The sequence below is a fragment of the Lonchura striata genome, chromosome 5 (genome assembly GCF_046129695.1).
Source record: "Lonchura striata isolate bLonStr1 chromosome 5, bLonStr1.mat, whole genome shotgun sequence".
In the NCBI taxonomy this organism is placed as follows: domain Eukaryota; kingdom Metazoa; phylum Chordata; class Aves; order Passeriformes; family Estrildidae; genus Lonchura; species Lonchura striata.
In genome coordinates, this window is record NC_134607.1 from 70,916,871 (window position 1) to 71,202,073 (window position 285,203).

Here is a 285,203-nt window from a genome sequence, read left to right on the forward strand (position 1 = left end):
TAAAAAGTGAATTATTGTGTGTTGTTTGAGGTTCATAGAAGTCCATTTGTTAATGTTAAACCCACATGGGTCCTTATCTTACTGGTTAGAGTATAATGACTTTACACCTTTTCTTTTACACTACTGGTTCAAAGGATATGTAGAAAAATGCTTTGCATAAGCTTTTTTTTTTTTTTCTTTGATCTGGATTTGTGTGGATGTTTGCTTCCCTGTGTCTCTTGCTTTTTGCTGGTATGACACAGACACATAATAAATCCTAATTCTGCAACCAGGCAGGGTCCCACCCCGTTTGTGGGACAGGGAGTGATCGGGCAGAAGAGGTGTCCCGTGTGAGGGCACCACAGTGTCCTGAGCTCTGCTGGGGCAGCAGGAACAGCCCCAGCTCCTCAGGAGTCAGGGCTGGCAAGCAGGAACACGAGTGGTGTCACCAGTGCTGGCCATGGCCCCAGAGGGTTTTGTGGGAAGAGAGGCTGAGCACAGAGAGGGTTCTCCTGGCTGCAGGACCTCACCACCTTCTGCTCTTGTGGGAGTCCAGGACACCCCTCTGGCTGCCCTGGCTGTCTCCTGGCAGGAGGCTCGGAGACCTTGGCATGAAGTCAAAAACACCTGTGGCTTCCATTTTAGCCTGTGAAAAAGCTGCCAACTCTGTATGAGGAATTACAAGCCACAAGGGTTTGAGTAGTGTGATATTTTAATTGACACAGGGTGAATAAGTAGAATTTTGGGGGTTTTAGAATGTGGTTCAGGGGGTCAAGATGGAGGAATTTGGGTGTGTCCTGGCCTTTTTCTCCTTCTCCTTGTCCTTCATGTCTTGGTGTGATGGTGACACTTTTCTACTGGTTTAAGGTAGAGACACACTGTCTAACATAGATGATAGGTATTGGCACATTATTGTAAACACAATACACATAACTTTTGATATAAAATGTAAACTCTGCCTCAGGCAACAGGCAGCTTGCCATGGCCTCCTTGCTAGACAGAGCTGGGCAGGTCAGAGACAGAATGTTATAGATAAGGAAAAATAAACAACCTTGAGAAGCTGAGAAGCTTATCCTACACATTTCAGACTCCTTCTGTGGCTGCACGAGCTGGGAAAAAAGGACTTTTACACTCTTGGGGTCATCCCAGCACCACAGACCCCAAGACTCCCTCCTCCCACATCCCCTCTTGTGTCTCCAGCCAACTCCCAGAGTGTCAGCTCAGCACAAACCATCACAAATTATGGACTGACCAGGTCACAGAATCCACATCTGCAGCTGCTTGTGCCCAGCTCTAAATCCTTGTCTGCCTTTGCCTGCAGCACCCAGCTCCTGATGGAACAGGACTGACCATGACTTCTGGGTTCTGCAAGTCACATCTGACACCCTGGACAAAAATCCTGGCACTTCTCCACTCCCTCTGTCCCTGCTGCTGGTGAAGGAGGCTGGCCTTGCTCTGTGCCAGCAGTGCTTGCAGCTGGAAAAGGTCACAGAATCATAAAATTATGAAAAGGAAGGAAACTTCTCCATAGGTTTTCCATACTAAAAAAAACCCAGGAAACTTTCAAGATTTTAGTATTTCAGCACCCACACCAGCAAGTGGCGAGAAGGAAAAAAAATCAAACACCTACAGCAGGACAGAGATGCAGGCACACAAAACCAGAGGTGGCAAAAGCAGAGATGGTGGTGAAATAGCAGAAATATCCAGAATTACTGCTCTGCTTTGAAGGCAAAGGTTGTCCACACCATGAACAGCTCTGAAGCCCACACCAAGGACAGTTCTGAAGCCCACACCACCACCAGGGCCATTTTTAAAGTCCTTACCCTGCTGCTGCCACCAGCCTCGCCCAAGCCACACAAGCTGGAGATGCCACCCCTGATGCCACAGAAGATGTTTAAAGAACACAACACCTCAAACACAGTTGGGACAAAGCAGGAAAGGCTGATTCTCATTGCTCAAGGCTGTCAGGATGAGGAACCAATAAACATTTGGCAGTAACAGAGACCTTCCTTCCCGACACAGCTCTTCCCCTGATTTTACAGCATCATCTGGCCTGCAAAACGTCTGCTTTCCCTCTATGCTGTGTTTTGCTGCCAATTCTGAGTCTGGCAAGGCTGGCTCTGCCAACTTCTTGGCTCTCTGTTACAAAAGAGAACATTAGAGAGAAGGATTTGTGAGTGAGCTGATTTGTAAACACTACAGCAAGTCACCGTGTAAACACGGTGCTTATGTCCCCCTTGTTTCTCCCGAGCAGTTTACCTGGCACCTGATGTTGAACTCCAGGATCCTCCCCTCCCACCAACATTACAGTTGCTTGGCATGTAAAAAAAAAAAAATCCCACCTTCTCTGGGTAGCATTAAAAAAAAAAAAAAATCCATAATTAAACAGCGCTCACAAAGCATCTTGATAATTAGGAAAGTCACTGGTAATATTTTGCATGAATAATAAACGAGATCCACAGGTGCACCCGCAGTTGTTCAGTAGGATGAGGTTCAAACACAGCCAATTAGAGAGGGAGAACAGGTAAATAAACAGCGGAAGGCTCCAGACTTGCTGCTCATTTGACATCATTACTTTCACTATTGTGTAAAAAGTCCCTTGTAAGACTGCTTGGGACAAGGAGTGTGGCAGTTTTTACCTGAAGAACAAGAATTAAAGGAACCTAGGTGTGGCAGGCACATTCTTCTCTCTCTCAGGATTTTTTCATAGAGGAGCACAGAGAGAAAGAAGAGAAAACAATTTCTATTTCTGCTCCTTGTTTTCCCATGTGGAATGTGTTTGGAGAATTGTTTCCCTGGGGTGATTGCTTGGTTGGATTCTGGTGAGGGTTGTTTTAGCCTCATGGCCAATCCAACCCACCTGGGGCTGGACTAGAGAGGGTCACGGGTTGTGAGTGAGTTAGAGATGGTAGTTAGAACAAGTAGGTTTGTAGTTTGAGTATCTCCTTTAAATAGTATATTAATGTATTCTAGTATAGTTATAATAAAGAAATCATTCAGCCTTCTGAACTGGAGTCAGACATCACCATTTCTTCCCACCAGTTTCACTTAGATTTACAATAACTGGGTTCTTGCACAAACCTGGTTTGGAGATTTTGGGGTATTTCTGCCCTTTCACAGGACCCCAAAATGGTTTAAGTGGGAAGAGACCTTGAGACCACCTCATTCCAACCCCCTCCCATGGGCAGGAACACCTTCCACCATCCCATGTTGCTCCAGGTCCCATGCAGCCTGGCCTGGGACACTCCCAGGGATGGGGAACCCACACCCTCTCCAGGCAACAAGAGCTTGTGCTGCTCCATTCACAAGCATTTCCAAGGAGGGACGTTGTGGTGGATAAATCACAACACTCCCATCACGTGGCATCCTTTTAGGTGGCTGTGACTGAAAACAGCTCAATCCAAGCCCCGTTCCTGACACCAGGGCTGGTTGTGCATGAAAGTCTGTGCTTGAAAGCTTCAGCAACAACATCTGCTGGGAAAGCATGATTGACACAGCAGAGGGAACACCATCCAGCCCCGAGGAGTGGGAAGGGAGACAGACTGCAGCATCAATCTTGTGCATAAAATAGATTTATTGTTGGTACAGAGCGAGGCATTTTTGTCAGGACTTGATACGAGCAAGGAGCACAACAGAACCATCCCATGGAAATAAAGGCCATGGAGCACCCTAAGCCTTAGGTCACAAACATCATTCCAGCAGAAGGCCTGCAGAGAGAGACTTCATCAAGCCATGTCATTTGGGAAATAAATTAAAGCACAATTTACAATTCTACACTGAGAGGAGAACTCTGACATCGGGACCAGGGGCTGCTCCCAAGGAACGGCCGCGTACCGGCGCTGCAAGGGATACACCCCCTGCCTCTGAGAGAGAGACATTTCTGAGGAGATTCTCCACTGAAACAGCAGCATTTGAAGGATACTTCCCCTCTCTGAGGTCAGGGAAAGGCTCTTTTCTTTGCCTTCCTTCAATCACCGTAAGTGGGCTTGGATGCGGAGCAGCGGCCTCGGACGGGCGACTCGGGCGGAACAAGATCCAGGTCTCGCTTTCCCAGCGCTCAGGCTGATTGAGCCGTGAGGATGCTGCCCTTCAAATGGCCCCTCCACTCCTTCTCTTTATTGGGCTGCCCTGCAAATGGGCTGCTGGGTCACTCTTGGGGAGAAAAAAAAAAATAAAGGTCTTCTGCTGAAATTAGTTGATGGTCCTGTGCTTGATACGGACAATGCCTTTATCCTCCTCTCCCAAGCATTCTCTGCTGCAAAAACGATCAGAGGGGAGGGAGGAGAGAGGGAGAAACACATATTTCAGTAACTTCAAGTTATTCTGAAGTTTGGCTTCAATTCCTTCCTAGGAGCTGCAATTTTTTAAAAATAAAAATGCACCACAAGAAACGTTGTTGATAAACAAACACATCATGCCAGAGACAAGTCACAGCAGCAGAATGAAGCAGTTTGAGGACTCAACAAGGCAGTGGTTTGGAGGCCTGAAGAATCCCAGAATCCCAGAATAATGAGGTTGGAAAAGACCTCTAAGATCATCAAGCCCTAACACCACAACTTGGCACCAAGTGCCAAGTCCAGTCTTTTTTTAAACACAACCAGACATCGTGATTCTACCACCTCCCTAGGAAGACAATTCCAGTATTTTATTATTCTTTTAGTGAAAATTTTTTTCCTAATATCCAACCTAAACCTTCCCTCATAGTCTCACTAATGATCCATTTTCACCTTCCCTCATGCTATCACGGCTTTAGTGCTGTGGCTATTAAAGGAAATTAAAACACCTGACCTTATAATAAGAAAAATCCCATTCCCAGCAAACTCTTGAGGAAAAACATCCTGAAAACATCCAACACTGAGTATCCCTTGCCTGGTCCATTCCTGGGGTCTGAGTCAGAATCAAAACCCCAACACTCTGAACATGTTGCACTCATCTTGGGCTTCATTACAGAACCACAGACCATGAAATGGTTTGGGTTGGAAAGGACCTTAAAAATAATTTAATTATTTTCACTAGACCAGGTTTTCTGTCCCTGGAAATGTTCCAGGCCAGGTTGGACAGGGCTTGGAGTAACCTGGGATAATGGAAGGTGTCCCTGCCCATGGCAGGGGTGGAATGAGATGATCTTTAAGGCCCCTTCCAACCCAAACCATTCTTCTTGCCTACAAAACCCATCAAACAAGTAAGGACTAATTATGAGTCTCCTTGCAAGAAATGGCAAGAAGGGATTTGATAATTCTGAGGCTTTATGTCAGGAACAAACCCAAATTTAAACCTTAAAATCTTACAGGTGACATCCAAACAGCTGATTCAGGTGTTTGAGCAACACTACAGAGCTTGGAAGTCTGAACTGCATTGTCACAGTCATGGAAATTAGGGAAAATTGACAATAAAGGGAATTAAAACCATGTCAGGTTTGGCTTCAACCAAAATCTCATATTATCCCTAAAAATAACTTGGTAAACTGTGTTTTTCCAGTTCCTGCAAGGGTTAAGAGCTGCACTTAGAGACTGGATTTTAGGAAAAATGTCTTTCCCAAAAGGACTGTCCAGCCTGGCACAGCTGGGCACGGGGCAGGGGTGGAGTCCCCCTTCCTGGAGGAATTTAAAGCCCTTCAAAATGTGGATGTGGCACTTGGGGACATGGTCAGTGGTGGCCTTGGCAGTGCTGGGAATGCTTGGACTCCATGATCCTGGAGGTATTTTCCAACCATAACAATTCTGGCTTGAAAACTCTCCAAGGCATCCACACAAACAGGTGGTGCCTGTGCTTGTGCCCACAAAATCCTCCAGAATCCACAGAGGAGAAGAGGCTGATGGAATAAAAAGAGTCAGTTTTGTGCTCCTTGGGTGCATTTGCAAACAAAAATCTGGGGAAATTTCATCCACTACCAAAACCTCCAATCCATGGCACCCCATGGAGACTTCTGGAAAGCTCAGGAAGGCTCCTCTACCTGAAAACTCCTTTTTGCACAGGAATTACAGACTCAGTCCACGCCATCTCTGGGCTGAATATTAATTTATGTCCATTTAACACTGCACAGGTTAACAGAGGAAATCCCCAAGGGATATGAGAAGAAATGGGCTACTTTTGTTCACTGTCCTAAGGAAATCAATTGCAAATATTTGTTCATCATATCCGTATTTCTGCCCACAAAATTTCACCTTCAGACAAACAGGTGTTCCAAGCCTTGCTTTGATTTTATCTATATTTTGGTGTTTTTTAGTGTTTTTTCTTGCATTTTAAAATTAATGCATTTAAAAAACATATATTTATTTTTTTTTTTAACATAACCCCATGGAGGGAAGCTGGTTCTTAATAAACTTCTTCAATGAGGGCAGTGTTAAATGATGAAGTCTTTTTGTTCCATTTCAATTCAGTGTTTCCAGATACACAAATCCCATGTATTTTTCTCTTAGACTAGAAATTGGTATCAAGTAAAAATACTGGAGGATGAGGCTAAAATCCTGGTTTTATTCTATTTAGAATGCATAATTAAGGACCCACTTGGTCCAACAAATGAAAATAGTGGTTTCAAGACTGAAGGATAACATTTTGCAGCCAAGCTGTCAGGCACCAGCAGCTGCTGGTATTGTTATTTTAAATTTCTTAAAACTCACCTGCCTGCAGAGGCCTGAATCCTTCTGGAATTCAATGGTTTAACAGGAAATTATTGCACAGATTTGTTAAACCATACACTAGTTGTGTTTTTATGTAAGAATCAGAACTTCTTGTAACCCAGGAGGGGAAAAAATTGAGAAAAACACCCCTAAAATGTACATTTTAACAGCTATTGTCCATATCCATGGCTAAAAAACTAGGAAAAAGGATTAAAAAGCCACGGATGTCTGGCTGGAGTTACTTCAGCATAAATAAATGCTAGACACAATCCAAATATCTTCTCCTTAATGGCTCCATTAGGTTAAGTTTTCCTCTCCATTACTGGCATTATCATTATAATAACATGCAAACATTAATAAAAGAGTTTAATTTATCTCCCCAGCTTCTCATGACTTTGGGAAGAGATTTCAAGGGAAGATACAACAACGTGTCAAACCCCTCTGAATTAACAACTCTCTGGGCTTTTCTAAAGAGGGGAGAAAAGGACAGATAGAGACATGAGATTACAGACAGCATGAGAAATAAGGAGCACACAGAAGAGAGGGGGAGATAATTATAAGCAAGATAGGAAAGAAAGAGGAGTCAATAAATTCAATTTATGAAAAGCACAGAGTGTGCTCAGCCCGAGCACAAGTGCCCAGACTCACCGCCAGGAAATCGGATTAGTTCACTTATTTGCTTTTCAATATCTTGCTCTATTCCCTCTAGCAAATTTTCTTCTTCCTTTGTTTCTTGTAGCCAGTGTCAGTTAACTTTTTCATTTCTGAATCTGCCATTTATCCCCCTCCTCTGGCTCCCAACCAAGCGCACAGGGAAGGTAATTTTGAAGTGATTTTATAGCAGCATTTAGGAATTATTTTGAAGTAAATGTCTGGACTTGTGGGCAAACAGTGAGTAAAAATAATTACAATTACAGCTGCAGCACCTGGAGGATGGGCTGGAGTTCATTATGAAAAACAATTGCTCCTGCTTGCAAATATTTCCATCATAAAAGGCTTCTCCTTCTCTGTTATCATGAGAGAAACCTCTCTGAATTCTCATCTTGAAGCATGTGTGAAACAGAATAAGGAACATTTAGGAAACACTTTTAACTACTTGACAGGCTTGGATGAAGATCTTCAACAGAAAAAAAGGTGTTTAAAAGGGTTCAAAAACCTAATGCTCATATTTATGCAATTTGCTTTTCCTGCACCTTCTGAACATGAATTAATTCATCCCCATCAGAGTCTTCTGAAGAAATTCCTATCAGATACAAACTCGAGTTAGAGCTTAAACATGTCTAAGTAATTAATCCTTCTTTTTTTTTTATGGTTACTTCAAAAAAATAATAAAAAAAATTATACATACAGTAAATTAGTGCTGCAGATGCTGCAGGTCCATGGGGAAATCCACTAGAGAATAAACCAAAACAGGGCTACAAGTGACAGAAGAAGAGGAAACAGCCTCAAGTTGCACCAGGGGGGTTTAGGTTGGATATTGTGGAGGATTTCTTCACTCAAAGGCTTGTCCAGCCAGGGCAGGGCTGGAGTCCCCATTCCTGGGGGGATTCCAAAGCCCTGGGGATGTGGCACTTGGGGACAGGGTCAGTGGTGGCCTTGGCAGTGCTGGGGAACAACTGGACTGGATGGGCTTAATAACCTTAATGATGCTGTGATTCTTAACTTATTCACTGGATAAAAACTAGGAAAAAAATCATTTTTCTAAAAAAGGAGATTGGAGGAGAAATGGAATCACAGAAGGGTTTGGGTTGGAAGGGACCTTAAAGCCCATCCAGTGCCACCCCAGCCACAGCAGGGACACCTCCCACCATGTCAGGGTGCTCCAAGCTGGCCTTGGACACTTCTAAGGATGGCACAACGTAAAGAACCATAAAAAATATAATAATAAACAATATCTAAAAACAATAAGGGAAGTGAATTGGAAGGGACAGGGAGCTCTCAGTGACTGAGGAACAACGAGCAGTGTTAATTCCAGCAGATCTTTGGGAATACCAGCTCAAGGCTGCAGCATTTTAAAGCAAAAGGTCACGGGGAAGGATCAGAGGCAAAGTCTCAGGGATTTTCTGCCCAGGCAGAGTTAAGCTCAGGGAAGGTGATTACCATGATCAAACAGCAGCCGTGCTCGCCAGGTCTCCACTATCACATAAAGATGGGTGTCCTCACGTGCTCAAATATTAACTCACAGATTTGGGCAGAAATAAAGATCAACGGACTGATCTAAGCACTTCTTACACATCCTGCATGTGAGCTGTGAGCAACACATCTCCTGGTTTGTTTAAGAGCACAATTGAGGTCAATATATGCATTTCTGCACTTGAAAAGAGTGAAATTGAGAAATTGTAGCTTCTTTTAATTTAATGATTTACGTATCACTGTCATTTTCCTTCATGCTGCACCATTAAAGCATAAAAATTTTAACTGGCAGTGACATCCATACCCTACAAAACTGGAAGAGAGGAGGGCAAGAGCAGGTAAGGGGCACTTTTAGAGCCCTGCATAACACATGACAGAAGAAATCAAGAATTCCAAGTGGTCACCAATGTAATTTGAGACATCCATAAGTTTCTCATATTTATGGCAAAGACTACCAGGTATTTGAATCCCCTTGTTTTACTGCTAAAACTGTAGATAACAGGAAACATCTGCCAACAGCAAGAGCTGCTACACTAAACAACAGCTTCCCAGGGGAAGAGATGGAAACCTGAGCATTTAAATCAACTCCGAGTGGTCTCCACAGAGAACACGCGCATCGGGAAATGCTCAGGCATGGAGGAAAGACTAATTGAAAATTCCTCTGCTCATCATTCCATCATTTTTCAGTGAGAATAGGTCCAGCTCACCTGTTTGGCATGATTGACACAGTGCAGGTACTGGCTGGCCAGGGCAGAGCAGCTCAGGGTCTCCTGGGCATGTTCCCGGTAGCACTGGAGGATTTTATCCTGCAGCTCCCCACAGATGGGGTGGGACTCGTATCTCCTGTGGGAACAGAGAACAGCTTCAGGGTTTCCTTCTAAAAACATCTCAGGAAAGACAAAAAACTTGAATTATTTTATTATTATTGTTATTATTATTATTGATTTGGTTTGGGTTGGAAGGGACAAAGCACATCCAGTTCCACCCCTTGCCCTGGGCAGGGACACCTTCCACTATCCCAGGGTGCTCCAAGCCCTGTCCAACCTGGCCTGGGACACTTCCAGGTGAAAGAATTCCTCCCTGTGAGGGTGGTGAGGTCCTGGCACTGATTGCTCAGGGCTGCACTGATGCCTCAGGTTTTAGTTTTTATATTTTTCACATTCTGAGCTGCTTTGGTGTATGGGTCTGGGCTTCACATGATGGGATGGTGAGCTCTGTGCACAGAGCAGGGACACAAAACAATTCCTGCTCCAGCTGGGCACCAAGGACAAATGATCCAAACCTCAGCCCAGGAGCACAAACACCGTGGGCTGGAGAGAGAAAAACAAGCAGGGTGGGACTGATGGGCTGGAGCTGGAATTGGGAATGAACTCCAAGGTGCCAATGGAGCAGAACTGATCCCAGGGAGAGCCCCCGGGAGCGCTCATGAATTTTGGGGCCATTTTGGTTCATTTTGGGACCATTTTGGTTCATTTGGGTTCATTTTGGGACCGTTTTGGTTCATTTGGGTGCAGCCCTGGCTGGGCTCTGGTGCTGCCCAAGGTGGATCCATGGAGGAGATCCTTTAATAAATCCCTGATTTATTCTTTAGCTCAGCCCAGCCTCTGCTCCAGCTCAGCCTTCTCAAGGCATCATCCTCATCCCTGGAAGTGTCCAAGGGTTGGACAGAGCTTGGAGCACCCTGGGACAGTGGAAGGAGTCCCTGCCCATGGAAATGGGTTTGTAACTGGGTGATCCTCAAGGTCCCTCCCAACCCAATCCACTCTGTGATTTTGATTCTCATTTTGCTGATTGGCCAAGGCAGATTTCCTCCATCAGGGAAATGAAACACGAAGCACAGACGCTGCTCCTGTGGGGAATTGATTGCTTGACAACCACTGAAGACGTCGTGCTAAAATAAAGAGACTTTATTTTAAGTCACCTTGATTTTACAGTATGTACCTAATATAAAACATCTCTTCCTCCTTTCACTCATTACCCTGAACCTGTGAAATCTAAACCAGAATTTAAATGCAGTCCCAGGTGCTTTCACACTTTTATGATCTCCAAGTTCAAACTTCTGCAGATTCTTATGGGGGAGGATTTTCCCTTAATCCCCGCTCTGCTGAGATCAGCACGTGCTTCAAAGGCATGTCAGGCATCAAAATGTCCAACCACAAACTGCTGCACATGGAGGGAGGGTGGTAAGGTCTGGACTGGGACAGGGAACACAGAAACAGCAGGGATGTTCTCTGTAGACATCTCCCAGCAGTGATGATTTAGGTCCAGCTAAACCAGAGCTCGATTAAAATGCCCAAACCCCTGGTGTGGATCGATAAATCAATACAAGAGAGCCTGAATTAACTAAAAATACCCACAGTAAACCTTGCTGTGCCTTTATTCACAAGTGATTTTAAAGTGAACTCTACTATACAGGTGAAGAGAGAAAGGAATGGGCTGCTCTAGCATCACTGCATAAATTCTGTCAATGTATATAAAGCCATTTCAATGGGGGAACTCCCTAACACTGATACAGAGCTTTTGAATTTTGTGGTTTTTTTCCCAGAGTCATGCCACCTGTGACCAAAATCCAGGTATTATTCCTTATTTGAATGTTCCAAAGGATGCTGTACATTGCCAACCCTATGGGAGCCCTGTGAGACACATCATCTCCTGCCCCTCAGTGACTTATTTTCACAGTCTGACTTTTCTCCCCTCATTCAGGGGGGATTTTTGAAAACCTGCTCTCAGCTCTGTCCTTGTGAGAACAAGGCCACTTCCTTCAAGCCAACCAAGTCCATTTCTTGGATTAATCTGAAGGTGAGCACTGTCTCTGTATTGATCAGCTGTGCTTGTTCCACTCCTCTAATGCTCTGTTGGCACTTTTGGAAAAGCACTAAATGAAATTACTGCCTGGCATTAGAGGGTCATAAACCACAGGCTGCAGGATCTCCTGTTGGGAAGGGAGGTTCCAATGTGCATTATGGGAACCCCTCCAAAGGGTTTCCCATTGATTTCTGGACTCACAGGAGTCCAGATGGATGGTCAGAAACAACAGCAAGGAAACTCCTCCAAAGGAGAATGAAATATCTCCCTAACAGAGAATCTCCTGAAGCAACTATGATTACATCATTTAATACGTAAATGGGATATTGGGAAGGAATTCCTGGCTGGGATGGAATTCCCAGAGCAGCTGTGGCAGCCCCTGGATCCCTGGAAGTGTCCAAGGACAGGTTGGATGGGGCTGGAGCACCCTGGGACAGTGGGAGGTGTCCCTGCCATGGCAGGGGTGGCACTGGATGGGCTTTAAGGTCCCTTCCAACCCAAATCATTCTGTGGGTCCATGAATAAAGGTCATTTTAGAGACATTTTTAAGGGTCTGTGGTGTTTGACTGAGGGAAAAGATCATAAGAAAACATAAATACTGCAAACCCAGCAATTACATGGAATCTACTGGGAAAATGTGGAGGTTTTAAATGCCTCAGTAGATAAAGCAACCTGGTCTAGTCCCAGGCAGGGCCAGGAGATCCTTCGAGCAGGAGGTCCCTTCCCTGAACTGTCCCATGTCCTGAGAGTGATCTGTATTTTGGGACATGTGGCAGGAAAAGTGTCACCAGAGTGTCATGGAGTGGTTTGGGTTGGAAGGGAGCTAGGAAACATGGATGAAAAATTAAACCTTATAATTTTATAATAAAGATTTGTAGGGAATGGGTATGTTTATTTATAGTGTTGTGGATGCATGTTGGGATTTATTGCTTGTTAATGGACATGCGTAGTTTTGATGAGAATTTTTGATATTTTTTATTACCTTTATTAATTTCACTCTATCTCACCTGAAAGCCCATCCAGTGCCACCCCTGCCTTGGACAGGGAAACCTTCCAAACCCCAATCCACCCCCCACAACCAGGAATTTCTTCCCAATATCCCATCTAAATCCCCCCTCTTTCAGTTTCAATCTCTTGCCCCTTGTCCTATCACGATCTGCTCCTGTAAAATAAAAAAGATTGTGTCCTACACTATAATTAATTAATTAATTGCTCAGGGATTTCACAACCAAACTGAAGGAAAACCACAAACCATGGGAGTGCAGCAGGAATGCCAGGGAATGCTGACAGATCCTCCAGCTCCAGTGCAACTCCAGAACCCCTGAACAGAACCAACACACCCAAAATCCCCAACGCTTTTCTCAGCACAAGTCAATATGAGCAGCAGCCACATGGCACGCGAGGAACAGCGTGGTTTTATTAAGTTTGCAATTCCTTGATCTGCTTTCCCTTCTCCTGAAGCTGCTCCTGAAGCACCTCCCATGCCAGAATAATCTTTCAGTGCTGGAATAAACCTCCGAGGGAGCCATGCACCCACCTTTTCCAGAGAGCTGATGCATCACAACCTCATAAAGGTAATAGGATGAAAACACAAAAGGAAACAAGGGAGAGAGGCAGTCTTAAAAAGAAATATTCTATGCTAAAGCATGAAAAGAAAATTTAATGAAGGGAACTTTGTACTCATCTGGGCTCTCTCAAAGAGCATAGCTTATTGTGCTCCTGGGGGCTTGGGGAGAGGAGCCCCTTCATGGCATTCAAACAAAATGTCTACTAAAGAGGAAATTTGAAATCACCACGGTGAGCTTTGCGAGTTTCGTGCTAAAACTGACACTCTCACTGAAGGAATCTGAATGGCTGATGAGTTTCCAGCTGTGCAGGTATCTGGCATAATCCCCCCCCAGATCAGGACTTCAGGCAATTGTCATAAAATATGGGGGAAAAAACAGCAACAAAAAAGGAGAGCGTGAGATAAAAATAGTGCCATGTGATGGGCAGGAGTACCCAGGGCTTAATTTAAATCCTCATTAAAGTGCTGACACCTATCAAAGGCAGCTGATTATATTTGTGTAACCCTTGCCTACTCCTGTACTGAATTAAACAGCCCAGACTGATGCTCTGTGTCCGAGCAGCACAGCACAGCCCAACCTGCAGCTCTTCAAGATCAAATCTTGCTGTGCCTCCTCCACAGAGCAGCTCAGCACATCCAAACCACAAACTGGGGGTGGTTCCCTGCATGGGGCCGTGCTGGGGAAGTCCAGGGAAGTCTTCACTTGGAAACAAAACCCTACAAATGAACGTGATCCCAATGAGCTCCAGAGCAGCAGCACAGGAGGGTGTTGGAGAGGATGTTCTGACCTGTTTTCTTTAGTCCTACTGATGGAGGAGAGGAGCCACGCTGTGACCAGACCTGGCAGAATGCAAAATAAACAACAAAAAAAGGAAGGTGTTTCTTTTCTCAGCGTTCTCAGAATAAACACGAAGATAAGGAAGAACAAATGGACGCAAACAAATGGTGAAACAAAGGAAACTGAGGCAATCCACACCCTCGAGGTGGGCAACTCATGAAGTGTGTAACAGCTGAATTGTTTTCAGGTGCTTTATGAAGAGCCAAGAGGGGTTTCAGAAGGATTTGTGGGAATTTAATCAATTAACATTGTCTGTGTTCAGCAGAAATTCCTTCTGAAAAAGAGCAAAACGTGTTTCATGGAATCATGGCATGGTTTGGGCTGGAAGGAACCTTAAAGCTCACCCAGTGCCACCCCTGCCATGGCAGGGACACCTCCCATTGTCCCAGGCTGCTCCAAGCCCTGTCCAGCCTGGCTTTGGACAGGGATCCAGGGATCCAGGGGCAGCCACAGCTGCTCTGGGCAGTTTGGAAAGGGGATGAGTGAGGGGTAAAGGTGGAGTCACAAATGCTTCAGGGAACTGGAAATAGCAGGGAAGCAGAAATGAGACAGGCAGGGCTGGGAAAGTGAAGATGTGTGATTTTCCTGGAGAACGCTGATGAGGAAGCCAGCAGCAGGATGAAAAGGGGATGATGTGAATTTGGGGTAGGAAAATCTGCTTTCACCAGACACAGTCAGGGCAAGATTCTATTTCTTTTGGCCAAGAGGAAAATAAAAAAAGTAAAATAAAGGTTGGTAGCCTGAGCAGAGATGGATTTAGCTGAGCAGATGGACAGGACAGCCCACAGTGGAGGGATTGAGGAAGAGGAACGTGAGCCCAGCTCAGGAAAACCTGAGGGAAGGGCAGCTCCAAGCTGAAGTGTGGAGGACACCTCTGAAACAGCAGCAAGGCACTTGTGCTCTCCATCAGCACCCAAAAAGGTGCTGGTGAGAGGATTCTTCTTTTTTTACCATTACCTCACCCAAACAGCCTCCCCCAGCAGCATCGCTGCCGAGTGAATCCACAGGACGGGTTTGTAGTACAGAAAATAATTGTAAAGCAGAACCCAGGGGAAAAAAAAGACAAAAGGGCATATGGTAACGAAGGTCCTCATTGCTGCACCATTATTTTTAGTTTTTACATTAATTTACTCTTTATATCAAACTATTTTTAAAGGTTGTTTTCGCACATGCAGTAGGCGATGACGCGAAGGCGCGTTACGGAACGCGTGAGGCACAAACCAAATGGTTCCGTTCTTCTCCGCGTGGTTTGGGAGGAATACCACAGATCTGATTGCTGAATATCTACAAATGCTGGTCCCTAATCAAGCTGTGCCCACACAGAGCCCTCACAATCACTGCGTGGGAAGTGCTGCCAGCAAAAGATCAAGTACTGCCGAGTTGATTCTTGCTTTTATTTACACTCGGATGCGGAGTGTGACTTCTCCAAAAGGTGTAAAAGAAAGAATTTTCCTAATGAATCTCTGCTGAAATGCTGGAAGAGAACCACGGTGGTTTCTGCTCTGCAATTGAGGATGTAAAAGCTACAGAGTAATGCTAAATAAATAATTTAAAGATTGGAATACAGCTTACTCCACCTTTTGTGCTACTCATAATCAAGTCCAGTGTTAATCTTCCCTGTGTTATTTTTATATCCTTTCTCCAAAAACCCCAGCACCCCCAAAACCCCAGGCAAATGTTTCTCATCGTCTCATTGATTTCACCTCTTACCCAGCCTTGTCAAAAGCAAATAAAGATCTATTTCAAGCATTCTGACCTTTGGAATTGGGAAGGGAAGGGAACTGGAAGGGCTTTAAGGTCCCTACCAACCCAAACCATTCCAGGATTGAGCAATTCCACATTTGCACATGGAAAGTTATGCACATCCTTAAAGCCTTTCTTGGGCTAGGACTGAAGAGGAAGACAACAGGATGAAGATCAGGAAAAAATATCTTGGTTGTGAATCCTAATTTTTTGGATGAACAATCTCCAGGCCCTTGGACACCACATGAGGACCAGATCTCTTCAGTCCAGAGAAGGACAACAGCAAGAGCTGGATCTCAATTATCAATGATTTACAGGATGAAATCATCAATGGATTACAGGATAGAGGCAGCCAGACAGGTTTCCTAGCATTGGGTTTACAATGAAAAAAAATAATTTAAAAAATCCAAACCTTTCCCAAAGAACAGCTAATGAAAAGCTGGGAGTCACTGTCAGAGCACACTGGGGTTATCAAAAGCACATTCAGGTACAAAAATAATTCTACAGGAAGGTGTGAGGTGCCCAGCAAAAGATAAAAAGCAAGATCTGCCCCTGGAGAGCCCCACACCACCACTTGTTTGAAGGCAAAATGGTATCACTGAACACTTCCCTTATTTTTACAGTATTCCCCAAAAACCCACTCCCAGCTCAGGAGACTCTAATCTGACCTGCCGTGGTTGCCTAAATTCCAAATATCTCGAGGAGCAAGCTATCAAATAAAGACAGGATTCCCATCCACTCTGGCAGACAAAATGAGTTTGAAAATTTCATTTAAAGTAATATGAACCGATTTGCATGATCCCAAACCACTATTTGTTTATAAAACTCCCCTCCCCTCAAAAAACCAAAAAAAAAATCCAAAGCACACCACCATTAATGCACAAATGTACCTCTCCCACAGCTGGTTCCTGCAGCTGCAAAGGGAGCAGCATGTTGGAATTACCCAAATTTAGGATGCACTTTACTTTTTAGCTTAAGGGACAGTTTTTAGTGAATAGCAGGATACTAAAATAAACAATCACATGGATGGCAATGATACAAATTCCTTCTAACAGGGGCATGGATGGTGCTACAAAGTAGGAAAGAGAATTTAGCAACTGCAGGCTTTAATTAGAAAGAACTCAAGGAGGAGCAGTTTTAACTCCGTGGAATATTTTGTAGTACCTAAATGTTATATATAGAAATATCCAGAGAAATACTTCTTGGCCTTGCACAGATCAAACCCAGCTCCTAATTGTGAGAAATTCAGAGCCAAAGAATGATCCCAGATGTAGCCAAGCCTGTCCCACCACTGCTGAGGACAAATCCCAAACCCTTCCCAGCTCCAGAGTCCCATCAGCTCAGTGTGGATGGAGCCAACCCCTCCAATTCCATGATCAGCAAACCAATGTTTGCATCCAAACCTCATCATGTAAACCCAGATCACAGGCTAATTTTAGAGCTTGCATGTGGTATCACTTGAGCTCAGCCTTACTCACCCAAAAAAGAATTATTTAATGAAGACTGGCAAGATTCCACTTGGCTGTTCAGGAGAACACAAGTCAAGGATCATCACTGCAAACAACACCATGTGCTAGAATTCCTTACTATTTACTCCTAAAAAGGAATTTGGAGGGTGTTTCTGAAGGTTAGGGAAGCAGAGGAATCAAAGCTCTCCTCAGCTCCAGCTCCAGCTCGTGGAAAGGCAGATCCAGGCTCTGGGAGACTGATGTTTTTCTGATATTTCTCAGAGAAGTGGCTGGTGCTAGTTGCAGAACTACTTGGATATATTAACTACTATTACATGATAGATTAAAACTCAGTATTTCTAATTTTTAAAGGAAAAAACAATTCTGCCACAGTTTGAAACCTGCTTCTATATGAAGGTGGCAAAAAAGACAGTTTCATCCACTTAAATGATCCATGTCTATCCCCATCCGTACATTAAATTTCCCACAAGAACTTTACATCACTGTGTGTGTAAAGAACACAGACACACACAAAAAAAAAATACAGACAGATCCAAATGAGCAGCATAAACCAAATCCAGGACAGCAAAGCACATTGTGGATTTATTACAGCCACTTATTTCCTGAGAGCTACAACTCACTGCAGGCTTTGTAAAGACTCAAGATCACACCATCATCCCCAAACCCTGGTGATAAAATCTTCACTGAGCCTCACACTAAAAAAAAAACCAACCAGTTTTGCCTTTCTAAAGGTGCTAAATAATATGTTCTAACAAGCAGGCACTTCTCTCTAGCAGAGGTCAACTACAGCACTCAACACACAGCACCACAAGACACTAACTCCTGGCACATTATTATCCAAATATTACTCTCCAGAGCAATATATATTTAACTATTCTCCTCAGCTATAAAAGGCCCCAAACCCCTGTTAACTGACCACAGAAATAAAAGATATTATGGGCAGAAGCAGCATCCAGAAAAAGCAATCACCAGTTAAACACTTCAAGCCTCGGCGCTCGCGTGGGTGACGATTACTCGAGGGAACTGAAGGTTGTAATCTTAGGAGAAAACAGAATAAATGACAATTTTTCATTTGGGCATGAAGTTATTTAAGAAAACAGGCTTGGATTCACTCTGCTAAGTCACAAAGGCCACGTGTGATTCTACAAATCTTGGATTGGGATGAGGCCGGGTCACTCTTTTCATGAAATAGAATCAGCTGGGCTGCAGCAACAATGCAATGCCATCAACTCCAACAAAGAGCAAAAATCCCACTGAGAAGGGCTGAGAACCTTACTCTAATTCATCTTAGCCTTAAGATATCTGGATGATTTTTTTTCTCCTTTTTTAAATACTTTTGTTGTGGTGTTTTTCTACACAATGATGTTATTGATGTATTGTAGGTGTTGTGGAGTTTTACTTTTTTTTTGTGTGTGTGGTTTGGATTAGTTTATGGTAGATGGTAGGGTTATACTTTTATTTTTGGGGTAGTTAGTTTTAGGTGTACTATACAGTCTTTTAGGGGAAAGTAAACTGTATTTTGTTGTTAAAAGGATGGAGAAAAATGTGTTGGTAATGTAAATAGGGGAATATTATTTTGTTGTTCTGTGTTCTAGTTTGTACTGGAGTTTTAACATGTTTGATATAGTAGTGTTTAATGGTGGAGTTATTTTACTTAAGATATGATACTTTATAGTTAATCTTTATTTTTTAATAATAAATTTTTAATAATAAATTTATTTTTAGTAATAAAAATAAACCAGTACTGTTTGGTACAGTACTGTTTGGTATAGTAGTGTTTAATGGTGCAGTAATTTTATTTAAGGTATGATACGTCATAGTTAATCTTTATTTTTAATAATAATAATAAAAATTATTTTAATAATAAAAACAAAATAATAAAATTGATTTGTAATAATAAATAATAAATTAAAAATAAATGTTCAGTGTGTTACAGAAACATGAAAACAGAATGCCCTCAACATTCTTCGTGGCACCCGAGGAAGGAAAATGTTCCTCTCACCAGGACCAGGTTAGGAACTGGAGCTGGAGGGGTGAGCTGTAAATGACAACACTCACTTTTTTTTTTTCATTATTCTCATTATTTAAATTATTTTTCAAGTAATTTTTCACTGCCTGTTGGTGAGTGTTTCTCTCAGGCTGCTGTAAGACACGACAACAAAGATGCTCCAGGGCTGGAGACCCTGGGAGAGCTGGGAATGTTCCCCTGGAGAAGGGAAGGATCCAGGGAGAGCTTCCAGCACATCCCAGGGCCTGGAGGAGCTCCAGGAGAGCTGAAATTTGGAAAAAGCCTGGAGGGACGGGACCCAGGGAATGGCTCCCACTGCCAGAGGGCAGCCAGGGATGGGATCTTGGGAATGAGGAATTCCTGGCTGGGCTGGGATTGCCAGAGAATTCACAGAATCACAGAATTCCCGGAATCCTGGGGTTGGGAGAGAGCTCCAGGAGCATCGAGCCCATCCCAGCCCCAGCAGCTCAGCTCACCCGGTGCCACATCCAGGCTTTTCAAACACATCCAGGCCTGGTGACTCCACCACCTCCCCGGGCAGCCATCCCAGAGCTTCAGCACCTTTCTGGAAAAGCTTTTTCCTGCTCTCCCACCTGGATTTCCCTGGGCACAGCTTGAGGCTGTGTGCTCTGGTTGTGTCAGGGCTGCCTGGAGCCAGAGCCCCAGCCCAGCTGGGCACAGGCACCTTCCAGGAGCTGTGGGAGCGATGGGGCCAGCCCTGAGTCTCCTTTTCTCCAGGCTGAGCACCCCCAGCTCCCTCAGCCCCTCTCAGGGTTTGTGCTCCCAGCCCCTCTCCTTCAGAGCAGCTGGGGCTGCCCCTGGATCCCTAAATGTCCAATCCCCTTGGAATATCCAAGGCCAGGCTGGACACTGGGCTTGGAGCAGCCTGGGACAGTGGGAGGTGTCCCTGCCATGGCACTGGATGCTCTGGAATGTCTCTTCCAACCCAAACCATCCCCTGGGTCTCTGAGGGCACCAGCAGAGCAGTCTGAGGCAGAAGACAGAATCCTGATGGAAACCTCAATGCCAGTTCACAAAAACCTTTCTAAAGTCTCTCTTCACCCCCTCCACATACTGGCAGCATTAATTAAGACACTGGCTTATTTAACAGAACTTCACTCTGCTCTAAAAAAGCCATTCTTATGTTTCATAACCTCAGCACAAACGATTTTCAGGCTCCTGTTTCTTTTTGCAAGGCCTTCAGGTAGTTTGGTAAAGGGATTCTTTTAAGTTAAAGCAGCTCAAGTTTGACAAACTTTAGATTAACCACTCACATTTTTCCCAGTTAGGTCGTGCCCCTTGATTTCAATTGGTTTTCACTCAAGTTTTCTGCTAATTATTGCTGAGTGAAGAATTCATCTTGCTGCTGCTGAGGCTCATCTTGTTACAAAGGATGGTGCCAGGTGGAGAGAGGGAAAATAGTTCTGGAACCTGGTGATCTTTGCCATCATGCTGGGATTTTTGGGTTTGTTTTCAAGGGGCTTAAATGCAACAGTCTCACAAAACGGTCATAATTTAGGGGAAAATGAATCAATGATGGGAATTGTAAGAGAAACAGCATTTTTTACCACAGACTTTTCCTCCTCCTGGCATCATTTGTGCAAGCAGGTATAATTTCAGTGACCTCTTTCATTCCACACAAACAAAAAAGGCCTCTTTTGGTGCTGCTGCCTCTAGAAACCAGCAGGATTTTCTCACCTTCATCCCACTCCGTGGGAAAGGTGAGTCCACTTAAAAGCTGAGGAGGGAATACGTGCAAATCCCCCCCCAAAAGGTACAGGGAGTTCACAGAGACAATAATGAACATAATTACAGTTAGTTATTGTTTGCTCTACTCACAACCCTACTTTATAATGCTCCTGCCAGCAAAGCTGCTTTATGGGATGCCTTTTTCATGCAGCAACCTTTTCATAAATCAAAGCCTCACAGCAATACCAGGCAGTTTCTCCTGCAGCCTGTTTGAAAATAAAAGTTAACACCGAGCCCTGGCTGTTATCAATCTTCATAAATGTGTCCATGATACAGCAAATCTGCTCCATATTACCCCAGCTCTGCTCCTAATGCATGCACAGGAGCAAACCCAGGGGCTTAATGGAGCTCCTAAATGGCTTGGAAGTGGGAGCCACGCTAAGTGGCAAGGGAAGTTTGAAAGGAAAAACTGCTTTTCTCATTTCTTTCCATGCAGGATGAAATTATTCCCCTTCTAGCTTGAGAAATGTGTATTGTGCTATAAGGGGAATTTGCACGCACAACATAGAGACCCCCAGGAAAACGTGGGTCGTGTTCAAGGAACTGCAGTTAGAAGGGGAAATTATCAGGATTTCAGGCATTCCTTTTAGCACAGATCTGTGGGATTGAGGGGTTTTATATTCAGGCACTGAACTGAAAATTTGACAGAATTAATAAACTTATTGCAGTGGCACCCACACCCCCTGACGGAGGAGAAGGGGGACCTGATCTGTATTAATTTGTATTTTCCAGGGTCTAAAGTGGCTCCAGGAGAGCTGAAATTTGGGAAAAGCCTGGAGGGAGAGGACACAGGGAATGGCTCCCACTGCCAGAGGGCAGCCAGGGATGGGATCTTGGGAATGAGGAATTCCTGGCTGGGCTGGGATTGCCAGAGCAGCTGGGGCTGCCCCTGGATCCCTGCAAGGTCCAGGGCCAGGCTGGACACTGGGGCTGGAGCCCCTGGGACAGTGGGAGGTGTCCCTGCCATGGCAGGGGTGGCACTGGGTGGGATTTAAGGTCCTTTCCCACCCAAACAATTCTGTGATCCTATGATTTAACCACTTTAAAGAAACATAAATATCATTTTACAAATCTTATTTTCAGAGTCTGACAGCCCTTTGCAAGCACCCCATGTTTGAGATTATTTCCCCAAATATTTACTGCCTACTTTGCCTTTAAACTGTGATTTCCCTCAGGTGCAGTCCAAGCAGAATGGCTGTGGTGTATTTTTTCCCCCTGATTTTTCAACACTACTGGAAAGGAGATTAAATTAAAAAGAGGGGAACCACATGCCAAATGGTAACAGAGATAACTTGTAATTCATTCTTCACCCTGTACCCAGGAACAGGTGAATTCTCCTCAAAAAAAATCCCACCAGCAGCTCTGGGAAACATTCTCCCCTCCCCAAAGGGAGGTCTGTGCTGGAGGCTCCCAAGTGAGATTTGTAGGATTTGATCTTACAGATGGCTTGGCCTCATTAAAAACATCCTTAGAAAAGGTATTTGTAAATCTCAGCCACAAAAGATTAGGAAATACAGAACAAATTAATAATAAAAAGGAGCTGCTGTGGGGTTTAACCTCCCAGCTTTAATGCTGTAATTGGGAAATCTGCAACTCTTGTTCAGAGGAAATCCCAACAAAGGATAAGGCATTAAAACAAGAGGCTTTATTCCTTGTTGGGAATAAACCTGGGGAGGGAGGAGGCAGCCAGATGTTCCCTGGAATGCCAAACACACCAGGAGGAGCTGCTCGTTCCTCAGGAGCAGCTCCCAGCCCACAGCCAGAGCTGGGAGTTCCCAGTGAGGGCATCCAGGAATTCTCCCAGCACTGGGCTGACTCCCAGCACAAATATTTATAAACAAATAAACGATGTTGAAATTCCCAAAGGGGAATCAGAACCAATCCCAATGGGTGCCACCGAGGTGGGAGGGCAGAGTCTCACTTGCTTCTTTCACAGGAAAGTCTTTCAAATGACTTTGTGTTTCTCTGCAAGCAGAAAATGCTCAAAAATGGAGATGCAGAAAATACAGAAAATGGAGAAAAGCAGCAGTGGCTGAACACATTTTTCTTTCCAACCCATCCACCCTGAACAGGAAAAGGACTTTCTGAATAGGGAAAGGACCTGCAGATCATAAAATAACAGTGCTTCAGCTTGGAAAACACCTTAAAGATCATCAAGTTTATCCAGTTCCAACTCCCCTCCCACAGGCAAATTTTCCTAGAGAGTTATCCCACAATATCCTACCCTGTTATCCCACTCCAATCTACTCAGTTATCCCTCTCTATCCTACACAGTTATCCCCCCACAACAATATCCTACAATAATTACCCTGTTCTACCTGTCCCCCCTCCCAGAAAATCTTTTATTTTATGTATTAATTCATGCATTAAAAAAAAAAAAAAAATCCTACTCCTAACTCGGTGCTTTACAAACATTAATTTTAAGATTGTTTTCTCCATTGCAGAGAGTAAAGGATCTCACTGTGGGAAAAGCTGGGGATAGCCTGAGGGGAGATTTAATGAATGTATCCATGCTTTCTAGAAGGGGGAAATAAAAAAAAGATTATGCCAAAGATGGGAAAGAACTGACTTGCCCTCTTTATTAATGTGCTATCTGAATTTTGAATAATGGATTTTAAAAGTTAATGCAACTCTCAAAAAAACACCGTCAGAGCTTCAATCTGCTTCCTGACCAAACAAGCAGGTTTAAATTTCACATCAGAGCTCAGAGATTTCAATGAAAACAGATTCTCTGTGAAAGACAAACACAGATATTCCACCAGGCTCCCAGTTTGTTCGAAAGGGATCTGCATCCAGCTCCAAATGCACAATTCGTGTTTTATCCAGCCCTGAGGAGAACCCTGCTCCTAATGGACTGCACTGATCAAAGAAACAAAGTTAAATACCTGAGTGGCTGCAGGGAAACCCAAAGTTGTCACGGCTGAAGTGACAGTCACAGGTAAACACACTGCCAAGTGGCTTCAGGGAATTCTGAGTTCCAAAGGATCACTGGAGAACAGCCAGAGGATTCTTTTATTCGTTTATAGGTGCAGAGCAACTGAGACAGAGGAGCTGCTGCCCACCAAAGTCCCCTCTTTAAAGTGGACCTGGGTGGTTTTTAAGGTCCCTGGGTCAAAGCACAATCTCTTGTACAAAGCAGCAGAAAGTCCAAGAGATTTCTTGAGTGAGCTCTGCTCCTGCAGCCCCCTCAGGTGAATCCAAGCCCTGACTGAAAGAACTGAGCAAAGAAAAGGGTTTATTCAAAAGAAAACAGGGTTTGGGATGCGCAGGATAAACAAGAGGTTGGGAAGATTTGTTAAAGTCTCTTTAGCAGTGTTCCTTCCCACCTGAAGCAGCTCTGTGCACTCAGAACCTGGTTTCAAGCTAAGAGGGGTGACAGCATCACTTCCATGCCAGAAAACTGCACCTCCACTTGGCTGGGGGAGTGAAATGTGTTTGAGACCACACACCTCTGCTTGAAGCACTCCAAAAACCTCTCCTGGTGGCAGCACAGCTGTGTGTGAAGAGGTGCAAGAGCAGAAAGAGAAATGAGACCTCTGGGTGCCTCTGTTGCCAAGAAAAGCTGAGTGGCTGAGCTGAGCTATGGTATTTAATTTTTTAATTCCCAGCATCAGTCACACACAGCCCCCACCTCTCGTGTTGGAATGCAAGAGAGATGAATGCAGGGGTTGAATTAAAGCCTTTAGAGAAATTAGGAGATATTAAGCCACACAGATATGAAGCAGAAGTGTAGGTTTAAGTTTTAAGTAAGGGGAACTGTATAGTTTTCAGTAAGTAGAAATATATTTTAAGTGCCTTAAGAAACTGTGCTAGATAGTCAAGGCCCTAAGGCCTAGTTTAAAAGTTCTTAAAGTAACTTAGCCCTAAAAATAACCAAAACATAGCAGAACCTTGCCACTAGAATAGATAGAATTATTCACATGAACAGATAAAATTACATGTGTAAATAGATAGAACTATTCACATCAGTAGATAAACTTATACAAGTAAATTTTAAATAAGAAAACAGTATATTTGTGTAAATAGATAATATATATATATATAGTTTTTTAGGTAAGAACTAACACTATTTTTGTACTACTTTCACAGATTAGAATCGAGTTTAGACTGGCTCAGAAAGAATGTTTTAGAATCATGTTTTTAGCTGATTGGATGTTTTATGAATTAAAAAAAGAAGCTCCATAGTAGGATGCTACGATAATCACCATGAACAACAACAATAACCACCACAGCATCAACTCATCAACAACCACAAGGAGAAGGAGAAGGAGAAGGAGAAGGAGAAGGAGAAGGAGAAGGAGAAGGAGAAGGAGAAGGAGAAGGAGAAGGAGAAGGAGAAGGAGAAGGAGAAGGAGAAGGAAGAGAAAGCAGCTGCTCCAGCCTGGAACTCGATGCCAGAAATCTTTAGCACGGACTGTTGGTAAGGATGGAAGCCTGACAAGAAAGTTTCACAGATTGGTGTGCTTGGCAGAACGGTCTCTGAATGTAGAATTTGAGAATGAAACAGAGATGGAAGTGAGTTTTGATATAGAAGAATAATAGATGTGTAAATTAAGGTTTGCTGAGCCAGTCTTGCTGGACAAGAAGGCAAAAGTTATGTCCAGTTGGAAAGAGGTTTTATGACTTAGAGCACAAGATAAGCTGACCACAAACAAAAAGATGTTTTTACCAAGCAGAAAGATATCACAGGCAAACAAGACATGTCCATGTGGCAATTAGAAAAAAGTTTAATTATCTGGCTGGTTATTTTCACTTGCTTCAGAATACCAAAGTTAGCAGTTGTGTCATCTCGGTTTTGCTGACTCTTCTGGGTTCCATCTGTGAATTTGGAAATATCTGATGGTTCTTGGGTGCAGGTTTGTTATCACCAAACAGATACTTGCCACTTCCACTGTGGCTTGTTCATTCTTTGAAGGGTGCACGCTAAGATCACAAAGAAGAATTTTCCACTGCAAGAAAACTGAAAAAGAACTTTCAGCTTAACCTGTAACTCGTGGGATTGGGCAGCACTGAGCACACAGTGGTGCTGACAGCAGTTGGGACAGGCTGTAGGTAACAGTAAAGGGAGGGATTGGTTGATAAAGAAAAACACATCACGCAGTGTAAGCACAACTAAGGGGTCTTCAGGCTTGCCTGCAGCTGGAGCTGACGCTGGAGGTGTGGCCCTGTCACCCTGGGCTGCTGTGACATCCTGGATACAATAAACTGCGTGTTGAAGAGCCACCTGAAGTCCCACAGCTCTCCTCTCAGGCTCTGACTCTGGACTTTAACACCCTGAACTCTCTGCTTTTGAGATGTATTCATGCAATAAACAACTTTATAGCAACTCACAACTGCTCGTGTCTCTTTGAAGACTCCAGACCCAGCAACACCTCCACACCCTCTAAGGGATGTCAGGAGGAACTTGGGACCATCATCTCCAGACAGAACGTGACAAAAAAAATCAAGGATACCACCAGCAACGGCATCATCAGGGCAAACAACCCTGCAGTGATTCTCTCCTGACAAAGCACACCTGTATTTGCTGTATTTGTAAGGGAAAACATTAATTCAGGAGGTTTCTGTGCAGAGCTCACTGCCCTTGGCTAAACAACAACAAAAAGAAAAAGCTGAACAAAAGGCACAAAGCCTGCAGGATTTTTTTGTAGCTTCTTATTTTCTGTTATTGACCAAACAGCATGTGGTATTTCATAAAGAACTGGTAATTTGTTGTTTTAACTTCAGGTTTTAAAAGCAGCTACTTTTAATTCAGGGCCAGGCTGGAGCAATTTGGTCTAGGGAAGGTGTCTCTGCCCATGGCAGGGGGTGGAATGGGATGAGCTTTAAGGTCCCTTCAACCCAAACCATTCTGGGAATCAATGATGTTATTTAAGGTACAAACTGGAAGTCTGGGTCTGCACAAGGAGAAATAAAGCACAAATTTTTCACCTGGCTCTCTGCAACACAGATTTCTATGTTACAGAGGTATGAGAGCATGATGGTGACAGAAGATATTTGCATTAAGAAACTATCAATATTTCTAATTTACAGGCAGAGCAAGAACCCTTCAAAAGTCACCATATGTGCCCCAACATCAGAAGGGTAACGAGGACAGGGAAATAAAGCCACACTTCCCTGGCCTCAGTCCAAAATCATCAATAAAAAGCTGATTTTCTCTCTACCCCGCTTCTTTTCCCCTCAGTGTCCAGAGAATTGGCACCACTGCTTTGTGAGACAATTATATCTGAATATCCAAGTGTTGCTGTTATTAATTTACTGTGGTTTCATTATGCTCCTCCTCAGCTTCACAGCTCATGTAACATCAGTCAGAACACACAGGAAATACCGTGAGTATTTCAAATATTCACAGCTGAGCATCAAACAGAACTTCATGGGGGACGTGTCCATGGCAGGGGGTGGAACTGGATGATCCTTAAAGTCCTTCCCAGCCTAAACCACCCCGTGATTTTCTGATGGCAACAATGCCTTAAATTTTATTTTCAGTAAACATTATTACCTGGGCTTTGTGATAGAGAAATCCTAATTAAAGGGAGATATGAAATTGATGATTTGTCATTTATTCCCATTCATTCTATGGGAATTGATGGAGAGGGTCATGTCCAAAAGATTCATAAGAAAGGAATAAAGCCCCCCAAAATCTGTGATTCAGAATAAACACCCAACGCTTCCAGCTGCATCCTCTAGATTACAAGTGTCACTGTCCAAGCAAACTTTGGGGGATTAATTCCATTATTGGGGAAAACCTCAACCCAAACTGATCAGTCAATCCCCCAGAAAGACTTGGGGTTTCCATCAGTCTGGAAATTAAGTTTTTCCCAAAAAAAACCCAGCAGCAGGAAGCAATTCCACACTTTCCTGAGAGCAGGAGAGGAATGGCAGAATCGTTAGGAAAAAGCACAGATGCACAGCTATGAATTCTAAATACACCACCAGAAATCAAAACCCACCCAAGATAAAAACATTTATTTTAGGCTGCCTTTGCCCTCTCTGCTTCTTAAATGAATAATGAAGATGTCACTTGGCTCGAGACACCACAGGGGAATAAAATGTCACCGCTGCAGCTGCCGAATTTCCCGCTCCCAGCCCTCCAAATTAAGGGAAGAAAACCCAAAAAACCAAGGGAGAATTTGATTAGGAAAAGTTCAACTCCTTGCCCAAAGCCCAGCTCTTCCTGTAACGTTGCATTCTTCTTTTCTTGTGTAAACTCCTCATTATAACAGAGCCATCTTCATAATGGAATAATTGGGGTTATAATGTAACTGTGGGAAGATAATTCCAGCTTTAGGAGGGGCAGCATGGCCCTGTAATGTTGTTTTAATGTGATTTGGGGACTGCAGGAACTGCCTGAACCTGCTCATTTAGGATTTGATCAATGGGAATTAGGCTGGTAAAGAGATGATGCATTTGATAATTCCCAATTTGATCAATGTGCATCAGGGCCTTCGTGGAGATAAAACATTCTTCATGGATATTTGGAATATCAGTTTAATGCAGGCAGCAATAGGAACTGCAGACACAAGACTTGCCAGGTCTCTGATCCAAACCCATGTGGGATACTTGTATTTTTTCCCCTTTTAATGGAGTTTAATTATCCCTAAAGACTGATGAAGCTACAGTTGATGTAATTTCAGGGATTAAATGGAGGAAGGAAAATCCAGGAAATATTTAATATATAACAGCACCGTCCACTTCTTGCTCTGGGAAGTGATGCAGCTTAAAAAGTGGAAGAAATTCAAATTGTAGCACTTAAACTGGGTACCTAATTCTAGACATGCCTAAAATAAAGTCAGACTATTTGCTAGTAACACCACAATTAGATCCATTAATCTTGCACTTGGAGCCTGCAATCACAGGCAGCACATGGCTTTATGCATTAACAAAATTTAGCAGCTCAACCTTATTTAATTCTTCTTTTACAGCCAATTAAACAACTCTTTAAACACCACTGGAGCCTCTGTCCTCTCAATCCTCACGTGCAATTAAACTGCACATGAGAAGTGCCAAAAGAGCATCTCCAGGTCTCACTAAATCATTCCTCATTTATCCATCAAGTTCCATAAAAGAGGCAGTGATAAAGTAACACCTCCTGCATTGAAACCTTCAATAAAAAGACACGGTGTTTAAAAGGATTTTATGTAAGGAAAAACCTTTAAATTGTAAAGTAATATTGCTATTTCAGGCCCTTCATCAAATCTGCCACAATTTATGTGCATATTTCAGGCACCTTTTCCTCTCCTGAGTTTTTTCCTTTTGTTTTCTTGGAAGGCAATGGACCAATACTGCATCCACTGATGTAAAAATTCCCAATAATTTTTAGGAAATTTGGTTTCAAGTGCAAAAGCAGCACGATGATTGCAGTACTGCTATTACAGAGCAGTCAAATGGATGGCTTCAATTTATACCTTTAGTTTCCAGAAAATTAAGAGAAGTCCAATCCCATCAAGTGCTAGGAATGTGATTCCAGGTCCAAATCCTCCTCAGTAAATATTCCTTGATTTCTGCACCCTACAAAATGGTTTTCTTCAATTTCTTTGATGCTCATGACTGACCCTGCTCTATCAATCAGCTCCATTTGTGCACAATCAGGAACCCAAAGTATTTGATTTATTTAGGAAATCCTTTATGTATCAGGAGGAAAAACCCAATCCCAAACTCACCTCTGCCCACTAAACCCACCCAGAGCCCTTCAGCAGAACTTCAAATCCCAACAAAAGCTTTTTTTGGAATAATGCATGTGAAATGAGGCAATAATTTGATTTAAAAAGCTGAAAATATCCCCCTGTAACAGAGGAAGGAGACACCCAGGTGGGAATTCCATCCCAACCTTCCTGCATTTCCAGACATGATGGAAAACCCTCCAAATTACATTTAAATCAGACCTTGATCAATGGTCATCCTGTCCCTCTTGTTTAAGGGACAGATTAATTTAGTGCTCAATATACTCTGACCATTAAACACTACAAAATTTTTATATATACACCCAAGAATATTCAACAATTCCTGCTGTTAAGAGATAAAGTGAGTTTTTTCTTATGCTTTAAAATTTTATTTGTACCATTATCAGCAGCTCAGAAAGGATTTTTCTCTTCCTGCTCGTCAAAAACCAAAACAAAACACAAACCAGAAGGAAATCCCTCCACAAATCTACAAAAATCGTGGCAGAATAATTCATTTTCTGCAGCATTTCTTGGTTAGAGGAGAGAATTGAGGTTGTAAAAAGTTCTGTGTCCTCACTAAAATGATAAATGGACCCTCGAGCCTGAGGGATGAAGCAGCCCAAAGGGAAGGTCCAAGGCTAAGGGTCACTGTCACTTTGATCCATCAATTACCAGATCTGCACTTCACTTTCTTCAGGACTAATAAAAATTATTTAATCTGACCTTCGCTGCTGAGGGCAGAGTGAAATTCCTCATTTAAATCCTTCCCATGGTGCGATTGTGATGCAAAGTTGGAATCTCATTTTTGGTGCTCCATCAGATCTATTTTTGGAATATTTCAGTGCTTCTTATCAGCTACCAATTGATAAATGTATGCAAAGTGTGCATTCCATTTCTCTGCAGCTTATGGTTCCTATACATTGGCCTCCAAATTCTCCCAAATTCCCTCCTTTCAACAACCAGAGGGGCTGATAGGATCTGTGAGGGAGGAGAGGGGAATGATTGTGCATTTTAATGTGGTAAGAACTCATCCAGCTGCCAGGAAAAAACAGGAGGGACTCACTTGAACCGAGCTGAGACTTCATCAGCAGCTTTTTGGTATTGCTCAGTGGTGACTTTGTAGAACTGGGCACTCTGGGAAAAAAAAAAAAAAAAACAGAATAAATACAGATTTCAGTTAGTATCATTTACATGCATGCTAATATCTAGTCAATAAAGCTGATTTTGGATTTAAGTTGTTTCAAAAAACTGTCAAAACCTGACCATAAAATGATCAGAGTTTCAGAAATTGATTTTTTTGGGGTGTTTTTTTAAAAATAAGTGTGTCTTGATTATGCAAAAGCAATGGCTCTTGGGGAAGAAACTCTAAAGGGACATGAGGCAAAAACCCCATATTTAGCACAAGGTGCTCCTGGAGTCTTTGCATCTTCTTAATTAGAAATTAAAATCCAAATCCTGATTCTGGACTTCTCTGCAGTGGCCTGTTTGTGTTCCTCACACCCATCTCCCCCCTGCCTCACAGGTGCCACTCGAGCCAAGCTTCAAAGTCCCACAACAAATTAACGAAGCCTTGACTTTCCCTTTTGCTCTTTGCCTTGAAAACGCCTCTCTTAGGATTCACTGGAATATTCCAAACTCCAAGGTTGCTCCAATCAGTTGCTAATTTCAATTTTTAAAGCCAAGCAGCTTCAGAATAGATTTTCATCTCCCCTAAATCCAGGGATGGCTTTGACTCGGTTCTACAAAATCATTTATTTCCAAAGTACAGGTGAGAGATGCTCACCAAGTTTCCTAGGTGTGAAAATGCTGTAGTAGGGAAGGCTCAGCTTTGATATTGGGAAAATTCCTTCATGGAAAGGGTGGAACAGCTTCAGGGGTGGAGTCCCCATCCCTGGAGGGATTTCCAAGCCTTGTGGAGGCGGCATTTGGGGACAAGGCTCAGTGGTGGCTTTGGCAGTGCTGGGAATGGTTGGACTCGATGATCTTAAAGGTCTTTTCCAGCCTAAAGAATCCTGTGATCCTCCAGGCTGAGATAAATCACTGGAATGTTGTTTTGCTCCACGTCTCAATAACACAGAGGTGGCATTTTTCAGGAGGTTTTTATAGCCTGGGCACAGCTGGACCTCAGCTCTAATAACCAAGGCACCTGGCTGCCCAGCTGGAGGGAGAAAGCGAAGTTTGAGCAGCTCCAAACTTCTCTGAAGCCATTTTCCTGGGAGTGCTGCTGGAAACAGGGCGTGGGGAGGCAAAAAGCTTGTGCTGGCACTTGCAAGAATTCTGGTGTAGCTTTGAGTCATCAGCATCCCAGGGAGTGATGTTAACATGGCAACAAAATCCTGACTATGCCACGCTGTGTGATTACATCAAAACCAACTGAATCCTTATTTTAACAACCTGGACTTTATCCTGTGCTTTGGAGTTACTGATGCCTCAATATGGATTTGGCATCTACCAAATATTTAACTTTTGTCAGGCTGAGGGAGCTGGGGTTGTTCACCCTGGAGAAGAAAATGTTCTGGGAGAGTTCAGAACTCCTAAAGGGGCTCCAGGAGAGCTGCAGAGGGACAAAGCCTGGAGGGACAGGACACAGGGAATGGCTCCCACTGCCAGAGGGCAGCCAGGGATGGGATCTTGGGAATAAGGAATTCCTGGCTGGGCTGGGATTGCCAGAGCAGCTGGGGCTGCCCCTGGATCCCTGGAATGTCCAAGGCCAGGCTGGACACTGGGGTTGGAGCAGCCTGGGACAGTGGGAGGTGTCCCTGCCATGGCAGGGGTGGCATTGGGTGGGATTTAAGGTCCCTTCCAACCCAAACCACTCCATGATTCCATACCACACATGGATGCCACGATCCAGTCCATGGGAAGCATCATTCCAATTTTAATTTTGGGTAAAATAAAGCAGTTTAGCTTAAGACATTGATGTATGGAAAAGCAACATGATGAAAACATCTTTGCTGGGGGGAAAAGAATTGGAAAAGGCTTTAAGTGGAGAGATCACTCTTCCATAAAAGTCACAGATGACACAGGTCTGTGGTCACTGGGTGAGTAAACATGTCCTGAGAAATATTTATCATTTCATGTGCACCTGCAAAAACACTTCCTGAAATTCCAAAAGAGGCAGCACCAACTACAAAAAATTACAAAGAAAAACATTTTCCCTTCCCACTTAAAAGATTTCACCTTCCAAGCTTCTTCCCTGCGAACAATAATCTTGAAATGCACCGAAATCAGTGAATAAAATGCCAGCTCCAGACAGGGGTAAAATTGTATTGCAGGGCTAATATTTCCTCCCAAATGATAACAAATTGGGTAAGAGGCACTGCAGGCAAAGGTCAGGCCTGGATCAGCAGGAGCAGAGAGCTCTGCTGCCCTCCCCACTGCCAGCCCCACTCCTCATCACTCACTTGCACCAAAACCCAGATTTCCACACGCGCTCATTTATTTTTTCATAAATCATCGTCGGCCGGCGAGCAAATGAAAGTGGAATTCTCCTCACACCAGTGAACCCCTGGCATTCAGCAATCCCAGCCAGGCCCAGGGGGATGGGATGGGATCTGTGGGATGGGATGGGATGGGATGGGACGGGATGGGATGGGATGGGATGGAATAGGATTTGTGGGATGGGAAGGGATGTGTGGGATGGGATGGGATCGATGGGATGGGAATGGAAGGGATGGGAGGGGATGGGATGGGGGAAATGATGCCTCAGGGTTTAACTTTTGTATTTTTCAGATTCTGAGCTGCTTTGGTGTGTGGGTCTGGGCTTCACATGATGGGATGGTGAGCTCTGTGCACAGAGCAGGGACACAAAACAATTCCTGCTCCAGCTGGGCACCAAGGACAAATGATCCAAACCTCAGCCCAGGAGCACAAACAGCGTGGGCTGGAGAGAGAAAAACAAGCAGGGTGGGACTGATGGGCTGGAGCTGGAATTGGGAATGAACTCCAAGGTGCCAATGGAGCAGAACTGATCCCAGGGAGAGCCCCCGGGAGCGCTCGTGCATTTTGGGGCCAGTTTGGGTCATTTGGGTTCATTTTGGGGCCATTTTTGTTAATTTTGGTGCAGCCCTGGCTGGGCTCTGGTGCTGCCCAAGGTGGATCCATGGAGGAGATCCTTTTCATAAATCCCTGCTTTATTCTTTAATTCTGTCTAGTCTCTGTTCTAGCTCAAACTCCTCAAGGCATCAGGATGAGCCCACGACGGGCAGCGGGGCAGGGCTGAGATGATGAATGGTTCTCCATCACCCCCTGTCCCCTCCCAGGCCAGCACAGACTGGAATCTTATTTAGGCTGCCATTTATCTTTCTTTGGGCCAGTCAATAAAGATGAACACAACAGTTGTAAGGATCGATTGCAATTTTTTCTCATTTTCAAGCATGAAGGAGCATTTCTGACATAAAAACAATATTCGGGGTGTACTTGTTCTGCTTTTTAATTGCAGTTCAAGTGATCAACTGAGCTGCTCTGTATACCCAGAAGTTTTAATCCTACAAGCTATCAAGAAGTAATTTGTTATTTTAGCTGAAGTGTGCTCTTTGTTGGTTCAGGTCTGCTACTGAAACTCACTCAGATTCTCTATGAGATAAATTCTCCGTAACCCAGAGATGAAGTTTTGTTTTCCATGTCCTCCCTAATCCTCCATATAAAAGTCCAGTGGTCATTTCCGTAAATACAGATTAAAAATGGTGCTGTAGCATCATTTCCTCATCTCCAGATAAAGGCAGACATTTTTTATCCTCATCCCTGGTAGTGCCCAAGGCCAGGCTGGGCAGGGCGTGGAGCAGCCTGGGACAGTGGGAGGTGTCCCTGCCATGGCAGGGGTGGCACTGGATGAGTTTAAAGACCCCTTCAAACCCAAATCCAGTGGTTTATACCCAAAGATAATGAAGATATTGCATTAAAATTGAGTAACAAGTGGTGCCTTTTCCAGAGCCACCCTCAAAGTGACTGAGAAAAACAGAGGCTGAACGAGGCGTTAAAGAGAACTTCAATTTTACTTCTAAACCCATACAATTTGCCCTGATACATACACGGAGCCACAGAAAATATAAATAATGCCATAAGTCACGAAGAGACAAGTGAGATCTGGCCACAGGTAAAAGTGTTTTCACCACGTTTGCCACTGAAATAATTTTCCCTGAGCAAAAGTAGGAGCAGAAGCTTTTTTAAGCTGGAGGAATAAGAGGAGAATGATTTCTCTCGAGAGCTCTGATTTCAAAGGTCTGAGTCAGAAAATAAATTCCTGGAGCCCCTCAGAAGGTCACTGTTTTGTCTGCATGGAGGAACTCAAAGCACGAGTACACGTTTCACTCTGGGCTGAAAATCTTCAGATTTGCAAGCAGGGAAAGTTCTGAGAGATCCTGTGTCATCCAAGCTGATAAAAGATTATCAAAAGAAGCAGGAGAACTTGAGATCCCTCATTTAATTTCACCAGAGATGCTTCACCTATATGCACTACTTTATTAAAAATGTGGTGAAACTGTTTTTACTGCAGACAGACCACGAGTGATTTTGGCATTGAATTCTTCCTTTTAAGCCCTTAAAGCCCTGAAGAGATTCATTAGGAGAGTAACATTCATGCAATCTATTTAATTTTTTTTAAATTAAATGTAATAGTTACGTAGTTAACAGTTGATTCGACAAAGAAAAGAAGACTTTTGACTTGCAAACAAAGGAGACAAACCTGCCCTTTGCTTCAAGTTAGTGCTGGGAAAGACAAAAATGAGCCCAGCTTGACTCCAGCTCAGCTCAGCACCTGCTCCACCCACCAAAGGAACCAAGGGCTTGGGCTGTTTGGCACCTTTGAGAATCAGGGGAGAATTTTTAATTTAAAGACTTCTCTTTCCTTCTCATCCTCCCCCACGAAAAGACTCAAAGCATCGGCAGGCAAAGATTATCCTGTTCCCTGAATGGCAAATTGGGAAGTTTTCTGTGCCTCTTTTTAATCCATTTCTGCTGCAGTTAAGCTTCTTTTTCTCCCTTAATTGTACTTGTGGCCATTTCATCTCGGGATCTTTAACAAAGCCATTTGTGGATAATAGGGAGCATTTTGTTTTAATCATCCTGTTGACACAGAGCCTGAGATCTGAAGAGATCAGCCTTAAAAGAGATTTCCAAAGCAACCAGGAAATTGTTTCACTTATTTTACTCCAAACTCAAGACTGACCAGGTTGCTCCAAGCCCCATCCTTGGATTTGGACATCCCAGGGATCCAGGGGCAGCCCCAGCTGCTCTGGCAATCCCAGCCCAGCCAGGAATTCCTCATTCCCAAGATCCCATCCCTGGCTGCCCTCTGGCAGTGGGAGCCATTCCCTGGGTCCTGTCCCTCCAGGCTTTTCCCAAATTTCAGCTCTCCTGGAGCCCCTTCAGGGCCTGGAATGTGCTGGAAGCTCTCCCTGGATCCTTCTCCTCTCCAGGGGAACATTCCCAGCTCTCCCAGCCTGGCTCCAGAGGGGCTCCAGCCCTGGAGCAGCTCCAGGGCCTCCTCTGGACTACAGAGAAAAAGGCAAGATTAGAAGAAATAAACTTGAAAACCTCCAGTCATGCTTCATCTTTGAAACTGCCACTAAGTGAGTGAGGAGAGAAGGAATTAGGGGAAAAAAAAAACAACAAAAAAATAATAAAATAATCAACTGTTCTGTGCCTCCACCCCTGTTCCAAATTACATTAAATTACAGCTTTATAAATATGACCATTCTGATGGCATTTTCATTTGAATTTAAAGCCTCTATTTGTCCCTGAATTGATTTTAATAAGCTATGGAAAACCAAGCATTTAACATCAGACAGCTTCCCAAGTAACACTGCATCTTCATTCTGCCTCCAAATGATCTATGGATGAGGGAATTTCTTCTGAAATGTCAGCAGATCAGGCCTGTGCTTGAATTTTTAGATAAGTTATTCTTCATACAAGTTCTGACTGCTCTCATTTGATCCAGCTGCTCTAGTCAGTCAACTGATGCAGTTTTTATTCTGAAGATGAAACTAAGGATGTCCAAATCCACATTTAGAGATCCTACATAACATTTAAGACTTCTACTCTTGCTTATCAATCCTATGATGAGCTCCTTTTTAATGAGGGGACTGACTGTCCTCACTGGGGGAAAGTTCTCTGGATCTGCCACAGGGCTGAAAATCAGGTTTTTATGAAATCTAACCAAAATGGAGCATCATTCCACAAAAAAAAAAAAAAAAAGAAAAAAAAAAAAAAAAAAAGGGTTGCTGCCCAAAGCAAAACATTTTCCAATACTGAACTACAACATCAAAGGTGCCTTCGGAGAAGGACCCAACAAACCCCTCCCACCACAATTCAGAACAGCTCAGGGACTAAAGATGACTGGACAGGGCAGGGCATGAGCTTTTACAGCAGAGGAGAACCTTTAGTGTGCAACAGGAGGGAGAAGTGGCTGCAAGGCAGGGAGAGGGAATTCAAACTGAAAGAGAAGCCACAGAGAAAAAGAACAAAAAGCAGCAAAGGAAGCAAGCTGGGATCCTGGACTGAGCCTACACAGGAGACTCAGATGAGGAAATTGAGATTAAGGCAATTGTCAGGATTTTGGAGCTTGACTAGAGCTCCCTATTTCAAATTCAAGTGCAATTCCCTCTCTTCTGCCTTTAGAAAACTTCCTGTTTGTTGTGTCCTGCCACAGATCCACCCAAACAAAAACCTGGAAGGTGTCCCTGCCTGTGGCAGGTTGGAATGAGATGAAGTTTAAGGTCCCAAACCAGTCTGTGACTCCATGAAAACAAAGGAGCAGCCTGCAGTATGGAAATTCACTCCCCATCAGTGTTTGCTGGATTCCATGATGGATGTTTGTCAAAAATTTCAGCGATATTCAAAGATGTCCAAGATATTCAGAGTGCAGCCAGCAGGGTAAAATACTTAACTCAGTTTTAGCAGCAGAAAATGGGGGGAAAGAGAGTGATTTTTGACCTTTTCTTTTGAATTTCCAACTCTGTTTTTCAGGCACCACTAACTAATGCCTTTAACTGCAACTATTAATGGCTCTGAAGTTTCTCCCCAGCCATGCCTCACTTCACTTTTCTGCCCTGCTAGAACATCGATCTCTAATTTGTTAACACTCAGAGCTGCCAAAGAAAATGAAAACCTTGGTGAAAAGGACAAATCTATTCCAAGTTCTTACAGCTATTCAGCCAAGCAGCTAATCTGCATGTAATTGTAGGAGTGGTGTTAATACAAATGTGCTCAGGCTTAGAGATGCACCTGAAAATGCACAACTGTATTTATGGCCCCTCCTGATGATGAGAAGCTTCATTTAAACCTTTCCCATCTACAATTGCCCTTCTCAGCTCAGCCCTGTTGCTGTTCTGTGGTTTAAATGATGTTTTCCCAGTGGGGTTATTTCTCCACGACCTAAAGCAGGTTTTGCCCCCCAAAAATGAGTGTGGTACATCTTTGAGGCACAGAGGGATGGGAATTGCTGCTGCCAGGGGTGACGCCCATGAAATCTAAGTTAGGAATTCCCTTCTGTTGGTGGCATTGGGTGCACATGGAATGAGGATTCCAAATTCCTGGTGCTGCTTGCTTTTATGGAATTAATTCTTAAATAGTGGCCCAAAGCAAAAACCACACCACAGGGAATCATCAGCTCAAAGCAAACCAGGATCCTAAAATCCTGGAATGGTTTGGGACCTTCAGGACTATCCAGTCCCAACCCCCTGCCATGGGCAGGGACACCCAGGGAGCCATCCAGGAATGGCTGTGACTTCCAGGGAAATGCCAGTGTTTTATTCCAAGGTACAGAGCTGTCCATTCTGCACCTACCATTTCCAACCACAGCTTTGCTACAGCAGCACAAAGTCAGCTCAGTCAAAATCTTCCATTCCATTCCTGCACAGCTCAGCTCATCCCGCGTGGATGGCTCCCACGAACTCCTGAGGTGGTGGAGACTCCAGGGAAGACAATTTCAGGTCAAGCCATGAAGCTCTTTTGGCAAAACTTCAGCAGAGACAGCTCTGAGTCCAGGGCAGCTTTCCCATGGTCTACAGCAGCCACGATTTTAAGAGGAAGTCTCAAAATCAGAAAAAATCTGAGGAAATCCCTCTAACCACCACTTGTCTCCAACTCGTTTTGGTCAATTTTTGGAGGCAGAGATCCTGTGAAATTGGTCAAAAAAGTACTTTCCTCCAAGGATAGTTAAGGAACAGGGATCACAAAAGGTTGTGGTATCTCCAGCCTTGGAGGTCCCCAAAAATTTCCCTGTCAAAGCCCTCATCAATCTGCTCTGAGCAGGTGCTTGGACCTCCCAGGGCCCCTTGCAGTCAGAACAACTCCATAAATATGGAAATCCGGATCTGCTATCAGGGTGAAAATCTCTTTTGGCTTGTAGATGTGCAATCTGCTCTGCAGCTGGAGGTGAAATTCATCTTGTGGCAGAAGCCCAGCAGAAAGAATCACAGATTAGCTCTGTCTTCTTTCAAATCAATGGAAAATGGCTGGGTTTAGCTCTGTTTATTAGATCTCCCCCATCACTGCTGCCTGAGATTGGCTGCCTCAGGCCATAATGAGTGCAAGATTACCATTTTTTGAAAAGCACAAATAACACTCACATGCCAGCCCGAGACAGACCACAAATAAAGTTCCTGAAAAAAAAAAAAATTCTAAAATATTCTGTCTCTCTCAATCCAACAAGCCTGGAAACAATGTCATGGCACAGGCTTGTCGCTGTTTCTCTCGCTGCTTTAAAAAGTTTTGTCTGTGGTTTTTTGTTTTGAGCTGGTATTTGTGAGAACTTTCCTCAGGAACCAGTTTGATCAATCCAGTCAAATTCTCATTTTGTGGAATTATGAGCTGCAGTGTCCAAGTAGGATGAGTTTGCTATTCAAAACCACTTTAGCATTTGCATTTGGTCAGAGCAATGAACTCCTCTGAATGTTGCTGCCACAAATAATCTGAATTTTGGTCTCACTGTCAGGTGATATTTTGACGGTTGGGACCAGCAGGAGAGCAAAGAGGGGGTGAATGTGGAGAGCAGGTTTTTCACTGTGCAAAGTCCATGATCTGAGTGAAAACAGCTACAAGAAAAGGCAGAAAAATCTGATACCAACTGACTGGCAGCTGATGCTGCTACAACAAAAGCCAAACTGTAAAAATCTACGGATCAATAACAGGTTTTGGTGATGGTGGAGCAACTAAAGGACTTCAAGGATGCTTTGAACACCAGGTGAGAGCAGTGAGGAGGAATCAGCACTGGTACAACAAAAATGCTGAGGATATAGAAGACCTCTGATGAAAAACAATGTAGGTATTTGTTTAGAGGAGTGCTAAGCACCTGAATCCAAGAAAGCTGCATTTTACACTCAGATTAGATGGAGAACTCTGCTCATATTTAATTTAGTGAAGCAAAAATCAAAGGAATGGGAGAATTTTTCAGTGCTTTTCCAAGAGTGGATCCCAGCAGACCCACTGAGCTTGGGAACTGCCTCCTCAAGGAAAAGCAGCCACAACTAAGGCAGGTGGGCTCTCCCTAAAAACCTGCTCAGAATAAATCCAGGACCTAGGAAAATGCAAGCACGACACAGTGGAATTATCAGCACCAAACACATTCATCTGGAAGTTAAAAAAGTCATAGCATTGCTCTCAGTAAGGCAAAATCCAACAAACTCCCATGGCTGGATGACATATGAGGCCAAATAACTCAAACACAGATTCCTCCAAACCTTCCTAATTTGTATCTGTGTTTTGTGACCTCTGAGGATGATTCCCACTCTTTCCTGGGCTCCTTTTTCCTGCATTCCTCATGGGCTCTGTTTATTCCCACTGGCCATTTCCATCTCCCTCCCACAGTGCATCATTGAAGTTATTCTGCATTTCAGCCATCCCACAGGTATTTGGGGGATGTTCTGTCCTACAGATGGATATTTTTCCAGTGTAACCTTTATTTTTCCTTCCCATTCCAAGTGTTCCACTCTGCTGCACACCTGCATTTCCCCAGATATTTCACCCTGCTTGGCCTGAACAGATTTTCAGGTGTTTTTGTGAATTCACTTTGTGAATTCACTGTCTCCCTGCCATGGCCATTTCCTGTAGCAAAATCTGTGAATTCAACATTTCCCTGTAGGAAATTCCTGTGTAGGGTTATAAGAAGTTTTCCAAACCCTGTATCCATTCTTGCAATTTGTCTTTTAGGATGGGGTTCACCCTTGGAAGTGTCCAAGGCCAGGTTGGATGGGGCTTGGAGCAGCCTGGTATTTGGGGGATGCTCTGTCCTACAGATGGATTTTTTCCATTGTAACCTTAATTTTTCCTTCCCATTCCAAGTGTTCCACTGTGCTGCACACCTGCATTTCTCCAGACATTTCACTTTTACCCTGCTTGGCCTGAACAGATTTTCAGTTGTCTTTGTGAATTCACTTTGTTTCGCACACACTGTCCCCCTACCGTGGCCATTTCTTGCAGTAAAATCTGTGAATTCAACATTTCCATGTGTAGGGTTATAAAAGGGCTGCCAATCCCTGTACCCATCCTGGAATTTGTCTTTTAGGATGGGGTTCATCCCTGGAAGTGTCCAAGGCCAGGCTGGATGGGGCTTGGAGCACTCTGGGACAGTGGAAGGTGGCCCTGCCATGGAACTGGATGGGCTTTAAGGTTCCTCCCAACAAAAACCACTCTGAGATTTACAGACAACATAATTCAGACCCACAAATGCTCTATTACAGACTTCTGTTATGTCCAAACAACACCTCACAACTGATGGAAAAATTCCACATTGTAGTTCTTTCAAAAAGCCACAAACAAAACCATTTCATTTAAAATTCTTCACTCCTCACAGCAACAGGTCCAGCTGGGTAAATTCCATCTCTGTATTGATTCCCCAGCTGTCTGATATGGAAATACTTGTAAATTTGGATTTTTGTATTTTACCTTATAAAACATGAGAGCATTGAGGATGAACTTGATATAATCAACATTTTTCCTCCTTTTTCTCCCTCCAAGTACAAAAGTGACTCTCAAAAGCTCCCGCATCTTTGATCAGGGCAGCTCCAGGAGAAACATCCCTTTTGCTACTATAAAATCTGGAATTACCTCGCAGGGACAACGCTCTCAGGCACAGGGTGGGATTTTTGGGGCTGTCCTGTGCAGGGCCAGGAATTCCTGCCAGCAGGAATTGTATCTATGGCACCTGCACCCTGAAATTTCCCATTAATGATGTCTTCAAATTCTTAAATCCTGGCCAAGAAGAGGAGTAAAACACTACCAGTAAACCCAGTCACATAAAAAGAGGTTCACATGTCTGAAAACTTTTAATTACATCAATTACTGCAGTAAAAAAACATCAAAAGTCCCCTCAAACACTTGCACTAAATCCTTGTTCTGTCAACCACTGGTAAAACTCCCACTTCAAAAATATCCCACATGCTGCATGGTACAAACACACACAGCACTTTACACTTGATTTTCCAATATAAAAGCACAGGTCTTGTAAGGATTTTTCAGTTTTTCATGAAGTTCTTTCAATTTTACAAGTACCTGAAATAATCTCTTGTCAGTTCATGGCAACAATTCAAAGAAAAAAATCCACTGATGTTTTCTGAATTTAAAAGGGTCATTTACTGCTTTTTAAAAGGCCTTTAAAAAACCCCAATTTCTGCACATTTGCTATCAAAAGGAAGCCCAACCTCTACTATTATCCAATAACTCATCTCACCTATACACAGCATTATTTTGTTTTGCTCAGCTGAGATTCCACTGAAAAGCTCCTGCCTGCTCAGCCAGAAGAGAGTCTCAAACCATCAGCGTTCTGCGCATTATTTTAAACATATAATTAAAGAAAGTTTCCAAAAAATTCAGTGACAGGAGCAGCAGAAACTCTTCAGAAGTAAGGAGGCTCATGAAAGCTGTTTGAGAGGTGCCATGAATACAGTCTGGGCTGGATTTGTTCCACTGGGTGTGTTTGGCTGGCAAGGAATTATTTGGAAGTGTGAAGTCAAAAAATACTGCACCTATTCAGAGGAATTAGAGGGACATGGGAGAAAATATATCAACAGGTTTTGATTTAAAGACAGCAAATGCAACAGTTGCATCTACAGGGAACTGCACAGAGTAAGGACAGGCTGAGCTCCTGAGCTCTGGCACACAAGGAATTGCATTCCCTGATTTCACACTGGGGATCTCCTTCCATGCCAAAACTTTGATTTTCTTCTGAAAGAATCACAGGATGGGTTGAGTTGGAAGGGACCTTGAAGCTCATCTCGTTCCACCCATCCATGGGCAGGGACAGCTCCCACTGTCCCCATGTCCAGCCTGGCCTGGGACATTCCAGGGATCCAGGGGCAGCCCCAGCTGCTCTGGCAATCCCAGCCCAGCCAGGAATTCCTCATTCCCAAGATCCCATCCCTGGCTGCCCTCTGGCAGTGGGAGCCATTCCCTGGGTCCTGTCCCTCCAGGCTTTTCCCAAATTTCAGCTCTCCTGGAGCCCCTTCAGGGCCTGGAATGTGCTGGAAGCTCTCCCTGGATCCTTCTCCTCTCCAGGGGAACATTCCCAGCTCTCCCAGCCTGGCTCCAGCCCTGCAGCAGCTCCATGGATTCCTCTTCCAGGTCCTTCTGCTGCTGTCCCCAGGGCTGGGGCAGCTCTGCAGGTGGGGTCTCACCTGAGAGGGGCACAGAGACAGAATTCCCTCCCCTCTTCCTCTTTACAGAGCAATCCAGAACTTCCACAAAGTTTTTTTTGCATGTCGTGTCCTCTTCCAGCTTTACCTGCTGAATGCAAAGCTCTAGAAACTGGAAACCAGCAGGAGATGGGAATGAGAAAAGGAGGGAAAATCTTCCTATTATTGTTGTAATCCCAAAAAGCCACACTCACATCCCGTGTGTGCAAATACCACAGAGTGGGGTTTGCTGAAAAACTGATGCAGGAGTTATTTCAGTCTAACCCAGAACAGTCCCTAATATTCAGTTTTGTAACCTGCACCAATCCACGTGAAACAGGAGCTGCCTGATATAACAAACAACAATTCCTCATCCTAAAAGCTGGAATCTGATCCAAAAAGGGAAGCAGGATGCACACATGTCAGACAAGGAGTGCCAGAAATGAGTAAATAATCATTCAAAATCACACCCTCACAAGTTGCTGAATAAAATGGTTACAGGAAAAGATTGCACATTTTAACTAGTGCCTCTGGATAACCAATTGTGTGCTGCCTCTCTGTACAGAATTTACCAGAGAAGTCACTCAATATCTGGATGGTTCCACTGCTCTTCTCTTGCCTGCTGAAAGTGAGGCAGTGAAAAAATGGGGAATTTCCCAAGGGATGAAATAGAAGCAGTTCCAGTGAAGCCCTGGGCTGGAATTGCCAGAGCAGCTGGGGCTGCCCCTGGATCCCTGGAATGTCCAAGGCCAGGCTGGACATGGGGCTGGAGCCCCTGGGATGGTGGAAGAGTCCCTGGGGGTGGAACTGGATGAGCTTTAAGGTCTTTTCCAACCCAAACCATTCTGATTCCACGATTCTCTGAACTCCTGAAATCCATAGGAAGCTTGGCATGAACAGATATCAGAGCTGGCATGGAACAAAAATTATCTGCAGTGCTTTTAAAAACACATATGGTACCAAACAACAGAAAATATTCTGCGTTATTGTCACAGTCTGTGGGAAACAGAGAGTATCTTTGAGATTTAAGTTGATAAATAGACAATTTTTTGTTGCAGAAAAAAATCTCTGAACTGGATTAAGGTGGTACCAGATATGAAAAAAGGAAGACATTGAAAACAATCATAATTCTCTTCTGAGAATCAGACAAATTTTTGAACTCTTCTGCTATGGTTAATTTGGATTTGCTTCCTAATTACCACAGCTCTGCTTTGCTGTTTCCCTGTGCAGAAATTCCCTGAGTGATTCTGGCCTGCAAAGGGTTAAATTCCCTGACATGGGGGGGGGAAAAAAAAAAATCAAGATTTCTAAAGTGGCAGGAGAGCATCTCCTGATTTCAAACACATGATTATGCTCCCCTGCTTCAAAAGGAAAGGCCTTTAGAGGCACAGCAATATGCATGTGAATAGATGTGCATTGAAAAGTCCCAGCTCTCAGGTATGAAAATGCTTTTTGCTTCCAAAGGAGTGAGATCTGGGAACTTTCATTTCTCCCTGACACACTGAAGGGGCTGAACATGCCATCAGCACCAGCATTTCTGGATTTCAAAGGGTCATTTCTGTCCCCAGCTCTGAGGGTTCAGCCACTTCTGCTGTGTCAAATTCCCAATTAAAGCCAAGACCAACGACGAGCCCAGCTGAGCAGAGCTGGGCCTGTTCCACATCAAGCTGGTGGCAGACACAGAACCCACAAAGAGGGTGGAAAAAAGTTAAATCAGAATAAAAAAAAAAAAGAGAAGAAACTTCCACCTTGCAAGGATTAGTGTAAAAATGGCACATTATTTTTCCAGCAGGATCTCACAAATACAGACATTGATGCCATCTCATCCCTCCTGAAGGATTGGGGTGGGGTCAGAGATTTTGAAGGAAATCTGCAGTGCCCAAGACCAATTGGTTTTGCTCTTTAAAGCAAAAACTTGGCTGCAAAATTGTCACTAGGCTTGTCACCAAGTTCATCACTGATCTTCTCTCTTCTCTCCTATTTCTGCCATTTTCTCCCTCTGATCATCTTTAATGAGAATTCCCTTCTCCCAGTTTTAAATTCATTGTTTCAGTTTTGAGCGAGTTTCACAGAACACAGAAAAATACAGAATTTTGCTTTTTGTAGTGAATTCTCCAGGCAGAAGAAAAACCTTTACTTAAACTTTCATTCCTGTGGCCAAGCCTGGCCAAAGCTGGGATCTGTGTCACAAATAATGTTAGAAAGAGCTGGTACAGTGTTGGATTAAGCCCTTTTCTGACCCAGAATTGGGGCAGCTGAGAGGTGTTTTATAAACTTTTATTCCATTTTCAGTCTTATGTAAATGGTGAGACAATAGATGTTATAATTCACACCATCACAATCAGAAGCCAATTATTTCATAATTATAATACATATAAGTGTTTCTTGGTCTGTCAGCTTTAGCCACACCATGCTGTCAATGCCTTAAAGCCAAATAATCTAAAATTGCCCCTCGTGGGTCCTGCTGCAGTGCATCTTTCCCAGTTCTATTTCCCCAAAGGACCCAGTCTGATTTAAGGCCACCCTTTGAAACTTGTCTCAGGTTCCATTTCTGTCTGTCCCATTGCAGGGCATTTCTCAGTCAGCATTTCTCATCTCCAGGTTTGCACACAGATGCACTGTGTGAGCTTTTGTCAGGCTGTGAGAATTCCCTACAAATCCATTTCCCACAGTGCAGCTCTCTTCTCTCTGCACTGGGGTCACATCCCAGGATTTTGGTTCAGCTCTCACTTTGGCCAGACTCTCCCTGATTTTAAGGATGTTGCCACTGGACACAACTGCTCCTGGGCAGGGCTTGACCTCCTGCACATAAAAGCACAACAAAACGAGGTGAAAAAATTATAAACTCAGAGCAGGACGTGGTGTAGAGCCCAGATTTCCTCAAGCATGGTAAAAGCTGTGTCCTTTACACAAAGCTTTCCCCAAACCCAGCATCCTCTGTTTAAATTCCAGAAACAAAAATTACATCTTTTTTTTCCGGTAACACAACGGTGAACCAGCAAAATTGATATGGAAAAAGCTGGGTCTAAGTCACAGCTTATTGTTCATAAACCTAAATCAAATACCCAAAAATCCATCGCTGCCAGATGTCAGTGGTCCACTTCCAGCTCCTATGGCTGCACAGATCTCTCTCTCCCACTGAAGGCCAAGTTATTAATAAATTGTTTTTCAACGTAGATTGGATTGATCATTTATTTTCAAAATCCCTTTTCCCATCATTTACTCATTACCCGCCTCCTCTTGATGTAAGAGGACATTCATTGCCTTCTGCATTTATTGTGCTGGCAAACAGAAACACTGAGCAGCATTTCCTGGGGATTCTCTAATTTATCTATCAGTTATGGGACTGGACTATTTTTAGGGGCAGGAAAAATTAAAATATCACTCAGAGTGACAGCAGTGAAAATGAAAGCAGTGAGTCTTCCTATAAGAAAGGAAGAGTGTTCCTACGATTCCATGATTTCAGCCATTGGCTTTGCAGGATTATTTACCATTAACAAAAAGGCATAATTTCTCATAAACATTATTGCTTTCTAATGAGAATAATTACTAACTAATGCTTAAGCAAAAAGGGACCATTTTCCTCTAATCAGAAAATCATTAAGGTTGGAAAACCCCTCTGAGTTAATTGAGTCCAACCATTCCCAGCACTGCCAAGGACATCACTGACCACGTCCCCAAGTGCCACATGCACAGGGCTTTGAAATCCCTCCAGGGATGGGTGGGCAGCCCTTTCCAGGAAGGAATTTTCCCTAAAATCCATCCCCCTGAGCCTCTTTTCCTCCAGGCTCAGCCCCTTCCCAGCTCCCTCAGTTTTTCCTGCCTCTCCATTCCCTTCCCAGCTCCATCCCTGGACACGCTCCAGCCCCTCTGATCTGATGTCCCTCAGCAGGGCCAGCACAGGAGAATGGTCACTTCAATTTAGAGCTGTAATCATTTCTAATTATGTTACCTCAATTAAAAAATCCTCCCTGAGGGTTGCTTTAATCCAGCATTAACTTAGCACAGTATTTGTTCCCAAACTTCAGCTTGTGATGGGAAGATGGTGGGAGGAGGGAACAGACCCGGGTGAAGCGAAAGCTGCTTATTCATTAACTTCCCATATGTTAAAACATTTTGCCATATCCTATGCAAAGAGATAAACACAGCTTTTAACATTCAAAAAATTCCTTCAGTTTGGTCCTTTTTGCCTGTTTAAAACATTTCCCTCTCGTGACAGCTTTTTTTGGGCTCCGTAAGAAGGAGAAAGGAAAAAGCTCAGATGAAGCTACACTCAAAAAAAACCCTCCACAGTCACCAGGAGGGCTGAGAAAATGCTGGAATTTTGACTCAAAAAGTGACTGGTGCTGGATAAACTTGGCTTCACTGGGATGTCACTGTCCCAGGCTGCTCCAGCCCCAGTGTCCAACATTTCCTTGGACATCCCAGGGATCCAGGGGCAGCCCCAGCTGCTCTGGCAATCCCAGCCCAGCCAGGAATTCCTCATTCCCAAGATCCCATCCATGGCTGCCCTCTGGCAGTGGGAGCCATTCCCTGGGTCCTGTCCCTCCAGGCTTTTCCCAAATTTCAGCTCTCCTGGAGCCCCTTCAGGCCCTGGAATGTGCTGGAAGCTCTCCCTGAAGCCCTTCTCTTTTCCAGGCTGGGCATTCCCAGATAATTTGGAGCACCCTGGGATAGTGGAAGGTGTCCTTGCACATGGCAGGGGTGGAGCTGGATGAGTTTTTAGGTGCCTTCCAACCCAAAATAATCTGTGAATCTATAAACACAAGGGCTCTGAATTATCAGTTTCCTCCCAGATACCATCAGCCCTTGGACTTGTGCTAATTCTTCCAAAACAAAAGCATGGAATTAAATCATATTTTTCTTTGAACTGAAACTACAAACTAATCAGAAATATTTCTAAAGTTTTTTTGGGTTTTTTGGGGGGGTTTTTTTGTTGGTTTGGTGGTTTTTTGTTTGTTTGTTTGTTTGTTTTTGTTTTGGGTTTTTTTGGGTTTTTTTTTTCCCCACATACTGGAGAAATAAAAAATTGCAGCAACCTGTATGAAACTGTGGTTCCACATTACAAGTTATCAGGTGTCTGAATGCACAGCAGGAAAAAATCCTGGAATATTGGTTATCACGGGGCTTTTTTTTGTTCTCTATGAAGACACACATACATAATGCAAAATAATCTATATACAAACATTTAGAGAAACATCAATAGCTGCTATTCAGCGTGGCACAACTCCTCATTTTGTTATTAAGCAGCATTTCAGCCTTGCTATTGATTGGATATGTGATAGTGAGAGATGAGACCGAAGCAGGTCTTTTTCATAGCAAACATGAAACTCTGCATTTTTGGTGCACTTGGGAGGAAAATGCATAGCTGAGGTGTGTGTTTAATAATAAACATTGTAGCTACTTAGTCAGAAAGGGTAAATAGAAGATTATGAGGAGGAAAAAACTGAAATCAAGGCTGAGACCCAATTGTTCAGAATAATGATTGTGGCTGGGCAAGATATGGAGACAGAGCATTAAATACAACACTCCAGCCTGGGCTGTCAATCGGGTGGAGGTTTCAGATATTGTAATTGGTAGCAAGTTTCCTAATCTCAACCTGCCAGGCAAGAAGCAATTCAACAAAAGCTCTGTCCCCCAAACAGAACGAAATCTGAAAAGAGGAATTTTCTCATGTTGGCAAGATCACAGGGTGGGTTGACAGCTTTATTATGCTAAACTGACAAAAACATTACGCTCTGGTCAGTGCTGAAAAGGATGGTTTTTCAGGAGCAATGTGGAAATACAAAGCACTGGGAAAGTCTGATGAACTCCTACTTTTATCTCCCTGGTGCAGCACATGAGCTGAGACATAGAAAAGTCTCTTGGCCCAAGTACAAAATGAGAAATTAATATATCTTGATTTTCTCCTCAGGTCTCCTACCGCAGCGATTTGGGAGAGCTGCAAGAAGTCGCTGTGGCAGCTGAATATCCATTTAAAAAAGAAAAGGCCCCACTAACTTCACAGAAATAACACAATTCATTAACAATGAGGTGATATGGCAGTCGGTGGAATTCATCACATGGAAGCTGTAATGTATTTTATTGCTTCTATTGGAAAAGTGCTTGGAAATCGAGTTAAAGTATTGACTCTGTGTGTGTGGGTGCATATATACATTTATTTATTTGATACAGAAAGAGAAATAGAGCCAGGCAAATAGAAACAGGACACAAACACCGAGAGGATCTCAAAAATAGGAGCAGAGTGGGAATGATGGAACTATTTTCTTTCAAACCACGGATATTTAGGGAATATTGGAGTAATTCCATGCCTTCATGCGAACAAGAACACCAGGTTTGTTGAGCTGTCCCTGCCTCTTCCCTAAGTGCTCATCAGCCAAAATAATTTCCTACTTGGCTGGATCCAGCCCCAAGTCTCCAAACATGCACCTACATCCCTGCTAGCTGGCTTTGGAACGTGTGAAGGAATGCACACAAATGTGGGGAGAGGAAACATGTTTGCTCTGGCAGATACAGACTTCGAAACACTCTGAGAGGTGAGAGCAGAATCATCCTCTGCTTATGGAATTCTTGCTGCTACAGCCACGTGAGATCACCAAGAGTAAACAGACTGATAACTGAACACAAATAGAAACAAAAAAAAAAAACCCTTTAAATTGCTAAATTACCTTGTAGGGAATGAAAATGTTTGTGGTTATTATCCTGCTTTGTACCAGTCCCCGCTCTGTTATCTACATCTTGCAAACTCCACTTTACAAAAAGCCCAGCAAACAGCCTCTGATTACTGAGTTGTTGAGATCTGAAAAGGTAAACAAGGCTCTGAAGCATCTGAACAAATGTGGGGCTGGCACTGCTGGCACCTGAGCACTTGTGCTGATGAGAAACTCCCACAAAAGCCAACTCCTGCCTGGGAAGCTGCAGATCAGCTCCTCAGCTCAGCACTGGGGCTATCACTGCAGAGCATGTTGGGCCATCCTAAGCCTTGAATAGAAAAAGGAAGAGATCATTAAGTTATAATTTCCCCACACAATTGGTATAAGCATTTCCTACCAACAGGATTAGGATGAATACAAGATCCCAGAATAAAGCTGCTCAGCAGTGAGGATGGCAGTTTAGTGTCTAGTAAATTTGATTTCTCTGAAAATCCTGACACATCATAATAGCAAAATCCTATTTACTGTAGCAAGCAGGATGGATAATACCATTTAACACCTGGGATAGAATGTGCCATCAGCTCAGAGCTTTGTGCTCTGTGTGCTCATCTTACCTTAAGGTTAATGCTCCTTGACAGCCTCCATGGAAAGCAGAATCCCCAAATTAAGTGCCGAGCTTGGGATTTGCAAATCCTTCCTCGACATTTAAGGCAGGGGAAAAACGGATGCAGAGAAGTGGATCAGCATTTCCTGAAGTCAGCCTGCATCCCCAGGCTGGGATCTGAGCCCTCTGTGGAGCAGGAATGTCCCCACACAAAGGCCACCACAGCCCACCACCAGGCTGTGTGGCACGGGCCAGGAACTCTCAGAGCAGTGAGTTCTAAGCTGTTAAAGGTGTGGTCAATCCAATCTAACACTGAAACCTCCAAATCCCCACAGAATGGCAGAATTGTGGAATTTTCTAGGTTGGAAATATGAAATCTGATGATCTCTGAGATCATCAAGGCCACCAGCAAGCCACATCCCCAAATGTCACATCTTCAAGTTGTTTAAATCCCTCCAGGGATGGAGCACTCCATCTCTGCCAGGTCTGGACAGGCCTTTTAGGAAAGGAATTTTCCCAATTTCCAAACTTCCCCTGGCCCAGTCTGAGGCTGCTCCCTCTCCTCCTGTCCCTGTTCCCTGGAGCTCCTGGCAGGGACCTGTGCAGAGCCACAAGGTCCCCCCTGAGCCTCCTTTGCCCCATCCCAGCTCTCTGAGATTCATGCTCCAGGATAATCCTATTACCTCACCCCACAACCACGTTCACACCAAACTGCCCAACACTCAAAAGTATTTCTAAGAAACTCAAGAGCACAGAAACTTGGCCCCAGTGGAAAATATTATGATTAATATGGGGATCCATATCTTGCTCATTCACACTGATGAACTAAGTAGTTGTGTGATACAGCAGGGTATTAAAATTAATTTCCTTCTGCTGCCATGACTTGGGGCAGGATCCTCCTAATGATGCATATTAGCATTAGGAAGCAGTGCAACATGAAAATAGCTGGGCTTGCTGGAGGAAATTGCAACTGGGGAGTCCCATCAGTCTCAGAGACAGAGCAGGAGCAGACACAGCTCACTGAGTGTCTGCGTGATGCCAAAACCACAGCCAGAAGCAGGAGAGGGCCACGTGCCCTTTGTAAGAAATGTTGTAAAGCAAAAAGCCAAGAGGTGAAGGAAAACTGGGATGTCTGCTCTGCATGGAAGCTGTGTGCAAGTGTTGGTGAGGGTGGAAGCTGCACAGCAAAGGGACACAGGAGATAGAGAGCTGGTTATGAATAAAGGCTATGGACACTGGAGCTTGGGACTGGCACTGAAACTAGGCAAAAATACTGCACATCTCCACTGGAATTAGAGGGACAAGAGAGTGAAGATATCAATAAGTTTTCCCATAAACACCAGAACTGGGAACAGCTTCAGCTACAGGGAGGTGCATGAGTAAGGACAGAGATCCTGAGCATGTGGTACACAGGATAGAAATGGTCTTCCCTGAAAAAGGGCTCTGATTTCACTCTGGGGCTCTTATCTATTCCAAACCAAATTTATTTTCTCCTTAGAAAGTCACAGAATGGTTTGGGTCAGAAAAGACCACCAGGATCATCCAGTTCCACCCCATCCATGGCAGGGACACCTCCCACTGTCCCAGGCTGCTCCAGCCCCAGTGTCCAGCCTTTCCTTGGACATCCCAGGGATCCAGGGGCAGCCCCAGCTGCTCTGGCAATCCCAGCCCAGCCAGGAATTCCTCATTCCCAAGATCCCATCCCTGGCTGCCCTCTGGCAGTGGGAGCCATTCCCTGGGTCCTGTCCCTCCATCCTTGTCCCCAGTCCCTCTGCAGCTCTCCTGGAGCCCCTTCAGGCCCTGGAATGTGCTGGAAGCTCTCCCTGGATCCTTCCCTTCTCCAGGGGAACATTCCCAGCTCTCCCAGCCTGGCTCCAGCCCTGCAGCAGCTCCATGGATCCCTCTGGAATCTCTCCACAGCTCCAGGTGCTGCTGCTGCTGTCCCCAGGGCTGGGGCAGCTCTGCAGGTGGGGTCTCACCTGAGCGGGGCACAGGGACAGAATTCCCTCCCCTGCTGCCCACGGGGGCATCTGGCTCCCAATGCCCATGGCCAGGGCATGTCCAGCTTCTCCTTCTCCAAAATCCCCAGGTCCTTCCCCCAGGGCTGCTCTCCATCCTCTTGTCCCCTCAGCCTGGATTTGTGCTTGGATTGCCCTGACCCTTGTGCAGGACCTTGCACTTGTAAGTAAATAATTAACAGAGGGTCGGGCACAGAAACTAAATTTTTTTCAGCACTGTTTTATCTCTGAGTTTTGTTGTAGTCAAGAACCACTTTCATCCCCGGGGTGGACAGTGAAAAACAGTGACAAATTCCCTTCCAAGCGCCACCTAAATCACAGCTGCACACCCCAGCCAGATGCAGGGCAGGGCAAGGCTGTTCTCTAACTGCTTTGTTAAACTCTCTGCTGTTGCCCTGCTGCTGTGGAGCATGTAATAACTAATAGCTTATGTGCTATCTTTGACCTAGAAACACTGGCAGCTGTTCAGGGAATTGCTGGGTTTTGGGGAAGTAGCAAAAGGTTTTTAGCACATAAACCAAATTTATGAACAGTTATTCCCCCTGAGAATAGAATTGTTGATGTTTTACTGTCGCAGCTGTCACTTGTGCACAGTTATTTTGTCCTGTATTAATACCCTGTAAAGGTTGAGCATCTTCCCTCAGTCACTGAAATATTTTATAATTGACAGGCTTCATCTGGCACTGAATATGGATAATTTTCTTCATAAGGAGCACACTGTGCTGACACTAATCTGTTCTGTTGTCATCTCCCTTTATTATCAACGTCTGCATTGTTTTTTCAGCAGCACTGAAGAACACAAATACGAAGCTTCTAATTGAAAAGGCTAAATAATCAAAAAGCCAATTAATCATCGAGATGAGCTCTGACACTCCATGATGCAACAGGCAGAAATACCACACAGGCATAACTGAAGTGTTTTTAAAGTGTGCTTATTTGATGTGGGAATGATCTGAGATTGTAATTAGCATTCTTTGTCACAGGTGACAGATTCAGATTGAACATTTCTTCATTCTGACATGAATTCTCCGAGCTCCACTTGCTCCCACTCCACCTCCTGTTCCGAAATTCCCTCTGCTGAGCAGCCTGGCTCTGTCTCTGTGCACCTTCCACTGAAATCAGGACAAGTTCAGGAATAACAAACAGCCTCTTTCCTTGCTCTGTCACTTCCAGACCCTTTTTGTTTTGGTTTGTTTTTATTTTTAAAGCTCTATTTCCATCCCAATTTTCAAAATTCCCAGCACAGAAGCCCCCAGGTGTCCCCAGTTAGGGAAAGTGGGATTGCAGGAGCTGTGACCCCTCTGCTTGTCCAGGTTTTCCCTCTGAAATCTCCACCTCGTGGAAGAAATTCCAAGTCAGGTTTGGAACACAGAGCTCGCTCCTCTCAGAGCTGGAACAGAACTTTTTTTTGTGTAGGAGAGAGATGAAAATTTACCTTGATGACAAAGTGGATGACAGCTTGGAAAAGCTGAGGATTTTTCCTCACAAATAAGGAGTCAGAATGAAAAAAGAATGCTTGGTACCACAGAAACTCCACTCTGAACGCAGAGCAAACTTCACCCATGGTAGAAAACAAGGAATTCAGGGATTTCCAAGCCAAGCAGAGAAACCAAGAGATGGCAGAATTTCCTATTTCACATCCCCTGGGGGTGGCACTCCAGCAGAACTCAAACAAAGTTATTTAAAGTTCATTATCTGCCTTGCACAGCACAAAAATGTATTTACACGCATTGGAGCCTTCACTAACAGAAGCAAGTGAAGCCACTGTGCCAGTGACCTACATGAATGTGAAAAATGACCAAGAAAAACATCTAAAAAGATGTGAAAGGTAAAAAAAGGTGAAAGAAAAAGCCGTCCCAGATCTATGGTTTATCAGACATCTTTTGCCATGAATTATTCCATGCTAAAAGCTACAACCACCCCAGAAAAATCTAGTCTGGATAAAATCCCACTAAAGCTTTTTCCTTTAACACCAAGCCAGTTACTGGAGAAAAAGGAAAGTGTTCTGTGGAGTTTTTTGGTGGAGGATCTTCAATTTTAAATGAAAGGGATGAAATAATTGTTTAAATCATGCATGGATTTAGAATCATTAAACTGATTTCCCCATATCCTTTCAAACTCTTTTTCATTGCCAAGAACATGGGACTTCATTAATGTCATCTTCACAAAGGGAGGACAAAACACCGACACCGTGTCGGATGTACCCTCGATTTAAAATATTCATTCAGACCAATTACACACACTGGTAATTTATGCAACATGTTCTTCCTCCTAATCCAGAAAAACAAGGGTTTTTCTTCTGGCCTGCTAAGCTGCATCAATGAATATGTATCTTGTTCATATTTTTCACAACTAACACCAAGAAAAAATCCGAATTAATTACCAAGATATAAGCTCAGGAAGAAGGCAGAGGGGTAAAGGAGGCAAATGTATTCAGGCTGGAGGTTACAAGCAACCTGGGAGCCAGGAAATGATGACAGCAGTAATTATTTGAAATTAACATCCTATAAAATAATACCCTGTAAAGAATAGGAATGTTAACAGCAATATGTTAAGCCACTGTAAGCAAGTCCCACAGCTTCCCAAGCTGCTCTCTGCAGTTTAATTTCAAGTCTGTGATGAGATAAAGACACAGAAGTGCCTTTTAAACATGGTATAAACTTGGAATTAAAATTAAACTCTCTCCATGTACTGATGGAGGAATCATTAATTCCACCCACTGAAAGCAGAAATTCACTATGTCCTTTCACACTTCACTTTTCTTTTTTGTTGTTATTTTAATTTAGATTATTTTACTTGGTGACACTTCTTCACTTCTACAGGCTCTTCATCAGCGTTGGTATAAAATAACTTCATTATTTCATTTTTCTGTCTGACAGATGAAATCCCACGGTGACTGTGAGAACTTTGTTAGTAAAGAAAACAAATATTCTCCCATCAAACCTTCCACCTTGTCAATATTAAGCCAGAAACAGCAGCAGCAATACAAAAATAACCCTTCTGGTCAGAATTTTTATCTTTTATCTCCTTAAAAAAGTCATCTTGTAAATATAACTAGGAGCAGAAATGAACAGAAAGGGGGAAAATGGGGAAAAAATGTTCATTAAAGGGAAAAAAAAAGGTTTTACCCTCTCTTCCAGCCGAGCCAGCTGCTCTTTGTAGTAGGCATCGTGTTTCTTCAGCTCCCTGTCCTTCTCTTCCAGCTGCCTGGCCTAAAAAAAAAGGAACAGAATAATAAAAATACTGAATCAAGGATGTTTTCCATAGTTCTGGGCTTCTCCCTCCCCTCCTCAACAGCTCTGCCCGAGTTTGCCCAAATGGATTCACCAGAATGCACCAGGCTGGGATTCATTTTTGGTTTTCATTTGAATTAACTTGGCAAATCACTTCTAAACTTCAAAACTTGGCAAATCACTTCTAAAAACTTCTAAACTTAGGGAAACCTAATTCTAAACAGGTGGATATCTGGAAGAACAAAATCCTTTTATATATTTGCTGAAGAGTGCATTCAAAACTCTCTTGTTCTGTTTAATTAGCAATCACTCCTCTGGAAATTCCCAGGTTGGTTGAAGTATTCACTAAGCTGAAAAACTTGACCACAGGTTCACGCCCATGTCCAATAATCTAAAATAATATAGAATAATTTAAAATATCTAGATTTTCAATCCTAGTATGACCTGAGTGTTCTTTTAACAGATACTGCTCCCAGCAAATCAATGGTTTTGGCTTTTCATCTGCAGTATTTCCCATTTTCAAGGATTAAGAAGACTCAATAAAAATTAGAAAAGCATTTTAAAAACACTTAAAAACATTTAAAAAGCACACATGCACAGAGGAACTTATTAAAAATATATAAAGCTGTAAGTCCTGCAGTGTAAATAGCAGACAAGTGATTGTTAACAAGCTATGAAGGATTTAACACCTAAATGATCAATGGAAATATTTTCCAAGTTCAGCATTTTTTAATAAAATATCTTTAGTGGCTAATAATTATCTAATAAAGGCTATTACAACAATTATACCACATATTGTACAGATACAAGATTTGATTCCCTTTGTCAAGATCAATTTTTTTCATTTTTTTTTAATGAACACCCAGGGAATACATTAAGAAGTTTGGATTTTCTGTTGTTTCCTCATTCAACTGCTTACCTTTGTTTCTATGTCCTGAAGCATGTAAAAAATATTAAAATTCAAATTAAATTTATTATATAATGCTGAACAGAAAGAATTTAAAAAAAAAAACAAAACCAAAAAACAACCCACATACATGTCAGGTGTATCAGGAAAAATACAGAAAACTATTTCGAAATTGTTGGGGTGTCTTGTGCAACTTCTTCAAAAATACCCCCAAAAGCCATATTTTGGATGAATAAAAAGAAATATATATCCATGGAGCACATGCCCTGTCCACCTCATATTCCAGATCTTATATTCCAGATCTCATATTCCAGATCTGATATTCCAGATCTCATATACCAGATCTAACATTCCAGATCTCATATTCCATAACTAACATTCCGAATCTCATATTCCAGATCTAACATTCCCTATCTCATATTCCAAACTTAATATTCCTTTTCTCATATCCCCTATATCTCATATTCCAGATCTATCATTCTGTATATCATATTCCAGATCTCATATTCTATATTGCATCTTCCAGATCTAATATTCCATTAATCATATTCCAGAACTGATATTCCAGATCTCATATTCCAGATCTAACATTCCCTATCTCATATTCCAGATCTCATATTCCAGATCTAACATTCCAGATTTCATATTCCATAACTAACATTCCACATCTCATATTCCAGATCTAACATTCCACATCTCATATTCCAGATCTGACATTCCACATCTCATATTCCAGATTGCATATTCCACATTTAACATTCCATATCTTATATTCCATATCAAATATTTCATATCTCACATTCCAGATCAAATATTCCAGATCCCATATTCCATATCTCATATTTCAGATACTGTATTCCATATTGCATATTCCAGATCTACCATTCCAGATCTCAAATTCCCTATCTCATATTCCAGATCTAACATTCCCTATATCATATTCCAGATCTAATATTCCAGATCTAACATTCTGTATCTTACATTCCACATTAAATATTTCGTATGTCACATTCCAGATCAAATATTACAGATCTCATATTCCAGATGTAACATTCTGTATCTCATATTCCAGATCTAATATTCCATATCGCATATTCCATATCTCATATTCCAGATCTCATACTCCACATCTCATATTCCACATTGCACATTCCAGATCTAACATTCCAGCTCTCATATTCCAGATCTAACATGCCATATCTCACATTCCAGATCTAATACTCCATATCTTCAAAGCATCTTCATGGGTACCCAATGCAAATATTCCATGTGTACCCACCCCATGATCCCCAAAACAACAAAGATCTCCAGAACGTTCTTGTTGTGCAAAGCAGGCCAACAGCAAAGAAAACCTATAATTAATATTCCATAAAGCTCAGGAGAACTTGGTTAAGGTCTAGTTCTTACAATCCAAGCGCGTTCCCCACGATTCCATCCATGAGCTGGAACTAAAACTGACTTTGGAAAGGCAATGGGATGGAATAAAACCCAGGGAAGAACCCCCTGCCTGAATTCAGTCGCCCCATTTCTGACGATTCACGAGGGCACAGCTTTGCAGGGTGTAAAGCACAGCAAGGACAGAAGAGACTAAACCCATCCTTATCCTCCAGGATTTAAGCTGAGCTTAAATTCCAGATCATATTCAGACCTAATATTCATTATCTTGTATTCCCTATCTCATATTCCAGAGGTGATTTAAGCTGAGCTTAAATCCTTTTCCTCTGTCTTGCTGCGATCAGGGAATGCAATAACATTTATTCCAAGAATATCCCTCTGAGTGGAAGGTGATTGGGAATTTGATTGACTTTGGAAGTTGGTTTGTTTTTGGGTTGATTTTTAGGTTTGGTTCCCTGTCACCCCTCAAAATAACTAATCATCAAACCAGCTGGATTCTACTGCTCTACAGTCACGCTGCTCACTGCACTGATCTGTCACTGATAAAGGAGAAATATTGTATATAAAATACTAAATAATATGTTTATCCAAAGGCTTGCTTCCCTGGGCTGTGAATGTAACTGGACGATTTGGTTGGCAAGAAAGAAACTCGGCAAAAAAGAGTTTCTTCCACCCCTGACACTTGTACAGTAACACAGACACAGTAAAGTTAAAATGAATAAATAATAAATAAAATTATTCATTTATACAGGAGACTATAAATATGCCAATAGAGGAGAACTGAGTGCCAAAATAAAAAACCTGTAAAGTAATATTATATTTATGGGGCTGCAGCAACAAGATCCCTGTGAATGTCAATGAGCTGCAAGAAAATAATTAAGAATAGCCATGTTTTCAATTAGCTGAATGCTGCACTTCAGGTGTAACGGAGGTACTGGAATGGGCTGGTTGTTTCTTCATGAAAAGCTCTGACAAACAAAACCTTTGCTTGGGTGTTTTCTAAAGAACAGCTTCCAAAAACCACCTTTGCTTCCCATATCACCCAAATTTAATACCCAAAACAGATCACTAATATTAAATACAGGTTCTTCACAATCACATGGAAATTGGACCAACCAGTTAAAGGCCAACCCGGGTTTTGTTTTCAAAGGTAGCACCTGGATTTGGCACAGCACTGATAGGAGTTGCCATCACTGGAAAAATGGATTTTTCTCTATGAAAAATTCCATGAATCACATTGTACCTGACTGCAGGGACACCTTCAGAGCCATCCCGTGAAAAAACCAAGCCCCGCTCACACTGCATACAACAAAAACACATTTATTTTGTCCTCTGTGAGGCAGAACAAAGCAACAGTTGAAAAGTTATGTTTAATAATTAAATTTTAAAATTATAAAAAGGGATTTACTGCTGGATGGAACAAGATTCCAAGTGTGTGTGGTCATAAATTGCTATCATTTAAAAAGTGGATAAAAAAATCATTATCAGGTGGTTTAATGTACGTTTGTAGGCAGATTTCAGACTCAGCTCCTGAAGCCTTTGGCAGCCCAAGGTTTGGAGCTGTCCCTCAGCACAAACTCCAAGAATTCCTTTTAAATTATCACTACACACAAAATCAGCCCTAAGCACAAAGAAAATCATGTGCACACATCACTTGAAAAGAGGGATGCTCATTTCCACTTGTGAAAGTGGAGAATTGTTAGGAATTGGAAATGGCAGCACCAATAATGCATCATAAAACGGAGTCTTTGACAAGTGTAATTAAAACAAGCCTTTGTAATTACCACTAAATGTGCTACAGTACATTTTCTAAAAATAATGAAGTCCTAAAAGAGTGAGTCGAGCAGATAAAAAAGATCACATTGAGAGGAGGAGGCTAATGGAGAAAATTAAAAAATGGAATTTATGAACAAGTAAGGATCTAGTGTAGAACAGAAGATGTGACAAGAAGCTTCATTAACTGAAACTCATTATAGACCAAAGGAGAAAAACACAAATGTACAAATGCCAAGAAAAGAGTTACAGATTCCAATCCTAATGTGAGTCATGGGAATATGCACAGGAAAACCCACAGGAACATCACTCTCCACCAAGGCAGAAATTCATTGAGGTTCTTGCCCCTGATGCCTTGAGAAGGCTGAGCTGGAGCAGAGGCTGGGCAGAGCTAAATAGTAAATTAGGGATTTATTAAAGGATCTCCTCCATGGAGCCACCTTGGGCAGCACCAGAGCCCAGCCAGGGCTGCACCCAAATGAACCAAAATGGCCCCAAAATGAACCCAAATGAATCAAAATGGTCCCAAAATGATCCCAAGATGAACCAAAATGGCCCCAAAATGAACCCAAGATGAACCAAAATGGCCCCAAAATGAACCCAAATGAACCAAAATGGTCCCAAAATGAACCCAAGATGAACCAAAATGTTCCCAAAATGAACCCAAGATGACCCAAACTGGCCCCAAAATGAACCCAAAATGACCCAAAATGGTCCCAAAATGAACCCAAATGACCCAAAATGGCCCCAAAATGCACGAGCGCTCCCGGGGCTCTCCCTGGGATCAGTTCTGCTCCATTGGCACCTTGGAGTTCATTCCCAATTCCAGCTCCAGCCCATCAGTCCCACCCTGCTTGTTTTTCTCTCTCCAGCCCACGGTGTTTGTGCTCCTGGGCTGAGGTTTGGATCATTTGTCCTTGGTGCCCAGCTGGAGCAGGAATTGTTTTGTGTCCCTGCTCTGTGCACAGAGCTCACCATCCCATCATGTGAAGCTCAGACTAAAGCAACATAGAATGTGAAAAATATAAAAGTTAAAACCTGAGGCATCACCCCACCAAGAGATTCTATTATGCCAGACTAAAAAGCTAAAAACAAGGAAAATCTCAGAATCCCTCAGGCTGGAGAAGCCCTCCAAGATCATCCAATCCTAGCTGTGCCCAATCCTCACCTTGTCCCCAGCCCAGAGCTCTGAGTGCCACCTCCAGGCATTCCTTGGATACCTCCAGGGATGGGCACTCCAAACCTCCCTGGGAGCTCCTCCAGGATGTGGGACACTGGAGGAGGAGGAGGTGGAAGATTTAGGGAGAGGAGACAGACCCAGAGAGGTCCCAGAGGTTTCTGCTCAACCTGGGCCAAGGAGGAGGTCACAGCTGGCACCCCAGGGCCGTATCCAGCTGGGGTTTGAGAACTTCCCAGCCTGGAGACAGAAAAGCTCTGCTGAGCCTTCTCCACCTGCAAGGTCCCTCAGAGCCTGTGCAGGGCCAGGGCTCATGGAGGAGAAGCAGCAGGAGGGAAGTTCTGATTGACCACTCACTCACTTGAGAGGACCCTAGGTTCTTCCAGCTTGATTTATTTTATGATTCTACCCCAAAGAAAAATCACACATTTCTACCAAGTGACCAGAAATGAGCAATTACAGAATCCCAGCCTGGTTTGGAGTGGAAGAGACATTCAAGATGATCTCATTCCAACTCCTTCCACCAGCCCTGTCCAACCCATCCTTGAGCAGTATCAGCACTAAAGAAAAGCTGCCACTTCTCACCAAACTCCAAATGAACCATCTGGTCTGCTCAGCTTCAAAACAACAGACTCTGAAGACTTTATTTCCTTGCAAATAAAAATTAAAATACACTCATGACTATTCTAGTGATTAGCAACAGGCAGAAAAGCCTCGTGTTTCCATCCAACCGTGGTTCAAAGGAAAAAGAGAGGCTGAAAAAAAATCTGAATTACATCTCTGCGTGTCACTGGGAATGAAAGAGAGGCATGACTTATTCCTGAAACTCTATCCATGCTTTTCAGTCAGCCAACACAGTCCAAGGAGATCAAACATCTTAAAGACTATCTGTACTGCTGCCAGGTATTTGTAGCAATTCAAATATTGTCTCTAACCGTGGCTGACAGCTTCTGATGTTTCAGTCATATGTCAAATACGGAGTTTTTCACTAAAGTGAAAGAAGCAGACTGCTCCCCATGAGCCAAAGTGGATAAAACAGAGCAAGAGGACCGTTATCCTGTAAAATCCAGGGGAAAAAAACCTGTCAGTAAACTGATTTAGGACTGTGTTATACATCTATCTTTGTTCTTACACTGCCTCTGTAGCGAATCATAAATATTTGTGCCATTTTTTACTGTGTTCAGAATTGGTATTAATGACGATTTTGCAGAAATACTTTTCAATTCCTAAATTAAACAACAGAAGGGTAAAGTATTGCTAAGCACAGTCAGCCAATACTGGATGCAGTTTTAAACAAAACATGATAAAAAACAAAGCAAAACATAAGGAAGCACCGCCCTTCCAAAAATTCACCACTATAAAGTCCAAAACCAAGCCAGAGAAGAAATTTGCACCTCAGTTAACTCATACCCAAATATTCAGAGAAAATGTGGAAATTTAAGCTTTCCACCTAGGACTCTTCGTTCTTCCGTCCAAACCCCAGCACCATTTATCAACAGTGCTGTATTACCATCATTTTAAAAGCTCCAATTCTCATGCTTTGTAAACTAAAGATTCAATGGACTGCACATAAAGAGTGAAATAATTCTTAGGGATGCTGCTTTAATAAAAGCAATAAAAATTCAGCACCTCATTGAAGCCCCTTCAGAGCCAATCTCATTTTGGAATTCCATTGCAAACCTCCTGTATTTTGTGTTTATTAGAGGCCTCTCAGCATCAGGGGCTGCTCTCCAGAGTTATTTTCCATCTGTGAATATCCCATTTTTTCCATCAAGTGATCCAAACTCTGCATGAATTGGTATCATTCCCTCCCAGCCTCATTGGAAGTGGCTGCCCAATCTGTGATCCTGAGAGCCAATTCCCATCGGAGGCAAAAAGTGACAATGCCCAAGGAGGGAAATTCACTTTGGAATAGCAAATAAAAGGACATTTATTGCTGCTCTGCTATTCAAGGGATTGATTTCTTCTCAAGACAAACAACTGAGTCACTCGTAATTACATCAGGTGTTTCTCAATTTGGAAGATACAACATAAGCAGAACCTTCATCTTTGGATGCTCAGAAAGGCAAAAAAAAATACAGATATCTGTTGTCTTAAAGTTATTTTAGCCGTGTTTTTTTGAATTTTGATCTTGTTAAATTAAATTCTTCTATTTAGCAATAACAAAAATCCAAACTCATTGATTCTGTCTCAAATTATGCAGCCATTTTATCTCCCAGAGATTTTCCTCTTCAGTTGGAGAATAAAAGAACTGTAACCAGCAGATCATTTCAGACTGAAGCTGTAACTCAGAAACAAATTAATCTTTAAACAGAATATTTGACTTAACAGTGAGATTCAGGGCTTAGTCTCAGCATTGCCAAGGGAAGATAATTTTGCTGGACTTTTGGAATGTCCAACTTTCCCCAGAGACCTTTTGGCATTGAGACACATAAAAAATTAATGTGGTAAAGAAAATATTTACACTAGTGGTGTGTACATATATCAAAATAAACATTTATCCCAATTAATAAGTCAGTTTTTAGCTCTCTTTTATTTTTTCCAGCACTCTGAAAACTCAATTCAATTAACAGGACAGTTTGCAGTTCTTCACTTTATATCCATAAAATATTTAACTAAGTGTGAAAATCCTAAGTTAATACCATGTAGTTACCATAACTCTTTAAATTACTACCTACAAACAAAGATCCAGCAAAGCCTTGGGAAAGTGGGAGAACACAGCAGGATTTAATGCTCTTTGTATTTTAATTACTAAATTACAAGGCTGGTCTTTCAGCGTTTTCTTTAAAGATTGAACAACTTATTCCGAAATTAAAGCACCAGAGAATTATTACCTTGAGCAGAGCAGCTCTGAAAGGGGCTAGGATTGATTTATGCATCGATTATTGGTGAGCATCTTCCTTTTATATAATCCTATAACACGTGTCATTGAATTTCTGTGTCCAACTTCCACTCACTGCACTTTTATTTCTCTTCTCATTTGACTGCAGAGTCTCCAGGGCAGAGCCTGGAACTCACTACACATCTGTGCAGTGTTTAACATAATTATACTTCAAGCTCTGCTGGTGTTTGTGTTATTCTAACAGAAATAAATAATATTCTGAGCACTGAAAATATTCAAAATGGATGGAAAAAGATGATTTAATGCAAGACAGGAAGGGAAACAAAGACTTGAGTTTTGTGAATGATAGTAGAAAAATAAATTACAATTTTTTTTTTTTTTAAAAAAGCCCTTGATCTGTTCAGATGGTAAATGTTTGAGTGTGCCAGGAATTTGGGACTGGGCAACTACACAAACCCTCAAAGTTATGAAGACAATTAAGTAATTGGAGGCAGGAAATACATGGAAGAGAGGGACTGATGCTGACATTTCTGTTCCATGCTCTGACATCCCTGCCATGAACATTTGCTGACACAACATTTAAAGGGTTTAACACTGCAGGGATTGTTCCAAAACCATGGTTCTACATGGTTCTACTAAAATGTTTATAGAGTTTAGTGTAAATTTTGTCACACTTGGAAAGAATAAACCAGCTGTCCAACAGGATAATATTCAAAAATGATTCAATAGCATCTTATGCACAGAAAAATGTAAAGCACGTAATGTTGAACTTCAATGAAATCCTCAAGGGTTTAATGGAAATTACTGGGTTGAAATGGCCAAAAAGATCAAACCAGAGAAGATCATGGAAGGTAAAATCCCAGAAGGATTTGGGTTGGAAGGGACCTTGAAGTGCCACCCCTGCCATGGCAGGGACACCTCCCACTGTCCCAGGGTGCTTCAAGCCCTGCCCAGCCTGGCCTTGGGCACTGCCAGGGATGGATCCAATGAGGATGAGTGGAAAATAACGTGGAGCCAAAATTCAGCACCAGCCAAGAGAAGCTTTTTTATCCTGACTACAAAGCCCCAGGGAGAAATTTGATTTTCCTGCAGCAAAAGCCAAGGAAAACTTGTCCCGTGTGTTAAAACAGCAAAATAAAAACAGGAGGAGATTTAGGAAGAAAAGGGGAAGGAGAAGACAACACCACACTGAGAGCACAGTATTTGATATAAATAAAATTCACATCCTCCCAGAGGTCTGGTCACTCTCTGTATATTTATATTCTGATCACTGCAGAGGAAAGTTTTGGAGAAGAAAAAGCTGTAGATACATAAAGACCAAACCCCTGAGAAGAGCTCTGTGTACAGGAGAGAGGAACACAAAATAATTAAATGCTCAGAGAAGGTGAGCCAGGCTCTCCTATTTACTCTCTCTCATAATACAAGACCGAGGAAATATTCAGTGAACAGTGAAATTGAAAAGCAACAAATTTGAAACCAATTAAATGCATAATTAACCTGCAGAACTCATTGCCACAAGTTATCAGCGAAGCCGATCGCTCAGCAAAACCTGGAAAGTTGAGATGTTTGTATTACCTCTGAAAACATCCACACTTTTACCTTTAAGCTACCTCAGACTCTGGATTCCTTGAAGCATTAACCCTCCTTTAACAATATAATATTATTATAAAACAATTAACGACATTGAAACCTGTCATGAGTCAATTACTTGAGATCAAAAGCAGAAGGAAACTCCAAGGAACTATTTTATTTTTAATGGTGTCTGACAAAAACTCTGATTTGAGTCCTAAATTTTAGCCCCTTTCAGCTCCTGTTTTAACAGCCAGGTAAACAATATAAGTTTAAAATTGACCTTGCCAGCTTTTTATACCACGCTCAAAACGAAAATTTCTATGGGGATGACAGATCCACACCCAGAGCTTTGTGCAGAGCTGCCCCTCCTCATTTGGGGCAACAGCTAAAGGGGGTGATGAACTGCTGTTAAATGGAATTCCAGGTATAAAACAGCAGAATCTCATCAGCAGGGAAAATAAGAGTTAATGAGGAATTTAATACTGCTGAGCCACAAACCCTGACTGGATCCAAGGGCTTGAGCACATCTCTGCTCAGTGAATTTCCCAAAATCAGCCTCGTCGTCCTGAACACGGAGAAATCAGGCAGCAAAAAGAGCAATTTCCAGCCTCAAGAAGACCAGAAGTGCTGAGGAGCACATGGAAGACAGGGACGGGGATTCCATGGCCCAGGTTCACCACAGGAAACACCACTGGTGGCTCCTCAGGCTTCTCCCTTCCCACTTCCACTCTGGAGAGGAGAAGGATCCAGGGAAACCTCAGAGCCTGGGGGCTCCAGGAGAGCTGCAGAGGGACTGGGGACAAGGATGGAGAGACAGGACTCAGGGAATGGCTCCCACTGCCAGAGGGCAGCCAGGGATGGGAAATTGGGAATGAGGAATTCCTGGCTGGGCTGGGATTGCCAGAGCAGCTGGGGCTGCCCCTGGATCCCTGCAATGTCCCAGGCCAGGCTGGACATGGGGCTGGAGCCCCTGGGACAGTGGCAGGTGTCCCTGCTCAAGTAATCCATGGTGCCCTGCCTGCATCTCCCAAAAATGAGCCCAAAATTGAGGAAGCACCATCTTGTGCTGTGCCCATGGTTCAACTCCTTGTGTAGCCTCAGGAAAGATTAATCCTTTCCTTTCCTTTCCTTTCCTTTCCTTTCCTTTCCTTTCCTTTCCTTTCCTTTCCTTTCCTTTCCTTTCCTTTCCTTTCCTTTCCTTTCCTTTCCTTTCCTTTCCTTTCCTTTCCTTTCCTTTCCTTTCCTTTCCTTTCCTTTCCTTCCCTTCCCTTCCCTTCCCTTCCCTTCCCTTCCCTTCCCTTCCCTTCCCTTCCCTTCCCTTCCCTTCCCTTCCTTTCCCTTCCCCATTCCCATTTCCAGGCTCTCAGTGATGCCTCCCAGGAGTCCGAGTGCTGTCTGTGCAGAATTTGGAGATTCCACAATCCCTGCATTTTCTAAAGGAATACCATTATTTTAACACAAACATTTTTTTTTTTCTGCTGTGGGTGAGAGCATCTGGAAGGGAAAGCAAACACTAAAAAGTGCTTTCTAAAAAAAGAGGTTTCATCCCAGTCAATGGGATGCTTCAGGAAAACAGAAGCTGCCAAGTACATCTATAATAATGGGGGGAAAAAAACCCACCACCTTCTTTTAGGGGTTGTTAAAACATGTCAATTTTTTTACAGTCATTTTTCTTTTCTGCCCAGTGCTGTGAGTGCTCAAAAGCAAAGCTCTCTGCTGGATTTGTGAAGTGTAATTTTTTTCCTGCATGCCTCCAATCTATTTGTCATGCAATACAGCTTGTCCTAGCCCACAGTGAGAATTAATGCTTAATGTTCTAAACGTGGAGAGACACACCAACTATTTGCACAAGTAATGGCACTGGTATTTGCATGAAATTGAGAATGGCAAAGAATTGCTCAAATTAGATTAATTTGGAAATGATAGAAGAGTTACAACTTTGCTCTGTCCTTTAAGAGGAAGAGGGAAAGTCTGCAGAACAAAACATGACTGATCATAAATAGGGAAAAGGATTCATAAAATGTTTATTCAGCCTTTAGAACAGAGTACACGACACCCTGCTGAGATTCAGGTAATTCAACAAAATGTGGCTCTGCGATGAAATGGGAAAAACACCTGGGTAGGGATTGCAGGAATTCCTCTCTGGGAGGGGCGGGGATGGAATTCCCGGAGCACTGGGATCCCTGGGAGTGCCCAAGGCCAGGCTGGATGGGGCTTGGAGCAGCCTGGGATGGTTGAAGGTGTCCCTGCCATGGCAGGGGTGGCACTGGAAGGTCAACAAGGCTGGAGAAGGGCTGGGAGCACAAACCCTGAGAGGGGCTGAGGGAGCTGGGGGTGCTCAGCCTGGAGAAAAGGAGACTCAGGGCTGGCCCCATCGCTCCCACAGCTCCTGGAAGGTGCCTGTGCCCAGCTGGGCTGGGGCTCTGGCTCCAGGCAGCCCTGACACAACCAGAGCACACAGCCTCAAGCTGTGCCCAGGGAAATTCAGGTGGGAGAGCAGGAAAAAGCTTTTCCAGAAAGGTGATGAAGCTCTGGGATGGCTGCCCGGGGAGGTGGTGGAGTCACCAGGCCTGGATGTGTTTGAAAAGCCTGGATGTGGCACTGGGTGAGCTGAGCTGCTGGGCTGGGATGGGCTCGATGCTCCTGGAGCTCTCTCCCAACTCAGGGAATCTGGGAATTCTGTGGATTCAAGTTCCCTTCTACCCCACACTAAAGAAATTCTCCTTTTAAAAAAATTTAGGGCAAGGGGAGTAACAAATAGAACAGAGGTTAAGAGATTTCAAAAAGAAATTTCATAAGGAGGGGGAAAAATACGTCTTTGCAGCGCAGGAAACAAGAAATTATATTCCATGTTTTATATATAGCTATAATTATATTTAATTGCCTTGCTACTATCAGCAAGTTATCCCATCTATCAGCGTGGTAACTCAAGATACTCAAGTTCACCTGACACTCTGCCTTTATTTAACACAGATACCTATGGATGGAGAGGCTAAAAAAGTGGTTCTCCAAGAGAAATGCCACTTTTAATGTGATAATTTTCTCATTATTTTAATTAATGATTTCTCATTTCTTATTCTGTAGCAATCTCTGACCATCCAAAATGATATAAAAATTATTTATACGCAGGAAAATACTCACAGGGATCTTCTGGTGCATATGGAATTATGGAATCACAGTAAGGTTTGGGTGGGAAAGGATCTGGAAAATCATCTCATTCCACCCCATCCATGGGCAGTGACACCTTCCACCATCCCAGGGGGTCCAGCCCCATGTCCAGTCTGGCCTGGGACATTCTAGGATCCAGGGGCAGCCCCAGCTGCTCTGGCAATCCCAGCCCAGCCAGGAATTCCTCATTCCCAAGATCCCATCCCTGGCTGCCCTCTGGCAGTGGGAGCCATTCCCTGGGTCCTGTCCCTCCATCCTTGTCCCCAGTCCCTCTGCAGCTCTCCTGGAGCCCCTGGAATGTGCTGGAAGCTCTCCCTGGATCCTTCCCTTCTCCAGGGGAACATTCCCAGCTCTCCCAGCCTGACACTGGATCCATCTCTTCTCCAAGAAATTCAAGGACCCAGGGGCTTCACTTGGAATCTCAGGAAGCCATGAAGGATCTCCCTTCCCTTTTCCTTTCTTTTCTATCCCCATTTTCCATAAAAATCCCTCAGGATGGATCCTGAGTGTCCCAAATCCCAGAATCCTGGACCAGTTTGGGTGGGAAGGGACCTCAAAGCTCATTCCAGGGACACCTGCCATGATCTCAGGGTGCTCCAGTCCTTCCTGGGACATTGCAGGGATCCAGGGGCAGCCCCAGCTGCTCTGGCAATCCCAGCCCAGCCAGGAATTCCTCATTCCCAAGATCCCATCCATCCCTGCCCTCTGGCAGTGGGAGCCATTCCCTGGGTCCTGTCCCTCCAGGCTTTTCCCAAATTTCAGCTCTCCTGGAGCCCCTTCAGGGCCTGGAATGTGCTGGAAGTTCTCCCTGGATCCTTCTCCTCTCCAGGAGAACATTCCCAGCTCTCTCCATGGCAGAGGGGCTCCAGCCCTGATTTTAAATACAAACAAAATCTGTATTTGACCTTTCCAAACCCAGCCAGTTCCTGGCAGTGACAATTTTTCCCTCCTCTCTTTATTCCATTTGCCACATTCCCATCTCAGGGCTGCATTTTCCATGCCCAAGTGAAATTGTGTTTGGGCACTGAGATTCCGACCAGGAAACTCTGTGGAAGCAGAATTGTTCTTACCAGTGACTTACAGCTCCCAGAAATTCCAGAGGCAAGCTGGAATTGGGAATTTCTGTTAGGTGGAATATCACCCCAGGTGCAGAAATTCAGCTGCTGTAAACACAAATTCAAGAGATTCTTATTTGCTCCTGAAAGCTTAATCTGTAACACAGAGTGAGCAATAATCTTATTTAATGATGGGGAAAAACCTCACATCTCCTGAAACTTAACTGGAGTTATTAAGAAAAAAATCAGATACAGCAATTTTACCTGAAATTTAAGCTGTGAGGGTTCAAAATCTTAAGAGAAAAATGAATTTTCATTTCTCTAAATCTGCACCAAAAAGTCCAAAATGCACAAGGTCTTCACATAAACAGAGCTGCTGCATCAATGAACACCTAAAAACAACCCCAAAAAACCCCAAAACTGAGATAAAATCAATGAGCAATCCTCAGAGTGGAATCTGCCCATTCAAACCAGACATTTTATTTTTATTATGTTTGATTTTTTTCCCTTTCAGGGGGTTTAGGGTCTCACCTTTCAGTGCTTTTACTTCTGCCAAAGTCTACATTACTCTAAAAACCAGGGAAATATTCCAGACAACATATTTTTATTCCTAAATCCATATTTTAGCAGCAAACACCTTTATTTCCAAGCAACCATGGAAGTATTTAATGTTCAGGATACCCAAATTAAATGAGACCCAATAATGGAACTGTGGTCAAGTGACATAAAAAATGCAGGCAGGGATTTGGAATTCTTAATTCCACCAAAATTCAGCTGGAAAAAGAACACAGGTGGATTTTTCTGTGTGCTTTAGGCACACAGGTGGATTTTTTTCCTCACTCTGAGGAGAAAATTTTCACCATCTGTGTGTGTGATTAGATCTAAATATATTTATATTGTTTACAATTGTATTTATTATTTTATTTATTTCTATTTATTTACATTTATATATTTTTAAATTATTTATAAATAGAGTTATTTTTATTTATGTCTATACTTAATTTACTACCTAACTATAAATCTTCCCCTGGATTCTGTGGGACTAAAACCAGACACTGATACTTCTACAGAGATTTGGGGTTTTTTTGTTTATTTTTAATATAATAGGGAGTTTCAAAACCCTTAAATATTTGACTTCCTCTTTGCTCAACTCCTCAAAAAACTCCAAAGCTTGAACACAAACATTCCCAAAATGCTCAAAAGCTACAAGAATATTTTAAACTTATTTTTTTGCACAACAGAAAAGAAAATCTGAAGACAAAGATTCACCCTTTGGGGGTATAAAATTTTATAAAATAATTTATAAGGGTGCAAGCACAGGAACACTCATTGAGCTTATCCTCCTATTCCCTGAGTATAATTCAGTTTTTCTGTCTATTATTTAGGGATTATTTAGGAATAATTGTGCCAAGGATTTTATTGCCCTTTCTGCTTGTAGATGTATTTAAATATTAAAAAACAATAAAAAATTTCTTCGAAGTTGAGTGGCAGAGATGGTAAAACCTCAACCAGAGCTCATCTCCTGCTCCTGCGATGCTCTCGGAGCAGGACTGACAAATCCAGAAGATACAGAAATGCAAGAATTCTGGGGAAATGGAAAGAAAATGGGCAGGAAATGAAGGATGTGTCAAGCAAACGCGTCAGGCTGACAGAACTCTCCTCCTGAAGGCGACAGCAGCTTTGCTGGGGAGGTGGCCGAGGAGCTTGGAGCCAGAAAGGTTCTCCTGAACATCTATTCCTCCCTACGGGAGTCAGAGCAGGAATTGGGGTCAACATTCAGGTGAGAATCGCTGATTTCCAAGGTAAAAAAAAAAAAACACTTTTTTACCTAGGCAGGAAACCAGGAATCCTGGAAGGAAGAGCTCTGGGATGGGAGGAAGGACGGAGGAGGATTCTCCTTCCAGGTCTCCCCTGGCTCAATTCCACCTTTGGACACCAACAAGGAAATGGGAAAGGAGCAGGAAATCCTTTTCTAATTCCAATTTTATATATTCTATCATGATAATATAATATAATATAATATAATATAATATAATATAATATAATATAATATAATATATACAATTATAAAATAATTATATATATTATATATTATATATATAAAATATATATTATATATAATATATTCACATTATATTCTATTAATTCTATTCTATTCTATTCTATTCTATTCTATTCTATTCCATTCCATTCCATTCCATTCCATTCCATAATATTACATTATATTACATTCTATTACAATGTTATATTATAATAATATATTATTTATATGTATATTATTAAAATTCATATAATTCCAACATTATAATTGATAAAGATGACTGGACAAGGGGAGCTGAGCCACAAAACGACCTCTCCACCTCCAGCTCCCCAGCAGCAGCTGATTCCCTCAAGGAAGGAGTGCCAGAGGTAAGAAAATCTGTTTTTTTTGATCCACACAAGCTTTAAAAAGAAGATTTGTGATGTGCCATCAAGGAGAAGAGCCAAAAGGGACCAAATCCAGGCAAGAGAAGTTTCAGCTGAGGGTGGACAAAGTGAAAGTTGACAAAATCCCACATTATGGCTTGAGAATCTGATTTACCAAAAACCACTGGGAATTGCAACTGGAAGAAGAGAATTTTCTTCTTCTCTGGTGGATTTTTTTATCCTTTTTTTTTAAGCTGTTGATGGATTTTTTTAAATTAAGATGCACCCACAGGATGAGGAATGGGAGATAAAATCATGCTGCTCTTTTCCTTGGGATGTCTGCAGTAAAATGATTCCTAGTATTTTCAGAGGTACCAAAAAAAAAAAAAACAAAAACAACAAAAAAAACAGGTGTGGAAGGTGTGGAATTCTCAGAAATTCATAATTACTCTTGCAAGAAATTCAAAGATTGCCTTGGTATTAAAAAAAAAAAAAAACACCTCTGGATAAAAAGGAATAAAAACATCTAAAAGAATAAGTTAAATGGAGTAGGTTAATAATTTGTATTATCTTATCACTGAGGTTTAGACAGTCATGAACCCATAATGGCAAAGGAAATTTAGATTTAAAGGAGAAATTATATCTATAACCTTACCCACTTGCCTGAATATTAAATTTTTTTAAAAATTAATGATCTGCTTATGAAAAATATCAGCTCAGAACCATCTCAGCACAGTGATCCCCATTTGTTGTGAAACCATTCCCACTAATGGAAGCACTCTGGAATTCCATCAATAAAAGTCATTATCATAAAACCTGGCTCCACTCTGCCCTAATCCTTTCTCCCCAAAACATTGATTTATACTGGAAAAATTATTTATTTTTACACCAGTGCCCACATTTGGGACAGGTCCCAAACATCACTTCAGGCTTCAGAGCCAAATTCAAGGGATCCTCTTTTCCAAAATTGTTGGTGCTGGCCCCAAAATTCCTTAAAAGCTTCACAAGGAACAAAAATTAGGTCAAATAATCAAGTTATAAACACTCTTTATTTAATAGACTTGAGTGATTCTTGTTAGCACAACTTCCTCCTGCCTTAAATAAACTACAGAGTTTTTTTGGAGTTTTTTTAGAACTTAGGGAGTCTACTTTTATGTAGAAATATTTAAAAAATCAAAATTAAAAAAAAAAAAACAAGCACTCAGCATGCAACAAAATCCAGCCATGCAAGCTCCACATGCCCACAGAGAGATCTAAAGCAGGAACAAATTAATTTAATCTTATTATTTGAAGGTTCAGGACTGGAAAGAGCTGCTGAACATTTGTGGGGAGTCTGTGTCACTCTGATCTGCATTGTCACAGAAAATGCCACGTGATGTTTTCAAATTCAAACCATTCCTAAGAAATGAAAGCAGGGCAGAGAATTCCAAGGATTAAATGGGTTCAGGAGAGTCAGAGGATGAAAATAAATAAAAATACAAATTTTTTACAGTGCTCTCCCACCATGTCAGATCCTTATTTCTCCTGAATTTTGTCCTAAAATTATTTTTAAGCACTACGTGCATGAAAACCATGGTGGAAGGAGGAATGCACAATAAAGTATCAGCTGTACCTGATGTCATTCTGCCCCTGACTCCAATGAAACTGTCACTAAGAATTAAATCAATCCAGGAAGAGGAACAGGAACTTTTCTGTTCTAAAATTAAAAATCAGAGGGCAGCAGTTTCATTTTCCCACCTGTTAGTACAGCAGGGTTAATTAAATCCATTCCTCTGTATTTCAATCTCTATTTCCAGAAAGAAAAACTGGCAGTGATAATTTTATAGAATATTTGATCAGCACTGATGCTGGGGATGCAAAGCAATCAATGCTCACTCTTATAAACAACCCAGGTAAAATATTAAATACATTAAAATTAAAATCTTGTGCTAATTCTACCTCAGGGTAGCTTTGAGCTAGTGTCTTGAAAATGCTTTTTTATTAATTTTCTGTGCTCCAGGCAGTTTTTTAGTGATGATCACGTGAAGATTTCCACCAAAAGCCAACCAAAAAAAAAAAAAAAGAATTCAAAATAATAGATTTGGGGAGATGTTTTTGTTTTGGTTGGGTTTGGTTGGGGGTGTATTTGGGTTTTATTGGTAGGATTGTTTTTCCTCAGAACTAAGCTTTTTTCACTGTTTTAACCTTCTCAGAAATATCCCCATCCCTGGAAGTGTCCAAGGCCAGGCTGGACGGGGCTTGGAGAGGGATAGAGAAGGGGTGGAACAAGATGATCCCAAAAATTCTTCAACCCAACCCAACCCAACCCAACCCATGGTGGGATTCTCACTGCTAAAACCAAATTTTGTGGAAAAACAACCCCCTTCAGCTGAGCCAGGTTTAGCAGGAGGTTTAGGCTGGATGATCTCCAGATGTCCCATCCAAGTCCAGCTTTTTTGGAATTCAATAAAGATATTTTTGGTGTTTTTTTCTGAAAAACTGTCACCGATTTCAAGCTGGCAGTGGCCCTGCTCCGAGTTCATCCTTTTGGGGCACACTGGAAGTTGTCAGGGCTGCCCTGTACAGGCTCCTTCTTAAATATTCAACCAGCACAGCTTTGGGGAGGGAAAAAATTCCTTCCCCAAAGGGCTGCCCAGGGCAGTGCTGGAGTCCCCATCCTGGTGGGATTTAAAGCCACGTGGAGGTGGCACTTGGGGACATGGTCAGTGGTGGCCTTGGCAGTGTTGGATGGTTTCAATTTGATCTTGGGAAGGTTTTTCCCACCTAAATAATTCTATGATTATATGAGCGAGTTCTAAAGTCTCAAGTGGTGCAAACTGCAGATGATAATTTCATTCTTAATATCTGCAGATATACTTTTTAAAAATACTTTTTAAGTGATTGTGGCTTTGCAGAATTCTGGACTGGCTTTGGTACCATCCCAGAGCTGAGTGCAAACAACCCAAACTGCTGATTTGGGACCAAATACTGTGGTCATATACAGTTTATTGACTAAATTTGTTTAACTTGAACTGATGTTTTCACTTCTGCTTACAAGTTTGAGCTCATTTGATATTTTCTCCTGCAGAATTCCAGAAATGGGCAACGCTGAATTCCAGACAAAGTTTCAAACTCCCAAAAATATCTTAAACCAGATTTGGTGGAGTTAATGCAGCACAAATTCTTGAGGTTCTCCTGAAGTTATCAATTTTTAGCAGCCCTGAGTGCAGGTTCTTTCTGGCTGTGCTTGATTTGTTGGTTATTTCTGGTTGCTCAGTTGTGCTCAACACCCTGGACCTCAAATTCATGGCTTATTTCCCAAAAAACAAAAGAATGCGCAATTTGGGGTTATCTGCTTCAGCAAATTTGCTTCTCTGGAAAAGGATCCCTCTCCAAAAATGAGCAGGGGCTGAAGCTCTGAAAGCAGCAGCTGCTCCTCTGTCCCCACCAAAAGGCTGAGTCCTGCAAATAAAAACTCAACCTCAGCAGAGCAACCAGAAATAACCAACAAACCAGCAACCAACAAGCCAGGAAGGACCTGCTAAAAATTGATAACTTCAGGAGCACCTCAAGAATTTGTGCTGTTTTAACCCCACCAAATTTGGTTTAAGATATTTCTGGGAATTTGTGTCTTTGTTTGGAACTCAGCACTGCCCAGTTCTGGAATTCTGCAGCAGAAAATATCAAATGAGCTCAAACTTGCAAGCAGAGGTGAAAACATCAGTTCAAATTAAATAAATTTAGTCAACAAACTCTATCTGCCCACAGTATTTGGTCAAAACCATCAGTTTGAGACCTTCCTAATGCATCTTCTCCCTTTAGCTCCACTATCAAAAATCACCTTTAGAGACCAAAAGCATAAAACAACCAAAGAAAAAACAAAATATTTTGCTACATCAGGCCTGGTGTAGTGGAAGGTGTCCCTGCCCATTGCAGGTGTGGCACTGGATGATCTTTAAGGTCCTTCAAACCCATTCCATTATTCTATGAAATTATGGTTTTAAAGAAATTAAGTTTTGATGAAAAATTCCCTCCTCTCACCCACACCTATCCTTTGTGCCCATGGAAATATTGCAGACCTGGTGGTGACAAGTCCAGCACATCCAGAACATGGTAATTTCTCTCTTTTCCCTCCAATTGTGTTTAATTATTATCTTTTATGTGGACAACTGTTCCAGGGATGACACCCAAACGATCAGGGAAGGTCATGTAAAAGGAAATTAAAGACAGGAACAATGATTATGGACGGAAGGCTCAGTTTGATGAAGCTTGTGCTCTGAAATTATTCCTTATCTCAGCCTCCATCAGCACTCACCAGTTCAAGTTACAGCCTGGTTTTCTTCAAGAAATTTTTATTATTAACTGCAGCTCTTAATATTAACTTTGCTGAGGTAAAAACAAGCTGATCGTGTTTTGAAATTGAAGTGCCACTACAGGTCGTGCTGGAAAAATAAAATAATGGAAGAAATTCTGTGTACAAAAGATCTTTCCCAACCACTGAGTTAAAGAGCCTGAAAAAAAAAAAAAAAAGAAATTTCAGGTAATTCTGTGCATTTTTAAGGACTGACAAGAAGTATTAAGATAAAGAAATCTCCCAGACACATAAAATGCCTTCCTGCAGGTGCAGAGTTCTTCGTGGGCATGTTAAAAAATAACCCAAAAATAAAATACTAGTGCTGGGGAAAAAGGGATTACACGGAATGATTAGTGCAGGGCTGGAATTGCTAAACTGTCATCCACAGGTTTTGGTTGTCCATAAAATCAGACAAATTTTTTTTAAAAAATTACATCTTTAAAAACTAACATTTTTTTTTCAAGTACAACATATTATTGATCTAAGTCATGTTCATTCTCTTTTTATTACACTCAATTTGAATTTCCAAAGGAAAAAAAATATTTTAAACAACAAAGAATTGCTAAAATATCTCTATTTGTAAATATTTAACTCAATATTGGTTGTATTCTGCTTATTTTCACACCCTCCAGCTTGAAAGTAATTTCCCCCATAAGCAGAAAAATAAATAAAAGACAACTAATAAGGGGGTAAAAAAATCTCTATTTGCTTTCTGAACTATTTTTCTCTCAAAGCTTGTCTGTTTGTAGCCTCTGAAAGCCTTCTCTGACTGAGGATATTCATGAAGAATTCTGGACATGAAAGCTGGAATGTTGCTGCACTGCAGGGATTTGCCACATGGGGGATCCCAAAGTGAATGGACTTGAAAGGAAGTCAGGGGGAAAAGCCATGAGATGATGCCATGGAAAAGAGGGGAAAAAAGGACAAATCCAGATGAATATAAACATGGAAATGTGTTGTTCACTAAGCAGCTTTACAGAAATATCCTCTTTTTTCCCCTTCTCTGAAGCCAGAGCTATACAGGTAAATTGCTCCTAGCAGTATAAAATGATAAAAATTCCATAATTTTATTTATTTTCAGTATTTGAATATTTTCTATTTTGCAGAGATGTCAACTTAAAAATGAAATTATCCATCTGTAAATGCATCCCCACACAGAAACAGATGCTTGGGGATTAGCACACGTGTCAAATCTCTATTTCACGTTTAATATTTTCACTATTACTTCAAGAATTCAAATTTATTCACACCTAGGAGTAAGTCTGAGGTCTAAAGGAAACCACATTTCATTCCTTGAGTAAATTAAATTTTGTTTCACTTCACTGCTATGGATGTGGGGGCGGGAAGGAGGAAGAGGCTTTTGCTGGGACTCAGGTTGGTACCAGTAATTTGGGCATGAATTTGTACTTTTTGTATTCCCTTTAACATCCCTTAGACTTCAGCAGAGCTCAGCATGCAGGTGGCAGCTGCTCTCCAACATGAAAAGGCCATGTTTAAAAACACTTACAGCCCAAGGGAAGTGATAGAAGACATGGATTAAAATCCCATTTTTTCATCACTATATGTCAATGCCTGTTTATTTCACTTTGTTACCAATTTGGAAGGAGATCTTTCTGAGGCCAGTACTTGATAAAAACTGCACTACTGCAAGTGGTGTTGTAAAAAGGATTTCAGATCAAAGCCTCGGAATAATTCAATTACACAATCATTGAATGATTATGGTTGGAAAAACCATCGAAGATCGAGTCCAACCATTCCCAGCCCTGCCAAGGCCACCACTGCCATGTCCCCAAGTGCCACAGGGCTTTGAAATCCCTCCAGGGATGGGGACTCCACCTGTCACTGTAGGACACGTGAAAGCACAATTGCAGCCATTTGCTATTTGCAAGGTAAAGAAGAAGCAGATTTATTCTCTGACTCCAACTTTTACACTTCTCCAAAGGTGACAGTGGATTGGAGAGTGAAGGTGCCACCTCTCCAAAGACACTGCACAAACCACCAGAACATCAAGTCTCTCCACCCCCATGAAGGAATGCAAAACAATATGTTGTTTATAGAAATTGTGTGGGAAAGTTTGCTAACAGCATGTAAACTCAGAAGGCTTTAGAAAATCTTAAGAATCAGGGCGACATCCACCTCTGCCAGGAGAGCTGTGCCAGGGCTGGACAAGTCTTTTGGGGAAGAATTTTTCCTAAAATCCCCCGAGGCTGCCCTGGCCCAGCCTGAGGCCGTTCCCTCTGCTCCTGTCCCTGTTCCCTGGAGCACAGCCCGACCCCCCGGCTGTCCCCTCCTGGCAGGGACTTGTGCAGAGCCACAAGGTCCCCCTGAGCCTCCTTGGCTCCAGCTCAGCCCCTTCCCAGCTCCCTCAGCTTCTCCTGCCTCTCCATTCCCTTCCCAGCTCCATCCCTGGACACTCTCCAGCCCCTCCAGGTCCTTCCTGAACTGAGGAGCCCAGAGCTGACCCCAGATTCCAGGGGGTCCCTCAGCAGTGCCAGCCCAGGGGACAGTCCCTTCCCTAATCCCTCTGGCCACTCCATTCCTGCTCAAATCCAGGTGCCATCGGCCTCGTGCCCACCTGGGCACACCTGGGGGTGTCCAACAATTGTCACCAGCACCCCCAGGGACCTTTCCAGCCCCTCTGCCCCAGCCCACGGTGCTCCGTGGGGTTGGTGGGACCCAAGTGCAGGAGGAGGAGAAGGAGGAGGAGGAGAAGGAGGAGGAGCAGCCCCAGGCCTCTCTTCATTCCCTCAGACACCGCTCCAGTCACATCCACTAACTCCAAGACAGGAATTTGGTGGCTCCACCAATCAGTATCACAAAGCTGGTCCCAAATAAACTCTGGCTGCTGTGCCAGAGCAGACCTAACCCAAAAATACAACATGAGCAACGTGTTCCAGCTCCCCTGAGCTCCTCATGGTAAAAAGCAACAGGCTCACAATTCCACTTTAGACAGAGCTGAGTCCTTGCCTAGGGGCCATTAAAGATCCACACAAAGCTGAAGACCATGACAGACTTTAATTCCACTGCTCTGAAGGCAATCCAAGCCTTCCCTAAGCTCATATTGCTGATTAATTTTAGACTGAGCTTGTACAGGTCTTCCTCTCTCTGTTCTAAGACTCAGTCGTCGTGGTACACTGGATTTCAACAATACAGGGGCTGTATTTTTCTCATTTAACAGTAAAATTTCACATAGATCTTCACACTATAAAATTGCTACTGTGTTCTATCCCAGGAAAAAAACATTTCGGTGAATAGTGTGAGATAATGTACTTAATTATATATTTAACTTGCAAAAGCCCTTTGAGAGCCCTAGAGATAGAATTCATTCTTATGGAAGCTCTCTTTATTAATAAAAGTACTTATACCAATTACTTTGAACTTCTATAGACAGCGCCTTATTTCAAACTATTTTAATCAATCCTCACAAAATCTCTTGGCAACGGCCTGCAGAAGTACACAGAGGCAAGGGAGTCGTGGTGCTTCAGTGGAGCTACCAATTCTTTATGTTTATTATTCATCTTTACTATGCTTTTTAATTAATCACACAAAATAAAATGTGGTTTTCCAGCCTCCGAGTTTTCCTTTATTAAAAAAGTGATTACATCCAGTAATCTGGAGTTAATATTAGAAAGGCTTAGAGAATTTTCCAGTCTATATTACTCACAAAGTAACTAATCATTGCAGGAGATTTAAATTAATTTGGGTCAAATGAGATTCACCATCATCTTGCAGGTGCAGCTGCTCCCTGTGCAAAGGTTACTGATCCCACTGCCACGGCTCCGTGTCAATCCAGTGGCAGGGAATGGGATTAGCTCAAAGCATTCATCCCAACTTTTCCAGCAGAGGGATGGAAGCGTTTGCATGAATGGCTGCAGGATGAGGGACACTCAGCTCCTGCAAGGGGAGCAGGAGGAGCTGCTGGAGGCCTTCCCTTCCTCCACGGATATTCCTGGATGGAGAAGGTGCTGGCCAGAGCCTGGAGTCTGTCCAGGCAGGAACTGGTGAGGATGAGCTGTGGCAGGCACATTCTTCTCTCTCTCAGGATTTTTCATAGAGGAGCACAGAGGATAGAAAGAGAAAACAATTTCTGTTTCTGCTCCTTGTTTTTCCCACGTGGAATATGTTTGGAGAATTGTTTCCCTGGGGTGATTGCTGGGTTGGATTCTGGTGAGGATTGTTTGAGCTGATGGCAATCCAACCCACCTGGGGCTGGACTCTCAGAGAGGGTCATAGGTTGTGAGTGAGTTAGAGATGGTAGTTAGAACAAGTAGGTTTGTAGTTTGAGTATCTCCTTTACATACTATTATAGCATACTATTAATGTATTATAGTTATAATAAAGAAATCATTCAGCCTTCTGAACTGGAGTCAGACATCAGCATTTCTTCCCACCGGGTTCACCTGCATTTACAATAATGACTCCTTGTTTCAGCTCCTACCCTGTGATGCTCTGCCTGCCAATAATCCTGAAATTATGGGCAATGGGAGATGATTTCCTCTGGAGACAGCCTGAGAAAGATGGAGGTTTCCAGCCTGGAGAAGGGAAGGATCCAGGGAGAGCTTCCAGCACATTCCAGGCCCTGAAGGGGCTCCAGGAGAGCTGCAGAGGGACTGGGGACAAGGATGGAGGGACAGGACCCAGGGAATGGCTCCCACTGCCAGAGGGCAGCCAGGGATGGGATCTTGGGAATGAGGAATTCCTGGCTGGGCTGGGATTGCCAGAGCAGCTGGGGCTGCCCCTGGATCCCTGAAATGTCCAAGGAAAGGTTGGACACTGGAGCTGGAGCAGCCTGGGGCAGTGGGAGGTGTCCCTGCCATGGCAGGGGTGGCACTGGATGGGATTTAAAGGTCCCTTCCCACCCAAACCATTCCAGGATTCTCTATCTGAACACTCTTATTCTCTGTAAACAGGGGGATGGAATGGGACAAGCTTTAAAAATTCCTCCCAACCCAAACCACTCTGTGATTCCATGATTTATATTTTATGGAATTATTAATACATTTTACGCAAGAAATGACAAGTGTCTTAAAAGCAGGAAGTAATCTCTTCAACAGAAGTTACTTATCCTAAAAACCAAAAAGAGCTTGATTTTACAAGCACCCATTTTATCTCCTACTGAGATCAAGTGATTATGGCCCAGCCCCAGGGGTTACTCCATTTTATTCCATTTTTGGAGCCAAACCCAGCTTGAGGACAATGAGCAGTGCCAGATTCTCCCCAGCTGACAGCTCATGTTAAACTAAGCCCAGGCTGGTGCCCATTAGCAGGAAATTGGGATTGCTCTGGCAGAGCTGGTGGTGCCCGTTTGGGAGCTCTGTGATTTAGTGAAATCATCAACAACCACTCAGCCAGTAATTAAACCATAAAGGGCAGAAAGCTTCAGCCTTTTGAAAGCAATAACCATCAGAATTCCCAGCACCAGAGGACAATTCCCATCTCAGATCATCAGCTCTGTCTGTGCTATCATTCACTGCCAGCTCACCCCCAAAACTCTGCTCCTGGCTGCTCACCCCATCCCTCACCACATCTGCAGCTATTCCTCATCACGAGATGGGAATAAAGTTTTAGCAGCTCTGTTTATTCATTCCCAGACTGGCAGTCACCAGGATACAAAAAAAAACCCAAAAAAAACCAGAAAAAAACCCACCACCATGTGAAGTCAAATAAAACTTGAAAGACTGGCCAATTGTTTTCTTCCCATTTTTTACACCAAAGGCTGCATTAGCTAAATTTCACGATTCCCCTAAGTGCCTTTAAAATTACAAGCAATTTAGCCTGTGATTCACTTTCATGCAGACTCTGACTGCATGCAATTTTTTTCCCCCCCGTCTCAATTATATCTTAATATTATGGGGGCTGAAATGCATTAAATAAATCATATTTCATAGTAAAGCAATAATACTTACATGCATTTTAGAAGAAATCGTCCTGCGTTATAAATGTATTTATAATGTCATTACCTTATTTTCCACATTGACTGAAATATTAGACAGCAGCCACTGCTCCGAGCTACGGATGGAAGCTTTTAGCAAACCTTATGTTTATTCTGCTCTGGTAATTAGCTGGTTTAGTTAATATAATACAACGTTTACAAACAGCAATTTATCCAATATACAAACTCGCTCCTGTAATTAGTGAAACATTGTTATTGATTAAGATTTAATATGGCTGTTGCTGTTTCTGCAATGTTCTACACAAAGGGAACCATCACTAATTTGTCCGAGGACAGTTCCCCAGTCAAAGTCATCTCCTGGCAGAGGACCATGAATTTCATTATCTAGAAAATATTTTGTGCAATACTCTACCCAGGTTTAAGCGGTTTTAAAGGAGCAGGTAACAACAAAGAGAAATTCAAGATATGGTTACATACCCACTCTCTCACATAGACCAAAACTACTTCATTATTCTTTTAATACAAAACAAATTTAAGGTGACATTTCTATTATAAATTTACACAGAAATACTTTGAAGAACACACACAAAATCCAAAAAATCTCTGCCATCATTGAAAATTCAAGACTACAATGGTATTAAACAGAAATATCAAGTGTTTTATCAGAACTATCAGTGAAATAATGAGCACTGGGACAGGATGTCCAGGGCAGGGGTGGAGTCCCCATCCCTGGAGGGATTTAAAGCCATGTGGAGGTGGCACTTGGGGACAGGGTCAGTGGTGGCCTTGGCAGGGCTGAGGAGTGGCTGGACCAGAGGACCTTAAGGACTTTTCCAACCCAACTGATTTGATTTTGTGTGGGAATGTAAACATGAAAACTGACTTGTCAAGAAGAAGATTCCTTTGGGGAATATTTGCAGTCTTCACAGGAAAATAAAAAGTGGATGTTACCTCATTTCTAAGGATGAACTCCCACTACCAACACTGGTACCTGAACTTTCATTTCTATTAATGGCACTCTGGATTCATCCTTAAATCCAGCACTTTTACCCCAAGTCAAATATCAATTCAGGACACTTCTGAAACACTCAATGGATTAAGCAGTTCCATTCTAGGAATATCAAATTTTATACTTTCATTAGCAAAAGGAAATCAGGCAGCTCTAAGTAAGCTCCATTTTAGCCCTTTAGGTGTTCACATCAGGTACCTCACCTCAGGAAAACACACTCAGAAGTACCAAAACACTTTATGAATAAACAGATCTAGTTCTCCATTCAGACATTTATCTACAACTTTGAAAATTTCAGTCAGCTTTTAAATCCCACATTTTAAAAAATGCTGCTGTCCAAAAGATTTCAGTTTTGTTGTCTGGGCTTTTTTTTTTTTTTTTTTTTAATCTCCAGGCATGTTTTATTATTACAATGCTATTTTGTTTGGAGAGTTTTCCACTTAAGAAAAAATTAGGACATTTTCACTTCCAAAGCGAAGGGCATATTTAGGAACAGAAAACAGTCTAAAAACCTTCCTGTGTGTTTGATAAAATGTATAAATTATCTGAAAGTTCAGTATAAAGTAAAAAAATTATCAATATTCTGGTGTGGAAACAGAGACATCCTCACAATATTACATTAGGTGCTTAGACACTTCTGGAAATTATAGAAATAACCAATAAAATTAGAATATTAATTAAAATGAGCAAAACTATATCTAGACACTACATATACACCCTGCTTGAGTGGGTGAGTCCCTGCCTAAAACAGGGGGGCTGGAATTAAATCATCTTTAGCATCCCTTCCAACCCAAATACATTCTATAAAATAGATTTTGCATCCATGCCTAGATACTTGTGGAACTCAGAGCAAGACTCAAGGACTCACTTTGGACTGTACTCTTAATTATTTAACCCACTTCCATCCATATAATGACCAGGGGAGTACTGCAGGAGCGAGGTTTCTGTTACAGAGAAATTCATGAAAATTATGATATCCATTAAAATGCTCCAAAAATGTCGAGTTTATCATCTTTGCTACAGAACAGAGCAGGCTGAGCATAAATTATTTATGATGTGTAACAGTTTAATGGAGTATAAAATAGCTTTTTTTCTTCTCATGAGTAGTACAAGCCCTGATTTTTTTTTTTTTGTTGTCAGCTCCGCACTTGACGATGCGCTCGACCCATTTACAGCTGTGACATGCAACAATTTGTAAAATTGTTCTATAGAAACTCTAACTTAAAGGAACAACTTACACAAGCTATTTATTACTCTCTTAAAGTGCTATCACAGCATGCTGCCAAGAACACAGCAGGAAATCCCAGGAAAGCACAGGCAGCTCCTCCAGAAATTTAGGGAAGCCCTTGCATGAGAACCTGCAGCACAACAAACTCCTCTAAATCCACTTCCATTTTCCTGTGGCCACATCCATAATTAATCCTGCCCCAATCATGGACATGTCCCAATCCCAAGGGATGCAGGAATGAGTACAAATTTGGGTTTTTAAGGACAAAGAGTTAAAACATTAAATTAACAGAACTATAGTGTATACAATAGATCTCAAAGGAAAAAGGGAGCCCAGTGTAAAACCCCTGACTCTCCCCACTTCTTCACAAATTATTAAAAGGAATAAAAATGTTCTGATAAGGAATCCTGGAATGGTTTGGGTTGGAAAGGACTTTTGGGATCAATTCCAACCCCCTGCCATGGGCAAGGACACCTTTCATGTCCCAGGCTGCTCCAAGCCCTGTCCAGCCTGGCCTTGGACACTTCCAGGGATCCAGGGCAGCCACAGCTGCTCTGGGAATTCTATTCCAGGAACTCCCACCCTCATCAGACAAAATTTCCTCCTTCTATCCAACCTAAATCCATCCTCTTTAGTTTCAAACCACTGCTCCTTGTCCTTTCACATGGATGTTTCTGATTTATAATCAGCAACTTTTGTGTGCCGCCATGGATGTGGGGACCATGATAATTTTTACACCTTTTGTGTGAAAAGCACCTTAATTATCTAAGTTTTACACCTTAATTAATTATATAATTTTAATCACCTTAATTATATAAGAGGAAGACAACCAGAAGCCCTCAAGCCAGAGAGGCATTTACAGAGATACGGCCACTTCAGGAAAATCCACTTGATCACAAAGCTGCCATCTGAACCAGCTCAGCCTGCACTCTGAAAACACCTGCTTTTCTTTAATATTAAAGAGATCTGAGGGTGAACAATTCTGGCACAGCTGATGACACCTGTAACCACCTGAAATGCAGGCAAGGAAAATGTTCCTCTCTTGGCCAATGACTGTGCAGGGATACTTTGGATTAAAGCTTTACAGCTAAGCCACTACACCGAAAAAAAATCTGAATACTAAACTTTTAAAGCAGCATAAATTGGAGAGTCCCCTAATTAGTTTTGTTCCTTTGCATAATTAATCATCACACCCCTAAAACCAAATGTGAACAGTAAAACTGATTTTAAAACCCCCTCTTTTCCTTCCAGTGATCAGACTTGCAGTGAAAATGGAAAAGAAATAGTTGTCTCCTTACTGTTCCACCAGTACAAAAACCTTGTGTCACCCTCTCCATAAAATAAAATTACTTTCCATTCATTTTCCACTCCACAGACCCTCGAGCTACAGTTCCAGAAGCACGAGAGAGAGTTAAAGATGCTCCACGCTTCATCTCCACCTTTTCTGAGGGCCTAAGCCAAATTCATTTCATCCATGTCAAAAAGAGAGAAAAACCCTTCACTAATAATAAGCAGAATTTCACTTTCTTCTGCTGAGAAATTTCAGCATTCATGGAGTTTCCAAGGAATCTGGTTAGAGCCATCAGAGAGGTGCCCACCATGACAGTTTCAGGGCATTTCCTCCTTTTATCTCCAATAAAGTCAAATTTAACTTAACCATGTCCGTAAGACCCTGGGGAAAAATAAAATAAAATAGCAAAAGGGAGCCCAGAGATCTCCAGAGCTTTTTAGAACACAAAATGTCCTCTCAGGAATGCAGGGATTAAAGGGAATTCTGCTGGCAATTATTCCTTCCACCAACTCTGGAATATTGCAGCATCAGGCAGTAGAGACCAAGAGGACAAAATTAAAATAAAGAATGAAGAAACTCCCAGGCATCAGAGAAAAGAGGCAGAAGTTTGTCCTGAAGGTAGGGACAAAAGGATTTTGTGGTTCTTCCATAAGGAGAGGGAAAAAAGGGAGAGAATTGGAGAAAAAGGAAGCAAAAATGAAGAACTGGGGTGACCAAGGGCAGGAGGAACCTCCAGGAGCTGGCAGAGGTAGAAAGAAACAGATTTGAGGAAGAAGTGGAGTATTGGGGAAAATTTAGATAGAAATATGACCAAAATAAACCTATTTAAGAGCAGAATTTAGTAAAGAAACAGCCACATTGAAAAAGAAGAATTAAAACTCAGATATGAGCCTACACCAAACCAGCACTACCGAGTCACAATTCTGACAGTAAAAACTATTTTTGTTTTCAGGACAACTTGGAAAGTTTAAAGAATGTCCTGGGTTTGTCCAGCAGGTCACATGGAATAAGAGTTTTATCACTCTCCTCAAGATCTAAAATACAATATGAACTTCTCTGGACTTCGGAAAGATGAAGAGAAGGAAAATTTGTTTTTCAAAACAGAAAAAAATTATTGTCAAGCAAGCGACACCAAAACAAAAAAACACATTAAAATCATTCTTTAAGGAGTTATTTTATGTGATATTTCTTCTCTGGTGAACTTCAGTTCTGAACTTTGCATTTCTGTAATCTTTAAATCTCATTTATTTATCACCTTTACCCACTCTCAGGCACCAGACTCAGCACTCTGAACAGATAATTACACACAGCTTTTTCCATGATATCCCACATCAAATTCACCCTCACAAGGAAAAAAAATTCCCTAATCTCCAATCCAAACCTACTCTCTGTCAGTCTGGTGTCACCTGCAGATGTGCTGAGAGTCAATATCCCTTTATTTTCCTCAAGGTCAAGTCTGTTCATAGAAAAATTAAAAATTAACTTTCCAGACCTATCAAAGGTTGCTATTTTTGTGCTGTGCATTCCCTCACTGGCAGGTAGTTGGTTCAAAGAATGGTTCGCTCAAGTTCAGTATCTCCTTCCTACATTTTTACTTTGAAAAGGAATAACTACAAGCGTTTGGGGGATTTTCTCGTGCTTCAAACAGGCAGATAAAAGCGAGCAGGAAAATTAAAATATGACATGAATTACTACGATGTAAAACAAAGATCCAGCTGACCTCTTTATCTGAGCACTTCTTTAGATGTCCTTTTATGAAAGCAGAAATAACCCCCACTAATTATCCTTCTTTCCAGAGCATTACAAGAAAACCTGATAGTTATTCCACAGAAGCATTTCCTCACTCCAAAATATTATGTACACGAAGCCATTGCTGTGAGTCTGCTGGCATGACTTGAATATTTGGGATATTTGAATATTTCAGTTGTTTTACACGCTGGAAATGACTCACTGCTGCACACAATAATTCTCTTCCCTCTCACAAGATTTCCAAGCAGCTTTCTGGCTCCAAAGGCAGGAACCACCAAAAAGGGTGCAGAAGTCCCTCAATGGGTTCTTCACAGGCTTAAAGACACAAACAAATTTTGAAAGTCAACCTGTAACCTCCAAAATGACTTGAATCATTTTAATTCATACTCCAACACTTGAATCAGCCTGCAGCCCAAACTCCTTTCTCAAAGTCATGGCTTTTTGCCTTGCTGGATTTGGAATGCCCTGATTTTGGAATGCAAGCATTCAAGGTGTGTTAATGACTCGGAATTGTGACAGCTGCTCCAGAAGCAGCCCTTGGCTCCAGCACAGCCCCATTAAGCATCCATCAGAAACTACTCAGAATTTACTCATTTATTACTCCTGCATGGCCCAAGGGGGGAAAAATGGGGAACAGCAAGATTTTCTTCCTCTGAAGCAATATCATAAGCCACTTACTTATCCTAATGTCATGATTCCCACTGTTTATCTGCATGATAATTAGGAAGATGAGAAGTAATGAGGTTTATTTATTTATTTATAAGCGTGATTTGAATTCAAATATCTCTAAGAAAAAGACACTGCAGTACCTTATTATGTTATCAGAGGGGTGGATTTTCCAAAGTCAATTAAATTACTGAAAGTAAAGAGACAAGAAATATTATCATCTTCTTTTGGTTCAGCCACCCCAAATTTATGTTGACAAACTTCTCCCGTATCACTCCTGTGTGAAACTTTTTACAGCACTGACTGCTGAAACCAATTTCTGCTTTCAAAATTAAAGTTCTGTTAGCTACTTGTCAAAATCAGGACTTGTGTGAAGTGGAAGCTATGCCTCAGGGTTTAGTTTTTATATTTTCAGATTCTGAGCTGCTTTGGTGTGTGGGTCTGGGCTTCTCATGATGGGATGGTGAGCTCTGTGCACAGAGCAGGGACACAAAACAATTCCTGCTCCAGCTGGGCACCAAGGACAAATGATCCAAACCTCAGCCCAGGAGCACAAACACCGTGGGCTGGAGAGAGAAAAACAAGCAGGGTGGGACTGATGGGCTGGAGCTGGAATGGGAATGAACTCCAAGGTGCCAATGGAGCAGAACTGATCCCAGGGAGAGCCCCGGGAGCGCTCGTGCATTTTGGGGCCAGTTTGGGTCATTTGGGTTCATTTTGGGACCATTTTGGGTCATTTGGGTTCATTTTGGGTCATCTTGGGTTCATTTTGGGACCATTTTGGTTCACTTGGGTTCATTTTGGGGCCATTTTGGTTCATCTTGGGTTCATTTTGGGACCATTTTGGTTCATTTGGGTGCAGCCCTGGCTGGGCTCTGGTGCTGCCCAAGGTGGATCCATGGAGGAGATCCTTTAATAAATCTCTGCTTTATTCTTTACCTCTGCCCAGCCTCTGCTCCAGCTCAGCCTTCTCAAGGCATCAGAAGGTGCCTCTTTGTCTTAAAATCTTTATATTATTTTCAGTGTTCAAAGTTTATTTTTGTTTTCCATTTGTAGCACTGTGTCAGATTCCCCAAACACCCAGCTGTACACACAAACACCATCAGCATCACAATTCCTGGCAGGAGGTGGAATTTCCAGCTCCAAAGCCCCCTGCTTTACAAGGCTGAGTGCAATCAAAGATCCTCAGCCTTATGAGGATTGGGCTGTCAGGAGATTAATTCTTATTACTGAACTAAAAGGGTGTTTTAATATCCCCAGTTTATTAAACCTTACATTAAACACTTCCTTTCTTTAAAAAACAAGCAGGCAGAGTATTTTTTTTCTTCCAGGCACATCATGGTACAGCTACCACAGAACAGATTACATAACACTTGATAGGACTGAAAATTTTCCTAAAATCTGTTTAAAATCCCCCAAAACCTACAGATTTCACCATGACATTCCACTTTTTTCCCTCATCTTCTCCCTGAAATATCCTTTTTAATTTGTGTACACCTGCTTTAGCTATATTGGCACCTATTGCTACAACACTTGAGCACCTCAATATATTCCAGACAGCCACTGATATGAAAAGATATTAAAAAACCCTTTAAAAACTTGAAATTACATCTGAAAAGGACTTCCCTCAGGCTCTTCTCCAAGCTGAGCAAATCAAGTAGTTGGAATCCTGGCTGCTGAGAATTTTAGATTTCTGTGCTGCCAGGCACTGACCCCAGGAGAACACTGCACTGACCCGAGGCTGTGGAAATTTCCAAAATTCAATAATAAAACTGAGATTACAGGTGTGGAGTTTGGATAGAAGTGTGTGATATCACAGGGTGGGAAACTCAGAGTTTAAGGGTTTAGAATACAGTAATAGATATAAAACAAAATGGAGGTTTTGGGGCAGAGACTGGTCCTTCTTCACCTCCTTCTCCATGGGTTTGGGTGGTTTTGTGTAATTGGGTAAAAAATCCACATTGAGGGGCACAGGTGGTTGGTTACTGGGTTAAAAGTGAAAATAACTGAGGTGTCATTTCTTAATTGGACAGTTTATCCTTTAAAGACCTTGTAGAGAGTGGGGCTCCATTTTTGGTTTGTTGAAGTGCTGTAGAACTCAGGGTTTGAGAGACTGTAACATAGATAAGAACTAATAAAAATCTGAGTCTAAACAAGAAATATCATCTCACACATTCAATCCCAGCCCTGGCAAAAAGAAAATAAAAACTCAACACCAAGTGACCTCAGCCACTCCTGAAAGCAGCCCTAAAACAAACTGTCTGATGACTTCCATCCCTCTGTCCCTCAAAACACCTAAATCTGGTAATTCAACCCAAAACGAGGACAACCAGAACACTCTAAAGTGAATACAACCCTACCCAAAAAAACAGTGTAATCTGAGAGCAAGGAAATACTGAATAAAATCAGAGGGAGAGAGGCCCTGGTGATGGTTTTGTTGAGTGGAGGAGCCTCGCCCGCGCCGCGAGCGCCAAACGAACTCGTTTTAATCCCTCGCCTCATTCTGTAGCGTGTCGTGTACAAGGACGAGCCCTGACAAGGCTTTGATGTGGTTTTTGTTGTGTCACACAACTGGCAGGGTGTACATGCTCCAAAGGCCCACGAGAAATCAAAAGGAGCCTGCCTTGGAATATTCATAGACAAAGAACGGGATTTGAAACGTTCTTCTCGTGCTACCTCCAGGGCAGAAGGGAAGACTTGGCCCTGAAAGAGGGAAGGTGTGTGGAAAAAGGGATTATTAGCCTCACTTTTTGCCCATGCATGACAAGGAATGATGATATTCATTTGGGGAGATAGCAGGGCAATTTTGTTGCCGTTCAATAAAAAGGGAGTAGCACGAACAAATTGGTTAATGAATGAGGGAGGAGAGAGCAGAGTATTATGCAGTGAATCTATAAAAATGAACTCAATTTGAATTCAACCCAAAGAACAAATTGATGGAGCAGCAGGCTTTGTAAAGCACTAGATCTTCATCTGAATGCCGAAATAACACAGTGATTAATTTTGCTTCAGTCAAATATCTTGGGGTTTGCTATATAAGAATTAAAAAATAACATGCTTTAAATGCTGCTTGACTATCAAAACACATTCACCATTCAAAAAGAAAGCTTAAAGAGAATAAATGCTCCTTTTCTGTACTTTGCTTGCCTTCAAAATTCTCATTTTACCGTGGTTTTCCTGTCTGTCAAACTTTGACACAGAGGTAAAAAAAAGCCATTAACTGCTACACAGAAAAATTATAAAAAAATACATCTATAACATGTTGCCAAGTGAAATGCTGACGGAAGGAGAAAATTATTTCTATTGTTCCACTGAAACAAATATTTTGAATGTCAGCGTGGGCATTGGAAAGGGACAGAAGAGAGACCCAGGAAAAAGCAAATTGTGGTTCCCAAGCCCTTCATGGCAGTATCAGAGAGGAAAAAAAAACATTTATTTACCAGTTTATGTGACAAGTCATACTGGGATTCCAACTCCAGCACTACCCACAGGCTATTTAAAATTCTTTTTACCATCTTCCTCTATCGAGGTGGAGGGAAAACCGTTCACTTAGTAATTTTATTAATTAATTTATTAATTAATTTTCATCAAATGGGCCTTCACTTCTTCAAAGCTAGATAAGAAAATAATTCATGATTTTCAAATAAGTGTCAGGCAGCTCCTTTTCTTACTGGGGAGAAAATTATCCAACTTTTTTTGCTTAGCAAGAGCTTCTTGCTCACACAGTAGTTTCACATCACCAGTTTAAGATCCTCTAAAAGACCTACCCCAAAAACCTGAATTTCTATCCCAAACCTTTTAGTGCTGCAGTAGCAATGCCAAAAAAGAGGGAGAGGAAGAAGGAATGTGTGCCAGGAGAGACATAAACCAAAGGAGCAATATTCTGTTTATTCCAAGTAGTAGGAGTGCAGTCAGTGCAGTAGAATTGTGTATATTCTGTATATAAATGTCTTCCTCGTTGCAGCCCACTTCCTTCTCCAAAAACTAACCAAATTTCTTTCCCCCAAAACAAAACACACAAAAAAAGACAGCTCCCATCCTCAATATTCCAAAATATTTTCTTCCTCCTGTCTTCTAGGACAGGAACAATCAAATCCAGGTTTGCCCACAGGATAAACAGTTTTTCCTGCAACAAAAGCCATAAAAACATCCCCAAAAAACCCATGTGTGTAGGACTAAATAAGGTTTTATGAGTGAAACTCCCCAAACCTCCACTTTCAAGGAGGTTTCATGAAAAATTTCTACTTTCTAAATTATAAAACTGAGGTACATGATACAAAACAACGGTCAGTAAATTTAGTTTTGTACCATGTGCTTCCCAAACCTTAAATCTTATGTTCAAATACGAGCCTTTAGTATTTTTACTGCCATAAATTGTGAATTACAGTCTCTGCTCATGCTTTCTTCTCCAAAAGCCCTCCCTGCACCAAGCAATCCTGTTTTGCCTCAGGCTGTGTAGTTTACCTCAAATTATTTCAGAATCATCTAAAAAGATTCATTTTTCTATTAAAATGATGAATGAGCTAAATGAGGTATGTAATAAATACTGCAGCTTTGTAAACAGACTTTTCTCCTGAGAACTAATGCCTTAACTCATTTAATTCTTCCCCCTGGTATTTCCTAGTGAAGTCATCCTTAAAATATGGTTTGTCCAGGCCTGGTTGGAAAGAGCAGGAAGGGTCAGGATTTAATCTGTTTATGGAAAATAGGAAACGTCCTCATGACAAAATTAATGAATTGAGGACAGGAGAAAGAAATGCACCCCAAAGGGGAGGTCACTGCCCAGAACTGACTGGGACCAGTCACCCCGGGGTGATGGGGAAAACACCAAAGCAGTTCAGGCACAGAGGAGCAAAAGGCCCCATTTTAACAACCTCTATTCAATTATGACAACAGGTCAGATTTCCTCCTCACATAACTCAGCACACTTCAGCTTTGATATGGCCAGGGATGTATTTTGTCTATTGATTTCAGGGCTCAGACAAGTAAAAGAACTTCACATCTCAAATAGGATTTTGCCAGGAAAAAAAAAAAACGCCAATAATCCGATTATCACAGTGACCTAAAGTGCAAAAAAAAAAGGTGTTTTTTAATATAAAGATACTTCTACCAAATTGATTTTATTTTTGAGCAAGGAATTTTTTGATAGAACTTCTTGTGCAGAAAGTAATTTACAAAACAATGAGATTCCTCAGCACCACCAGATTTCACTCTCAAACAGGTGCTTCAATGAAAGCCTGGAACAGCACATGGACAAATAGATGTAATTGCATTAGTATGGATACGGACTTCTAATGATAGCAATAATCAAATTTTAATGTTCTGGTTACAGCACATGAACAGAACAATATTTCTGTGCCTCTTCAAAGGGAAATGAGACTTTAATGTCATTGGCAGCTCAATAAAACCATTTTCTAACATAAAGGCTCCTAATGACAACTCGTTTCAGTCCACACAGAGGAGCAAATGTGTTCACAGTACACTCCAGGTCATTATTAGGAGATGGAAATACAACAGGTCCCTTGCACTTTGGATAACTATTGATTTTCTACTTCATATTCTCCTCGTCTCACCCTGACTTCCATAATGACTCAAGTGATGAAACATCAATAAACTATTTATGGCAAAGCCACCACATTGAAAGCCACTCTACAAGACTGTGCCAAACTCAACCAGGCCCAATTTTTAGATTTGCAGCAAAAATCTCCAATAATAAACATGGCAGAGAACAGGTCTAAGTGATGAAATATAATTGAAGTATTCTTGGAGCCATCATAAGGAGCTTCAGCTTCACCCTTTGCTGCAGAGAACCACACCACCATCAAAATTCTTTATGGCTGGACTGAAATAAAAGAATTTATTTATTCTAAAGCCCTTTTTCAAAAGGAATGGGCAGAAAAAAACCATCATATCCACACTAAAGAGTGTGTGGAAAAAAATAAGTATTTTTAACCAGCAGCAGTTCTTGACTTCAAGCACACAATGCACTTTGGTTGAAATCACACTGAGATGCTTGCAAATGTCACAATTCCAAAGTGAGTAAAGCTAAAGGTACAAATCCACCTCGTTTGGGGGCAAGGCCAGTTCAAGCAGTTCTCATTTTGCCCCCCTGACAATTGCCCTCCACACAGACTCTGTAATTTCCTCAATGGAGCTGGTTCTGGAGTTGTCATAAAGCAGATTGGCTGCAGGATGGCTTTGTAAAGTATTTGCCTCAGCTCATATCTGCACTGACACGACAGAAAAGGAGAAAGGAAGAAAATAAATAAATTCTTCACCATCAAAGCACTCCTTGCACCCAACCATGATGTACTGGGAGCCCTGAAAACAGCCAGGAAACAGCCCTGAAGACAGGGGAAGAGCAGAGGGGAAAAATAATAATAATAAAAAAGGATAATCTTGGAATTACAGAATGGTTTGGGTTGGATGGGATCTGAAAAATCACCTTCCACTGTCCCTGCCTGCTCCAAATCCCATCCTTGGACAATTCAGGGATGGAGCAGCCACAGCTTCTCTGGGAGAACTCTGCCAGGGCCTCCCCACGTCATTCTTCAAGGTTCAGCTCATTCCAGGATCAAATATCCCCCAGCCAGAGGAGATCCAGGATCTCCCCAGCACCTGGAGAGCATCATCACTTTTCCAAGACACAACCCCAAATCTGTGGGATGAGGAAAGTCAGGCTGTGTCCAAAATACCCCCAGCCAGTGGCATTTAAAGGATTGCTCCAGGAATCACAGCAGCTGCCTTCACTTCTGCTGAGTTAAGCACCAAGAGTTGCTTCAATCCTCACGCTGACCCCCCACAAGGGATTCCCAGGGTTTGGAAATGCCACTCGGAACAATAATTCCTACATCTCCTGCCACAAATGTCACAATTGCTGCTTTGCAAACCTTTGGATCACCCCAAAATATGTTTTTGCAGGAGCTGACATCCCACCAGCCACCTGGCAGCCCCCCTGAAATGAGGGCACGTCCTGGGACATGTCACAGCACAAAAGTACTTCAGGTATTAACACATCATTTCAACCTTTTTTTTAAAAACACACATATTCTTCTTTTTAACGCATCATTTCATCCTTTTTTTTTTTCTCATTTGTATAAAAAGCTAATTCTAACATTTGGGATAACACTATAAATTTCTTCTTCCTGAGATTATAAGCAGCAGCTGGTATTAAAATTCTTCAAGAATGGGAAATGTGACTTCATTTTACATCTATTGATTAAAACCTGAATTAACACCCTTCACAAAGGAAAACTCAACTTCTTTCTTCCTCACCATAATTTCTTTCCTTTGCACTATTTGAACAATTTAGCAGCAGCAAAGGAATTTATTTTGCTACTGACACTGCAGGAACACTTTTGTTTTTCTCCAAGAAGAGTCTGACAAATCAAATCCGGGCTCCATAAAATACAAACCTGCTGTAGCAGTTTACTAGAACACAGAATTCTTCACAGTACCTGACAAAGGATACACAGAAATACATTTCCCTATGGCACAGATTTTGAATTCAGCTTTGATAGAGGAAATAAATGCACGGGTTAGGGTAAGCAGTGAAACCAAAGAAATAAAATCTGGCCAATTAAAGGAAAATAAAGGAGCTGACTTATAGGAAGGTGTGAATTACTCAATATTTTAATTTTTAAGGAAACAGACAAAACCTTCTTGCTATTTTGTAATCTTAGAGTGCACCCTTTAAAGAATGAACAAGCCACAGTGGAAATGGTAAATTTGGAGGGGTGATAACAAGCCTGCACCCAAGAACCACCAGATATTTCCAAATTCACAGATGGAACCAGAAAGATTTATCAAAACTGAGATGACACAACTGCTAACTTTGATATTCTGAAGCAAGTGAAAATTAACCAGCAAAATAAGTAAATAAAGCAGTTTCCTATACATAATAAGGAATTTCTCGAGCATTTGGCTGAGGAGAAATCCAGCTTGTGCTTCCCAAAATCACCACAACAGGGAGAAAAAGATGCAAACCCCCAGTAATTATGCAAATAATAGTCTCCATTATAAATCTTCAGCTCCTCATTAGCTCCAGGCCACAAAACCCTTATCTCTCCCAGACAACATTAAGAACCCAAGGATTTAAAGCATATAACTAAGGCTGCACCTTAGTCATAATTCCTTTCTATTCTCCTTTGTTCCCATGTTTTACAATGAAAAAATATTAAACATTTGTTTACAACACTGAAATTATTTTTCAACAATAACATTACCACAAAGGTGAAAAAGCACCCAGAAATGGCTGGAAAAGATACCAACGCTGAAGTGGAATTAGTTTGGTTTTAAATTGGGATTTGGAAAATTAACATGAACATCAGATTTTAAATCTCACAGCAGAAACAAAGCTATTGCTTATTGAAGTGATTGATTACAAAGATATCAACCCATAAACCTTAAAAACTTTGCATTTTACTCCAGATTTAGAGAGCCCAACAAATATTTATGTCGCTGCTGACATAAGTAATTCCCATTTATTTTCACAGCAATGCTCACATTAAGTGTTTAAATTTTTTGCCTTGAAAATGATTTCTTTAGTATTCGCACTCAAGTATATTTATATTTTTAAAGCATATTCCCACCTCAGAGAGTAATGATTATTGTTAGAAAGAAGAGTCAATAGAGACTCACTACAGCAAGCAAACACTCTATAGAGGAAGTTATAAATCTGTCAGACATTTGAAATGGACTGAACTGTATAATGTCAGTTTTCTGAGGAAAACAGCCAACCATATGTTCCAATTTCCTTGTCAGGAAGGTTTAATACATCAGCTCTAACGAGAGATTATTCTTTCAAAGAGAATTTTTCACTGAGATGGTTCCAAAGTTAGAAACAAGCAGCAAAAACCCTTAAAAGAAGGATATTTAAACAAAATAAAATGGCATGCTGCTACCTAGCCATGAAAACAAATAAATAAATAAAAAGAATCTGTAATTTGTGTAAATATTTGAAAGTAAGAGCCTGAGAGGAGAGCTGTGGGACTTCAGGTGGCTCTTCAACACGCAGTTTATTGTATCCAGGATGTCACAGCAGCCCAGGGTGACAGGGCCACACCTCCAGCGTCAGCTCCAGCTGCAGGCAAGCCTGAAGACCCCTTAGTTGTGCTTACACTGCGTGATGTGTTTTTCTTTATCAACCAATCCCTCCCTTTACTGTTACCTACAGCCTGTCCCAACTGCTGTCAGCACCACTGTGTGCTCAGTGCTGTCCAATCCCACGAGTTACAGGTTAAGCTGAAAGTTCTTTTTCAGTTTTCTTGCAGTGGAAAATTCTTCTTTGTGATCTTAGCGTGCACCCTTCAAAGAATGAACAAGCCACAGTGGAAGTGGCAAATTTGCAGGGGTGATAACAAACCTGCACCCAAGAACCACCAGATATTTCCAAATTGCACAGATGGAACCAGGAAGAGTCAGCAAAACCGAGATGACACAACTGCTAACTTTGGTATTCTGAAACAAGTGAAAATAACCAGCCAGATAATTAAACTTTTTTCTAATTGCCACATTGGCATGTCTTGTTTGCCTGTGGTATCTTTCTGCTTGGTAAAAACATCTTTTTTGTTTGTGGTCAGCTTATCCTGTGCTCTAACTGGACATAACTTTTGCCTTCTTGTCCAGCAAGACTGGCTCAGCAAACCTTAATTTACACATCTATTATTCTTCTATATCAAAACTCACTTCCATCTCTGTTTCATTCTCAAATTCTACATTCAGAGACCGTTCTGCTGAGCACACCAGTCTGTGAAACTCCCTTGCCTAACTTCCAGCCTTGCCAACGTTTGGGGACTCACAAAGCGCTGAGCTTTCTGCCGCTCCTCCTCGGTGGCCGCTCTCTCCCGAAGGATGGCTCGGGTCAGGTGCTCGTTCGAGGAGATCCTCTCCCGTTCCAGGAGCTTGCCAAACTCATCCCGAACGTACATTTGTTCTTGCTTCAACCTACAGGAGGTGAAGGGAGATTTAGGCTGAGAGAAAAGTCAAAATCTACTTTCTAAGTGTAGTTTCAAAGTAGATGAGTCGCTTTAAGAGCTGTCACAAAAATGCGTCTTACTCTTGGCTTCTTAAGACACTTAAATATAAATAATCACTAAAAGAATCCAGACGTTTATTTCAAATTGAAGTATCAAAATCTGAATACACAAGAGTTACGAGTTTTGACATCACTGTTCATTAAATCACAGAAATTACAACTGATTCAATTAGATATATTTTTAAGTAAGATGCAGAGAACTCTGTTGGTTAGCTGGGTTTTTGCCTGATTTTATGGAACCATTCTTCCAGGAAAATCCTTTTCCTAGCAGCCAAGCAGGCACTCAATTTCCACCTAAAAGCTTTCCTGCACTGGGAAAGTGCTTTCCTCTCTCTAAACACACCATAAACCCAAGGACTTCATCCATTTCCCAAGCTCCACGAAGATCGAAGAACCATCATCAACCTCTCCCAGCAATCTGAGAGGAGCAGAGAAAATAGTTATTGAACTTGTTGGAACAGAGTTAATAAAAGCAACTTCAGGCCCAGAAAATTCTCAATATTTCTATGTCACAAGCCATAAATAGATTTGGAACCTTCACTGCAGTATTTGAGACAAGCACACCATGTCTCATTTTCATGGAAACACTCAGTGAATAAAACTTGTGTGTTGTGACACCGAGCGTGGAACTCAGAGCAGTAATGGAGCTATGAAGCTCCATTCTCAGTGCATTTATCTGTTGTCAAGGGAGCTCTGGAGAACAAATCCTAATGAGTCGGGTCACTTTGTAAAAGGTACCAGCATTAGAGCACATTAGATTCTTCCCCAGGGAATACATTTAAGTGAGGTAGGGAGGAAAAAAGACAATTACAAGATGTATTACTTCAGTGTTCAGCTCCAAACCCTCTGAAATGCAGCAACCAACTGGGAATCTTTATAAAAGTTTATTAAGCTGCATCTTCAATTACTCCAGCTTAAAAAAAAAAAAAAAAAAAAGCAGATTATGCAGCCATGGACCAAATTCCATTAAGTGATTTCCCAAGGTCCCCCAAATTACTCCAGCAGGATTGATATAACAAATCCTTCTTACAATCATAACAATCCTTCACACAGCACAGTCAAAACATGCTGGTTGTCTTTTGAATTGGAGAAATCATGTTTTCTCTAAAAAGGAAAAAAGTGTCAAAATAGTAGTCTCAGCACCTTTTTCTGGTGAGCAACAAAGAGCATTTAATGCTTCCCGAGACTGAAGGAAGATCCTTCCTCTTGGATTTGACCTCCTGCAAGTGGTTTTCCCTTAAAAATGTCTCTTCTTTATGCTGCTGTACATAGCAGATTCATTAAAAGATATGAAATATACTTTGCAGATAAAATAGCTGAAAAATGCAGCCAAAAGTTTCCACATTATAAATGCTGAGAAATTAAAAGAATTTTTAAAACCCTCATGAATAAAAAGCACCCCAAAAAACCTGAAACAAAGCAACCCCACAACACTCAGGTATTTACATTTAATTCTTTTTTACATCAATTAGATCTTCTTCCTAATCTCTCATTTAAATCTAGATCAAGACATTCAGGTCACCTCAGTCAAAGAAAATGCATTTTACTGTTTGGTTTTTTCCTCCCTTTCCCTTTCATTCCAGGGTGTCCTGATATAAAAGAAAATTACACTATTTCATTATAAAATTTTATACAATTTAGGCCAAAAAAGAAACTTTTAATATCCAAGATGACTCCTGGCAGCACCTTCAAGCAAAAATTTCAACTCTTTTTTTATCAATTCTCACCCACATTTGTGTGACCAGGTTTGCACAACACAACGAATTAAATTCCTCAAGCATCCACCAAACTTTGATTTAGGGCAGTTTTTACTCCCAAAACAAAATTCCTAAACAGCCATCTCAACTGATTGGAATTCAGCAGAGTTTTTAACAAAATAAGCGGGATTTTGAAGTAATTTTCATTTATTTGAGTTCCATAATTGGGTGGCTTTTAGGAGCTTAATGAAACAAACATTCCCAGATCCTGCTGATCGCAAACATTCGCCTGCATCAACCTCCAGTAGGGTTTTTTCCCTTGGCATTACAAATTCATTTTCCTGGCATTCAGCATGTACCAAATAAAGGCAAACATCAGCTGGAGCTACAGTAATAAATTATGTTATTATCTAGGTAAAAGTAAAAAAAAGGAAATTATATCTATATATACACACACACATATATATGTGTGTGTATATATATACACACACATATATATGTGTGTGTATATATATATATACACACATAAATATATATATATTTTTATATATTTATAAACTTATCCAGGAATTCCACAGGAATTTTTCAAAGGATATTTTTAATTACAGCAGAGATAAAGGCTCAAGGTAATGGTTCTTGTGTTTGAGCACTGAACTCCAGACAACAGAGAGCATTACACTGATCATTTATACAGAAAGGATGTTAAAAAAAGCTGCTGAAGCAGCAGAAAAGGCTGCTGGCGATACATTTTCCCCACACAATTGATATCTTTTTGAATCAAATCCTTCGAAATAATTATGAAACACTGCTGTAAGAAGTGTGGAGTGGCTGATTTAATGAAGTGTGGCATGCAAGGCAATCACTTCTCATGGTGCTATTGGAAAACACACATCAAGCATTAAGAAGCAGCTCCAGTTAAAGTCTGCGTTAACACTTCACAATATTTCATTTCTCAACTGCTTTACAGCACACAGCAAACTCAAAAAAAAGCAACAATTCCTGCCTCTCCCCAGCACTGTCATTGAGAACTTCAATGCTCTTAACTTAATGCTATGAAGAAAATTTATATATCTGTATCTTTTTGTAAGAGGATGAGTAAATCCTGACAAACCAATCACCAAAATCAATTTAGGGATCTCAGAAGATTTATTCCTGTTGGAGGGGCATAACAAGAATTTGAGTATTTTTGTTATCACATTGTCATATTTAGGCTCCACTTTTAAGACAAATTTTTGACTGTTTTAGTCCTGAAGTCACTTTAATCAAAAAATGCTTGCAGTACATTCCACCTCTAAATCAGATTTGGCTCTGAACACAAAATTTGGCTTTGAACACAAAAGCCACCACGTCACCTCGAGGAGCAATTACATAATAACAAGCAAAAAGAATTCTGGAAGACACTCCCAGATATAAAAAAATATATAAATACAAAAAATTTTAATATATTTAAAATATAAATAAATAAAAAGCCAGGTTTTGTTAAATTTGATTTTCTGAGATGTGGGCAGGAGGTACAGAAATCAAATCCATGTGATCAAACCACCCATTCCAACCTCCTCTTCAGACCAAAGGAAAAATACTTCACCAAAATAACATTTCTCCTTCTGCACTCCATCTTTTTATTCCTCTCTTTTCTTTCTGGAAGTGCAGGGAATGTGGGATTTTAGTGGCATTTCTTATTGTACAGCTTTTGAACTGTGAATGTCCTATGTGCAAGATTAAGCACAAGAGCATTTACCTGTGAATTTATCAAATATATCAGTGCCTTACCTAAAACAGACTGAAACACTTAACCCACATCTCTTAAAATCAAGCAGTAACAACATAGCAAAACAAGAGGAAAAATAATTTCTCAATTAAGTCATGACTTAAAATTAATAACTGACAACCATCATATCAAATCCAACAAGGTAAGAGAAGCCAAATATAGAAGTGGCTCCACTTGCCAATTAGAAATTGGAATTTGAAACACAGCAATAGAAATTTAAGACTCAAACAAACTCAAAAATACTCAAATCTGTGAGGGCCAAGGAGTTTTCTGTATGAAGAAATACAAAAATACACACTGAAAAAAACAGATTAATACAATTTTGCTGCACTCCAAGTAGTTTCCATCCTTTTCACATCTAGTTTTTAATTAAGTTCAAGAAAAGCAAATTGTTAATTTTGCCATGTGGATTTATGAGCCAGGACTCTTCACATGCCCAGCATGACCCCTGTTAGCCACAATAACAAGATGAGTAATTTAATTCTAAATCCACAAGAACTCCCTCTTTTGTTTACTTCAAAATATCCATTTCTGTTGTTCTTGAAAAACACCTGCAGATGTTAATTAAGGAAAAAGCACCTTTTAATTCAGAGACAACAGCAACACACTGAGAAAAGCTGAAAAATATTAGTTTTGTGCTTTGATGGCCACTTCACGGTTTACTCTCCATTAATCAAGAATCCACAGAAATCCAAAACTGGCAAACAATACTCTTAGAGAAATACAGTGATTTGTCATTTCCAGCCCTTATTTTCAGATATTGGAAATTTATTACACTATCAAAGCCTAAGCATTTCCTTTTTGCTATTTTTTCGGGGCAGTGATTACTTGCCAGTTGTTTTATCTTTATTACAGTCTCCAAGCTACACAATCTGATGGATCTGTGACGTTCCACCATAAACTCACTCAAGCCTAAAGCATGAACCGTGTCATTTTTCATCACTTCCAACCAAGCAAAAATCAAAATATTCTCTGTTCCAAAGTCCGCTGTAAGGAAAATCATCCTGTCCTCTATCAATTAAGGAAAAATTTAATGAGGTATCATTCAATATGGAAGCCAAAAACTCACTCCAGCTGGAGCTGAGGAGGATTCATGAGGTTTTCTGCTGTCTTGGACCTCAACAAGTTCCTTAATTCCTCCTGACGGACTGGCAGAAGATCCCAAAATGTTTTGAGCAATGAGTTTAGGCCACGCTGCAATATTCATGAGGGAATGATGTTTGGGAGTGCTGAGTTTGAATATTGTGATGTGGTTCCACGGCACATCCCACCTTCCATCATGAAATATTCAAACTCAGCACTCACAAACATTCGGTGGAGCTGATGAGGAATTTCAAAGGATGTGAGAGACATCAGGAAAACATCTCCCAGCTGAGCTCAGCTCTGAGCGTTGTGAAATGGAGATTTCTCCAACTCCATCTCACCTATCTGCAAAGTCGGGGAAATTACCTCAAGTTCACCTGATTTTACAAACACAGAACTAAGGATAGAGACAGGGAAACAAATTATCTGGAAGGTCAAGTCTCAGAAAACACAAAAAAGTTCTTCAAAACTTTTTATCACTGTTCACTCATTAAAAACATTATTCTCCACTCACATAAGGCTTTGCACAGCGCAAGTGACAGGAGCTGCTCCTAATATTAGTAGCAACCACATTCTTAACAACTGTTCAAAATTTTCACTTTTAAACCATTCAGATCATGTAAACAATTATCAGAAAATATAATTTTTCTGCACCTGAAAGCCATGGTGTCAAAAGGACATTCTGCCTTCACTTTTTAGGTGCTCCAATTGCTCAGCCTGGAGAAAAGGAGGTTCAGGGGGGACCTTCTGGCTCTCCACAACTCCCTGATAGGACAGCTGGGGGAGGACTTGGGATCTAACCCCAGGGAACAGGGACAGGAGGAGAGGGAAGGGCTTCAAGCTGTGCCAGGGGAGGTTTAGCTTGGATATTGGGAAAATTTCTTCATGGAAAGGGTTGTTCAGCCCTGGCACATCTGCCTGTGGAGTGTTGGAGTCCCCATCCCTGGAGGGATTTAAACAACTTGAAGATGTGGCACTTGGGGATGTGATTTAGTGGTGGCTTGGCAGAGCTGGATTAATGCTTGGTCTCCATCTTAAAGGAATTTCCAACCTAAAAGATTCCACGATTTCAAGATTCCAAATCCAAACCCAAACTGCTGAAGCTTTAAAATCACGGGAATATGTGAACTCAAAAAGGATCACGCAGCTCATCAAACCCAGATTTATCATCGCTCCATGAGACCTTAGTGCAAAACCAGTCAAATGTGACAACAGGGACTAAACTGGCCCCACTTCACCCACCAGACCCAGCAGCATAAAAACTCTCTGACAAATCCATCACAAGTGACCAAGAGCTCCTGTGACTCTGGCACAGGCAGAAGAGAGAAGGGATCCCACTTCTGAGCAGTTATGCTTGAACTTCACATTATTCAATTTAATAAGAACTCCATCGCTTTATTCCATATGAACTTCTTCCTCAGGGTGACTGCTCCTCCTTAACATTTGCCATACATGAATATAAATTAGCCCTTGATTCATTATACACAGTACTGTGAACAGTGAAGTGATTCCAGCACTGATCCCTGAGCTGGCACTGACCTTTTCCCATCCCAAAAACTCCTCCCTCATTTTTGGTCCATCCCACACTGTCACACAACTCCCACATGGGTTTAGGACGTGTTCCACAGCAGCAAAAAGGAGGGCAAGGGATCAGGGAATCCTGATCTTTCTTTAGGCTGAACTCCTACCTGAAGTTCTGTGTCCAGCTCTGGGACCCTCAACAGCAGCAGGACCTGAGCTGCTGGAGGAAATCTGGAGGATTCCATGGAGCTGCTGCAGGGCTGGAGCCCCTCTGCTCTGGAGCCAGCCTGGGAGAGCTGGGAATGTTCCCCTGGAGAAGGGAAGGATCCAGGGAGAGCTTCCAGCACATTCCAGGGCCTGAAGGGGCTCCAGGAGAGCTGCAGAGGGACTGGGGACAAGGATGGAGAAACAGGACCCAGGGAATGGCTCCCACTGCCAGAGGGCAGCCAGGGATGGGAATTGGGAATGAGGAATTCCTGGCTGGGCTGGGATTGCCAGAGCAGCTGAGGCTGCCCCTGGATCCCTGGAATGTCCCAGGCCAGGCTGGACATGGGGCTGGAGCAGCCTGGGACAGTGGGAGGTGTCCCTGCCCCTGTGGAATGAGAAGATCTTGAAGGTCCCTCCCAACCAAAACCATCCCATGATCTGTACTTCCATGATGTCTGCTCTCAAACCCAAGTAAACACTGAAAATACAATTTAAAGAGTTTCCACCTCATGCCACATTACTATCACTGCCTCAGTTGCCCCTGTTTCAAACACCAGACTTGTCACACCACCCAAACACTCAGTCCAAGCCACACCATCCAGCAGAGCAGCCTCCTTATCCCTCTCCCTTTCCCAGCTGCTTTCCAACCCCAGCCTATCATCTGCCAAAGGAAAAATCCCTGCAAATGGCTGTGCACGTGATTTATGTGCCAGTCCTTGATCAGAAGATCCAAGACTCGGTGCAAATCTCAGTTATCTACTCTAACTTACTCCAATTAATTCAATTTATCAACAGCACTTCCATGGACAGCTTGTGAACACTCAGAGCACCAAGGACAGAGACTCTTGTCAGTGGTTGAGTTTTCTTGGAGATTCCCGAGTTGTGGGAGTGTTTTTGGGGCAGTGTTTGGTGTTGCAAGGAGGAGGGGTGAGTAGAAAGGGGGGCAGGTTGTTTGAGGGGATTTTTAATTACACTTCATAAAGCTACTGCTTTTAAAATATGTGCATTTAGATCAGTATTATATTGAGAAAAAATAGATGAGCAAATTCCCACTTTTATGCCAGAGGGATACAGAGAACCTGAGTTAGAATTGTAAAACTGCTTTACATAATTTGTGTACGTTTAGCTAGCCACATAACTCCACTTGAAATTACTTTCCAACATAATATCCTTCCCCTTGGGATCTGCGAAAGCAGTCCTGGAATTATGACAACATTAATTATCCCTTAAAATGAAGTGACAGTTAGGAAAAATTTTTATTAGTATCATTATTATTATTACTATTTTTAAGTGTTTCTCAGCTGCTCATTTGCTGCTTTTCAAAATGAAAGAGCTCAGCAGTTTGAAAGCAAAGGTTTGTTTAAAATTGCCAGGGGGGGAAATAGTTTTCCTCTTTCCTACCTGAATCTGAAACTATGAAGCAGGATTATTTTTGTGGATGCTCTCTCACTAGCTGCAAGTCATTTTCCCATCTCTCCTGAAAATAAACTGATCAAGATGAACCTCGGTATCCAAGCTGTCAGCTGAGATGGCAGGTTTTAAAATCCATGTGAAAAATAAGCCCTTGAAAATTGGGGTTTATAAAGGCAGGAGTGAATTATAGCTCTGCTTTCTCCAATTTCCACCTCCCATCTTCAAGATTCATCTCTCCATATCCTGAGAGCCAGACATAATGGTATTAATGGAGAATCAGAGCAGGAAATCTTGGAGAGTAACTCTGCCATTGCCAAACACCTTTTTTCTTCTGAAAATAATACCTTTTTTCATTGAAAACAATAAAATTTCAACAGGCGTCTAAGGCAGTTTGATACTTCCCAACTTCATAAACATTTTTATGCTTCCTTGACATTTTGCAGGTAAAAAACACACACTAAACTTTCCTGGTTTGAAGAGATGGCTGCCCAAAAAGGCACCTGTTGGAACCCTGACTGCTGAAAATTTTTAGATTTTCTATACTGAGCCACAAGAGAACACTGCACATAACCTAAAGCCCTAAAAACCTTGCAAATTTGAATGATAAAATTATGAGTGTATAGTTTAATAAAAGTGTATAATGTCACCTAATAAAAAAATAAAAGTTTAAAGTTTTAGAATATAATAATATATATAAAACAAGACAGAAGTTTTAATACAAAACTAGTCCGTCTTCTTTCTAGTCCTTCCTACCTTCTTCTTCACCTTTTCTTCATGATTTTAAATAATATTGTAGAATTAAATAAAAAATTCACATTATGAGACTCAAGTAGTTAATTATTAAGTTAAAAGTAAAAATAATTTAAGTATCATTCTTAATTAGCCAGTTTCTCCTTAAAAAAACCTTATAAAAAAAGAAATACACCTCCATTTTTAACTTTTATTACATACTACATAACTCACAACTTATAGAGTGCAATATAAATAAGAACTAATAAACATCTGAATCCAAACAAGAAACACTGGGAAGTGGCTGCTGAGAGAGGGGGAAAAAATGTTGGAGAGATAAAATGGCTGGAAGGAAAAATAGGAGGAACTCAAGGTGAGACGTGAGGCCAAAATCCACTGCTGGCTCCACAGCCCTGAGGCTGATGGAACCCTTTGGCACTCCATGGTTTTTCTTTTAAATTTTAAGTTTCAAAGTTATTATTATAGTTAGGTTCCTAACGATATTATTATTATTATTATTATTGTCGTTGTTGTTGTTGTTATTATTAATGTTATTGTTGTTGTTTAAACAATATAAGAAGAATATATCATATAATATATAATTATATAATATAGTAATATTATGTGATAACATACTTAATTAATAATAATTATTATTGTTATCCTCACACGATCCATTAAATGTTAGGTTCTGGGTTCTTTTTCCTTTTGTTGAGGTTGGGATTGAAGGTATTTGAGACCATAGGTTGTGTTTAGATTTAGGTATTCATTATTTCTTATTTTTGTTATAGTTTTATAGGTAGTGAGTTGTGCAGTTCTTCATTAGTAAGGTCCAAAATGGTTAACAATCTTTTGTTATAAGGTCTTTTAAGGTTCAATTATTTAATTAATAAACTATACCTAAATTATTTTCACTTTTAATTTAGCAACTATTCACTTGAAGTTCGCAATGCGAATTTTTCTAATTACAAAATACTACCCAAACCCATGAAAAAGGTGAAGAAGAAGGACCAGCCTCTGCTTTAAAACTTCTGCCTTAGCTCTATATATATTACTATATTCTAAAACCTTAAACTCTGAAGTTTTTTATTTTGGGAGATTACACACTCCTCATTAACTCCACACCTGTAATCCCAGTTCTGTCATCCCATTTTGGAAGCTTCTCCACGGCCTCAGGTCAGTGCAGTGTTCTCCTGGGGGTCAGTGCCTGGCAGCACAGAAAACCTAAAATTCTCAGCAGCCAGAACTCCAACAGAAGGAAAAAGAGTTTATTTTAAATTTTCAAGCAATCAGTTGCCCCTATAAAATCCCCTTGCCTTCCTTGATGTGATTATCAGTTAGAATCTCTGGTTTTACCAAACCAGTGCAGCTTCCCTTGCCAGGAGACATTAAACTCTTATTTCTGAGCTATCCCAAGTCAAAAGAATTATCATCACTTTTACTGCTTCAGAGTATTCCCAACTTTTCCTCTGACTGTCAGCAGCAGAGAAGATGGAGTTTTCCAAACTCGTTTCCCACTTAATTCAAACAATACCAACAGGACCCTGTGGCAGAAGACAAAATAACAACTATTTCCTAAAATGGAGTATTTTGCTCCCCCTGAGGACAATCCTACATGAAAAAGCAGGTTCCCTAATTCAACCTAGCTGATTACTTAGAAAAAATTAATCATTTAGGAGGAAAATAATGCTTTGAAGAAGTTTTCACCACAATTAATTCACTCCTCATATGAACTAAAGATACATTAAGATGCTCCTCATACCTTTACCTCACTGAAATATAAAATGAATGTTGTAAAGAAATCCATAATTTTATTTTCCCCCTTGTTCTCTACACGTGTGCCAGGAAACTGGAATAAACATGTCATTACAAGAGAAATCAATAGGAAGTTTTAGAGTATCCACTAGCACAGAAAGGTCAAGCCCCAGTATTGATTTTAATATAACAATTTTGGTTTGCAGCTTCCCAAAGGCTTCTTGTCCAATACTCTTCTTCATTCTTCTCTCACTTTATATCTCACTGGTGAATTTGTTCTGCACCAACTCTTTACTCCAGGTTTACTAAGAGCTCATCATTTATGCAATGTACTGCTGAGACATGACAAAAAAAAAAAAAAAAATGTTTGGGGGGAAAAGCTCAGAGCATCAATGAAATCCCAGAGTGAGGAGCAGTTACCTCCAGACTCTCCTTGAAGCACAACAACAAAATAACAAATAAAAAATCTAATGGTTACAACTTTAATAAACCAACAGAGAGTAACTCTGTGCACCAGGGCGGAGTCAAAGCTGATTTACAGTTTGGAAAGATTCCTCCAAACAGATGAGGATGGCACAAATTGAGGTTGCAATCAGCTGTCCAGCTGGTGACTGATAAAACGTCACATCCTTGGGAGCCCAGTGAGCCATGGAGAACAGAATCCAACAATTCATTCCCAGGGAATGTCTCAGTTGAAAAATGTGGTTGAGGGTGTGTATATTTTATTTCCATCTGTTATAGATGGGGCAGTTCTCTGCTGTCCATGGGGCAGTTTTTTCTTTATCTCTCCCACAGCCCACCCTCCCTCCAGGAGATCTCTGCTGTCCATGGCCACTGAGTGTCCCTGCATGGCTGAGAAAATTCCATCATCCATGGGGAGATGCTCTGCCCAGGGGAGGAGCCAAGCATTCCTACCTGGATCCAATCTGACCTGGGAACAGCACAGCAGCCTTTGCCCCCTGCATTCCCAGAGGAGCAGCTTCCTTCCCCCTGCATTCCCAGAGGAGCAGCTTCCTTCCCCCTGCATTCCCAGAGGAGCAGCTTCCTTCCCCCTGCATTCCCAGAGGAGCAGCTTCCTTCCCCCTGCATTCCCAGAGGAGCAGCTTCCTTCCCCCTGCATTCCCAGAGGAGCAGCTTCCTTCCCCCTGCATTCCCAGAGGAGCAGCTTCCTTCCCCCTGCATTCCCAGAGGAGCCCAGGCCCATCTCCCCCAGCCCTGGAGCTCCAGAGGAAAACTCCCCCCTTGTGCAGGATCCTGCTCCAGCAGAAGCACAGCTGGCACTGCAGGAGGGCTGAGCCCCCCTGGGATGGGGCTGAGCCACCTCCCTGACCCACAGGGGCTCAGGGCATTCCTGGCTCTGGCAGGGGGTTGTTTTCTTTTTTGTACTATTGCATTTGTATTTTTAATTTTCCTAGTAAAGATCTGTTATTCCTATTCCCATATCTTTACCTGAGAGCCCCTTAATTTCAAAATTATAATTATTCAGAGGGAGGGGGTTTGCATGTTCCATTTTAAGGGAAACTCCTGCGTACCTTAGCAGACACCTGTCTGTTCAAACCAGGACAAAATGCTCGATGAGCTCACGTATGCATTACTCAAGGAAAGGATTTTTCATGCGCTTTTCAAGAGAAAAGTTACACAAGTTCCACCACCAGGTCACAGGTGATGAGATGACAGAGACACAAAAAAACTCAGTTATCAAAAGCCACCAGACAATCCTGGAATGGTTTGGGTGGAAAGGAGCTTAAAGCCCCTCCAGTGCCACCCCTGCCATGGCAGGGACACCTCCCACCATCCCAGGCTGCTCCAGCCCCAGTGTCCAGCCTTTCCTGGGACATTCCAGGGATCCAGGGGCAGCCCCAGCTGCTCTGGCAATCCCAGCCCAGCCAGGAATTCCTCATTCCCAAGATCCCATCCCTGGCTGCCCTCTGGCAGTGGGAGCCATTCCCTGGGTCCTGTCCCTCCATCCTTGTCCCCAGTCCCTCTGCAGCTCTCCTGGAGCCCCTTCAGGCCCTGGAATGTGCTGGAAGCTCTCCCTGGATCCTTCCCTTCTCCAGGGGAATATTCCCAATTCTCCCAGTCCTGGAATGTTCTGGAAGCTCTCCATGGATCCTTCTCCTCTCCTCCTCTCTCATAGCTTAAACACTTCTAGAACAGAGCTGGCAGCAGAATTACCATAAGGCCACCAAAACAAACCAAAGTCTATTTTTAAATGTTTTCCTGCCTTACAATTCCTCCTTCCAGCAGGAGTTTTCCTCTAAGAACCAAGCCCTGGAATCGGAGCACGTCACAGGACGCTCACAAGCGAACTGCACAGGGACAGATTTCTGGCACACCAACACAATTCCAGAGATGAATATATTGAAGAGTTGAACAAAATACACTTCCTGCACTATTGAAGGCACTGCCATGCGTAGCAGCTCACAAAAACACCTCACTCTACATATAATTAATATTTGCCCCTTGCCAAATCATATTTAAAAAGTGGAAGCCGGGAAATACTCGCCAAGCAAGAAACTGAACCCCGCCCAAATATAATTAGCCTGAGCTAAATGATTAGCAAAATAAAAAGCCTGAAATTTCTCTGATCTTTAGGGGGGAGGAAAAGGCAAGTCATCATTCAGGAACGTTCAATTTCCATGGGAAATCACATCCATCACTTGCCTCTGAAGCAGTGGTTTGTATATTTTAGTGGAGGAATCCAGCACTCTGATGAGCTTGGCAGTATCTAAAATTTTATCATTATGCTGATGATAGAAGTTGTTCTTTTTGCTGTCTCAAAATACTTTTTACTTTGCCTGCACTTTTCATTTAGAGCAAACTTGAAAAACACATTTACTGAGCACCATCAGTATCGTGGAGGCCAACAAATGCACAGCTTTGCATCCAAGGACAAAGTAAATGGATGGAGTGGATAAATTCCACTCTGTTCTCTGATGGGAAAAGGAAATTATTTCTCTAATGACTCTTCTCAAAGACATAACATTAAAAATTTTCTCATTTTCTTGGGAAATTAGAAAAAATGCTAAACATTTGCTGAGTTTATCTAGAATAATCAGAGAAAAGGCAAAATTCAAATTATCACCCACTGGTCCATTAAGTCGTGTGGTTTCTCTTATTTATTATTCAGAATTCTCTTAATTATCATTTACTACCTGTCACCACTGTCAAGCTCAGGTTTTTGTGTCCATTCTCTTATTTTTGTGTTCCCTTGAGTATCACCCTAAGACTGCAGCTCTGCCACATTAACAGCTCACAGTTACTACTGCAAACTCTACAAATTCTGTTGTAAATTAATGATCATCAATTTTCTAAATGAACTTTCCGAAATTAAAATGCTTTTCAGATTAAACATTTCAAAATGTTCAAAAACCAAAGTGAGGAAAAACAGTTGGGCTGAGTAAAAGCAAGAGTAAAGTGGAATCAGTGCAAAATTTTGGAAATATATTCTAAGGTGGGTCTAAATCACTATTTTATTAATTATTCCAAGTCCTGTTAAATAGAAGCTGTAATGTATATATTGTTAGATGGTATTAAAATACAATTTAAGTCTGTTAATTTAAAGCTCTAATTTAATTTAAACTCAATTTAAGCTCTAATCCCCAAAATAAGCACAGATTTTAACTTTATATAGCAGCCCATCTGTACTGTGTATGGATGTGTGAATAAATAATTTATCTAGAAGTTCAAATTAAGATTTCTTCCCTTCACAGTCTGGAATGAGTAAAAGACATTTTGCAATCAAACCCAAATGTGCTCATACACTGCTCATGAACAGCACCAAAATCAGTTATTAGGCAGCTGCAATCACACAACAAACAGTCCAAAGTTTCAGATATTTTTATGGTGATATTTTTATGTTCATTGAAATATTGGGAAAAAAAAACCTGGTGAGAATACAAACATATAAAATATATCATCTGTGGTAAAACAATTCATAAAATGAATTTGGAGGTAAAAAAATTTAATTTTTATGTCACATCCCAACAGGATTTATCTTAAAATTAGTGGGTAATGAAATGAAGTTGTTAATAAATCACAAGTGCAAGGTCAGAGTTTTGTTCTGTTTTCCAAAACAGCATCAATGTGTTTGTATTTATCTTACAAATTACTACAGCTTATACTCTACATTTCTATTAGCTGGAACATTCTGCACATGGAAGACAAAAGCATTTATCTGAATAATGTGAGTTTCTGGAATGCTTTTAAAACACAAAGACCTTAAGTTTTACGTATGAAAAAAGATCTGCATATCTTACAGTTGTTTCATCCAAGACAAAAAAAGCCTCTATGCTCTGTTAAAAACAGATTTTTATAATTGCATATACTGTGTAAAAATGATAATAAAACAATCCTTGCTACGGCAAAAAAAAAAATGAATTAAATAAATCAGAATTGGAAAAGAAGTAAAGCTGTTAACAAGTTTTGATATTTTTCCTTTCTTTATCATCATCATTAATTTACTTTGCTATTTTACCCAGTCTGCTCCCTCCCTTTCACAGACCAATGCACAACCCCTGCAAGGTGAATTCTGGAAGGTACTGAAAGTGTCACATGAGAAAATGCTGAAGTTGCAAACCAAATATTTCCAGATTTTAATCCCATTTAGCTGAAGTCTTGAGCACTCAAGAAGCTCAACAATAACCCAAGTTTTCCTGTCAAAGCCCAGTGGAGGAGAGGGGGGATTTCACTCTAACTTATTGATTTCCTTTATTGCTGATGCAAAAGAAAAAGAAGAGAAAAGCCTGATTTTTTTTTTTCCCTGTGACATTAATACAGTCCTATCTAATTATATACTCCATCAACCTAACTCAATTAAATAACAGAATGCTGGGTAGGAAACAAGTGAGATCTATGCAGACAGTTGAAGTAGTACTAATTACAGCCTAATTTTTTTTAATCCATCATAATGAGCCTTCCTCCCCATTCTCAGTGGAGGACAGTGTGGAATATTTATACTCAGTGTGTTCTGTTATCTATTTACAACAATCACTGAAAGGAGAAATAAACACAGAAGTTCAGCAGATACCAAAATTTCAAAATTTAAAGAGGAATTTTTAATTGCTAATAATGGCTCTGATCAAGCTTTTAGAGTCACTGCAATCTCTGAGGAAAAAAATGCCTAAAAACTGAATATTTCTATATGCAGAAAGGAATGAAAAGGGTTTTATTGGTGTGAACTGGTTTGATACAATATTTTAGATAGTCAAAGTACCTCAAATCATCCTGGGAATTCCAGAATTCCCAGAAAGCTCCAAAATTCCCATTTCTGCTGCTGTTCCAAGGTACTTTTGCTCCGCCCCTGGGGTCACAGAGACCCCAGCCCTGCTCTGTGTCAGCAGCACAAAGTGATTATTTGGGCTCCAGAGAAATCAGTAAAGCACGAGCTTAAAAGGCAGCAAAAAAAAGCCAAGCTCAAGAGGTCAAAAGGGATTTAGAGCAACAGTTTGGATCAGCTCTTACAAGGAAATTCCAGCTCATTTGTTGTTGAACATGGCTTTAATATCCAAACCTGCTGCAGCCCCCAGAGCTCTCACAGCCAGTTTGTGCACAAAATTCAGTTCTTTCCGGTAAGCAGATAAATAAAATAGAAGCATTAAGTCCAAGTTTGTTTGAAATACTGTTGTTATTAATGAACCAACCTCCTTTTCTGAGCTTCAGAGTCTCTCCTGGCTCGTTCCAGTGCCAGTTCCTCAGCTATTCTTTTCTTCAGCTCTTCATCATTAACTGCAATTAAAAGAAAATTCAGTGAAATGTTAACAGAACACAACTTATCCCCAATTACAGACACAACTGCATAATACAGTGCCCTCAATTGTTTATTTGCTTTTTTCCTCACAGCAGTTGGAGTTGCTTTCTTGTGGTTTAACCATCTTTGAAATTTTAGCACACCAGTGAGCCTTTAAAAATTTTTCTTATTAAACAGCTTTTCAATTAGTGCAATCTTTGGAAAATTAAACAACATGGACTATACATCAAATTAAATATTTTTCTTTAGAAGTATGTCTTTGAAAAGTAAAACCATGGGGATGAGACAGAGACATAAACAGTCAAATCATAAAGTGCTGCTTTTTATTCATATAGGAACCAGAAGAAATATATTTGTGTAACAAATCAAGTATTTTCAGATGCATTTTACACAACAAAGCTCTCACAACGCCCTAAATATTCGTATTTCTAGATCCTAGTCAAAGATTTTGCCCCAAATTCTCCTGATTTTGTTGAATCCAGCAGATATGGAAAGAATATTTCCTTCACTTAGATTCTGCCAGATGAATCAATGAAACTCTGGTTAAGAACAAAAAAAGCAGGGAAACAACTTCTTCAAGACTATGAACAGAAGGAGAAAAGCTGGAGAGCCACCAATCCTACAAGGCTGAAAGACATCTCCAAGACCCCCCCAAATCCATCTTAATCCTAATCCTGCCTGGAATAAAGCCCTACCTACACCGAGTTGAACCTGTGCCATGCTCTGGATTTCCAGGGAATTCTCACTCCTGGCTCAGATCCCTTTCCTTGGAATCCCAGAGCTCCAGGATGTGATCCCATCCCCAAAACAGCCAGGAAAACAGAGCTGCTGAATCCTAAAAAGGGCCACAAAACCCTTGCACAGGGAGGTCAAACCCAGGGAAATTCATCTTCAGGCACTGGAGGGTCTCTGTGACCTCATCTCCAGGAGCTGGATTTATCTGCAAAGATTATCCAAAATCATTATTCCATATTTCTGTTATAGTTCAGCCTGCCTGCAATTCTGCTCATGCTAAAGCAGTCTCACAAAAGGGTTTTATGAATGAATTAAGCAGCTTCATCAATTTTATGTGAGTTTTGGCCAACTAATCCAGTTAGAAATATCTTTGGAATCGATATGCATCGTGCCAGGCCCAGGAAACACTGAGATCACAGAAACAGAGGGAAAAGTGGGGGGAACCTGTGAATTACCAGTGAATTACCAGCCTAAAAATATTTTAAAATTAAAATTCAGAGGGAAATATGAACCTTTCCACAGATCTCTAGCAAAAAGCTGGGTGAAAAAGGAAACCCCCATTTTATTGGGATTATCTTGACTGACATAACAGCATTAATTACTTTGTTCACCAGCATCTACAGAATGAAATTTATGGTTCTGATGCAAAAGAATGAGTACAAGAACTCCAAGAGACCAGAGGATGGTTTATGTCATAATGAGGAAAGATTCGGGCAGCAGCCAATAAAGACATTTGACCTTAACAATCAATTAGGGTGCCCATTGATCAGGCAAATACTAATAGGGAATAAAAGTGGAGCTACAGATCATTCAATAGAATTATTGTAAGATGTAATTGGGTAGCTCCCAAATGGGAGCTTTATGATGTTTCAGTTAAAAAAAATTGCAGTTCTACAAGGAGGAGGGATTTGTTCTAAGGGAAAAAGCATTTAAAAAGAGAAAATATAATTTATTTGAGAGAGGATCAGGAAAAGAGTGTTTAACATTAAAAGTTAAATAAAATTTTTGATGCCTGTCTCTGCTCATACTGCAGGGCATTAAAAACACACAGCTGACCACTGAAATACTAGAGAATGTTAAACCAGGGGTGTGGCAAGACTGCTAAAATATTAATAGATTAATATTATTCTACTAAAAATTAAATTAATATTGCATAGCCATTCCCAACACTATCTCCTCTAAGAGCAGAAGTTCCTCAGGATGCTGAAATCAGTGTCAGCTTCATCCCAGAGCAAAGTGGGAAGATTTTCAGGTACATTTAGGCAGGTCACACCTGCATCCCAGGGCTTCCTCTGCTCCTCCAAGAGCACAAACCAAAGTGTGAGGTGAGTGTGAGAGTGTTTAATGCACAGCTCCCATCACAAAGCCCCAGGTTTGTGAAAGGAACACACTCCAAACCCCCAGGAACAGCTGCTCTGTCCCCTCAGCATGCCCAGGGATGGGTGTTTGATTGGCAGAGATCTCCTGGGATAACGGGGATGGAAAAGCACCAGGATAACGGGGATGGGCAACCCAAAGAGGCTGAACTGGTGCCTTGTGAAGGCTGACCTAGAGCAGAGGCTGGGCACAGTTACAGAATAAAGCAGGGATTTATTAAAAGACCTCCTCAATGGATGCACCTTGGGCAGCACAAGAGCCCAGCCAGGGCTGCACCCAAGATTAACAGAATTCACAAGGTTGGGAGAGAGCTCCAAGAGCATCGAGCCCAGCCCAGCCCCAACACCTCCACTAAACCACAGCACCCAGTGCCACATCCAGGCTTTTCAAACACATCCAGGCCTGGTGACTCCACCACCTCCCCGGGCAGCCATCCCAGAGCTTCAGCACCTTTCTGGAAAAGCTTTTTCCTGCTCTCCCACCTGAATTTCCCTGGGCACAGCTTGAGGCTGTGTGCTCTGGTTGTGTCAGGGCTGCCTGGAGCCAGAGCCCAGCCCAGCTGGGCACAGGCACCTTCCAGGAGCTGTGGGAGCGATGGGGCCAGCCCTGAGTCTCCTTTTCTCCAGGCTGAGCACCCCCAGCTCCCTCAGCCCCTCTCAGGGTTTGTGCTCCCAGCCCTTCTCCAGCCTCATTGACCTTCTCGGGACATTCTCAAGCATTCAAGATGAACCAAACTGGCCCCAAAATGCACGAGCGCTCCCGGGGGCTCTCCCTGGGATCAGTTCTGCTCCATTGGCACCTTGGAGTTCATTCCCAATTCCAGCTCCAGCCCATCAGTCCCACCCTGCTTGTTTTTCTCTCTCCAGCCCACAGTGTTTGTGCTCCTGGGCTGAGGTTTGGATCATTTGTCCTTGGTGCCCAGCTGGAGCAGGAATTGTTTTGTGTCCCTGCTCTGTGCACAGAGCTCACCACCCCATAATGAGAAGCTCAGACCCACACACTAAAGCAGGACAAAATATGAAAAATATAAAAGCTAAACCCTGAGGCATCATCACAATGCTCTGAGAGGCACCAAACTGCTCCCAGACACAGAATGGCTGTCCTGGGTTTGTGGGGGCAGGGTTTGAGACCAGGGGTCTTGGGGGTGGTTTCTGGAAGTTTCCTCCACATCCAGCAGAGCCAATTCCAGCTCCAGGATGGATCCACCAGGCTGGGCCCACCAGGAGTGGTGGTGATGCCTCTGGGATAATGGATTTAAGAAGAAAAGAAAAAGTTTTGTGCAGAGTGGACAGAGCAGAATGAAGCAAGAATATGAGAGGAACAGCCCTGTGGAAACCCAGGAGCTGCTCCAGAGCTGAAATTCCCAGGAGATTCCATGGGAATTCTATTATCTCTCCCCTGTGCAGCTGGGAGGGGAGAGGGAGAAGCTTTGGTGGGAGTCTGGAATCCACACAGGGTCAACAGTGATAAAATCCAGAAAGCTCCTGCCAGGATCTGAGCAGACCAAGCAGGGACTGTCCAGGCACAAAGGGGTTTTGCCATTTTGGTGGCCTCTGGGAAACAGCACTCTGACTTTTCTCATTTATCCACTGATTCTTCAGGAGAAGTCTGAAGGACAATATTTTCCTAAAATCAAATCTAAACCCACCCTCCTTCAGCTTAAGGCCATTGCCCCTTGTCCTGTGCCCTTATGGAAAAGCAGATTTCAAAACTTTTCCATTCAGCCTTCTCCAGAGCCCAGGATCCCAATCCATCCAACATCCTCTGACAAACCTGAGAAAGGCTTATCCCACCACCTTTTTAAAATGCCACAAATCCTGATTTCTACTAAAAATATATTTTAATTAAGAGTGTACAAAGCCATTTGCTTAACCCTTTGTATGAGTGTGCCAAGCTATTTGCTTAACCCTTTGTATTTATTTTTTATAAACAATTATTGAATATTTATTCAATATTTTATTTTTATTAATCTGAAGCCCACTTGTGCTTCAAAATCAGACAAATAAAGAACCAGAAAGCCAAGACATTTCCAGGATCCAGAAGGGTTTAGGTAGTTTCAGGGACAACGATAAGGACAGAGGGGCAAAAGGGACTGAAGGACTTCTGACTTCCCATCCAGTTCCTGATGTTTCAGATGCATAAAATGTGCTCTGCCTTGGAACTCCAAAGGCCACCCGTGAGCAGGATGGGAGCAAAGCCTCACGTGATGCCAATTCTTGAGGAACCATCAGCAATTTTATCCTCCACGTCCACAACAGTTTGGCACAGAAAGATTTTTACAACTCTTGGAAGTATTTGACTCCAACTCCTCAGCCTTTGTTAATCACAAGATCCAAATCCATACATTCTTCCTCTCTCTCTAAAGCAGCTGCTTCACGGAAAAGAAACAATCAGCAGGATGTCAGGATTACACCCCGAGCAGTAAACAACAAACCTCAGGGAAAGCAGACACCTGCAGCCTCAGAAATGTTAGCCTGAGAAATCAGGAATGCGATATGGACAAATTATTCAAATAACTTCCAGCCTGCAGAGCTGGGAATCTGCCCATTAGCCCCGCATTTGGAAAAAAATCCATTAATGCAAACAGCATTTAGTAGCAGGCAGCTTCACTAAATTCTCTGGAAAGGGCAGGTGCATTAAGTTATTAATGAAGAGACACTTAGGTTTGATACAATCAAATGCATTTTAGAAAATACTTAGCTAGGTAATGTTCAGATAATGAATTAAAACAAAAAACACCACATACAAAAGGCCCAAGTTCTGTTTTTCCTTCTAGTTAAGCTCAGCTATTTAAAAGAAAAATGTCCAGAGAACGGGATACTGGAAGGTTGTTCCAAGATCTCCACACAACCTTTTTTTTTCTCCAGGTTGAACAGCCCCAACTCTCTCAGCCTCTTTTTGTAGGGAAGGTGCTCCAGTCCTTTTAATAAATTTGTGGCCTCCTCTGGACTTGCACAAAATGAGAAGGAAGAAGGTGAAGGGAAAAGAGAGGATGTAAAGAATTAAAGAATATGAAATATTAGTCAAAAATGAGGCATCTCCAGCACCATGGTCAATCAGCCTCTCCACACCACACTTCAAGCCAGGATAAACTTTGCTAAAATCTCTTTCACTTCTACCAAAATTCATGAACTTGAAACAACAATCCCCAAACAGAGACCACAGCTCCAAGGTACCTCCCAGCCACAGGAAGACTCCTTTTTGTGCTGGAAAAAAACAAATTCCATTTAATTCCTGTAGCTTTTTGCTTTCATATCTGGCATTGACAACAATCAGGGCGGTCAAACCATGGAACCCATGCAAGGGGAAGCTCTCCCATCCTTTTGAGTAGGAATATTAGAAAATAGGAATATAACCAGATCCTTTGGGACAGGGCTGCCTTCAGCCCCATCATCTGCCTCAGCTGCTGGCACAGGGGGAAGCTTTGGGGGAATTAATGAAGATGTCACCAGGAAAACTCCTAATTGTGCATTAAGGCTCATAAATATTGGATGAGGAAGCCCACGTGCCTTCCCAGCTCACACACATCAGGGCTCCTCCACAATTAAAACAATTTCCCGCCCACATTTCAACTTCAGACACGTAAAACACAAATATTACAATATGCAAATAGCCTTGGTTTATTCTTTTTGCCTAATAAAAGCTCTGGTTTGGACCATATCTAAATTCCACAGGTCACCCAAAAATCTTCAGTAAGAACAGGAAGAAACTGTTTCTACAGCCTTGGAATTATCCAAAGCTTGGAGCAACCAGGGATAGTGGAAGAGATAATTTCAATGTCAATTAAAGCTGTAGGAAATGTATTTGGTGTGTTTAAATCAGCTGGGAAGACAACAACACCCTGAAATCTATTCTGCTTTCTTTAATTTTTAGTTCTCAAAGAGCCCTGGATTTGCTGGGAGCAACACAAGAGAGAAAATAGGAAATTATTTTTAAAATTTAGTAGGTTTCAAATACTGCTGTACCTGGTCTTTAACCTTACGAATAACCCAAATTAGCCTTGCACTCAATAAAAACAATAATGAACCATCTCTTCAGTGAAAACCCTAACAACGCTAAAAAAGTAATTTCTGTGCTTTAAAACCCAGCATTTAAACTGCTGTGGGTTTCCTTCAATATTATTATTTTTAAAGAGCATTCTCAAGAATAAACTCTACTTTCAGACTCATACAAATTCAACTACCAGCACACCCAGCAACTTTTCCACTGAAATTCCCAATTCCAGGCACTTCTTCCAATCAGCAATTCAGTACAAACAAAGCTGCCCTCCAAGGACAGAAATTTTTATTAACTGTTAAATATTGGTAATGTGCAGGAATATTTCACACGAGCTCATAGGCTAATGAAATACAAAAACAATGCAATTAAGTGTGCATAATTTAAAAATATTTAATATTTTACTTTCCAAAGGCGCTCTTGCATAGATTACATTCCCTATTTTCCAATGTAAATGTGGGTATCAATCAATTTATACTAATTTCAATTAGAAACAAGACAGTGCGTGGTCTACAAGTAACAAAGCAAAGTCAGTTCCTATTAAATTTGGAATAGTCTCCTTTCAATATCCCATTAATGTTGGGATAAAGCAAATCACACTGGATTTATGAGGGGGCTGGAAAAAACAGAATGAGGAGGTTTTCCCCTGTGATCCTTTGAATTAGGTTCTACCTAAAACAGAGCTAACAGCTGTGTTTTATAAAAATAATTCGTTTCTGAGAGTCACACTACCAAAAATATGTGGGTTTGACATATTTTTTTATATTTTGAAATCTCCTGTCTTGAAAGACTTTAATTTGATAACCAGGTGACGGACACAGGGATGCTGTACAAGAGAAAAAAAATGAAATATATTCAATACAATTCAAAATACGAGAGTCCATAAAATCAGGTATTTCCCACCAGTAAGAGTACTGAGTTTAAAAAGTCAGTTAATAAAAATTCCCCTAATTTTTAGTTTCTGCAGGAACTCCTGCTGTGTGGATAAATGATTGTGTGGAGTTTTAATATGACTTTTTCAATTTTTCTTGATGCCCTTGGAAGGTAGGGAATTATTTCAACCAAACCTTCTTCATAGCCCATCTTTCCCCCCAACTCTGTAATCAAATATAGAGATAATAACTTATTTCAGCAGCTGTTTAGCCATAAGTCATTCTGCCCTCCTGTTAATTTAAAATCATTAATAAAAATAATGAAACACCTTTAAAATACCATCCTTGCCTTAAACAGAATACAGCAGTGGAGAAAATTCCCATTTCAGCTGTTTTAGTAATCCCTGCTCCACATACAGTGGAAGGCTTTTCTTGTGGAACACAATGGATGAAAGCATCAGGATTCCATAACTGAACATTAAAAAAATAATAATCATATTGTAAGCAACGATAAGAAGGATTTGATGATTCTGCTTTCAAGAGGATTAAGCATGCGGTGTCCTTTCAGGACAATTTAAGTTGTCCAGTTCCTGATCTTTATGGTTCAGAAGTTTATTGTAAAGCTATTTTATCTGACAGGGCAGGGAAATTTACTGGTGTTCTTTTCATCTTCTTGGAAAAAAATCTGTTTTAAATTCTTTCACACATATTTCAACAAACTCCTTTTACCACTGCAGAGGGCAGGGAAATAATTATGGATTTTTACACGTAGCAGAGAAGTAAAAAGGGTTTTTCAACTGAAACATCTCTTAAAAGTCACCACTAATGGCAAAGATTTGCCCACCACTCCTGCTCAGTCCAACACTCCCAGATGGGCCTCCCTGCACTGCCAGGGCTACAAAAATAGCAAATTTTGATGTTCAGTTCATCTGCCACCACCATCTCTGAGGAGAGATCTCCAGCTGTGATTGTGCACTATCAGTGGCACTGAAAAGTCATTCTTCCCCCATTTCAGCTCCGGCCTGGAGCCACTTTGGGCAGGAATAAGGAGATCACAAAGCTGCTCATCACTCACTCGCAGAGGCCTTGAGGGAGGGTATTTTTATACCTTTCCATGGGCAGCAATACAGGCTCCAGGAATGGAATTTTACTGTCAAATATTCACATTGCAACTCTTTGTGGGACAGGTGGCTCAGCTTTTATAGATCAGCACGCCCCAAACCTGCACCCAGCACTCATTTTAACTCCTGTCCATTAAAGCCATTCATTAAGTTATTCCTTGATGTCACAGATCAAATGTGTGTGACATAAATTCTCTTTTTAAGGTGGGGACATTGGCACAGGGTGCTCAGAGAAGCTGTGGCTGTCCCTGGATCCCTGGAAGTGTCCAAGGCCAGGTTGGACGGGGCTTGGAGCAGCCTGGGATAGTGAAAGGTGTCCCTGCCCATGGCACAAAATGATCTTTAAGGTACTTCCAGTTCATAATTCTATGATCTTAAGGGTCTTTTCCAACCCAAATGAGTGAGGAAATTCAGCAAGAAGGAGGATGGAAAGAATAATGCAGAATTTTAAAAGCATTGGTAAGGTGGAAGGGGAAGCAAGTGAGACACGGAGGAGAAAATCTACAATTAAAGCAGGAAAAGACAAGAATGATGGAAAAAGCAAGTGGACAGTAATGATGGAAAAGGTGCTTTAAGAGAGGTTTTGTGACCATTCTGCAGCAGATCCACATCCAGTATGAATTTTCCCCATGTGTCCTGAGCACATCCCTCTGAGGAAGCTTTTATGAATGCCACAAAATTCTGCAACAGTGCCACTGACACCAATTCAAAAAACATGTGAATAAATTAATTATCCTTGAGAAATCTACCTCTGTGGCTAAAACTGGTTAGTAACTTTAAAAGCCGTTCTGGGAGAGAAAAACATGAGAGTCCATAATCCTGTGAAAATAGCAAGCAGTGGAAGTGTCCTTACAGGGAAAGGTTAATGAAAAAAAAAGAAGATAAGACTCATCAATAGCTCTGCTGATAGCATTAAACAGATTTCTCAGTGTTGGAGTCACATGGGAAGATAAATCAGGATATCAAACTTCCACATTGTATATTTAAAGCCATTTAACACCTGAGCACTAAATTTTAAAGGGATTTAAAAAAAATTCCCAGTAGAAGCTGAATATTGAGAAAAGTAAAAAAGGTGACTATCTCCATATCAAGCCCTAATTTCATTTATCGATGACAGGGGCACCAAAAGGCTGCAGAAATTTGAAAGCAATCACTTCATCTCCAAGTGGGGACAAAGAAAGCAGCAGTGAGAAGCGAGTGGATCTTTAGCAGCTGCTGTGGTGTGCTCCAATCTCATCTCCTGCTCATTCAGTCAGGTGGTAACAAGAGGCTGCTACAAAGGATCCAGCAGAGCAGAGCAAACCATAATTGTACAATTTGTTTATCCAGCTCTGATGGAAACTCCAGCACGTTCAGGCTTGGAATTACCGACTGAAGAAGGGATGAGGGAAATCATTTAAATGTTTGTACAACGTCCTGAACACTTTTAAAAAGGAGAATTTCCAAGTATTTCCTTATTCCTTGAAGACAAGATTTCCATATTTCAACACCCCGTACAGCAGCTTGTTTATTTTGGAGAATAATCTGGAACTCAGTGACCAAGTGGAAAAAACATTTATTTCACGTAATATTAACAGCAGGAGCCAAGAAGCCAGCTTAGAAATAGCCAATATTCACATTTTAAATATCTGCACCCTCAAATAACTCCTAGAAAGGATTTATTTCTCTCAAGGAAACTGGAGGTGATTTACAGACTTTGTGATGCTTTTTCTCCAACTCCAGCCAAAGCAGTTTTTTTTTAATTGAATTATCAGCACACAGCTACAGCATTGTCAACTTTGAAATGTGTGTTTTCAGCTCAATATTCCGGCCTGTATTGCTGCTTTTAATAATAACTGAAAGCAGGCTGTAAACAATATGTAATTATGATGTTAATGTTTATTTTCATTATTCAGAAATTGTATGAAAATAAAAGATAATGCTGAAATGCTTGAAATTCTCACAACATCATTAATCCAACACCTGCATTTTTAATAATTTGCAATGAGATCTGCTAATAAAAATCACTTGTACCAATGACTGGTCTCAGCTGATGCAATACTTACTACAAATGGTGGTTTTTTGTGTTACAAATTGTAAGCAGGAAGAAAACCAAGGTATTACAGGGGGGAAAAAAGGAGACTGAAGAGGTGAAATATGAAAATCTTCAGGAGAAAGAATAATTTGATTATCACAAAGATGCTCCCAGAGAATTCAGAAATTCCTAAGGTTCACTTTGAATAGAACATTCTCTTTACTTCTGCCAGCTGAGCAGAATAAAAGCAAAAATAAAAGCAGAATAAAAGCAAAAATAAAAGCAGAATAAAAGCAAAAATAAATGTGTTCAACACTGGCATAGAAACACAAAACCACCAAGTCTTGACCAACGTGATCTGATATCAGTGCTGCTCCTCCAAAATTTCCAGCTTCCTTTGGTTTCTCATTAACACCTAAATCACTCTTCTGAATAACCACTGCCTATTAAGTCTTCCTACCCATTTCTCCTGATATTCTTTTTTTCCTCCTTACATTTCCTAAATTGGTGCTATCTCCCCTTGTTGAGAAATGTCAATCAGTAGGATCAGGGATAATGGAGACCTTTATCAAGGATAAATTGCCTCCTCAAAGGAAGGGGGAAAAGGAAAGGGGAAAGGAAAAGGGGAAAAGGAAGAAAAAGAGGAAGAAAGAGAAGAAAGGAAAAGCAAAGGAAGAAGAAAGGAAAAGCAAAGGAAGAAGAAAGGAAAAGCAAAGGAAGAAGAAAGGAAAAGCAAAGGAAGAAGAAAGGAAAAGCAAAGGAAGAAGAAAGTGAAACATCTTGGACAAACCATTCAACTTATCCGGTGAAAACTTGCAGAGATAAAAGGAGAAGCAGAACCTTTGTGGCAAGAACCACCATCTCCCATCCTAAAAAAGCAGCTGAGATTAAATGCTTGTTTTTATTTGATTAACATGAGGTGAAATCAAACGTGGTTAATGAAGCTAAAAATGAGAATCTGATAAATAGGCTCTGTGAAGCATTGCCAGCGGCACACAATAAACCTTGCAAATAAAAAAAAAAAAAAAAAAAGGGAAATGCCCTTTCCTTACTCCTTAAATTTCAATTCCAACCACCAGGGAGGAATATCTGAAGCCAAATTTTCAGCTGGTGTTGGCTAAAACCTTAATATGACATCGTTGAAAGTCAAGGAGTTCAAAACACAAGCAAAGCAGGACAGGGGGAAAAAAATTGTGGCAATAAAAGTTTTTCCCATTCCCTCAAGGCTGAGGAAAAGGATCTCTAAGTGGTACCTCCTGTTTAACTAAAAAACAACTGCACAAGGCTTTCAAGCAGCAGCACCAACAAAACACTTAACCTGCCTCAGCTGACAAGTGATGAAGAGCTTTAGGAACACTTTGCTGCAGCCTGAAGATGAAAGAATAAAACAAAGCTTTTCTTTTCATCTTAATGCGATTAAATCGTCCACTTAAAGTGTTTTTTCCTACCACACTGAGGAGTCTCTCTCTGTAAATAAATTGGGATGGGAAGAAAAGTAGCAATTTACTATTAAAACCTAAAGGTTTTATTACGTGGAGGTCTCCTCATGCTGCTGAAGTGGTGTTATATATCTAAAAAGTGCTATTTTTCAATAATACAAAGGAAACAAATGCACTTAAACTCCTCTGCTTCTCCAGTCAGTGCAGAGATAAATTTGGATAAGAATATCTGTTGTACTATAAAACCAGAGAGGATTCTACACAGCAGAATGACAATTTCCTTGCCTGGTGCTATCAGGACTCGTGTTGGTGAAATCAAACAGCTCTAATTTACTCATTGGGTTTATCTCCTTAAAATGGTCAATGTTTTATTTTTGTTCTTGAAGATTAAAAAAAAAAAAAAAATCATTCAAACTGCTCCAAATGACTTCTATTCCAACAATCCCTTAAATTACAAAGCTCTTTATCTCAGCCAACTATCTGGGCTTTCTGACCTATAATCCCTGGAAGGTCTCTGAAGGACAAAGGAGGATTGGGACAGAACAGAGACAATTCTGCAAGAACACACGTGGGAGATTTCTAACAAAGACCATGACAAATGGGTCCCAAACAGGCATTTTCTGATTTTTAATGTATAAAGTAACCAAAACGAAGGAAAAATGAAAGAAAAAACAAAACCAAACATGTTGTTAGACAGGTTTTTAATTAATTTTAACATACATAAAACTCCCAAACTCAAAAACCCTAGCACACAAGTCTGGCTCGTAAACAGTAGATAAACTCTGGCTGCATTTTCAACAAACTCAGCCTAAGGCTGGGCTCAAAGTCCTAAAGCTTTGCCAGGATTTAACTACAAAACAATTTACTCAGAACTAGCAAAAGGCAACGGCACCACTTCCATCCATAAATGCATAAAGATTCAGTCCTTAAAACTCATTATTTCCTGATGTTTTGCAAAGGGCTCCATGAACTTAACTCTTCCTCCTGAACTGATCTTAATAAAAATTAATACAAAAATCATACAGCAACCACCAACAGCTGTTTTCCAAAATGATTTTCCTGCTAAGCACTGGAGGATGAGGCTTTAGCAAGCACAAATCTTGTGCTCCCACATTAAAAAGCAGAAGGTTTTGACTTTTAACTCACAAGCCATTGCTAAGCAAATACTTTGGATGTGCTTGTTAAACAGCAGCTGCGACAAAAATCCCTTTATTTGTGTGCTACACAAGATTTGGAGAGGCAACGTCTGCACTCAGCAAACCCTAATAGAGCACAGGCAGCCTAAAGCAGAATAGCATGAAATTTAATTTCCCCAAATCCACCAGAGACCCAAAAAGCACATGGAAGGCAGTACATAAAAATTACCTGTTCCTAAGAATAGATGGAAACAAAAAGTGATGTTTCTAAATGAAGGCTCCTTGAAAAATAAATTCTGCCTCTCTGCAAGAAGCCACACGCAGAAAATAATTTGTAAAAGGCAAAAACTATAGAAGAAAGTGACTGTCACTGCAATGAGTGTGCCTGAGACCTATTTACTTCCACATATGAGTACAGGACCTGGCACATCCAGGGCTCCTCCTTTTAATTTCATCTGGAATAACCAAAGTTTTCCATCAGTTGTAAAATAAGAAACCATTAAATCAATTAAATGTCCCCATGATATCTGACAATAGTCATGGGATAAATTGGCTTTCACCTTGGCCCTCGTGTAGGGAAAGAAAACAAAACCGCAGCTCAATCCCACAGATTGAAACACTGAATTCCTCCATTTGCAGAATGCTTGAAAACCTCAGAAACTGTTTCTTTGGTTCCCTTTCCAACACCAATTAATAACCAATAAAGCAACAGTGGGAGGAGAAGGAGGTTGGGAACCACTCAGTGCTATTCCAGCCCTCAATGCCTCCCTCAGAGAGATGAGCAGGATTATTTAATCCTAAAGAAAGAAACAAAAAGAGGAAGAACAGACAGAGAAACCCCTGCTACATTTGGCCTGCCCAAACTGCACAGTGACACAAACACAGAATCCCACAATGGGTTGGGATGGATTTTGGAGTTTTCAGCAGGTCCACTCCCCATCCCAGGGTGATCCAGCCTGGCCTTTGGCACTTCCAGGGAATCCAGAGGCAGGCACAGCTTCCATTTGCCACCTTCACTGGAAAATACTTCCTTCAACCCCAATTTCTATCATGTCAAGCTCTAGGTTCATGTTAACACAAGTGGCATTTCTTAGAACATATTTAAATATATTTCATTATATATTTAAGATGTTCTGGTGGGAAGTTTCTGGTGATTTAAATCACTGCACGCCATGTTAGGATAATGAGCAGATGAGTTTCATTGTAACATCAGTCATAGGTTAAAAACATCACATTTGCAGGAGATGTTCCAACACCTTTTGCCATTTATTCCTGCTTGCCTTTAGTGTAAAATACCTCATTCCAGGGGATGTCTCAGTGTGGCAAAAAATCCTGTCAGGATTTTTCATAGAGGTGCACAGAGAGAAATGAAAGAGAAAACAATTTCTATTTCTGCTCCTTGTTTTTCCCATGTGGAATGTGTTTGGAGAATTGTTTCCCTGGGGTGATTGCTGGGTTGGATTCTGGTGAGGATTGTTTGAGCCTGATGGCCAATGCAACCCACCTGGGGCTGGACTCTCAGAGAGGGGCACGAGTTGGGAGTTAGATATGGTAGTTAGAAAAAGTAGGTATGTAGTTTTAGTATCTCCTTTAAATAGTATATGAATGTATTATAGTATAGTTATAATAAAGAAATCATTCAGCCTCCTGAACTGGAGTCAGACATCAGCATTTCTTCCCACCAGGGTCACTACATTTCCAATATCTCAGCACCTAGGAAGCATCAAAACCAGGCAGCCCAGAGGTGCAGGGCTGCTGAAATGCCAACAGCAGGGCTTCAGGGGAGATCCAAAATGCTGCTTGGGAGTAGAGTACCACAGAGTAATTCAGCTTTTTCACTCATGCCCTGCAAGATGACAATTCACCAGGTTCTAGATGTTCATGGACTGGTTTGGGTGGAAAGGAGCTTAAAGCCCCTCCAGTGCCACCCCTGCCATGGCAGGGATGCCTCCCACTGTCCCAGGCTGCTCCAGCCCTAGTGTCCAACATTTCCTTGGACATTCCAGGGATCCAGGGGCACATTCCTTTTACACAATTATGGATATTTTCCATATTCTACTCCCCAGATTTGCCAGTTTTTCCCTGGAATTTCAGCACCATTTGACAAGGGCTCATCCAGCCACCTGAAAGCACTCACAGAGCACCCTGCACATCACCTAGACAGCAAAACTTTGAATTTCTGCAGCTTCCTCCAATTCCAGTGCATAACTCCATCTTCCCTACTCTCCTGCAATCCAATAACAGGAATGTCAAGCTCCTCTAAAAATTTGCTGTTCCACTGCCAGCACTACAACTTTGCCACATGTAGCCACCTGGTGAGTTAAAAAACGTTTCACCTTTGGACAATAAAACAATTCCATCAATACCTTTAACCAAAAGGATATCAAGGCACCTCACTGAAAAGGAATATTATTATTAATAATAATTATAAAAATAATATAAATATGTAATATAAAAATATATATTGGAATATATATTAAATATATATTTTTATATAATGTGATAATAATACTGAATATAATACTGTCTATTGATATTATATACTAATGTATAATGGTATAGTGATAATATTAATAACATATAAATACATATTATAAATTTTATTATTATGTATTATTATTGTGAATATTGTTATTAATACTAGTAATATTAATTTCTATCAAGCAAATAATGGCCTTTCAGGCTAGCAGTGATCCACAGCCATCTCAGTGATGCCTCAGGGTCCTACTCGATTTATTTCAGGTTTCCAGTACAAATTTAAAACTCTTTTTATGAAGAACTCCCAGAGCTGTAAATAGAGGAGGGCAAATGAACACAAATGCAGAACCCAAGCTCTCCTGGCTCCTGCTGCAGGAAGGAAAGTGGAAAATCCTCATCAGGAACTTCCTGAGCTTTCCAGGTGTCTCCCAGCAAAGGGAATCAACCCAGGCACTGCCAAACCTGTTTTGTTTTTTTTTCCCTGTTCTAAAAATAAGAGGAATTCTAGAGAGTGACATCACAAATGTCAGTTTATTTCATCTTTCAGTTCATGCAGAGAAAAAGTGCTGTTGGAACAAAAAGGTGGATGGAAGCAATTAATACATGAAAGGGCAAAGAACTGCCAGGGTTTATTTGCAGAGGATTCTTGCTTAACTGGCAGAAATTCAGCCCAACTCTGAACTTCCAGGTGCTCACAAAAACTGAAAACACAAAATAATTCTCACAAGCAATACTGTAGAGTCCTCCTTCTCATTTTTTCCTGAGACATTCCAGTTTTAACTTCAGTTTTTCATGTAGTATCCAGCTACCCATAATTACTAATATCATCAGGACATGCTGCAACACTTCAAAAATATTATATTTAATAAAAACCCTAACTTTTCTGGGTATTGGAATGTGCTTCCATGTACCTGGAATAGGATGTCCTTAAGGATCTCCCACCTTCCCCAAATGTATCCCTGAGAGCTTTCTCCTATGTGACCCCACAACCAAAAGGTGCAGTTTGTTTTCCTAAAGCTCAGTTATATCCTGGATTTGTCTCCAATTAGAACCCATCACTTGAAATCCTCATTCCTGAACATCCCAATAATATCTTCACATGTTTCTGACTGCCACAAGGTATCCAGAGCCACTGACACCCCACCCAAAACCAGACAGCAACACAAAAAAAAGACACCAAACCACAGAAATTAATCCATGAAAATAGGAAGGAATCACCCAGCTCCTGAGGAGGCACCAGCAGGGCTCATTTTACTACACCCCTAAACAACATTTTGTGACAGGGGGCCTTGGCTGATTTATAATAATAAATACAGTGGGAAAAAAAAAAAAAAAAAAAAAAAAAAGGAGAAAAACCCTCTGCGCCCTTACTAGAATCTGTTTCTGCAAAGGGAAAAAAAAATTACTGAGATACTGACAATCTTGATAATTTAAGCATTTATTTTTTTTTTCCCCTAATAAACTATTAGTTTTTCCAATATGCATGAAGCTAAAATGAATCAAACCATTCCCTCTGTCTGAAGCTTTAGGTATAATACACACCCAGGGAAAAAAAACTAAACCTCATTGCCTGACCAAATTACTTCCCATCAATATTGCTTTAGGAATTACAGACAGTCTTGAAAGATTTTACACTTGTTAAATATTTTAGTGCATTTAATATTACTCAGAAGACAGCAAGTGAGCCAAGCAAGCTGAGATGCTTTCAGACGTTGTCTTTAGATGTCAAGTTTCAGTGTAAGTGGATGTAATTTCATTTTCTGACCCCAAACTCAAGTCAATAAATTCATCATTATTGGCAAGCAACAAGACACACATTCTTCCATGTAACTGAATCCATTATTCCTCCACCAAAAGCTATCAGAGGCTTGCCTGGAAGAAAGAGCTGGGTTTAAGAGCTCTAATGTTTCTCCCTGTAGACATCTTTTCTTATTTTTTTACAGTGTTATTTGTCTGAAATACAGAAGCACTTCCCCAAAATCACAAGTTCTTCAAGGAAAAATATACTTAATGTTTTCCAAGCTTGAGAAGGTCGAGCAGTTCATGGAATCCTGGAATGGTTTGGGTTGGAAAGGGACCTTAAACAGATTTTAATTCCACCCCATCCATGGGCAGGGACACTGGACAATGTCCCCATGTCCAGCCTTTCCTTGGGCATTCCAGGATCCAGGGGCAGCCCCAGCTGCTCTGGCAATCCCAGCCCAGCCAGGAATTCCTCATTCCCAAGATCCCATCCCTGGCTGCCCTCTGGCAGTGGGAGCCATTCCCTGGGTCCTGTCCCTCCATCCTTGTCCCTAGTCCCTCTCCATCTTTCTTTAGGCCACACTGAGGTCACTCCCAGCTTCTCTTCTCCAGGCTGAAGAATCCCAAATGTCCCAGCCTTTCCTCACAGCAGAGCTGCTCCATCCCCCTGATAAACTCTGGGCTCACTCCAAGTCTTTCAACTAAAAGAAAAACCCAAAATAAACAAAAAAGAACTTAACTAACCAACAAAAAAAAATTTAAAAAAACACTATTTCCCACAAAGAGAAACAAAAATGAAAGCTCAATATATGCAACGGTGTAAATTAGCAGAGAATTCCTGGGGTCTTACATCCCTCCCACACCCCAAAAATCCCAGGAGCTTGCTCACAAAACCATTCCCATAATTCACATTTATGGATTAACAGCAAACAGCACAGAAAAACAGGTAGGACATGCAAGTGCTGTTCCATAAAAATCCTTTATCTGGAATAACTTCCTCACCATAATGAAGTCCAAGGACACAATGAAAAAGCTACTATTTAAAAAAAAAAAACAGGAAAGAAGATTCCCAGTCCAGGGGACTGGAATGAAGAGATCTTTTAAGTCCCTCCCAACCAAACCACTTTGGGATTCTGGGACAGACCCTCCAATTAACAGGAAACCAAATTTATGCTCAGGAAAAAAAGAAAAATGCTAAATTCTGTCTACTCAAGTCAATGCTGCAGGACTGGTGTTTAATCAGTGCTGAGTTCGTTGGGATTTCCTGGAAAGCAAAAGGGAATTCTGCTCTCAGGAATGTTGCTGGAGCACCGAGGAGAGCCTTACTTGAACTTCCAGATTTCAGGGAGACCCCAAATCACCTGTTCCAATCTCTGCTCCTCACTCCTGCAGCAGCTGTGTCCTGCTCCCTGTGCTGAAGGATTTTAAATGAGAGCAGAACACTCCTGCCACGAGGTTTGATGCATTCCAACATCCCTCAGTGATGAAATATAAGGAGTTAAGAAAACCATTGATCTCTACATCCCTGATTTTCACCATTCCAGGACAGGAAAAGAGCACATTCTCCTTCTAATCTTTGCTTAAGTGTGTTTCAGCAGAACATTCCCAAACTAAAAGTCAGTTTGATGAAAGGACCAAGAAGAACTTAAGACATACTTGGATATTTGCTTGTTCTAAGGTGTTTTGGGAGTTTTTTAAGTCTTTAATGAGGGATAACAGCGTGGGAATGGGGATGTGGATGGGAACTGGAACTGGGGATAGGGAACTGGGAATTAGGAATGGGAACTGTGAATTGGGATAGGATATGGGAATGGGAAACGAAACAAACTGGGAATGGGAAACGAAACAAACTGGGAATGGGATACTGGGAATGGGGATGGAAACTGGGAACTGAGAATGGGAAAAGCCAACTCTGTGTTTTACACATGAAAGTTAGCCAGAAAAAAGAAAAAAAAAAAAACCTAAAACAAAACCAAAGAGGAATTAACTCCTCTAAAAATCTACAACCTAAAGATGAGCCGAAAAGTTAATGTCAAAAAAAATCATCCCTGTGAAAGGGCAAGGAGTTCATCAGGATGCTCTGAAGGGCACATCTGATTTTTTTTCCCCCTAAAAAGCTGAAAAGCAGGAGCAAACCTGCACCTGATCCTCGGTGCTGTCTCCCAGTGGGCGAGGAAGGCTCCTTCATCCGATCGATGACGCTGTCAGACAACTGCAAAACACAAGAGGGGCACCCTGAGCTCCTTCTTCATCCCCACTGCCCCTCCAAAAGGAATAAAAGTTGATAAAAACACGGCCTGGAGCTTCTCTCCAAGACATGGCAGCTGCTAAAATTCAACCCCCAACACAAAATAATGCCCTGAATTGTTCAGAGCGCTCAGCTCACAAATAAACAGAATGAAATGATTTTGGCTCTCACTGAGGGTACAGGAAGAGTCAAGGAAATAACACCGTTGGGTGTGCTGCTGGTAATTAATCAGCAATTTTGCCTTTCTCACTGATTTAATCTGCCCTTCTGAGGTGCAGAGCACTCAACCCAGGAAGAACTTCATCCTGGAACGCCCTCCAAGGACCTGTGCAACACAGGTGGTCACAGGCGAACACAAAGTTCATTCTGATGTTGACACGAGCACAGAAGAACACTCAAAATATGCAGAGCAGCCTCCAGTTCCAGATCTATGGAAGCCCATGGGTAAAATTAACAAAAGGGAAAGAATTATTAGCATAAGGACTTGTGGCTTACAACTTCTTTCAGCAAATCAGGTTGGAAGAAACCTTGAAAGAGTTTTAATTCCAGTCCATGCCATGGCAGGGACACCTTCCACTGTCCCAGGTTGCTCCAAACCCCATCCAACCTGGCCTTGGACAATTCCAGGGATCCAGGGGCAGCCCCAGCTGCTCTGGGCAGGCTGTGCCACATTTCAGAGCACATGAACTCCACTCTCTATGGAACATATAAATTATATTATACTTATATCACTATCACCTATTTACTCAAGAAATGGAAAATATCCATTTGCTGAAACATAATGAACTCTCAGGGCTCCTCCTGCACCTCTCCCCTCACTAAAACCAGCAATAAATGATAAATTATCACTCCTGGTAGGAGCCACACATGGAAAGAATCCCTAAGCTGCAGGAATTCCCCAAGTGCCTTGTGTCACAAGTTGTATTTGGGATATTAGAGACAGGCAGGGGTGACATTCCTGCCACATCCCTGGGATGTCCAAGGCAAGGTTGGACAGGGCTTGGAGCACCCTGGGACAGTGGCAGTGTCCCTGCCATGGCAGGGGTGGCTCTGGATGCTCTTTAATGTCCTTCCAAGCCGAGGCAAACAGAGAGAGGGGGGAACAGAAGTTGGATCCTCGGCGGGCACAGCAGGGAAAAGGGAGGAGCTCCGCTGTGGAGGTCAGGGAAAGACAAACGCAGCGCCCGTAGTCACACACCGCCCCTAGAACGGCTCCTGATCCCGGGAGAGGGGAAATCACTGCGGGCCACGGCGGGGAGCGCCACACGAGGGGAAATCACTGCGGGGCCGGGGGGAGGGAGAGTGGGAAAGGGAACCGCGGGCAGGGCAGGCCGAGCCCCAGGCCGGCCCCGCGCTCACCCGCACGCCCTTGACCACGGTGATATTCTCATTCTCGTCCGCCTCGAACGTGACGCGCCGGGTGCTGCCGCCGCCGCCCATCGCGGCCCGCGGACACACGCGCGGTCCTCAAGGAGACTCGGCCAGCACGCTGCCAGCGCACCCCGGAGCAACGCCGCTCCCCATTGGCCCGCCGCGCGCCCCCGCAGGTAGAACGCCGCTTCCTATTGGCTCAGCCGGCGCGTCGCCATGGAAACGGCGCGGCCCTCCCCATGGCGGGGAGCGACACCCGGAAAGGTGAGGGAACTTTCTCGGGGTGAACTTGGCGAGAGGCGCGGGGACTACAAGTCCCGTGATGCTCCGCGAAGGGAGGAAGGGGGATGGGCTTGCCCATCCGCGCGGTGCGCGCTGGGTAGTGTAGTTCTGTCCGTCCCTGAATCCCTGTGGTACCTGAGCACCTGCCAGCATCTCCGGGATGCTGAAAATCCTCTGAGGGAGCTGGGAAGGGAATGGAGAGGCAGGAGAAGCTGAGGGAGCTGGGAAGGGGCTGAGCCTGGAGCCAAGGAGGCTCAGGGGGACCTTGTGGCTCTGCACAAGTCCCTGCCAGGAGGGGACAGCCGGGGGGTCGGGCTGTGCTCCAGGGAACAGGGACAGGAGCAGAGGGAACGGCCTCAGGGCTGTGAAAAACGCCAATCACTTGGGTTTTAAAATTTTCAACGTTTAATAATAATAATAAAACGGTTATAAAAATAGTAATACAATTAGAGTAATAAAGTTTAGAGTTAGGATAGTTACAAGACAATAAAAAGCAAAGAATTATGGACGTCCGGATGGTCTCAGACACTAAGTCACAAAAAGCATCCCTTGTGAACAAAGGAATAACTTTAAAAGCAACAGCCTGTTGCATATTCATATATTTTCATGGTCATGCACACATTCTATTTAAAACAAGAACTCTGTCTGTTGTATTTCAACTGTTTCCTTTAATCCCTATGGTGTCTTTGAGTCTGAGCAAGGCCTGAAGAAATTAGTTTATTCTGATAAGAAGCCATAAATTTCTCTCCTTTGGAAGATTTAGGACACTTAAGTTATGAAAAGGAATAACCTTAAAAGCAACAGCCTGTTGCATATTCATATACCTCATACATGATGCATAAATTCTTTGTAAATTAAGAACTTTTCTGGTTTTTGTTAACCTCTTTTCTTTAATCTTGTTGGTTTCAAAAAGACGGGGAGAAGGTGGAAGGATGTTTCTTTTCTGATAAGGAGGCTGGAACTTTTTATGGGCCTCTTTCACTGACATTTGTATGTGAAGAATTTCTTGATTATCACATCTTCTTGCTTGAGTTTGTAACAAATCCTATATCGCAGAGTTTCTATTTTAACATTATCTTGTAACCTAAAACTATATTTAACAGACTACTTAAAAGAATTAATAGAGCATAACTTTCTAACATTACACATATAATATTCATTGTAACATTTGCGAAAAGCCAACCATAAAATATGCATTTTCCACACTCCTGAAGCCCTAAATTGCTGGGTCAAACGCTAACAAATAACAACCACTATGATATTTGGGAAACTTTCTCTTTGCTTCTTTTCCCCTTCCCATTTTCACCAAAGTGATCCCAAAACCTTCCCCTCCTTTGTCCCGAGGTGGTTTTTGCACCACAATCCCAGCAGCTTTTTGCAGCCTGTGTGATTTCTCATTTTTCTGCCTGCACACAAACACCACCAGCAGCACCAGCAGAGCTGCCCCTGCCTTCCTGATCCATTTTCAGCCAATTTTTATTTGGATATAAAGTGTCTGCCAGGCAGCATTGCAGCAGTGTCTGCCTTCCTTGGGGTTTAACATATTGCTGGAGCCTTGGCTGATGGCCACTTTGCTACCAAATAAAAATTGCTGGGGAGTATTTCAAGGACACGGAGCTTGAGTTCTCCTGAGGGGTGTGATGTGATGTTTAGGGGCTGTTTTTATAGATGTTAAATCACTTTCTACAAGGGGGCACTGTTCAAAATTCACCATCCCTGGAACTGTGGGTTTTTTGGTTTGGTTTGTTTTGTTTTTTTTTTTTTGTTTTTTTTTTTTTTTTTGTTTTGGTTTTTTTTTCCCAGGGAATAAATGTGGATCTCTCTGTCTTCATTCTGAGCACCAACACACTGACAGCAATGAGTTTTCTTTATTTTTCTCCTCTGGGAATGTTTTTAAAGGGTCAAAATGTGTTTATTCAGTGAGTGATGGAACTTGTGGAAATGCTCAGCTCCAAATCAGAAGCAGCTCTCCCCAGTTATATTTGGCAGAGTCCAGACACAACCCTCACCTCACTGAACAGAGAGATTTATATTTAGGAATTAAGACTTTAACAACATCTCTTTACTACCAGGGGCTTTTTATGATTGCTTTCTATGGCTTGAAATTACAGAACATATGCAGAGATTTCAGCAGAGGGAGGAAAAAAAAGGGACAAATGGGCAGAATTAAATCTCAAAATGGCTTTGGGTCATTTTGCTGTGTCTGGGAAGTTCAGTGGCAGTGGGAATAGCAGGACCGAGGTACCCCAGAATTTATGGCTCCCCTCTAATAGGTGGAAATGAAAGAGTCTTTGCTGCAGGCCAGGGCTATCCATATGTCAGGAGCTTCTCTCTGTGGACTGCCAGACCTACTGGAGAGCTCTTTGGAGGGTATTGCTAGATGGAAAAAAAAAAAAAAAATACTGTTAGAAATTAATGTTGGAAAAAGCTACAACAAATTTGCAGTCCAAAAGTCATTTGTTAACTGCTGGCGAATAAACTCGTGTCCAGCTCACAACTCTCAGGAGCAATTTGCAAATAGAAAGGGAAGTTGTGCTGTGTAAAGGTGGAAGATTTTATATATTCACATAAATAATGGACTTATTTTAAGAGTAGTGTAATTGTGGCGCATGGGATTGTAGGAGGCTAGTGGAGAGTGCATTTCTACTGGGGAAAAAGACAACAAAAAAGCAGAATGGCAAATAAAAGTGTAGCAATAAATATGCATCTATTAATTGCTTCTGATGTTGATTGATCTGAACCCACTTCAGATGTGTGTAAGCAGAAAATCCACCTCAAGCTGGTAAACTCCAGGTATTGAATTGAGAATCTGGAAAACAAGCAGGAACTTCAATCAGAGAATCACAGAAAAGTTTGGAAAAGCCCTTTAAGATAAATCTGACCATTCCCCAGCACTGCCAAGGCCACCCATGTCCCCAGGTGCCACATCCACAGGGCTTTGGAATCCCTCCAGGGATGGGAACTCCATCCCTGTGCCAGGGCTGGACAAACCTTTCCCATGAAGAATTTTCCCTAAAATCCCCCCTGGCCCAGCCTGAGGTCGTTCCCTCTGCTCCTGTCCCTGTTCCCTGGAGCACAGCCCGACCCCCCGGCTGTCCCCTCCTGGCAGGGACTTGTGCAGAGCCACAAGGTCCCCCTGAGCCTCCTTGGCTCCAGGCTCAGCCCCTTCCCAGCTTTTCCTGCCTCTCCAAACCCTTCCCAGCTCCATTCCCTGCTCTGGACATGCCCCAACCCCTCAATGTCCTTCTTGTCATGAAGGTCCCAAAACTGAACACAGGAATCAAGGTGGGGCCTCATCCGTGCCCAAAAAAATGGTTAGTTTATAATCAATATAATTATTTTATTTTTAGGTTAAAAGCTTTCACTCTTTGTGCTGCCACATGCTTTTCCACGTTTTTCATTTTTATCTCCAGGTTATAAATGCCTGATTCTTTGTTAAAACACAGAGCTCTTGTCCAACCCTGTTTGTCCTTGTCTGAACATCTTCCATTGTGGCAGAAATGTTTCTTCCCCCACTCAATACTCCATTTTTCTAATGTACTCAACCAGTACTGAAGGACAGCCTCGCCAGGCATTCCCAAATAAATCCTAATGAGCCCAGGAACAAATAGCAATTAAAATTCAGGCTCTTGTGTCAGGAATTTTAAAATGCCATGGAAACCCTGGATAGGTGAGGTGCTAATGGCTCATTGCACTCCTGCTGTCAGGTTTTGTCCTGCTCAGTCACTGTCACACTGAGTGACTTTGCCACGTGTCCCTTGGTGGCTCCATGGAAATGTTCAGCGTGGAAAAGCTGGGATTGTTCCTCAGCTCCTCCTGCCATGTCTGCAAGGTCTCAGAGCGTGGAAACAGCTCTTTCCTGTGGCATGGAAAGTGGAGCCTTCTGCTGGAAATGGGATCCCATTGATGCCTAGGAACAGAGGCTAGAAGAGTTAAAGGAATAAAGAAGGAATTTATTAAAAGGCCTTCAAAAGGACACACCTTGGGCAGTGCAAGAGCCTGGCCAGGTCTAGGCACAAGATGGACTCTGAGTCACGAGGGTTCACACTTTTGTAAGTTTTGGTCCATTTCCATGTTGGGGTTCATTGTCCAATTCCAGCTCCAGGTGATGCAGTCCCATCCTCCCAGATTGCTCTCCTCAATTCGCTGCTGTTTGCACTTTTTGGGCTGAAGCTGCCCAAAACCCAAGGGGCTGGAAAAGGATTGTTTTGTCTGACTGAGCTGTGAGGGGAACTTGTGACACTTTGTATGAAGCTTAAAGGCACACATTAAGGCAGTACAGAATCTAAAAAATATGAAAGCTAAAACTTAAGGCATCACAATGAGTAAATCATGGATTGTATCTTCAGGACACACAGACAATCAGGAATTATTTGGGTCTTCAAGACCATCCAGTGCCACCCCTGCCATGGCAGGGACACCTCCCACTGTCCCAGGCTCCTCCAGCCCCAGTGTCCAGCCTGGCCTTGGACATTCCAGGGATCCAGGGGCAGCCCCAGCTGCTCTGGCAATCCCAGCCCAGCCAGGAATTCCTCATTCCCAAGATCCCATCCATGGCTGCCCTCTGGCAGTGGGAGCCATTCCCTGGGTCCTGTCCCTCCATCCTTGTCCCCAGTCCCTCTGCAGCTCTCCTGGAGCCCCTCCAGGCCCTGGGATGTGCTGGAAGCTCTCCCTGGATCCTTCCCTTCTCCAGGGGAACATTTCCAGCTCCCCCAGGCTGGCTCCAGAGTAGAGGGGCTCCAGCCCTGCAGCAGCTCCATGGATCCCTCTGGATTCACTCCAATTCCATGGATGCCCATGGCTCAGAGCTGATCTCCAGACCCTTCAGGACCTCACGGCCATTGCTGGGGCCCTGCAGCCCCTCCAGGGGATGAGGAGAGAGCCCAAGGTTTGGATTGAGATGCAGCTCCTGAAATGCTGTGGGTGGAGGCCCCAGAGGATGCTGATCAGGACACTCAGAGCTTCTTGTCCCAGAGGGGCTCCAGCCCTGGAGCAGCTCCATGGATTCCTCTGGAATCTCTCCACAGCTCCAGGTGCTGCTGCTGCTGTCCCCAGGGCTGGGGCAGCTCTGCAGGTGGGGTCTCACCTGAGAGGGGCAGAATCCCCCCTCCCTGCCCTGCTGCCCACGGGGGTTCTGGCCCTCGGTGCCCTCCAGGCCATGTCCAGCTCTCACTCACCAATGCCCCCAAGTCCTTCCCCCAGGGCTGCTCTCCATCCTTTTCTCCCCCCAGCCTGGATTTGAGCTTGGGTTACCCTGACCCTTGTGCAGGACCTTGGCACCACCCCTGCTGTGCCAAACCCTGGTTGGTGCTGTTGGTGCTGTTGGCACAAGTTTCAGATCCTGTCAGGTTTACGCTCTGATCAACGATGAATTTTTCTGAGCAAAAAAAAATAAAAATAAAAGCTGAGTTCACTGCTTGATGCGTGCAGGACCCTCGGATTTACCTGTGGATTTCAAAGTGTGATGTATTCACATTATGTCAAATTAATCTGTGATAATTTATGTTGATATCCTTTTATCTGACTGGTGTGGTTCCCATCAGCAGCAAGTGAGCTGTGGGATTTGTAGCCAGCCCGACTGTCATCTCCAAGTCCACATTTGATTCATGGTCTCATTTCCTGTTTTTTCCTCCCACTGCTCACAGACCTTTTTTTTCTTCTTTCCTTTTCCATGGTCCATTTATTAAATGTAGAGTTAGAAACACAATTAGAATTTACTCAAGTCTATAATGCCTGAATATTAAATCTTTGGAGCAATAAAAATTCTTTCCCAAACATTTCTTATCTGTGTTTTCTCTTCAGCTGATGAACTTGGGCGTAATTACTGAATGAGTGACCAAAAAGAAAGGACCTGATTTGATCCATTCCAAGCAATCACTGTTTGAATAATCCTGACATTCCCAAACACAGATGGAACTTCTCTAATCTTAAATTAAGCTACATTCCAGCACCCAAAACCTAAACTTTAGGGATGACTTCTCATCCATTCCTCAGTACAAATAAAATATAAATTGAGATGGTTTGGGTCATTAGAGCACATTGTGTATTGGGGGTTTTGTCTTGTTAACAGACAGAAATGACCAAGGGATTCAGAAATGAATTTTTAAGTGGCTGTTTCCAGCAGGATGATGGACTGGAGGCCCCAGAGAGCTCCATGGGTTCAGGTGATCCCTGAGGACAGGGATTGCCTGCCGGGGGTGGGCTCCTGTGCCTGGCTAAATCCAGGAGGGCAGGGCTGAGCTGGAGCTGGGCTCCAGCTGCTCGGGCACAAAAGCAGGAGGATTTTGTGTTGAACATCAATGTCAGCTCCAATGTTCCCTGACCTTCACCAGGCTCTGCCTCCTGTGGAGATTTTCATCAGAGAACTTGGCTGGGCTGGAGCATCATCCAGGACACATCCCAGAGCCTCCTGCAGGGAGCATCAAGGGCTTGGCACTTCCATGGAGAGAGCTGCTGGTGTTGAGTCACGAGGCCTGGGAGCAGCACTTTCACCATCAGGGTTTTGATCATTCTCTGTCCTTTCTGCTCTGAACAGAGAGAGAGATTTGAAGTTCTCTCTGTTAATATTCACTTCTTTCATCGCATCGTTAAACACCTCCCTCCCTTCCCCTTCTCTTTTTTTTTTTTTTTTTTTTTGTGGGGGTTGAATTGCAGAATTCCTCTCTGGAAAACATTATCTGACATCTCTGTTTATTTTTTGTGCTTCCTCAGCAGCCAGGAAGTGTTGTAGTTGAGAAGGTCACAATGCAAAGCGACGCTCTCCATTCTCAGAAGGCTCCAAACTGGTTTTATTCATGCATGGATGCTTTTTATGCATTCTTACAAAACTCTTAATTTACATTTACTGATGCTTTTTACACATTCTTACAAAACTCTTAATTTACATTTATTGATCACAAGAGACAAACAAAGTGCTCATTGGAACAGGCATTTGCAGCTTCTCTTATTTATCCTCCTTTCTTTCTTGGTTTCTGCACCAACAACCGTGGTAGGAAATTCTTTCAGGAGCAAACATGGATCCTCTTATCAAACATGGATCCCCTTATCAAACATGGATCCTCTTATCAAACATGGATCCTCTTATCTAACATGGATCCTCTTATCAAACATGGATCCCCTTATCAAACATGGATCCTCTTATCCAACATAGATCCTCTTATCAAACATGGATCCTCTTATCAAACATGGATACTCTTATCAAACACGGATCTCCTTATCAAACATGGATCCTCTTATCAAACATGGACCCTCTTATCAAACATGGATCCCCTTATCACACATGGATCCTCTTACCAAACCTCTCTCTGGCTCACGGAAGTCCCTGTAAAACCCCTCCCACCAGGAGGGGCAGGCCGGGGGTGCACAGGGAGCACAGGAAGGAGCAGCGTGGTCATGGTGAGCTCCATGGAAACGTGGAAGAGTCCCTGGGTGTCCATGGGGACATGGAGATTGCTGAGGAGCTCAGCCCCAGCCCAGGAAAAAGGCTCAAGAGGGAAAGAAGAAACAAGAAAATTTAGAAGAGAAATTACTTTTCCAATGTGCAAGGTGGGATCTGCTTGAGGGACCATGTGGGGAAAAGCTCTGAAGTCACAGAGGATGAGGAAGTCTTTACAGTCCCCCAGTAATACAAGATAAAACAAACAAACAAAAAAATCAGGATAAACACTTGCTTGGATACAAATACAACAGTTTTCACCCTTCTGTAATTAAATTTTCTGTGCCTTGTCTCTTTATTTATGGGTAGGATCCTTCTACTTCCACACTGTGGATCATTTTTAATCCACACTGCTCTTGTCCTGAATCCCTTCCTAGTCCTTCCAGCAGACATAAGAGGAGTTATCCCATGTTGGGACATCACCTTCACTGTCACTAAAATAGACTTTTTTTTTTCTTAGCATCTCATAAACTAAGTAAGAAACTTAAAAATGGTGTAGGATGCAGCTTAAAATGGAGTAAGATTCATGTAAAATTCTTCAGAGTTGTTGGTAGTTTACTGTTCAAAAGTAAAAGCAATTCTCAGCAGTCCTGGATATTCATTCATTGAAACAATTCCATTTCTACAGGGAAATTCAAGATTCAGTCTTTGGGTTGATTTTTGGGGGAAAGTGAAACCCTTGGTTAAATCCAGTGGGCTAAAGTTTATTAGAGGAAAATGGATCAACATCACTTTGCTCCACATTGCCTAATAAAATATTTTATTCTTCAAGAGACCTTAATTCCGTGTATCCAAACCCAAAATGGAGAGCAGACGGATTGTTTCTTTACACAATTTTCTTGGAGAGCTTTCCCCAGGGAGATCGTGGTTCTTTAATTGAAATGTGCCTGTATTTCCTTCAGCTCATTATAGGAGCTTTAAACAAGACCCAGTCTGTGGGAATCAGCAGGGAAAAGTCCTTTATTTGCCATCCAGGTTACTCCACTGGCACTGTTTGCTTTTCCAGTAGTAAATTTTCCAACGGGCTGACAGCTCCGTTGTTAAAGTGCCATAATAATTAAAGAGGAGATTAAACAATTCAGGAGAACAGTGACTAATTGAAAGAGGTGAATTTCCCTCTGAATGCAGCACGAGGGACACCAGTGATGACATCCTGCCCCAAAAATCTATTCCAGAGGTTGGTGCACTGTGGATAGGAGCCCAGGAAACAACTCAGGGGTGGAAATAAAGCTTGACAGTGAGTCAGGGAGTTCAGTGTTTGTGCCTGGACTGACAGATGACTGATGGGTTGTTTGATTACAGGGCTGAAACCCTTCCACAAGGAGAAAACACTGGAGCTTTTCAACCTCACAGAAGGAGGCGTAACAGAGGATGGGTGTTAAAGGAGGAAAAATTAATTTTATGAGACAGATCTGCAAGGATTTGGGACAAACCTGAAGGAAAATGAAATCCCTGGGTGCCTGGAGTAGGTTCTCCTTCAGGAGCGTTGGCAAGGGAAGGAAATGTTGTGGCAGGAGGGCAAAGTGAATTAACTGGTGTTAAAAATCCTGTCCCTGGAGCTGCCAAGGATTTCAAAACCATCAATTAATCTGCATGTCGTGGGCACATGGAAGATCAAGGTGAGGAACAGGCTCTTGCAGTGCTCTGAAAACTCAGGTGTCTGCTCAGATTGGCTTGGGGACAGCAGGGGGGAGTTTGGGGGACTGTCCCATCTTACTGCTGGTGTCAGACACCTCAGTCTGCTGAAGATGTGATTTGAGGAAGGAATTCTTTCCTGTGAAGGTGGTGACACTGGCACAGGCTGCCCAGAGCAGCTGTGGCTGCATCCCTGGAATGTCCAAGGGCAGGTTGGACAGGGCTGGAGCAGCCTGGGACAGTGGGAGGTGTCCCTGCCATGGCAAGGGTGGCACTGGAGGGGCTTTGAGGTCCTTCCAACCCAAATTATCCTGGGATTCTGTGATTCCCAGAAATGGGAGCTGGCTGAGCCTCACTGAGCCAGACTGGCACTCCAATTTTTGCCCAACACAATTCCTTCCAGCGAGGGCAGAGCTTTCAGTGTGAGCTGGATGAAATCTCTGCCCCATGGCTGAATTTTCCTCACCCCAGCAGGGAGGGAGCAGTGGCCCTTCCATGATGAGCTTGGAATGGGAAACCAGCATAAAAAAGCATTGTGGGAATCAAAGTGGAAAACAACTTTGGTTGTCTGTGGCAAGCACGATTCTCTCCCTCTCAGGATTTTTCATAGAGGAGCACAGATAGAAAGAAAGAGAAAACAATTTCTATTTCTGCTCCTTGTTTTTCCCATGTGGAATGTGGTTGGAGAATTGTTTCCCTGGGGTGATTGCTGGGTTGGATTCTGGTGAGGATTGTTTGAGCCTGATGGCCAATCCAACCCACCTGGGGCTGGACTAGAGAGGGTCACGAGTTGTGTTAGAATTAGAGTCAAAGAAAGGAGGATGTAGTTTTAGTATCCTCCTTTTATATAGCATATTAATATATTTTAGCATAGTTATAATAAAGAAATAATTCAGCCTTCTGAATTGAGTCAGACATCCTCATTTCTTCCCATTGGGTTCTCCTGCATTAACAACAGTTGTCCTTTCCTTTGGCACAGCCTTGACAAGGCTGTACCTTTGCTGGTACCTCAACAGATCTAACAGATTAAAACTAAACATATTCCTAAATTATTTTCTTATTTAGATTCTTATTAAGATAAGATAAACCCATCTAACATGAATATTCCTGTCCATGGCAGCTGTTTTGTCTACAAACTGGGGAAAGCTGGATCGTGCCACGTTTCTGCAGATGTTTGATCCCTTATTGGGGAAGGTTTTTATCTCTGTTGTTCCACTCACAGAGCCCAGAGCTCTCAGGTTGGTGTGGAGAGGTCGCCAGCTTCTCCAGAGGTTTGTTCTGTGAAATTTGCTCTTTTCCTTTCTGGAAGAAATCATGCATTCAACTGCTTGTGTGTGCAACAAAAGCAATCCAAGCAAAACCCAGAGTTGTGTGTTATTTGCCAGGATGATCAGGAATGGTGAAACAGCAAACTGATTAATTATGCATGACCCAGGCAGATTATTTACTCAGTCAGACACTAACACAGGATCTTTGTCTTGTTTTTGGTCTTGCTTGCTAATCTGTTTGATTTGGCAGTTTGTAAATAACTGGTTAATAAAATTTGGGAATATTAAACCTGAGTGGTGAGGAAAGGGCAGCCAATGCTCACATCAAAGGGCAGTGGAAGAGGCAGCTTGTTTTTAATCAGCTGCAATGGGGCAGAAGTAACAAAGCAGGGAGAGGAAACAAAGACAGGCACCCAAAATGCAGATTTGTGAGCCCACCTGGGGTGCTGTGGCCAGGTCTGGGGCTCAGGATCACCTCTGCTAATGCACCAGTTCTGTCTGACACAACTGACACCATCCTGGAAATGCTTTATGGTTTTAGCAGCTTTTCCCCTCCCATCACTGAATATTTACCAGCTGTAAATTACTATTGGCTTGTTTTGGTCTACAGTTCTGCAGGCCATGGACTGACCTGTGCAGATCAGAGGAAATTGTTTATTAGCACACTGAGGAAGGACATTTTGTGTTTCCATCTGCAATCCCTGTTATCCCACAAGCTCTTACATCAAGCTTGTGGCTGCCCTGGATCCCTGGAATGTCCAAGGCCAGGCTGGACAAGGCTGGAGCAGCCTGGGATGGTGGAAGGTCCCTGCCCATGGCAGGGGGCTGGAATTAAAAGTGCTTTAAGTTCCCTTCCAACTCAGTCTGTGTTTCTATGGTTATTGTTTTGAAAATCTTTAATTTACATTGAGAAATGCACCTATATTCTATATACTATATACTATATACTATATACTATATACTATATACTATACAATATGTAATATGTTATATATAATTAATATAGAATATAGAATATAGAATATAGAATATAGAATATAGAATATAAAATATATTTATATACAATATATAATATATAATATGTAATATATACTATATACTATATTCTATATACTACTATATTCTATATACTATATAATATATTATATAGTATATATTAATTATATATTATATATTGTTAATATATCATATATCATATATCATATATCATATATCATATATCATATATCATATATCATATATCATATATCATATAATGTGGTTGTGATATGTGATATGTAATATAGATAGTGTATAAATTTATAATTTATATTGAAGAACATTTTACTCACAAAGGCATTTGGAAAGTGAACCACTTTTATCCATATTTTACAGGCTCAGAGCACGGGATCACACAAGTCTGGCTCAGGATCACCCAACCCCTGGCAGAGCTGAGAGCTCCTCAGGGTTTACACTCTGGATCCACTATATAAAACTATATATAATACACATATAAATATAGATAATATCTATTTCATAGATCAGGATCCACTCTGTGGATCACCCTGAACATCTGGCGTGACGCCCGTCCCCATCCCATCCCTGCCCCACGTTTCTTTCCAGCTCCATGCCCTGCTCCAGCGGGTCCCTGACCCTACAAGGACCATGTGCTGATCCCTGGCAGTGTCTGTGCCAGAGGAATGTCCAACACCTGATCCCACAGCGGTTCCTCCTGCAGGACACATCCCTCCCACGCTGGGAGAACGGGGTGGGGCTGAGCAGCAGCCACGGGGGGTTTGTTCCCACACCCTGGGCAACGCCTGGCCCCACACTTTTTATTTTCTGCACACTCTTCAATCCCAGCTCTCCAGCAGTGATTAACGCTCTCAAGGACTTCTCCATGGCAACAATCAATCTGGCATTCCCTAATTTTCAAGTGCTTCACTTTGCCACATTAACAGGGTTTCCTGTTAAAGGACGTGAGTTGTGTCCTGTATGTTTTTAATGCGGGAATTCAGTCCTGAATGGGAAGCTTAAATTTAAATTTCTACATTTCCTTTTAGTCCAAGGATTTCTGAGGTAACAGCAGCAGAGTGCTTTTCCCTCCAGACAATGTGGTGGCCTGCGATAACTGGGGAGATTTTTGTCCTATATTTCTAATCTAGGGTTAGTAAATAAATGATTCCACGCTGCAGAGATGCAGAAGCTGACAAGAGCATCGGAATCCATTGGAAGAGGGAGGCAGGAGGTCCAGACAGACACAAATGGGAGCAGCAAGGGGCAATTTCCTTCTCAATCACGGAGCCTGTGCCCAGCAGTGTGTCCTCAGCAGAGTCCAGTATGTAAATTGAGTTTCTATTTTTGTGGCTTCGAGGTAACCAGCAACAGATGGTGTTTTGAAACACTCATAATTTTGGCTAATAGAGTCACTGCTGCCAACTGTCCTGTCCTCCAAGCAGTGATTAATATATTATTAGCAATAAATATTACCTAATGATGATACAAACAGTCCAAACCCTGAAGTCCTTAGTCCTGAGCAGCTCCCACACTCTCCAAGACTTTGTGCTCCTGCCTTGGGATGGCAAAGCTGTTTCGCCTGAGCCGCATTCCCAATCCTCATTTTTATTAACACGCATCCTGTGGGCATCCTCCAGATGCCACCTCTCCAGTGGGAATTCCACATGGCTGTCAGGAACAGAGTTTGCTCATGCAGGACTCTGCCACGGAAACTTTGATCAGAGCTTCCGCTGAATTCCCAGAGCACGCGAGTCAAAAAACTCTCGCTGGCTTTGCGCGCTCGGATCCAGATGGTCCCTCCCAACTCCAGGGGAAGGATGTGAAAGGAAAAGCGAAATTCCATCTTTCATGGTTGCTGCAATAACCTGGATGGGGCTGGAAGGAGAGGCAGGATTTCTGCCTGAGTGAGTGAGCAGTGCAAGGCCAGCCATTGCTGACAGTGTTGGCCTCTTGTGTTCCTGCCTGTTTGGAAAGAGGACAGAGCACACGGAAAACGCAGCAGGAGCTGGGAGAGGGTCCAGCTTGGGGCCAGGCTTCAAAAAAGGGAAGCAGGATAAGCCTGGAAGTCACTGTGCTGTAAAAGCAATGCCTGCACTTAAATGAAGGGGAAGAATAATGTGAGGGGGAAAAAAAGCACTTCAGGATAAGTCAGTGTTATCCTGAAGGATCAGGGGAGAGCCAAGCGAAACAGAGATACTGGAGCCTGGAATGGCAGGTGCAATACAGGCAAAATGCATTCTATTCTATTATATATTGTATATTGTATATTATATAGTATATAGTATATATTGTATACTATATATTATATATTATATACTATATATTATATATTATATATTATATATTATATATTATATATTATATATTATATATTATATATTATATATTATATATTATATATTATATATTATATATTTTTATTATATAGCATACATTATATATATTATATTATATTATATTATATTATATTATATTATATTATATTATACCCTGCTATATTCATATTATACTATAACGTACTATATTATACCATTTATGCTATATTGTATTACATAATATTATATTGTATTATATTAATCATTATATATATTACATCATTATATAATATATTTCCTATATAACATATAATAATATGTTCTATACAATATATATTGTAATATATATTTAATATAGCAGTACAATACAATATTATACTATCTTTATTATGTTATTCCAAGTGGAGAAACTCATCTAAGAAAAGGTGCAAAGGCCTGGCACATCCGTGCAGCTCAGGACAACCTTCCCAAAAGCAGCATCCCGGGAATCTCATCCCTCTCGCAGAGAAAGCAGCAGCATTTCAGTTCTCTCCTATTTAGCCCATCCTGCAATGAGGCACTGCCTGCTCAGAAATTCCTGGATTTCTCCCCGTGCCCAGGTGGGACATGCTGCTGTTCCCTGGATCTTGCTCCTGCTCCTCTCCACCAATTTCTCATCCACACCAATTTCTCGGGCACTTTTGCCAGAGAAAGCACTGATGATTTAAAAACTTGGCCCATAACTTCAGAGCAGCAGAGGCAATAAACATTAGTCACTGTAGCAAACTAATTTGTTTTCCATATGGCATTTTCCATGGAGTGTGGAAGATTCACAAGTGAAATAATAATTACAAATGAGGAATACTTTGAAAAAAAAAGTGTTTTTCTCCCAATGCATCACTTTAAAGGGTTTCTAATTAAGTCAATACTTGATTATGCTGGAGATGACATTGGCTGCCAAATTACAGTGTGTTGGGTTTTGTTCTCAGGGAAAGATTGTTCCCAAGGGCAGTAAAATTCCTGCATCTATTCAGCCTGCGGGGCTGCTGAGATGTGAGAGAGGTGAGAGAGGTGTTTAATTCCCTTGGGAACATCAGGAGGTGAACATTTCCTTAATAACACTCCTGCCTCTAATAGAAAATTCTGCTCAGCAAGATGAGGGTCTGATATTTCTGATTCAGCCAAGCTCTGAGCTAGCCTTGATCTGTGCCTGGCAAAATCCAAACCAGAGCTGGGAATTATTCTCCAAGGGAAAAGGGACAGAGCTCCCTGAGATCTCAGCCCTAAGATAACAGGAATGCAGAACACCTTGTTCTCCTTCCAAACTCTGGTACCACCACCCGGAGCTCTTCTTCCCTCTCAGGGGTGGGATGTCCATGGGGGGTTTCTTCTCCTCCCTCCTGGCTGTCCCCAGGGCTGTGTCCATCCTCCTGTCCCCACCCAGAGCTGGTTTTTACTGGGAAGTGTCCCCAGAGATGAGCTCAGGCACAGGGCGGTGGCTCAGGGGACATTTGTGGTCACAGGGACACCAGCTCGGCAAGTCCAGAGCTCTCCTGAGACCTGAGACTTTTTGGTGTTGGATCAGTCCACAGACTTCTGCAAGTGATGGCCAAAATCTCCTTTACCAAGCTGCAGTTTCGGCCCAGACTCTGAACCACTGGCAGGTTTGGATCTGGAGGTTCAATTTTAAAATATAAAATATAAATTTTGATGAAGATCCAAGATCTGTCTCAGGTCTCTGTTCATTTTCCAGTCTAGTCTTGTAAGGACATTTTTCCTGCAGGGAGTTTTGCAAAGATTTTCTGCTTGTAAATAGGAAGAAATATAAGTGATTTGTTGCTACTCCCTTGTAACCAAAGTATTTGACAAGTTTTACTCCAACATCCATTTTCTACCTCACAAAGCAGGTTCAGCTCTGATTTTCACTGCCAGTCCATCAGGGAACTTGCAGAAGTGCCACATCCACAGATGACCGAGCTTCTGCAAAGATTCAGACCCCGTGCCTGTTATATATATATATTTTTTTTTCCTCAGCAGCACAAATGCTGATTGTGCTTTTCTTTCTTTCATGCAACTTGGGCCCTGTCTATTCAGATCTTTATACAAATTTGGATTGCAGTTCTTATCTTTTAATGGTTGTCCAGCAGCCCTGGCAGGGCCCTGCTCTGGAGGCAGAAGAATGGGGCTGGATTAATTAAATGACCCTCACTGAAAGACAGCCAAGGCCTGAGGCCTCAAATCCACAGGGAAATGTCCACTTCTGTCACATTTGTTGTTCCAGGGCCTAAAATGCTTTAAGGGTGAGATTTTTCAAAAGACCCTGTGGAGAATGTAATTCTTCTTTCTCTCCCTCAATTCCTTTTGGGAAGTGCCCAAACCAGATATTTATATTTTTTTTGTCAGGGTTATCCTAAAATAGGCCACAGGCCATGTTCTGCTACGGTTGAATTTGGAGGAACATTTTCTCTTTTGAAAAAGTATCCAGTCAGCAGAAGAGATGGAAAAGCTAAATCACAGCTGGAAAAGCTAAATCCATGGAAAGGTTTGGGTTGAAGGGACCTTAAAATCCCATCCAGTGCCACCCCTGCCATGGGCAGGGACCTTCCACCATCCCAGGCTGCTCCAGCCCTGTCCAGCCTGGCCTTGGACATTCCAGGGATCCAGGGCAGCCACAAGCTTGATGTAAGAGCTTGTGGGATAACAGGGATTGCAGATGGAAACACAAAATGTCCTTCCTCAGTGTGCTAATAAACAATTTCCTCTGATCTGCACAGGTCAGTCCATGGCCTGCAGAACTGTAGACCAAAACAAGCCAATAGTAATTTACAGCTGGTAAATATTCAGTGATGGGAGGGGAAAAGCTGCTAAAACCATAAAGCATTTCCAGGATGGTGTCAGTTGTGTCATTAGCAGAGGTGATTCGGAGCTTTAATATCTGAGTTGAGACTATTCCAGGTTTGGGCACATGCAGAGCTATTGCCATGGAAATTTATGAACAAACTCCCGAGGCCACATTTGTTTTCTATTTATTGTTTTTCCCTTACTTTCATGACTCCAGGGTTGCCAGTGCTGGAGGAGAATTGATGTTGATTTTTATTGTCTGGTGCTGTATCATCACCATTTCCCACCTGGGTTTGGGTTTTTTTTCTTTCGTTTTGTTTTGGTTGGTGGAATTCTAAAATGTTGTGAAACTTGTAAAAATCAGAGCACAGACCTCTAATGTGACTATCTGAGATATTGTCTAGAAGTCATTTCCATCTGCCCTCTCCCCATCCTCCTTCACCAGGATTATTCTGAACATGACAGATTTGGTACAGAAAGTGCCTGAAGTGCAGGGAGGAGGACGAGAGACGATTGCCCTACATCAAAATATGCAACTGTGAGCAGAGGAAAAACCCTTGCCCTCAGGAGAGGCGTAATAAAATTAACTTACATGTCAAGATCCTCGCTTTTAAACACAAAAAGATTCACATCACATTTAAAAGATGTCAGAAGAGGATTCAATTGTGTCATTGTGCAGTTCAAGCCCTCAAAGAACTTTGCCAAAATTGTTAAGACTCTCTTCATCCTTGGGTGTTAATTAAGTGAGATAATGCAGGCAGCGCTGTGGCATTACTGAGGTTGCAGCGTTTGAAATGGTCCCTGTCAGCTGCTGAAAATTCTGCCAAAACATTCCTTTGGGGGTGACATTTTTCACAAGGTTTGTCTTCAGAGCAGGAGAAGCATTTTGGAGATGGGGAAAGATGCCTTGGCATGATTTTGGGGAAGAGCCCACCTAGCAAAGGCTGTTGTGCAAGAGCCAGCCGAGGTCTGTCTAACTCTGAGCATCAACAGCTCCTGTGGAACTGTGTCAGGCTGGATTTTGGGGAAAGGTTCTTCCCTCAGAGCGGGCAGGGAATGGCCACATTCCCAAAGAATTCCCATTCCCACACCACTTCCAGGGTCCCTTCAACCCAAACCTTTCCATGGATTTAGCTTTTCCAGCTGTGATTTAGCTTTTCCATCTCTTCTGCTGACTGGATACTTTCTCAAAAGAGAAAATGTTCCTCCAAATTCAACCGTAGCAAAACATGGCCTGTGGCCTATTTTAGGATAACCCTGACAAAAAAAATATAAATATCTGGTTTGGGCACTTCCCAAAAGGGTGGGATTGTTGGGGTGTCTGTGCAGGAACTGCACTGGATGAACCTCGTGGTCCCTTCCTGTTGGAATCTGAGGTATTGATGATTCTGAGATTGTAGAAAGTTTCTGGTTTTTAGCTCTGCTGCCAAAGCAGAAGCCATAATTGGTCTGTGCTGGTTCCAAGGTTGTTTATTCTGTTTATCTCTCACATGTTCTGCTGCCCTGCCCAGCTCTGTCCTGCAGGGCAGCGTGTGGGGCTCTGCCCTCAGTGGGATGTGACAAACATTAAATACCAGAAACTCCCTGGGCTGGATTTACAAGAACGTGCCAATATCTGTCACCTACGTTGGACAGTGTGTCCCCAGCCTGAACCAACAGAAAAATGCCAACACCACAGTGAAACATGGAGGGCGTGAAGAAGGAGAAAAAGGACAAGGCACACCCAATTTCCTCCATCTTGTCCCCTTTGGACCCCTCATCTAGAATCCTAAAATTTTACTTTTGCACCCGTGCCACACTTAATTATTCCTTCTATCAAACACTCAGAGCTGGTAATTGATCCTGTAAGATTGAAAACTCTTTTCCATGGACAGAGATCACAGACAGTGTCTCTGGGGGCTCTGTCCAGGGGGTTCCTTACCCCTGCCAGGGTCCCAGACCTTCCAGGGCAGTCCCACACCTTCCAACTCCGGATATTCCAGATATTCCATGATCCTCTGATTCCGTAATGACAGAACAGGGGCAGGGGATTATATCAGTGTGGAACTGCAGGGTGGGGGATTTGAGACAGAGATCACTCGAGCTGGAATCCAGCCAGGTCACTGGATTAACCCCTTGGCTGCTGGGAAATGCCGAGGGGTCTTTCATGGCCCGAAGTGGAGGAGCTCGTCTCTTCTGCTGGCAGGAGAGGGGCGAATTATTTCCTCCCTTTAACACCGGGCTTCTGTAGCGCCAGTGGCACAAAAGATCTTCCTTCCCAGGCAGATGTTGGCTGCCAGTGGGAAGCTGAGAAACGCCAGTTTTAATTAAAAGCTTTATTTTCAAATACAATCCGGAGATTATAGGCGGTGAGAGGGACTTGTCCGCTGGGAAGCTTCGATGTGCGGCCCTGAGCAAAACAGCAGTAATTGAAAGACAAGGCCTAATTCCCCTTCTCCCAGCTGGGTCTGAGCACCAGGCAGGGACATCAATCCAGCCCTTGAAGGAGGGCTGGCAGCATCTCGGATTTGTCATTGCCTCTGTTGTCAGAGCGAGGCTTTACGTCCTCCTGTCCCTTCTCTCTCAAGTCAGCTTAGGAAGAAAAAAAAAAACAAAGGAGAGGGGTAAAAAAGGAGAAGGCCCTGCAGATTTCCATTAGAAAATGGCATTTTCACGTTATTTTTGGTGCGCTTGCAGCCATTTCTGTCCATTTCTGGATGGTTCTGTGTTAGAATCCTAGTTTCCTGGAATTTTAGACTTTCTGTACTAACACTGACCCCCAGGAGAACACTGCATTTGCCCTGAGGCAGTGGAATATAATAATATATAATAGTGAATAATCTAAAATGGAATAATAGATCTAAGATTATGAGTCTGTAGTTTGAATAGAAGTGTGTAGTATCACATAGTAGAAAACTTAAGAGATTAAGGTTTTAGTATATATATAACAATATAGAAGTTTTAGAGCAGCAACTAATCCTTCTTCTTCACCTTCTTCTTCACCTTCTTCTTCATAAGTTTGTGGTATTGTGTAATTAAATAAAAAAGTCCACATTACAAACCACAAGTAGTTAGTTATTAAGTTAAAAGTAAAAATAGTTTAATTATCATTTCTAAATTAGACAGTTTATCCTTAAAAGACCTTGTAGAGAGAGACAGGGCTCCATTTTTAACTTATTAGAGTGAAGTGCTGTAAAACTCACAATTTGTAAAACTATAAACAAGAACGAATAAACATCTAAATCCAAACAAGAAATACCATCTCACACATTTAATGCCAACCCTAGAATAAAAATAAAATAAACCTCAACAGTTCTGGGTCATGGGAAGGCTTTTATGGATTCAGCAAATTCACCCATTTTCTATCTCAAATAAGCACATAGGAAAAATGGGACAACACCAGACATGAACCCTCTATGCTGCCTTTCCTCAGATGGATAATCCCCAAGGTTTTTATTGGCTACTTTTAAAGGCATTCACTTCTTTTTAACAAAAAATCAGCTCACATCAACAGTTCCACCTGTTCTCCAAATCAGCCTCAATGTACCCACCTTCTGTCTTTGGAGGGTTTTTGGTGTCTGCACATCAACTTCTGATTCCTTGATGGGTTCTGCTTCTCACTTACTGGAAGTGAAACTAAAGAAAATAGAATCAATTCTTTTCCTTGTGGATGTAATTCCTTCTTTCAGTTACCCACATGAGATCCTTTTGTCCTGGACAGCAGTGACCAAAGCATCGCTGGGAAACTTCTGCTAATGCCTGACCAGTCTCATATAAAAATTTGTCCTTATTTCCAGTCTGAACCTCTCCTGCTTCAGTGTCCACTCTCTCCAAGTCCTCCTGATGCCTTGTGAAGGCTGAGCTGGAGCAGAGGCTGGGCAAAGCTAATGAATAAATTAGGGATTAATTAAAGCATCTCCTCCATGGATCCACCTTGGGCAGCACCAGAGCCCAGCCAGGGCTGCACCCAAATGAACCAAAATGGTCCCAAAATGAACCCAAGATGAACCAAAATGGCCCCAAAATGAACCCAAGATGACCCAAAATGGCCCCAAAATGAGCCAAAGATGACCCAAAATGGTCCCAAAATGCACGAGTGCTCCCGGGGCTCTCCCTGGGATCAGTTCTGCTCCATTGGCACCTTGGAGTTCATTCCCATTCCAGCTCCAGCCCATCAGTCCCACCCTGCTTGTTTTTCTCTCTCCAGCCCACGGTGTTTGTGCTCCTGGGCTGAGGTTTGGATCATTTGTCCTTGGTGCCCAGCTGGAGCAGGAATTGTTTTGTGTCCCTGCTCTGTGCACAGAGCTCACCATCCCATCATGAGAAGCCCAGACCCACACACTAAAGCAGCTCAGAATGTGAACAATATAAAAGCAAAAACCTGAGGCATCCTCCCACAAAACATCACCATGAAGAGCCTGGTTAAACTGGCCAGGAATGATTTATGCTTGAAAAATCCAAGTTAACCCTTCCTGCTTGTTTATTCTCCATTACACGAAGAATCCCTCCATGGTTTTCCCAAGTTTCAAAATGAGTTCTTTACCTCCCCAGATCATTTTTTGTTGGCCTTTTATATATATTTTTTTTTGTCAGCCTAATCACAGAATTATGGAATAGTTTGGGTGGGAAGGGACTTTTCAAGATCATCCAGCTTCACCCCCTGCCATGGCAGGGACACCTCCCACCATCCCAGGATGTTCCAAGCCCCAGTGTCCAGCCTGGACATTGGCCTTGGACATTCCATGGATCAGCGGCAGCCACAGCTTCTGTGGACAACAACCCCTGAGGAAACTCAGGTCATCTTAGCTATCAAATTCCAATTAAATATGAAAGCAGATTTAATAATGACAAAAGGATAATGATGTAGTTTTTATTGGACCGATGAATAAAAATAAGTTTGCTTTTAAAGACACTGTATTTTGATTAAAATAGCAGGGAAATCCAGGGTTAAAAGCATGAACTCTGCAGGCTTTTTATGGAATCATGGGATACACAGAGGTAGAAGGGACCAACAAGGATCCAGCTCCTGGCCCTGCACAGGCACCCCAACAATCCCACCCAGTCCCTGGGAGCACTGTCCAGCATCCTTGGAATGGGTGACCATGACCATGGATTTCTGGGAATTTATATCCCAGCTTGTGCTTGCCCTCACCTGAGATAAAAGTGACCCATTTCCCAAAGTCCTTATTCTTAATTTGTATTGGCCTGGACATGGAAAAATCCCAAACAGGGGCAGATCTGCAGAGCTTTTCCTCCTCCTTCCCAGACTTTTTATTTTTCCCCTGCCTCTCCCAAGCCCCGCTGCTGTAGTACCGTATCGCGCTCTGTACATATATTTAAATGTAATAAGATAGATTACACGAATTGATTTTCCCCAGGGTCGGGTCGATAAGGCTGCATAAGCAGGGAATATACAATGGATCAGGAAGAGCTGGCTGGAGTAGATTAATTAATGAGATGCAGGATAGAAACATCCAAGGAGCCGTGGCTCCTCCGTCGGCTCACCTGAGCTATTAACGGGAATCTCTGGCGGCATCGAACGCTCGCTGCCAGCCCAACAATACCCAAATTTCTCCCGGAGTAATCACAGCAGTGACAGAGCTTTTGAAGATCCAAAGGTTACTCTGCCCTTACTCTTTCAAGGAGAAATCACAGTGGGAAGTCAATAAACTTTTGAGCAGCACAGCGCTGACTTACCTAATCTTTATTGCAATCTAACGGGGGAAAATAAAAAACCCGCTGTAAATTCCGAGTCGCTTCCTGTTTTCCCAGGGATGTCAGTGTTTGGAAACAACAGGGAAAAAAGGAGGGGGAAAAGAAAAAGAGATGCTGCTTTCTGGCAGAGTTGGGAAAAAATATATTGGGTGATCTGTGTTGAGTAATATATTTTTATTCATAGAATCATAGGATGGAAAAGATCATTGAGTCCAACTGTCAATGCAACGCTGCGGTCACCATTAAATCATGTCCTCAAGTGCCACATCCACATATTTTATGAGCACTTTCAGGGAGGGGATTCCACCACTGCCCTGGACAGCTGTGCCAGGGCTGGACAATCCCTTGGGAAGGAATTTTCCCAAAATCTCCCCTGGCCCAGCCTGAGGCCGTTCCCTCTCCTCCTGTCCCTGTTCCCTGGGAGCAGAGCCTGACTTTGCATGTGCTGCATCCTCCTTACCACATTTCTTTTCTTTTATACTTTCTTGACTTTTTTTTTTGTTTGGTTTGTTTGGGTTTTTGGTTTGTTTTTTTTTTTTTTTGTTTTTTTTTTTTTTTGTTTTTTTTTTAAATTTCCTGTGGAAGAAAAATATATTTTAAAGAGCAAAACTTTCTTCTGAAAGACATTGCTAAGCTCATCAGGAAAAATGGGTTAAAAGTTCATCCTGAGCCAACTCTGACACGTGGGGCAGTCGCTGCAACTTCAAGATCATTTCAGAGCAAGGACAGGGTTTAGCTCTGTGAATTAAGATAGGCTGGACACAAAAGAAACAAGGCTGTAACACTGGATTTTCACACCAGCTGTGATTTTCCAAGTTTATTCACCGAGCAGGGAGATTTTCCTAACAGGTTGCTTGACCTTTTCACTACCATTATTTATGGGCCAGTAATATGCAGCATCTTTTAAAGCCTGGAAGGAGCCCTGCTGGGTGAAAGGTTGATATTTTAAGGGAACTTTCTTCTGCTTCAAGTTTATTATTGCTGAAAGTAGTGCTGTCGACATCTGACATTTATGGAGCCTGTTTAACCTCTGCAAATCCCTGAACATTTGGCAAATGAATGACCAGGTGCTGAAGGGTTTCCTGCCTTCTGCAATATCACCAGAGACATCCTAATTTACACCAAATATCTGCATGGGGCCTGGCAAGGCAATGTCCTTAATCAGGACAACTAATTCCTCCCTAGGAGACAAATTTTGGGATGCTTTGCTGCTTCTTTATGATTTTTCATGATTTTTAGAGAAGGTGGGAGCCCTCAGCCTTTGTCTGTGTTTTCCAACTTTTTTTTTCTTCATCAATTTATCACCATTCCCTCTGCTTTGTTTCCTTGGGCAGCCACAGAAGGTCAACACAGCTCTGAAATTGCCAATATTTCCTTGGGTTTTGTGTGTGTGTGTGCCATGAGCACTGTGTGCAACACTGGATTCCTGGTCTTGGGGAGGATAAAGTGCAGCTGGAAAAGGTTATATGGGAAGGAAAAGGTTATATGGGAAGGTTGGGAATCAGTCGGGTGACTCCCACAGCAGGAATGGTCATAGAGGTACCACAGGGAAAATGGGGAAAAAATAAGGGGAAAGGGAGAATTATGTTAAGAAATCTATAAAAATATTAAGGTCTTGGAGAAAGTGAGTTGGAAACAGTTGTTCACTGACTTTTGAAGCCAAGAATGAAGGGAACATCAGTGAAATGAGGAGATGACAGCTTCAGAGCAGAGAAGGAAAGGCCTCCCACTTCCCACTGCAAGAGGTGGGTGTGGAATGCCCCAAGCACCTCAGAGGAGCAAGAGTGGATAAAGCCCCCAAAAGTTATTAAACACTAAGATGGCAATTAAGACATACAAAATTCATTATCTACAAATTTCTGGAGGCTGGGAGAGCACACCAAGCAAGTCTGTTTGGGTGTTTGAGCAAGACACTGAACAAGATACACCTTTGGGGTGAGCTGGGATTTTTTTTTTATGTTCCTGTCTATGGATTTGTAAAATTCAGGTCCCTAAATTACAGAAGAGGTCAGGCATGCCTGCCTATTTTTTTTTTTTCCAGTGGAATGACCCAATTTTTCCCTGTTTTCTGAGTCTGCTTTAAATGGAGACCTGGCAACTCTATTTCATCTGGAAGCAAATCCACAATTCACGGTGTAAATTGGAGTAACAGAACCACTGGGATGTTTTCTGAAGGGGAATTGTCGTCGTGCATTTGAGGCAAACTTCGGGTTCTTGATGTGATGCGTTCCTCTGTCTAGGAAATGCTTCATTTGTCTTTTCCTCCCAAAGGTGATTTCACTTGGTGTTTTCATTCTGGGGCTTGAAAGTGGTGGTAGCACAACACGGAATTTAGCAGCAGTGCTAAATCCATGCTGGGGATGTTCTGATTTGAATTAGTTATTCCCCCATTGTGACTGCAGATGGAAAAATGAAATAGATGCTAAGAGAACAGCTGAGTTTTATTTTATTTCTGTCACTGCCTTGCCTGACTAAGTGCTCTGACATATTGCACGTGTTGCCAGCATGGAACACGAGGGTAACACAGTCTGCTGGGTTGGATCACATCAGCCTGGGCTCCACTGGTGTTTAATATGACAGGTTATGACAGAAAGTGCTTCATCCCACCCTGGAGCGCTCAGCTGTGTACACAGACACATCTCCAGTTAGACCAGGCTCAGGAAGGTTGTGGGATCAACAAAGATTCCTTGTGAGGGATCAGCATCTCCACATTCAGCTAGCTGGGGAGTTAATCTTTGCTTTCTCCTGGCCAGGAGACCTTCCCTGTTTCACCTGTCTTAACCTTCTGCAGCACCCTTGGAGCAGCTCCAGCCTCTCTCCATTGCCTGCAGAGACAAATCAGCCAATGTAAACCAGAGAAACACAAAAACAAATTCAAGGGGAAGGAACCTTAAAGCTCATCCCATTCCAACCTCCTGCCACGGGCAGGGACACTTCCCACTGTCCCAGGCTGCTCCAAGCCCCGTCCAACCTGGCCTTGGGCACTTCCAGGGATCCAGGGGCAGCCACAGCTGCTCTGGGCACCCTGTTCTAATGCTTAGATAGTCTGAATAAAGAATTTATTCCTGATATCTAATCTAGGCCTGCCCTCTGTCAGTTTAAAGCCACTCCCTCTGTCCTGGCACTGTCTGCCTGTACAAAATGTCCCTCTGCCTCCTTTTTGGAAGCTCCTTCAGGCACTGGAAGGGGCTGTAAGGTCTCCCCAGAGCCTTCCCTTCTCCAGGTGAACACCCCCAGCTCTCCCAGGCTGTCTCCATAAGGGAATAGTGGATAACCACTCACATCAAAGGGCTTTGCACTATTTGGACATGCAGGATTATCAGATATGATACTAAACCAGCATTCCCATGGCTCAGTACCAATGCAAGAAGCAGGAATGTTGTGGGTCTTCCTCCTCCCTCTCCTCATCCCACCCAGTTCATTATCCCACTGTCATTATTGCTGGTGTCTGAACCACTGTGCTGCTGCAGAAATGCAAAGTTCAAGCCCGGCGCCCCTGTCAGAGTCCAAAGCATCCCTCTATAGCTACCCCAGATAACACAAAACCCTAACAAAGAACCCAAAAACCTTAGCAGCAAATCAAAAACACCTGTGGCTTTGATTTTAGCCCATGGGAGAGGCTGCCAACCTTATATAAAGAATTGCATGCCAAAAGAGTTTAAGTAGTATAATAGAAAAATTAACACAAAATCAAAAAGTGGAATTTTAAAATTTTTTAGAATGTAATTGAAAAGATAAAATAAAAAAAAATAAGCGTATCCTAATCTTCTTCTTGTTCTTTTTATCCTCCATACCTTAGGATAATAACAACACTATTCTATTAGTCTAAAATAGAAACACACTGTCCAACATACATTTTAAATATTAGTACAAAAACTATAAACATAATACACGTAATTTTGAGTATATAAAACACCCAAAACTAAAAAAAAAAACTACCATAACTCTAACTAAACCTCAACAAATTAAAAAAAAAAACCTATAATAAATAAGAAAAAATAAACAACCTGAAAAACTCAACCTCACACATTCCAAACCTTTTCTTCAACAGGCAAACTAAAGAAAAAAACAACTTTCACGCTGGTAAAGTCTTACCAAAAAACCCCAACACGCCCCTGCTGCTTCCCTGGGTATCTCAAGCACGTCCATGCAGGGCAGCCCTGCTGTGCTCTGCAGGACCCCACTGACACCCTGGATCCACTCCAGCTGCTCTGAGGACAGCTCCGATGGGGAAATTGGAATTTCAGGTTCAAATCTCTCCTTGAGATGGTTGTAACAAACAGAAGAACGCCGTGCATTTAAGAATTTCTCGCCTTTTTCCATTTTAGCAGCGTGCTGTCTTTTTATACCCCCTCATAAAGTTTATACCTATTCATGGCCACAATAAATCAACACAACGTTCATTGGTGCAAGGAGACCAGCACTGTTTTCCACCAAAATCTAACTGCAAGCCCCTCATTTATCTCGTCTTCTCCTGTCGGAACTCAAAATGTCCCTCAGACATTTTTGGAGGTTCCGGGCCCAGGTCAGAAGCATTTGAGACCCTGGCAGCAGCTGGAAACAGCTGGGATTTTGGGTTTGAGCCATGGAATGAGTTACCAACCTTGCAGGAAGAACAAGAAAACACAAAGTTTAGATTTTAGAGTAGAAGTAGTCACAGAGTAGAGGGAAGAATTTTTGAGTGCTGTACAAGGGGTTTTGGTTTTGTACACAGGGGTCAGAGGGTTTAAGATGGATTTGGGATTTGGGGTCCTCCCTCTTTCTCCTTCCTTACCTCCATGTTCTTGGTGATGTTGGCACTCACAGATTGGTTTAGAGTAGAAAATCTCCATTTAATATGGAAATAGGCATTGGGGAAAACTGTAACCATGTAACACGTAATGTACCATATAAAAGATAGAAAAGCACCATTTAATATAGGTAATGGGCATTGGGATAAACTGTAACCATGTCACACGTAATGTACCATATAAAAGATAGAAAATCACCATTTAATATAGGTAATGGGCATTGGGATAAACTGTAACCATGTCACACGTAATGTACCATATAAAAGATAGAAAATCACCATTTAATATAGGTAATAGGCATTGGGATAAACTGTAACCATGTCACACGTAATGTCCCATATCACAGACAGCAGCAGCCCTGGGTGGGAGAGAAGAAGCAGTCGGGGTCAGAGAGGATGTCAGGGTGTGTGTGTGCCTCTGCCTGAGCTGTGAGCAAACCACAGCAGCCCCAGAAGAAAATCTTTGAGATAACTTGCAATAAACTGCCTTGAGACCCAACAACAGAGACTGCTGAGCCTTTCTCTGGAAGATGGGTTGGAGGAGAGACTTTTCCACCACACGGAGCCACCCCTGACCTAGGTTGGTCTTTGAAATTCTTCTCCATTTCCACGCTGATGGCCGTGGTAGAGCTCCTTTCAGGGGCAAGGGTGACTTTTACCAAGTTCCCTTCTCCAGTTAACTCTTTCTGACTCACAGACAGCTGTGAGCCCCTCCACACAAATGCTCCCCAAAGCAGATTGCTGTTGTCACATCGTCATTGCTTCCACTGCCTGCTGCTGGAAGCAGCAAATTCCATGCTGGGAAGGACACAGAGAAGGATGGGAACACCTCCTGTGCTCAGGGATAAGTGACTGTGTGGGGACTGAGGGTGTGGAGGAGGAAGGGCTCTCTGCCTGTTGGCATTTGGAATTATTATTGCTGCTGGTTGTCACTCTCCCAGTCAGAAAACGAGGTGCAGAGTTTGGCACAAAAGGGATGGGCCTTGCCCAAAATAGATGCACCTTGCCATGAAATCAGTCTGCTACAGGATGAGTGTTCCCTGGATGAGGATATCAAGCAATTAAGAAAATTAAGCTTTTGTTAACCTGCTCTGTGAACTTTGCCCTCCTCAGGAGGCACGAAAAGCAAGTGAGACATCTCAGCATGTCTAGAGAGTCTGGGGAAAACGGGACGCAGATTGGGATGTTATCAGTTATTCATCACAGAATCTCAGAATGGTTTGGGTTGGAAGGGACCTTAAAGATCACCCAGTGCCACCCCCTGCCATGGGGCACCTTCCACTATCCCAAGTTGTTCCAAGCCCTATCCAACCCAGCTTTGGACACTTCCAGGGATCCAGCTTCCCTGGAATACCTGTGCCAGGCTCTCAGGAGTCGCTGAGCATCAGTTGTGTATCTCAAGGTACTTGGCTCCAGGAGAAGCAGTGCCTTGTCATCAGTGCCACGGGAGCAACATTTTAGGGATTGATGAAGCAGAGATAGACAGTGGCATATTGATTTAGGAAAGGTGGGAAGGTAATTTAGCTGTCAGGACAAATAAGGGAGGGGTGGATTTTCGCAGTATTCCGTAGGAAAGGGGAGAAAAGAGAAGTCAAACGTGATCTTGGGTTTCATCAGCCAGAAGGCAAGAAGAAGAATGGTGTTATTAAGTGTGTTTAGTTAACAGAGGTAATAGAGAGAGTTTAGAGGGAAGTGACTCCTTTGGGAGGCTGGAGCTGAATTCTGCAGCTCCTGGAGTGCCCCAGTGGAAATTCAGATAAAGCTGTAAACAACTGCAGATGAGTGGAAGGTGAAAATGAATGATGGGATAAACAAGATCCCGAATATCAAATGAGGTCAGGCAAAGCAGATTAATGTCACCTAATTTGTGCTCCCCAGATGAAAGAATATGCAAATTGAGACCTGGGGAAGGTGGGGGAAGATGCAAATCAGAAGAGATGGACTGGAGAACATACAGATCTTTATTTTTATAATGGCAATAACTCTCCTGATGAACAGGAGAGTTCCAAACCTGCCTTAGATTGAAACTACCACTTGCTGGGTACAAAACCCCAGAGAATTCCAAAATACAGGGGGGAATGTGAGGAAGGAGGGGATGGCTGCAGAGAAAGACTCAGGGAATATCCACAGAGATGACAGTGCCACCAAACCATGGAAGTCAAGAGAAAGCAAGAACTCAAAGGGAAAGATCACAATGGGGGATAAAAATAAGCAACGTTTGGCCACTTGTTTAGGTAGGAATCATTCCAAAGGGGTTTCCATGGAGACAGATGATGCTGGGTGGAGGCAGGTGAATGGAGAGGGGGGAAAAATGAATGTAGGAGAGATAGATGGATAAAAGGAGTGAAAAGAGATGGGACAATAACTGGAATCACAGAAGAATCTAGAAGAGTGTGTTTTGTGCAGGGGAGAGTGTTTTTGAAAGGGGAATTAAAGTATGAAAGGGAGAAGAAATTGTCCATATAGCAGACGAGAGGGAGCCAGGGAAGTTGGAGCTAATTTTAAGATTTGAAAGTGAGTTTAATGCAAAATTAATTTAAACCAACACCAGAGCTGCAAAGCTTCAAAATGAGCAGGTCCCACTTGTGCAAGTCCTATTTGAAAAATTAGGAACAGCCACATTTGCACACAGATGAGATTTTAGCCCCAACTGTTCCCAGCTTTATTCCCATTCCGTATCCGCTCTGCACTGAGCTGATCATGGCAACGTCTGCTTGCTGGCAGCTCTGGGTCTTGCCAAATCCCCGCGGACTTAAATTGCAGCCCAAATTTAATTTACAGAGCCTGGATTATCACACATAGTGCCCAGACAGAGAAATGAGCTCTCCTCTGCTGTCTGCATTAAAAACCAGCGCTGGTTTGACAGCTGTGGAGAAGCAGGGCCTTGGGAAGCCAGGCAGGGATTTAATTCCTGGTGCAGAGCAAAGGTCATGGAGGGATTCTTGGACAATTGTCCAAACTTCCCATGGACTGGGAAAACCCATCAGCTCTTCTCCTGCAACTCACAGGATTGCCTGAAATCACCCCACGTGGAAAACAATGACACCTCTACCCTTCCCAGCCAGGATTTTCCTCATTTGTTTCAGTAATGGCTCAGTCCAGGAGCCAGCATGGACATCACTCATTTCACCCTGTCCCTTCCCAAAATTCACACCCTGGTAGGAGCCTGCAGGCACAGAGGTGCCACTTGGTGGCTTCCAGTGGTGCCATTTGGTGGCTTCCAGTGGTGCCATTTGGTGGCTTCCAGTGGTGCCATTTGGTGGCTTCCAGTGGTGCCACTTGGTGGCTTCCAGTTGTGCCATTTGGTGATTTCCAGTGGTGCCATTGGGTGGTTTCCAGTTGTGCCATTTGGTGGTTTCCAGTGGTTCTATTGGGTGGTTTCCAGTGGTGCCATTTGGTGGTTTCCAGTGGTGCCATTTGGTGGCTTCCAGCTGGAAAGGGCTGGGTTGGGGCATGGCCAGGACAAAACTGAAAATGGAAGAACATTCCACTTTTAAATCCCTTTATCCTTTTTGGGATTAAGCCCAAGTGGCAGCAGCCATAGAAACATAGAGTAATAGGGTGGTTTGGGTCGGAAGGGACCTTAAAAATTACCTCATTCCAAGACCCATCCATGGGCAGGGACACCTTCCACTAGACCAGGTCCTCAGAGCCTCTACTTGTGTTCCATCTAGGGCTCCCCTGGCCAAAGCAAGGTCCTAAATCACTTGGATTTCTCTGAAATCACCACTGCATCTGACTAATAAATACATGACCAGAGCTGCTCCTCTGTGTGCCTTTCCACGCTCACTCAGAAGAACTATGGCAGATCATAAAAACCCAGCAACATCCCCCAAGCCCAGCGGGTTTAACGAAGAATTAAGGAGACTGTAACCACACAGTTGAAATAATACTGAGGAAATTGAATTATTCCACCCATATTAAATGCATAGATTGTGGAGGTTTCTCCAAGCCAAAATGACTCTGCTAGCCCACGGAGTGAAATCCAGGCTGTTTGCACACGGGTGCATTAAACAAAGCTGCCTGCTGCAGTACAGCAGCTCTGAAGAGAACAGAAAGGCAGCAGGATGAAAAAGTGCTCCCCACGTATGGTTATGTCAGCTCTAAATTGTCTCACAGATGTTTCTGGCTCCATTAGACGGAGCTCTGGGTAATTTATAGAAGTCATTTTTAACAATTTGATTGTTGGTATATATCTGCTGAATTGATTGGCTGGGGAGACAGATCTTTATTTTTGTAATGGCAATAACATCCTTTGCAGATTGCTGCTCAATTTATCCCTGATGTTAACCGTGCTAGCCAGCAACTCTCCATTTATATTATGCTGTTATTTCTTAATTATCAGCTTAATTGCAGGGAAGAGTCCAAGATGGATGAGATTGGCTGGGCTGGACAAGAAACCACACAAGTGAAGAGTTCAGCACTTTCCTTTTGCATCTGCTCCCAGCTCCAGCTGAGATCAGTGGGATTTAAACCCTCCAGTTTTGTGCTTTCAAAGTTTTTTTGAAGTCTGCTAATCCTGTGTGGATTAGAGTGATAGTTCCCACTGAAACCAACAGGAATTTGGTCACAGATGAGACCCAATCAGATAATATTCCCATTTTTGCATCTAATGATGCTGGAGATGCTTGTTCTGGCTTTGATAGGCACGAGGGGATGTCCATGGATGACCAGAGCAGTGGTTGGTAATTCGTGAGGATGTTTTTGAGGGCAGTCATTTGACTCCCAGCTGGCTCAGCTCTTCCCTCTCTGTGTTTTGGGAGAAATTTGTCCCCAGCCTTTGATAGTCCAGAAGTGGTTTGTACCTTGAAGCTTGGCAGTATTTTGTCTGCTCTGAGCTCTTTTGGAAAGGTGCATTTGTTTCAGCTGCCTGTTTGAATTTGACAAAACAGCATTCACACCTTTTCTTTCAGTCTTTCAAGTCTCCAAGCCTCAGTGCTATTTTGGGACAGTGAGATTTGCGGATTAATTAAGCAACCTTTGATAAAATAACTTTTTACATTAACTTTGAATTTGTCACCTCTCAGCTTTGTTTCACCGTTCCCAGGATAGAACAGAACTGGAGGTCTCTGCTCTTCATAAGTTTCTTGTTTTCCTGCATATTTCTGTCAATTAAATAATTAAAATTCTGAGATACAGTTCTCTTCTGCATTTGCAGTCACCTAAGAGGAGACATCACTCAGTGAAATAGATAAGGAACTCAAGTCTTCCCCAAATTCCAGGCTAAATTCCTATGTTTTGTGCTACTAAAAACTTGGTAGATGAACTCTTTTCAGGTGTTAATTTCAAAAACCAAATGCAGGAATTATAGTCAGTGTTTCCCTGACCTTGGAGAATGTTTTTGTTTGACCAAGAGTATGGGAGGGGGGATTCAGTCCATAGTCTGGTAAGGAAGGGACTCCGAAATACTCTGGTTTCCTTGGAATGAAAGGGTGGAGGAAAGGAGTGAAAGAGTCTGTTGGAAAACAATGGAAAGACCTTTTCTGCTTGGTAAATTTTGAGGCAGGAAGGAAAAGCAATGGAAACAGAGGTAAATCATTCTCCCCTTGCTCAGGGTGAGTTAAGAGTAGGTGTAGTGAGCACTTAAAAATACTGACGTTATTTACCTTTGGTGCTGCTTCTGGAGAGGTTTATCCCTCCCTTCTCATGTCACAGCCAAGTTTCTTCCACTCAGACAGTGACACCAGTGATTTATAGAATCATGGAATGGTTTGGGTTGGAAAGGACCTGAGAGATCATCTCACCCATGGCAGGGACACCTCCCACTGTCCCAGGCTGCTCCAGCCCCAGTGTCCAGCCTGGCCTGGGACATTGCAGGGATCCAGGGGCAGCCCCAGCTGCTCTGGCAATCCCAGCCCAGCCAGGAATTCCTCATTCCCAAGATCCCATCCCTGGCTGCCCTCTGGCAGTGGGAGCCATTCCCTGGGTCCTGTCCCTCCATCCTTGTCCCCAGTCCCTCTCCATTTCATGTCACAGGCTCTTCATTGACTTTTATCAAGGAGTGAACTGTTACTGAAATTCTGCTCAGAGGTTCTTATTAACCCCTGGATTGTTTGGGGATTGTTGAGAGCAGGATCAGAGCCCTGGACTGTTTTTTCTGGGTTTTTTTGTTTGTTTTTGTTTTGGTTTGGTTTGGTTTGGTTTGGTTTTTTATAAAATCTATTCTGTATGCATTAAAATAAATTGTGTCCACATTGCTTAAATGTCACCAAGCCCAGCAGGCTCAGGGTGACATCAATGGCTTGGATATGGAGAGGCAGCAGCTCCCCTGGAGTTTATCAGTGCAAATCAAACCAGTCTCCACTCAGCTGGTAATCCAGGGCTTCTAAGTGATGCTCAAATCCAATTTATTAAAAACACATTTGTTTTTCAAGCACCCAGGATTCCTGATTAATTTCCAGCACCGTGGGTTATTTAATGCTGTGGGTTTCATTGTCATCTTTGATTTTCCACAGAGCGCTTGATTGATAGGAGCTATTGTGAGCCCATTCTTTGAGCACATTGTTCTTGTCAAACAGCAACGTGCATCTTATTGATGGAAAGTCAGCCTGCCTTTTTTAGATGGCAAAATCAGCCTGTGAGCTCGGGGCCCATGTGCTGAGCATATGCACAACTGAAGGAGGGCTGCTGAATTCCGCCAGGAAAGTTGAATGCCGTCGGGAAGTTCCTGTGCCAGTGGAACAGTCGAATTCAGCTGGTGTGACATACCCAGCAAGCCATGGCTCAGATGTTAATCAGTGTTAGATGCTCTTTTTATTTTTGTGCTACTGCTGAGAGGTACAAAATCAAGTGTCTTGTACCGAGAGCGCAAATCAATTTGAAATTAAATTAGCCTTTTGTTTGGGAGCCACTTGGGATTTGTTTGGGCTTTGTTGACTGCCCCCAGCAATGGCTTTGCAAATTGCAGGTGGTAAAGGGGAGAAGTCTCTGCCTCGTGTTTTGGTTCATCCTTCTGCTGCCTGTGGGATTTCACCCTGTACAAAACCATCTCCTTTGCCCCTGGAGAGCCAAATCCTACCTGCTGCTCCGAGGTGTTGCTGGGGAAGGGAGTGCAAATTGCTTTTTAGTGGAGCAGGGAGGTCTTTGATGCCCTGTGAAGGCTGAGCTGGAGCAGAGATTGGACAGAGCTAAATAATAAATCAGGGATTTATGAAAAGGATCTCCTCCATGGATCCACCCCGGGCAGCACCAGAGCCCAGCCAGGGCTGCACCCAAATGAACCAAAATGGTCCCAAAATGAACCCAAGATGAACCAAAATGGTTCCAAAATGAACCCAAATGAACCAAAATGGCCCCAAAATGAGCCCAAGATGAACCAAAATGGCCCCAAAATGCACGAGCGCTCCCGGGGGCTCTCCCTGGGATCAGTTCTGCTCCATTGGCACCTTGGAGTTCATTCCCATTCCAGCTTCAGCCCATCAGTCCCACCCTGCTTGTTTTTCTCTCTCCAGCCCACGGTGTTTGTGCTCCTGGGCTGAGGTTTGGATCATTTGTCCCTGGTGCCCAGCTGGAGCAGGAATTGTTTTGTGTCCCTGCTCTGTGCACAGAGCTCACCATCCCATCATGTGAAGCCCAGACCCACACACTAAAGCAGCACAGGATCTGCAAAATATAAAAGCTAAAACGTGTGGCATCATCTTCAGGCATGGAAACCAGGAGTGAAAGGGTCTCTGTGCTCCTGGCAGGGCACCCTCACAACCCCTGGGCTGTGGCACTGCTGGAACTCCCAGAAATGCAAATCCAAAGGTCAGGCAACTTGGGAGTGGAGCTACAACCTGGAGGAGGAGGTTTCTTACTCCGGGGCTGCTTTAAGAGTAGAGAAGTCACCTCTGAATATCAATAGGCACCTTCACAGGTCTTCCAGCTATGATACATGAGCCACAAAAGTAAATATTTTCCTTTTCTCCTCTTGTTAAGGATAAAGATAATATCTTCTCACTCTAATCCCACATAATCAAATATAGGACAGATAACACATTAGAAGGTGGAAGACAGGAATTAAATTCTTTGCATTAGAGTCTGGGAATTAAATTGTTTGTATTAGAACCGGGGAAGGTGTAGAAACAACAATGTTGATTTTTTTTATATGCCTTTTTCTGCACTTTTAGCAGGATATTTCTGGAGGATTCTTTGTATGTCCAAGGACTTTGTAAGGCCAAAGACTTTGCATATGGGAGAAGAGTTCAAGGATGACTCCATCCCATAGTAGAGCAGAGCCAAATCCTCACCATGGACTCTGTGTCTGGTGAGCTGTTCTGAAATGAAATCGGATTCAAACTCCCACGGTGAGCTGTGGTGGGCCAGGCTGGCCAAAAGAGGATTTTGTGATCAAAATCTTGCAAAACTTTAATCTAAATCCTCATCCTTATGCCACAGCAAGGCCTCTTCATAAGGACTTTTTGATATTAGGGCTCATGTCCATGAGTGGTTTTATGTCAGCTTGATTTTTGGCAGTTTTTACTTTTTAAACTCCACGATGAAACTTTCTTGGCTGGTCAGGCTGTCCACAGAGCTGCTAAAAATCTCTTTTTGCACTGCTGTCAGCAAGAGAAGGCTTGTGTTGGTGGGGGTTTTCTTCCCTACTGTTTGGGGGTGTGATGGATTTCCTGCCTCTATTTGCCAAATGTGGGGTTTTTTTTAGGGGAATACCTGAGTCAGGATAAGAAAAATGGCTGGAAAAACTCCCTAGCTATGGAAGAAAGTGCCTTAAGGCTCCTCAGCTCCAACCCAGCACCCCTGACTCAGGGCTGAGCTCCTGTGTGCAGATTCTGAACCTTCCCTTATGAATCAGCCCCTCTCCACAGCTGCTCTAAGCTTTGACATAAAGTTGTATAAATCTCCCACTAAAACCCCTGATTTTCCCAGTGCTGGTAAAGGAAGAACATTAATTACCTGAAATTGTCTCTGCTCCACTGAGGCACAGCATTTGCCTCCAGCATAGCTGATTTTCCAGGATGAAAGCAACTCCACACACGCCTTCCTTTCCTCTTTCCTCTTGCCCACACTCCTTGAAAAATCCCCTTGTACCCCTCAGCATAAAAGCCCCAAACTTTTAGATTAATCAAGATATAAATTGCACTCCTGGGAGGGAGCAACTTCTCAGTGTCTCAAAAAAAAAAAAAAAAAAAAATCTACACTTTCTACTGTGCTGCAGTCCAGCACCTTGGCTCCAACAAGTGTGCAAGGAGCTGAGAGCCAACAGATTGTCTGCTTTGAAACTGAGACACAGCAATGCATCAAACATGCAAATCTGCTCTGCTGCTGCAGCTCCTTTCCAGGATATTTGCCCAAGGGAGCCGAGCAGCTGCTGCAGGAGCTTTGATAGTTTTAGCACGGAAAATCTATTATTCATACACACACACTCTGGAGGGAGGATTAATGGGGCTTCAAAGTTGTGCGAGGATGTTCCAATCTGTCCAAACCAAGAGTGGAATCTCCAGCTCCAGAAGGAGCAGGGTGGGAGTTGGGTCAGCTTTTGAGGCTCACATCACTTCCAGGTGCTGCATCCCGCTGGATGAATCACAGGATCACCAAGGGTGGAAAAGACCTCCAAGATGGAGCCCAGCCTTTGATCCCCACCTTGTCAGCCAAAACAGAGCACGTCCAGTTGTTCCTGGAATAATTCCTTCTTGGAATGAACTGTTTTTCTGGAAGCTGTGGGTGTGACTGCGCTTGGTTAACCCTGTGACGGGGTGAGAAGGAGCTGCCCTCTCCTGCCAACCTGTCGGAACTCAAAATGTCCCTCAGACATTTTTGGAGGTTCCGGGCCCAGGTCAGAAGCATTTGAGACCCTGGCAGCAGCTGGAAACAGCTGGGATTTTGGGTTTAACCATGGAATGATTTACCAACCTTGCAGGAAGAACAAGAAATCACAAAATTTAGATATTGGAGTAGAAGTAGTCACAGAGTAAAGGGAAGAATTTGTGAGTGCTGTACAGGGGGTTTTGGTTTTGTACATGGGGGTCAGAGGTTTAAGTTGGATTTGGGATTTGGGCCTGTCCTGTCCTCCCTCTTTCTCCTTCCTCACCTCCATGTTCTTGGTGATGTTGGCATTCACAGATTGTTTTAGAGTAGAAAATCACCATTTAATATAGGAAATAGGCATTGGGGAAAAACTGTGAACATGTAACATGTAATGTACCATATAAAAGATAGAAAAGCACCATTTAATATAGGAAATAGGCATTGGGAAAAACTGTAACCATGTCACACGTAATGTACCATATAAAAGATAGAAAATCACCATTTAATATAGGTAATAGGCATTGGGATAAACTGTAACCATGTCACACGTGATGTACCATATAAAAGATAGAAAATCACCATTTAATATAGGTAATAGGCATTGGGAAAAACTGTAACCATGTCACACGTAATGTACCATATAAAAGATAGAAAATCACCATTTAATATAGGTAATAGGCATTGGGATAAACTGTGAACATGTAACACGTAATGTCCCATATAAAAGATAGAAAATCACCATTTAATATAGGTAATAGGATTGGGATAAACTGTAACCATGTCACACGTAATGTCCCATATAAAAGACAGCAGCAGCCCTGGGTGGGAGAGAAGAAGCAGTCGGGGTCAGAGAGGATGTCAGGGTGTGTGTGTGCCTCTGCCTGAGCTGTGAGCAAACCACAGCAGCCCCAGAAGAAAATCTTTTGGATAACTTGCAATAAACTGCCTTGAGAGCCAACAACAGAGACTGCTGAGCCTTTCTTTTGTAGCTCGGGTTGGAGGAGAGACTTTTCCACCACACGGAGCCACCCCTGACCCAGGGTGGTCTTCAGACCAACCCTCCTGCCCATCTCCTCCTGCCATCATGGAATCATTGAGATTGGAAAAACCCTCTAAGATCATAGGGTCCAACCATTGTCCCAACACTTCCATGCTCATCCCTAATCCATGTCCCCAAGTGCCACATTCCCAAGGCTTTTAAACCCTTCCAGTGGTATCCCTCTGCTCCCAGCACAGACAGGACCTCGAGATGTTGGAGTGAGTCCAGAGGAGGCACCAGGATGAGCAGAGGGATGGAGCAGCTCTGCTGGGAGGAAAGGCTGGCACAGCTGGGATTGTTCAGCCTGGGGAAGAGAAGCTTTGGGGTGACCTCAGTGTGGCCTTCCAGGACCTGAAGGAGGCAAGAAGATGAAGGATTGTTTACAAGGGATGGAGAGACAGGACAGGGGGAACGGCTTCAAATAGAAAGAGAGTAGGAGTAGATTGGATATTAGGAAAAAATTCCTGTATATGAAGGTGGTGAGGGCTGGGCAGAGTACTCAGAGAAGATGTGGCTGCCCCTGGATCCCTGGAAATGTCCAAAGTCAGGCTGGACAGGGCTTGGAGCACCCTGGGATGGTGGAAGGTGTCCCTGACATGTCAGGAGGTTGGAACAAGATGAGCTTTAAGGTCCTTTCCAACCCAAACCACTCCATGATTCTGATTCTCTGGTGACTCCACCACAGCCAGTTCCATCCTTGATCACCCTCTGGTGAAGAAATTGTTTCCAATATCCATCCTAAACTTCTCTGATCACTAAACGTGCACATATTTTCTCACCCAAGGCACTTTCTGGTGTGCCTCAGACCCTCAGAAGGAGCACAAAGAAGAAACACATCTGCACCAGAGCACAGCTGTCTGTCTGTCTGTGTCTGTCCAGGCACAGATCAGGAGCAGAGCTGGTACCTACAGATAACACAGAGGTAGCCACAGCTGTCTGGAGATAACAGAATTTTCACACTCTGTGCCTGGGCTACTCGGGTATTGTAATATTTTACCTGTGTACACTTCTGCTTGGTATCATCACCAAAATTTTACAGACACCTGCAAAAAAAAGAAGGAAACAGAATGACTGAAGTGGGAAGAGACCTCTGGATGTCCCCACGTCCAACTGCAATATCTGAATTAGTGAAGGATCAGAGGAAACCTTTGGGTGAGCGCAAAATGAAATCCCAGGGTCCTGAGCCACGCTAATGGGAGTCACAATAGTATGTTCTAAAATCCTCAGATTTATCTGTGAAATAATCAGTATTCACAGCAAGCCCCAGGGCTGGCGAGGTTACTGGGGGGTGCAGCATTTGAGGAGACTGAGAAGAATAAATTAAAAGAAGCCCATGTGAGTTCCTCTTCCTCTAGCCTTGGGTCCCTCCTAAACAGCACAGACAATGCTGGCATCTTCCTGAAAAAGCTTTTTGACATTCTGATGCGTCCTTTTTAATTCATCAATAAATCCCTCTTTATTTGATCATCCAAATTTCCCTGAAATCCTGATTTCCCCAGAGCATCTTGCTAAAAATGCAAAACTAGAGGGAACAAAAAAAAAAAAAAAGAAAGAAAGAAAGAAAGAACAAGAAAGGAGAAAGCACTAGTCCTTTTAGTCCTTTTTAATGAGTTCATTTGCTAGTGTTCAACTCACAGATTTGCTACTGATGTTAAATTAGCTGGTTAAATTAGCTAATTATGGAAAATGTGTACAATACTCTTCATTTGGGACAGCTGGCAGGGAACAGCTACTCAGCTAAACTGGTGAAGAAGTTACTTTTTAGACCAAAGAAATTAGAAATAAAGGAAATATTCAAATCAATAAGTGGCCTCTGCTCAGTATCCTGAGTGTCCAAAATTCAGTATTTGAGCATCCTGGTCTGGTAGAAGGTGTCCCTGCCCATGGCAGGGGATTGGAATGAGATGAACTTTTAGATCTCTTCCCAAAAAATTCTGGGATTCTTTGAGTGAACCAGCCATGTGTTTTTGAGGGAGCTACATTAATACATTTTATAGTTTTACATTTTAACATGCCTGGCTGCGGGCTGTGTTTGTGTTTGCACTCACTTTACACATGGCAGTAAATGGGAGGATCCCTGTTAGTCTGGTGTCATTGGACACTCAGGAATTCTGGATTCTCTTCCTGGCTCTGCAACCACCCTTGGCTTGGAAAAGTCATAGAACCATAGAATTAGTCAAGCTGGAAAAGACCTTCAAGATCATCAAGTCCAACTTTCAAATGAATGCCCACTAAATCATATCACAAAGAGCCACTTTACTTTTTTTTTTTTTTTAACACTTCCAGGGATGGGGACTCCACCACTGCCCTGGGCAGCTGTGCCAGGGCTGGACAAACCTTTCAGGGATGAAATCTTTCCTAATATCCAACCTAAATCCCCCCTGGCCCAGCCCGAGGCTTCCCTCTCCTCCTGTCCCTGTTCCCTGTTCCACAAGGTCCCCCTGAGCCTCCTTGGCTCCAGGCTCAGCCTCTTCCCAGCTCCTTCAGCTTTTCCTGCCTCTCCATTCCCTTCCCAGCTCCATTCCCTGCCCCTCAGGGACTTTCTTGTCATGAGGGGCCCAAAACAGCTCCCAAGTTTTGAGGTGCCTCAGCTGGAAGGGAATTTCACCTTGGGCAAGTGCAGCCAAATAAATGCACGTTGATTCAATTCTTGGAGTCCACAAGCTGATCCAAATGATTCCTCCTATCCCTCCTGTGTCTTTTGCATTCAGGCACCACACAGAGATTCCTTTGACTGGCATTTGCTGACACTTTAGCACAAATTTACACTTTTTGCTGCCTGTGAAAGCCAGCACATCTCATTAAAAACCAATATTGATACACCATCGTTGCTTGGGACACAAATTCCATTTCTCCTTGTTGCCATACCCTGTTGAGCAAACATATGTCATGGCCTTCGAGGCTGAACGTGGCAGATGTCTAATTGACCCGAATAAACTTCCAGCATACACCACAGTGGGTCACTGGAAGGTCCTAGAATCCCCTACAAAATTTTAATCAAACTTAATGAAACCAACAGGTGAATGCAGAGCTGAGTTGTGCGATGCAGCAAATGCACCTAGACCCACGGGTGATTCATTCAACCCCAATTTTCTCTTCCTGGAGCTTCAGAGGACTTTGCTGGCTGCAAGGCAGGGAAGAGGTTGAAGCAGAGCCAGGTGGATCCCATCCCAGCAACATAATTTCTCCCTCCAAAAGGAGTGGTCCTTGTTAGGGAGGAGATATTGTGAACAGAAATGAAATTTCATCAAAGATCAGAGCCAGAAAGCCACAAAACCCTGTAGGACAGAAGTGCTTTGCTAGTAATGAGCTGCCTGCCCTTGGAGGAGAGCCAGAACCCAAATAATTCTTCAACTTGTGCTACCTGCTGGAGTGATGGAATGTGTGCTCCCAGCTCTGAATGTTTGAATGCAGAGGTAGCTGGAACTGATGTTAAAATAATTTGAAAAGAATCAGGGTCATGTCAAGCCTTAGTGCCAAATGTTGACTACGTGGGCCTGGGACATCACCCCAGATTTTTGTCACCTCCTCCTAATTAACCCATTCAGCCAAGACTGAGGCTTCTTATTGCAGCAGCACCTGTTTGTGCTACCATGCTGTGCAAGCCAATTTGCAAATATGCAAATTAAAGTGTATTTGCTGCTTGCCTTGAAGAGTTTAAAGTCCCCATCACTAACTCAAGGGATAAGTCTGGACAGAAGAGGTGTCCAGCAAGCAGGAATTCCATTTTCAAAGAATTAAGGAGATAATTCAGAGGAAAAACAAAGACATGGAGCAATTTAGGTTTGTGCTTCAGAGCCCATGAGGAACCAATACCAGGTAAGGAGAGGACTCAGGAGTTCTGCACTTGAGGTAGTGTGGGATGGATCCCAAAAATTACCAAGGAATCAGGGAATGACTGGACCAGCATCTCACAGAACTCAGGGTATCCTGCACAAACAGGGAGGTTTTATTTTCATCAGGTTTAAGTGAAAGTAAATTTCCCGTTTCATCCGAGTTTTTCTTTCTGTTGTGGAATCTTGTGATTGAAGCAGATGCAATGGCCTTTGAGCCTGCCAGGAAAATTTGCCTCCACTTCTGACCACAAAAAGCCTCAGAGCTGCTGCAGGAGCTGAATGTGCCTTTGGGAAATTTAATCAGATGCTTTTTGTCATGGCTTCCAAAGCAGAACGAAAAATTGGGCACCTGACAGAAATCTGCCAGGTTGGAGCAGAGAAGGCAGGAGCTGGGAGAAGGTAAAGCACAAAAATGTGTGTTTGCTGCTTCCTGCATTATTGCTGCATTAGAGGTGTCAATCTGTCATGGAAATTCGGGATGCAGAGATGGCAGATTCAGATTCAGCAAAGCCCATTACATTTACAAAAGCTCAGGAGAGATGTCCCAGCAAGACAGTGATGTAATAACTACACGAAAATGTATTTTCAAAAAGATGGGCCCTTGGCTAAACTGTGTGCACCAGGGGATCTCTCAGCAGAAAGCTTCACTTATTACTTTCTTAAAATCCTTATTACATTTCCAGCTCTATAAAAACTGAGTAATTACTGTCTTCAATTACCTCTTGGCGCCAACTTGATTAATGTCCTTTACACCGATCGCTTTGTGAACTGTTGGAGAGAAAAGATGATCTGGGTCAACTCTATAAATGACTTTTTCAATCCTTGTTAAGCTGAAAAGTAGGAACTTGTGTTCTCGGGGAAGGGTCATCACTTGGTTGCGCTGGAATGGATGGACAGGTGAGAGCCAGATTTCAAAACCAGGCTCCAAAATTTTGGTGATCCAATGGATCAGCCTTTGAAAGTTGGTTCTCTCTCTTTCCCTGCAAATTCCTCTGCTCTAAATCCCTGGCCCTGAGGCTGCAGAGATGGCACTAAGTGGGAGGATCAATGGCTGTCTGTTCTAGCTTTAATAATTAAAGCTATTGAGCCGTTATGTCCTGGATCAACAAACAGGGCTCACAGGTCACTCTGCCTGGCCTTGTAAATTGATTATTTTTCTACAGACAGCATTAGGGTCAGGGGGTTTGCCTGACCTGTTCTCCCAGGTCTGGCTATAAACAACTGCTGATTGGGACCATCTGGCCACACTTTGGCTCAAGCCATTCATTATCCTCAGCACAAAAAGACTTTTCTCCTGCAGCAGAAGCGAGCAGTGTGTCAGCACCCTCGAGCAGGGACCATGGAATGGGACAGCAAATAGGATTTGCTGCTGGTGCAGCTCTACTACAACCTCAGGATCTGATAGCTCATTAAAAGCCTGAATTCTCTCTGGTGGCCCAAGTCATTTTGGGACCTGAGTGCTGTGAATAGCTGGGCAAATGCTCCAGAAAACTTTAGCAGCTGCACATCTCCTGATTCAGCACCCAGTGCTGACAATGAGGAAAACACAGGAATTTCCTGAACTGCCAGGGAATGATCTAGAAGTGGGTAGAAGGAAGGTGGGAGAGGAACACAGCCACTTGTTGGAGATACTCTTTAATTGTCAGAGTCCAGGACATTCCTCTAGCTGCCCTAGAGGACTCAAAAGCATCTGACCTGGCAGTGGTCTCAGAAACCCTGACAGGAGGTCAAAAACATCTATAGCTTCAATTTTAGCCTGTGAAAGGCAGTCAACTCTAAATGAAGAATTACAAGTCACAAAAATTTTAGTAGTGTAATATTTGAACTAACAAAAAGTAGAAAAATAGAATTTTAAGTTTTGTTTTTTTTTTTAATGTAATTGAAAGATACAAGATAAAATAATCTAAGTGTGTCCTAACCTTTTTCTCCTTCTTCTTGTCCTCCATGTCTTGCTGTGATGGTGACACTATTAGTTTAAGGTAGGGACACACTGTCCAACGTAAATGTTAAAAATCTTAGTAATAAATTGTAAACATAGTTTACGTAACTTTTAATATAAAAAATAAACAACACCCGAGAGAGCACACAGAATGTTATGGCCTCCTTACTAGCCAGAGCTCAGCAGGTCAGAGAGAAAATATTATAGATAAGAAGAAATAAACAACCTTAAAAGCACAACTAGAAGCATTCCAAGACTCCTCATTTAACAGCGTTCGGGCTAGGGAAGCAAAGACTCTCCTAAAATCTCTCTCTTGAAGTCACCCTGACCTCAAGAGCCCCAAAAGAGAGGAGAAATCCACACTTAGTAACTCCAACCGCCCTAAGAAATCCCACTCTGCCCACGTGGCCTCCAGCCCCACAGAGCCCCATTCCCACTGCTATTTGGTCAGTCACTGGGAGGAAGGCTAAGCCAAGTCCTAAAAGAGGAGGGTTAGTGTCCAAGATTGAAGACCAAGATGTTTCCTATCACCATCCAAGCAGGAGCTGCCTCTGGGCAGTTTTCCTTGTCTCCTGTTAATGGCCCATCAATGTCTTCCACATGGCTCAGAGATAACTCCAGGAGCCAGTTCTGTTCAACAGGTGACCAAGGACACGCCTCAGACTCAGAATAACATCAGCCCGTTGTGAGATGCTCCGCCCAGGGGGAGGAGCCAGGCATTCCCACCTGGATAAATCCAGGGATTTCTAGACCCTTTCCACAGGTTTCCGAGGAGACACAGCAACCACATCTGCCATCCCAAGAGGACTGCAGCCACTCCAATTTGGACTGCTACCAGCACGCTAGCCAGAAGGGTGTCAGGTTGTATTCTGACTTTATCAGTGGTCTTCCTTTGTATCATTGCATGTATTTTGTCTTTTTCCCTTTTCCCAATAAATTGTATTTCTGACTTGGAGTCTCTCACTGGTTTTACTTTCAAACCAGAACAGTTAGGTTGCCTGGAATGGCTGCTGGCTCTTTCTCTCAACACAGCAGGGAACGATCCATGGAGCACTTCAGAATCCAGGCTGAGTCTTTCCCTCACATTACAATCTCCCTTCTTCCTTACAAAATCAGCCAAGCACTTGTCTTAACTTCCTGATCCCAGCTTTTTTGTGGATCCATCTCTTCTCTAAAGTTCCCACAGCACGGGCCACTTGAGGCAGCTCCAAGTCCCCACATGGGCCAGCGTGTCCTGGGAAGTGCTTTAAAAACCACACGTGGATACCTCCAGCTAAGGACCCACTACTTTTTGCTGCCAGCTGATTTTTGGGTTCATATGGGTCATGACCTTCAAAGAACCCTGTGGGACTCAGATTCAGTCAAAGAAAGAAACTGAGAGTTTCTAGCCAGGCAGAGGCCTGGGAAAGAGCTGGGAAAGAATGTAAATAATTCTTTATCTCTCTTGTTTTTCACATTGTTTATAGTTCAGTTCTATCACTGCGTCAAGCACTTTGCACCAATGGTGTGGTTGTTTTCACTTCAGGACCAATGGATTTGGTCCTCACAAAGCTCTGTATAAAAGAGCGGGGTATTTTGAATAAATTGGAGTTTTACTCTCAGCTGTCTTCTGGTCAGTCTTCTCATTCCTGTCCTGCCTCGACAGCGGCAGAACCCCAGCTCCAGTTTTAACCTCCAGAGCCAGGCTCCAGTTTTAACCTACAGAGCCAATTACCAGCAGCACTAATTAGAGGGATGCTGAGCTAAACACTCATTTTTGCCGTGTCTCAGGGCTTGCAGCTGGCTCTGAGCATCCCATTGTGGATGCTGCCCCTCTCTCTGCCTCCCCAAACAGCTTTTAAAGCTCTCCCAGGCACATCCACATAGTCTGCAGCCAATCTCTGATTGCAGCATAAATGTTTTCATTATGATCCAAGCCTCAGAGACACATTCCAAACCTCTGGCTCTTCCTCCTGCCCGGCTTCCATGTGGCAGGAGAAGGTCAGCCTGAAAACACTTTGTAATTGCTGAGGATTAATGTTGTTTTGCAACACCAAACCCAGATCCGAGTTGCCAAAGGTCTTCTTTGCACAGAGGATTTTCAAGCAGAGACAATGGGAAATTTGCTCCTTGCAGCACAGTAGAACAATTCCCTGCAGAACATTAGTCCATGCTTGGGTTTCATTCTGCTATAATCTCACCTGTCTGTACTTGGATGTTTAACTCCAGGCTGTCCCCTCTCATTCCTTTATCAGGCCAACAGTGCCACTTTCCTAATCAGGGCTTTCTGTACCCCTCATTCTCAGCCTGAATTTTCTCCCTTTTCCTTTGATACCTGCATAAGTTTGAACACTTCAATTTTACCTGGCTTAATGCCAGATCTCGAATTTCTTTTCTTTCTTTATTTATTTTTTTAATTTGTTTTGCTCATTTTCACCTCTTGGATGGGTTTTTCAATTTGAAGAACTTCAAGCTGGGACTGAAGGAATCTTATTGATTTCAGTGTGGGGTTGTGTGGTCCCCAACAGGGGAGGGGTTGAAAGAACTGCTCAAGGTTGGATGAGTGCTCTAATCCCTGTGCTACCACCACAGGAGGCCACTCCTTCCTGTGACATTGGGCTGTGTTCATCTCAGCGTGTTTTGGATGGGAAAAGGGTGACAACACCAGATTTTTAAAAGTGGGAGACAGGAGTTGCCTCATTCTGGCTGAGAGCAAGGACAGTGAGCAGCTCTGCTGGGGTAAAGAGGCTTCCGAGTTGCAGGATGAAAACTTTCTGTCTCAAGGGATGGTCACCAGTGAAAATGCTGGCATTTAGAGAGTCTCCAGGGATTTCAAAAAGAGAATTTTCCTGCATTTCCCAGATTCATTATCATGGACACCTTCCAGAGGAGAGAGCTGGACCCAGAGGTTCCAGGTGTGTGCCAGCCCAGCTGCTCCGTTTGCTGCGATCCTTGGTGACTCCAGGCTCCTCTCTCTATTCCCTGCTCTTTCCCAGCTCAGGGAGAACTGAGCACGTGGGGATGCTGTGGAAAGAAGGAATCCAAACAAGGGGAAAAAAAAAAAAATCTCAGGATTTTGTTTTCCTTCTGCAGCATGTTGATTTATATTTCCAGCTGTGGTGGGAATAAAATTCTCATAGATATTCCAGCTCCTCCTTATTCTATGGAAGCAGGAGAGCATTAACTTTGAAGAAATACTCTGAGGAATATCTCTACCCCCATGGCTTTTCCTGCAACTTCTGTAGCCACTGAACTAAACCCACTTCAGACAAACAGCTTCTTGCTGAAGAGGCCACGGCATTTCGCAAAGGTTCCAAAATTTACTGAACTCATAATGACCACAGCCGGGTGCCGAGACTGTGATTGAGAGAGCAAGAGGTTCATAACCCAAGGCTACAAACTTATTGCTTCTTCCCTTGGAAAAATGAAAGAGAGGCTGTGTTTATGTCCTCTGGTTCCCTTCTACCTCGGTGAGAAAAGCACACAGCAAAGGCTCTTCTCTGTCCTGCACTTTTCAACTCCTCCTGAATCCATGGCTGCCCTGTTCAATGCCATGAGCACGGCTGGGTGGGGCCACTCTGCTCCCTGGGGCAGTGATCCACCAGGGAATCTTGCTACCCATACAGAGAATTTCAGGAGAACACAAATCTAGCATGGATATTTGTTGTTATCACCTATCCACGTTCTGTAGCCCCGACACAAGAAAGATGCTGAGCTCAGTTTCAGGAAGGTGTCCCAAGCACAGGTACAGAAGAAGGTGGAGAGGTCTGGAGATCTTCTGCCACACTGGCACCAACTCACAGAATCATGGAATGGTTTGGGTGGGAAGGGACCTTAAATCCTATCTAGTGCCACCCCCTGCCATGGGCAGGGACACCTTCCACCATCCCAAGGTGCTCCAAGCCCTCTCCAGCCTGGCCTTGGACACTTCAGGGATATAGGGGCAGCCACAGCTGCTCTGGGAATTCCAGCCCAGGCAGGAATTCCCTCCCAATATCTCATCCATCCCAACCTTCTGGCAGAGTAAATCAATTCCCACTTGTTCTAACACTCCATACCTCTGTCCAAAGTCCCTCTCCAGTTTTCTTGCAGGCCCAGGAAATGGCTGAAGGCCTGAGGAAGGTAAAACAGGACACGTGGGACACAATTTCAGTCGGAAGAACAATTTCTGTTGGGACAGATTATGACAGGCCTGGGTGAGCAGCCCGTCAGCAGATCTTTCTCAGTGACAATTTCACTGCATCAAGTCCCTTCATCTAAATTATGAAAGAAGTAAGAAAAAGTCATCACATGTTCACTTTAAGAGCAATGAAACCAACGTGGGTTCCACGATTTCCATTTCAGCCTTCACTGAGGTGCATTTTATTATCCTGCCTAATTATGCTACATAAATCTCCACTATGCTACGGTTAAAATGTGGCCTCTGCCCTGATGAGTTTATAATTCAAATAGATGAGGTACATGAGTTAAGGAGAAAGATCTAACACAGGAACCAGCAGCACAATGATTTGTAAATTTAGGTTGTGTCACTACAATTTTAAAAATATCACTGGTGTTTAGTGGAAGATATTAGGAAAATGTGAAGATGAAGGAAGAGGGGACACAGTAGGAAGCAGGAGGTGATTTGGGGAAGGATGGGGAGTGATTGGTGGCAGTGAAGGGGTGATGAAAGACAGCAAAAGGAGCAGCTGAATGGCCTTCAGTGCCCCATCATCCCCAGCACCTGCTCTGACAGACACCTCTTAGTTTGTGGGAAATACCTGTTACTTGTGCTGCTCTAATTTTTCACCAGACCCCTGCAGCTGGGTACTCCTTGAAATGTTTTTCTTCCCAAACCCATAAAGATCAAGAGAAAAAAAAAAAAAAAAATAGAAATTACATTGTAGGACTTGCCTTTCCTGAAGGGGAATTGTTACACAGCAACAGCAGTCACACCAATGCTGTTTTCAACGCAGAGATGAGGAGACCTTTTAGCTCATTTTATCACATTACATTTCATTTTATAGATGTACAGCAGCTAACACTTCATTTTCTTGCTGAGCATTTACTATTGCCTGACCAGACTTTCAATGGCAATCACAAAACCTCTGCTGAATCATTTGGATACACCACCACCTCTAGGAACTTTTCAGGTGCGTTGACAGCTTAAATTCCTGCAATTCCAAGTAAATCTCACAAGAGACTCATCTTTCTTGTGTTCCAAAGGTCATGTGGACCTCAAAGGTCACCTCTGCTCCACTTTTAAAGTGCCGTCAGACCTTTTGGTGACTGAAAGATTATGGGTGAAACAGCCCAAAATCTCCCACCTTGACGTGTCTCTGACCCCGCAGTGGCGAAGGAGTCATGGGGTTCATCTGCAAGGCTCTGTCTTGCTGATTTTGTTGTTCTTGCTGACAGAAAAAATTGAAGACATCAGTCCTCAGCCTTATTCAGTGCTCACAGAACACTGCTGTGCAATAAAGGTGATTTAAGTCTGTTCCTGTAGATTTGGTGCTTCACTTGGCCCTTTATCACAAGGATTTCAAAGCCCGCAGCTCTCTGAGCATCCTCACTCTGCCCACAAACCCTTCACCCCACTAAATATTTGGGAATTACCATCACTGACCTCTTGCAGATTGGTTGCTGCTCAACAGGTTCCAGTTGGAACTCTGAGGCTGCCTGATGGGTTTGTCCAGAAATGTCAGATTTGTCCAGCCTGAAAGTCAGGGCAGTGACTTCAGGGTTGATCTTCCCCTCCAAACTGGAATAATTCCAACGTGATGCATTGAAAAGTTTTTGAGCAGGGGGAAAGTCAAACCCTTCTCCATCACCTAAGCTGTAGGGCTGAGTCTGGGCACATAAAATCATGGACTTTAAGACAATCAAGTCCAACTGTCAACCCAGCACCACCATTAAACCATGCCCTCAAGTGCACCATCCTCACATTATTTGAACACTTCCAGGGGTAGTCAGTCCACCACTGCCCTGGGCAGCCTGCTCTAATTCTTTCCTAATATCCAAAATAAACCTCCCCTGGCCCAACTGAGGCCATTCCCTCTTGTCCTGACCTCGTGCTGTCCCAGGCATGGGCGTGGGGAGGGATCACAGCAGTGGTCAGGGTGAATTTGATTGCCACCATCAAAGTCGACAGAGCCAAAACCCATCAGCCACATGTGACAGACACAGGATCATTGAAGCTCAGAGTGGGGTAGTACAGTACAAAAGGTCTGAAGGGCTTTTTTTTAAAGAAAATCCCTAAAATAAACCCTTTTTCTCCCTGATTTCTGTTTTTTTAGGGAAAATGAAGGACAAGGAGGTGCTGGTCAAACAGTGGGAGGCTCAGATTTCCAACACTAGTGTGGGAATCCCTTTCAAAGGCATCTCTTATTTTCTGTAAAATCACAGAATTATTTGGGCTGGGAAAGACTTCCAAGACCATCCAGTCCAACCTGTGACCAATCCCCACCTTGTCCCCAGCCCAGAGCACTGAGTGCCACCTCCCTAAGCACTCATTCCAATGCTTGCCAGCCCTTTCCATGAAAAAATTCCTCCTGCTGTCCAAGCTGGACATTCCCTGGTGCAGCTTGTGGCCGTTTCCTCTCATCCCATCATTTGTTCCTTGGGAGCAGAGCCTGACCAGGCAAGTGGTCTTTTGAATATCCATCAAATCCCTGTGTTGAGCTGCAGACGGAGCACAGATGATTCAAGTTTCTTCCCCTCTTGGCAGCAAATCCTGGAGATTGTCAGGTGAGTGGGGACTGTTGTTGTCTGCTTGATTTTAGCATCCGTGGGCCACAGTTGCCCCTGTGAAACGGGGGTTGTGGTGCCTGTCAGTGATGGATTTACTTTGTCAAAAGCACTCCAGAAGCACAACAACCATCGTATTATCCTGCTCTTATATCACCTCGGAGCAAATTAAATTTGAGGCCAGCAGGACTGTTCAGCTGCTGAATCTCGTGCCCCATTTTCTGCAAGACAAGCCTTGAAATTGGCTGGCTGATGTCTCATTTCAGGAGGATTGATACCACCGCTGCTTCCCTTGGAAATACAAGAGTGCGCTGCTGGTACCGGGAGTTTTACTCACTTCAGTTCAAGTTCTTGTTGTTCCTCTTGCCTGGAGCTTCTACTTACACAAACTTACACAAAATAAAAAATATCCAGAGCTGCATTCAGCAGGATGAAATATTTCTGTGAGCGCTGGAATTTCTGAAGCCTTATCTCCAGCATTTGTCATACTCAGCTGCCTGTGGTTTAATGAGTGGAGCTCTGATCTGAGGGTTTTTCCTGGGGTTGAGGAATCCATTAAATCTTCCTCCCAAATGGATTTGCTGGGATAGATGATCCAAGTGATCCAAGTCCCCCTCAGTGCCAGCAGGACTTCTGGAACTTTCTTTTCTATCCAGCCACCTTTTTTTTTTTCCCCAAGCTGTAGGAATTTAGGCTTGGGTATCACTCGAGGCAAGAGATGATGCCCAACAAATCCTCAAGTCAAAACATGAGGAACTTAATGGAACTAGATTAAAATAACAAGTTTGTGGGTAGGATCTAAAAACTTCTTTACAGAAGGGAGGGAAAAAAACCCACAAATAAACATGGGAGTGTTGTTTTTTATGTCTCTCATATACCCAAAGTTTTCCATGGTTCCAAAGGAAGATTAAGACTTAAGGATTTTAATTTCAAGAAGCCAACAAGCAGCCTGCACCCATTCACCTGAGGATTTGGAAAATGCCTTTGGAAAATTGTAGAAACAGCATTCCCTTAGTGAGGATAAGTAAAATAAAGGGGGGAAATAAACCAAATAACTGGATTTTTTTTTTTTTTTGAATGGTTAAGAGAAGGAGAACATCCTGTCTTACAGCATTTTTACCTGCTTGTGAGGAGCAATGCCTCACACCTGCTCTGCTTTCCTTCAGGGACTGCATTACCAGAGGTTCTGTGGATTTGACATTGGAAAAGCAGCAGTGTTTTTCCACTTACCTTAATCTCAGCTATTATTTTCCTGCAGCAGCAGAACACAGTGCAACGTGGGAAATGTCAGGAGGCAAAAAACAATAAGGAGACATTTGAATCATATCTCTGCCTTGATTCTCAGCATTGAGCCAGGCAACTTCTTCTCCTGCCCCAGGAGTTTCTTCTTATTCACAGAGACAAAAAGAATTGATGGCAGCTACATGCTGGAAAGAGAAACTGATCATGGCTGTGCAGAAAATCCAAAAAAACAACATAAATCAGCTTTAGCTCACACTTATTTAATGGTAAATAGGAATAATGAAGTCATCCAGATGCATGACTAATCCTAGAGCCAAATCCTGATGTTTCAGCACACTTTTACTCAATTCTTTACTCAGGCAGTTTGGCAAACTTCGTAAAGCTTCATAAGAAAACCAGAATTATTTGGAAGAAGAGGGTGGCTGGAACCTGATCCTTTACCCATGCACCAATTTCAGCTTAATGCAGCTGATGTGGGGGTGACCAGCTCTGTAAGAAGGGTAAAATAGATTTTATTAAGCTGACTGAGAGATGCCAACAGGATTAGGCTCACATTCTACAGGCAAACTGCTCCTCCAGCTTAGCTGGAAATTCTGGCCTTAACTCTGCTCCCATCTACACTGCTGGAAGTCAAAGGGGATTTCATTATAACCAATATTAAGGCATTACACACAGGGCCATTGGACCTGTAAGAAGCTGGTGTGGGCTGAACCCTTTGGTCTGACATTTTCACTGATGTTTGAAATGAAATAACAAAGCACTTGTGGTATTTTTTTTTTTTTTCAAATGTTAAAGCTGTGGTTAAAAGAGCCCATGTGTACATCAGCCCTAAATCTCTTAGGTTTAGGAATTCCCACGAATTCCCACGAAACACTTAGAAAATATCAGGGAACAGACTGTGGAAAGGGATTGCAGGTAGAACTACCTCAGGAAAGGAGGAAACCAATCCCTTAGTGTCACACAAGTCACATGGGAAATGGAACTCTGGCCAGTAGAGTTTGTGAAACACTTCCCAAGGGAATAAACTATATTTCCCAAAAAACTGCTCTGCCTGTGCCTCTTCAGAATTCTCTTTGGCAGAACTCTGCACTGTGTGGGAAACTGGCCCAGTTGATGAGGAATAGCCCAGTACAAGCTCACCCCTCCTCTCCTTTTTTGTTATTGAAGGGAGGATGGATGGGGAGGATGAGTGAAACCATCTGTGATTCCCAGTCCCTCCTGAATGGGGGACCCTGTACTGAGTCAATCTGATCTCTGTTGACAAGTTGTGACAAGGATTCATTCATTGTCATGAACATTTTTTTTGTCAGCTTGGATTTTCTTTGGTTTAGGTAATCCAGGAACCACCCATTTTACCAGATACACCTCAGAGCACTAAAACACTATGTGGAAGGAATGTGAAAAAGAAAAAAAAAAATCCTTTTGTCTGTTCTCCCTTCCATCAGTTTTCAGATTGAGACCCTCCTCTGTAAATTGTGTAAGGAAAAATGATGTTCTCATCAGCCTTCAGCCTCATTTTATCATCTATTATTAATCAAGAAAGACCTCAGCCTTCACGTGCTGCATCAGCCAGGCTTCTGTCGATTTTTCCCTTTTCATTTTAAAGAAAACACAAATTCCCACCTGTGGCTTTGCTTGGGTGAGGAGTGAAGGGAAAAAGGGCTGGCCAATGAAACCAGGCAGTGGGTCAGCAATTAGAGCCCAGCGCTGCAAGGCAGCCAGGTCACAGTTCTGGGGCAGATTTGCTGTTGTTTGTCCTGATGAAGTTCCTCCTCAATGAGGTGATTATTGCAGCTGTCAGGAGTGAAAAGGTGGGACCCATCGATTTTACCCCCACTCCAGGCAAACTCCAGGCCCTGCTGGTCCAGAGCAGTCGATGGGAATTGCCAATTAACAAAAACAATATTGGCAAGTCGGCAGTTTGAGGAAAAACTCCCTCCAGCCAGTGCACAAATCTCTTACCATTCAAATAACCGTCCCTGGGCAAAGGCATTGGCAAACCTGTTTAGAAAAACAAGGAAAATGAGATTTTTATTTTGTTATAGCTGCATGGGAAATTGTGGAGTGAGAGCTCGTCTGCGCAGGGGAAACGTAGCAGAACAGCTTCAAGGGAGCACACTGAAGTGCACACCCTACCTGGAGATAAAAATCACTTTACTTCAGAGTAATTCTGTTCTGGAAACACATTACTTATTCAGGAATTAAGTATCTTTTATTTCAGAATTAAAGTGCCCGTGCTCTTACTCTGCTCTTCTGCTAATGATAATAGATACAGATGTTGATTGATAAATAGAGGCTCTTCCACAACAGCTACGGTGGAATTCTTCCCCTTGTAAATAAGGAATTATCATGCTTCCCATTACCTTGTGTTTCAAATACAGCTCGACTAAATGGGTACTCTTGACTCACCTACAGATTTCAGCAATTTCCATGCAATTAAATCGTTAAGGTGCAGCTTTGGGCAGAAAAAACCACTTCTGGAAAAGCAGAGTGTTTGACATGATGGAGTGAACCTGGTATAGAAAACAGCTCCAAGGGATGGAAATTGTGGAAAACACTATTCGCTTGTTTTTTAAAATCTTAAAAGATTATTAGTAATAAAACAGTTATAAAAAATAGTAATAAAATCAGAGTAATAAAAATTTGAACAATGAGGATTAGGACACTACAAGACAATAAAAAGCGAAGAATTACGGATGCCCAGATGTTTTTGGGCACTGAGCTGCCAAAAACATTTTTTGTGAACAAAGGAATAACCCTTGAAAGCAACAGCCTGTTGCATATTCATATATCTCACACATGATACATAAATTCCTTGCAAATTAAGAATTTTTCTGGTTTTTGTCAAATAAAGACGGAGAGAAGGTGGAAGGATGTTTGTCTTTTCTGATAAGGAGGCTGGAACTCTTTATGGACACCTTTCACTGCCATCTCTGTGTGAAAAGTTTCTTGATTATCTTATCCCTTTCTTGAGCTAGTTAAAAATATCTTACATCGCAGAGGTTCTATTTTAACATTATGTTGTAACCTAAAACTATATTTAACATGCTACTTAAAAAGGATCAATACAGTATTACAAAATAATTCTCCGTAATACATATAGTATTCAATTTAATATATGCAAAGAGCCAACACAAAATATGCATTTTTCACATAAATGATGGCGATTTATGCCTTTCCTAAGGAGTTAGCATAATTACAAGATAATAAAAAGTAAAGAATTACAGATGTTTGGATGCTCTTGGACACTAAGTTACGAAAAGCATACTTTGTGAACAAAAGAATTACCCTTAAAACAATACACTTGTTGCATATTCATATATCCTTCATGGTTATGCATACATTCTATTTAAAATAAGAAACTGTTGTCTGTCATCTATTTTTAGTAATTCTTATGGTGTTTTTGAGTTTGAATAAGACCTGAAGAAATTACCTTCTTCTGATAAGAAAGCTAGAAATTCCTCTCTTCTGGAAGATTTAGGTGTTCTTTGAAGTGAGCATCTCATTTCCAAAAAAAAAAAAAAAACCCTCCCATATGCATAGTCTGTATTTTAACTACTAAAATCTTTAATTACAAAAGCACAACTAATCAATATAACATAATACACACAGTAACTATCTGCGTAGAGTCATATAATATGCATTTTTCACAAGCTTAAAGACATTAAATTAAGGTAAGCGTCAGCAACTCTTGTGGGTGTATTTGTGATCAAATTCGTTCCGGCTGTGACTCACAGCGAGTATTTAGCACTAGCAATTCATCGAACACGTTGATTTAAGTACTTAACGCAATTTACCCACTCTTAACTCTATAAACATTTAAATCTCTCACTGTTCCACCAACCCTGCTCCATGAGGACCCTGAGGGGATGCTTTGGTCCCTCATACCTCCACAGTTTTCTGCCGCTCCCAGAGTGAATGACAGCTTTTAGGCACAGGTGTCTTTGGAGGTGTATCTTGTCAGGTCGATAATTTTTTAACCTTTTACTTATTTTTAACTTGTTTTGCGTGGGAATCTGTCTCGCCGCGGCCACAAAAACTACACCTCCCAGAAGGCTGCGCGGCGGCGCACCCCGCCTTGATGCTGCGTGCCCCGCCCTCCTCGCCTTCTATTGGATGGCAGCCCACCCTCCTCGCCTATGATTGGCTGCGGCGCGCCAGCACGTGCGTCCGCGCCGTGTTTGGGGGGGACGCAAGATGGCGGCGGGCGATGCGGTTGGGAGGTACCGCAGCACCGTGGGCAGGAGCAAGGACCCCTCGGGGCTGCTCATCTCCGTTATCAGGTAGGGGCGGCCCCGCTCCGCATCTTCCGCGCCTCTGAGGGTGATCCAGGGCTGGCTGCGGGCCGTGCTGTGCTGGGGAGGCCTGCCCGGCTCCGGCTTCCGGGGTGTGGGGTGACCCGAGGTTTGGGTCCCTGCTGGCCCAGGAGCGCTGGGGGGGCTGCAGTGCTGGAGAAAACCTTGTGCTGATGGCTGTCCGGCTGTCCCGGCGCACTTCCTCCTGCTCCCAGTGTTTTGCTACATCCCGGGGTCTGAGGGAGCTGGACAGGCTGGATGGAGGGGCTGGCGCCAGCGGGGTGAGGTTCATCAAGGCCAGGTGCCGTGCGGTGTTGTGGACACGGGAACCCCCGGCACTGCTCCAGCCTGGGGAGTTTGTGCAGCAGAACAGGACCCGGGGGTGCTGCTGGAACACGAGCCCAGGTGGGCAAGAACATCAGTGGCACCTGGTCTGTGTCTAAAACAGTGTGGCCTCAGGATGGGGAAGTGATTTCCCCCCGTTCTGGGCACTGATGAGCCCATACGTTCAGTGCTGTGTCCAGTTCTGGGCTCCTTAACTCAGGGAGGACATTGAGGGGCTGGAGCAGGTCCAGGAATGGAGCTGGGAAGGGTTTGGAGAACCAGGAGAGGCTGAGGGAGCTGGGAAGGGGCTGAGCCTGGAGCCAAGGAGGCTCAGGGGGGACCTTGTGGCTCTGCACAAGTCCCTGCCAGGAGGGGACAGCCGGGGGGTCGGGGCTGTGCTCCAGGGAGGAGAGGAAACAGCCTCAGAGTGGATTTTAGGAGGAATTTCTACACAAGAAGAGTCTTAAAACACTGTAGGGACTCCATCACTGCAGGGGCAGTGGCAGAGTCCCCATCCCTGGAGGTCTTGAAGAAAAACCTGGACGTGGCACTCTGATGTGGCTGTCACAGGTTGGACTCAATGGTCTTGGAGCTCTTTTCAGTGAGTTTGGAATAAACCCTGCAGGTAGTACCAGCTTAATGCCCTCCATGAAGGCCAAGGCACTGTGGGCTCCATAAATGACCCCTTACCCTCAAACACAGCAGCAGCACCGAGTAAAATTCATCTGGCTGGAAATCTCTAAAATTCATCTTGCTGGAGGACCAGCAAGTCCAGCAGGAGGACTCCATCCTGTGTGGGAATGCCAGAGTGGGCAAAGTGCTGCTGCTTCCAAGCCTGTCTTGTTGGCATTGAAAAGAAAGAATTGTCATGTTTAGCCACTGATTTTTATCTGCATGTTCCTGAACTTGGTTCTGCTGGACGATGGTTCTGTGATAGACTTAGATGTGCAATCACTGTTCCCCTACAGTACTTTCTTTAAATCTTTTCTGTGCTGTTTAAAACCAGAGGATTGGCAGCTGATTGCCCACAACAAATGAACATTGTTGCGTATTTTAAGTAATTCTTGCATGTTTTGAATGTTCTTACACAGCAGCTGCAGTCACACCAGCAGGATGCTGGCAGTTATAATGAGCTCCCAAACTTTGGCTCCTACTCCAGTGTCTTGGAGAGAATCTGTAGTCATTCTGTTTTTGGAGAAGTTGTTGTGGCACTAGTTATTTATCTAGGTAGAGTTATGATTTAAATATCCTCTGTGTAGGATAAAATTCAATTTTTTTATCGTTGCTCTGAAATCTTTGAAGTCTTGCAAAACTTGAGGGAGATGTTGGTTCTATTAAAAAAAAAAAAGTTGTGCCACTGTCAGTGGAAGAATAATAAACATGCACTGGTTGTGCAGCATTTCCTGTTGTAATCATCGTTTTTCCATAGTTCCTGTAATTTCCAAGAGTATTTTAAGTCTTCCTTTTGTACCTCTGTTTTAAAAAATCTGGGCTTATCAAATGTATTTAAAACCAGCAAAGTGAGCTCACAGTGTTCTATTCTCCAAATAAAATGTTTGTCTCATAATCTTTGGCTTCAGGTACTGATACCTTGGCTGGTTTAGGCCTGGTTTTTAGATACAACAGTGAGTTACTGACTTTATGAAATTAAAGTTATTCAATAGAACAGCCTGACAACTAAACTTCCAGAATTTAATTAGAACTTGGTTTGGATGTAGAGATTCTCTGCAGAGCTTGACGTGCCAGGTTGAGCCAGACCATGAAAACCTGAGGGTAGAACTGATTGCAGGGGAAGGAAAAAGTGTTGTGGTAATAATATTGATGTTTCTTAGGCTTAGCCAAGTGCAAAAAGCAAATGGTGTGAAAAGGAATTTAAATCACTTTTCTCCATGCCTTGTTTTTGCGTAGGAGATCAGGTGAGGACAAACTTGCCAAGCAACAGGTGAATTTTTTAGTGGTTTGTATGATCATAAAATAACCACTGCAGAAATTTAAACCTGGGTGGCTTAAATGTAATTTTACTCAGCTTCAGAAAAATAATACAAATCTTAACAGCAAGCTGTTGGTTTGAAATGTAGCTGAGTTTCCTTTTGTTGATGGCTTTATTTCCAAAACATTTATACATAATAGAGGCTTCTGCCAATCCTTGTGGTTTTACACTTGCATGTCCCTGTTTATTTAGGCTGTTTATTTCTCCCTTGTTGCAGTGTGAAAGGTCCATAAAGGGAACAGTGGATGAAAAACAGCAAAACTTTGACTGCATTTTTCTGCTGTAAACAAACAAAACAGAGGAGCTTCTTCAAGTATTGATGTTTTACTTAGTTATAGCAAAGATGGGGATGTTTTCCAAGAAACATTGTTTAGGGCTGCAAAATCTCTTTGTATTGTCTGTGAAATGCTTTGAAGTGTGAAGCTGAAAGGCTTTTTGTAAATAGAAATTATTTTACTAATGAAGGGATAATTTCTGATATTTACTCAAGCTCAGCAGCTCTCACTCACAAGAACTGAATAATTTCCTTTCTGTGATCCCAGATTTAGGGATTCTTGTGGTTTTGTGACTGGACTTCCCAGGAGAAAGTGTCTCACTTCCAGGGAGAGTGTTTGGGGCGAGATCCATGACCAAGTTTAACTTGTGTAGCAGCACTAAAATCCAGTCAGAAATGGAATTTTATGGGGTCTGGTTTGGGAATTCTGAGTTACCCCTGCTCTCTGTGGCTCTGCTTTTCAGCAGCTCTGAGATGAAGGAAGACCCAACAGGAAAGAGAGTCCCACTTGGGATTCCTTTTGAGCCCTCTGAAGTGTCACTTTTTCCTGTCGTGTCAGGGAACACATTTGTTTTTTGCCAGTTGTTTCCTGTAGGAGGATCCATGCAGACATGGAATTCACCTTGGTTTTCTGGTTGTTGCCAAGAACAGAGACTAAAGGCAGCCTCAAGGATGGATTAATTTGGAAGAACATTCCATGAGTGCTGTCAGGAGTGAGGGACGTGCAGCTGTCCCAGGGCAGGACTGATCCATCCCAAAAGAGCCAGGAGCTCCCAGGGAATTCCCAAATTTTGGTAGGTATAGTTCCACCCCCAGCAGTGCTGAGTTCTTGGCCAGTTCCCCTCTTGTTTCTCCCAAAGGAGAAATAAAAGGATTGTCCCCAACAATAAATCTTGGAAGTAAAGAGTGTCTGGGAAGCTTAATGAGCGTTTGCAAAGTCTGCCCTTAAATCCCCATTTTGGCTGCAGCTCCAGGGAGCTTTCCTTCTTTTTCCCTGTGCCTTTACAGCTATTGGAAATATCTTCAATTTGTTCTTGTCCTGAAAGTGCTCAGAAGAAATGAGCATTATTTGCTACAAGAAAAGAGCTCCTGGGATTGTGACTTCCAGCGTGGATATTGGATATCAGGGCTTTACAGCTTCTATCCCTGTGCTGCTGCACTTGTGCTCATTCCTCAGCACACCCACCTCCAAAACCTGCTCATTGCTTTGTGGATAAGAAAGATCCCTCAAGTTCATTAAATAAAAGGTACTTTGTAAGGTCAAGATGCTGTCACAGAAATCTGCTGATCCCAGGGGCTTTGGCAATGGCTTTTTAAAAACCATGCAGATAACGGAGCAAATTTGGCTCTCCTGCTGAAGGACAATTTGAGGAATATTTTCTTTTATCACTCAGAGGACAAACACGTGTTTGTATATTGATTTTTCTTAACCTTTTGTTTTGTTGGTAGCTGGTTGAAGCAGCTTTTGTATTCTGAAACAAGCAACCTGGCATTTAGCAAATGTTTTTTTTTTTTTTAAGACAGATCTTGTCAGATTTTTAATTGGTGAATGTGTCTGCGTTTTATTTATTGTTGGGCGTTTTTCTTCCCAATTAAAGGTTGCTATTTTTTAAAACTGGCCTTTAATAGCTTCTTTAATTGGGGGAAAACAAACTTTAGCAGTGACTCCATGAGACCTCAGTGAAATTTTTGTGCTGAGTTTTCACAGAAGCAGACGCACCTAACAGATCTTTGCAGAAGCTGAGATTGCAGGCAAAAAACCTTGGCCATACTTTATTTTTCACAAGTGGGATTCTTTTTCTTTAATGCTTGTGGCTATTATTTTCATTATAAGTGAATTTGCTGGATGGATTTTTGCTGAGGACCTGGTATTTGTTCTTTTCTGTGTGTGAAACAGTAGAGCTGAGATCCCAGTTTGTGATGGAGAGTGAGGAACAGGGCTGTGGAGCTGTTGCATTTGAGAAATAGCAGCTACAAGGAATAAACTCGAGTTATTCTGATCTGTAATGGTCTCTTAAAACCACTTTTATTGCAAATGGTGTTTTCCAGCGTTATAAAGGTAGCAGTTCTTCTATGAGAAAAGTACTTCAGAAATACCCTGAAAATAAATTGTATATGGCACGGTGTGGTTGTAAACTATAAATTTCCTTGAAATGATCTCCAGGCACTTGTATAAAATGTTTAGGTATTTTGCAAGTGCTGGGCTGTAGATTGATACAGACCCTTGGTTTCATTTAAAAATAAGTAAATGTGAATACACAACCACATAGGTAAGGACAAGAGGTGTGAGTGTGCCAAGTTAAAAGCTCAAAGCACTTTATTTTTCAGCTCTTATTTTACCTTTAGCCAGTGCAGAGCCGGAGTTGAACCTACCCTGGCAAAACGAGAAACAGGAAATACTGGCTTTTGTTATGAGATTATTGTGCTTTTAACTCTTCCAGAGGTGTTGCCTTTAACACCTCTTGGTTGTGGTGCAGTTTTGAAACCTTCAGGTGAATGATGAAATTCCCCAAACCTCCTGCTGGTTCCTGCAGGTGGGATGCCAACGATGGGTTCATGGTGCAGCATGGGGAGTGGCTCCCAAAATATTCTTTATGCTTTAATGATCCAGGTGACAGGTCTGAGGCACTGTGCAGCCATGATCCTGTAGATCTGGAAATACTGATCCTTAGGGCTTTGACTTTCTCCTGGGAATGTGGAAATACGTGGAATGGCTGATTTAATTTTTGGATCTAAAATTAATTGCCAAAAGAAGAGTTGGTCCCTGTGGTTTCCTGCACTTGGAGACAGTCCTGGACAGGGTCTCACACAGTGGAGTGGCAGCTGAGTCCCTCTGCTTGTGCCTGGAGGTGTAAGTGGCATCTCCTGGGGCTGCCTGCTGCCTCCATCCCTGTTCCTACCTGGAAAATGTGCAGCTGCTCCTTGTTCCTGGGGTTTTCCTGTGTGTGGGAGTGACACTCTTCTCTGCTGCTGTTGGAACCATCTGAAGGAGGGGAATTCTGCTGAAGCCACTGCAATCCAATCTTTTTTTTTTTTTTTTTTTCAATAACCAGCTGATCACTCACTCCCCTGCCATCATTTGTATTGGGGTGAGGAAATTTGATTTAAGGTTGGTTAATTTAGCAGAATAAAGAATTGCCTGCTGGTATTTATTTAGATGGGTGGAGGCTGGTCAGTGTTTTTGCTGCATTTCTCTTGTACCCATCTACAAGTCCTCAATGATAAAAAGATCACCAGCTTCTGTTGAAAATGCTCTAACCAACTGTGTAAACAGCATGAAAGATTAATGGAATGTAAGTAGAGGAGGAAAATGATTTAAAATGCTCTGTTTGCTCTGAGTGCTTAACAGGATTGTGAACAGACTTGGTGCTGCTGTTCTTGTAGTGAGTTATTTCTTTGCACAAGGGAGTCCCTGCAGGCTCAGTACCTTTGTTCCCCTTGGTGAGGGTGGAGGGTGCTGGACTCAGGATTTAACTTCTTTTTTAAATTTATTATTTATAATCGTTCAGTCAGTTCTCAGAATACCTCATTTCCCATGCCCATTGACTTGGACACTACAAATGTTTTTTGACTGTCTGCTTTCCAGCACCTCATGGTCTCTGTGAAAAAATATCTTTCCTGAATGCTTTGATTAATTTCCCCAAATCCAGAATTTCACAGGAGCAATCCATTAACCTAAGAAAATAATAAGAAAACATTCAACGTGTTGCTGCCAAATTACATTGTTAAATACCTTTTGGAGTATTTTTTTTTTTTTTTCCTCTTGTCTGGCTTTATTTTAGAAGGACCCAACTTTTTCAGTGATTTCCATAAACCTCTGGAGAGGTTTCAAAACCTGAATTATCAAATTATACACTTTGAGGTTAAATAGTGCTGGAAGCTGTAGATCACCCCATTTGGGACTTGTCTTTAAGACAACAGTTTTCAATTATAAAATTCAAATAAGTCCATTTAGTTTAATGAACCTGTGGAAATTTGTAGCTCAGTGGAGACACAGTGGGTTGAAGTAGAGTTGTTCTTGTCCCAGGGAGCTTTATAAAACATTTTCGGTGTGATCTCTTGAAATGGAGCTGCTTGTGATGTCTCATGGGGTGTAAGGGCAGTCAGGAGGAAGAATTTGTGCTGCACTGCTCTGGATAGGCTCTTTTCCCCAGAGAGGATGTTTTTACACCCATAAAAATAAGATTGGAAGCAGGGGAAATACGAATAAACCCCTGAATTTCAGAATGGAACAGATTTTGTTTTTTCCTCACTTATGCATTTTATTCTGATTAACTCAAGGACTTAAATACTGGTAAGGTAAACATGTTCAAAATGTGTCTTTGATCTCAGGTGTTGCTTGACATTTTCACGGCAAGGCCCAGCCCTTGAAATGATCAGTGTCAAAGCCACTGTGTGATGCTGTTTTCAGCTTTAAGGGAGGGGAGGCAGTAACAAATGAGTGCATTTGTCATGGCTTATTGCTTGCAGAGCACTTAAATGCATCTTCCACACATCTGGGAAGCCAACACTTGATCCTACCAACAACTTGCACTTCAAACTCCCTCACTGCAGCCATACCTGGGATCACTTTTAGCTTGAGAGTGCCCGAGAAGCTCGTGGCAGCGTGTGCAGGGCAGTGAATGTGGGAGATGATCCCTTGCATCTTGGGTACCTTGTTCCCCCCATCACAGGCTGAGCTCTCCTCCTTTTTCGGGTGTTTTGTCCCCCCCCCTCACAGACTGACCTCCTTTTTGGGGTGTTTCGTTCCTCACAGGACCTCTCTTCCTTTTTCGGGTGGTTTTTTTCCCCCTCTCACATGATGACCTCTTCTCTCTTCACGTGTACCTTGTTGCCATCCTCACAGGCTGACCTCTCCTCCCTTCTCGTTTATTTTGTTGCCCCCCTCACAGGCTGACCTCTCCTCCTTTTTAGGGTGTTTTGTTCCTCACAGGCCGACCTCTCCTCCTTTCTCAGATACCTTGTTCCCCCCATCACAGGCTGATCTCTCCTCCTTTTTCAGGTGTTTTGTTGCCCCTCTTACGTGATGACCTCTCCTTCCTTCTTGGGTACCTTGTTCTCCCTTCACAGGCTGATCTCTCCTTTTTTGGGTGTTTTGTTCTCCCTCTCACATGACATCTCCTCCCTTCTCGGGTACCTCGTTCCCCCCATAACAGGCCGACCTCTCCTTATTTTTCGGGTGTTTTGTTCCTCACAGGTTGACCTTGCCTCCTTTTTTGGGTGTTTTATTCCCCCCCTCACAGGCTCCTCTCCTCCCTTCTCGTGTATCTTACTCCCCCCATCACAGGCTGACCTCTCCTCTCTTCTTTGTTATTTTGTTCCTCACAGGCTGACCTCTCATCTTTTTTTTGGGTGTTTTATTCCCCCCCTCACAGGCTCCTCTCCTCTTTAGGTTGTTTTGTTCTCCCCTCTCACACTGACGTCTCCTCTCTTTTGGGTACCTTGTTCTCCTCCTTGGAGGCTGACCTCTTCTCTTTTGGGTGTTTTGTTCTGCCTTTTTTTTTTTCCTCCCAATTTTCAATAGTGAAGTTTCCTTGACACATTGCAGCTGTTTCCTGCAGAGAGGAAACCGAGCTTTCTAGACATCCACGGTGCTCTGCTAAAATTATTTGTTGCTTCTAGCAAGTGCTTTCTTTGTTAAACTCCACAAATCCTTTGTTGTTCGCAATTGTCTTTTGGCTAAGGCTGTACTTTCCTGTACCTTGTTTTACTCTAGTTTGTATTTGAGTTCTTTTGTTGTGTTGTAACATGGAGAATAACAAGACAAAATAATCCCCTTAATTTTCTTTCTTCAGGGGTGATTGTGATAGTTCTAATGCTGTATTGTGTATTTTATTATCTGGACTGGTGAAAGTATGTATGATAATTATGTGATACATATCACACAAATCACCCTGTGCTGGGCACTGCTGAGGTCCCATCTCAAATCCTGAGGGCAATTTTGGGTCCTAGTGATAAAAAGGACATTGAGGGGCTGGAGCAGGACAAATTCCTCCTGTGAAGGGCTGTCCAGGGCAGTGGTGGAATCCCCATTCCTGAAGGGATTAAAAAAACCACTGTGTGGACGTGGCACTTGGGGATGTGGGTCAGTGGTGCCTTGGCAGTGCTGGAGGAACAGTTTGATATGGTGAATTTATGGGTCTCTTCCAGCCTTAATGTGATAAATTGTGAAACATACTCAGCAGAGTTTTTACAATACTTCTGAGTAGTACCTCCCCAGCATTTATCTGCAGATTTCTGAGGGAGCACTAAAAGAATTATCCTCTAACTCTCACCCAAACCATAAAACAATGAAAACTTCGCCCAGTTTCTTTGTGAGGAACGGATCTTGTGTATCCCAGAAATTCTGGATTTTGCCCAAGGCTGCTGCTGTTAAACAGCTTTTTGGTGGTTTTTGCTGGAGGAACAGGTCAGTACATCAGTGAGTCCTGCCTTGGCCACACATGAAATGCAGCTGGAGCTTTGAGCAGGACAAGCTTTCAGCCACGCTGCTTTGAGCAGTTGGTACCACAAACTGCGTGTTTGGAGCTTCAAAGGTGTTTTAAAGTGAGGAACTGGGAGCCTCAACGAGGTGTGTGATACAGCACAGAGCACTTGGAACAGGTGGTGGGAAGTTTACTGTGGATTCCTGTGAAAATTGGAGCTTTGTTTGATTTCCCCCCCAGTGATTCAGCACTCGGTTCAATTGCACTTCAGTAAAATGTTCTTTTTCCTGATCAGATGAGAAATACTTAAATTTTATCAGCTTGCTTTTTTTTTTTTTTTTTGTCATGTTTCCCACTGTCTTTAATGAGTATTTTCATTTGAATGAGCGATGCTGAGTGAAGAAGAGTGAATTGCACGCTCAAAGAAACCTGATCCGGAAAGAAAAGAGGATTATTCCTGGATTTCCAAGCTGCACCTGTGTGTCCTGTAATACTCTTTTCTGCCTTTAACCGCAAATATTTACATAAGTCTGCTCTGATATTGGGGAGCAGAAGAGAAAAGGCTTTTAGAGGGACACAAAGACACTGAACACCCACAGTTGTAGTCAAAACCAGCAGGGTCTTCCACCCTCCTTTCCTGTAAGAATTATCTGGTCCTAACTGAGCATTAATTTCCTAAAAGTTGCATTTGCATTATCTCTTCCTTCAGTTTTGCTTCATCAAAAGCATCTGCAGAAGCATAATGCCCACATACTGTTAACTGCAATGTTCTTCCTGTGAAACAAATTTTCTAGTCAGGAAATGGATAATTAAGCCTCAGTTTGCCATCCATGGCTTAGCAGTAATCACACTTAACAGGGCTGGCCCTAGGGCAGGTAAAATAGGCAGGCAGTTATCCACACAGCCTGGCTGGAGGCATCAGAAAAAGCAAATTTACAGAAATGAAACATTTATTATTCATTAATGTTAACAGTTTTCTCTTAAAAATTGACATAATCTAATTTTCTTGGTGTTTTATTGGGCAGGTAGGAAGCTGACAGCGGGCTGGCAAAAGGAATTGCTCATCTGCACTAGAAAACAGAGAAAAAAAATGTAATACAGGCTGTGTGAGGAAAAACGAGTCCTCAGTGTAAACAGAAATTCATACTGAATCTCAGATTTGAGTCCTTTTCAAGGTGTAGTTGTGAAGTAGGTGCCTGCAAATGGATCATCTTAAAGGTTGTAGCTGAATTTTTTTGCCACAGTGCAAAATATAAGGGGGTGGGGGGCAGCAAATGTAAGATTTGGTTGCAAAAATATTCCTGTGAAGGGAATGAAGTGACAGGGGATGAGCTGAAGTAGGGGGGGGTGTGGATGGCACCGCAAATTCAGGTTCACTGAGTTTGTGAGTGTTCCAAAGGTATTCAGCACCTTCCCAACCTAAATGGGGATGGATTGTGGGCATTTGGAGCTTGAAAATTCATGGGTTTGTCTCTACATGAGTTATTTTTGTTGTTTACCCTTGTAGATGAAAATAGAGGGGGAAACAGGACAAAGGGGAATGGCTTTATGGCGAAGGAGGTTGGATTTATGTGAGGTTTAAAGGAGAAATTCTTGGCTGGGAGGGTGAAGAGGGGATGGGCTGGAATTCCCAGAGGAGCTGTGGCTGCCCCTGGATCCTTGGCAGTGTCCAAGGCCAGGCTGGATGGGGCTTGGAGCAGCCTGGGACAGTGGGAGGTGTCCCTGCCATGGCAGGGTGGCACTGGATGGGCTTTAAGGTCCCTTCCCACCCAAAGCATTCCATGGAAATAGAGCTGCTTCTCCAGTGCTTCAGTCTGAGGTACATTCACAGGGTGCTGTGTGCTAAAACTGAATCTTCCCCATCAAACAGGAAAGAGACTTGGAAATAGAGGTGGAGGAGACTCCAGATGTGTTTAGAAACATGTTTTTTTCCACATCTGCTGTGGACATCTATGTGACCAAAATAATCCATCCTCTGGAAGCTTTGTGGTTTAGCAACATCGTCTGAGCTCTTTGGGCCCGTGACTGCATGTAGGACCTGCCATGGTACCAGGAAAAGCATTTCACAGAATTCCCAGAATCACAAGGTTGGAAGAGAGCTCCAAGAGCATCGAGTCCAAGAGCATCAAGTCCAGCCCAGCCCCAGCAGCTCAGCTCACCCAGTGCCACATCCAGGCTTTTCAAACACATCCAGGCCTGGTGACTCCACCACCTCCCCGGGCAGCCATCCCAGAGCTTCATCACCTTTCTGGAAAAGCTTTTTCCTGCTCTCCCACCTGAATTTCCCTGGGCACAGCTTGAGGCTGTGTGCTCTGGTTGTGTCAGGGCTGCCTGGAGCCAGAGCCCCAGCCCAGCTGGGCACAGGCACCTTCCAGGAGCTGTGGGAGCAATGGGGCCAGCCCTGAGTCTCCTTTTCTCCAGGCTGAGCACCCCCAGCTGTTACAGAATTTCTGAGAGAGAGAGGGCAGGATTTATGTCTGGAGTGAGCATTGAGCTGCCCCTCAGACAGGCCCTGATGAGCGGCCTTGGTGGGGCCTGGAAGCCTTTGACACAGTGAGAATTCAGTTGTGGTGCAGTTAGAAATTATGGTAAGGTAACTACAAAGTAATGAGCTATCCGAGTGTGAATTAGGGTAGAGCTGCAGTGGGAAAAGCCTGACCACCTTAAGGCAAAGGTAAACAATATTAGCTTGCCAATCAGAGTGCCTTTGTAAACTGTAAACTATATAGAAGTGTATAAAAACTGCCATCTTCTCTCAAATGAAGGGAGAACGTGGCATTAACCATATTGGTTGGACGTGTGTTCTGTCCTGTCCAGCTTTCCCATTATCTGAGGTTCCTGGTCGCACTCAGCTCCCTCAGCTCCCACACAGGGTTTGTGTTCCCAGCCCCTCTCCAGCCTCGTTGTCCCCTCTGGATGTTCTCAAGATCCTTCCCAGCCTGAGGGTCCAGAACTGGGCACAGCACCCGAGGTGTGCCCTCACCAGTGCCCAGTCCTGGGGCAGAATGAGCTCCCTGCTCCTGCTGGCCGCACCATTCCTGATCCAGGCCAGGAGCCATTGGCCTTCTTGGCCACCAGGTCACACTGCTGGCTCATGTTCAGCCAGCTGTTGGCCAGCACCCCCAGGGCTCTGTCTGGGCACTGTCCAGTCACACCATCCTCAGCCTAGAGCATTGCAGGGGGTTACTGTGGCCAAAATTCAGGACTCGGCACTTGGACTTAGTAAACTTTATTAAGTTTCCTGTGGTTGTTCTCAGTTTGTGCTGAGCTGCTTGGTCTGGGGACTGAGCACGCAAATCTGGTGTGCATTTCATCCAGATCAAAGCTCTTTTTGTAGGAGTTTGGTGCAGATAAGCTGCCCACATTTGTGGGAACAGGAGATAGACAGAATAAAGATTAACCTGTGTGTGATGTGTGTTGTCTGGTGGGATCCACGATGTTAAATCCTGGTTTGAGGCTGGGATGCTTTTTGAAGCTGGCAAATAGCATTTTTACAGAGGGAGGTGAGTGGTTTTGTAGTTCTGCAGCTGATCATCCCTCTAGCATTGCTGTGCTCCTGGAGTTATCTGTTGTGCCACATGATGAGTGGTACAATGGTGTTTGTTTTCTTTTGCTGCTGACTAGCTCAGTAAACATCATGTTCTCTCAGCTCCCAACAATAACAGAAGTGTGTTAGCTTGTGGAGAAATGATAACTTCTTTTCTGTCCTTTTACAGCATCTGCCTGTTGTTCTCTTGTGTTGTTTGAATGCTGGAGAGTTTCCTTGTTCTTCCCTTCCTCCCTAAATTAGTGTATCACAGTGTGGGAGTAATTTTGGACAGAAGATGAGACTGGGTGGTAGTTGTTCATTTGGCACATGAACATCTGGGCTAGATCTATGGAAAGCATTGATTTGTCAAAGCACAGAGATATCCAACACTGCCTGTAGTGTGAAATAACTTCCTATGGAGCGTGCTGGTGTTAGATGCTGCTGGGACCAGATAAATTACATTGGTTTGTAGAGAAAAACTTCTTTTATCCCTGCAGAATGTATGGCATTTTTGAAGCTCTGTCTATATTTCTGTGGTAAATACACACCACGATTTTATACCTTACAAAAATGAGATGTGGTGTGACTTCTTTCAAGAGGCACAGAACAGCTGGGATTGAAAGGGACCTTAAAACCCATCCAGTTCAATGGGCAGGGACACCTCCCACTACCCCAGGCTGCTCCAGCCTTTCCTGGGACATTCCAGGGATCCAGGGGCAGCCCCAGCTGCTCTGGCAATCCCAGCCCAGCCAGGAATTCCTCATTCCCAAATCCCATCCCTGGCTGCCCTCTGGCAGTGGGAGCCATTCCCTGGGTCCTGTCCCTCCATCCTTGTCCCCAGTCCCTCTCCAGCTCTCCTGGAGCCCCTTCAGGCCCTGGAATGTGCTGGAAGCTCTCCCTGGACCCTTCCCTTCTCCAGGGGAATATTCCCAGCTTCTCAAAACTGAGCATTTTACTGAGAGAACCATTTAATTTTGCTCCTCAGAGAAAAATTCTGAGACTCTGAGGTCTGTGTAGGGAAAAGAAGCTTTAATACCACAAGTGTGTTTTTCAACTGCTTCTGAATACTTAGCTAAGCATTTATAGTAAGAACATAAATCAAAAATGTTGCCTTTCTCGTCACTAAAAAGTGAATTATCCTTTAGCTTTTTATGGCTGCAGTCTGTGCAGCTGCTTTAAGAGGACAGGTGAGAGTAAATTCAAACTTTTTCTGGGTTGTAGCACTTTGTCCCTTCACCTAAAGTGCTGAAGCAGGAAGATTCTTGGAGAGCTTGGAGTTCATTCAGTTTTTTAGAGAGATCCAGTCTTGTGCAGGAGTGGTAGAGCTGGCAGTTATATATATAAATATATATATATACATGTAAATAGTTTTTCCTGTGTATTTCCCTTTGGAAATAGCTATTCCTGGCTTTCATGTGAGCTGTTGGAGGAAGCAGTTGAAGGCTTTGGGTGTTTGCACAATGACAAGGCTTCAGGACTCCTGAAAAAATCTTTCCATCTTCTCCCTCTGCTCCTTGGGTTGGATGCTGGAAATAGGAGATGAAAAATGCTTGTGACCTACGGATCAACTTCTACTAAAATGAATAGTCCCAAAGGACTTTTTTTATTAATCTAATTCCAATGAAAATTCAGTGACCTCAGGGAAATAACAAGGTTCATTTATTTTCTCCTGAGGAAAGTGCTGTACATCCCGTGATAAAAACATTTCAGGATTGTGTCTGATCATCTCCTCTATCCTATCTTCCATCTGTGGGAGTGACTGCAGTGAATGAAGCATTTTGCTTTTGTGTAATCTGTATTTTTAACTATGTAAAATCAGAAGTCTATGAGCTTTGGCTCAATGAATTGCTGTTTCACCATAGCATAAAAATGTCTCTCAGCAGACTCACAGCCAGTTGGAATTACTGTAATCCTGGTGAGCTCTTGCTAATGAGACAAGCATCTGCAGCCATCCAGCTGCCAAGTACAGATTCCAGGTATCTTACAGAGGAGGAGGATTCTCATTTGGAAAAAATCAAAGTGGAAAAAAAACAAGTGGAGTGCTCAGGAATTCCTCCTGGAAACCCCCACCGAGTTCATCATCTGCTACTCTGGATCTAAACTGATTTTCCTTCTCTTTGTCCTCTGGAATATTTTTCAGGGAGTTCTGCAATGCTGATGTATATTTATCATCGTTTCATAATCCTGTCCTGTTTTGTGATTCCCCCTTCAAAGTTCTTCCTGCAAAGTTCCTTTCCCAAACAATTTGGATCCTTTCTGTTTGACAAACAGTGTGTTGACTTTTCTTCTTCCTTCAACACATTTTAATAGGACTAAAATAAGCAGAGATGCCCTTGGCTCACTTTTCTGCAGTGCTAGCAGGAGCATGTATAGTTTCAAGAATATTAAGTATTCCTTGCTTTTCTCTTTTTTGTGTGCAGAGCAAGAAGAAGAAATGGCTCCTGTACCATGAGACTTAAATGGGAAATTCAGGCGTACAAAGTTTCAAATTCCAACTGATTAATCCAGACTCACTATCACTGGAAATAACCAGATCCTAAACCCAAAACTTTACATTTCTAAAACTTACTGTGTTTTCCAGTAAAATGAAGAGGGGAAAAAAAAAAATCTCTGTTGCTTTTTTCCATTTGAGTCTTGGGTTTTGATGTAAACTCTTAGCCTTTCTGTAAGGAAATAATCTACAGGTGTTTAAGGCAAATTCTTGTGAGAGGAGGGCTAAGAAGAAACCTGTTGGGGAAAATTTGTTGTGTGGAATTTTTTATGCTTTTTGGTATAGGATGTAGTGCCTGGGAACATTATTTAGTGGTGGCCTTGGCAGTGCTGGGTCAATGGTTGGACTCCATGATCTTAGAGGTCTTTTCCAGCCATAATAATTCTGTGATGGTTTGAGCCAGAATGGATTAAAGGACTGTAAATAAACACAAACTTTCTGGTCAGAATAGGAATGTGGTATTTTTAGTCGTGATTGTTCCTACTGTATTTTCCCAAAACGGGTAATGAAGTGTAGTGGTTTTGGTTTGTTAATTTGAGATTTCATTAATTTTTAGATTTCTTAATTAATGCACTAATTAGTATGTTGGGCTTGGTGTTGGTTAATTACTAATGTACTTATTTTTTGTTGTGAGATGGGATTAGGAGAAAGGTAAAGTAAGGAGAAAGGTAAAGTAGGTTTAAAATTTTAAAAAGCAGGATGTTCCCAGTACAGGTGTTTATTCTGCATCCAGCAGAGGCACCTGGATATCCTGGAATGTGGCAATTGACTGAGCCTAAAACTTTGGTTCATCTTGGTTTAGTTGCCCTTTCAAGGGTGAGAGGAGACCAGAACTGTTCGTGTTCATTTATGATCTCAGGAGGAATAATCTGGTGGGATCTCCAAGGTTTCTGATTTCCAACTGTCCTGGCTTTGTCCTTCTGCCACTTTTGGGGTGTCTGAGAGAGGAATTGCTGGGACCTCTCAGGCTTCACAAGTGGCTCTGCTTTGCTGGGCAGATGTTTTTAGCAAAATGTATTTTTCCTATAGAAAAGACAAGCTAAATTCAAATGCAAGGACAAAAATAGTGGGCAACACAATATAAGTCTGCTTTAAAAGTATGGCTTGGATGGGATTTGGATGGAGTTGGATGGGAATTTTCTGGAGCAGTGGGATCCTCGTGGCATCCTCTGACATGAGCGATGTGGTCTTAGCTTTGGACAGAGATCTTCAGCTTTTGTAACCGACTGCTGGCACTGCAGATGGATTCTGTGGCAAATCCAGAATTGTGAAATCGACTTTTGTTTTATTAAAACTACCAACTTTCCTAGTCTGTGCTCTGGGCCAATTTGGTTCTGCTGCTCCCTTGTCTGTCTCCATCCAGGATTCTGCTGCAATCTGTGCCACAGGTCAGAGAGGATGGATGTTTTCATTAACTGCAGGGACAGGCAGCTCCAAACTCAAACAAAATATCAATTCCTGAGGAGGATGTTCCTTGTGTCCAAGTGTACCCATGCTGAAGAACATTCTTCCAGCAGAAATAAGCAGTTCTTCACTAGGAAAATGGAATTGTTTGCAAGGGCTCTTAAGAGAGGATGACTTTCTGCCAGCCTTGCACGTGATTTTCATTTTAGAGCTGTAGAATGATTTGGGTTGGAAGGGACTTGAAGATGGTCATGGACAGGGAGCCTTTCACTAAAATTTATATTTTCCGGGCCCTAAGCAACCTACTGTTCCTACTTCTCAGAGCCTTTTTAAAGAGCTTTGGCTAAAATACAATTTAGTTGGTGTTTTGTTTTGATTTGATTTTTTTTTTTGGGTTTTTTTTGGGGTTTTTTTTTTTGTGAAAAGCTGATTTAAGACACAGTTAAAAGGTTTGAGAGTAGAATATTAATGTAATAACATGAGAAAGGTTTGCTCTTTCTGTAGCTACCATACAGCATGAAACATGAAATACAGTGAGTTTTATGCTTTGGAAGAAGCTGTTTTGAGGGAACATTTGTGGAGGGCTGCAGCTTCTTCAGGAGGGGCAGCTCTGATCTCTGCCCTCTGTGACAGGAGCAGGTCCTGAGGGATTTTATTTCAGTTACGTGCAGGTACTTTAAAGGTACCTTGCAAGGGGAGGCTGAGGCTGGATATCAGGAAATGTTCTTGCTGCTCTTTCTGGGATTTTTATCCTCTCAAAGGGAGGAGGAGAAGATGGCATTGATTCTTGAGTAGAAATTTGGAGTGACATCAAGAAGCTTTGAGCTATGTCCAGTTTCACAAAGTTTTCAGCAGTTTTGTTGCAATCGCAAACTTAATTGATTTCAATAAAAAGAATCTTACTACATGATGTTAGAGGTTAAAATAATTGAGAGGGGGAAATAGGGTCATGGGGCCTTTTATTTTTGTATTGCTATATATTTGAAAACTGACTGTTGGAAGACCTGGATAGATTTGTGATGGATTTGTGTCCCTGTGACCTCCCTTATCTTTGGCAGGTAGTTTACAGGAACTACAACACTGCACAAGTTGCACTGATTCCCAAGACTAAAGTTAGGATTTTTTTCCTTATAGCTCTTCATAAATTAGAAATCAAGAAGTATTTCAGATGTTACATTGTGCCTGTATTAATGACTCTGGCAACGTGATAACCAATACAGCCCTTTGCCTGAAAAGGGAAAAGAAAAGCTCTGAAGGTGTGGGAATCAGAAAAGTAGAAACTTCCACAGACATGGAAGGGTTTGATTTGCAGCCTTGGAAGAAGCTTGGATTGATGTGAAAATACAATACACAGATATTAAGCAGAAAAATCATAAACTTATATTTCTATAGTTGTAAGTAAGAATATACCTTAAATGAGTGAGAAACTATATCGATAAGATGATGAAGAGTTTACAATGTAGGGATGCGGTTGTATAGAATAAGTTAAACATCTAGAAGTTGTAATAGAAGTATATTTGTGCATGTGAGAGAGAAGCCATTGGATAAAAGTATCTGCAGTGCAGCAGAAGTGAGCAAAGGTGTGTGGTAGGCACATTCTTCTTTCTTTCAGGATTTTTCATAGAGGAGCACAGAGGATAGAAAGAGAAACAATTTCTGTTTCTGCTCCTTGTTTTTCCCATGTGGAATGTGGTTGGAGAATTGTTTCCCTGGGGTGATTGCTGGGTTGGATTCTGGTGAGGATTGTTTGAGCCTGATGGACAATCCAACCCACCTGGGGCTGGACTCTCAGAGAGAGTCACAGGTTGTGAGTTAGAGATGGTAGAAAAAGTAGGTTTGTAGTTTTAGTATCTCCTTTAAATAGTATATTAATGTATTCTAGTATAGTTATAATAAAGAAATCATTCAGCCTTCTGAACTGCAGTCAGACATCATAATTTCCTCCCACCGTGTTTGCCTGCATTTATAATAAAGGTGATAGGTTAGAAAAGCAAAATAAAACCTGTAGCAACTGTCCATTGGTTTAGAAAGTTCCATATTGCCTTGTAACAAAGAACTTGTAACTGCTCTTGAGCTATGTCCACCTGCTTGCTCCTTTAAAATCTCACAGCCTCTGAGACTGTTTTTTGTCTGAGCAATGAATTGTTCTCAGCTTGGAAATAGTCCCATCCCTTCATTACAAGTGGTGATGACAATAATATGAAGGGTTTGAAAACTGGCAGAGTAATAAACCAGAGTATTGACAGCAAATGATTTCAAACCTGTTTTTATAACAGAAGGAGCTGTGTCCCTCCCCTTTCATCCTTAGACTGCTCTCACAACTTTGGTCGTTATTGATTAAGGGTCCAAGCCGTGTCTCACTGTGGTTTGTTGGAGTTGGGTGCTGGGAGGAAGAATGCTTTGAAAGGTTTTAATTTTGGATTTTGTGTGTGTTTTTCTTTTTCCTTTCATAGTAGTAGTTTAATCAATTTTTTTTTTCCCTTTTGTTGTTAAGCTTGGCCCGCTTTGCTCTGTTCCTGATCACGTTTCACAGCATTCAGTTGAGAGGTTGCTGGTATTGTGGCAATGTCAAACCATGACAACAAGGGAGGTTCTTGCACAATTTTGGTGGGTTCGCCTCATTGTCTGCATGAGAGGACAAAGCCTTGAAGTTTCTCCTTGTTTTATTTTCTCGCAGTGCATTGATCTCTACTGAATAAACTCCAGATTAACTTTTACCGTCTTGGTGTCCTCAGGACTTTATCCAGCAGCGATGACGTGGAGGACCGGGAGAACGAGAAGGGGCGGCTGGAGGAGGCGTACGAGAAGTGCGACCGCGACCTGGACGAGCTGATCGTGCAGCACTACACGGAGCTGACCACGGCCATCCGCACCTACCAGAGCATCACCGAGCGCATCACCAACTCCCGCAACAAGATCAAGCAGGTGGGAGCCAGCCCCGAGCGTTCCTGCCCTTGTCGTGTGGGAAACACATTGCTAAAGGTTTGAAAAGGTGTCTGCTGAGCAAGGCAGGAGCCTCCCCTGATGTGGGAGCCCTGGGCATCCCTCTGGCTGCCCTGGAAGGTCTGGGATCCTGGCAGGGGGTCAGGAAACCTGCTGAAAATCGAATAAAAGTTTTTAAAACACCTCTCAGCTGCCCCATCTCTGGGTCAGAAAAGAGCTCAATCTGACATGTGTCAGCTCCACGGACTGTGCTCCACCTGCAAATCTTATTTTTTTCCTGGCTGCTGTTGTTTTATTGGTGGTTTTGCTACCCGTAACTGCCAGTGATGGAAGCTCCTGTTTTAAGCTTTTGATTCTCCTCCCTCTATTTTTCCAGCTTCTCAGCATCATTTCAAATGGAATTAAAATTGAGTTGAGAAAGTGCTGTTACCACCGAATTCCCACCTGGAGTATGTGTCCAACCCTGTTGGAACAGGTCTAGAGGAGTCCCCAGAGCTGCTTCAGGGCTGGAGCCCCTCTGGTCTAGAGCCAGCCTGGGAGAGCTGGGAATGTTCCCCTGGAGGAGGGAAGGATCCAGGGAGAGTTTCCAGCACATTCCAGGCCCTGAAGGGGCTCCAGGAGAGCTGAAGTTTGGGAAAAGCCTGGAGGGACAGGACCCAGGGAATGGCTCCCACTGCCAGAGGGCAGCCAGGGATGGGATCTTGGGAATGAGGAATACCTGGCTGGGCTGGGATTGCCAGAGCAGCTGGGGCTGCCCCTGGATCCCTGGAATGTCCCAGGCCAGGCTGGACACTGGGGCTGGAGCAGCCTGGGACAGTGGGAGGTGTCCCTGCCCATGGCAGGGATTGAAAGATGATTTTTAAGTTCTCTTCAACCCCACATCTTGGCATGACTCTAAATCTAAGCTAGGCCTGAATACCAGTGACTGTGTCACTACAGGACCACCCAGTCCTACCGTTGTCCCAAGCTGTGTCTTAATGGCAACATTTTCAGGATTTCCCTGAGAACTGAAGTTGTTAAAAGTCAAACTGAGAGGTGGATGTGAAGCACAAAGCTCTGCAGTGTCCCTGTTCATTTATTGTCTGGGCATGTTGCTCTCAGGTTTTTGAAGTCTCCAGGGCTGCTGAGCTCACACCTTTCCATCTCATCTTTTCATCTTTTGCTATCTTGGCCTTCAAGCACCTCCTGAATAGTCTGGGTGATTCATCATCTTGCTTTTTGCTCACAGAATATGAATTTTGATGCTATTTCCAAGCTCAGCTGTGTTGTGTGAACATGAGTTTTGTGCCCCTGAATCTTTCTGCATTTTGAGTGCTCACACTTTTCGGGTATGGTGCCAGTAAATAACTCTGGCACTCTTGGCTGGGACCTTGTTTGAGCTGCTCTGTCCCTGCAGCAGCAGATAAGTTCCTTGGGTTCCTATCTTGCACTTCCTGTGCAGTTTGCTGTACCTGAACTTTGCACAACAGGCACCTAATTTTTCTTACTTTATATTTTTTTTCTTGGCTCTGTGGAAGTCTCAGCTTAAAACCTTTCTCTGAAGTGCGTTAGGAGCAGCAAATTTTTACCCTTGTGGGGTTACATACTGACCCTTTTGGCTTTGAAAATTCATTTAACATTTTCAAAGAAAATGAGACCATTCTACTGCTTTCCAAGGGTAAGAGTTCATTCCAGGATTTATGGACAAAGCTCTGCACTCTGAAAGCAGAGATCAATTCCACTAAATTTGAAATCAACTGTAGGCAGTGGCCTGGTTTCACACAGTGTGCAAAGCTTTGCAGAGGTCAACACAAGCAGAGAGTGGTGTGACCTTTGGGTCCTACCTAGAAGAATGACTGTGAGGGTGAGGGACCTTCTGGTATTTAAGTTGGCTTATTAGTTTTGGTCAATATATATTGAAGTGGTTTTGACCTAATCTCACAGGATGACAAACCCGGATCTGGTTTGTCATCAATCTGTGTTACACTCTCAGGCTTGCTCTTCATGTTCCCCTCTGTGCAAGGAAATTGTACAAGTGACAGATATTCCAGATCCTTCTGTGGATCTGCCTTTTGTGGTCTCCTGGTAGGAAAGGTTTAGTTTTGGGTTTAGCTACAGAGGTGTTGCCTCTGTAAAACTGAATTATGAATCAGAAACTATTTGGGCTCCCGAGGGGATTTTTTTTTTAAAGATGTGCTGTTCATTCCTTGCCCTGCTCCCAGATGTGGATGGAGATCTTTCTTGCAAGGACAGGAGCAGGAATGTCTGGTGAGATTCCTTCTGGCCCCGTGATTGTTTTGCTGACCTAATTTGGCTCTCTGTAGCTGCAGTCCACTGATGAAGCTGTGCCAGGTCAGTGAAATATTTCCAATTAATGCATTGAACAGGGATTAGATGTGATCTCTGTGTGTGTTTGTTTGCCTCTGCTTTTTAGGACACTCATAGATGAGGGTTTTTTTTTTGTTGGCTGAGGATTTTTCCATGCTTCTCTTTTCAGAAGGACATTTTGGAGTTGCAGTATTGAAATCTCAAACTCTCCTGCCTCTGGAGAGAAGCTGTTTTATGGAGCTGTTGTTATTTACCAGTGTCCAGTATTGGTCCACTGATGTGTTTTTCACATAGATTTTTTTTTTTTAACTGCCTTCAGGTGAACAAGGCAGGAGAAAGTGCAGCTGAAGTGGGATTTGTGGAGTGCTTTGAAGGCTCATTATTTAAAAATAAATTGAAGGGCTCCTTCTGAGTGTCTCTCTTCATGTGTAATTCAGTGAGAGTTCAGCCTGAGAAAAGGTTGGGCCCCAAGTATTCATAACTTATCACAAAACAAGAGTGGTGTGAAGGCAATGTGTGAAGCTGTGCTGCTAATTGCTTCCACATTTTAGTATGGATTGTTGATTTGCATTAAGCAGGAAAAGCTAGGTTACACTGACCTTACCAGGGAGAATTTGAAAGCAGGGAATGCTGAGAGAATGGAGAAGGAAAACTCTTGGTGTTGCCTAAATGGAGAAAAATCAGCGATTTTGCCACTTGGATGATGGCATGAGGCTCAGAACCAAGCTGCATGGCAGCAGTAAAGAGTTTGTAATGGCTTGATAAATAATGAAAATGCTGATCTGGACTCATAAATGTTCTGATTAAATCTTCTCTTCCAAAAAAAAAAAAAAAACCTGGTATTGCTCAAGTTATTGAGAAAATGGTTTTACTCTTAGCTGGTCTTTTTTCAGAGCAAAACCACCAAACTTGAAGAAAGGAGGAGACTGCCAAAAGATTTAATAGGCAGATGGAAAATGTTTGCAGCAGGAAAATTAGTGGTGGCTTATTTGCTTCCACAGAAAATTAGATTCTTGCTGTTTGCCAAAATACTGAATTGGTTCTTGGGAAATGGCCTTGGTTGTGGTTAACAGGATCTGGTGTTTTATTGCATTGTGGTACTTCAGTGAAATTTTCACTAGTGGTATAAAACTTGCAATAAAGACAACTTCACTATCAGAAATTCATTTTTTAGGGTCTGTAAAGTTCTCCTCGGCCAAGGCAGCACGAAGGAAATCAGATTTAATTTTATCCTGGAGATATTTTTGGGATTCCTAATGGAGCAGCCATGGGGAAGGGCTGCTCTCAGTTGCAGGGCCAGATGTCATTAACCCTTGCTGTGCTGCTGCAGGTGAAGGAGAACCTGCTGTCCTGCAAGATGCTGCTGCACTGCAAACGGGACGAGCTGCGCAAGCTGTGGATCGAGGGCATCGAGCACAAGCACGTCCTGAACCTCCTGGATGAGATTGAGAACATCAAGCAGGTCCCTCAGAAACTGGAGCAGTGCATGGCCAGCAAGCGCTACCTCAACGCCACCGACATGCTGGTACTCTTTTTTTTGCCCTCCCCTCTTTTTGCCCCCCCTTTTATTCCCCTTTCCCTCCCATCTCCTTCTTTTGCACTCTCATGCTTTATTTCACAATTACATTTTCCAGACATCTGCCTGGATCATCATCTTTCTGAAAATCTTGCCAATCATTTCAAGCCCGTTTTTATAACAGAAGGAGGTGCCCTGTGTCCCTCCTCTTTCATCCCCAGAATGCTCTCACAACTTTGGTCGTTATCCACAGGGGAGGTTCTTGCACAGTTTAGGTGGGTTTGCCTCATTTGTCTGCATGAGAGGACAAAGCCTTAAGGTTTAGGTTGGGCATTAGGAGGAATGTCTTCACAAAAAGGGTGATCAGAGGTGGGAATGCACTGCTGTGAGGGGTTTGGAGTCTCTACTCCTGGAGCTGTCCATGGAATTCCTGGATGTGGCACTCAGTGGTGGAGATTTGCCATAGGCTGGACTTGATCATCTCAGACATCTTTTCCTACCTAATTGGTTTTGTGACTCTGTGATTCTTTTTCCAAGCCTCTTGATCCTTTCTTCTTACTTCCAGCTCCTGGTTAATCTCTTTTTCTCCCTTTCTTCAAATGTTTTTTTTCTCTTCAGTTCCATCTCTTTTATTAGCCTGCCTTTCCATTCCAGTCTTGTCCAGGAGTTTCCTGGACTTCTCTAATAACAATCTGGTATTTTTCTAAACTTATCAAGCACATTTCCTGACCAGGCTCCAGCCCTTCTTTTCCTGGAACTGTCTTTAAGAATTAAAAACAAGAGAGGCGATTTTTCTCTTCTCAGTCCTGACATGTGGAGTGCTCAGTCCAGTTCTGGGCTCTCCAGATGGAGTTACTGGGTCCAGGCCAGTGGGGGATTACAGGGATGGTTAAGGAGCATCTCACATGTGCAGAGAGGCTGAGAGAATCCTCAGGGAGATGTTCTTGATGGTTATTATTGTTTCATGGGAGGGTGCAAAGGAAACAGAGCCAGACTCTCCTTTATGGAGCCCAGGCATGGGAGAAGAGGAATGGGCACAGCCTGAAACACAAGGAATAGTTTGACCCTAAAGCAGCCCTTTTTTTACTGCAGGGATGGTTGAACACTTGAAGTTCAAGCTCTATGGACACACAGAGGTTTTGCAGTCTCCCTCAGTGGAAAATTTCCAAATCCAGACTGGACATGGCTCTAGGGTGCCCATGCTTGGGCAGGGAAGTGGATTTGATATTCTCCACGGGTCCTTTCCATCCTGAGCCACAAAAAGTAGAGGCAAAAGTGCTACCTCTGTTTCTTACTCCTCTTTGCCAGGCAGTGCCTTTAAGGCCATCTTTTCACTGCCTTTTGTTGGGCTTTTTTTCCACTTCACTGCCCTCTTAGCTGTGCCTCTTCACTTCTTTTAAACAAGTCATTACCCAACAGGAGAAAGAGCTGGAAATTGTCACCCTGAGCTTTCATTTCCTCCTTTTTGCTTTATCTTACTTCACCTTAAACATGATTTTGTAAAACTTACCTTGTTCTCTCTGCTGGATTTCCCACAGATGCCACCCCTATCCCATGGCCTGTAGAACCCACCTGGTTTTTGTTGTTGCTGTCACATCCTCGTGTCTGGTTTCACTCTGCCATCACCTTCCTTTTGTTTTTCTGTTCCTCCTCCTCTCCTGTGCCAGCCCTGCTGCAGTCAGAGGATCATGGAATGGTTTGGGTTGGGAAAGGAGCCTTAAATCTCACCCAGTGCCACCCCTGCCATGGCAGGGACTCCTTCCACTGCCCCAGGCTGCTTCAAGCCCTGTCCAGCCTGGCCTTGGACAACTCCAGAAATGGGAGAATCAAAGTGTGGTGTTTGCCTGATATTTTCAATTGTCAGATGTAAAAAAGGTGTTAGTTAAGGGTGTTCAGTGTAGGTACCAAAATGTGATACTCACAGATGCCACCAGTATGAGTTGAAATATTGGTGCTTTTTTCACCAGTGTGCCTGGGTTTTTTTTTGTTTGTTTGTTTTGTTTGTTTTTTTTTTTTTTTCTTGGGGGTTCTTTTTTGAATTTTTTTTTTTTTTTCAAAATGCCAGACAAGTAATCTATTTCCTATTTGAAATCTGTGTTAGGAAGTGTAAGAAGAAAAATAACCTTGCTTAAGATTTCTCATGCACTGTGCTTTAGAAATGGTTTTCAACCTGTGTATTTGATATTTATGGGTTTGCAATATTTTGTGTATGTTTATTTTAAATATAAGCACTTATGTGTATATAAATATGTGTGCTTGGGTAAAGTTGCCTGTGGCTATGAGGGAGAGACAGCATTAGATCTCTCTGATTTATAGACTTCTGCAGCATTTCTGTTGCTGCTCTGTTTGGTTGTTTTTTGTTTTCAGCATAGCAAATATTTTCTAATAAATCAAATAGTAATGGCATAAAAAGCAGCTGTTAGTTCATGGGCTTTTTTTGAATATATATCAAGCAATGCAGAGAAACCTCAAGTGGAAATTGAACATTCAATTTCAGCCACTCATTGACACTTGCAATTCTCATTTGAAGACAAATGTGCCTGTATAAAGAAACAGTAATTCACCTGCGTTTGGAGCTTTTCCCTGGCCAAAAATCACTGCAGGCTCATTGGCTTTTGCCATCTTGTGTTAACACAGCTCTGCGAGGCTGTGATGTTGTAATCACTCACTGGCTGGGGATAATTCCCTTCTCCTTTGATATGATAGGAACATTATGTAAAATCATTACTGATCTGTCAGGGAGGCACGGTGTCCATAGATCTGCCTGTCCTTTGGGTTCATTCCTCAAGGTAAACAGCTGCTCGTGGCTCAGGAGAAGCCCAAAGTGCTCTGACGAGGAGTTTGTAGCCCTCAGCCTGCACTTGCAGCCCTGATTAATGCTGTTCCTGTAGCCTTGTGATCCATACAGTCAGAATGAGACCTTTGCAGCCCTTTGCTGGCTGGATGCAATCCTTCCAAAGGCATCATTCCAGCCTGCTGCATCCCATCCCTGCAGCCTGCTCTTTGTATTCCACTCACATTAATTGAAGTAATTTTGCCACTGAAGCGTGTTTCAAACCTCTGCATTTAAATTGAAATTTTAATTCCCTTATTGTTTGGAAAAGACGGCTGAGGATGGCTTGTTACAGGTTTCATTATCACTCAAAACTCTCCAGCTGCTGGTTCTAATGTGCAGTGACTGAGTAATGCAGGCAAGGTTTGTTAATAAAAGACTGGCAGCTTTTCCCAGTTGGATAAACACAATGCAGAGGTACTTTGTGACAGCTTACATTTGTATGAAGTTAAATTTTTTTTTTTAAGTGACAGTTTTTTTTTTCTTTCTGATTCTGTATCCAGCCAGAGCAGCACACAAATATCAGGTGTTCCCCATTGCGTGTTCCTCCAGCATCTTGATAATTCCAGGAGCACAGGCAGTAGGATCAGGTTTGCTGTCCTGTAATTGCACATTACAGGGTGTCTAAAAGAATCAATTTCCAGCATCCTTTGAATTGTGAAGCTTTGGAGAATTTGGGAATGTCTGGAACAGATAAAACGCCTGTTTGAGCTGGAATGCATTTTAGTTATTTTCCATTTCTTTATGTGCCTTTTTTATAGAGTGAGTTTGTATATTTGCCTGAAATGGAGCTGGTTTTTCACACACTGAATTACTGACAGCAACAGTCACTTTTATGGGGCACTTGAGTGCACGTGCAGCCATTTGTGGGTGGTTTTTGTTTAATGTAAAACAAGAAAAGGGTTCAGGGGGGACCTCCTGGCTCTGCACAAGTCCCTGACAGGAGGTGACAGCCAGGGAGGATCAGGCTCTGCTCCCAGGGAACAGGGACAGGAGGAGGAAATGGCCTCAAGCTGGGCCAGGGGAGGCTCAGGGTGGATTTTGGGGAGAATTTCTTCATGGAAAGGGCAGTGCTGGTGGAATCCCCAACCCTGGAGGGATTTAAAGCCATGTGCATGTGGCATTTGGGGACGTGGACCAATGGTGGCCTTGGTGGTGCTGGGAATGGTTGGACTCGATGCTCTGAGAGCTGTTTTCCAACCTAAACAATTCCACAATTCTGCCATCTGCTACTGAGGGGAAATTGTGACCCAGGAGGAGCTTCCTAAGAACAGTCTTGGAGAGGGGAGCAGAGCAGGGGCCAGAGACACTGTCACTTCCCACTGTCACCTCAGGGACGCTGAAGTCACTTCCGTGGAAGCCTGAGGAAACCTTCTCAAGCTACATCAGGGAAGGTCTAGGTTGGATATTAGGAAAAAAAATTTCACTGAAAGAATAATAAAATACTGGAATTGTCTTCCTAGGGAGGTGGTGGAATCACCATCTCTGGATGTGTTTAAAAGAAGACTGGACTTGGCACTTGGTGCTATAGTGTAGTTGTGGTGTTGGGGCATAGGTTGGACTTGATGATCTTAGAGGTTTCTTCCAACCTCATTATTCTGGGATTCTGTGAATCCAAGTTCTTCCAAAGGAGAAGTTCTGGGAGTCCTCCACATCACCAGAAGCCAGAGCAGAGATCAGCAGCAGGACAGGAGATTGACCCTTTTAGGGAAGAGTTTCATGTCCAGTCTCCCCAGCACTGGGCTGTGCATTGATTATGCTCTGCACAGTAATTAAGAAACTTATTAGCTCAAGATTGTGGAGATCTGTGCTGTTACTTTAATTCTTTGGATTCCACTATTGACCCCATGAGGTCCTTGTAGGGAAAAGTTAATATTTGCTATTTGCTTCTATAATTTAAGAGCTGAAATGCTGAAAACAGTGAAGAAACATTGTTGAATGAAGTAATTTAAGGTCATGTCATATAATGAAATAAAAACTCTTTAGGCTACTTTGGTTTTGTGTCTGGATTTGCCCTTGTGGCAGGTAATAAACACTGAAACTGAAGAAATCTGTCCATGGGAGCAGAGGGAGGATCATTGCTATTTCCACCTGAATTTCTTTTTATTAGGAAGACAAGAAGGAAGAATGAAGGTGGGAAGAAGGAAGGATGGAGCCCTTTGATTATTCTTCACTTCCCCCATCCTTGTGTTACAGAGTGAGGAATTGGTGTTTTCCTCATGGGCTCATCCTTCTCCGACGTCTTTTTCCCAGGAAATAAAAAGCTGTCAGTACTTTGTTTCTCCAGAAGCAGGGAATGCCCCAGCACCTACTTTTCATTCTTTTGCAGTGTTAAAGACTTAAACTTCAGGTTTTTAATGTCAGGAAAATAATAATATGATGTGAGTAATAGCAGGAGGATTTTTTTTGGAGCTGGTTGCTTTTTCAAGGCACATTTGGCATTAAAAAAAAAAAGTAGTTTTGTTTTTTTAAAGTCAGGACTTTAGAACACAACTCAGTGACTGGATGACAACAGGGGCAGAAGTGGAAGGGCTGTTAATGAGTGGAAATGCTGTGCAGAAATCATGGAATTCTAGAATGGTTTGGGTTGGAAAGGACATTAAAGCCCTTCAAGTGCCACCTCTGCCTGGCAGGGACACCTCCCAATGTCCCAGGCTGCTCCAAGCCCCATCCAGCCTGGCTTTGGACATTCCAAAAAAAAAAATTCCTTTGAAATATTGAAATATTTTAAAGGAATATTGAAATATTTTCTCAGGGATCCGGGGGCAGTTCCAGCTGCTTGGGGAAACAAATGAAGGTGGCACAGGAAGAGGAGATAGAGGAGAAATGAAGCAGGGACATCTGGAGAGCAGCGAGGACAAGGAGCCCCACTTGCTGTGGGAAGAGGGAGTCAAACAAAGCCTTTAAAAAATTGAAATATTTTCTCAGGGGCTGAGGGTGTTTTTTTGCTCAGTGTGCAAAATATTTACTCATCACATAATGAGCATCTCATCCCAGAGCAGTTGGGGCTGCCCCTGGGTCCCTGGAATGTCCCAGGCCAGGCTGGACACTGGGGCTGGAGCAGCCTGGGACAGTGGGAGGTGTCCCTGCCGTGGCAGGGGTGGAACTGGAGGGGCTTTAAGGTGCCTTCAACCCAAATTCTGATTCTCTGTCCTCCTCAGCACCTCCCTGGAAAACACCCTGGGCATGGCTGGGAGCTTTAATTTTTATTATTTGACTGCAGCTGCCACCTGTGGCTGTCCTCAGGATGGCACAAGGAGAGTCTTTCAATTAAAAATACCTTGTGGTGAGCAGAGTTCTTAACACCTTAAGTAGCCTGGAATAATGAAATAAATAAAAACAGCAGTGCAGTTCTCAGTCTGCATTTTATTTACTGCCTGCCTTTCAGCTGGAACAAGGAAAATCAATGAAAACAGTTTAATTTTGTTTCTGCATTCCTTAGTGCAGCGCTGGGATTCACGTGCTGCTGTGGAAGAGTTTTATATTTTGGAATTAAGTGGAAATAATAGACATGGGTTTGTTTAGGATTCTGTAGAGATGTTTTTAGAGGTAAATTTAAATTTTGGCTCAGCTTGAAGTTCTCTTTTGAGAAGTGAGGTCTCTGGGGTTGTGTCTCATTTAATGTGAGGTTTCTATTAATTGTTAATGATTGGCTAATCTGATTTCTTTGGGTGAGGGACAGGTGAGGAAGAGGCACCTTGTTTTTTTGTTAATTTTATTAATTCCACGTGTACCTGGAATATGTTCTGGTCATTCCAAAAACCATGGAAATCATGGCCTTTGTGTGTCTGGGGCCACACAAGGAGTATCTGAAGGCGTTTGGTTTGTCCAGATTGAGTTTGGTAGAATGATGGTAAATTCCATGTGCAAAAGGATTTGGGGTGTTTATTCTTATATTGTTTTTCACCTCTCTTCTGTAAATTTTTCCTGTTTTTTCCTTAAATTCCTTAAATTTAAGAAATTTTAATTTTTTTATATGTAAGAAATTATTTTTTTAAATTTATTTTTTTCCTTAAATACTGCTTTGATTATTTTTTAAATAAACTTTAGGCTAGTTTTAAACACATTAGAACATGGAATTTTTATCCTTTAGAAACACTTTATTTTTTTCCCCCTGGACACAGTTATCAATGACTTGCTCTCACTCTTCTCCTGCTATAATTTGCATTATCAGGGCAGCCTCTTGCATGAAGTTTGAGTACCTAAATTCGTTTGCATGGCCATGAGTTTGACCCCAGCTCTCCTCAGGGCCTCTCCAGAGCATCATCAGGGGGCTCTGCTGATAACAACCCTTCATTCCAGCAGATAAAAGTTTATTTAATAACAAATCAGGCTGTGATGAAGGTGGAGCAGAGCTGGAATACAGAGGAGTCTTTTCCAGCAATCCTTGGTCTTTCCAGGAATTCTTTTTTAAACTCTGGGGTGTAAGACAGAATTTTATCCGCAGTAAAACATTGCAGCAACACCAGGAAAGAATTGTTGAAGGGTTATGGGACTCTATAAAATCCAGACTGAATAAATCTGGATAAGTAAATCACATATAAATCTGATTGAATTGCTTTGAAAATGCAGCTTAAAAGCTGGTGGATAGGTGTAATAAATTCAGTTTTCACGAAAGCATTTGAAACATTTGGGACGAAAATGGAAATGAGAAGTGAAAGGAAAAAGTCTTGGGTAATTCTGTCATGCCAGGAGATAATTCTGCCATTTCAGGGAAGTCATTTGTCCATACTGGTGGAGAAATTGCAGAATTTGTGTTCAGGTCCAAGTGAGCAGTTGGATAAAGCTCTTGTTTTTAGCCCCTCTCTTCCTTGAGCACCACTTTTGGTTCCAGCACTTTGTTGCTAGAAAGACATTGATGAATTACAGCGAGTGGAGGAGGAAGGAGAATGATTGATGGGTGACTGAGGCAAATGCAAAAGAATTAAATTTCTGTAGCTGGAGGAAAGGACAGCAAGTGAGGAACATAATTTTATAAATATTTAAAAGTTTGCTGAGGGAAAACAGTGTTTGGTCATTGCCATTGGAACACTTAAGAAAAATAAAAGCTGTTTGTCCTTTGTGTTAAGGTGTTTCAGTCCAGCTTTGTCCAAAATAACCTTTTACTTTCGTTTGTGCATTTTTTCCTCTCCTTCCCCCCTCAGATCAGTTTGCTTGTCCCAGGATGAGCTGTTTTCCTGCAAACTGAGCACTTCTTTTGTGTGTGTAGCTCAGAATCTTTCCAAGTAATTTTCCAAACCTCTCAGCTTCAGTCATCTGTGTCATTCCCCCCCTTTTTGTGCATCATTTGCTCACAAATCCTTTCATGCCATGAAGGAGAGCGAGTTCAGCTCGTCCTGAAACATTGCAAAAGAACCATAATCATAATTTATAGCTCTTTCTTTGCTTTTTGCTTGTTGGTTCTTACAAGATTTTGAAAGGTGAACAAAACTGGGAGCAATTTCTTCCCTCACTTAATATCCATCGTGTTAGCACCCAGTGCTGTCCATCAGGTTAATCCTCATCTCTGGGGTTCCTTTGCTCCTTTTCCTGTTCTTAGGGAGAAGGAGGCAGTGGCAGTCAGGAATATCATGGCTGATCTCTGTGCTTTTCCTGTTTTCCATGATTTTACCTGAACACTCTCTGCTTTAGGATCATCAGTGTGGTTTTTAAGTTCGGGGTCATCTTAATAATTCCTATTTACTGGTTTGTTTTGATGCCACCTCACGCTGTGCTGTGGCAATTTGGTAGCAGGCAATTCCCAACCCTTGGATTTCTTATTTCTTAAGTTTTCCTTGTATCCCATTATTTGGCTGGCCCATCCTCAAAGGCCATCACTATTCAGCTTCATCCTGATTCACCTTGCAACCAAAATATTGCAACAAATCTACAGATGAAACACAGCCTTGATAAAACTTGATAGCCTTGATAAAACTTGTGTCAAGGTTGGAATTAAAAGATATTAAATCCAAAAGATACTGGAATTGAAAACCATTATATCCAAAAGATACTGGAATTAAAATCACAGCCTTGATAAAACCTGTCAAGGTTGGAATTAAAAGATATAAATGCAGTGTAAAGCAGGTTTAATCAGGTGCTCCTTAAGTGTTGCTAGCAGTGGAGGCTGCAGATGCTTCACAAGCTTTTAGTTTTTGGTATTCTGTGATTCCCTGCATTGTCCATCAGAAATATGGGAATTTTGCAGCCTTAAATTCAGGAGCTCCTTGGTTATTTTATTGCTAACAAACTTACGAGTGATTTGGAGGTTTGAGGTGAGAAAAAACAGAGAAGACAAACCCTGCAGAAGTAAACATTTTCTCACTGCTCTCCAGGTACAACTCACGTCAAACAGCTTTATTTATTCACCTCCCTTTTCACAAGTTGCTTTTTCCATGGCTTTTGCTCAATCTGTCACAGTTCCTGTGCTGAGGCAGTGGGTGGCACAGGGGTTGGGTGGCACCTAGCAGTGTCTCTTGCTGCTGTTCTGCCTTTCTCAGTGTTGAATTAAGCTCTTTTCTGACCCAGAAATGAGGCAGCTGAGAGATGTTTGAAAAACTTTTATTCCATTTTCAGCCTCACGTGAAGGGTGAGACAATACAGATGTTATAATTCACGCCATCACAATCAGAAGCCAATTATTTCATAATTACAACACATTATAAGTGTTTATTGGTCTGACACCACGCTGTCAATGCCTTAAAGCCAAATAATCTAAAATTGCCCATCGTGGGTCCTGCTGCAGTGCATCTTTCCCAGTTCTGTTTCTCCAAAGGACCCAGTCTGATTTAAGGCCACCCTTTGAAACTTGTCTCAGGTTCCATTTCTGTCTGTCCCATTGCAGGGCATTTCTCAGTCAGCATTTCTCATCTCCAGGTTTGCACACAGATGCACTGTGTGAGCTTTTGTCAGGCTTTGAGGATTCTCCACAACTCCATTTCCCACATTTCCCCCTCTCTCTTGAACAGAAAAGACTTCTTTGATGGCTTTGTTTGTTGTGTGCACAGTGAAGCACACAAAGCACTGCTACTAATATTGTCACTACAACAATCAATGTAATTATAACATTAAACTTAGATTAATGTTAACAGGGCCTCTCAGTTGCTCCAAAAAGTCACAAAAGAGTTAATCCAACATCACAGCACTTTGGCTCACAGGTTTGGGTGGGAAGGAGCCTTAAATCCCATCCAGTGCCACCCTTGCCATGGCAGGGACACCTCCCACCATCCCAAACCCTGCCCAACCTGGCCTGGGACACTTCCAGTGATCCAGGGGTGCTGGAGCTCACCCTGGTTCAGGAATGACTCCGTGTGGTGGAAAAGTCTCTCCTCCAACCCGAGCTTCCAAAGAAAGGCTCAGCAGTCTCTGTTTTGGGTCTCAAGGCAGTTTATTGCAAGTTATCTCAAAGATTTTCTTCTGGGGCTGCTGTGGTTTGCTCACAGCTCAGGCAGAGGCACACACACACCCTGACATCCTCTCTGACCCCGACTGCTTCTTCTCTCCCACCCAGGGCTGCTGCTGTCTTTGATATGGGACATTACGTGTGACATGGTTACAGTTTATCCCAATGCCTATTACCTATATTAAATGGTGATTTTCTATCTTTTATATGGTGCATTACGTGTGACATGGTTACAGTTTATCCCAATGCCCATTACCTATATTAAATGGTGATTTTCTATCTTTTATATGGTACATTACGTGTTACATATTTACAGTTTCCCCAATGCCTATTATCTATATTAAATGGTGATTTTCTATCTTTTATATGGTACATTACGTGTTACATGTTTACAGTTTTTCCCCAATGCCTATTACCTATATTAAATGGTGATTTTCCACTCTAAACCAATCTGTGAGTGCCAACATCACCAAGAACATGGAGGTAAGGAAGGAGAAAGAGGGAGGACAGGACAGGCCCAAATCCCAAATCCATCTTAAACCTCTGACCCCCGTGTACAAAACCAAAACCCCCCTGTACAGCACTCACAAATTCTTCCCTCTACTCTGTGACTACTTCTACTCTAAAATCTAAATTTTGTGACTTCTTGTTCTTCCTGCAAGGTTGGTAACTCATTCCATGGCTCAAACCCAAAATCCCAGCTGTTTCCAGCTGCTGCCAGGGTCTCAAATGCTTCTGACCTGGGCCTGGAACATCAAAAAATGTCTGAGGGACATTTTGAGTTCTGACACTGGGGCTGCTCTGGGAATTCCATTCCAGGGAAGAGAGGGATCAGCATTTGTGGGGTTGTCTCTCTGCCTGCTGCCAAATCCCAAAAGCTGCAGTGTGAGAACTTTCCCGTTCCACAGCAGTTTCCAGGCTCAGTCCTTATTTCCTGCAAATGGAATTCAGTGACCTGCTTGTTTAGATCTGCTACACTTATTTAAGCTGGTTTTTAGTCATTTTCCTTTCCTGTACCTCGTGAAAGTGAGTCCCTTGTAAAAGCAGTAGATCAATTCTCCTTTTAAATGTCAGCATTGTTGTATTCACCAGCGAGGCTGCTGGAACCTTCTGGGTTGTTGCTGATTTATTCACTCTTTTATTCCGAGGGCTCAGCTTTTTCCCTTTTGTCAGATTGTGTTTGTGTACAGCTTTGTTTTTTTTATCTGGAATTATGACCCACCACGTTGTTTTCTCTAAACCTTTCTCAGTTGTGTGTTCATGTTTTCATATCTGTTTTCCAATTTCAGAACAGATTGGTTTCCCAGACAGAAAGGCTTTGGTTTTCTAGTTAAATAATTAATAATTGAGGAAGGAATTCTTCCCTGTGAGGGTGGGGAGGCCCTGGCACAGGGTACCCAGGGAACCTGTGGATTCCTGATCCCTGGAAGTGTCCAAGGTCAGGCTGGATGGAGCTTGGAGCACCCTCTGGGATGGTGGAAGATGTCCCTGCCCATGGGGACTTGGTGATCTTTAATGTCCCTTCCAACCCAAACCATTCCATGATTTTATGATTCTATCATTATTTTGGGATTTTTCCCCCTCTCTGAAAAAAAAAATAGATATTTCATCCTTTATCTCTGCTCAGTTCCAGGCCTGTGGGGGTTCAGCAAAGCCTTTGAGGGAATAAATAGATTTCACTGTAAGTAGATTGAGAAACTTTGGCTGAAGTAAGGGAAGAAAGAATTTTGACAAATACCTTGTTAACACTTAGGTTCTTATTCGTTGTAAAATGCTGAGTTAAACCCTTCCAAATTTCCTCTTACACTAAGCAAGTGTTTAGCTGTGTTTTCTTTTTAAGGCAATTAAGCCCTGCTATAAACTGCCTGTGACCTTTAAACAAGCTGCCTAATGGTGCTGGTGCCACGGTTATTTTCTATAAACTTGCAATTTTTGGCTTATACAAAGCACAGCTCTTTTTCCAGGCTTATTTCATCTCTATTTCCTAAAGGGTCTTTGCTGATTTGTAGGTACTAATAAGTAGAGAGAGATAAGAAGATTTGAACATCAGGAATTGCTATCAGATCATCTAAGCCAAATTCTGTGCTAATCCAGGCCAATATTTTAATTAGTGTTTGACTAAATTACATTTATTGTGTGTTTATGAGCAGCTTTCAGTGGGAGAGGGAGCTGAATTTGAGAATTAAAAGAGGTGCTGGTGGGGACTGCCCATTCTTTTGGTACAATTTGCTCATTGTAAAGCAGTTTTTTTCCATAAGAATAACAATTTGTTTATTGTTGATTCCTTTTCCAGCTGCTCTGTGTGGCTGTGGCTCCTCTCTGCACCCCAGCCCCTGCCAAAAGATTAATGTGGGGGAGCTCTTTTACCTGCAATTATCTTTTGTGCCCAGCTAGTCTAGCACAATGCCGTGATCCCCCTGCAGAAAAACAAACAAAAATCATTTCATTTCCATTTAACTGAGCTGTGTGTGTAGAAAAAAAGACCCAGCAAGGACCATCAGCTGCTTTTTCTGGAGCCTTGAACCACGTGGAGTCCTTCTGGACATCTCATTGCCAGGTTTTCTTAGGCTGCTTTTCCCTTATCAGTATTAACTGGAGTCTTGCAGGATAATTCTTCCTTTCTCTATCCAATTCCACATCTTTTAGTGCCTCTGGATGCAGCCAGCAGCTGATGGGTTAAAAACCAGGGAAAGCTGATTGGCATCTCTTGCATAATCCAAGTTTTGGTGTGTTAGGAGCTGAGTGGGGGCACAGAGTCAAAAAAGTTCCTTCTCAAGTTCCACTGTTGATCTGCCTTTAGTGTATTTTAAATTTTGTGCATTTTTTATTGATGTTTTTATTTCCTTTTGGTTGTTTATGCTGTTCTGGGCTGATCTATCCAGCACACAAAGGTTTCAATCACATATTTTTTTATTCTGGAATATAACCTTGGGTGCTGCTTTGTTGCCAGGACCTAAATCATCTTTCTGTAACCAAAACTGCAGAAAGGAAAAAACTGTTTGGTTTGGTTTTTAGCATAATATTTCTATTGCCATCTAAACTAACTGGAGACCTTCCTTTGCCTTCTTTGAACATGAGTGTAATAAATGGTTGAATATTCAAATTTTTTTATTTAAAAGATGTCCTTGAGAGCTGTATTTTGGTTTTAATATTTTTGGTAAGCAATGAACTTTTTAGGAACTGGCAAGACAAAACCAGAGCTGAGTGGAAATTTTAAATTCCCATTCATTGCATTGCAGAAAAAACTTTTCCTGGATGTCTTGGAATTTTTTTTTTTTTTTTTCTGTCACTTTTCACTTTTCTTCTGGTTGCTTTTTCATCTCTCAGTTTCTCAATATGACAAATGTTGCTCCTGCTCCTTTTTCTGGTGGGATTTTTGGCCCAGCTCCCCGGGTCGTTGCAGCTCCCCTGAAGCAACTGGGTGGGATCCCAAGTGCCTTTGGGATGGGGAAATTTGGGGAAAAAAGCTCCACCTGCCAAAGGAAAAAGTACCTTTGGGATGGGGAATTTGGGTTTTTCCTTCACTTTTGGGGTGATTTTATGGTGTGTGATGTTCCCAAATGGATACTGGGAAGGAAGAAGATGGACAGTGTAGTGTGGCAAGTGAGGAGATTTACAAATTAATATAAAAAGCTTGGCTGTGCCACTGATATTCCAAGTTTTCCTGGGCTTGGAGGTCAGCAAAGGAATACTCTGGTGATCAGAACGTCTGGTGATGGATGTTCTTTCAGGGGAATGCCTTTGGAATGGGGAAATCTGGGGAAAAAAGCTCCACCTGCCAAAGGAAGAGGAGAGGAATTAACATTTCCACTTCATCCAGAGTTTCCCACGTGGTGCCTGCTGAGCTCCTCCTCTTGAGTGAGCTCTGCCACCTCCTCTGGGGAGAAGAAAATTGGGTTTTTCCTTCACTTTTGGGGTGGTTTTATGGTGTGTGATGTTCCCAGATGGATACTGGGAAGGAAGAAGATGGCCAATGTAGTGTGGCAAGTGAGGAGATTTAAAAATGAATATAAAAAGCTTGGCTGTGCCATGGATATTCCAAGTTTTTCCTGGGCTTGGAGGCCAGCAAAGGAATACTCTGGTGATGGATGTTCTTTCAGCAGAGTTAATATTTACTGCTGCTGAGGGAGCAGCCCTTGGCTGGGCTGGCTGCTCACTGTATCTTTGCTTTTAATTTTTAATGTTTGGCTGACAGGTTTGTTCTGAACCGAGACCCCGAAGTGCAAGCAAATGTCTTATTTCACTGGCAGCATCCTCAGTTAGCAGGGAATGGGTTTTTTTAATTTTATTTTAAACCTCTGCATGCCAAACATGCTCTTTCCAGTTTCTTACAACATCAGCACTGAGAGTTTGGAAGCTGCAGAGGGGTGCCATCATTTATTTATTGGTAACTGGAAATCTCTGTTAAATATAAAAACCAACTGGGAGGGATGCACAGTGAGAGTGTTGCTTTTAGGCACTGATCTGTTGTTCCTGCTGGCTTTTAGTCTGTGTTTGGGTTTTGTCCACATTTATTTTTAGGATAGAAAAGAAAATTAGGAAATTTAAGTGCCCATAGGATGTCAGCTGGTCATTATTTCAGATATTCAAATGGTGTAACCACAGGACATGACCCTTGTGCAGCCTAAAGGATGAGGCCTTCTAAGCTATTTCAGTCATGAGTTTAAACAAATTAAATTTAAGCCATTTCCTCCTCATTTGCAGATTTTGGAATAATGGGGTTTTTTTGTTTTTCTGTAATGGAAAGAATAGCAACCATCAAACACTATTGGTCACTATCTTCTTCTAACACTTTTCTACTTAATAATCCTCTTATTTGGGGATAAACCATGCTTTGATTTTTATTTAAGAACTGTGCTTTCACTAACTTGTTTTATACATACGCTTAATATTTGAAGGCTGAACATTAAATCTGAATTATTTGGACGTTGGAACCTGTGGCAAGCACATTTCTCTCCCTCTCAGGATCTTTCATAGAGGAGCACAGAGGGAAGAAAGAGAAAACAATTTCTATTTCTGTTCCTTGTTTTTCCCATGTGGAATGTGGTTGGAGAATTGTTTCCTGGGCTGATTACTGGGTTGGATTCTGGTGAGGATTGTTTGAGTTGATGGCCAATCCAACCCACCTGGGGCTGGACTCTCAGAGAGGGTCACAGGTTGTGAGTGAGTTAGAGATGGTAGTTAGAACAAGTAGGTTTGTAGTTTTAGTATTTCCTTTAAATAGTATATTAATGTATTATAGCATAGTTATAATAAAGAAATCATTCAGCCTTCTGAACTGGAGTCAGACACCATCATTTCTTCCCACTGGGTTCGCCTCTACAATAGGAACCCTTCTATATAATTTCTTTGGGAACAGAAATAAAGAAATATTACTTCAAGATTCTCTGTTTTAGAAGGGTTTTAAGGACAGAATCATCCTGAGATCCAAACAATCCAAGAGGAAAATTGCCAAATGGCGAGCATGATGGAATGGATGGATGTCTAAAAACTGTGCCCTGTTTTCCCCCTAGGTGTCAGCAGTGGATTCCCTGGAGGGTCCCCTCCTGCAGGTGGAGGGGCTGAGCGACCTGAGGCTGGAGCTGCACAGCAAGAAGATGAACCTGCACCTGGTGCTGATCGACGAGCTGCACCGGCACCTCTACATCAAATCCACCAACCGCGTGGGGCAGCGCGGCAGGGACAGAGCCCGCCTCGGGTGGGACAGCCTTCCCCGTGCCCTTCAGAGCTGCCACCCCAAACCTGCATTGCTGCCCTGTGCCTTGCTTTGAACAGACAGCTGCCTGCTGAGGAAGGCAGGAGCTTCCCTTAAAATGGAACATGCAAACCCGCTCCCTCCGAATAATTAGAATTTTGAAATGAAAGGGCTCTTAGGCAAAGATATAGGAGAAGGAATAACAGATCTTTGCTAGGAAAATTAAAGATACAAATGCAATAGTACAAAACAACGCCCTGCCAGAGTCAGCAATGCCCTGAGCCCCTGTGGGTCAGGGAGGTGGCTCAGCCCCATCCCAGGGGGGCTCAGCCCTCCTGCAGTGCCAGCTGTGCTTCTGCTGGAGCAGGATCCTGCACAAGGGGGGAGTTTTCCTCTGGAGCTCCAGGGCTGGGGGAGATGGGCCTGGGCTCCTCTGGGAATGCAGGGGGAAGGAAGCTGCTCCTCTGGGAATGCAGGGGGAAGGAAGCTGCTCCCCTGGGAATGCAGGGGGAAGGAAGCTGCTCCCCTGGGAATGCAGGGGGAAGGAAGCTGCTCCTCTGGGAATGCAGGGGGAAGGAAGCTGCTCCTCTGGGAATGCAGGGGGAAGGAAGCTGCTCCTCTGGGAATGCAGGGGGAAGGAAGCTGCTCCTCTGGGAATGCAGGGGGCAAAGGCTGCTGTGCTGTTCCCAGGTCAGATTTGATCCAGGTAGGAATGCTTGGCTCCTCCCCTGGGCAGAGCATCTCCCCATGGATGATGGAATTTTCTCAGCCATGCAGGGACACTCAGTGGCCATGGACAGCAGAGATCTCCTGGAGGGAGGGTGGGCTGTGGGAGAGATAAAGAAAAAACTGCCCCATGGACAGCAGAGAACTGCCCCAGCTCTGTCAGATGGGAATTGAACACACACTTCCATTTCCAAGCTAAGACACGTGCAAATCCCTCAGCATTGTGGCTGTGGAGAGCAGAAAATTCAGATTTGTTGATGCACCTCCAAGCCCATTCGTATTCTTTTGCTTTTCTCAGTGCTTCTCTTGGGGTTGTGCTGCTTCCCACAGCTCCTTTGTGCATTCTCTCCCTTCCCTGATTTTATCCCTCTCCTACAAATGTCATGGTCATGAGGCTCAGGTCAGGGAGAGACTGCTCATTTTCTAAGAAATATCCAAGTTTTCAAAGTCTCCCACCTCACCATAAGGTGATGAGATGGAGGCCACAATACTTGTGTCTGAGCTGAAATGTGTTGGTTTTGATGTGTTTCCCAGGTGTTTCAAAGGTGTTGAAACTTTTTACCTGGTTGGTGCCTGTGGTCAGTCGAAATTTAGTTAATACAGGCTATTTTTTCCTGATTTTGCTAATTTTGAGTTGCTGCAGGGAAGGAAGATAGAAAGTGGCTGGAAAAGAGAGAGACAATGTTGGGAGGTAATTTTTGCAGAGTAGGAGAGTTGGGGAGCAAAAGGTGAGCCAGCACTTGATAGAGATACAGAGAACAGATAAATGAGCATTTTATTGTGAGAATGAATAAAAATCTACTTGCCAAAAGTATAATAAGAAAAGTATAAATGCACGATAACCAGTTGCATTAAATGAATTTATGGAGGAAAGGATTGGTTGAAATTGAAATTTCTAGGAAGGAGGGTTGGTAGCAAATCATCAGTCTCTTCCTTACTCATCATCTTAATTTAAAACAGCCACAAAGCTTTGGTCTACCCAGACTGGGGGACTGCTAATTAACTTCATTTTTGTGGCTTCATCTCACTCTGGATTCTCTTTATTTCACTTCCCCTGATGCCCATTGTGGATATTTGCTAACAGGAACTCTTGCAGCAAGGGTGGCTTTTTGCTTTGGGTGCTTCTTCTGCAGGATACCAAGCTTAACCCTTGTTTTTTCACATTTCCGTGAGCATTTTGACCTCTAAGCAAACATCCTGAGCTCCACTGTAGGAGATTGCTTTCTCCTAAAAATGATTTCTTGCTTGTGTCCCCCTGCCACATCCAGCAGCTGAAGCAGTGTGACACATTTTTGGCAACTAATACAATGTGAATTTTTAAAATGTTTTAATTTTTGAGTAAGGAGGTTCATTTGGGCAGTGATGTACATGGGTGGGCTCAAAACAGGAATCTGAAGGGCAGGAAAAAACGATGGAGGTTTCTGGTGGGAATAAAGAAGTTTAGAGGATTCAAAAGTTGACAGAAGGCATGGAAATGGGAACATGCATTAGTCGTAAGCTGTTTCTTAGGCTTAAAATGTAAGGAGTAAGTGGATTATTTGTTGTGAATAAATATTGTAAATAATAATCTGTTTGCTTGAATTTTTTTCCCTCATGCAGGTCCCTTGTGAAAGATGCCTCTCCTGTGCCTCTGATGGATGTCACTAATTTATCTACACCTCGGAAATTCCTTGAGACTTCCCAGTTCAGTACTCCTGGAAGCTCCAGCAGTGAGTATTTAAGCTGTATATATATTAATTTGCAGATAATTCAGCTGATTTTGCTGGAGTAGGAGGAGGCAAGTCATCCCCTCATGTCTCAGGGGGGACAAAAACCTGGCAGGTGATTTTTGCAGTGTCACAGAACGAGTGGGTGCTGTGTCCAGGGGCAAACTTGGCTTTTTTAACTCATGGAAAATAATCTTTTCCCTCTCCTAACCCCCACCAGCTTCAGTTAAATACACTCAGTTTCCTGTGCCTGTTCTCACCTTGATCGTGTTCTTGATATTTTGAGCAGCAGAGATTTGCAGTGGGTTCATTCTGTCTGGTTTCCTCAGCATTATTTACTGCAGGCAGCCAGGTTTGTGTAGATATTACTGAAGTTTTTTTATTGTGTGGGAGCCAAAAGGTCAAATCTGTTCCTTGTGGGAGCTTTGTAACTTTGACTAAAGGTCTGGCTGTACACAGGAATAATCTGGGGCTGATCTTTTATTCCTGTTACTGCAACAAACACCGAGGAAAACTCTTTCACTGGGGCTTTGGAATGGCTGCAGAGAGGGGAAATTAATCTTTGTATTGTTTCAGAAGATTAATAAATGGGGCTGTCCTTGATGAATAATACAGAAGTGACCTCCAGTCTGTTCCCCCTTTCAGACCTGTTTCAGTATTCCTCAAATGCAGAGAATATTTCCTTCTCTTTTCAGCCTTATTCATTCTTTTGTCCTTTTGTTTCTAGTTTTGTCACACTTGCCTCCCAGATTGTTGCATTTGATTACTCTTTTCTTCTGCTCCTGGAGAGGTTTTCTTCTTGCTCCTGCCAGGCTGGTCTTGGAGCCCGGGGCTGTTTTTCTGTGTCCTGGAGGTTTGTGAGGAGTCACAAACTTCCAGAGCTGGAAACTGCAGCCTGGTCACTGAAAATCTGGAAGAGAAGAACCATATGAAAATTCTGAGGGAAAAACTGAAGAATTTGTGTTCTGCTGTGTGATTAGTGGGAAGTTCATTTCAGTTTTCTTGCAAAAGATCACAGGATTTTGAGGAACTGAGGAAAGAAACCACAAAAACCTGAATCCCAGCCCCACCACTGGAAATAAAATGGTTTGGGTTGGAAGGGACCTGATAGACCATCTAGTTCCAACCCCTCTAAATGTTAAAATACTCCTTTTTCAGTGAAATTTATAGTGTCTGCTGCTTTCTCCCCATAAAATATTGCTCTTCTGTATAGTAATAAAGCCTAAAAGATGTGAAGTTGTGGAGCTGATGGGGATCTCCCACCTCACAGCTGGGGAACGGAGCAGGAGATGCCCCTCTTGATCTTTTATTTTAGCAGATCTCTTCTTGCTCTTCTCACCCAATACACCAGAAAATATTTTCCTTTGCTCCTCCTCGTGCTCTGCATCACTCAGTGAAGTGCTGGGCAAGTGTCCCTCAGCCTGGCAAAGATGAGGATTCTACCAGAAAACATTTCATGGGCATAAAATATGCAGATGGTTCTGCTTCAAGTGCACAATGTACTTATGTAGATTTTTTCCCCCTGTAATTTTATTTAAAAGTAGCCTTTTCCAGGACTGCACAACTAGCAGAGAATTTCAAACTTATGCCTATGCATAACAAAAGCTGTTTCTGCTTGTAGTCACTTAAGTTCTTTGGCTTTTTATTGATGAAACAAAGTGTCTGTGCATATTAATGGGTGTCACTCTAAAGCACTGACTCATTCATCCCATCCCAGCAAAGATGCCAAAATTTGGAGTCCTTCCTGCACTCCCTTCCCAGAGGAGATGTTACCTTGTGCTGTAGAATCTTTATAAGGAAATTAAAGCTGCTCCTGCTGCACGTAAAATAAACAAATCCTTTGGAAATGCTCACCTGAGGATTGGAGCTGTGGCAGTTCACCAGTAACACTTTCCCTTCATGCCAGTTCAGAGGAATAAATTTATATTTCTCTGCTTGAACTTTCCGTACTCTGAAGGGTATTTAGGAAGGTTCTTGCTTTGCCAGGTTCTTCCTGGAACTCTAAAACGTGCTCTCAAACCCAGGAGTGCCTTTTCCTGGGAAATTTGGGACAATACTTCTTAGAAATCCAGTAGAAGATGAGCTGGTGGTGACAATAAATACTGCTCTGGGTGGGATATGTAGATTTTATGCTGAATTGTTAATTTATTTCAATGGTTCTTTGGAGCAGAAAGTGTTTGTGGGGCAAGGCAGTGTGGTGGTTCTAAGGTCAGGTCTAGGAAATGCTCCTGGTTCTCTTTCCTCAAGAACCAGAGACTTCTGTGACAACATGTGGAGACTTCCAAACCTGTTTGGAATATCCAATTTTCAAGGTGAATCTAAAAAATGCCATTGTGCCAGTTCATTGTCACAGGTGCCTCTGCTCCAAACGTGCTCAATAAATCTTCAAAAGATTTCTTCTTTTCCTATGACCTGGGTAAATTGCCTTTATCAATTTTTTCTTAGAATTGAATGATCTGGGAATGTGTTTGAGGAAGGAAAGGGAAAATCAAGGAGATTTTAGGTCCATGTGGTGAAAGCCAGGAAAGTAACACATAATTGCTCTTTCTGTGTAATTTCATGAGTTGTTCCTGTGTGTGGTCCCAACATCACTTAACTGGCTACACTCCACTTATTTTTTTTATTTGGAGACTTAATTCTGATGCTTGTATAGATTAGGAGGATTTTGAAGTGGCTTTTCTTCTGGGTTTGGTAGTGATACAGAGCAGAAAATTCCCATAATCTTCCAAGGACCCATTTCTGCAGGAACTGCCCATTTGTAGCTCCACGGACGTGTCAGAACAAGGATTCAGCACCAGGAATTAGCAGGTGATGTTCCTTCAAATCTGAAATGATGCCTTTGGGCCACCAGGAACTCGTGTGCTTTTCTCTGGAAGGATTGAAGGTACAAAGGATATCACCAGAAGGACATAAATCATGGAAAATAGTGCATTCCATTTTACAAGACTCCCATAAAAGCCTGTGGATAATGAGACCTTCATAATGAGGAGCAGGAAATTTTGGCTGTTCACTGGAATGAAAAACAAGACCCAAGAGCCATTTTTTCAGCTGCTTTGCTTAAATGAGTTCCCAAAGTTGGGTTTTTAGGGATCAGAACGGAGCTGTTAAAAAGCTCCTAGCAGCAGGTTGGTTCCTTGGGAAATGGCAGCACTGAGCAAATGAATTCCAGTTGGAACAGAGGTTTTTGTAGGGCATGATCAGAGCAGGGATCAGGAAACTCCCCCCTCTGTGACTCTGGGGGTTACACATGGTTCAGCTTTTGGGGGTTTAACCCACAGCTCAACTTTTTTGCCTGCTTGAACACAGAGTTGAACATTTTCAGGTGAAAAATGGAGAGGAGAAATTTGTGAAAATGGCTGCAATTTTATTAGAGAGTGTGGCAAAATCATCATTCCTTCGAGCTGTTGCCTTAGAAGGCTTTTGGTAGGATGTATTTAAATGTTCTGCTTCACAAAAAGTTTGCAGATTTTGTTAGGGTAAGAGGATCAGCCAATTCAGTGGGCTCAGGAAAGGCAGGTCCTGCTTGGCCAACCTCATCTTCTGTGGACAAAGTGACCACCTTGGAGGATGAGGGAAAGGCTGGGGAATGTGCCAGGTCTAGCTAGACTTTAGTCAAGCCTTTGTTTCCCAGAAGATTCTCCTGGAGAAGGATGTTTGACCTTCAGCAGTGACCTGGTGAGGGGATCCAGGGCACCCCCAGCAGGGACACTGGGTTGGGTGGGAGATGTCTTGCTTTGAACAGACAGGTGTGTGCTGAGGAAGGCAGGAGCCTCCCCTGAAATGGAAAATGTAAACCCCCTCCCTCTGAATTGTTACAATTTTGAAATTTAGGGGTACTAAGGCAAAGATATGGGAATAGGAATAACAGATCTTTGCTAGGAAAATTAAAAATACAAATGCAATAGTACAAAACAACCCAGTGCCAGAGTCAGCAATGCCCTGAGCCCCTGTGGGTCAGGGAGGTGGCTCAGCCCCATCCCAGGGGGGCTCAGCCCTCCTGCAGTGCCAGCTGTGCTTCTGCTGGAGCAGGATCCTGCACAAGGGGGGAGTTTTCCTCTGGAGCTCCAGGGCTGGGGGAGATGGGCCTGGGCTCCTCTGGGAATGCAGGGGGAAGGAAGCTGCTCCTCTGGGAATGCAGGGGGAAGGAAGCTGCTCCTCTGGGAATGCAGGGGGAAGGAAGCTGCTCCTCTGGGAATGCAGGGGGAAGGAAGCTGCTCCTCTGGGAATGCAGGGGGAAGGAAGCTGCTCCTCTGGGAATGCAGTGAGGAAGGAAGCTGCTCCCCTGGGAATGCAGGGGGAAGGAAGCTGCTCCTCTGGGAATGCAGGGGGAAGGAAGCTGCTCCTCTGGGAATGCAGGGGGAAGGAAGCTGCTCCCCTGGGAATGCAGGGGGAAGGAAGCTGCTCCTCTGGGAATGCAGGGGGAAGGAAGCTGCTCCTCTGGGAATGCAGGGGGCAAAGGCTGCTGTGGGGTTCCCAGGTCAGATTGGATCCAGGTAGGAATGCTTGGCTCCTCCCCTGGGCAGAGCATCTCCCCATGGATGATGGAATTTTCTCAGCCATGCAGGGACACTCAGTGGCCGTGGACAGCAGAGATCTCCTGGAGGGAGGATGGGCTGTGGGAGAGATGAGGAAAAAACTGCCCCATGGACAGCAGAGAACCGCCCCAGCTCTGACAGATGGGAATTGAACACACATTTATCTTACAACCCAGGACACGGAGGCTTGAAAAGCTCTGCAGAGCCTTTGGGTGGATCCCATTTGCCCAAGCAAGCTGTGAGTGTACAGGTGGTGTGGACTGACCATTTCTCTTGCATTCTGGGGCTTTGTTCTGCTCCCCATCCCTGCATTCCTCTGGCTGCCCTGAGAACAGGGTTTTGCTGTTAAAGACTGAAACAGATAAGGCATTTGAAGCCTCAGATTTTTACCACATCCAGCAAAGGATGGAGATTCTCCCTCATTATGTATTTATAGAACTATTTTTATTGTCCTTTACAGCAGTAACCAGGTTAAGTTCTAGCTGGACTTTGGTCCTTCTATTTTCTCCTTTCATAACCTCATAACATCCTTCTATTCCTCCTGAGCTGCCTTTTGCTCTTCCAAAGGTTAGGAATTCTCCTTTTCCTCTAAATCCCAGTCAAAGCTCTCTGTCCAGCCAGGCTGGTCTTTTTCCTGCCTTGATTTATTGGGACAGGCTCCTCCTGTGCCTTTAGGATTTCCTTCCTGAAGGATGTCCAGCCTTCCTGGACTCCTCTGCCCTGCAGGAAAGGCTCCCAAGGGAGTCTCAGCCAGGCTCCTGGACAGTCCAATCTGCTCTCTGAGTGTCCAAGGTGGCAGATCTGTTCTCCCCCCACTTCCTTCCAAGAATCAAAGCTAGGAATAACTTCTCCATCCCAAAGAAGAACAAAGTTATTCATGTTCCCAGCTTAGGAGTAAATAAAGCTGTCCCTTCTGAGAGCTGATCTCCAGGGACAGCTTTCCTCACCCCCGGACTCCTCTGCCCCCAGGGAGCAGCACTTGGGGCTGCAATTTTCCAGCTGAACTCCTTAATAAATGCCTGAGTCCTTTGATGCCTTTCTGGAAGAGGAAGGGGACAGGAGGAACTTGTTCCTGGGCCAAAGCTTTGTGGTCAAACAGCCCCTTGATGGCATTAAATGATAGGAGAGGATGTTTGAAGTGTGATAGACAGGAGAAAAGGACAGGACAGTTACCAGGGTTGGGATCTTGTCAGATCTCACAGATAAATGGACCCCCAAAGCTACCCAGGGCTCCTGTTTAATAGGGACAATGTGCAGGGAACACACTGAAAACAGGTTCCCACTGTTTTATCAAACAGCCAGATCTGACAGAGCCTCCAGACCCGTGGGCAGCTCCCAGAGATCGAATTGCTCGCTTGGCTCTTGTTTGTGAGAGATGTAAATCAATGTCCTCACTATTTGAGGATGCTGGAAATTGGTTTGAAAATGGAAGAGTTTGTCTCAGTGTGCTGGCAGAGTTCTCAGCAAGATTGCTGCTTTTACTCCTCTTAAATGCTGTCCTCACATTTGGCTACAGCTCCATTTCCTCCCTCTTGGGTGTTCATTGTGTGATATTAAGAAGAATTTACAAGCTATTTACAGAGGGGGTGCAGCCTCATGACAGGACCTGTCCTCTGAGAGGCTGGGAAATATCTGCACTGAACTCAGAGAAACAAGATATTTAGGGTTTTTTTATTAAAAAAAGAGTAGGCTAAACCTTTCTTCCTGTAGCATTCCCAGTGTTTTTTTCACAGCTCTGGTTCCAAGGAGCTAATTCTCTGTGTCTGTGCCTGAGTTTTGCTGTGGGTTTTGGAGAATAACAAATAACAATAACAGAGTGGGCAGAGACCAGGCCTGCAGCCACAAAGTTCTCTGCAGCTCTGTGGGATGAAAGGTCTGTGATGGAGCAGAGCTTTGAGCAGGAACAGTTCTGCAGCCAGTTGTTAAATTCCAATTGGTGTTTGAAATGTCTTTATTTTATCTCTGATTTTTTGATTTTTTTTTAATTAATACGTTCTGGGTGTTTCTAGTTGCTTGTGCTGTAACTTGCTCACATTTAATTGAAAGAAGTGTGTGTGAGAGAGAATAAAAAGCACTGTTTGATCTTCCTGGTGTTCATTGTCAGAGGATCATGGAATAGTTTGGAGGTGGAAGGGTCTTTTTAAAGGTCACCCAGTGCCACCCTTGCCATGGCAGGGACACCTCCCACTGTCCCAGGCTGCTCCAGCCCCAGTGTCCAGCCTGGCCTTGGACATTCCAGGGATCCAGGGGCAGCCCCAGCTGCTCTGGCAATCCCAGCCCAGCCAGGAATTCCTCATTCCCAAGATCCCATCCCTGGCTGCCCTCTGGCAGTGGGAGCCATTCCCTGGGTCCTGTCCCTCCATCCTTGTCCCCAGTCCCTCTGCAGCTCTCCTGGAGCCCCTTCAGGGCCTGGAATGTGCTGGAAGCTCTCCCTGGATCCTTCCCTTCTCCAGGGGAACACTCACAGCTCTCCCAGGCTGGCTCCAGAGCAGGATCCATCCTCACCTCACCCTCACCTGCTGCTCTGGCTTTAAATGTGAGACCAACGTGTGAACCATGAGCTTGGAGTGAGCCAGAGGTGCAGAGTTTGGGATCACAGTGCAGGAAGAAAGCAGCCTCTTGATTGACTGAGCCTGAATCTGGTGTAACCTGGCACCCATTTATTGTGATTTTTTATAAATTGGCACCGTGCTTGGGCTGTTGTGTGCTTGATCTTGCTCTGCCTTAGCCCTGGTGCTGCTCCTCTGGTCAGAGCCCAGCTTCAGGCAGCTCCCTGTGCCATTCCTCACTCCTGCCACGTTCCTTCCACCCTTCTGCTGGGTCTTTTGACATTTCTTCAGCTTCTTGGAAAAGTTTCACAGTGAAAAAAATAATAAAAAAATCTGTTGAGGAGTTGAAACCATGGGAGTCATCTGTCACCCAGCAGCCTTTTCAGAGCTCAGCCCCAGTCAGATGAAACAGCCTTTGGGTTTTAATTTTGATCCAAGGATCTGCCATGGTGGATGGCACAGAGTGTAGATCTTCCCAGATGCTTTTAATTCACTTTGCCTTGAAGATACTTACTTCACATAAGTGTTTAAATATATTTATTAAATGTTTCCCCCAGTCTTTAACAGAGCCACGCTTTTGTTGTTGCTGGGTGTTATCTGTAAATTAAGAAATGTTGCTTAATGAACCTACTTAAAACAAGCAGAGTCTCTCTTGCTTTCCCATCCCCTGTCGCTTAGCAACAGGATTTCTCCCTGTGCAATCCCTGTTACTTCAGGACCATATCTGCAATATCCTCTCTAATTCTTCTCACTTTACCCTTCTAGAAGCCTTGCTGGAAGATTTGAGGAACTTCATCAACCCCTTGACAGACGTAATAAAGCAGAAAAAGATAAAATCAAACAATCAGTCACTTCGGCAGTGTAAACTTTGCTGAATTCATCAGCAGTCTCTTAAGCTTGATAGTGTTTGTAATGAAAATTCCTCTCTTGTGAAGAAAATAGCAAGGAAAACCAGCTGGGGTGGAAACTGAGGGGGTTTCAGCTCCTTAAAACACATTCAGGGGATTTGTAGGGATATTGTACTTTCCCATTTATGTATATCTTAATTGCAGCAGACTTCCTCTTATTTCCTAACATGGAATTTACACCATGAATTGTTCCTAATTCAATCCAATGTTGTAATCAATGTTGTATTCAATGTTGTCATTCTGTCCAGGGAAGCCCCCAGGCAAACTGAAAGTCCAAGTGTTTCTGGTTTCCTTGTTCATTCTTGGTTACTCCACGTGTTGGGAGTTCTGTGAAGCCAGAGGAGCTCCCGTGCTGCTTCTTCAAGGTGCTGCTGTTGGGTTCAATTGAAAAAATCTGGGATTAAAATCTCTTGCAGTGCGAGACTCCAGCCTTCTGGAAATCAAAGAGGACACAGACCTGGATCCAGAGGAGAACAGCGCTGTCTTCATGGGAATCCTCATCAAGGGGCTGGCCAAGCTGAAGAAAATCCCAGAAACAGTGAAAGCCATCCAGGATCGCTTGGAACAGGAGCTCAAGCAGATCGTGAAGCGCTCCACCACTCAGGTGGCTGACAGCGGGTACCAGAGAGGGGAGAATATTTCCCAGGAAAACCAGCCTAGGTAAGGAGATTTCAGCTCCCAGCCCTTGATTGCTGATAAAAATAATAATAAAACAATTCCTAATTGATAATATGATTTGAAATTAGAAAATTCAGCTCGGTGATTTCGAGTGTAGTAGAGTTCAATTAAGCTGATGCAGGTGCAAAGCTTTGAAATCATGTATGGAACTAATTCTATCACAAATGTATGGCCAAGTCTCTAATTGTTTTGCAGCCCCATTTACATTTATAGCAAGGTGTGGAAGCCAACTGAGCACTGTGTTTGTGCTGCTCCTCGGAATTCACTGGAACTGGCCTTTGGAACAAAAGGATTCCAGCAGGAATCTCTTCCAGCTGAAATATTAATCTTCATATTGTCGTGATCATTGTCCAAAGGGAATTAATGGCAGAGAAGTAAAGTGTGTATCTTCATTATGTGCAATATTTGTAGTGGGAAATCACTCCCAAGGAAAACATCAGTTTGATAAGAACTCCATTTTAATTCCTCTCATTAGCACTGCTGTGGAAACAATTCTGTTTTGAAGACTTTGTAGAGATACACTGCTGATAACTCAGTGAAAATTAGCTTTATTTGGATGGGTCAGAAGGCAGAGTTCAGTTTCTGATGCCAGGAGTGTAACATATTCTTGATACTTGTTTTATGAACCAGTCTGGAGAGGTTGTGTGGCTCCTGGTTGTCTGTTGGAATTGATAAATTGGAGTAGATCATATATCAATGCCATTAACCTGCCCAGAGGGTTGAGTGAGGCACACAAAGGTTTAATGGGTTTTGGCATCTGTTGCAGAGTGTGAGCCTTTAAGATGCTCGTATTCTAGAGCCATGGAAAGTGTCCTGAATTCTTGTGGAATACAGACATAATTAGAACTGGTTCTAAAGCTAAATCACACGTGAAGTTTACAGCAAGCAGGTGAATTCATTTATATTGAAAAGAATAAATTACAGTATGGGCGTCCCCACCCCTTAAATTAGCTTTGGTCTTAAATCAAAGCTCAGAGACTTTCCTACTGTCAGGGGAGAAATAAATCTGAACAACAAGGCCCTGCTGCTTCTACAGAGCAGAAAGACCCCAAATAAGTATATAAGACCCCAAATTTGAGCATAATGCAGTGCCAGGACTGCTGAAGGATGATCCCTGAAGTCCCTTCCAACCCAAACCATTCTGTGCCTGAGGATGAGGCTGATGATCTGCTTGGGGAAATTTTGGTGTAATTCCTTTTGAGGCCCCATGCAGCAATGATTTAGAGCCCCTCTTGTTGTACAAGACAGAAATGATTTGTAGAACCTGGCCAGAAAACTGCAGATCTGATAGCAGCCACTGCTGATCTCATTCTTCCTACTTTTAAAATTTAACTCTCCTTCCCTTCCTTCCTTCCTTAATAAGCTTTTCCATGTAGCTTTGTGCTGCCATCTTTTACACTGGTGTATAAAAATATTGTTAATTACTCCCAGATTTTTAAACTCAGTATTTTTCTGGTTTGTGATGGCTCTTTGAGTGCTCTCTCAGATCCTCAGAGCTTCAGGAAAGGCAGGAGCAGGTTCCAAGCAGATCCTTGTCCCCGAGGGAAGATAACTTTGAAAACTCTGCCTGAATCTCACCAAGTTTTAGCTGAGCTCAGCTGTAAGTGGACAATTTTAAAGCCTAAGGAAATTCTCTAACATTTTTAGATCTCTGTGCTTGAAAGAAGTTTATGGAGAAAGGCTTAACTATAGGAATTGCCACTGCCTTATCCTTAATGAGTGGCTCATTAGTCACACTTTCACATTTAGAAATCCTTATCTGGGGTTGTGGAGGACAAAATGTCCCAGAAGAGGCCGTGTTGAGTTTCCTTGGGGTGCTGCTGCACAAACCTGTGGGACTCTTCTGAATTTTGGAAGAGTTTGCACTTCAGAATAACAATGTGGGTGGATGCCTACTTGAGGGACAGATTTATGGGACATTTTGGTAAGGAAACATTAAAAATCCAGTCCATGAAGAGATGGAAGATTGACACTTTTGCTCCTAAATCCTCTTGCTTGGATGCCATGTGCTTTTCCCTACACATCCATATTATATTTTGACTTTTGCCCTCATCTCCAGGCTTTGAAATAAACACAAGAATTATGTCCAGGCCACCTCTCTGGTCATCACTTCACTCCCATTATTTCCTGGACTGTGGAAGTCCCTTCTGGGTGTGTCACTGTCCCCAACACATTTCCCTCCCTCTGACAGAGGTTATGAGGTGTCTGTGACAAATTTTCCTGTCACTGAGTGTCCCTGTTCAGCTCAGGGCACTCCCTGCTCCAACCCCATCCAGGCCAGACTGTTGGATGCAATTTGCAATTTGTATTGATGCCATTTGATGGGTTTTGTCTCGTTGCCTCTGTCTCTTTTGGGTCACCTTCTTTCAAAAATGACCTGACAGATTTATAGGACTTTTGGGGGAAAGGAAATGAGATAAGAGGTGCTGGCTAAGCTGAAAGCAGGGAGATGTGGGATATTGAAATCTTGACATGTCAGCTCTGATAAATAGTGCTGGCTTTCCAATAAAAACTGTTTTTTCTCAAAATCTTCAGAATTCCTAATTTTTTTTTTTAAAGCTGACATTTCCCTAATTATTTTTTTGAAGGTTAGCTTTGTCTCTGAGCCACAACATCTGTAACAAAAAAATAAAGGAGCCAGAGAAATTAAGAGCCCCTGGAACCAAGATACCTATTCAAACAAAACCCAATAAATTGTGTATGGATCCCTTTTCTTGCTATTTCAGGATAGCAGCAAATGCTGAAAAATGTGACACTATGGAACCAAATTAATTCTCTACCACTGAGAAAATGTTCTCAGTGCCAGCCCAGCTTCTTCCAACATCCCATGACAAACTCAGTTATCCACACACCTCCTTGCTGCCTCAGGAAAGAAGAGTTTTGCAGAACTGAACTACCTGGAGAGTTGGACAAGTTCACTTTATTCTCACTAGGTGAGCCTGAACTTTGTTTATGGAGCCATGACTGAGGTGATACTGCACTCATCAGATCCTCTTTTCTTTGGAATTCCAGTGTCTCCCACATTCCAGACTGATGGACGTGAAATCCTCCATTTTCTCAGTGGTAGAGAATTATTTTGGTTCCATAGTGTCACATTTTTCAGCATTTGCTGCTATCCTGACATAGCAAGAAAAGGGATCCATACACAGTTTATTGGGTTTTGTTTGAATAGTTATCTTGGTTCCAGGGGCTCTTTATTTCTCTGGCTCTTTTATTTTTTTTCGTTACAGATGTTGTGGCTCAGGGACAAAGCTAACCTTCAAAAAAAAAAAAAATTAGGGAAATGTCAGCTTTAAAAAAACCCAAAAATTAGAAATTATGAAGATTTTGAGAAAAAAACAGTTTTTATTGGAAAGCCAGCACTACTTATCAGAGCTAACATGTAAAGATTTCAATATCCAGAAAGGTTAGAAAGTAAGCCAAATGTTTTCTATGGTTCAAGCATTTCTGTAATTAGTATTTTGTCCCTTACAATAGAAGCTCTTAGCACTTGAAAGAGAAGTGGCCAGAATCCTGCTGTAATACTTAACCTCAAAACATGGTATAGATTTATAATCATTAAATAAAAATGCAGAAAAGTCGAATTGAGATGTTTGAGTGGAGAAGGTCACAAATTAATTCAGAGGGCTGGAGCCAGGCTGGGAGAGCTGGGGTGCAAGGCTCCAGGGAGAGCTTCCAGCACATCCAGGCCCTGAAGGGGCTCCAGGAGAGCTGAAATTTGGGAAAAGCCTGGAGGGACAGGACCCAGGGAATGGCTCCCACTGCCAGAGGGCAGCCATGGATGGGATCTTGGGAATGAGGAATTCCTGGCTGGGCTGGGATTGCCAGAGCAGCTGGGGCTGCCCCTGGATCCCTGCAATGTCCCAGGAAGGACTGGAGCACCCTGAGATCATGGCAGGTGGCCCTGGAATGAGCTTTGATGTCCCTTCCCACCCAAACTGGTCCAGGATTCTGGGATTTGGGACACTCAGAATCCATCCTGAGGGATTTTTATGGAAAATGGGGATAGAAAAGAGAGGGGAAGGGAAGGGAGACCCTTCATGTCTTCCTGAGATTCCAAGTGAAGCCCCTGGGTCCATGAATTTCTTGGAGAGAAGATGGATCCAGTGTCAGGCTGGGAGAGCTGGGAATGTTCCCCTGGAGAAGGGAAGGATCCAGGGAGAGCTTCCAGCACAATCCAGGGCCTGAAGGGGCCCCAGGAGAGCTGCAGAGGGACTGGGGACAAGGATGGAGAGACAGGACCCAGGGAATGGCTCCCACTGCCAGAGGGCAGCCATGGATGGGATCTTGGGAATGAGGAATTCCTGGCTGGGCTGGGATTGCCAGAGCATCTGGGGCTGCCCCTGGATCCCTGCAATGTCCAAGGAAAGGCTGGACATTGGAGCTGGGAGCATCCCAAGGATGATCTTGAGGTGTCCCCAAACCCATTCCCTGCTCCTGCGAGCACTGAAGGTGCTGGAGGAGCGGGAGCAGCTCCTGCCGTGTCCTGCCCTGGGGATCTCAGCTCTTGCTGGGCAGACTTGGAGCATGTGGTGGCCCCAAAGCTGCTGCAGGAAATGTGATGGAGCCTGTCTGTCAGAGCTACAAGTGCCTAACATATGGATTTGGGAAGTGTTATCCTCACGTTTTGGTGGGGTTACGTGGGGACTCGAGTTGCTCATTCAACGGCACTGAACTCCAGCAGGATTTTTCTGTTCTCCAACAGTGAAAAGTGAGATGGTGCTGCCTCGTCACAAACTGCTCAGGACATTGCAAAGGTGCTTTAATTGTGATAATTGGGTAGTAGGGTATGATAGGAGCAGGTACAGTGCAGTACGTTTAGATGATGTTATAGCTACAACAAATACAGGAGTAAAATCATAAGAAGTGATGAGGGTTGATATCACAGAATCCCAGAATAATGAGGTTGGAAGAGACCTCTGAGATCATCAAGTCCAACAACCTATGCCCTAACACCACAATTAGACTATAGCACCAAGTGCCAAGTCCAGTGTTTTTTTAAACACATCTAGAGATGGTGATTCTACCACCTTCCTGGGAAGACAATTCCAGTACTTTATTATTCTTTCAGTGAAATTTTTTTTCCTAATATCCAACCTAAACATTCCCTGACGTAGCTTGAGACTGCGTCCTCTTGTTCTGTCAGTGTTTAGCTTTCTGATATTTCCTGTCATTTGAAACTTGCCATATGAATTTAATAACTCAAAAATAACTCTTCTTATCCTGGTTGTGTGGGTAAGTCAGTTTTTATTGCCCTGAGGCTCATGCTTTTTTTTCTGGGGGAGGAGCAGGTTGTTTCCCTCCTTACCTGGGGTCTCACAGTGGGCTCTAATATTATGTTAGTCCAGTTTAATTACTGTGGAGTTATCTATCAGTGGGTTTTGTCTTCCCTGTAACCCAAAGCAGGACATTTTTAAAGTGAGCAATGCTGATGGAGGGAAGGGAATGAGGAGAAAAATCCTCGGGAATGTTCAGACAGTAAACCTGAGCTGAAATGAGTCCCCTGAGCCCACAGAGAGGTGACCTCCCCATGTCAAAAAACAGGACATGAAACCACCTGCCCTGCTGTTAGCTTGGGGAACGTTCCAGTGTTGGAACTCAGAATGTCCCTCAGACATTTTTGGCTGTTCCGGGCCCAGGTCAGAAGCATTTGAGACCCTGGCAGGCAGCTGGAAACAGCTGGGATTTTGGGTTTGAACCATGGAATGATTTACCAACCTTGCAGGAAGAACAAGAAGTCACAAAATTTAGATATTAGAGTAGAAGTAGTCACAAAGCAGAGGGAAGAATTTGTGAGTGCTGTACAGGGGGTTTTGGTTTTGTACATGGGGGTCAGAGGTTTAAGTTGGATTTGGGATTTGGGCCTCTCCTGTCCTCCCTCTTTCTCCTTCCTCCCCTCCATGTTCTTGGTGATGTTGGCACTCACAGATCGGTTTAGAGTGGAAAATCACCATTTAATGTAGGAAATAGGCATTGGGATAAACTGTGAACATGTAACATGTAATGTACCATATAAAAGATAGAAAATCACCATTTAATATAGGTAATAGGCATTGGGAAAACTGTAACCATGTAACACGTAATGTACCATATAAAAGATAGAAAATCACCATTTAATATAGGTAATAGGCATTGGGATAAACTGTAACCATGTCACATGTAATGTACCATATAAAAGCAGCAGCAATCCTGGGTGGGAGAGAAGAAGCAGTCGGGGTCAGAGAGGATGTCAGGGTGTGTGTGTGCCTCTGCCTGAGCTGTGAGCAAACCACAGCAGCCCCAGAAGAAAATCTTTGAGATAACTTGCAATAAACTGCCTTGAGACCCAACAACAGAGACTGCTGAGCCTTTCTCTGGAAGATGGGTTGGAGGAGAGACTTTTCCACCACATGGAGCCACCCCATGACCCAGGGTGAGCTTCGACATTCCAGAAGCTGAGCAGAGCTGTTGCTGTGCTTCCCAGGTTGCTGCTGGAGCTGCTGGAGCTGCTCTTTGACAAGTTCAACGCCGTGGCCGCCGCGCACTCGGTGGTGCTGGGCCACCTGCAGCAGACCGTGGCCTCCCCCTGCAGCCAGCACGACGGGGAGATCAAGCTCTACGACATGGTGGATGTGTGGGTGAAGATCCAGGATGTCCTGCAGGTAAGAATCCCTCAGGTGGGCATGTTTTCAGCTTGGTGCATAGCTGTAACAAATGCAATATAATACAAAAAACCCCATGTCTTGGTTTGAAAAGACAGGAGTCTGTGAAGGAAGGCAATGGAAAAGGTAAACCCCCTCTCTCCGAATCACTACAATTTTAAAATTAAAAGGCTCTCAGGCAAAGATATGGGAATGGGAATAACAGTTCTTTACTAGGAAAAAAACTTAATAAAAAAAATATAACTAGTACAAACAAAACTACTGATAGAGTCATAAACCTGACACCCTAGGAGTCAGGGTGTTGGGAATAGTCCAGTTAAAATGGTGGCTGCTCCTCCTGGAGTGGCAGATGAAATGCTGCTGAAGAGGTGATGCTGTAGAAGGGTGGAGTTTTCTCTGAAGGTCTGGTAGTAGTTGGGTCTGGTCTTCTTTTGGGGATCCAGTGGGGAAGAAGCTGCTCCTCTGGGAATCCAGCGAAGGGGCTGCTCTGGTGTCCCTAAAAATGCTGATTTTATGCAGGTAGGAATGCTTGGCTCCTCCCTCTGGGTGGAGCATCTCACAATGGGATGATTTTACCAGTCATACTTAATGGTCCATTAACAGAAGATATCTCCCCAGAGAGAGGCATTGTTCTTGGGAGAGATAAGAAAACTGCCCAGCTTCCAACAGATGGCAAATAGAATACATGCTTATTCTACAAGCCAGGACACCCCATAAAATACACAAATAAATACAAAACCCCTTTAGAACCCTGCCAGAGAATACCTGTCGTGCTCAACGCTCAGCAGTGCTGGGATTTGTCTTTGGGTTTTTTTGGTAAGTGGCCACATTTAGAACAGATTGTAGAACTCCAAAGAGCTTAAATATCAGAAAAAAAAAAAAAAATTCCTGTGGATTCATCCTTATGGTGTTTGGAAAGGTTGATTCCTTTTGCCTACCAAGTGATTTATCAGCAGCTTTCAAAGTGACATTTTTGTTCTGTGTTACCATGTCATGCCTGTCTTATAAAGTGTCACAGCTCTAATGGCTTGTCTTCTGCTGTCATTATGGCTGGGTTTAGGCAGCTCAGACACTTGCTGCCGGCGTGTTTGCAGCAAATTCTTTTTTGATTCTTCCTCTTAACTGCAAGAGACTAAAGCTGTGCCTTGCTTAGGCTTTATTCAGGTGCTGTGCCTCTCATCCAGGGATCTGTGGCTCTCTCAGGCAGCAGAGCTCTCATCTGTCACATCTGTTCTCTCATTCTTGCTGTGCTGTACGTTTTGTGTTATGCTAAACACATGTTTAATATTGTTTTTAATTTATTTATTTGGAGATTACCTTTCTACATGGTGCACAGATGTGGAACTTCACCTTCCTTATGATAGAGGAGGTCAAAGAAGTGAGCCTGGCGTTATTTACAGGAGGTGGAAGGATTTATGTTGGTCATTCCAGCTCTGGGCTGGTGATGGAAAATGCTCTCTGCCTCCTGCCCTACTCACTTTTTCAGTTTTGGACTGCTTTGTAGCTGTTGCTCTGCAGGATTGTTTTACTGTGCAGTGATGCAGGTTTTTTTTTTTTTGCCTTACCCAAATATCTCAAATGCCTTTAAACACTTGGACATGATAAATGTAAGGTGTGGGCCTTCAGTCCCCTTTACTGACTCCTTACCCACATATTTGTCTTTCTAGAGGAATTATTATCAAAGAAATCTCCATCACTTTTCCCTATGCCACAAACTTGCAGCTCCCTTCAATACTCTTCTTGAAAAAATTTCCTTGGAAATGTCCAGCCAGAGGTTCATGAGGGGTTTTGTGAACACCAGAAAATGTCACACAGCTGAAGTGGGAATAAATAAGGGAAGAATAAAAGAGAATAATTAAATTTAAGGATATGTGGAATGGCTTTGGGTGGGGAATCTTCAGCCATCTTCCTTTGATCCATGAGGCCCAGAAAAACTTTGAGCTTGGAGTTCTGCAGATTTTTCTCCAGAAAGACAAAACCTTGGAGCAAGAACACTCCCAAGCTTATTCCTCCAGTGTAACAGAACATCAAGGCTGGATATTCCCATCCTCTGTGGGAGTTTGGGATGGGTTCTGTCAAAAAATGGGAGTGATTTCTATGGCTGTTCCTGAACAGCATTGCTGGAACTCAGAGCCTGTGGAGGTGTGAGCACTGAGGAGTGCAAGTGCTTTCTGTGCTGGGCAGACAGTGTCTGACCAAGATCTCTGGAAAAAGTGTGCCAAGAAAAACAAAAACATCCCTCTTGGAAAGGTTTCATTGTTCTTGGGTGTCAGGGGGAGTTGGAAAAACTTCCAGAAGAGCTTTTACAATGAATAAAAGCTGCACTTTAAGATCCACGATCTCTTGCTGGTTTAAGGTAAGAGATGAGCACTGACTGGCATGAAAGGGAGGAAATGCTGCATTTCTTTGTTCAAAATCTTGTCAGTGTTTGTACCTTAGTTCCACTGGAGTGGCTTAAAATATTTTTACCTTAAGAGTGTAAGAAAACCTTTGATCCCAAAGCCTAAATTATCTCTAGCCTGCTTTTCTGTGTCAGGATAATTTTTGGAGAAGAGATCTCTAGGTTTGCAGCAGAGGGAGCAGAAAACTCAGTTTTAAAAGTGCTTAAAGCTGTTGGGGGAAGCTGAAAACTTGGAGGAAGTGGCTCAGGGAAGTGATGCCATTCCTTCAAGCCCCAAAGAATGGAATTTAGTCAGCACAGCAGAACAATCTCACACGAGGGCAGTTCCCAGGGATAACGTTCTGCATTGTGTATGTCTGCATGTGGAATTCCTTGCAGCAGGGTTATCTCCCAGGTCTTCACAAAATAACAGGAGCTCGTGGTGGGCTGTAAATTGGGTTTTGTGGGGGTTGAGTTGTTTTCTGCAGCTCATTTTTGGAGCTGGATTTCTGAAAGCTCCCTAATAACTGCACCAGGCACTCTGGTGTAGTGTGAGAGGTGGCTCAGCGTGGAGCATGTTGAGGTATAAAACATGCAGATATGAAATATTTTTGACCTTCTTTGAGAATGGAGAAATAACAAAGAACACAGATGACCTTTTCCAGTTGGTAGGGCAGTGCTAGAAAACAAACAAAAGCAGTTTGTCAAAATATTAGAGCAGCCTTGTTCAGGAAAACACTGTTTGAAATTATTTCCTTGTCTCACAGCCAGTGTAGCCCTTGGTCATTTTGTTCCATCAATGAGGGGAAATTTGTTTAAATTTTAACTTAAAAGTTTGGCATTTTCTGCAGAGTTAATTGAGCTCTTAAGTGGAGGAGTGGATGGAACATCTTCCTGAACAACTTCATTAATGCAGGCTCAGGGCTTTGGCTGGAGAGAACTGGGAGCCTCGTGCTGATGTCAGTGCTTGTGTCAGGATAAATAGTGAGGGAATTCTGAGGTTTTCTGGGATGATTCCTGTGCTGGATCATACAGGAATGTTGGAATGAGTCTCTCTGCTCTGGAGCCAGCCTGGGAGAGCTGGGGGTGCTCACCTGGAGAGGAGAAGGATCCAGGGAGAGCTTCCAGCACATTCCAGGGCCTGAAGGGGCTCCAGGAGAGCTGCAGAGGGACTGGGGACAAGGCCTGGAGGGACAGGACCCAGGGAATGGTGCAGGACCCTGCTGCAGGAGAAGCCACCAATGACTTGTCCTGTTGGTGACATGACCAGTTAACAGCTCAGGCTGGAGCTGTTTGCCTCCAAGGAAGAGATCTTCTCTCCTTTCTCAGTGGTGAATTTGTAGTTGATTATTCTCAATTTTTTGGGGTCTGTGTTTTTCTCCCTCTCACAGAAGAGAGGGAAAATCACACATATTTTCTCTGGGACATAAATCTTTAGCAGGCTCTCTGGTGGGCTGTCTGCTGAGAACACACTGACAACTAATATGTTCCTTTTTTGGGGGGGTTTTCTGTCTAATGCTTTCCTGCGCTTTCCAAAATTGGTGTCTTTTAGCAGCCCAAACATTGCTGAAACCATAAAGAAACTGGGGAAGGAGGAGCTGAAGCCTCCTCTCTGCCCACACACTCCTGTTGTGCTACTGCAGAGCTGGGGATAGACACTGAGCCTTGAGAAACCTCTCTCAAGGATGCTCCACCATCCTCATGTCCTTCCTTATCCAAAGGAATGGCATTTGATGGAGGGAGCAGAGGAATGGGATCATTTTGTGCCTCACATCTGGGCCAGATGCTGGGCAGTGGGAGTGATCTGCCAGAAAAGCTGCATTTAAATTGTGTTTGCTGTGTCACACGTGGCCAGGAGTCCTGGGAGAGCACTTGGAGATGAATTTCAGGGCTCTGCTGCAAGAACCTGAGTCCCTGTCTGGTTTTTAAGGGAATTAATGGCATCAAATCCTGGCCAGCTTGGGCACCCAGGTGAGCAGGGGAATGTCTGTGCAGTTCAGCTGATGCCCTGTGAAGGCAGAGCTGAAACAGAGGCTGGACTAAAGAATAAAGCAGGGATTTATTCAAATGATCTCCTCCATGGATCCACCTTGGGCAGCACCAGAGCCCAGCCAGGACTGCACCCAAATGAGCCAAAATGGTCCCAAAATGAACCCAAGATGAACCAAAATGGCGCAAAATGAACCCAAATGAACCAAAATGGCCCCAAAATGAACCCAAGATGAACCAAAATGGCCCCAGAATGAACCCAAATGAACCAAAATGGCCCCAGAATGAACCCAAATGAACCAAAATGGTCCCAAAATGAACCCAAGAGGAACCAAAATGGCCCCAAAATGAACCCAAATGAACCAAAATGGCCCCAAAATGAACCCAAGATGACCCAAAATGGTCCCAAAATGCACGAGCGCTCCCGGGGCTCTCCCTGGGATCAGTTCTGCTCCATTGGCACCTTGGAGTTCATTCCCATTCCAGCTCCAGCCCATCAGTCCCACCCTGCTTGTTTTTCTCTCTCCAGCCCACGGTGTTTGTGCTCCTGGGCTGAGGTTTGGATCATTTGTCCTTGGTGCCCAGCTGGAGCAGGAATTGTTTTGTGTCCCTGCTCTGTGCACAGAGCTCACCATCCCATCATGTGAAGCTCAGACCAACACACTAAAGCAGCACAGAATGTGAAAATATAAAAGCCAAACCCGAGGCCTCCCAGCCACGTGCCCAGGTGCCACATCCCCAGGGCTTTGCCATCCCTGCAGGAATGGGAATTCCAGCCCTGCCTCGGGCAGCCCACCCCGTGCTTGGGAACCTTCCCATGGAGGAATTGTCCCCAGCACCACCCTGAACCTCCCCGGCACAGCCCGAGGCTGCTCCCTCCTGTCCTGCCCCTTGTCCTGGCCACGGAGCTCCAGACCCACCTCGTGTTCCCTGCGGAGCTTGGCCTTCCCAGCTCCCTCTGGAGAAGGATCCAGCTGGGACCAAAGCCAAACCTGGCCCCACAAGCTGGGCTGTGCCTGGGGCCAGGGGTGCTGTGCCAATCCCACACGGATATTCCACGGACTCCACGAGTCACACATGGGATCTGACACAGCAAAACCCCAGACCTGGATCCATCTGAGGTTCTGCCCATGTTTGTGCTCCTGGGCTGAGATTTGGATCATTTGTCCTTGTTTCCCAGATGGAGCAGCATTTTTTTGTCTCCCTGCTCTGTGCAGAGGGCTCACCATCCCATAATGTGAAGCTCCTAACTACACACTAAAGCAGCACAGAATGTGAAAAATATAAAAGCTAAACCTGAGGCATCTCAGCAGCCTCAGTTACTCGGTGGGAAAGGTGTGGAGAGGTTTCATCCCCATCCCAGCCTCTGCCAGTTGTGCTGTCATCCTGCTGCTTCCTTTTCCACAGCCCAGGATGCTCTCCTTGCTCTGGCAGCATTCTGCTGTCAGGAATGTGATTTCAGGGAGTTGGTTTGGCCAAGGGTTTGCTGCTGGCTGCTCCTTCTGCTCGCTCAGGTCCCTGAAGTGTGGCAGGGCTGGCACAGGAGCAGGCGAGGGAGGGAAGGCACCATGGAAAAGGGAAGGGAAATGGGAAGGGAAAAGGTTCTTTCCTGGCAAGGGAAGGGTTTTGCATCAGCTGAAGCTGCTCCGTGGAGCTGCTCATGGAAAACCCAAGTGGTTCTTGCTGGCTTGCTCAGCACAGGTCTGAAACTTTGCATGTAAAAGCTGAATGAGCTGTTTGTGACACACTTGGTACTCAGAAAGTCAAATCAGCTCTTTGCATGAGAGCTGTTAATGTGCCATAAATCTTGGCTGGAATGCCAGAGCAATATCTGAAATTGCTGCTGCCTTTGGGAAGTTCACCAGGTGATGTTTTGAACCCAAAGCAGTTATTTTTCACAAAGTGGCTCCACAAATATTTAATGGCATTGTGGTCATCCTCCAAATAATGGGCCTGACAATCTTTGTGGTTCTTTTTAAATGGTCTGAAGTGTGTGGAAATGCTGCCCTTGGACTCCTGACTGGTTTCTCTCATTAATGCTCATCTCCTTGAGAGAACGTTGGTCATAAAAGGGACTTGTCTGGAGCTTTAAAAAACAAATACTGCTTCACTCAGTCTCTAGCAGGAGAAAGTGAGGAGGGAGAATTCTACTCCTCACAATGCTGATATTTAAAAATGGAATTTAAATAATTGGATGCTTTCCCCTCCTCCCTGTTATTTGACATGAGCTCAGCATAGGCAGGAATAAATCCAGCAGGGTGTTACAGTGTTTTCTGCAAATATGTGCTGCTAAGAACATGAGAATTTCTGGGGGATTTTATGGTTCAGGAAGAGTTTCATCTTTCTGGATCTAAGAAAGGACCAACTGATTTTGCAGGAGGGTTTTTTTTTTTTTTAAATTTTGGCCTAAACAAAAAGATTTGTAATGTCCTGCCTTCCCCCACCCCCACTAAAATGTTTTATAGATTTGCTCCAATTTACCTAAAAATTCAAATCTTTTTGCAATTACAAATAGCAAATAAATTGGTGCTTTTGTTTAGCTCTTAAGAAGATGCAATTGGAATTTGGGATGGTGGAAATGACCTTGATAAAGGTGAAAAAACACATCAGGAAGCGCAGAGAGATTTCATGGAATCACTGGAAGGGCACAGGAGATGGCAGTGGCATCTGGCCTTTTAAAAACAAAGAATATGAAGTAGAAATGGCCCAGATTGATCTGTTTTCTCTCTGACTGGATGATCCTGGCTGAGCTGTGTTCAAAACTAACTGAATTATGTAGTAACAGGTGCCTGGATGAGCTCCAGAGCTGAGCTGGCTGCAGACATTGGATTCTTTTCTTTCCCAGGAACGTCCCTTGTTGACCAAGCTGTGCCATATTTTATTTTATATTCTGTTAGCAGGGTGACAGAGCAGAATTTTTCTCCCATACTTCTGCATTAACAACTTTTGTTTGGACACATTTTATCCCGGAGCTGTTGATCCAATGCATTTCATAAACACCCATTATTTATGCTGAAGTTCAAAGAAATCAAGCCCAGAATAAAAATTATTTGTTTGAACAATGCACAGTCACTTGTGCAGCTCATTGCAGAGGAGGTCAATGGGCTTTGGGGAGAATTTAAAAAATATTAACTCCTTTAATGAAATATTTGCAGGTTTATGAGCAAGGAAAGAATTCATCATCTTTGTTCCATGCTGTAGAACATCAAGCTGCTCTGAACTTCACTTAAGGTGGATTTTCCTTTTAATTGTTTATCACATTTAGTTACATTATAGTTTTAAAGGTGTTTTGGAGTTTATGCCTAAATATTCATGTAACTCAAGCCATGGGAGTTAAAAGCAACTTCAACTCTGCTGAAGGTGCTGAAAAAGGTGCCCAAATTCTTGGAGAGAGAAATAATTTCAAAAAGCTGTTTGGTGGAGTTGTGAAAGTCAAAGTCAGCTCTGCTGGGTGTTAGGCTGAGAGGAAAAGGTTGGGAATGCAGGATAGGGAATGACACATTCCCTACTTTGATATTTGGCAGTTGGCACAAAACCTGTGCCTTGTGAACCCTGGGCCATCATTAAATTCTTTTTAATTGATACAGCTTGAGAGCACTGCATTTTTTCCAGATTTTTTTCCCCAGTGATGCCACTTGGAAGCTTTTCTTTCTCAAGTTGGAAGATTCTCTGATAAGGACTAAGAGGGGGTGTGAAGTGACCACCACACATGATGTGACTGTGATTCCAACAGCAATGTGAGTTTTGGAAATAAAGGGTGCAGAATTCCCAGCCTGTACAGGGCTTGTTAGGCTGCATCTTCTTGCAGCTGATAAATAATGGGATGATGTGGAAAAAATGGAAATTCTGCTGCAGATTTATGCCGTGTCTTTTATTTTAACCATTTTCAAACAGTTTTGTCAGCTCTGATGCGGATTCTTTTCCCCTCTGTTTTCTGTCAATGTCTGCTGCACTTCATCCCTGCTGTCAGCTGGAGTAAGGAGGTGCTACAAGGAGTTCATCAGCATTTGTGGACATGTTTTATAGGACTATAAACCTCTCTTTTAATGTGCTGAGCTCATACTCTGCCCCTGTGTGAGTGCCTTTAAAGGCAGCGACTTGTTCTGATGTCCTGTGAAGGCTGAGTGAGAACAGAGGCTGGACTAAAGAATAAGTTAGGGATTTATTAAAGAATAAATTAGGGATTTATGAAAAAGATCTCCTCCATGGATCCACCTTGGGCAGCAGCAGAGCCCAGCCAGGGCTGCACCCAAATGAACCAAAATGGCCCCAAAATGAACCAAAATGGTCCCAAAATGAACCCAAATGAACCAAAATGGTCCCAAAATGCACCCAAGATGAACCAAAGTGGTCCCAAAATGAACCAAAATGAACCAAAATGGTCCCAAAATGAACCCAAATGACCCAAACTGGCCCCAAAATGCACGAGCGCTCCCGGGGCTCTCCCTGGGATCAGTTCTGCTCCATTGGCACCTTGGAGTTCATTCCCATTCCAGCTCCAGCCCATCAGTCCCACCCTGCTTGTTTTTCTCTCTCCAGCCCACGGTGTTTGTGCTCCTGGGCTGAGGTTTGGATCATTTGTCCTTGGTGCCCAGCTGGAGCAGGAATTGTTTTGTGTCCCTGCTCTGTGCACAGAGCTCACCATCCCATCATGTGAAGCTCAGACCCACACACTAAAGCAGCTCAGAATGTGAAAAACACAAAAGATAAAACCTGAGGCATCAGTTCCCTTCCCAGCATCATCAAACCACAGTGAAAGGAAAAAGGCCAAAAACTCCTGGTGTCCTCCCTGCAGGATTCCTCCTCTGGCAGCAGAGCTGAGGGATCCATGCAGCCAAATTCCTGCTAATGGGAAAGAGGAGTTGATCTCCAAAGAAAATGTTTGGAAATTGTTTTGTTTAAAAGCCTTTTCTGCTCCTGTGCTGTTCTCCTTGTGCTTACCATGTATGACATTTACAAAACCTCAGGGTAAAATCTTATTTTTTCCTGAGGTTGAGGTTTTCCAGCCATTGCTGTTTGTTTCCTTATAGGAAATCTCTGCTTTTATTTTAGGGCCTGAAGGCTTTTTTTTTTTGTTTGTTTTGTTTTGTTTGGTTTGGGTTTTTTTTTTTATGTAGGAAGCTACAGAAATGCATCAACCAAAATTCTTCCAGAGTCATAGAATGGTTTATCTTGGAAAAAATCTTCCAGATCATCTCATTCCAATCCTGTGCCATGGGCAAGGACACCTTCCCCTACACCAGGTTGCTCCAAGCCACATCCATCCTGTATATGAAGGTTTTATATTTTATTTTGCACTTTTTTTTTTTAAATGGTTGTGATGCCCAGCTGCCTTTTGAAGCAGTTTTATTCAGGAATTTTGCAAATATCTCTCGGTGGATTTTGAGCAATAGATCATTTGGTTTCTTGGTACACAAGGGTTTCAGTAGATAAAACATAGGTAATAAAAAATGGAAAATAAAGAGTTGAGTGGGACTGTGATTCTTGAGGGCACTGAAAAAATATTTTAAGCACATAATCATCCTCAAAAGTCTTTCTTCATTAATTTAAATTTATTTTTCGGCATCAGACATATATGCTATATGAACTTTTAGCCACTGAGCTCCAAAAGGATGTAGTTTCTGCTTCCAAATACCTCGTGTAAATGTGTCTGTACAAGGCAGCAGCAAGCGGCTGATGATTCACTGGTGTTCTCAGGGCTGAGAGAGGCTGCAGAGCTCCAAGCTGTGTGTTTGAGGGGAATGACAAAATCCCACTTTGTTGCATTGTGTTATTGAATTTATCTTGGTTTGGAAAGGCAGGTGTGTGCTGAGGAGGGCAGGAGCCTCCCCTGAAAAGGAAAATGTAAACCCCCTCCCTGTGAATTATTATAATTTTGAAATTAAGAGGTTCTCAAGCAAAGATATGGGAATAGGAATAACAGATCTTTGCTAGGAAAATTAAAAATACAAATGCAATAGTACAAAACAACCCAGTGCCAGAGTCAGCAATGCCCTGAGCCCCTGTGGGTCAGGGAGGTGGCTCAGCCCCATCCCAGGGGGGCTCAGCCCTCCTGCAGTGCCAGCTGTGCTTCTGCTGGAGCAGGATCTGCACAAGGGGGGAGTTTTCCTCTGGAGCTCCAGGGCTGGGGGAGATGGGCCTGGGCTCCTCTGGGAATGCAGGGGGAAGGAAGCTGCTCCTCTGGGAATGCAGGGGGAAGGAAGCTGCTCCTCTGGGAATGCAGGGGGAAGGAAGCTGCTCCTCTGGGAATGCAGGGGGCAAAGGCTGCTGTGGGGTTCCCAGGTCAGATTGGATCCAGGTAGGAATGCTTGGCTCCTCCCCTGGGCAGAGCATCTCCCCATGGATGATGGAATTTTCTCAGCCATGCAGGGACACTCAGTGGCCATGGACAGCAGAGATCTCCTGGAGGGAGGATGGGCTGTGGGAGAGATAAAGAAAAAAACTGCCCCATGGACAGCAGAGAACTGCCCCAGCTCTGGCAGATGGAAATAAAATACACACCCCTGATAAATCCTTCAACCTCAAACCTGCTGGGTACAACCAATCCCCCACTGCCCCCAGACCCTTCTGTTTCACTCAGCAGGGTTCTGGTCATGTCTCTGTGGGTTCAGCATTCTTGGACATCTAAATACAAACTTCAAAGTCCATTTATTTGTCAGAAATAAGCTGGGGAGAAGTTGCTTTCCCTCTGTTTTCATGGCTGAAATGGAAAATCTGGAGTGCCTTTCATCCCTTCATTTTATTATCATTCCTTAGTGGGAAGTGATAATATGATTTAGGCTGACTCTGGAAGTATTTTCTATTTCTTCATTATAAATGTTCTACTTTCCTCTTTTTAAGAGAACTGAAAAAACAATTCCAAAAATCTAAAGTAAAATAAAAAATTAAATTTGTTTCAGCTTTTTTTTTTTTTTTTTTTTTTTTTTTTTGTGGTTGGTTTTACTAGCTTTTAGATTGGAGGAATTTTGCTGATTGGAGAATCACAGAATGGTTTGGGTTGGAAGGGATCTAGAATTAAGATGAGCTTCAAGATCCCTTCCAACCCAAACCATCCTGTGATTCTACCACAGGAAAGATCCTTATCTATCAAAATACAGAATATGAGTACAAAAGCAACAGCAGGATTTACCAACATGTTCATTGTAATCGAACAACTGGAAAGGAGTCACTGTGTCCATTCCAGGAACCAGGGAAACCCAGGTCCACCTGGGAAAAGGGGGACAGGAGGGAAAAAGGTAATTAAATGTGGCCTGGACACAGTGATTTTATTCTCAGGGTGTAATTAAATTCCCTGGAAGGCTCTTTGGGGTCTTCATTTACTGACAGAATTTTGGGGAGCTTCATTTACTGGGTGTGCCCTGGGTGAATCTGGAAGCTGCAATCTGATTTAAAACAACAGTGTTGCACTGTTAATCCATATTTTCCAGTCAGAAAAACTGCACTCCCTGTGCTTTGCATTGGCTTGGGGAAAAAACCCCAAAATATTAAAGAGGAGCACCAGGAGAGAAGGAAAATCCACTCTGTGAGCCCAATGTTTTATTGAGTGGAGCTTTGCCCTTTATTTTTAGTGTTCCAGAGCCCTGGAATGTCACTGATCGCTTCTTGCCACGGTTCCTGGGGATGAAATGTTATTTTCCAGTGGAAAATGTGGTGGTGGTGCCCACTATTCCCAGTGCAGCATTGACTGAGGAGCCCTGGAAAGTGCTATAAAAATAATTCTCAAGCTGTTAACTCAGACCTTGCTTTTCTGCAGTGTCTGGTGAACCACCCCATGAATTTCTGTGATGGATGAGGTTTTCCAAAAGAGCCAAAGGCATTTAGGTTCTAACTCCCTTGGCAATCTAGTGGGAATTGGACAACTAATTACTTTGGATTCTTTGGAAAATCCCAGATCTAATTTTGTATTATAATAACATGATTTTAAAGGAAGGTAAACCTCCAAGAAAAATAACATTTGGTGTCATTTTTTACTTTTTTTTTTTTTTTAATAGACACTAGAGCTGTTTTTCTGGCCAATTCTCCTGTGTTGAAGCTCTTTTGGAGCAGGAGGTTGGATGGATGGGCTGGATGCCTTTTCCAAGGACTGACCTGTGCAACACCTGAGATGAAAACCCTTGTCTGATGCACTCCAATTGCACAGATTTTAATTGTGACATTAATTTTCTCTCCTGGGCTTAAACAGTTGGAATTTGCTGCCCGTGGCAGGGAGAATAATCCCACTTAGTTACACCTCCCAGCAGGTCAGTAAATAAATAAATCAGAGCTGAATATCCAGAATCTGTCTGTTTTTACTGACAAAGGACACTGGAACAACATCAGATTTATCTGGGACGCAGTAAAGGGACGATGTCACTTTATTGCAGTGATTTGGTGTCACTCCCTCCCTGTTTAATCATGGGTGGTGCCCTCCTAGAAAAATTGCATTTTCCAGCCCCTTTTCCTGCCAGAGTGAGCAATGAAGGTGCCTCTGAATTGTTCCTCTGGTGATGATTTGCTTTAATTCACCAGGGTGACTTTCCCTCAGAGCCCATCATGGTCCCAAGGTGGAAAAAGGATGATGTTCCCAAGAGATTTCTGTGGATGTGACAGCTGTGGTGGAGAACGTTCCCAAAACAGTGTGATCTCTCAGGAAAAGTGGTGCTGATTCCTTCCTGTTACATAAAAATCATAAAAAAAAAAAACATAAAAAAAAAGTTAATCTATCAATATAAACCTAACTCTAATATCACTTAAAATTAAAAAAAAAAATTAGAACACCCTTCCTTCTACCTCAAACTACTTCAAAAACAACCTTAAAACAATCAAATCAACTAAGTTATTAATTAAATAAACAATCTCATACCATTTCTCTCACACTGTACAATTTATTAACTAATACTCAAAAAACGTACAAGTCTCGAAAACAAAACAATTAATTTTCTTTTATTAATACATAAACATAAATATAAAAACTTTAATAAAATATATTATATAAATATTTCCAACCGTAAAAACATACCATTATAAAAAAAGAGAGCCAAACTCAAAATCAGATCCTGCATTGCAAGGGGATTGCAGCTCTCCCACAGGACACTTCTTTTTAGTGGGACCAATTTTGAATTGTGGGATTTGTGAGGGTTTATCTCTGCCAAGCTCACATTGATTTTTTTAGTGTCCTGCCTGCCTTGCAGGACTCACCAGGACTGCTTGGGCATGTAGAAAATAGAGATTTGGAAGTATTTCTCAGAAAATCTGTGCTTTTGCTTTCGCACTCAGAGGAATAGGAAAAAAAAAAAACAACAAAGAAACAACAGAAAACACCACCACAAGTATTCCAGAGGATGACACATTTGTTAAAATTACTGTGAAAATGATTTCCAGTGCATGAGGAGGTTTTGGTTCTGTTTCTGGTGTGGGGACAGGCCAAAATCTTGGAAAGCATCACACTGCAAGCAAAATTTGAGCATCCTGATCCAGCTTTTTCGTGGGGAGTGGACTTGAAGGAGGCAGAATCCCATCCCTGCCTTCAGTGTGGTTCAGGACTGGGCTGCCACACCAGCAACTCGTTAGTGCTTTGCCTGGAGCAGAGCTGTGACTCTCTTTCTGTTAATTATTAATTTGTCATTTTCGAGTCTTATTCTTTTGGAGCTGTTTGGAAGGATGAGGGGGTTGGAACTGGATTATCTTTTCAAGTCCCTTCCCAGCCCATTTTCAGTGATTTTCTGATCTTTGTGCAACAGGCACCTGAGTGCATCTGGGTTTGTGCAGATCAGAGGATGTGATTTGCAGGAATTTGTACAGTCAGCTTTCCCTTAATGGCAACCTGTGTGATTCCTTGAATTCTCTGAGCTTGCAGGTTGTTTAAAGCAGCTTAGGATTTGATGCTGGTATTCCCAAATCCCGCTTTCCTTAGCAATGATTCTTTCAGCATAATGTTCTTTGGTTTAATATTCTTCAGAGACCGATGTTCTTTGTTACTGGTGCCTCATATCTGCTGTTTTGTCTCTGCTCCCTTTGCTTTATCTCTTCGCTGTGTTTTCTGAGAGCCAGCCAGATGTGAATCTGAATTGTTGCACTGACAGCCTGCAGTGTATTCTGTGCTCTGTTTTTAAAAGTGTTTTCTTTTATAGTTCTTTTGAAACTGTTAAACTTCTCATAAAACTTTAGCCTTTTGATAATGGTTACATATTTGAGAGTCAGAGTTCCCACACAATTTCATGCATAAATAGAATAGTTTACATATTTCTCTGTAGGTAGGAGAAATGATTAATTGATTAACTGTGCTCTGTTGCCCTGATTTTTAAAAGTGTTAAGTTTTCTTTTGTAGTTCTTCTGAAAGTGTTAAACTTCTCATAAAACTTCTTTAGCCTTCTGATAATGGTTACATATTTGAGAGTCAGAGTTCCCACACAATTTCATGTATAAATAGAATAGTTTACGTATTTCTCTGTAGATAGAGAGAAATGATTGACTGATCTTTGGACCAGTGTGGTTGGAGAGGTGGTAATTCCATCCTCCAATCCTCCTTTGTGAATTCTCTAAATACCAGATGTTTGAATCAAACTGAGGCTTTTTCTTATTGAACTTACCAAGTTCTGTGTACTCATTTCATGTCCCGTAGTGACAGTGCTCCAACATCAGCAGAACAATTTTGGGTGCTCACAGTCCTCCCAAACACGCTTTGACATCGGCTGCAGTCACTTGGATGAAAATCCCAACATCAAACAGGGACTGAGGGGATTCTGCAGATGCAGAGGAGACTGAGATTTTATCAGATTTATCCCCAAGGTCACCACAATGTGCTCTGCCTTTGGAGGAATCTTTCTTTTCACACATTTTCCTGGTGTGCTGCTCAGCCCCCTGGGAGGTGCCAGCTTTGGCATTTCCTGGGAGTGCTTTTTCAAGGCCAGGAGTTCAAATTGAAGGTTTGCTTCAACATTCTTCTCTTTTACATTTTGTTTTGCTGTGAGCTATAAAATTACCCATTTCCTAAAAGATCAAGTTGAGGGTTCTCAGATTAATTGATGGTCTAAAAACAGCCTCCTGTGATATTTCCTCATGGCCTGTGTAGGATTATAGTGATCTGGCAGGGAATTGTTCTTTTGGATGCATAATTTTGTGCTGTATTCATGATCCTGAGGGCTTTTGGCTTTATTTTGAAAGGTGCTGTCGAAGGAATGTGAATCCCTTTGACATTTCCAAGCTACAGCCCCCTCAAAATTGTAACTCAGTGTCTGCTGAAGGAGTAGATGCTGGAAAACAGGAGCAGCAGAGTTAGCAAATACATCCAGGGCATGGCAATACAGTTAAATTTAGGGGGAATTCTGTAATTTTGAATTTTTTTTTTCTCCTGTTTGAGGAACAGATAGAGGGCTCTTCCACACCCCCACCTTCCCTGTCATCCAGTGTCCATGAATTCCTGAAAAAGTCTTTATATTTCCAAAAATCTTTATCTTTCCACTGTAGTCCTGGATGATATATTGGAAAGGCAAAATTTTCTGAGGGTGTGGAGAGTTTTCAAAATACCTTTATGAGCAGAGAACTGAAACTTTTGGAGTTTTTTGGGTGTCTGCTTGAAAAGGGCCTGCATGATATTAAAAGATCTGCCCAGTAAAAATGTGGTTGCAGGGGTTGTTGGTCCTTTTAAACTTCACAGTGCCAGTTTTGGGGGATGTTTTGCTAATGTGGCATTAAGGATCAGGAAAATAAAAAAAGCAATGGCTTTTCCGTTATAGAGGAAAAATTGATCTTTTTTTGGGTTGTAATTGATTTGTATTTGCATGTTTTTTGACTTGCTAAATAGTCAGGCTGTGTCAAAATCACCCCAGCCCCAGCAGCTTGGGAAGATCCTGATGATGCTGGCATTTCTGCACCTGCTTAATTTGGGTTTGCAGGGGAGGCCAGCCAGGCTGCCTGGGAGACTTCAGCGATGTGCTGGCGTGGCAGAACAGAGCCCGCTGCACTTTAATGAATCTGAAATCATTTCCACCACCTATTTGCTGAACCTCAGCTTATTTTTTGCAATCCTGAAAATGGCTCATTAATTGCTGGGAGCCTGATCATCCCTTTGGACCAAAGAAGTTGGGGCCAAATTAAGAGTTTCTTTTAAGCAGAGCTGACTCGTTCCGTTAGAGTGGCCCTGGGTGGTTCTGTTTGTTTTAAAGGAGACTTTGAGTTGAAAACATGATTTTTTATCTTTATCTGCCTCATTTTGTATCTAAATTTTTACAGAATCATAGAATGGGTGATAGGGGCACGCACTGGTAAGTTTTGAGCCTTCTCTGCTCCAGGCTACCCCTTGTGCTGGATGCTCCAGCTGTGGCCTCTGCACTCACCCAAATTCCTGCTGGCTTCTCCCTCAGCTTCTGAACCATCCCATCCTTGGATTGATGCCTTGTGGAGGCTCAGCTAGGACAGAGGCTGGACTAAAGAATAGAGCAGGGATTAATTAAAGGATCTCCTCCATGGATCCACCTTGGGCAGCACCAGAGCCCAGCCAGGGCTGCACCCAAGATGAACCAAAATGGTCCCAAAAGGAACCCAAGATGAACCAAAATGGCCCCAAAATGAACCTAAATGAACCAAAATGGTCCCAAAATGAACCCAAATGAACCAAACTGGCCCCAAAATGCACGAGCGCTCCCGGGGCTCTCCCTGGGATCAGTTCTGCTCCATTGGCACCTTGGAGTTCATTCCCAATTCCAGCTCCAGCCCATCAGTCCCACCCTGCTTGTTTTTCTCTCTCCAGCCCACGGTGTTTGTGCTCCTGGGCTGAGGTTTGGATCATTTGTCCTTGGTGCCCAGCTGGAGCAGGAATTGTTTTGTGTCCCTGCTCTGTGCACAGAGCTCACCATCCCATCATGTGAAGCTCAGACCCACACACTAAAGCAGCTCAGAATGTGAAAAATATAAAAGCCAAAACCTGAGGCATCAGATTAGGATCACTTTTTCTGGGATAACCTATTCATATTTTAGTGATTTCTCTCCCCATGATGCTGTGTTTCACTGGAGGGCGAGGTTGTGCTCTATAAATACATAAATTGTAAATACAACTTGTACAACTTGATGCTGCTGCTTTCCTGCATAGATTGAAAATATCTTGGGTTTAAATTTTGTTTTCTTTTGGATCTCAGGTGCTCTAATGTCCTCTCAGATCCTTGTTCTCCTGTGATCTGGTTGATGGAGCAGGCTGGGTTATTTTGGAGTGGATGTTCAGGAGCTGTTCTGTTGCCTGCCTGCTGTGTTTTCCTCATTCCCCGAATTCCCATCTTCCCTGAATTTCCTGCTCTGCTCCTTTTACATTATTGTCTGTAATAGTTCCTATTGATTGTGTGCGTTGGGGATGATTTCCTCTGCTAAGCACAGTTGTGAGGAGTTGGAAGTCATTTGCTCAGAGAAGGGTTTGGGTTTCCTGAGATCTAGAAGACTGTTTAAAATATTTTCTGTAGCCTGATTTGAGGAGGTTTGATACTCTTGTTAGGGGAATTATCATTTTATTAAGACCACTTGTTGCATTCCTGTCTTTTTGGCTGGCTTTGTTTTCAGCCAGCAGGAAAAGCTGTTTCATTTAAGTTTAAAAACTTTACATTATGAATTAAATTTCATATTCCATTTTGGGGTTCTCCAAACTGTTTACTGAAACAGCAAAAAAATTCAATTTTGTCACTGCCAGATCAGTCTTGTGGAGACTTGAGGGGAAAAGAGCATTCTGAGTTGGAGAGAGATTTATTTCCAATATTGCCCTGCAAGCTGTGAATTGTTGAGAGAGGTGAATAATCCACGTGCCATAATCTGTCAGAATTGGAACAGGTTCTTGCAAAATGTTCTTTTTCTAAGACTGAGCCAAGAGTTTAGAAATCACCTGTTGCTATCTGATGTTTGAGCTGGGTTTTCCTGAATTTGCAGGGTTTTCAGGGAGGTTTGATCTATGGGATGGGAGCTGATGGAGGAACCCTTCCCAGGCTGGAAGTGGTGCTTGAGGGCTCTGCTGGCTCCTGGCCAGGCTGCCCAGCACCCTGCAGGATAAAGGCAATATTTTTATAATAAATATCATATTTCATTTAATTCTATATTTTATATCATTTGAAATTTATATAATTTGAATTTTACAGAATCCCTACAATTTTAGAGATTTTAAGGTGTGGGACCAGGGCCAGGAGTTGGACTGGATAATCCTGGTGGGTCCCTTCCCACTCAGGATATTCTCTGATTATTATAAATATTTTATAATAAATAAGCACAAGTCCAGCCTTTTCCAGAAGGTGGTGGCAGCTCATTTTCATATCTTTACTGGGAAATAGCCCAGCCTGAATCTCCCAAGGTTCAGAGTCTGTTTTATGGAATATCAAATGTGTTTTATTGAGTATCTCTGGCACTTCTGGACCAGGAGGATAAGGAAATAAAGTTGTCATTTGTATTCTGCTGTTTGTCAACCTGCAAACAGGAGGATCTGCGGATAACAGTTCATTATTTACTTAACAAAATCTGTCACGTTGGGGATTAAAAATGTCGTTTCTGCAGAAGTGGAGGGGTTGGATGTACTGCAGGAGCCAGGCACCTGTGTCAGAGCTGTTGTGTTTCCATGTGGAATGGATAACAACATTTTCTCCTGTGCTTTCAGCCCTGCCCCATGCTGAAAATGGAGAATTGACATTTTTTTTTTAAAGGCAGGGCATCTAATTGCTCCAAAAACTGGAGTGTTCTGTAATCCTGCATTATCCTCAACAAAAAGCTGCCTTTGAGACTCCATTCCTAACATGCTGAACAGATTCTCAAGAAATCCCAAACCTAAATAGACAAGGTTGATTTACAGCTCCAATTAAATCAGAGAATCATCCAGATCATCTTGTCCAACCCTCAACTTGTCATCAGAAAAGTAGAAAAGTTTTGGGGTTTTGGTTGTGTTGGGATTTTTTCTTTCTCTGGTTCTCCAAACTCATGAGCTTCCTCAAAACAGAAAAGGGTTTTTGAGCCCAGAGGTTGCTCGGCTCCCGTGACACTCGTGTTTCCGAAATCTTCAGTTTAAAACCTTGACCTGGGCTGAGAGAATTGGATTCAAGTGGAACTTTTTGCAGAGAAGGTGTTGCAGAGTGTAGGGAGTAATTAGAGGAGGCAGGAGACACCTTCTTGCTAATAAAATCCAAGACAGCTCATGACCCAACAGCTTCAGGGCACAGAGTAAAGGAGATACTTTACTGATTATTTTTTAGAGAGTGCAAGTGGTGGTTTTTTTTGTTTTGTTTCTTTTAAGAGAGCAAAAATGAATAATAGGCCCTTTCTGCAAATATAACTGAAATAAGAGATCCTAAAGGTAGTAGGACAGTGACAAAGGAAACACTTCCTGCAGTTCCAGCTTTACAAATGGAAATGTCTAAAATCCACGATGGCTCTTCAGTCAGAGGCAGATGAAGGGGTATTATGTGGCTGCATCTTGTTGTCATGATAATTCAAGAGGGACCATTTTCTTATCCATCTGAAAGCTGGGTGGTGATAGATGTCAAATATTTGTCCTGGGTGGTAAAGTAAATATTTGCCATCTACCTGTCCCCATCAGCGAGCAAATCGCTCGCAAACAACACCAGATTGCAAGGAGGAGGACGAGGAAAGAAATGGCATAAAAATTAAAAGTGAAGCCACTGAATGAAAAGGAGACACTAAATAAACCTTAGGAGTTAAATAAAAACGAGGTGGATGGATTCCCTTGTGATGGAGAAAGCCAAATTACAGAGTGCATTATGCAAAGGTGGTGAGATGACAAATGTCAGTGGGAATCTGTAAAGCTGTTTGCAGACGAGGCACGGAAGACAGACTTGTTGTAGGAGGTGGGGGAACATGCCTTTATTTAAAGAATTCCCCTGGCTAGGGAGAGAAAAATTCAGAGTAACAGGGGGCCACGTCCAGGGACAAAACCCCTGTGCTGGGTGTGGACAGGGATTCTGTCTGGAGTGGGAAGGGAGTGGAATTTCTCCTTTTATTTTACGGAATGAAGCTGTGTCAGGAGGCTTAGGTTGGATTTTATGAAAATTTCTTCCCTCAGAAGATGCTGGGCACTGCCCAGGCTCCCCAGGGAATGGGCACATTCCCAAGGCTGCCCCAGGAGCTTTTGGATAATGGGGCAGGATTTTAGGGTGTTTGGACTGGATGATCCTGGTGGGTCACTTCCCACTCAGGATATTCTGTGATTAAACACCCAAAGGAGCAGGCTGAGTATCAAATAATAGAATGAACAGAAAAGGAGGTAAAGCAAACCCCCAAATTTCAAAGTCCTAAACAAGCAAAGAAAGCTAAATTCCTCGTTGGCTGCTGCTTCTTAGTTGTCCAGTCTTGGAATGATCTTGCTTTGGAGAGAAAGAAAAGCACCAAACAGACAAACACTGCCAGCTGCCAAGGCTGGAGCTATGTTTATTTGGCAAAAATAACTTAAAATGTAGAAATCGAGCCCCAGGAGAGCTGATAAGCTGAGATATTTTTGAGAGGAGGCTGTAGGAGGGAAGTGAAGATGACTGTTGTGGGTTTTGTGGAGCAAATCTATTTGATGGATCTTTAGACCCTTAAAAACAAGGCACCTGCAGAAGGCATCGTGGGTTTGTTGAATTGTACAAGATTTTGTGTTTAAAAAAAACAAAAAAAAATCAACGTTATGGGAAAGAAGAAATGGTTTCTTTGAAACCAGTCTGGAGTTGTGAGAGCGTAGATGAGGAAATAACCCAGAAATTCTTCCCTTCTGATAATAAAAGCACCCAGGCAGAGCTGGAGGCTCTAGAAAGAACTTTAAAAATGAATTTAAGCTCCAAGGCACGATGTCAGAAGACTTTTTTAGGAAGGAGGAGTCTGCAGTCACTGAGGAGCCAGGAGAAATCAGCAGCCTCTCCTTAAAGCCTTCAGCTGAGGATTGGAGAACAAGCAGAAATGTCTTATTTACATCTACAAAAGAGCCTGCAAATTATTTATGTAGTGGAAAAATTGGCTCTTGTGAGGTTTATTTATTTATTTAATCACTCAGAGCACTTGAAATGGGTAAAGAACTTTGCAGTAGGGTTATTTTGTTGGTTTGCTGGGTTTTTTTTGTTTTGTTTTTAACTGACAAATAAAACAGACCAGGAGATGGAAACTAAGAATCGATGGAAAATTATCATAAAAAAAGGAAGAAAGGTTGATTCTGCTTTGGTGATGATCTTTGTGGTGCTGAGCAGGTTTCAAAAAGGGCTATGCAGGTTGACAGCAAATTTCGATGCCTGCCACGAAATCTTCTGTGTTATTTGGGACAGGAAGGAACTGATGGATCTGTGAGATGTTTAAATAAGTTTGGTGAGGGGGGAAAATAAAATTATTTGTGGAGATTCCATGATTCTAAAAGAAGCAAAGGCAGGAAAGTGTCATTTTTAGGAGGCTCAGTGGCAGCTGCTGTGAATGTGCAAAGTGTGATCCACTTGTGGGAGATGGTGGGGAGTGTAAAGGATAGATAGCTGAGGAAATTTTATATTATTTTATAGAAAGGAATGCTAGCAGCCTCACTGGTGTCTGCAAGGAATTGTCTGGGCTCACCCTGAAGGAATTGCAGGGCAGGAAGGGATTAGGATTGAGGCAAGGGGTGTTTGGAGAACATTCATTTTTGTCTAGGTTTGAACAGACAGGTGTCTGCTGAAGAAGGCAGGAGCCTCCCTTGAAAAGGAAAATGTAAACCCCCTCCCTCTTAATTATTATAATTTTGAAATTAAGGGGAAAAGTTATGGGAATAGGAATAACGGATCTTTACTAGGAAAATTAAAAATACAAATGCAATAGTACAAAACAACGCCCTGCCAGAGTCAGCAATGCCCTGAGCCCCTGTGGGTCAGGGAGGTGGCTCAGCCCCATCCCAGGGGGGCTCAGCCCTCCTGCAGTGCCAGCTGTGCTTCTGCTGGAGCAGGATCTGCACAAGGGGGGAGTTTTCCTCTGGAGCTCCAGGGCTGGGGGAGATGGGCCTGGGCTCCTCTGGGAATACAGGGGGAAGGAAGCTGCTCCTCTGGGAATGCAGGGGGAAGGAAGCTGCTCCTCTGGGAATGCAGGGGGAAGGAAGCTGCTCCTCTGGGAATGCAGGGGCAAAGGCTGCTGTGGGGTTCCCAGGTCAGATTGGATCCAGGTAGGAATGTTTGGCTCCTCTCCTGGGCAGAGCATCTCCCCATGGATGATGGAATTTTCTCAGCCATGCAGGGACACTCAGTGGCCATGGACAGCAGAGATCTCCTGGAGGGAGGATGGGCTGTGGGAGAGATAAAGAAAAAACTGCCCCATGGACAGCAGAGAACTGCCCCACCTCTGACAGACAGAAATAGAACACACACTTCTCTTACAACCCAGCACAACCTTCTGGCCTGGGAAGAAAGGCTGGAAAGGTTGGGTTGGATTCCCTTAGGAAGGGAACAGATGAGGAGGAATGATAAAATAACCGGTGGGAAAGGGAAGTGGCAATTCCTGCTTCTTCCTGCTCCAAGACACAGAATTACAGAATAATTTGGGTTGGAGGGGACCTTAAAGCCCATCCAGTTCCCACCAAGCCACGGGCAGGGACACCTTCCACCATGCCAGGGTGCTCCAAGCCCCAGTGCCCAGCCTGTCCTGGGACAGGGGCCATCAGCAGGGCTGTGGGGCAGGGAATGGGTGGGGAAAAGGATTTTGGGACTGCAGTTGAGTGGAGGAGCTGCTGTTTGAATCAAACTCCCTGTGCCAAGATCCCTGTTCATGGAAACGTGGAATTAAGGTTGGAGATCACCAAGTCCAACCATCACCACCACCATGGTCACCACTAAAATATGCTTTAATGCCACATCCACCTATTTTTGGACACTTTTAGGGATGGTGACTCCATAGTTTCTTCATCATTCATGTCTCTGCATGGGGTTAAAATTTACAACTCGAAATGGACTGAAGGAGGCAAGTGGGGAGATGTTCAGGCATGAAATATGTTCCAATAATCTGTGTTTTACACAAGTTATGGTCAGATTTACAGGTGAAGTGAATGAAACTCCTTGCCTGCTCTGCCTGACAAATGTCAGATTTAAGGAGATAAATCTGTGGGGTTTAGATGCTTCTCCTTGGGTTTTGTTTCTTCTTGCAGAGAATTTTATTATGGGCTGTCACCTCCTCTTCCTCTTTGTAGTACCAGAAATGAGGTCAGGTCTGAGGGAATCAAAATAAACTGAAAAGTTGGACCAATCTGAAGAAAACATTTTGAAACCCAGTGATTGTTATAGCACTATTGTATATTAAAAATATAGAAAAAAATATATTTATAAATATAAGAATATATTTTATATTTATAAATCAATATGGTTATTTAATAAAAATTAAAAATAAATATTTATAATATGTAAGTATATATATAAATATATAATGTGTGTTTATCACTATGTGGTCCCTTCCAAATCAGAATATTCTGGGATTATTGTATTATCTGAAAAAAATAATGCATGAAGTACTATGAAATCCAGTAGTGCAATGGTGGCAAAGTTGTGCCAGGGGAGGTTTAGGTTGTGTATCAGGGAAAATTCCCTCATGGAAAAGATTTTAAAGTGCTGGCACAGCTGCCCAGGGCAGTGGTGGAATCCCCATCCCCGGAAGTGTCCAAAATCAACTTGAGGATGGGGTTTAATGGTGAGCATGGTGATGGTTGGATTTGGTGATCTGGGAGGTCTTTTCCAGCCTAAATAATTCCAGGATTCAAGGATTTAGGGAAAAAAAAAAAAAACAACAAAACAAAACTAAGGTGGAGGGAGGCTTTGGCTTCAAATCTATCAAGAGATCCAGAGCACATTTGTTAATATCTCCAAGATTCAAATAAAAATGGCATTAAGAGAAGGATCCAAGGAAGGGCAGAAAAAAAAAAAAATCAGGTCCATAGGTTGCAGCCAGACAAAGGAAAAGGGAGTGTAATTGTGTTTTCCTGGATGTGATCCTATAGGAATTGCTCAGTTAAAGTCTGGAACATTCCCTGTTTTCCTGTCTGTCCCAGTGGAGAGTGTGTGTGAGCAGGGAGTGATTTTGGGATGTTCTGTATCCCCCTTAAGAACTTTCCAAAATCTCTCAAACACGGGCAACATTCCTGGGAAGCGTTGGGGATGGACTGGGTGATCTCCTGTGGTCACTTCTGATTTTTTGTGATTCCTGGAAGATCTCTGGGTGAAACAGCAGGGAGCCAACGCACCAGCTCAGGGGTGTCAGAGCTGTGGAACTTCTCCCGTGGGATTCAGCTCCAAAGGCTGCCCTGCAGGTTGGGATTGTGGCAATTAAATGTGGAATTAACGGGATGGGGGAAGGGACGTGTTGCATTTAACTTCACACTCCTGATTTAAGTGCCAGAATTAAAATCATCAGCTCCCTGTGTGGTCTCCTTATTTGTAAGAACTCAAGTGACATTAAAATTGGATTAAAATGAGCTTTTGGTTGAAGGGCCGATATTAAAATCAAGGGAAGCTGAAGGAGGAGGGGAGGGGGTGGTTCCCCTGCAAACTCCCCGTTGGCAGAGGGGAATTGTGTGTTTTTACATGGATCTGCACCCATCCTCCTCCTCTTAAAAGCTTTCTCCTCACTGCAGCCATGCCCCCAGCATCCTGCTTGCCTTGATTTATCAATTATTTACACTTGGGCTGTAATGCATTTAAACTTTTGGAGAATAAAGGTGGATATTAGCTCTGCATTTCTGACTGATAGGACTGGGGGAGCTGCAGCAGACTAATGGAAGGGAATAGAGGGAGCACTTGGGAGCTGCTGGCTCATCCTTGACAGTGATTTGTGTGTCTGCAGGATTTCCAAGTGCTCTGAGTGTTCGAAATGTGCCTGTTGCCTTTCCTTTGTCTGGCTGCGACCTGTGGGCCTTAATATTTTTTTTTAATTTTTTTATTTTTTTTTTACCCTTCCTTGGATCCTTCTCTTCTCGATGCCATTTTTATTTGAATCTTGGAGATTTTAATGAATGTGCTCTGGATCTTTTGGATTCCTGGCCCTGGAGCTTTGTTCCACTCTGTGTCGTCCCTCCTAAGCCTCTTCCTTTTATCCCTTGTAAATAAAAGTGACAAATCTCCCTGTCCTGTTGTCCAGCTGAGTAATGGAACTTCTTCCATCCTTCTCTCTCAACCTCCATGAACTGTTGCCGTGGGGATTTTGAACTGATTTTTTTTTTTTTAATTTATTTTATTTGAAATAATTCTGTTTGCTGGAAGGGGGAGGGAGAACTCCTAACTAAGAGCTTTTTTTTAATCCATGGGAAGGGATTGGTGTCACACACCAATAAATAGGTGACTCTCCTCGCTGCCAACATTATTAGATTGCAGGAGACAGTAAATTCACAGACTCCCTCGTGAGTCACAAATGTCTTAAAAAACCTCACAAGTAATTATCTGAAATGGAGACAAGTTAATGTAGGTTTGTCTCTTCTAATTCTTGTTCATGGTTAGCAGCCATGTAGTAATTAGCTTTTTTTGCTGCAGTTATATTTATATATGTTAAATGTACCGTGACACAGCTGGACATGTAAACTGATGTACTGACAGTTCTCTTGACCTTTTTTTTTTTTTTTTTTTTTTTTTTGGGTTGCAAGGGATACAAGAAAGGGTTTTTTGAATAATTGTGGTAGCTTGAAATGATGGGTGATGCCTGTGCAGCACCCTGAGTGGTGCAAAACAAATAGATGCAAATAAATAGTGCAAACTAAATGGATTTTTACCCTCTGGAGTTTCCGAGCGGGAGGGAGTTGGTGCAGGAGGAGTGGTTGAATCTCAAAGGATGGAATTTGCCGTGGTAGTGGCAACTTCTCTTCGGAGCAAGCAGCACTTGGGTGCTTGGAAAACTGGCAGAGAGCAGGGATGGATGCTCAGCCATCTGCTTTATCCTGGCTCCACCCTGTGGCATTCCCCTGCCAGTGGCACACACATTCCCGGGAATTCTGCAGCTACCTGGACGTGGGGCTTGGTGCCAGTGCAGGATTTGGTGTTTTTTAAGGGTTGAGGTGTTCAACAAATCCACTGTGTTGTCCTGCTCCTGTCCCAGGCAGGGTCAGTTTTGTTTGGGATTATCCATTCCTGTCTTTGTTGTTTGGTGCCGTGTACCAAGAAAATGAATATTCAGGAATACTGGAACCTGAATTCAAATATCCAGCATTAGTTGCTGCCATGATACATTTTACCTCTTTTCCTTTGGTTTTCAAACCAAACCTGTCCCTGCCTCTCTCATGCAATTGCAGTGGAAACAAAGATGATCATGATTCAAAATTGCCTGTGTGGAATTTCAGCAGGAAGGACCAGGCTCTGGGATTCCTGTTGGGGACAATCTGGATGAATTCACACCTCAGACAACGGCAGAGGTGTTGTGCAGGAAAAGGCAGGATGGAGATATCAGGCTGCAGCTCAGGAGAGGCTCTTCCTGAGCAGCAGCACCAATACACTGCTTAAATCCTATCAGAATGCAAAGTGGAGGGGTTTTTGTGGGAGGCTTTTAGCTTTAAAGTGGATTCCTGTTGCTGCTGCATTTACACTTCCTTTTGGCAGTCTGAGGAGCTGCTTTTACTGGGGGGAACAATGACGTGCGTGGCTGGGTTGGGTGTTGGGAGGCACGGAGTGATTCCAGCAGCACTTACACTCTTCTGGGCAAACAGAAGTGATGGCTGCAGGTCTGGCTGCAGAAATTTGATCTAAAACGATTTGAACACTTGCCAAATCCAGTGTGTTCCAGCAGGGCAAAGAGTGCTCTCAGGGCTGGGGAGTGCTTTGGAATTTAAGTGGAAGATTCAGGGCTTTTCCAGCTGGAAGCTCAGGTGAGGCAGCCCCAGCTGCTCTGGCAATCCCAGCCCAGCCAGGAATTCCTCATTCCCAAGATCCCATCCCTGGCTGCCCTCTGGCAGTGGGAGCCATTCCCTGGGTCCTGTCCCTCCATCCTTGTCCCCAGTCCCTCTGCAGCTCTCCTGGAGCCCCTTCAGGGCCTGGAATGTGCTGGAAGCTCTCCCTGGATCCTTCCCTTCTCCAGGGGAACATTCCCAGCTCTCCCAGCCTGACATTGGATCCATCTCCTCTCCAAGAAATTCATGGACCCCGGGGCTTCACTTGGAATCTCAGAAACCATGAAGGGTCTCCCTTCCCTTTCCCTCTCTTTTCTATCCCCATTTTCCATAAAAATCCCTCAGGATGGATCCTGAGTGACCCAAATCCCAGAATCCTGGACCAGCTTGGGTGGGAAGGGACCTCCAAGCTCATTCCAGGAACACCTGCCATGATCTCAGGGTGCTCCAGTCCTTCCTGGGACATTGCAGGGATCCAGGGGCAGCCCCAGCTGCTCTGGCAATCCCAGCCCAGCCAGGAATTCCTCATTCCCAAGATCCCATCCATGGCTGCCCTCTGGCAGTGGGAGCCATTCCCTGGGTCCTGTCCCTCCAGGCTTTTCCCAAATTTCAGCTCTCCTGGAGCCCCTTCAGGCCCTGGAATGTGCTGGAAGCTCTCCCTGGATCCTTCCCTTCTCCAGGGGAGCATTCCCAGCTCTGCCTTTTCCTTCTCAGTTCCAGTTGCATTCTGATAATCAATTGGGGTTTTTTTACCTGCCAATAATAGAGGAGGGAAGCTAATCTTTACCTGGGAATTGAAAGCCTCTTGCTTCTCCCTGCCCATTCCTCATCCCTCTGTAGGAATTAATTTCATTGTTCCTACTCCATCCCTTTAAAGGAGTCAGAAGTGTCTTGAAGGTCACATTCCTCCTTGAAACTAATGATGGTGTTTTTCCTAATCCCATTACAAGGCCCCTGGTATCATTAGATGGAGCTGGTAGTGTTGAGCTTCATTTGATAAGCTGATGAAAGGGGGAGGAAAAGGCTCCCTGATGCAGAAAGGCATTCAGGGATCTGCTGGAATGGAACATGTTCACAAACATTATAATCTGCTTAACAGTGGCATTTTGGTGCTGCACCTTTAGAGAGCAGCATAAAAGGCAGAAGGGAGCAATCCTGATGGATGCTTTAAAAGCTGGAATGCCTCATGCACAGCAGCTGTAAACAGCTGGACATTTTTATTTGGTTTTTTTTCCCAAGCCTGAAAATGGGGATCTTGTCTATGCTGTGAGCTCCCCCCTCTGGCTTCCCAGCATTTGGAATAATGTCAAAGACCCTGAAGCCTTACAGAAACAGGTATTTCTACAACGAGCTCAGGGCCACTTCCCTTGTTAAAATGTGATATTTTTTTTTAAACCTCCAAAACCAGACTGCTGCCAGCACTGCTACAACTCCCACCCGTTTGGGAAGGGGATGAACACAAAGCCATGGGTATTGTAGGCTTGACAAAGAGGTTCTGTAGTTCTGCTCTCATTTCAAAGACGTCAGTGGCCTTAAAGCTGGGCTTGAAATGGTGGCTGCTGGGTTGGTGTCAAAGGGGAACGTGGCCTTTCATCAACCTCTTGGTGGCACCGGGCTCGTTCGTACAGAAACCTCCATTCCTGCCCTGGAATTTTGCTGTTCTTTTGTAGGAAGTCTTCATGCCACTAATTTTCGGGGCAGTGTCTCTCTTTTAGGTGTTTTGCCCCCAGACCACGGTTGTACATTCAGACGTGGTTGGATCTTAGAGGGTTTGGTCACTTAGGAGATGCCAGTGTGGGTTTAAAAGGGGTCAGGAAAGCATTTGGGGTTGGTTAAAGGGGGATGGTGGGTGCCAGGGTCTTAAATCTGAACAGGGTGAGATCTGAAAGTCAATCCTGACAAGCAAGAGTTGAAATAGGGATCTACAAAATGTAGGATTTTTTTAAATGCAGCATCAGAGCCTTTCCTGTGACAACTGTTTAAAAACCTTTTATAGATAATGAGGCAACAACCCTGAGTCTAACTATAGCAGATTTCCTTTTTTTACTCCACTTTTCCTCCCTCACACCGGTTTGTAAATCCCTTTTTGGGGATTTTCATCACCCTTTTTGGGTGATGTCTCCTGTTACAGCAGCAGATTACGAAGAGGTGGGTGGAAGTTTCCTGGGGTGGAAGTTACCCTGCTCATCCTCCTTTTTTCAAGTCACTCTGATGATGTTTTTAATTGATCTGGAGGAAGATGAAGCAACTGGTGGCTCAGTAGTTCTCTTGCTCACTTTAATTAACTTTCATTGTCGTTACACCATTTCTTTCTCATTATTTTCTCTCTATTTACACTCTTTTCTCACTATTTGCTATTCCAAGGCAAAAGTCTGTACTCCTCAAATCCCTTGCTCGGCCTCTGAGCTAATCTCAGGTGCAGCTGCTCTTCCCTCAGATTGGGATTTGAACAAAACACTTATTTTCCAATATTTTGCCATAATGGATCCTTGGTGGATCCCACAGCTGTGTTGGCTGCTGGAGAGCCCTGCAGGGAAGTGCAGGATGCACATACACAAAATGTAAATATCCCTGCCAGTGAGTTGAAATCAGAGCCTGAAATCCTCCTGGTTTATGAGAATAAATCTTAACTCAGAGTTAAAACAAGGCTTGGACTCCTGTCTGAGCACCACAACGAGTTTTTATATTGGTTCTAGCAGGTCTGGAGGTCAGAAATGTGCAAATCCAGTAAATTATCAGCACGAGGGAAGGAGCCCAGGGCTTGAGCTGGTTCCTGGGAGCATCGTGGGTGGCTCAGGGCTGGAGGTGAGGAGCAGCAAGCAGCACTCTGGAGTGTCTGGCACCAGACACACTAAATTTCCTCCTGCTGGAGAAGTTTGTGCACTTTTGACTGGTGCTAATTGATGGGCTGTGCCCTGCAGGGGCATAAATCTCTGCAAGTCAGATTTATGAGGACCCTTGTGTTTGTTTGGCAGCGTGAGGCTCGTTCCGGGGATAAATGGAGCGAGCAGGGAGAGCTGACACGCTGAAAAATGGGAGATCCTATTTCTCCCCTGGAATTCTACACTTTCAGAGCCATAAAAGCTGAATTCCTGGTGTTTGGGACAAGCAGCTCAGAGCTGGGGAGCCGAGGACTGGGAGATGTGCAGGTGTTTCCTGAGGGAAGCATCCCCAGGTATTTTTGTTCCCGTGTGCTGGAGGGATATCACATGTTTTTGTCAAGTGCCTGATTAAGTTTGACATTTGAAAATAGAACTTCACGCCGAAATAAGTACTGTACTTGTGAGTATTTAATTAAGATGTTTAGTTCCTGTCAAGGTTGGTAGTTTCTCTTTCCTGTTAAGGGCAATACATCTTCAACTGCTGAAATTTCAGAAACCTGTACTTAACCTTTACTCGTCATTCCATTTACATAGAAATCTGATTAACAACTTTTAAAGTTCAGAAGCTGCGACTAAATGCAATTAAAGCCCTTGTGGAGTCTGTTATTAAGAGCTGGCATTTAATGAAGACTGAGGGCACACTACTGCTACCATCCACACTGGAGCAGGATGTCTTCAGCAATTAGCTGAAGGCATGGAATACACAAAGTGTGCTGTGTTACCCAGCACTGAACATGCTTGGTATTTAAGAAACATGCTGCCTTTTTTAATTTTTTTTTTTTTAATTTTGCCCCTCTCTTTGCTGGGTTTTCTGTGGCAGTTTGAGCTGCAGAAGCTCAGCTCAGGTGGGTTGAGCACAGCCCTGGTTTTGCTGTGCATTAGAATTCTTCCCTGAAAGGTGGATGGCACTAAACGCAGGTGGAGGAAGCCCCTTTCTTTGTGATTTAAAAATGTTTAGCTTTACTTCACTTATGACTATAAATTTCTAGTTGTATTCTTCCCCACCTCCAAATTGTGCAGAGCCACTGGAGCTTGGCTAAATTATAATTGCAGAGCAGAAATCTGTACTCAATTACTTGCTCAACTCTTCCACTCCTCCTTGACCTTTTTGTGTGCTGCATGAACAAAAGGAAGTCCAGTCAAACTGAGAGGGGGATTTAATCCTTCAGGGAAATGCTTTATTTTGTGCCATCTACAAAGCAGGTGGTAATTGCACCTTTCTGATCAATCTCCTTGTTCTGGAGCATTTTAGGCTGCATTTGGCTCATAACTGAGCCAGATTTATTTCACCAAGTTATCACTCACATCAGAAGGACCATGTGCTAAAGGGATACATGGACTAGAGTTGTAGAATCATGGAATGGTTTGGGTTGGAAAGGACTTCAAAAATCATCATTCCAACCCCCTGCAATGGGCAGGGACACCTTCCACTGTCCCAGGCTGCTCCAAGCCCTGTCCGGCCTGGCCTTGGACACTTCCAGGGATCCAGGCAGAGCCACACCTTCTCTGGGAATTCTATTCCAGCCCTTTCCCAACCTCCCAGCAGGAACTCCTTCCTAATATCCCATCTAAGTCTCCCCTCCTTGTGTGTAAATGTATGTGCAGACATAATACGTAAAAACAGACAAAGATATTTTTATTTGGTCCTCAAAATCATAGCAGTTACCAGCTACCACCCTGAAGCTGACTGGGCTCACTTGTTAAAAATTCCAAAAGGATTTCTTTTTCTTTATTTGTTTTGTTTGGGTGCCAAGAGCCTGATACTAAAATGAGGAAGTGGCCTCGTTACTCAGATCGTTTCTGCCACTGTAATCTGTGTTTGCAGAACAGCTGAGGTGCCTGGAGAAAAATAAACTCTGTCCATTTGTTTTATGACCCAGTTAGTCAAATTGACTATTGGTAGCTTAAATAAATTTGTCACCAGTGTTTGTTTCTCTTTTATTAAAACATATAAATAAACCAGCTGAAATGCAGGGAAAGATGGAGGGAAAAAAAACGATAGCTCAGATCTTGTTCCCATTTATAGAGACCAGGATGGATGGGGCTGGAGCAGCCTGGGACAGTGGGAGGTGTCCCTGCCATGGATGGGAAGTGGAATGGGATGAGCTTTAAGATTCCACCCAAAACCATTCCACGATTCAACACATTTGGCTTCAAACTGCAACATGAAAATGAAATCCCTTCTCATTTCCCAGCAATATCAACTCACGGGCCAGGCTGAAAATCCTGGCAGCTCTTGGCCTCCAAAAACAGCCTCAGGTTTCCTCTCTCCCTGCACTGGGACGTTCCTGGTGCTCCCCCAGTGTCACCAGTGTCACCTCCACGGATTCCCTGTGCCTGACAGCCCCAGCCCCACTTTGCTGCTCTCGTCGTCCTCATGGAGGATTTTAATCCATCTCAAATTTCAGTGTTACAAGCTGTGCTCTGGCCCTGCACTTATGAAAAAACACAAGACAGAACCTGAAAATCCACTTTAAAAGCAAGAAAAAACTCTGATATTAAAAATATCCACTTAAAAGCCACCCAAAACCAGGCCCTTCCAGCCTGTGTAAGCCAGAGGAACTTTCCTGAAGCAGCCAAGTAAGGGATTTCCTGATTTGATCCCACAACACCTGCTTAGGAATTGCTGAGGCATCAATCAAAAACCTCGTTAGACATTAATCACGTGGCTGCACAGCAAGATTTATGAGGGACTGTGAAGTTTGCAGCATCCCATTCATCTGGAACAAGGATTCGGAGTTTGTGCTCCGTGGCTGAATCCTGCCATCCGTGGGCTGTGTTTACATCCCTCAAACAAATAAAGCTGTCCATAAATGCAGGAGAAGAAAGCACCCTGCACCCGACTGCTCTTTGGGAATGAAAATTCATAGAAAAGGGGTTTATTAAAAAAGCAATTTGTATGGATTTGGAGGTGTAATTAAATTTTGAAATTGCTAAAGGTCAGGGCAGTGTGTGTGGCCTGTGTGTCACGTGGAGCTGGTGACACTGGCTCTGCTCTGTCCTGAACTGCAGCACTGCCACAAGGACACATCTGCTCCTGGGACACTGCACACCCGCATTCGTGGGAAATGGAGTCGTGGAGAATTCTCAAAGCCTGACAAAAGCTCACACAGTGCATCTGTGTGCAAACCTGGAGATGAGAAATGCTGACTGAGAAATGCCCTGCAATGGGACAGACAGAAATGGAACCTGAGACAAGTTTCAAAGGGTGGCCTTAAATCAGACTGGGTCCTTTGGAGAAACAGAACTGGGAAAGATGCACTGCAGCAGGAGGAATTTTAGATGATTTGGCTTTAGGGCATTGACAGCATGGTGTGACAGACCAAGAAACACTTATAATGTGTTGTAATTATGAAATAGTTGATAATAGTAATAAATAACAGCAATTATGAATTTAATTTGTAGATATAAGGTAGTTACAATGACACAATTATTTTTTTTCTGATTGTGATGGCATGAATTATAACATCTGTATTGTCTCACCCTTCTCATGAGACTGAAAATGGAATACAGTTTTGAAAAAACACCTCTAGCTACCCCATCTCTGCATCACAAAAGGGTAATCCCACACACATTTTCCTTCCTTGGCTGAGCCCAGGACAAGCTGGATAGGTTTTTATGCCTTATCATGCTCAGGATTGACCTGAACAAAGCAAGGGCAGTAAAACACACCTGGCCAGGGTGACAGATAAATTCATTCCGGTTTTTTGTGCCTTTTGTGAGGTTTTAGACAGGAGGGCTGAGCTCTGAATAAATTCTATTCTATAAATTAAAAGCTTTAATTGCTATTTCTCACCTCACATCCCCTGAATTCAGATGGAAGTTGCAGTGTGGACTCTCTGCTCCATCACCAAACCAGTTTCAAACTCCACACCATAAACCCTGATTTTTCATCATCCTTTTTGTACTTGAGGGCTCCAGAAAACCCAAGGAAAACCAACACACCACGAATTTTTCAAGGGTGAATGAGAAGCCCAGGTAATTACTGGCCTTTCCACCTCATATTGATCAGGGGCAATATCACAGAACAGATGATAGAAGATTCTATTAAAAAAGAATTAAGGGGGAATAATAGAATTCATGTCCAGCAAGAGGGATTTCCAGAAGATGAAAAGGTCCCAGTTAAAGTATTCTTATGATGGTGACAAATTTAGCTTTAAATAAACAGACAGAGATAAAGATTTATGTCCACCAAGGATGTGACAAAAGCCAAAACACCCCAGGTCAAGCAAGAAATCCAGGCAGGTGCAAGACAATGTTCAACTAGAAATGAGAAAATCACTGACACTGGATTTTACAAGCTCACAGAAATATTAATTCTTCTTTTTGTCCTCTGTATTCCAGGAGAAATACCAGATCATTCCAGCATCCTTTTCTTTTGTGGGATGGAAACATTCTCATTTTCAGTCTCAATTCAACCCATCTTCATTTTTAAGCCAGCAATAATTAGAAGGTAGCACAGGAAAAGGGCTTTTCCCACCCTGGATCCCTGGAATGTCCAAGGCCAGGCTGGACACTGGGGCTGGGACCAGCCTGGGACAGGGGGAGGTGTTGAGGTTGCAACTGGATGATCTTTAAGGTCCTTTCCAACCCAAACCATTTCATGATTCTTTAAATATGGCTTTAAATGTTAATTAAATTCAAATTCTTTAAATGTTGTTTCAAACCCTTTCTGGATTGAACGGACCTGAACTTCTCCTGGCTCCCATTCTGATGGAAAATTACTGGAGAAGGTTTATAATTTACAATGGTTGGGGAGAAAAATGGCAAGTAATACAGTGAACACAGAAAATCACATGCCCTGTTAGTGCTTTTTATTCCTATTTTCAATAATATAATCAATGCACTGTGAGGATTTCAATGTCAGCAGAGGAAAATTTCTACTTCTACAGAAAGTAAAGGAAGTCTTGATCTAGGGGATTATTGTGTAAAGTGGAGGCTGGAATATTTGGGGATATTAAAGGTAATGGATATTAATCAGTTCAATGGCTGTGACAAGCAGAGCTTTGGTCTCACATCTGTAACACCAAATCAAACCCTGGCATGACAAACGAAAAACTGAGGGAAAATAGATGGAAGATGCACAAGAGCAGTCTGGAAATTTAATTAAAAGTCCCATTAAATGGTGGCTTCAGTCACCTCCCTGACCCACAGGCTGTCAGCTCTATTCTGACTCTGGCAGTGGGTTGTTTTCTTTTTTGGTACTATTGCATTTGAATTTATAATTTTCCTAAGAAAAAACTGTTATTCCTGCTCCCATATCTTTGCCTGAGAGCCCCTTAATTTCAAAATTATAACAATTCACAGGGAGGGGTTTGCATTTTCCATTTCAGGGGAGGCTCCTGCCTTCCTCAGCATTTTCACACCAAGACACAAGCTCTGCAGACAGGAGAACTGTTCACAAAGTGCCAGCACCAGGCAAGAATAGCTCGGTGAGGCAGCAGTCTGTAGCTAATTACCAGTAATTTGCTGTATCAAAAGTCTTGATAATTAAAATGCTGCAGGAATTGTGTCATTTCAATTACAAAAAAAAAAAAAAAAAAAAAAAAAAAAGAGGAAGAGTTAATTGAATTCTAAGAGCTCTGAGCTTCCTGTGTCAGTTTTATCACACAGAGAACATGGGCTGAGCACACACCTGGCAAACACACCAAAGGGGAAGCAATAAGGGAAGTCTAAAGGACCAAAATTTAAAATTTCCAGGGGCTGTGAACACCTGTAAAGAAGCTCAGCCCACTTTATTTAATCTTCTTGTTGCTCCTCCAATTCATTTAACTGAAACATAATAATAAAATCCCTTCTAGAATTAATTCTTTAAAGGCACCTCACAATTCTACTCCTGGACAAGAAGAATTCCTTTTTTTTATTTTTTGGGAAAGAGTAAAAAAATCCCTCCCAAACTCTGCAGATAATGCTATCAGTGCTCCCCTCATTATCAATGCTAATTGGGAATTACTGCACACCTGGGAATTTTCATCTCCCTCCAGGGAGGGAGGAAGGGAAGGAACAAATCTCAAAATCACTTCAAAAGCATGACTTTCACCCAAACTGCCACAGAAGGGAACCTGGCTCAGATGCAAGTGCCCAGTCTAAGGATTTAAATGGAGGTGGTTTTGGGTGGCTTTTAAGTGGATATTTTTAATATCAGAGTTTTTTCTTGCCTTTTAAAGTGGATTTTCAGGTTCTGTCTTGTGTTTTTTCATAAGTGCAGGGCCAGAGCACAGCTTGTAACACTGAAATTTGAGATGGATTAAAATCCTCCATGAGGACGACGAGAGCAGCAAAGTGGGGCAGGGGCTGTCAGGCACAGGGAATCCGTGGAGGTGACACTGGTGACACTGGGGGAGCACCAGGAACGTCCCAGTGCAGGGAGAGAGGAAACCTGAGGCTGTTTTTGGAGGCCAAGAGCTGCCAGGATTTTCAGCCTGGCCCGTGAGTTGATATTGCTGGGAAATGAGAAGGGATTTCATTTTCATGCTGCAGTTTGAAGCCAAATGTGTTGAATCGTGGAATGGTTTTGGGTGGGATCTTAAAGCTCATCCCATTCCACTTCCCATCCATGGCTGGAACACCTCCCACTGTCCCAGGCTGCTCCAGCCCCAGTGTCCAGCCTGGCCTGGGACATTCCAGGATCCAGGGGCAGCCCCAGCTGCTCTGGCAATCCCAGCCCAGCCAGGAATTCCTCATTCCCAAGATCCCATCCCTGGCTGCCCTCTGGCAGTGGGAGCCATTCCCTGGGTCCTGTCCCTCCATCCTTGTCCCCAGTCCCTCTGCAGCTCTCCTGGGGCCCCTTCAGGCCCTGGAATGTGCTGGAAGCTCTCCCTGGATCCTTCCCTTCTCCAGGGGAACATTCCCAGCTCTCCCAGCCTGACACTGGATCCATCTCCTCTCCAAGAAATTCATGGACCCAGGGGCTTCACTTGGGATCTCAGGAAGCCATGAAGGGTCTCCCTTCCCTTTTCCTCTCTTTTCTATCCCCATTTTCCATAAAAATCCCTTGAGGTGGATCCTGAGTGTCCCAAATCCCAGAATCCTGGACCAGTTTGGGTGGGAAGGGACCTCCAAGCTCATTACAGGAACACCTGCCATGATCTCAGGGTGCTCCAGTCCTTCCTGGGACATTGCAGGGATCCAGGGGCAGCCCCAGCTGCTCTGGCAATCCCAGCCCAGCCAGGAATTCCTCATTCCCAAGATCCCATCCCTGGCTGCCCTCTGGCAGTGGGAGCCATTCCCTGGGTCCTGTCCCTCCATCCTTGTCCCCAGTCCCTCTGCAGCTTTCCTGGAGCCCCTTCAGTCCTGCCAGGGGCTCTGAGGTTCCCTGAATCCTCTCTGGAGATCTCTCCTGTCCCTTTGGCTGTGTCTTCTCACTGCTCAGCCACATTTCCAGTTAATTACTTCATCCCAAAGAATTTGTGGGACTGTAGAATTCAGGGCACTGGAGCAGAAAGAACTTTGATCTACTTGGCCCAGTTTTTAAATTTTTTAACTGAAAAATGCACTCCCAATTCCTGTCTCTCTGCTTTCATCTTCTCAGAGGTATCCACATCCCTGGAATGTCCCAGGCCAGGCTGGACACTGGGGCTGGAGCAGCCTGGGACAGTGGGAGGTGTCCCTGCCATGGGTGGGGTGGCACTGGAGGGGCTTTAAG

The 285,203-nt window shown here is 43.0% G+C and overlaps 2 protein-coding genes across 6 annotated transcripts in view; one reads left to right on the plus strand and one right to left on the minus strand.

The window, feature by feature from the left end:
• Positions 1–3,535: 3,535 nt before the first annotated feature.
• CHCHD3 (coiled-coil-helix-coiled-coil-helix domain containing 3) lies at positions 3,536–134,792 on the minus strand. 4 transcript variants are annotated; one of them, XM_021530916.2, is made up of 9 exons: positions 134,624–134,792; positions 133,159–133,228; positions 113,999–114,083; positions 97,948–98,092; positions 56,603–56,617; positions 55,579–55,662; positions 30,632–30,702; positions 9,440–9,575; positions 3,536–4,234 (listed from the first exon to the last, which is right to left on the minus strand). In XM_021530916.2, exons 1-9 carry the CDS (start codon positions 134,702–134,704, stop codon positions 4,208–4,210), a joined length of 714 nt encoding a protein of 237 aa, XP_021386591.1. In that variant the 5' UTR covers positions 134,705–134,792; the 3' UTR covers positions 3,536–4,207. The 4 variants fall into 4 exon arrangements, with proteins under 4 accessions (XP_021386591.1, XP_021386589.1, XP_077639834.1 ...); XM_021530914.2 differs by having other exon boundaries at positions 133,153–133,228; XM_077783708.1 differs by lacking the exon at positions 56,603–56,617.
• Positions 134,793–190,537: 55,745 nt separating this feature from the next.
• EXOC4 (exocyst complex component 4) overlaps positions 190,538–285,203 on the plus strand; it is a 318,541-nt gene continuing 223,875 nt past the window's right edge. For both annotated transcript variants that reach the window (XM_077783706.1, XM_077783707.1), the window contains exons 1-7: positions 190,538–190,657; positions 209,842–210,031; positions 213,687–213,881; positions 229,597–229,781; positions 232,104–232,213; positions 240,619–240,862; positions 247,344–247,521. In XM_077783706.1, coding sequence (XP_077639832.1) covers positions 190,572–190,657; positions 209,842–210,031; positions 213,687–213,881; positions 229,597–229,781; positions 232,104–232,213; positions 240,619–240,862; positions 247,344–247,521 — 1,188 coding nt within the window. In that variant the 5' untranslated portion in view covers positions 190,538–190,571. The remainder of the gene's footprint in view (positions 190,658–209,841; positions 210,032–213,686; positions 213,882–229,596; positions 229,782–232,103; positions 232,214–240,618; positions 240,863–247,343; positions 247,522–285,203) is intronic.

Excerpts from the sequence above, each read along its gene's own strand:
- CHCHD3 (XM_021530914.2), bottom strand. The coding sequence starts at position 134,704 with ATGGGCGGCGGCGGCAGCACCCGGCGCGTCACGTTCGAGGCGGACGAG. Across the intron at positions 133,229-134,623 it reads CCGTGGTCAAGGGCGTGCGG|TTGTCTGACAGCGTCATCGA; the intron begins GTGAGCGCGGGG and ends TGTGTTTTGCAG. Across the intron at positions 4,235-9,439 it reads GTGTCAATCATGCCAAACAG|CAGAGAATGCTTGGGAGAGG; the intron begins GTGAGCTGGACC and ends TCGTTTTTGCAG.